Raw genomic sequence first — 281,986 nt, 5'->3', positions numbered from 1 at the left:
ATCTGATAGATGTGAGCACAGGCCCCCGAGTACCAGCCTAGTCTAGCACACTGGGAATGTTCTGAAGCAGTATGGCAACTGATGTCATTTGGAGATGCAGGTAGAATTTGTTACACACACGCTCACACACATCATTTGCCTGTTTTGCAATCCACACGCATGGAAAGATTAACACAGGAAATGGCAGGCTGGGGCAATTATGGTAATGAGATTCGCTTTCAAGTATATGTACCAGCTTCTTGATGCAGGCAGAGATGCTTTCTTGCCAGTAGATCTCATTTTATAGTATGCTGGGATGCTACAGCAGATGGGCAGTTGCAGGTAGATCCACTTGTGAGTAGGTGTGCCAGGTTGCTGTTTCAAGGACCAGATTAGACCACCTGTAAGCAGCAGATGTGCTCACACGTAAGTGCCTCAGACTGCTGTTTGAATCACCAATCATGTGATGTCTATCCACAGATTCCAAGGAAGATTGCATGAAAGCTAATACCTCTTTAATGAGATACTGACTTTATTGTAATTAAATCCAGAAGTGGAACTCTAATCAGGGATACAGCCAGCTGAAGTGCAGAGATGAAAGTTTAGGATGAAATTTCAAGAACACAAGAGTACCTGTTAAAATAAGCAGGAGCTAGAAAATAAAGTCACTTTCATATTCAATTTGCAAGGCAAACTACTTAGCATCTGAAAATGAAGACACAAAGGCAAGCTAAGTAATTTTTTAATTTAATGATTGCAAGGAATAGTCTGAATTATGATGTTGGAGGAAAGGACATAGTTTGGCAAATACACAGTACTATGCAGAGCTATGAGAAAAACAAGACTGAAACTGGAAAACCCTCTCAAACAAATACATATGTGCTGCTATGGAGGACAACTCAATTTGTTCCCATCCATGCATACTTTCATGTATTGCTGGGAAACACAACTACATTTATATAATCTTTGGTTAGGTTGTTATGAACAGAGTCTTAACTGCTGTTCTAACACTACAGTACAGTACAAATAGGGTTCCACCAAAGTATTTTGAAAGTATCCTGTCCCTTCCATTGTCATTAGGGCATTTTTTGTGGCGGGGCTGAGGGGAGCATGTTTTTGTGGGTACTTTACTCTGGGTCACTCTTTGTTCAACTCACTTTTTACATCTCCATGACATCATCAAATCATTCATCTATGTTTCCTCATGATTCTTTCTTTTCAAACCTGGAAAATTTGGCTTTTGGGGGGAAAGAATGCAACAATAGTGCAGTCTCCACTGTAGTGCTTTGATGTGTGCAGACGTATCAAGAGATTGAGCCAATCACCAGGCATCTATGCTTCAACACAGCATGTAGCACTATTACCCCTCCAGTCAGGGCCATGTTGGCAGTGTGTTTTACCTATTTTTTAATCCATCTTTAATTTGTGCAATAATTTTTTTACCTATATGTGTATATAATTTTAAAAGTTACATAATGGTGCTTAAATGAAAATGTGGTTTAGTGCAATTTGAAAAACTATTTTTTTTAAAAAACCTGCCTTTTCAGTTAGCATTATTTTGGAAGTGTGTAGATATCCCCCCCCCCCATCATTTAATTTGTGCTAAAATATTTTTAGCTTACGATTTTTTTTAAGTTGTTAAAGTAACCGGGCAATAGCACTTAAATTAGTGGTGGGAAACTTGAGACCTTCCAGATGTTTTGGCCTAATCAGCACAGCTAATGGTGTGGGATGGAGAGAGTTGTGGCCAAAACATCTGGAGGGCCACAATTTTTAAATGGATTATTTGTATATTGCAAATAGTAAATTTGAATGCTCTCACAAAAGTAATACAGATCCAGATTTTGTAATATAATTTAAGGCCCCACAAGCCTACCCCAAGACTTATTGCATCACCACAATACTTAGTTACACTTAGATCAAAACATGACATTATATCATTTTTGTTTAGTTTTTGAACTAAAGCAACACTACACCATGAAACATAGCAGCATTAATATCTAGGATCAAGGTAATTGTCCTAACATTTATATACATATACTTTGTTTCTGATACAGAGATTCATGTTCTTGTTGGGAAAAGTGTGCAGGTTGTAACATTCATGTAGAGGTCTGCTAAAACTGATTTTTCTGCCACAAGTACACAGCTGAGGGAACCTCCTGTGTTAGCTTTCCCATCCATTGCAGAAAAGATTAATCTCCTTATTGAATAAAATTACTGAAAGTAGTAGCCCAAAGTTCTATTTGGGCTTACATTCATGAGAGACAAAAACTGATATCAATACAGATATATTGAAACTGTTTATGGCCTCACCTGTGTGAACCTAATCATTATGTAACTTTTAAAAGGTGTTAAGGGAATAGCTGTGTGTGGAGTTTTTTAAAATGTGCCTAGATCTTTAAGCATGAGAGAAAATGTACAATGTTGACAAGGACCCACTATCCACTCTGGTTGATAATAGATAATAAAGTGCATGTAATCTGGTTTGCTAGAGTGTCATCTTATATTCCATTTCTTTTGGATCCCATTAACTAAATAAGGATAGCTTGGGGCTGTGCCTGGATAGGTGATAGTCCTCTCCAAGGAAGGATGGAATATTGCAATAAGTCATGTTGCCACAGAAGTATGTATGTACTCAACATAAGCTATCTTATACTGTAAAGGCTGTCCAGATGTTTTGGACTACAACTCCCATAATCCCTGCAGCTGATGGGAATTGTGGTCTAAAAACATCTGAAGGACCCCAGTTTGCATTACCCCTGCTATACTGAATTAGACCATGTGTCGATCGAGGAACAGTATTGTCTACACCAGGGGTAGGCCACATGGTACCCTCCAGATGTTTTGGACTACAAATTCCACAGTCTGACTACAGGCCATGGTGGCTGGGGCTTATGGGAGTTACAATCCAAAACATCTGGAGGACATCAGGTTGCATATCCCTAGTCTACACTGACTGGCAGTGACTTTCCAGGGTTTCAGACAGGTCTTTCCCAGCCCTACCTGGAGATGGTTTAGCAGATGTATATTTTCCTTCTGTATCACTGCTTGGTGGATTTGTTACCCAACAGTTGGCTAAGAAATCTTGAAATCTGATATTTTCGGAATCTAGGCACCTCTGCTCTCCCTGGCCATGTTCCACAGCAGGTGAATTGAAAGCCAAAAGACTTGTCAAGCTTCTCCTTAACTCAGTAGCTTTTAAAGGATCATGTCCCCTGCCTAGATTAGAAGTGGCAACTACAGAGTGGCTACAGGAAATCTCTAATTCAAGTTTTCATTCTACAAAACGCTTCTTTTGGAAAGGTCTTAGCTATCGCTGATGACAGAGCGCTAACCAACATATCTTCCCATAGCAACCACAAAAGGGTGGTTTCTACAGAACAATCACCTGAGGAATCACAGAGCATGTTATTAATGTATGAGTGACTTTAAAAAATATATTTAATTAGGCCCTTGTATCTCAAATTTCATTCAAGAAAAAACAAATGGAGAGAACCTCAGAACTCACCCTCTTGTAACATCAGAAGCCAGCTATTATGAATGCATTGTTTTATGACTCCATAAACATTTTGAAAAAACCTACACTTGTCTGTCTAAAATGCAGAAGCATAGCAGCATTAAATACATAATATCTCAGCATTAACAATACAGCATTAATAGAAAATGATATAGGGTAAAACCCTTTATATCATAATAAATGATATAGGGTAAAACCCTTTATATCATACCCAATGATATAGGGTAAAACCCTTTATATCGTAAACACATTGATAGATGCAGTAGTGTTTCAGTCATGTTGCATCTGGAGTTATTGACAACAGCTCTGACTGTTAGAAAAACAGTCTGGTGCACAGGTAAGGGTTTTTTTTAAGCACCATTTATTAATGTGCGTGTTCCTACGCCATCGGTGTTGCATTTGCTCAGTAGGACAGTTGCTCCATAATTCCGAGCTTTAGTTTCCAAGCAGGTCAAATGCCCAGTGGCTGATAAACACTAAGGACAGTTTCTTTATGCAGAGTAAGTTTATAACACCCATATGGTGATGTTGCAGACTGGCATCGGGTAATATCAGTACTTGGTTTACTTGATTACCATTTCCAGTACTTCTGCCCTGCTCATCGGTTTGATAATCTATTAGGATGTGTAGGGACTGTGTCTTCAAAGGTGTGTATTGCAATATATTAACAGAATACCAACTGAGGCAATTTAACTGTTTGAAGCAAACCAACAATACATTATCATGAAATAAGCTTTTCTGTTGTTGATTACATATGAGTGGATTTCAAAGCTTTATATGATAGGAGCTGAAGACTTACTAAAATCACAGGCAGCTCTTAATCTATTGCAGTAAACATAACAAAGTGCCTTGTGGCACTTTTAAAATCTAACAAAGAATTCAAAAGCCCACACACCCATGTGGATTTTGTTTGGTCCCAATAAAGAGTTGGGCAGAACTCTTCATCAGGCTAGGTGGATGCTTTTTGTACCACCTAGTCAGATGAAGCGTTCTGGAGAACTTGAAGGCTTGCACATTTTTATGGAATTTTAATTGGTCTTAGTGTTGCCCAACTGTGGGTTTTGAATTTTTTTTCTCATGGACTAGCCAAGTTATCTTTGTTTATTTAATGCACTGTTAATAATAAGATTGTTTGCATTTAATTGCTAGGTATGTTGTCAGACATCCAGGACTTCCATGATAGTGTTTTCACAAATACTGCCTGTTCCATGTGTAAGACCAGCTAGACAATCAGGGATTGCTGCGGAGTATTGTCCATGGTGTTGGGAGGAAGGGTTTAGACTGCTAGGCGCTGTGGAAATTTTTGGGACAAGCCAAGCCTGTATAAAAGAGATGGGCTCTATTTGAATAGCAATTGAATGTCACTGCTATCACTTCACATTAAAAAGGCCATCAAGCAGCTTCAAAACTGATTTCTGGGGGAAAGCCAACAAGAGCTGGGAATCATCCAATTCAGGATGAAATCTTCCCTTAAGGATGGTGGTGTAAAAATGGGAATAGGGTAGAAAAAAAGAATATTTGGAAAGGACTGTGACATATAGAGATGTTTATATGCTAATATATACTAGAAATCCCCAAGAAAGGGAAGCTAAAGTGCCAAAAGAGACATAGTGGGAACAGAAGAAACCTGGTGAAACAGGGACAATCAGTAGGATATAGTTATACCTGGATATAAAATCTATAACAACCTTTCCCAACCTGGTGCCTTCTAGAGGTGTTGAACTATGGCTCAGAGAACCCTCCAGCCAGCTGGGTGGAGCATTCTGGGAGTTGTAGTCCAACACATCTAGAGAGAACCAAGTTGGGGAGGGCTGATCTATAGAAGAAAAAATAGCAGAGTGCATTGAGGTGGTGTTAAGTCTATATGTGAAAGAGAATGAAGGATCCAAACCAGAAAATGTAAACATAAATTATTCCACAACTTCACTATGGTTAGAAATATAATGCCAGAAAAGTAAGTTAATATTGGGCTCAAGCTATCACAACCCTGGCCAGAACCCTGAAGATGATCTAGATAGGGTGAAAGAAGTCTGGGAGGCAGCCAAAAAACAACATGTTGTAATAATGGGTATCTTTAGCTACCCTCACATTGACTGGATAAAACCACGTTCAGGTGGTTTTATCCAGTCACATTCACTTGTTACGATAAGTGCATGTAACATATAACTGACTAAAGGAGTGATGACAGTGGACTTAATTCTGAGTGGTGCCCTGAATTGGCCAACAGACACAAAAGTTGCCAGTCTGAAACACTGGCCACAGGCAAAAAGTAAGATAGCCAAGTTTGCAGATGATATAATTATTGCGGATGGTGGAAACCCAAGCAGACTGCAAGGACTTCCAGAAGGGGCAACAAATGGCAAATGCAGTAGCACCACTAGTCTGGTGTCTGCTGGTCTAGGAGGGTCCCCAAACAACTCCTTGACAGGTGGCAGGAGCTCCTCCTCCTGCCACTGCACTGTCAAAGGAAATTGCTGCAGTGGTGCCAGCTGGCCAGTTCAGGCTGCAGCCCTGTGGCCTAACATTTTAAATTAAAGTAGCTTTATTTGCTAATTTTGAGTAGCATCTATCAGAACGAATCAGAAGCTGCCTTTGGGGGGCTGCAGCCAAGGAAGGTATCGGAGCAGCAAGAAGACAACCCATTTGCCGCTCCAGTGCCCTCATTGGCTATGCCCCCCAAGGCAGTGTCTGATTGGTCCAGACCACTGCTAATCAAAATGTGCAAATAAAGATATTTGTATTTAAAATGGTATGCCGTGGGGCTGCTGCTTCAAACCAGCTGGCTGCCTGTTCCACAGTGCTTCCTTTGGAAGCGCAGGAGGAGGAAGAGGAGGAGCTGCCTAGATAAAAGAAAAAAGCAGGGCAATGTGGAGAGCAAGGAGCGGCAGGGGACAACCTGGAAACCACCTTGCCTGGGGCCCCCTCAAACCTGGTGGCACCTCAACCGATTTTCTGCTGCAAGAGAAAAGATGGAAGTGGTGGGAGTGTTACAAGTGGAAAACAACGTTGTCTGAACCCAGTGGAGACTAGTGGCTCTGATGGGGAGGGGGGGAATCTGCTCCAGGTTTCCGTCTGAACCAGTGTGAAGCGAACCACCTTGACTAGCTCCTTTACAGTTCCAACCGAAACCCAGAGAAGATGCACCGCCCCACCAACATCAGAGCCACCAGCCTCCAGTGTCTGAACCCCCTGTAAAATTCTATGAATGAGACAGGGCAATAGCACCACAAAAGCCTCATCCGGAAGCACCAAAGGAACTTATTCCTGTTAGATTATTGTTTCTCTGAAAAGCAAGTGCATGAAAAGAATAACATGTCCTGAAAGCTGGACTGCTTTGAAGGCTTTGGGATCGCTTATTAATGGAGACGCTTACGCACCATATGAAGGTTGTTAACACTGTGCAAAACGTGAACATTTTGATGCAGCATGGTACCCATTTTTGTGGTATGCTGATCATACACCCCAGACCCAAGCCCTTCCAGATCCTTGGAATTTTGCTGACTTACTAAAAGATTTTGCTGACTTACTAAAAGAAAATAATTCCAGCTTGAAAGCTTTGAAATTCTGTACTTTACACATCCTAACTGAATAGGTTGTGTTTGATTGTTCTGTTTAGCTTTTTCTGGCCATGTTCACTGTACTGAAAAAAATGAAGTTTTAAAAAACTATAAAAATGAAGGGGGGGAAATCCTGAACGCCTGCAACAAGTTTAAATAATTAGTATGTAAAATGAAATCTATCCCTTTGCCTATGTATCTCAATCCCAGAATTAAGGTAAATGTACTTACAAATTGACCAAAATTTCAGTAGCATGTATTTGCTAGCCTTTCCTACTTGTTCGGTTCATTAGCCTATTGCTGTGCTTGTTTAGTGCAGTTTCAAAAGCCCTCTGGAATCCATTACATTTTTGTTTGACACATGAAATAGGTCCTGAATAAGGGCCAAACCATACATCAGGGGCGCAAAATTGAGGGCCCAAGGGCCAAATCTAGCCCTCTGGGAGTCCCAATCTGGCTCTCTAGGGTTGCATCATAGGAAGCTGCTTTATACTGAGTGAGACCATTGGTCCATCCAGCCCAGTATTATCAACACTGACTGGCAGTGGCTTCCTGGGGTTTCAGGCAGGAATTTTTTCAGCCCTACCTGGAAAAGCCAGGGATTGAACCTGGGACCTCCTGCATGCAAAGCAGATGTTCTGTCACTGAGCCATGGCCCTTCAAAAAAGGAAACATAAAGTTTCCCAGGTCACTCCCTGGCCCCATGCCTTTCCCCCACCAATGATTGTTTGGTGGCTTCCTGGCTTTTGTGCAGTTTTTCTCCCATTCTAAAAGGGTGAAATGCCTCTCCTATGGCTTGGTAACAGCTATAAGCTAAAATATGCTGCTATTTTTTGTATTGTGGCCCTGCCCCTTTGGGCTCTGGCCCCACCTACCACTGGAACGCAGCCCTGAAAGTTTCTCCAAGATAGAATTCAGTCCTTTGACGGAAAGAGGTTGTGCACCCCTGCCATACGTTACTCTTCTCCTAGATTTAAGGGTATTTCATTTGAATTGTAAATTGCCCTCAATAAATATTATGAAGGCCAGTATCTAAATGCCTTAGTCTAAATAAATAAATAAATGGGAAACATAACTCTCTGAGTAATAAGCAGTCTGCATAGAGATCACCACAAGGTGCTTTTTGGGTAGTAAAAATATAGTTGAAGAAGTGGATCTCAGTATTAAAGAACGCTACTATGTAGGTATACCATCCCACTATGATGGCTACATTTCAGTAGTAATGTGACTTAGCAAGGAGTGCTGCATGTAACTGAATACCCCACATTTTTATTGCCAACCTTCACAACACCAATGCGCAAAAGGAGGAGGTCAGAATAAGTACTACAAGGAGGGCTGATGCATTATGGGAAACCAAACTGTTAGTGCCACTGATGTGCCATGCCACCTGCAGGGCATGAGAATGGGTCACAACAAACCTGGCCTAGTTAACATACTTTTTAAAAAAATGCTTAGTGCTCATAATAACCACAGGACCACTGGAAAGGCCTGTGCAAAGTTTGAGAAGGGTTTACTTCAAGGAACAGATAATGCTACAGTAAATAGGGAGGCTTCTCTGGTACGGTAAAGGCAGTTATTCAGGAAAGCTATGATAGGGACCCAGTCCTCTCTGCACTGAAGCCGGTGACAAACACCTGGTGAGCTTAAGTGACGTAAGGCCCTAGCAGTGCCATTCCATGAAGAATCCAGACCTTGTTCACAGAGCAGGAGCCACAACATGCTTGAGTCTCAAAATATTTCCAGTTCTGCAGGAAAACTAGCTTTGCTTGAAGGCTAGTCTGGGCAGGGCTCATCAGCTCTCTCAAGACGCAAAGCTGTCTTAGCGCCTTCTGTGCTTTTCTTTGGACTGCAGGAGCCGTAGGATGCGCTCATTTCCCGTTAGGTCTGAAGGCAGTTCATTTTTCTGAAACAAGAAACAAGCCAGTTGGAAATCAGAGAGAGGCTTTGGACCATTTGGCCTGAATGCACTTGAGTTCAGGAAACGCTACCTAAAGGACCACCTGCATCCAGCTGTGGGCTATGTGCTTATTATTAAAGAATGTATCGGTGCAGTATTACTAGGCCTTTCAACTGGGTTGTTTAATAAATGCTATGTTTCATTGTAGGTTTGTGATAAGTGCTTGGAATAAAACCAATAAAACTATCAACAGAAAAAGATGGAGGGTAAGATTTGCTTTGTTCTAGAGATAGAGGGACAGCAGCCCAAAATACAACTGAATATCAATATCAACATAATGATTACAGGTGGGGCACAATGACATAGTTTCCTTGGGAATGGTCCCTCAGAAGTATTTATGATGTAAATCAGGTTGCACAAATCCTAAGACTTTTGTGGCTTCAGTCCTATTCACACTTACTCTGAAGAATGACCCACTGAACTCAGTGGGACTTTCTTCCAAGGAATATTGTTTAATGTCACTTTTGTACTGCTGTAATCTGCTCTGAAAGTCACCAGACTGAAGAGCAGGTGATCAAATAATGTTAACGACAGAAACAAACACACATTGGATTAGGCTGCAGGACCATTTAGTTCATGGTTATATCTGGTTTTACCCGCATGACAAGTGGAGATGTGGAAATTGGGGCAGTTCTCTTTCAAAAGGGGGCACATGGCCACATAATGGTCTACGGCTGTGAAATTCCATATTTTTCCTAAACAACTGATAGGCTCCAATTCATTCAGCAAGAAAGGGAGAGCCAGTAGGGCTGCTCAGATAAATGCTCTGACTAGGCCTCTTGTTTGGTTCAAGCAACATCAAGGTGGCTGATGGGATTGGAAAAACATATGCGTATCTGACCATGAGAAGGTAATTGTAAGTTGCTCATTATAGGCAGGAAATTCCTTTTTAAGGAGTAGCTTAGGACCTTAGAAGTAAGAGATAATAATGTAGCTGTACTGATAAGACTGTTACTGAGTCTTAATTGGTTGCTGAGCATGCATAGTGTATTTTCTTTGTTCTCCACGTTTCAGTATTTATGAAGATACCCTGTTTTCTTTTGGGGCAGACTCAGTTCTTGGCTGAGTCCCACAGCCGTGTTGTGCTTTAATAAATTTCTGACTGTTTAACCTAACCTGGCTTGGATATTTCCTTAACAGCCCTCACCTCATTGATGTAAGTTGCATTTTTAAAACACTGCAGATTAAGCACAAAGATGCACTTCGCATCAAGTGCAGCTTGGTCCACCCATGTTTACATATCTGTTTCTTTTATGAAGTACATTTTGCCACATACAAACGCTGACCCGGGTCGCACATTGTAACAACCCATGGCTAACAACCCTGGTTCTAACTCTGGGTTGTCTTTCTCCCAACAACCTAGAGCTCCAGGTTTGGATGTCACGATTGTCACAGCGGGAGAGGGCAGGAAACAGCAGGCGAACTTGCTCCCATTCGTCTTTTCAGTGACCCACAATTTGTTCACTGTGGTGGCCCAGCGTGCAAACTGGGCCACTACGTGCGCTATGCTACAGGAATGGATGTAGAGTCTATTTAGCATTAGTCACATTCCTGCAAAATAATTATTAGTGTCTTTGCCACTCATAGGGGCAGGAGCAGCTGCTTAGAGACATTCAAAGCTCCCAGTCAGGCTTCAGTAGCATTAAAACGAATCCTATAATGCATCATATTTGGGCTTGCCTTGAAAAAATTCCAATAACAGTAATTCTGTATAGATCAGCAGTGTTATAGAGCAGCGTTTCCTGACCTGGTGCCCTCCAGATGTGTTGGGCTATGACTCCCATACCCCCCCAACATAACACAATGTTATGGGAATTGTATTCGAACAGATCTGGAGGGTGCCAGGTTGGGAAAGGCTATTATAGAGTGTTATCTGTGGGTGGGAGAGCTACTATAGGGATGGCAGAGAATTTCTCCACGAATCTTCGGGAGGCTGAGTGCCGACGCATTCGGCCCCCCGAAAGTGTTGGGGAAATTCTCCGCCGGCCCCCCGCCCCCCCCCCCCCGGGATGGGACTTACCATGGCCGAATGTCCCTCTCGGTGGCGGGTCCCAGCAGCGTTTCAGCGGGGGTGGGGGCTGGTCTCCCAACCGGCTGCCGCCGCCGCCATTACAAAATAAAAAAGTAAAACACACACACACACCCGTGATAGGCTACGTGACGATTTATGTAGCCTATCATGGCTAGATTTCCAAAGTCAGCTGTGATAGGCTACGTAAATCGTCACGTAGCCTATCACAGGTGACTTTTTTTGGGGGGGGGAAGCGCGTACGCAAATGGCAGCGCCCCATGGGCGCCGCCATTTGCGTTCCTTATTTTGGCACGTCTAGTCTACGTAAAGATTTATGTAGACTACGGTGAAAATAAGGGCAACGCAAATAGCGTTCCCTTGTTTTCGCCATAGTCTACATAAATCTTTACGTAGACTAGACGTGCCAAAATAAGGAACGCAAATGGCGGGGTCCATGGGCCGCCGCCATTTGTGTACACGCTTTTTTTTTCTTTTTCCCAAAGTCACCCGTGATAGGCTACGTGACGATTTACGTAGCCTATCACGGCTGACTTTGGAAATCTAGCCGTGATAGGCTACGTTAATCGTTACATAGCCTATCACGGGGTTTTTTGGGTTTTTTTTTCACTTTTTCTTTCACGGCCAGGGAGACGGGGCGCTTCTCCCCGGCGTGAATTTCGGCTGGGCGAGGCGGGGCACCTCCCCCCCCGGCCTGAATTTCGGCCGGGCGAGGAGGGGCACCTCCCCTCCCTTGCCTGAACTTCGGGGGGAGAAGCGAAGCGCCTCCCCCCCACCGCGAAGCAAGCTGCGGGACAAGGTAAGTCCCTTTCGTCCATCCCTAGCTACTAACAGATCCATTGGCATTATCTGGTTACGTTTGACCTTTTGAACATTTGTTGACCTGGTTTGTACCATGTTTTAATTAACAATGGTTTGTTGAATTGTGGATGGTTGTTACGTGTGAACCCAGAACTATGGGTCAACTATGGTTGTTACCCACGAACAACTCATGAAGAGGATCCATGGTTTGTTGCTGGGTTATGAACTGTGGGTTGTTTAAACCATATTTTGTTGTTACGTGCGAACCCAGAATCGTGGGTTGTTGATGGGTTCTTTCCCCAGGCTACAGAGGCAGTGGGCAAGAGTGGTAAAAAAACCAGCCTCTTTATGTGCCAGTACTGCTGTACCACAAAAGCAGTTGGGATACAGGTAGGGAGGGGGAAAAGGAAGAGGGAAATAAACAACCCAGGGACTGAGAAAACAAACCATGGTTTGTTTCATCGACTTTCAGACAAACATGTTGATTTGCACTGAAATGAAATCTTTTAGTTAATTATATTTTATGTTTTTATTGTTGTAGGATTTTATCGGTAAAGCACTTTGAGAGGATGTTTTGCCTTGAAAGGCAATATAAAATATTAAAATAAGTCCTGTTTCTAAATTACTGTGCTGCTGGAAGTTCCAGTATGTTTTGAAACATTATATCTCATAATTTTTGAAAAATGTCCACGAAAGTTTATGCCACAATAAATGTGTTAATCTTAAATGTGTTAACACAATAAATGTGTTAATCTTAAATGTGTTAAAGGTGCTACAGGACTCCTTGTAGTGTTTGCTCCTATAGATTAACATGGCTACCCTTCTGAAAGTTTTACTGATAGAAATAGTAGTGGTGGTTATGGTTAATGCAAACAGGGCTGGCATTAAGGGTAGGCATAGTTGAGCACCTACCAAGGACACATGCCCCATCAGGGTCCCACTGACAAGATCCCCCTGGAGCTGTCTCTCTTCTTCACCATTACAACCTGCTTGTTCACCCGCCTCTCACTCTGACCCAGACAACAGTGGTGGTGAGAAGAAGGAACAGGAGATGCCATCGCCTTCTTGCTCACTGGCTGTCTGCCTGTCAAGCAATAAAGTGGAAGCAATAATGAAAAAGAGGAAGAGCAACAGCAGCTGGTGGCAATGGCAATGAGAAGGCAGAATGACTCAGGGTGGAGGCCCACTGAAGGTTTCTTGCCCAAGGGCCTGCAAAACCCTGGAGCCAGCACTGAATGCAAGCCATTACTCCCAAGAGTTCTGCTGCTCTCTAATGGAAATTTACAAGACATGGATAACTTGTACTCTATATTTTGTTTCTAACATATGGTCCCCAGCTAAATTATTAAGATTTTCTATAAACAGTTCCATTCAGGGATTGAAAATTTCAGTATACTGAACACTTCCTAAGAGTTTTCAAAGTGCTGGCAAGCTTAAAACAAACAAACAAGCACTACCTTGTTCCTAAGGCATGGATCTGCTCCTGCTTCCAAGAGTAGTGCTACTGCTCTGACACTGCCACCAAGAACTGCTGCATGGAGAGCTGATGTTCCACTCTAGAAAATACAGAAGAGTATAAATACACATTGATGTGTAGCACATGACGAGAAGGAGGAAGAACCACCTCAGATCTTTATCAGCAATGCAGGAAAGGATCAAGAGGAGAAGGGACAGAGGGTCAGATACAAGAAACCTTTAACCTCTTGGTTTTGGCAGCAAGGCGACTCTATTATACTTGGAAGACCCAGTTCCCAGTTCAGACCTACACAACGGCTTTGGGTACTAGAATATAGTAGGTTAATATCTCAGTAACTTAGGACTTGGGGGGTGAAACTGAATGGTTTTCTGTGGATACCTCACAGATATTAGTGTGCACGTCTACAGCAGGGATGGGCAACTTCTAGCCCTCCAGATGTTTTGGCTTACAACTCCCATCAGCCCTAGACTGCATATCTAATGATGAGGGATGGGGGGGAGTTGTAGGCCAAAACATCTGGAGGGCCACAAGTTGCCCACCCTGTTCTACTGTATTTGAGGCTGCAATCCTATACCTATTTACCTGGGAGTAAGTCCACTGAATTCATGCAGAGGGTTGCATGGTAAGTGAATTACGGTACTGAGCACTCCAAAGATTTTCTCAATACTTGCCTTCAATAAGCCAAGTGCAGGGGAGAATTTAAGTAACTCCTCTATAACTTCACTATATCCTTTGTTTGCAGCTTTAAGTAAAGCAGTTGTTCCATCCTTCAACAGAAAGAGAGAAAAAGAAAATGAGTTGGATATAGCCATCTCTGCAATTCATACAGACAGGTTTCATCCATTCATAGTTAGTTCCTGTTGAGAGCTGGTTTAGATGTTATTTTCCACACATGCAGCCCATAAGACTCCTTACTATATATAACAAGCAAAGACAGCCATGCTGGTCCATGACAGGGGGGGGAATCCAAAATCCACAGTTGGGCAATACTTGTATTAGGACTAATCAAAATGTCACAAAAGAGTGTGCAAGCTTTCAATTTCTCCAGACCTCTTCATTAGGCTAGGTGGCACAAAAAGTGCAATGGGGGAAGAAACAAAAGTAGTCACTGCTAAGCGTTGCCGGGATCTGTCTCATGACTATATTAGCAAAGCTGGAGATTAATTTTAGGTGGTCCACTAAGTAAAAAAGCCAACTAAATCCAAATTGTGTAGTATTACCTACTGGCTGGAGGGGTGACAGAAGTGATGGAGGATAAGCCCTCTCCCCTGGTGGTGAAGGTGGGGTTGGTGGAGTCCCCTTCCCAGGAGGCAGAAAAAGCTGTTTTCTGGGTGGGAGCACCTCCAGTCACATTGCCTCCCCTCATTTTTGTTTCTCTGGCAATGGAAGTAGCTCCACTTGCCTTGCGTCATCTTCTTCACCCGTGAGGTAGGTGTTTGCTAGCAGCAGCAGCAACAAAAGGTAAGTAGCTGGCAAGTGTTGCCCACCATTTTAATTCCCCCACACTGCCTCTGGGGAAACCAATGGAGTAACACTCTGGTGCACTGCTCCATTGAGGCCTCAGAGATGTTGGGCCAGTTCGCACAACATGGTGGCTTATTGTGGGTTAATTAACCCACAATTATCCCCAGTGATTGTGGGGTGTACGTGGCTGCCGTTTTGAATATGCAACCTCCTTATCAGGGGGGTTGGCGTGTCATCAGCCATTGTGGGTTAATTGAAGGTTACACAACACACACTTAACCCAACTACTAATTGACTACTAACTACTCCCCACATGCACTGCAATTAACCAGTGATAACCCACTGTGTTGTGCAAACTGGGGGACTGTGAGGGAATTTAAGTGGCAGGCACCAGCAACAGTGTTTGTGGCTACTGGCTTTTTTTTTACTGCTGCTGCTACTGACACATATCTGCCTCATGATACGGAAGAAGAGACAGGGTGGGTTGATGGGCCCTCCAAAGGACTAGGCCATCAGCCAATGTCCAGTGATGCCAACTCCTGATATCAAGCCCCGTATGAATCATAGAATCATAGAATAGTAGGGTTGGAAGAGGCCTACAAGGCCATCGAGTCCAATCCCCTGCTCAATGCAGGAATCCAAGTCAGAGCATCCCTGACAGATGGCTGTCCAGCCTCGTCTTGAAGGCCTCCAGTGTGGGAGAGCCCACCACCTCCCCAGGTAATTGGTTCCATTGTCGTATTGCTCTTACAGTCAGGAAGTTTTTCCTGATGTTCAGCCGGAATCTGGCTTCCTGTCACTTGAGCCCATGATTCCGTTTCCTGCACTCTGGGATGATCAAGAAGAGATCCTGGCCTTCGTCTCTGTGACAACCTTTCAAGTACTTGAAGAGTGCTATCATATCTCCCCTCAGTCTTCTCAAGGCTAAACATGCCCAGTTCTTTCAGTCTCTCTTCATAGGGCTTTGTTTCCAGTCCCCTGATCATCTTTGTTGCCCTCCTCTGAACCCTCTCCAGTTTGTCTGCATCCTTCTTAAAGTGTGGTCCCCAGAACTGGACACAGTAGTCCAGATGAGGCCTAACCAGTGCTGAGTAGAGGGGAACTAGTACTTCCTGGGATTTGGAAGCGATGCTTCTATGAATGCAGCCCAAAATAGCATTTGCCTTTTTTGCAGCCACATCACATTGTTCGCTCATATTCAGCTTGTGATCGACAACAATTCCAAGATCCTTCTCGCTTGTAGTGTGGTAGAGCCAAGTATCCCCCATCTTGTAACTGTGCATTTGGTTTCTTTTTCCTAGATGCAGAACTTGGCATTTATCCCTATTAAATGTCATTCTGTTGTTTTCTGCCCAGCACTCCAGTCTATCCAGATCACTTTGGATTTTGTTTCTGTCTTCCAAAGTATTAGCTATCCCACCCAATTTTGTGTCATCTGCAAATCTGATCAGCATTCCCTGCACCTCCTCCTCCAAGTCATTAATAAAAATGTTGAAGAGCACTGGGCCCAGGACTGAGCCCTGCGGTACCCCACTCGTTACCTCTCCCCAGTTTGAGAAGGTCCCATTGATAAGCAGTCTTTGAGTCCGATTCTGTAGCCAACTGTGGATCCACTGGATCGTTGTTTCATCTAGCCCACTTTGAGCTAGTTTGCTCATCAGGATATCACGGGGCACTTTGTCGAAAGCTTTGCTGAAGTCGAGGTATATGATGTCTACAGCATTCCCACAGTCTACAAGGGAGGTTACTTGATCAAAAAATGAGATCAGATTTGTCTGGCAGGACTTGTTTTTGACAAATCCATGTTGGCTTCGAGTAATCACGGCATTGTTGTCAAGGTGCTTCCAGATGGATTGCTTTATGATCTGCTCCAGAATTTTCCCAGGGACTGATGTCAGACTGACTGGTCTGTAGTTCCCAGCTTCCTCCTTTTTACCCTTTTTGAAGATAGGGACAACATTAGCCCTCCTCCAGTCATCTGGCACTTCCCCCGTCCTCCATGATTTCTCAAAGAGAACAGACAGCAGTTCTGAGAGTTCTTCTGCCAGTTCCTTTATTACTCTAGGATGCAGTTCATCTGGCCCTGGAGATTTGAACTCATTCAAAGTAATTAGGTGTTCCTTGACCATACGCCTATCGATCTCAAGCTAGAATCCTGCCCCTTCAGCCTGTACTTCGCCTATGCCAGGGGGGGTCATAGACCCTCTTTTGGGAGAAGACTGAGCCAAAGTAGGAATTGAGCACCTCTGCCTTTTCTTTGTCATCTGTTATCGTTTTGCCATCCTTATTTAATAGCTGAACCACCATTTCTTTCCTCTGCCTTTTACTATGCACGTAGCTGAAGAAAGCCTTTTTGTTGTTTTTAGCATCCCTTGCTCACCTCAGCTCATTCTCAGCTTTAGCCTTCCTGATGCCATCCCTGAAATTCTGTGCTATCTGCCTGTACTCTTCCTTTGTTACTTGGCCTTCTTTCCACTTCCTATATGTGTCCTTTTTTGTTTCCAGGTCATCCCTAAGCTTTTTGTGAAGCCACATTGGCTTCTTCTGTTGTCTTCCACCTTTTCTTCTATGACTGTACCCTTCTATTGTTCTGAGAGCATCCAGCTGTTAATCTCCAAACCGAAGAGCTCAGTCCTCTTCTATTTGATTTTAACTTTGAACTAACGAAGGACTTGGCTCCAAGAACGTATAAAGTCTCTCTTTGTCACCACTGACCTGCTGGAGCTTTCTTAACTACATGGGGCCACTTGTGGTCACAGTGCAGGCTGTTCAGTTTACATTTCCCACTGTCATCACTAAGATGTTCCATGAGAAAGGGACTGGCTTTCTCCAAGGATGCAGCCTGCAGTTCCGGTTGTGCACCATGGCCCCAAACTGGAAGTAAAAGAAACCGGACTCTCACTGATGCCCCTTTCAGTGAGAGATGCTTGAGAGATACACTAGCTCCAGGGTGTTGAACCTCTTTCAGCCAAGGACCACATTCAATTTCAGAGAAGCTCCCGTGAGCTACATTCCAGTGGTGGGCGGGGCTGAAGGGGAAAGGGGCAGGGCCAAAAACACCAGCATATGTTATCTTAAAGCTCTTACTGCCACTCACTAATCCTTAGGGGAGGCATTTCACTCTTTTAGAATGGGGAAAAAATGTGCAAAAGCCAGGAAACCACCAAACGATCGGCAGTCGTGGAGAAGAGATTGGGCCAGGGCAAGGGGCATGGCCATCTGGAGAACCAGACTGGGATCCCAGGAAGGGCCCGAGATTCAGCACCAAGCAATATCCAAACTGTCCTCCAGTGCAGACTGCCAAAGTATGCCAAAGAGGTGCAATAAAAGCACACCATGTCATAGAACCCTGTTGACCCGTTTTCTCCCAAGCCAAAGCCCAGAAAGTTAAAGGCAGTTACTCACGCTTCTAGCGGCATCTCGGTCTGCTCCTCGAAGCAGCATGACCCTCACTACCTCGCTGTGACCCATCTGGGAGGCTATCCACAACGGAGCTGTCCCATCCTTGAAGGAAAGCAAAACAAAACAGGAACGATCCATTTGATACAGGCAACACTAAATAGCTCTGGCAGCTCACCACAAGGCTCTGGCTGGAGCTCAAGGACAAAATAAACTTGGATCCCTTTTGCTTGAGAAGGGACATAGTGTTCAGCTCAGTTGGGTAGGGAAACCGAATCTCTCTCTCAGTCTCTCCCCCCCCCCTTGTGGCTGTATAAATGTTTGCATGACACAGATGAAATGCTCAATGGAAGCATTACTCTGTATAACAATTAAAATATTTTTCTTTTTTACTCCTTGGGTTGGATCCAGATTTAGTCATACTTAGAGCAGACTCACTAAAATCAGTGGGCCTTAAGTTAGTCATTATTAAAGTAACTCCCATTGATTTCAATGGATCCATTGGACCTTAGGCTAGTCATAACTAATTTTATTCTCATTTATTTCAATGGGTCTGCGCTACTGGTGATTCCAGATGGAGGGCTTCCAGTGCTAAGCAGAAGAAGACATTATGCAGCTATTCCATCTTCCTTAATGGATTTTCTGCAGTAAGAAAAAAGATGGAAAAAGCGGTGGGAAAACACAGGAGTGTTAGACATGGATGATGCTGTCACTTGGATCCCCTATAAAATTCTATAAATGCTGCAGGGCGATGGCGCAATAAAAGCCTCATCTGGAAGCATGCCAAGTCTGAATCCGACCTCTTAATTTCTACCAGATGCTATTGCAGCCCTCTCCAATCTGGTGCCTTCCAGATGTTTTGGATATCAGCCCCTGCCAGCATGGACAATGTTCAGGAATGCTGGGAGTTGTAAACATCTGGCACCAGCTTGGGGAAGGCTGTGCTGTAGGAAGGTTTAAGCAGCAGAACATAATGAATCCCTATGCGGCTGAAATCTGAATGCTTACTCATCCTGAGTAAAGTCTATTTCATCTACTGTCAGGGCACATTGGCAGAACTACACATTGGATGCATGGAGATGTCAAAATAAACCATGGTTTATAAACCACAATTTATTTTAACAGGAAAGAAACTAGCCTCCACTCCCCCTCTGCTCCTCCAGTGCGGCCATGAAATCGGAAGCTTTTGCTTCTGTTTTTAGATTAAAACTGCGGCTTGTTTATCACCCAAGCCCTAAACCATGGTTACTCTTAACTATCATTTTTTGAAACAAGCCAGCTCCATAACCTATGGTTTAAAGTTGGCTTGTTTAAAAGAACAACATAAAGATTAAGCAGTTTTGTGGTTCAGATGACATGAACAATGAGGTTAATAGAAAAATGGAAACAAATGGTTCTAAAATCCCCCTTGTGGACATGCTAGAGGGAGAGAGGGGAGGAGAGGGGAGGAAAGTGTGCAAGCCCAAGGGGAGGCTGGGTTCATTCCTGTAACAAAGAATCATGGTTTATTGTGACATCCAAACACAGCCATTATGTGTAGTTCTGTATTCTTGGCAGCGGGGTTTATATATAAATTGCAGTTACTGAGGATGCTGAAATGGAAGAACAGAACAGAGGCAGGGGAGTTTCTTGACTCTTCCCCATGCCGTTTTTTCACTAAAAATCCAATCTCAAGTGGCTTTTACTCCTGCTGGGGAAAAGAAATGCGTACTTAAAGTAGCCCGTTATTAAAAACAACACCACCACAAAGGAAAATGGCTAAAGACTAGGGCTGAAAAACCAAAGGAAAGTGTGGGTATGGAGCCGAAGTTGTAAGTGAGCATAATCTGTGAAGCTGCAGCAGAACAGCTTACATTGCACCCAAGTTAAAACAGGAGACTTAAAATTACAGTGTCCATGCTTTTTGGCGCACAACTCCAAAGTTGTGCAATATCTTTCCTTTTAAAGCAAATAGTTGTTAAATCCTAAAATCTACATTTCCGCTCAGAAAATAAATTCACCGAGCCTCCTTATACTCAGCACATAGGATGTGAATTCAAAAGGTTATATTTCAGTAAGAACTTAGGAAATTGCTCTTCATTATTGTGTTCTAGTTGCTGCTACTGCAGTAGCTAATTTTGTTGGTGAGCATCTTCATCTTAAAAGTTGTGTGGATTCAAAGGCGACAGCATTGGTCAGGAAGAGTATCACAGGCTTGGAATCACAGAGGGTTTTTAAGTATCAAATGGTAGAATTAGGAAAGGTGTGAATCTGTATGTATTTGGTGATGCCATAAGAAATAAGAATTGCAAAGCTTCTCATTGACCTTAGTGGAACTAAACAATTTGTGTAGGGCACAATCTCAATGGACTGGATGGTCTTATAGGCCCCTTCCAACCCTACTATGATTCTATGACCTTGGGATTTTTTTTTGACCTGTCCTATGATCCCTAGGATGCTCACCTAGGGACAACAGGATTGCTCTTAGGCTATAACTCAAGACTATACAACTTTCCTGGGAGCAAGTCCCATTGAATTCAGTCAGACTAACCTCTGAATTAATATAGGATTGCACTGTTTGTGTTCTTACTGCATGTTCTATGAACATTCAGTCTGGAATTTTGCAATAGGGAACCTGAAACAGGTAATTATATTCAGAGTCAAAGGGTGCAGCATTTCCACTCACACATAAAAAATGGTAACCTACATGTCAACTATGGTAAACCTGCTAGTCCAGGTAGTGAGCCTGCTGGACCAAGCATATGCCTGGAAAATGGGGCAATGATGGTGTTATCTCAAGATGTGTCTGGAGGTGGCTTTTGAACAAGATCATGTCCAATAACAAGGTGCTGTAATAAACCATTGCATTTTGTCAGGGCAGGGATGTTGTTAGACTTCAACTCCCATTAGACCTGGCCAGCATAGCTAACGGTGAGAGATGATGGGAGCTGCAGTCTAACAATATCTGGAGGGCCATATGTTGGCTGCCCCTGAGTTAGGGGCATCTGAAAACCCCTGGATATGCTGATACATAGCCATAAATGTAGACAGAAAAGAGTATCAAAAGTAAGTCAGGAATAAGGATATAGACAAAAGTAAACCAAGGAATTCAAGCCCAACACCAAAAACAAAACAGGAACAAGACAAGGGATAAGGAAAAAAAGGATGCTATCATGATTTTTATACGCCCTATGGCCTATTGAGGCTTTATATTCCTGAGGAAGCAGAGATGAGCACTAGGAACTGGGGTCAGCTCTGAGTTCATCCTTGGTTCCTTCGTTCTGGGATCTGAGCGAATGAATGTTCAAGGAACATGCTTGCCTGGAATCTGCAATGTCCTGAGTTTACATCTTGCTCTGCTCTTGTGCCATATAATATCTAGTATTAATCGGGAGCATAATCTAAGTGAAGTTGTGTGGTTATAGGGTTACAAATTCTGTGGATAGTGTCATTATATAATTTAGACACTAGGTGGCACTGCGTTTATCTGGGTGGCATCAGGAATGTCTTGTATCTGTTCCGTTCTAGTTGGAGAGAGGAAATCAAGTTCTTGTCCAGTTTCCTGACTGGTATGTCCTCTAAGTTTTCTATGGCACATGTCTCTTTCACTCTTTGGAGAGACTGGGATTCTAGGAAATAAAATGCTGATAATTGAGATAAGAATATACAAGAAATGATGGCAAACATCAGAGGTAGTTAAAGTACAACTTTGGCAGTCCGCCTAGAGATCCCAGACATGGTTACACAAAGTTTTATCAAAGATTAACTTCCATATCAAAGTGACAACAATCATCGGAATGTAGTGAATATCAAGACATGGCTCGTTAATTTTAGCATGTCACAGATGAAGGGAGAAAATCTTGCAAAATCTTTTAAAAAGAGAGAGAGAGACAGTAACCAAAATATGATCTATGTCTTAACAATGCTGAACATTACCTGCCTTGGCTGGTTGACTTTTGCTCCTGAAGACAGTAATAACCGTATTAAATCCAGGAACCCTCCTTGCGCAGCCAGGAAAAGGGCAGTCGCTCCATCCTTAGTTTAAAAAAATACACATTTTAATTAGCTTTAAGCTATCAAAACTATTCTTAATAGGACAATTGAACCCTTCCTTTCCTTCATTAGCCCTCAAGTATCGCACGAATGCTGCTTATAGAAACTTCTATTCCATAACTACCAATAAACTCCTGCCACTTAAAGGAGCCCTTTCTGCAGCATTGTTAAAAGCAATACACACAGTTGCTCTTTAATTAGTCTGCTTCCGGCCTTTCCTGTAATCAATTTAAAGATTAAACTATAAATCTTGATGCTTTCTGAGTAAATCCTTCCAGAATGTGTGTATTTGAAGTCTGCCTCCCATGGAACTCTGCCAGTCAGAACCAGAAACCTTTTATGCACTCAGCTGAGCAAGATCATGCAAGAGAAGCTAATCAGATTCTTGTTTTTAGGGTAACTTCCTGCTATTTCTTGCTTTGAAATTCATTCAAAACATTTAGTATTTATCAAGAACAGCTTGATTAAGCAAAGACCTGGATCTGCCATACTTTTCATCAGCTTCTTTATTAAAAGTTTCAAAGCAATCTAACAGTTTTAGAGCAGCATTAAAACACACACACAAAAAACAAGGTACGTGTGCATAATTCTCCCACTGAAATCAATAGGACTTAAATGGGATTAGCTTTGGCTGGATTGTGCCCAATTAATTTCATTCACCTAGGATGGGATTGTTTCATTCTGTTTTGAAAACATGACAGCCGTTTGACATTTAATATTGTCAAATTGAAATAAAAAGAGCGGTTGTTCCTGTGCCTGAAAACTCATCAATACCGGCTCAAAGATATTTGCCGCACTCCAGCGAGGAAGACCATGTTTAAAAGCAAGGATCTGTGCATGCAGCAACTGCAAATGTGCAGCTGCATCTGCATCGCCATGATAATCTGGGCTTCATTAAACTGTTCAGATGGGGATGTGCATCCTTAAACCGGACAACATTTTGCATACAACTGGTGGAGGTTAACTAGAGCAGTATCTGGGACATTATTTTTCTGATCTGGCAACATTTTTACACAGCCTTTGATCAGACATAAATTACTTGGGAAGTGAAGCACCCAAGGGTGTCCATATTTACATTGCTTGCATTTACACAGTTTGCAGACCCAGGTGGGGATGTGCTGGAACCCTCGGAGGCCAGGTGTGACACACTGAGGAGGCGCTTTGATGACAGTATCGTTCATCTGTCTTGAATGAGATGGTTGCAGACCCAGCATAAGGGGTCGGCATGGATAGGCAGCTGCTGAGGGCCCAGAGGCTCAGAAGGGCCCATCCCTGAGCCGCCTGCTGTAGCTGCCACCCTCCTCCTCCTCTACACTCACCTGGAAAGTGCCATGGCCAAGGCTGCAGGCTCCACAACATCCCATTTTAAAACATTTTTTAACTTACATTTTGAGTAGCAGCAATCTGAACCAACCAAATGCTGCCTGGGGGCGGGGGGAATGGGGGATGGCCAATAAAGACGTTGTTGTTGTTGTTCAGTCGTTCAGTCGTGTCCGACTCTTCGTGACCCCATGGACCATAGCATGCCAGGCCTTCCTGTCCTGCGCTCTCTCCCGGAGCGTGCTCAAGTTCATATTCATTGCATCAGTGATGCTATCTAGCCATCTCAACCTCTGCCGTCCCCTTCTCCTTTTGCCTTCAGTCTTTCCCAGTATCAGGGTCTTTTCCAGGGAGTTTTCTCTTCGCAATAGGTGGCCAAAATATTGGAGCTTCAGCTTCATTATCTGTCCTTCCAATGAGCAGTCAGGGTTGATTTCCTTTAGGATGGACTGATTTGACCTCCTTGCAGTCCAGGGGACTCGTAAGAGTCTTCTCCAGCACCACAGTTCGAAAGCATCAATTCTTCGGCGCTCAGCCTTCCTTATAGTCCAGCTCTCACAGCCATACATTACTACTGGGAAAACCATAGCTTTGATTAGACGGACCTTTGTCGGCAAGGTGATGTCTCTGCTTCTTACTATGCTGTCTAGGTTGGCCATAGCTTTCCTCCCAAGGAGCAAGCGTCTTTTAATTTCATGGCTACAGTCACCGTCTGCGGTGATCGTGGAGCACAAGAAAGTAAAATCTGTCACTGCTTCCATTTCTTCCCCTTCTATATGCCAGGAAGTGATGGGGCCAGATGCCATGATCTTCGTTTTTTTAATGTTGAGTTTCAAACCAGCTTTTGCACTCTCCTCTTTCACCCTCAACAAGAGGCTCTTTAGATCCTCTTCGCCTTCTGCCATTAGGGTGGTATCGTCTGCATATCGGAGGTTGTTGATAATTCTCCCAGCAATCTTAATTCCGACCTGTGATTCATCCAACCCGGCATTTCTCATGACATACTCTGCATATAAGTTAAATAAGCAGGGTGACAATATGCAGCCTTGTCGTACTCCTTTCCCAATTTTGAACCACTCGGTTGTTCCATGTCTGGATCTTACTGTTGCTTCTTGACCCTCGTACAGGTTTCTCAGGAGACAGGTAAGGTGGTCTGAGGTACTTATATTGCTTCTGTGCCCTCATTGGCTATGTCCCTCACCAAAGGCAGCATCTTATTGGTTCAGATCGGTGCTACTCAAAACATAGGGGGTTTTTTTAAATCAAAGTTGCATGTGGGGCCTGTGCTTGGCCAGGCATTTGCTGTGGAGGGGGCCAATCACATGAGGAGGAGCCAGTGCCACACCATGTAAAAAAAGTGGGGAGGGGGTTTGGCGGTTTTGGTGGGCAGGCAAGGCAGGGCAGGCAAGCAGGTGGGTGGGTTTGATGGGCAGGGCTGGCTGGTTGGCAGGGGCTTCGGTGAGTGGGTGTTGGCAAGGGGGCTTTGGTGGGTAGGCAGGTGTGGGCAGCTGCAACAGGGTTTCGGTGGCAGTGAGGGCAGTGGCTAGATCAGGTGCCTTTTGGTAGGTTGGGCAGCTTTGGTGGATGGCTGGCTGGCTGGCTAGCACGTGGGCAAGGGGCCTCAGTAGTGGTGGGTGATGATGGTGGGCCGGCAGTGGCCCATTGGCAGACTTATGCCAAGGACCCACTCAGGCCTGGCACTGACTCTGACTCAGTAGATTTTAATAACTATTGCCTAGTCACCAATATCCTCTTTGGAGGCAAGGTCTTGGGAAGGTGGTGGTGACTCAATTCCAGGTGCTTTTGGCAAGCAGATAATCTAGACCAAGGATGGGCAGCTTTTTTCAGCCCCCCTCCCCACTGCCCTGATGGGAACCTTTCAGGGGTCGCATGCCAGCAACGGGTGGGGCCAAAGGCAGGGGCCAAATATCTGCATATATACCAGCCTTTCCATGACCGAAGATCATTATATAGGAACAAGGGAGACAGCCTTCTTCGTTGTGGTACCACAATTATGGGATACTCTCCCCATGGAGGTGCAACTGGAGCCAATGCTGCTGTCATTTCAACACCAGCACAAAGTGTTTTTGTTTGCCCAGGCATTTTAATTGTAGTTGGTTGATTTGACTGATTTGCCTTCTCTGTTTGGATACAATTATGCTTTTTTGTGTGTTTTTATTTATTTTGTGTGATTTTAGTCACACCTTTATACACTACCCTGGATGAAGGGCACTTCAAAAAGTGTTTACATAAATGCATATTACATAGAAGTTAATATTTAGGAAACCATTTAAATGAATGCTAGTTGGTAAATGCTCATAGTATGCACAATAAAAAAGAAGACAGTGAAAATGGGTAGAGAAGAATGGGAGACAGGATAGGGAAGACAAAGGGTATTTTTTTGAGCTGATGTTGAAAGAGGGAGCAGAGAAGGGGAAGAGCGGCACAAGCACATTACAAATATCACTCAGAAATTTCCCAGACTATATTACATACGTCTTTGTTTCTGCTTAGAGGTCTCTGGTACAGTATAATTCTTTCCACAGTGGCTGAGTGAAAGCCAGAGTTTCTAAAATCTGAGGCAGACTTTCCTATTGAGCTGTCAGCAGTAGATAAGGGAATCATATGCTCCTCCCTGGATTTCCTCCACCTCTTATTTTATGCATAGGCCTTAGTTGAACCATAAGGCAATGGCTTATATTAAGGCTACTATTTTGTAGTACTACATAAGGCTACTATTTTGCCCACCCCTTATGTGCTGTACAGCCTCCTGCCCACAATGAGGGTTGCCAGTTTTCTTCTGGCAGGCCTTTTCATTTGGCAGCCCTTAACAGATTGTGTTGTGTGTGACAGAGAGAACTTTAGCAGATGAAACTTTTCTGGTCATTGCTGCACAATGGGAAAAGCTTCAGCAGCTATATTTCTGCTTGTTACACACTGATGAAGGCACAAGAGCTGCAGCAAAAGAAATGTTAGCAACATTTGTGACTGAATTCACACTTTACAGAAAGGGTTGTCTCTGCTTGAGGTGCTCCCACATTAGTCTTTCTCCCTGGCATTTACAGCACTCGCTTTTTCATTTTTCCTGAGAATCCAGATGACCTTCATCCCAAACTGTTGTATTCCCATGTTATTCCAGACATTCCTCCTTTAAAAAAAAAGTTTATTATCATGATTTTTTTAGCTTCCACATAACTGCAGCGCAAAACATTATGCTGTGAACTAACTTGGGCTATTGTCTCAATGGGGTGTAGAACAATATCTAGTTACCTTTTTGTTGACATGGCCAGTGACATGTAACCCCACTGGATGGGAGAGTAGTGCATTACATACTCCCCCATCCATTACCTTCATTGTCCCTGCACTCCTTTCTCTAATGAAACTGACAAGGGGTGATGGAGTCTTGCTGGTTTCACCACTGCTTTTTTAAAGTAATTTATTACAGTGTGCTCCATTACTGATGCACATAAATGCCCTTGTTTAGGGGGTGGGGGGAGAGCAGCGGCAGCAATAGTATGCAGGGGAAATGGTCTGGATGGGGATGATAAGCCTTACTCTCCTGAGCTGGTAAGCAGAAGCACAATTATCCAAATATACTGTAATATTCTGTAAATATACTGAATTTGTAAGTTTTGTTCAGATTGCCAGATATGGCTTTTATCTGCACACAACTTGGATTATCTTAGCATAGAAATCTGATTGTGGCTGTGTATATGAGGAGTGTAGGAAACAACTGGAACAATATATAATGCTACCTTTATCCCATGGATTTGTACTCTGTCATGTAGCTTTGCATTCTATCATACAGCTTTGCTCACACGGATACTTTTGGTAGTTTACAGGCCTGGCTCAAGTCACTTGTGACAATTGTACACCATAGCTATGACATGCCGGTATGTGGATGTGCAGTGAAAAATCCAGGTGTGCAGTCATCACCCATGATGATCAGTACAGGTTATTACATTAATTCCCATGCAGAATTCCCTGTGAAAGCTATCCTGCTTTGGCTAGGGAAGAAAGAACAGGAAATGAAGATTTAATAGATATAAGCAAAGACTGGAAATTGTATTCCTTATCCTGTAGAAAGCAATCTGGAACTAGTCTGGAACAGGAGCAACAGAATCTGGAAAGACAGATGTAATAACAAGGACATTCACCATATAAGCCCAAGAGCCATTATGCAGACTGAAGCAGTGGAACATAAGAACATAAGAAGAGCCATGGCGGATCAGACCAAGGGTCCATCTAGACCAGCATTCTATCCACCTGACCAGCTACCCCTGGGAAACTCACAAGCAGGACATGAGTGCAACAGCACCCTCCAGAATACAGTCCAGAATTCTGGACTGTACCATTTTAGATGAAAATGGTAAACGCTCCTTCTCTGTAGCAGATTACAGCAGCCTGTAGCAGAGGGCTATGTGGAACCCAGGCATACTAGTTTGCTAAGTAAACAATGCAAAGCTATTAGTTCTACTCAGAAATAACTCTTACTGAGTTCAGTGGGGTTAGTCTCAGTTAAGCGGGTATAGGGTTACAGCCAAAGAGGTATTTTGTTGTTTTAACTTGGAGACTATTGAAAAATATAACTCCCACATGCAATCTTAAGAAGTTGCGTCTAGAACGTTACCCCCTTGTTCTGTACAACATGTGAAATGGCTCTGAGTGTAAGAGGGAAGATGGTATTCTGGATATCTTCAAATATTTTCAAGGCCGTCGATTGGAGGATGATGGAGCAAATTTGTCCTCTGTTGCTTCAGCAAGGAAGACCCAAACTAACGGGTTCAAATTACAAGAAAGCAGATTTCAACTAAATATTGGGAAGAATGTCCAGATTGTATGATCTGTTTGGCAGTGGAAAAGACAGGGTAGAATGAGGCAACTGCCTTAGGCAGGAGATTTGGGGTGGAATGAAAGGGCAGCAAATGTTTAGTTACTTAGGGTGCAATCCTATGTACATTTAGACAGAAAAAAAGTCCTACTATTCCCAGCATTTCCCAGCCAGCATGGGGTGGGGGATTTACTGCTCCTCCTCCTCCTCAGGCAGCAAATTGTGGCTGACCCTGGGAACAAACTGCTTTAGAAGGCAGTGGATTCTTCATCACTAGAGGTTTTTAAGCAGAGGCCTTTAAGATCTCTTCCAGCTCTAGGATTCTATGGACCACCTTATGATATTTTTTCACTTACTCTCTGCCAGTATTTAAACTTGCACAGAAACCAGTTCTGCCATTTTTGCTTTCTCATGAAAAGAAGAAGAACAAGGAACCCTAGAAACTTGCCCTAAACTTTCCATCTTTCCAGGAAAAGGGAGGATCAGAACCACAAATGTCAGGAAAACTCACATAAAGCTGGTCGTGAATGTTGGCCCCATGCTTCAGTAAAGTTTCCACCACTCTCATGTGTCCATACTGACAGGCAGCTAATAGGGCAGTACCTCCATCCTGGAAGGAAGGGGGAGAAGCATAAATAATGGGCACACGTGAAGGGAAAAAAACCAAATGTTGCAGAGAACAGCAAGTTCTGAACATTTCTTAGCACTTAGCTCACAGTGAATGGAAACAAATCTTCCTATGCAGCCATCACCGCCCCCCCCACAATACACACACAAACACACACACACACACACACCCCTCAATTCCCATTTACTTAAAATGCCAGACCTTTGTGAATTCCCAAACCTCATCCAAAAATTAGAGCAGAGCTCTTTCTGAGTTCCTGCCTTCACTATCTCACTTGCAAACATACAACTTGTAATTCCCAGCTTGTAATTCCCATATTAAAAAAAAGTATTTTTGTATGGAGTTTGGCACCCTTCACCCATGTGCCCCCTTTGCCCTTAAATTGGGCCCCACTTTATATGTGATTGGAGCAGATGTGCCTTTTAAAATGTAAGGCTGCCACCATCATATCTATGTTGGTCCTCATGTTAAAAGATGCAGACCACTGCAGCCAATAATATATCATGGTTATCCCTGATTTCCAAGGTCCACCAAATTCAATACAATGGGTACCTAGCAACTTTCCCCACTGTTTCCTCTTTGTTTTTTTCAAACTTGTTGCTGTGTGACAAGGGCCTACATATGTATATTCCCCTTAATTCATGCTACACGGAGCATGCAGGGATACAAAAACAAAATAATGGCCTGGCCACTTTATTAAGGAATCTGTTTTTGAGCTGAACCATCCTGGTGGCAACCACAAAATCCTGTGGCAGTGAGTTCCATAGGTCAGTTGTGTACTATGTTAGCATCCATTTTTCTTAGCTTCAGATCGGTTATTTGTCCGTTTTGTCATGTGCTAGTTTTATCATTGTGAAATATGGTGAGCAAATTTTCTATACTGACAGACTGTTCAGTATTTTATAGATCTGCAACACAAGCCTATGTACTGCTGCCACGCTGGTAGGTTTCATTTTTTTTATTTTCATCTGCATTAAAACCACCTGAGTTGTGTCAGTTGTTGGGGGCACAAGAAAGGGACCCTCAGGGTATAATGCCTTTCTAGATTCTGTGGCCTGCTTCTAATGTATTTTCCTAAATGTTACTTCTGAGTAGGAAGGCAATGCACTTGTATTGAAGGAAATCTGTGTGAGGATCAGCTCTCTGCAATAGTAGGCACATGTGTCTACCCAATTTCTCGCTGAGGAGCTCCGCACACATTTAATGAGCAGAGGTAGGTAGAACCCAACAATAACTAAATTTCTGCACTTAGAGGAACACATGTTTCCCCGCTTGTCCTCAAATAAAATGTTATGCCACAAGCAGCTCTTCATATAGAAGGCATTTCATGTTCCTAATATTTTTTTTTGTACTTTTTCTCATTATTTGTGCTGGGGTTAGGGGGGATTCCTCGTCTGTCATGTTAATTTTGGAATGAGGTTGGCTACATCTGTAGGGTATTAGACGCTGAGGCAGCATGCTGGCAAACATGTCGGAAATTCTGAGAAGTGAACCTAGTACTTGCACAACAGCACATCAGCAAATCTGAACAGAGAGATTTGCATAATCACTGTGCAATTACCAAGAAATAACCATGCTGTGATGAAGCACATGAGGCCTTTTCAACCAGAATGCAAAGGCAGAAATTGTACCACGGATGGTGTGCATAGCAAACGGCTTAGTGTACGCCACAGTCATTAACTCCTCCGAGTCATCAAATGACAGTGGCTTTCAGCTATTGCAAGATGCTGTTTTCCAAACCAGCTTACAGTACAATGTGTTACAAGCTTGAATAGCGATGTATTATTGAGCTCCCATACATGCTAGTGTGCTCTCTCACTGACAGTGGCTGAGGGCACATTTTCACATTACATTAACCACCAAAAAGTAAGATGTGTGATTCTCATCCCTCTGCCTTTTGAGCTTCCAAGCAAACATATACAGGAGAGCCCATGTATCTTCTCTGTGCAGAGTTGGACCAATTCACTGTTTACACGTTGCCCCTAAGGCTGGGGTGGGGGAAAACAGCGAGTCACTCATGTAGCCACCTGTTGGTTGCTTGCTCTAAAATGCAAAGTCACCCTAAGATTTGTTGCAATATGGCCAGAGAACAGTAAGTAGGGGATTAGTAGGGAAGGAACTATTGAGTACTCTTACACAGGGTGAGGGTGGGGATGGAGGAGCCACCTCCCTTCATGAGGTGAGGGAAGAGTATGTTATAAACAACAAAGTAATGAAGGTGGGGTGGAAGGGAATGCAAGTTTCCTCTACTTTTGCTCTCCAAGTCCATTTTATTTTCTTTGTTACTTCTTTAAAATATTTATCTGCTGACTTTCTGCCTGATATTAGGCATGCAAGACAGCTGATGCCACTGTTAGACTGTTTAGACATTTTCAATTTTGTTGTGGCACTTTTTATATCTACCCAATTTTCTAAGGGTGCAGTCCTATGGTGGCTCCGATATCAGTGGGGCATTGAATCCGCTCCGGGTTTCAGTCAGAACCAGTAAGAACTCTAAAGGAGCTATCCAAGCATCTTGGATAGCTCCTTTAGAGTTCTGACTGGAATCTGGAGTGGATTCACTGTCCCACTGACATCGGAGTCACCAGCCTCCACTGATCCTATGCAGGCTTAAACAGGAAAAAGTCCTACAACTCCCAGCATTCCCCAGCTGCCTCCGTGTCTGTGTGTTCAAGTCCCATATCTGCTGCTGATTCAGTCTGTAGTCTCAGGCAAGACATTGTCTCAGTATAACTGGAACAAACAGTGACCTTCCTCACAAGGATTTTGTGAGGAAAAACACAATAAAGGTTGTAAAGCAGTCCAGAATTTATATGATAAGTATTTAAACACAGTTACAGCAGTAGCAAACTATTGAGTTGTATCCAATGTTAATCTAAGTTAAGTTCCATTCATTTCAATGGGTACACTTTAAATTGGAATAATGTTGGATACTACCCACGTTTAACAAAGTTTTACGAACCAACCCAGAATACTGTTATAGTCTCTGAAACACACACAAGCCACAGAATATGTACTACAAAATTAAGCCCAGAACTGATGCTTCAGTTCTATGGAACCATTCTTCCTTAACATTTAAGATCACTTTTGCATTTGTGTAGCTCTGTACTTCATTTCCTTCAATTCAGTGAAAACTCCTAGCGAGGAAACGTTTCAACAGGTGGCCCAGAGCAAAATGTGATGGCCCTGCAGATCCTGCCTGCAATAGAGGTATCTCCCATTTAGTGCAATAATAGGGCTAAGGTGGGACAAGCACTTACTGTGGGGTGGGCAACCCCCTGCTGCCCCTGAATGGTTTTTTTTTAGTATCTGTAGCACCCAGTAGCAACATATGGCTGTGAGAGCTGGACTATAAGGAAGGCTGAGCGCCGAAGAATCGATGCTTTCGAACTGTGGTGCTGGAGAAGACTCTTACGAGTCCCCTGGACTGCAAGGAGGTCAAATCAGTCCATCCTAAAGGAAATCAACCCTGACTGCTCATTGGAAGGACAGATACTGAAGCTGAAGTTCAAATATTTTGGCCACCTAATGCGAAGAGAAAACTCACTGGAAAAGACCCTGATGCTGGGAAAAATTGAAGGCAAAAGGAGAAGGGGTCAGCAGAGGATGAGATGGCTAGATAGCATCACCGATGCAATGAATATGGACTTGAGCACGCTCCGTGAGAGAGCGGAGGACAGGGAAGCCTGGCGTGCTATGGTCCACGGGGTCATGAAGAGTCGGACACGACTGAACGACTGAACAACAACAACAAAGCAGCTATGGAGCACTAAAAGGGTCAAATTTAGCTTGTAAAATTTAGCTTGTGTTTTCATCCTAGTGTAAAACAATGAAAATCCAAGGATACAGATTTGGCCTCAAGCAATTGTGCAGGTGGCATTTAATGCAGAAAAGAAAGGTTTAATTCCTTCACAATTCAGACCACCATCATCTGACAAGCATAAAGCATATGAATTATTTAGTCTTATCCCAGCAGATGTTCAGTAGCGAATCCCATCATGCTAAACTTGAAATGAGAGCCATCTTTTAAAAATCCAGCTGAGTGTCTATAGCAGTGGGTTCTGTTCATTTACAACCTGTCAGCCAAGCAGAGAGTCTTTTTTATTTTATTTTCACATTTTAAAGTTTGCTTCTTTCTTTCATAACACCAAGCAGCATAAAAAAGGACAATCAATCTGGTCGGCTTTGGCTGTGCCCTTTCAAAATGAAACAGTACAAACAACTGGGAAATGGAGCGGCACTCATACAATGAAAACCGAGCAATAAAAGCCAGCGCCGAATTAATGTCCTGCCAGAGAACTGCATGGCAAGAGGCAAAGTTATTCCATGGGCCTCTTGCTTGCTCCCCATGCCAAGTCTCAGATCAGAAGAAAACAGCAGCCCTTCCTTCCTGCCTAAATCCACCATCACATTAAAGCCAAGCAAAACCTCTTACTTTGGTTTTAAACTCCGTGGAGGCTCCGTACTCAAAGAGAAACTTCACAATATCATCGTGGCCTTGTTGTGCAGCAAAGAACAGGGCAGTGGCACCAGACTGAAAATGAGAAACAGAAAGCCCATATAATACATTTGAATGTAGGTACATTTCATTTGATTTTTTTAAAAGGTAGATACTGTCCAAGGTATTAGGTGAACTAAAAACGGTCATCTCTAGAGGCATTCTCACATGATTCTACTTTGGAAGATCCTAATGGTCACTTTTTTCTGGGAAAGTTCCTGTGCCTTTAACAGTGAGTGAGGGAACCAAAATTCAACAGACGCCAGAAGGCACCCAGCTTTACCTCTCCTTTTCATCTAACGCAGATGAGGTAGTTAAATGTGCAGGATAACAAACTGGATGACAGCCAAAAATCTGACACTCAACTGAGACAAGACAAAGGTGCTGTTAGCAGGTGGTTCATCTGTATAGTTGAGTGGTGTTCAACCTGTTCCGGAGAGTATTGCACTCCCCCACGTGCACAGCCTGGGGGTGCTTCTGGATCCATCATTGTCACATAAGAAACAGATGGCCTTGGTGGCTAGGAGCACCTTTTATCAGCTTAGGTTGATGTACTAGCAGTGACCCTATCTGGAGAGAGATAGCCTGGTAACCATTATCCAAGCTCTGGTAACCTCCCTGTTGGATCTATGCAATGTTTTGTATGTGGGGCTACTTTTGAAGATGGCTCAGAAACCTCAGTTAGTTCAAAACAGAACTGCTAGGGTACTAACTGGGATCGATCGATACGGTTATGTGATACCAGTGCTTTGTCAGCGGCACTGGCTTTCAGTCCGTTTCCGAGCCCAGTTAAAAGTGTTAGCATTGACTTTTAAAGCCGTAAACAGTTTGGGGCCAGAGTATCTAATGGAAAGTCTCTTCCCGTATGTACCCTTAGATCATTTTCAGAGGCCCTCCTCCAGGCATCCCCAACAAAGGAACTTAGTGGGGGGCTACAAGAGAGAGGGCCTTCTCAGTTATGGCACCCTATTTATAGAATACCACCCCCAAGGAGGCTCACCTGGTACCAACACTGATGCCTTTTCAGCACCAGGCAAATAACTTTTTTTCTCCCAGACATTTTAGAGACGGAGGGAGCAATCCTATGGCCACTAGACACTGTCTAGATGGCCATAGGATATGCTGCTTTCCGGGAAGTGACCTCCCCCCACGTCTGTGCTGCTTCCGAGGCAGCGTGGAGAAGTCCCATCCTCCGCACTCGGAAGAGGAGCGCAGAGGACTGGAAAGGGGCGGGGCTGGGGGTATTCCAGGGTGGGGAGAGCAGAGGTGCGTGTACAACACATCCAATGTGTCGTACAAAAGCCTCCTCTCCCGGTCGGCCCCCCCATGGTTAGACAGCCGAAAACAGCTGTCTAACGGAAAACAGCAGGGCAGGAGAGGCGCAGAAGGAACGATCACCCCCCCGCCCCCCGTGCCTCTCCTGCCTTGCTTTGGATAGGCAGTCACCACCAGGTTCAGAGGCAGCCGCCTATCTTGATAGGATTGCGCCCTAAGGGTGCAATCCTTTCTGTTTAGGCAGAAAAAAGTCCTACAACTCCCCACATTCCGCAGGCAGCCATACTGGGAATTGTAGGACTTTTTCTGTCTAAACATGCATAGGATTGCACCTTTAGTTTTTAGATTTTATGGCTATTCTTATATATCATCTATTCCTGTGCCGTTTGTCATTTTGTTTTGTGTTGTATTGTATTCTTTGAAGTGTAATTTGCTCAGAGAACATTTGTTACTGAGCAGATTTAAAATAAAATAAAATAAGACATTGTCCTGGCATGGAGATATAATGTCAGGGAAAACTAAACCTGTTAATTTTCTGTCATGCACCTGTGAGGGAAGAGGGAGGCAGAGTCTCTGCTCAGTGGAACGAGGCCTAGCAGGTGAGGCCTATGACATGGGCCCTATATGCTCCTTTCCATCAGGTTTTATTAAGCACCCCCTGCCAATATTTCAGGACACTGGAGATGTGTTCCCAATTCCTGCTGACACAGGGAACTTGAAGAGCTGTCTCCATGAGACAGAAACACAGAAAACCATTTACCAAAGGTCAGACTAAACATTCTTCAAATTGGCTTATTTACTTTAGAGTATGCTCTCCCCCCTTTCACCTGATATTCTTCCCCCCCAATGGGGGGGGGTTTTTTTAAAAAAAAACCTCTCTTTTCTTTTTTTAACGCCCTGGCCAGTGGGGTGAAGGTGGAATGTTGGAATGAAAGTCAGGATGAGAAAGCTTAAATCCCTCCCTGCCTAAGTGCCATGGTCCTGATCAAAATTGGGACCGTACATGGTTACACTGAAGTAAGGAAGCCAATGATGCATAGCTTTGCTATGTATGATTTGAAGAACTATTAGTTTGGCCCCAAGTGGCTAATTACAAGAGTGTGCATGTAACCATATGGTAAGCCAGTCATCTGTACATTAAGCAGGATCCAGTAAAATATGTTTACAGATCTCTGTTGCAATGTCTTTCTGATGCTGTAGTTATGCTTGAGACAGCAGTCTGGTAGTCATATTAGCCTTATTTCTCCCAGGTCTCTTTATCAGATGCTTAAGTACATGGAGATAATGGGAACTATTCATGTACATTAAGTGCTTTCTTGGATGAATCCTCTTGGGGATTGGAGATAACAAAGCGATTCCCCTGTGCACTGCTCCCACTCCCAGTCCCCTTGGAGAGGACAAGAGGGCTGTGGGAGCGGCAGATTCATCTGCCCTGCAACTTCTCCCCAGTTGGAGAAGACATGGGGCAAGTGCAGCTGGTTCCCAGCATCTGCATCAGGAAGATCATCCCAATAAGGCTGCTGGGAACCAAAGGCTTTGCCTGCCCCACATCCTCTTCCCAGAGGAAGAAGGCATGGGGCAGGGGAAGCTGGTTCCTGGCGACTGCATCAGGAAGATGATCCTCCCAGATGCAGCTGCCGGGAACCAAATGACATTGGGGGTGTGGCCCTGCCCCTGGCCACTGGGGTGGGGGTGGCCACCCCCTGACATCATACAGCTTGCCGAGGGTTTGGGGAGTGGTCATCTGCCCTTCCCACTGGATTATGGTTGACCACCCCTGCTGTAAATGCTTTGAAACAAGCACTTAAATGGCTTATATGAAAGAGGATGATTAAAAGAACTGGATTAGAAAGCACAATCATGGGAGAATATTTATCTCCAGCCCAATGAGATGAAGTCTGAATGTGACTGCTCTGGCTGCAGTTTCATGGCAAGCAGCCTCCCCTGATAGTACAGAAGCCAGACAAGGAAGTCTGACAGCCCTAAAGCAATACACTGATATCCTGGTTGCAAGCACCCAAGGAAATTCAGAATCTCAGTGCCACCATTCTGATGCATTGCTGTGTTCTGTTATCAGTCAAAGATTCTGTGACATCCTAGGAAGATGATGACACTCCCCCTTTGTCAGCTAACCAGAACCCAAACTTGCCAACCCCTTATGCGATAATTGGAGCCAGTGTGGTGTAGGTAGAGTGTTGGACTGGGACTCAGGAGATCTAGGTTCTAGCCCCCACTCAGTCATGAAGCTCACTGAGTGACTTTGGGCCAGTCACTGACACTCAGCCTAACCTACCTCACAGGGTTGTTGCGAGGATGAAATGGAGAGGAGAATCATGTATGCTGCCTTAGGGAGCAATCCTATTGGGATAGGCGGCCACCCCTGAACTCGGAGGCAACTGCCCATCCAATGCAGGGCAGGCGGAGCACCAAGCAGATCTTCTCCTCGGCGTTCCGGCTGCCCTGTGTTCATGGCTAGATGGCCAATTTCGGCTGTCTAGCCGGAGTGGTTCAGAGCGGAGGGGGCCCGGCCAGACAATGCATAGGAAGCATCATAACGATGCTTCCGTCATCCCCTCCCCACCCCCGGGAAAGCCCCTTTCCTCCCACTCCGCGCTGCTCTTCCGAGCCTGGAGCCCAGGAAGATCAGCGCTGCCTACAAGGCAGCAGGGGCAGGGAGGTGGTTTTCTGGGAAACGAGAGTGTGGGCCCCGAGGTCATTTCCCAAAACCCGAAAAATCGTATGGCCATCTAGCCGCTGTCTAGCGGCCATAGGATTGTGCCCATAGGCTCCTTGGAGGAAAGGCAGGATATAAACATAACTAATATATAATCCCTTCCCAAGGGAGGCTAGGTTCGCTCCACCTCTGCTGTTTTTCCACCAGCAAGCAAAGACCACTATATTTGAGAAGGCCTTTGGCCTGTAAGTGAGTCTGTTAGTTTGGACACTGTTTTTATTCTGTAATTATGTTTTATTGTATTTTAATGTGTTTCATTGTTCTAATCTCTTTTAAATTGTTTCTGTAAGACCCCTTGAGTGCCATTTTTGGTAGAAAGGTGAGGTATAAATCAAATAAACAGTATCCAGCGGTATCCCCCCATTGATAGGAGGCTCTTTGATCCAGTGGAGGGAGGGAGGTGATCCCCACCCCGCAGCCTCCCACACCACCTACCATGCTACACTGAAGAGTCTCCCAATGTTCTGGAGCAAGTGGGAATCAGCAGAAATCATTTCCTTTTCCATTCCGCTGATGGAAGCCTCCACTGGATCAAAGAGCTTCCCATCAGTGGAAGGACACCACTGGATGCAACCCATCGTCCCTAATGTAACAACCACTACCGACATCCTTGAAATATATCTACAGAGTTCCCACAGTCAGTTTTAGATCTTGAAGTGTTGACCTGTATTTTTAGACACTCCATATTCAGTTACTCGTTTGCAATCCCTTTTTAAATGCAGAATTTTATTGTACCTCTCGCTGAAGATTAATATCGGCTCCTTGCAGCACCAATTCTCGCACACATTCTTTGTGACCATAGAACGATGCTACCATAAGAGCTGTTGAACCAAGCTGGACATAAATAAAGAAATACAAGTCAGTATCTTAATTAGATAAAAACAAGCCATGCTAACCTGAACCTCCTGTATAATTTCTCTGCACTGTGCAGGCTCAGTAGAGATGAGAGTACGCAGATCTGAGTTCTATGGGCCTGGGTCCTGAATCTTTCAAGTGCCTAGAAACACCTCTGCTTTCAGCACAGCTGTCTGAGCACACAGCACACTTTTGCTTTCTTCACACGGAGCTTTTATCCTGCAACTGAGATTGCTCTTTCACGGAAGTTTGTGGGCTCTTTACATGATGCCATTAACCTCCAAGGTGTCTCCTGCACCAAATGCCCTTTGTCCCATTTTTAAATAGATCGCAGATAATGAGCTATCAAATTACCCCGTTGTGTTCCGCTTCAGTTTCCTCCATGAAAAGCGGAAAAGTGGCAAGAAGAGGAGGGAGATCAGTGAAAGATAACGGAAGACTCAGATACGGGGAGAAGGAGGAGGAAGGGGTGGGAGAAAACGAAGCACATGAAAAAGGGAGTCGTTGTGATCCTGCATTTAAGATGGGAGCAGAAAGCCCCATTTTAAATGCAGGATTTTAGGCTGGTGTAGAGATGCCCTTTGACTTGATTTGCACAATCACTGCAGCCCACTGTGGTTTATTAGCCATGGTGGGTTGCAATGGCTGCAGACACCAGATTGCCGATCCAGGCCCCTGACGCCGCAGCTTCTCATTAAGTGCAAACCTGGCGAGGGTGGGTTGCTGGAGTGGTTGACAAGCCACCGAGAACTGATGGGCTTTTTTAGGGTTGCGGGTGGCTTGTCAACCACCCCAACAACCCACCCTCGCCAGGTTTGCACATAATGAGAAGCTGCGTTGCCCCCATTTCACCCCGAACATTCAAAATGCTGCCACAGCTGCAACGAGAAGGCCCATAGGGAAATTCACCCATGGTGGCTTCTCATCACATGCGAACAGGGCTTTTGACTGCAGAGTTTGCAGGGAGGGAACCCATTTTGGCCTCATGTCTGTATACAATACTTTGAGTAGTATGACCGGGGCCTCCATAATGAAAACTATTAGTTTATTATGTTTAAGACTCCTGTCATATATGAAGGGGTGGATGAACTGCTTAGATATGGTAAGATTTTTTTTTAGATATAGTAAGTGGTATATAAATTGATTACATAAATAAACAAGCCTTCCTCCTCAATAATTTACAGTACAATCCCATATATATCTACTCAGAAGTAAGTCTGATTAAATTCAGTGGGGCTTACTCCCAGGTAAGTGAGAAAGGTAGCAACCTTAATTGCAGGAAGTTAACAAGAAAGACCTTTTAAAGAGATCGAACCAGCAGTTTATGCAGGGTAGGGCCACATTCTTATTTACTTCTATTGACATCAGTAAAAGCATCTTCAATAACTAATATAATGGATGCAATTTACTTATTTATAGATCAAGATTGGAGAACCCTTTCTGGCGCAAGGGCTGCATTCCCTGATGGGAAACCTTCTAGGGAGGCAAAAGTGTATAGAGCCAAAGCCCCAGTCCCACCCCCACCCCGCTCTCTTCCTCCTTTCTCTCTGACCTTTTCTTCCCCAGCTGCCTCCCTCCCCCTCCCATCCCTACCCCTTAGCACTATTGCTTGGCACCAATGGAAGCTTTTTTGAAAGCTTCATTACTGCATTGGGTGGGAGGATTTGGGGGACTGAAGGACATAGGGATGGGAGTGTAAACTGCAAATCCCCAAATCGCCCTCCATGCAGCAATTCAGCTTAAAAAACAACAACCCTCCACTGGCACCAGCAGAAATAGCTATTGGTCCTTCACTCCCCAGCAGGGATTTCCTCCTCCCAAATGCCCCCCATGCAGCAATCAAGCTTTTAAAAAGTTTTCAATGGCACCAATGGAAGCTTTTTTGAAAGCCTCATTGCTGCAGGGGGCAGGTAGAAAGGAAGCTGTGGGCCAGATGGAGAGGCTCTGTGAGCCACATCCAGCCCATAGGCCAGAGGTTTCCCATCCCTGGTATAGATGCATCCTACTTTTTGTGTATTTCTTGTGGATGTTTATCCAGACTCCTTTGGCACTAGCTGTATTTTTAGGGCGCCATCCTATGCACGTTTAGACAGAAAGAAGTCCTACAACTCCCAGCATTCCCCAGCCAGCATAGTTGGCTGGGGAATGCTGGGAGGTGTAGGACTGTTTTTCTGTCTAACATACATAGGATTGTGCCCTTAGAACAGTATGTAAATTTCTTTCAGAAGATCTCTTGCAGATAAGGCTCATCTCCCCACTTTCATATATGGGCAAACTCAGTGACACATGGTCATTCAGGGCCACCAAGGTAGAGTCAGAAATAGAAGCCAGGAGTAATTAATCTCGTGCAGCCTTCGTCAACCTGGTGCTCTCCCAATGTGTTGGACTACAACTTTCATCATCCCAAGCCAGCATGGACATTTTTTTGTCCCCTTCCACAACCAATTATGGAAACAGATGCAAATCTTATGTTCTTGCCATGCACAAAAAGGGCCCTTACACTGTCTTTGCAGTCCACATCAACACGCCCGCTATTCAACAAGAGCTGAAGGAGCGCCAAGTTTCCTTTCCTTGCAGCCCAGAATGCAGCATTTGCAAGCGGTGTCTCCTTCTGTTAACAAAAACAAAATACAACAAAAAGCACTCAAATCTGTTCCAGATTATTATGTACAAACATACGGGTGTCTGTGATAGGAATCTTTTTATGACAGGAGTCTTTTGCTTTTAATAGCTTCTTTTGGCAATGCAGGTTCTCCATTTTGTTTTGTTTAAGTGGAACAGAAATACAGCTGTTCCCCAAGGGAAATTATCTCCACCCACCCCACTTGACTAAGGACAGCATATTACACTATCTATAGTGCATTGGGCCTGCGTTAATGCAAGTAGAGTGCCAACAGAAAACTGCAGATGATTTCATTCTTTAGAAAGACCATAAGGTAGGGGTGAGCAATTTGTGGCCCTCCAGATGTTGCTGGACTGCAAGTCCCATCATCCCTCACCATTGGTTATGCTGGTTAGGGCTAATGAAAGCTGCATTCCAACAAGATCTGGAAAGCCTCAAGTTGCCCACCCCCGCCATAAACCTTGCCAACCTGAGATGTGCCTTTTTGGCCCTTGCTCCCACAGGAGTTAATTAATGCGTAAGAACTAGGATTTGATGGAAGTCCCACTATGGTAGAAGCACACAAGATATATGACTACACCAGTGGAATGGCTAAAATGGAGCACAGTCATGGGGAGGATGGGGGCAACTCAGCAGAAGACCACCATATTTATGCCAGGGGTGGGCAAAAGGTAGATCTCGATATACTATGGACATCTACTCCCAGAAGCCCCTGCCATCATGGGCAATGCTCAGGAATGCTGGGAGTTGGAAGTCCAAAATATCTGGAGATCTACGTTCTGCCCACCCCTGATATACACCATATCCTACATGCCTCCAGACGATGACCACATCCCTGTTGGCCCAACCTTAACCAGCCCTGTACCTCGTGCAAATAATTTCCTTTCCACTGACTTTAATGGGAGGAGAAGAAATGCTTCAAAAGCTGCCCCTGCATCAAGAACTGCCCTGCCCACATCTGTGTGGGATTTTTATATTGGTAGTGGTGTGCTGTGAATGGCTGTTGAGGTGCACCTTACCCTCAGCCTCCATACAAGTTAGTTATAGGAGTGTGTGTACTTTCTACCATGCATATATTCTGAGAGAGCATTCTGAGAATTGTTGTGTACGTTTATGGCTATGAGATGAAAGATTCAGTTTTTTATTATGTTGCTTAAACATTATCTTACGGTGAAACTGCTTTGATTTATTACGTTGGTGTGAAAACTGTAACAGGCTAAAAGGTATCAGGCGAGACTCAATGACATTGCAAAAAAAGGAGAGGAGACTAAGGTCCTCTTTAGTCCCTGGATTCTCCTTGACGAAGTATAAATATTCAGCACAATAAGACCAGCCGCAGAACTATGGAGAGATGGAATGGGACTGCAACATCCATTATCTCCAGCCAGCATGACCAATGGCCATCTTATTGGGAAAGGCTGACTTAAGAGGAATCTCCCTGTGCCTTCCATTCCCAAAGAAGTGCTTCCTCCAAAAGGGGGCTGGATGCAGCATTGTCTAAAAATGAAGAATGCAGGGGGTTTCTGTTGTTTTACTCATATGCAACTATATGCAGATTCGACTGATGGAGGAATCAACTGAAAGTCAGGCATTTCGCCAACTCAGGTTCCTCTAACTGGGTGACACCTCTGCAGAAGTCAGAAGGAAAGGGCGGTAGAGGCTGCTGGCTCTGATGTCAACAGGGGCAGTGAATCCTCTCCAGGTTTCAGTCAGAACTCTAAAGGAGCTATCCAAGGTGTGAAGCACCTTGGGTAGCTCCTTTAGAGTTCTCACTGAAACCCGGAGTGGATTTACCACTCCACTGACATCGGAGCCACCAACCTCCACTGCAGTAGAGCATGACTAAGCCTCTCCAGGTAGCACCAGTTTTTTGGGAAGGGAATGCAGAGTTCTTGCTACCTATTTCCTCATTTATTCCAGCTCACTTGTTTCTGGGGAACAGTATTTTCCCTGAATTCAAAAACTGCTATGTCACTACTAAGATCATTATAGCATTTTCCCCACCTAACCTGAGCCATTTTGAATGTTCTGCAATTGCACTTGCGTTTTCTTTGGAGGCTGTGCACTCTAGATTTCCAGCTCTAGCATGCTCTGCATTAAGCAAAAAGCCCAAGCAAAAATGACACCTCCAGGTTATACCTCTCTCCCCCCATCCTCACCGATCAAAGCAATCCCCCAGCAGCAGAGTTGCCTCCATGCCTTCTGTTACCAGCTGTGGACTGGGCTACTTGAGTCTTCTTTTTTCATTGTGTGTCTCTGTGTGAATCATGGGTTCGGAAGGGGCCTGCAAGACCATTGAATCCAACCCCCTGCTCAGTGCAGGAAGCCTCATTCCCAGGCGGTCTCCCAACCAAGTACTGACCAGGGCTGACCCTGCTTAGCTTCCGAGATCAGAATGTGCGCATGTGTGTTTGTGCACAAGCACGCACACACGCGCATGCACGCACACACGAGGGAGAGGGGAGAACAGGTGTGCGTATCCCTGCCTGTCCTGGCCTTGCCACCATCAGTCTCACCCAGCTGTGCGGCCTTCAAAGGATTCCCCAGCCACTAACATGGCCCTCAACCCCCAAAAAGGCTGCCTACCCTTTTCTGAAATAGACCTAATATTTTTGTGGGTTTTCTGTGGGCAGCTGGTTGGCCATTGTGTGAACAGAACGCTGGACTAGATGGACCTTTGGTCTGATCCAGCATGGCTCTTATGTTCTTATAATGTTGTCATATCATCAAGATTTCCTGACCATTATTACGAGGGTCTGAAACCTATTTTTCTTGAAATTCAGGCTGACTGTACCAATCCACTATTTTGCCATAAATCATTCTCTTACTCTTGTAAAGTACACCTTAAAGACAAACAAATTTATTTGGGCATAAGTGTTTGTAGACACTGTCCACTTCATCAGATTCATGAAATGTTAACCTCAAACTGGCACCTGCCCCCCAACACAAGTATATAAGGGTGCAATCCTATGCATGTTTAGACAGGAAAACTTTGTTCTGTCTGACCATGCATAGGATTGTGCCCTCAATCTGCCAATTTGAGGTTAACACATCATGCATCTGAGGAAGTGGACAGTGTCCACTTAAATTAGTTTGTGTTTAAGGTGCCACAAAACCTGTTGTTGTTTTTGCTACAGGGTTATGTTTTCTTTGGATGGGAGACTACTAGAGACTGACGGTGTGTTTACAATCTGTTTATTTACAAAAATACTAGCAGAATGTATTTGAACCAAGCTGAGTAACAAAGCAAGGGAACACAACTGTAAATCTTGCATCAGATTCCCCGAAAGAACTACTGCACTCCAAAGTGCCTCACGTTCACCTAATTCACAGCTCATGCTCGCTCTCACTCTCCTTGACTGTCTCTGACCTGGTTCACAGACATGACAGCCCATCAAGGGTTAATTTAGCCTCAAGGAGCCTCAAGCCCCAACTAGAGGTTGCCATGTGCTGTCATGTCATGTGAACCCAGCTGGCATATAACCCACGGTCTTGCATAACCCACAGTACGCCGGACTGGTTCACATAACATGGTGCAACATGGGTTATTTAATTCACGATGAGCTGCAGTGCCCACGGTCATCACTTTGCATATTCCACTCAGTTCGGGGGTTGTTGTGTCATGCAAACCCAGTGAGCATGGGTTATATGAGGGTTAAACAACCCTTGCATAACCCACAATTGCCAGGTTCACATGACTCAACAACCCCTGTGTGGCCAAAGCCTCATTGTGGGTTAAATAACCCATGGTGGGCTGTTGTGTCATGAAAACTGGTCCTTCATCTGTGTGTGTTTTAATTTGAAACCGCAGCTGCTTCTAGCTATTTTTTGGTCCCTCCAAAAACTCTGATGGGTATCATTATCAAGGCAGGAGACAGAATCCATGCCATTAAGGTCCATTAAAGCCCCTTTTTCAAGTCCTTCATCACCCATCAATTTTGTCTAGGGCTATTCATGCTAATTAAGGGCACAATCCTATCCAGATAGGCGGCTGCCTCCGAACTCGGAGGCAACCGCCTATTCAAAGCAGGGCAGGAGAAGCACGGAGGGGATCGTTCCCTCTGCGCTTCTCCTGCCCTGCATTTGTGGCTCGACAGCTGCTTGCGGCTCTCTAGCTGTGGGAGGGCTGAGTGGGGAAGGAGGCTGCTGTATGACACAGAGGATGTGTCATACAGGCATTTCCACCCTCCCTGCCCCAGAATGCTCCCAGCCACACCCCTTTTTGGCCACTCCACACTCCTCTTGTGAGCGCGGAGGATGGGGCTGTTCTGCGCTGCCTCCAAGGCAGCGCAGAAGTGGGGGGAGGTCGGCTCCTGGATAACATGATATCCTATGGCCATCTAGCCACTGTCTAGTGGCCATAGGATTGCTCCCTCCGTCAGCCAAACTCATAAATTCACAATAATAAAAATGAACAAAAAGCTCTGCAATAAGATGAAGGCTGAAGAGAATCGGTTCATCAGCTTCTGATGAAGTGAACAAGGTGCTTTCATCTGTAAGACCGACCACCTGCTTACTTGATCCTTGCCCATCTTGGCTCATTACGGGCTGCAGAGAGACTGGGTGAGGGGATCAGGGCGGTGATGAACGCCTGCCTTGAGGAGGGAGTGATGCCATCAGCCCTCAAGGAGGCAGTGATAAGACTGCTCTTAAGCCCTCCTTGGATCCCCAAGTTTTGAACAACTTTCTCCCAGTCTCGAATCCGCCATTTTTGGGCAAGATGATTGAGCGGGTGGTGACGATGCAGTTGAAGGCACACTTGGAAGAAGCCGATTATCTAGATCCATTTCAATCGCGCTTCAGGCCTGGGCATGGGACAGAAACGGCCTTGGTCGCCTTGGTGGATGATATGAGGAGGGCTCTGAATAGGGGTGAATGCTCCTTCCTTGTTCTCCTCAACCTCTCAGCAGCTTTTGATACCGTTGACCACGGTATCCTCCTGGACTGCCTGGAGGGGTTGGGCATTGGAGACACCGTATTGCGGTGGTTCTGGTCCTTCCTCTCCAGCAGGTACCAGCAGGAAGCACTGGGAGAGGAGGTTTCAGACCTGTGGCCGCTCACTTGTGGGGTGCCACAGGGTTCCATCCTCTCCCCAATGCTATTTAACATCTATGTGAAGCTGCTGGGGGCTACCATCAGGAGGTTTCGGGTGCGGTGTCATCAATATGCGGATAACACGCAGCACTGCCTCTCGTTCAAATCTTCACCAAGGTTGGCCGTAGAATCCCCGTCCAAATGTCTGGAGATGGTGAGTGGCTGGATGGGGAGGAAGAAGCTGAAGCTGAACCCTGACAAGACCGAGGCACTTTTGGTGGGAGACAAGAGGAAGCTGGGGGATGTTGACCTGGTGTTGAATGGGGTACGGCTACCCTTGAAAGACCAGGTCCACAGCCTGGGGGTCATTTTGGACTCCCAGCTGTCCATGGAGGCTCAGGTGTCAGCTGTGAGCCGGACAGTGCTGTATCAACTCCATCTGATATGGCAGCTGCGCCCCTACCTTCCCCACTATCTGCTCCCATCAGTAGTACATGCCCTGGTCTCCTCTCATTTAGACTACTGTAATGCGCTCTGCGTGGGGTTACCCTTGAAGACGGTTCGGAAGCTGCAGCTGGTACAGAACGCAGCGGCTCGCCTAATTAAAGGCAGCCGCTGGCAAGATCACATCACTCCAGTGCTGAAGGAGTTGCACTGGTTACCAGTTGTTTTCCAGGCCAAATTCAAGGTGTTGGTTTTGACCTTTAAAACCCTATATGGTTCCAGCCCAGCCTATCTTAAGGAGTGCCTCCAGCAACACCAGACAGGCCGCTCAACAAGATCAGCCTCGGATGGCCTTCTCTCTGTCCCATCAGCCAGGACAGCCAGACTGGTGATGACGAGGGAGAGGGCCTTCTCTGTGGTGGCCCCCACTCTGTGGAACTCCTTCCCTAGGGAACTCCGCCATGACCCCTCTTTAATGAGCTTCCGCCGCGCATTAAAAACGTGGTTGTTCAGGCAGGTGGGGTAGCGTATTTTAGAAAATGTTTTTACTGTAGAATTTTATTGTTTTAAACTGTTTTATTATATACTTTGTACATTGCCCAGAGTGGATGGGTGACCAGCCAGATGGGCGATTATTGCATTAAATGAATGAATGAATGAAACACAAAATATTAGTAAATAGCAGTGAACTGGAAAATATCTATTTAACAGCAACGTACATTTCCTGGTGAATGTTTCTCAATTGTCTCTTGTTTTCTTATGCGTTACAATCCTGCGCTATCTTTTACGTACTTAAGCAATCGATACACTCAGACATAAAGGGATACTTTCTGCAATCCTTGTTATAGGCAAGGCCTAGCCTATCTAACATTGCATTCCTAGGCATGTCTACTCAGAAGAAAGCTCCAAGGAGTTCAATGAGCCTTATTCTCAAGTAGGTGTATACAGGATTGCAGCCTTAATTTATTACCCCCACCCCAGTATGAGAACTCAACACAATGTGTGTATGCTTGCATCTCTCTCTGTGTACTTGAATCAGGAACACATTCATAAAAGTGAAAATAAAACTTGTAACTTTTAATATTTTAGATTCACTGTATTATCCTCATTTTTAAGAGACTGTATTTTCACTATTCCTCCACTAGAAGGATTTTTAAAATTACAAGTGGTCACAAATTACATATTCAAAGTATATTAAATATGATAAGCAAATTCCAGAAGACCAAAGTGACTCCAGCCTATGTAATTTACTGCAAACTTTTTTTTAATATGAATACCTCAACATCAGTAAAATCCTAATACTCATTTGTCTCCACAAACCTGGTGCAACTACATTTCCTCCATTTTGAAGAATAATTACTTTTGTTTCTGAAAATGAAAACCTAGAATAAGATGGAAAACATCAACAGGAGTTTGTGCTAGGGACTGTATAAATCCAAAAAACGGACAAAGAATGGATAGGTTAGTTAAATAATGGCGCAATCTCATGCATGTTTAGGCAGAAACGTCCTACAACTCCCAGCATTCCCCAGCCAGCCATGCACTCTGCTGGTTGGGGAATGCTGGGACTTATAGAACTTTTTTCCATCTAAACATGGAGAGGATTCCACCCTAAATATCATCATTTATAGTCCGGAAGGGGGCTTCAGGAACATGAACCATTTTAAAGCAAATGCAAACACAATGCAATGTGCATAATATCGCTTATCATTACAGAGGGGCCAGAGATCTGTGCTAGACCTGCTTTCCATACAGAAGGTCTCGGTTTCATTCCCTGTGTCTCCAGCTTACAAAGATCCAATAACAGATGATGGGGAAGGATCCCTGTCTGAGGCCCTGGGGAGCCACCACCAGTCAGAGTACCAGCCTCCCCTAACCATTTGTCCTCCAAATGTGTTGAACTACAACGTCCACCAATGGCCAGCCTGACTGGGGATAATGGGGGTTGTAGTCCAACACATCTGGAGGAGGCAGGGAAGGCTGGAGTACAGTATTGGGCTAAATGGACCATTCGCCCGACTCGGTAGGGGATCCAGCCAAACCCCCTTATACACTGAATCACATTACATAGCCCTGCCTCCTATGAAGTGCCCTTATGTGATTATAGATCAGCTTTCCCTAACCTGGTGCCATCCAGATGTTTTGGACTGCAGTCCCCATCAGCCCCATCGGCCAGCATGTGTAGAACTCCTCTAAATGGACAATGCTCAAAGTGGACAATGCACAGCAGGGGGCAGGCAGGGCTACACAGAGCAACCCTCTCAAAGGTTCTTTCAGTGCCTGAAAGATTCATGTGAATCCCACTAGTATAAGTCAGTTTGATATGTTCATATGGAGCAAAAGAAAAGGCAGACCATGAAGGTATTAGACTGAACAAGGGCCTTTCTGTTGTGGCACCTCAATTGTGGAATGCTCCCCAGAGGAAGATCACCCTGACTCTCTGCTTCATCATTTGGCGACTGGCAAAAGCAAACTCATTTCAGGAGCTGTTTGGCTGTGCATAAACTGATCCTTTTAGAGTGCAATCCTACGCATGTTTAGAGAGAAAAAAGTTCTACAACTTCCAGCATTCCCCAGCATTGTTGGCTGGGGAACACAGAGTTGTAGGGCTTCTTTCTCTTTAAACACGTGTAGGGTTGCACCCGTAGTCTGTTGGTCCCTATTGTGCTTTTTCCGTTGATTTTTAGGACTGCCTTATTTTTGCTGTAAACTGCTTGGGGGTCCCTGGATCCCCTCTGGAATTACAACAACAGGATTCAGCATGAGCGAGTTCCTCTTCTCAGCTTCCACGAACGCACGACGCTTTTGGAGGTTCTATCTGCACGGCGCAGAAAAGACCCCCCCCACCCCCCGCCAGCGCTATGTTCAGTGCTGGGCAGAGTAGCCCTGCACCCTGCGCAACAGCAGCGGCGGACAACGGAGCGCTTCTGCGCATGGACGGAGGGCGCTTTCTCTCTAACCACTGAACCCAACCACCCATCTGGGTTGACTGGATGAAGAGCTCGTCGGGTGGAGGACACGAGTCCTCTCGGCGCTGCTTCTCTCCAAAACCACTCGGGCAACACCACAAGCACAGACCGCGGCCCGGCCTGAAGGGAAACCTGGGAAGGAGCGACTCGCCCAAGGCTCCCGGGGCCGGCCTCTCGACGCGTCTTCCCTCCCTCCGGCCTCCCGCGGCGCTTCCGATCGCCGCTTAGCGACAGGCCCGCCGCGTCCTTCCGTTCCCCTTCCCCCGCAGCAGCCGGCTGCACCGGCGGCGAGGAAGGGGAGGCGCCTGCTCGCCGCGCGAGGGCCGAGGCGGCCGAGCCGGGCCTGCGACGGCGGCGACCGACTGCAGGAGCCCGCCGCCGCAGGACGGCCAGGAAGACGAGCCCGTGGCCGTGCAGCAAGCAGCGCGGCACAAAGCAGCGGCTCACCTTGAAAGACATCTTGAAACCACCGCCAGAGCCGCTCATGCCTGCAGCGCCCGGCAGAGCCACAGCGCTTCCCTGGCGGCGGCGCGTCTTCCCGGGCCTCGGCGCCCGGCGGCGGCGGCGGAGGGGCGATCCCGGGCTCGCCTTGCAGTTGCAGAGCGGCGTCTGGCTGCGCGGAGCAGCGGCAGCAGCACCGCGCCCGAGCCGGCGTCTGAGTAGCAGCGCCCGCAGCGTGGCCGTCTGTCTGTCTGTCTGCCAGCCAGCCAGCCGCACGGGGCTGCTTGCTCCTCTTCGGCAGCTGCACGCTTCGCTCTCTCGCCGTCATTGCAGCGCCCTCGGAGAATTCCCTCGCCCGCTTGCGGGTGACACTGCAAGCAAGCAGCAGCTGGTCGAGCGGCTCTCCGGGACTTGATCGCGCAAGGGCGTGGACAGGCGCACGCCGTGCTCGCCCCTATGGCACGTTTTAGCCTCTGCCGAGCGACGCCGTTCGCCCGGCTGGACTACCGAGCCCTCGCTTTTCCCCTTTGCGCGTAATCACCAACTACATTAAAGGGAAGACAAAAAATTGCAGGGAGCCCAGCTGACCCGGGGGTGGGGGGAATGGAAACGTTTTGGTTATATTGGTTTTAAAGCCTGTGTAGCCCGCCATTTCCTTCTGGATGCTCAAGAAGGCGAACAAAAATCATTTCCAGAGGGACGCTGGGCCAGTCAGTTTCAGCAAAAACAACCAAGTCGTATGGCACCTTAAAGACTTAAGGCACAATCCTATACATGCTTAGACCCAAAAAAGGCATACAACTCCCAGCATGGGGAGTTATATGCTTTTTTTCTGTCTAAACATGCATAGGATTGCACCTTAACACCTTTGTTCTGGCATAAGTTTTCGTGGACTATAGTCCACTTCATGAGATGCATGAAGTGTTATGGATAATTTCAGTTTTTTTATACAGTACATGTGGTGGTGGTGGTGGTGAAGAATTGTAAACAGTGAAGTCAGAACCTGAAACCCTCTGTAAAAGAGTTTGCATCTGATCAAGTGGACCATGAAAGTTTATGCTAAAATAAATTTGTTAGTGTTTAAGGTGCCAACAACTCATCCTTGCTTTAACAAAAGTAATAAATTTAGCAACTAAAAGCACATTGTTATAATTCAAAACAAAACCCACTAAACATTAAAAACACGAAAGCAGCAGCAGAAGGGATGTCCCTGCCTTCAGAGGTTACTTGGATGACATTTGGGGATGCAGCCTCTTCTGTGGAGTGCCCTATTTATTGAACACCCTCCCCAGAAATGTCAACTTGACACCTATTGTTTAGATGGCAAGTTAAGAGCACAATCCTATAGCTGTCTACTTAAAAGTAAGTCTCATCATGTTTAATGGGTTCTTCCTGTCTCTTGAATAGTTGTTGGGAAAAGAGAAGCTGCTCTTCCCTGTTCCATTTGAGTGGCTTTATGTCATGTGGCATGTGATGCCCCAAGGTTTGGGCCAGCACTGGAAGGAGTGGCCACTGCTCCCAGTGCTGGCCAAATCCCGTTCTCCGTGCTGTGAGGAGCATGGAACTCTGTGCCTCTCTCAGCATGGAGAAAGGCAAGATGGGAGGGCGCCGGCTGATGATGTCAGTGGGTGTTGCTATACCCATCAAGGCCAGCATCAACGGTAGGCATGGGTGGACACCTGCCAGGGGCCCACTGACAAAAGCCTCCTTGACTTGCTCCTCCTCTTCTCCATTGCCACCTGTATGTTCACCTGGCTCTTGTTCTGGCCCAGACAAAGGTGGTGAGAAGGAGGACCAGTAGATGCCATGGTCTACTTGCTCTCTGGGTCTCTGCCTGTCAAGCAAGCAAGTGGGAGCCATGATGAGAAAGAGGATGAGGAGTAACAGCAGCTGATCATGATGATGGTGAAACGGTAGGCTGGCTGAGGGATGGGGCCATTGAGGTGTCTTACCCAAGGGCCCTCAGAAACCTGGAGCAAGCACTGCCACCATCTGGCCTGTGGAGGGCTTGGTGAGGGCAATTCAGCCCTCCACCCATATCTGGTTCTGCACCCCTGGTTTATAGGATATAGGTACATCATTGATTTACCCAGTAATGTGATTATATTATGTTGTATCTTTATAGCTCCTGCCTTTCTTTCTCTTTTTGGCAGAAGTATATTGAACCATTTTTTTTAAGTAATGTATGACTAGCATTAGCTATGATAACTACCTGTGATGACTCCATTATATTTTATAGCTAGTGTGGATATTAATCTCAGATGGACAGATGATTACATATGCAAATTGCAGGTAACGTAATGTACAGTCTTAATCAGATATTGTTACCTTTAAATAATGAATAATTATATCTTCCTTATAAGTTACATGTTAAGCTACTGGTGTGGTTCTTGACACATAGAAGACATGCAAGCCAGATCATGTCTGTATTTGTGTAATCTGCACACTATTAAGCTTTCATACCAGTCAAGTAAAGGTGAAACCAATTAAAGTTTGGGACAGTAACAAATCTCTTTCTCTGACAAACTAGTTGATCTATCATCCAAATAACAATCCACTGACCCATAATACATATGGTCATCTAATAGTCAGATAGGATAATATTTTTGAGATGGAGGTTTCCTCTTCCAGGACAAGAGCAGAAGAGCTCTCAGCAAGAGAGAAAATGAGATCTATGTGAAAATGCATGGAGCATCAATGGAAATGTTCGTCAAAATGCAGGCCCAGCCCAAGTCATTTTGTTACCGGATGAAAACAGCAAATGACACTGAACCCCTCCAAGTCGAGGTGCATAGTACTCAAGGCCAGCCAAGTAGTTTTGCACCTCAGGCAAAACAAATTCACCGGCAGCTTGTGATGCCGAAGGAGAAGATTCCTTCATGCATTAAAAATCCAGCAGCAACGACAAAAACGTAGAGTGTACTGCTCTTTCATGACATCCAAAGTCAGCTGCATGAGTTTACCTGCCTAGTGACATTAGACCAAGAGCCTTCAGAGGCAGAGTCTTCAAGCAACAGCAGCTCTGAGGTAGAGACAGACTTAATTCCATAGCCCTTCCTCAGTAGGTTCCCCTATCCTTGATCCTTCAGCTGGTCCCCTGAACCCCAGGGAGGTACCACTGCCATCAAATTCCTAGGAGTGGACCTCTGACTCCTCAGGAGCATTCCCCACCTAAGCCCTGAGGAGCCTATAGAAGCATTCACCACCCAAGTCACCACCACTCCAAACCAAGCCTCTTCCCCTACAACAGACTTCTCCAACCTGGTGCCTTCCAGATGTTTCAGACTGCAACTCCCAACATTCCTGGCCATTGGCCATGCAGGCTAGGGCTCATGGGAATTGAAGTCCAAAACATCTGGAGGAGACCAGGTTGGGGAAGGCTCCCCTAGAAGAAGACTGCAGAAAAAGACACTGGCCCTTTAAAGTGAGCGGAGCTTCCAGACAGACTCTATTGACCAGGATATGAAAGCCCAGCAGTTGCTCCATGCCAGCACTGAGATAACTTGTCTGCCTACCTTAGCTGTACGATTGTGGGCTGTGGTTCTGAAATAGCACCTTAAGTTCTATCCAGGGTCCTGACTGTGCCCTTGCTTCTGGAAGCCTTCAACTCACCACTCTGTCTCCTGCCATCTTGCCTGGGCTGTTTCCTCCCCTTGGTGGCAGAATCCATGATGGATCAGGACTGATAGGGCTGGCCCTGTTTATGGAGGGATAATGGTAAGAGGGTAGAACTGATGGCAGGTGTATTGTTGTCTGTGCTCATGCCATAACAAGATTTTAGGGGGCCCTGGGCAAGATGCCAGGCACTGACACGAGCTCCGATTAGCATGTGCAGCCATATTGGTCATGTGGGACGTTTTATGCAGAATGGAAATAGTCTGGGTAAACATCTCTAACATCACAAACTAAGGGTAATGCTGAGTGCCAAAACAGACGTAACTTTATGTCTTTTTCATTTTTACTCTACAGTAGGCACAGGAGGCCCAATCCAGATCTTAAAAGCACTCCAGCCCACCACATTAGGGTTTCAGTCTAGATCAGGGGCCCTGCACCTATGCTAGAGTAAAAACGAAAAAAGACGTAACTGCTAGATATGGATTTAAAATAATGTCAGTTTGGGGGCCCTGGTCCAATTCGCATTGTATCCCTTGAGATCCATCCATCACACACTTAGGAGGACACTCTGCAGAAACAGAAAATGGGTCATTGTGGCTCAGGATAATAGCTGAGGCAGAGGCCCATGCAGTGGTTTCAGTTCACTATTGGTTTCTTATTTCTCTTCTGGAAACAAGACAGTGTATCTTGAATAGGAAGGCAGCATTGAGCTCTTACAGTACAGAATGGAGTTCTGATTTTCCAAGAGCTAAGATAAAATTTAAGTACAGTTCAGGTGCCTAGTAAGCCACAGAATGGCAGGTCCAAAAACAGGCTAACAAAACATGCACTACCATTTTCTTGTTGCTACGCAACATTTGGGCAGACACTTCAAGGAACCCTTTTCTTTGAACAGGTCAAAGAGGTGCCTGGCTCACTCCTTGGCACAATAGGTGTGATCATTAACTTTCTGGGCACTTCTGGTGACAGACAGCTGAGTGAAATTACTGTGGTGTGTAAAGACCTATATGGTTTGTCCTCCTGTCAGTAATGGCACAACTGTGTATGGTGCTCAGAACCAATTTCTATCTCAAAACATAAAACATAAAACCTTCAACAAACTCCATTTTCTCTTTGTATCACTGACAGTGTAATCCTATACTTGTCCACTCATAAGTAAGCCCCATTGAGTTAATCCTCAGTTCCATTTTTGGGCTGTACAAATTTTCCTCATATATGAAACTCATATAGTTACACTAAGTTTAAAAATATTCTTCCTCCCCTCCTAGCTTAGGAATTTTTATTCTTTATGATATTCTTTTACAACTTTAGTACATTGTGTACAGTTATATGATTTCATGCTTTCTTTTGCCAACTATTCAGACTCCTCCCCTCCTCTCTTTCCCCTTTTGTGCATTGTATGACTCATTCTGAAGTTAACTGTTTACCTGTCCTCAATTGACTCAATAAGAGCAGCTGAATTAATTTCCACTCTCTTTCCTTGGGATGTCTTGGCATTACTGTTCATGCACATTTACATTACATGGAAGCTTAATTTATATGGATTACATTTTGCTGTTAAGATTAACATTACAATGCTTCATCCAGAAGGCTAGATGTTCTAGGTTGCCAATGGGTAGTATGTTGAAATAAAAATGTGCACTACAGTAAAATCTATTTTCAGTACAGTATCTGTATGTGTTCTGGGTGTGGAGATGGCAGTTTGTTTGCTCATGGCATGAGTATAGGAACAGTATTATAATCTTATTGGAAAACTTGTAATAACTCAGATGATAGCATCTGAAATTAACATTTATTGATTCTGCTTTTTACACACCATTATAGCGTATGGACATTGTGCAAATATTCTGTAACCCAAAGATGAATAGAATCATTTTAAGGCTGCAATCCTATCCGAACTTATTAAGGAACAAACTTCATTGGACACAGTGGACATGCATAGGCTTACACTTCACATGCATGGGATTGTACTGAGACATGCTGCAGGGCAATACCTAAAAAAAAGCCTATTCAGGCCCATTGAGTTCAATAAAACTAAAAGTAACTGAATGCCAGATTATGACATTGTGCCTACCTTTGAACCTGCAGCCAAGTTACCTGTACAATTTTCAAAGAGATAAGACATTGCATTCTTCCCCCAACTCTGAAAGCAAAAGGGAAATCTATAAATATCTAAGGGTGCAATCCTATTGGGATGCCTGTCAGCCTCTGAACATGGAGGCTGATGGGCATCCAATGCAGAGCGGGGGGAGTGGCCAGAGCAATCTTTGCTTCTGCACCCCTCCTGCTCTGCATTTTAGCTAGACAGGCTTTTTTGCCCATCTAGCTGGGGGCTCTGTGGGGCAGGAAGGAAGGAGGCTGGGGAGGCCTGAGGAGCCAGCCTCTCCAGTCTCCTTCCCTCCCTGCCCACCTGCACACCCCCTTTCCCTCCTCTCCAAGATCACCAGCACAGTTCTCTCTGCGCCTGTGGGAAGGGGAAGGGAGCAGGGAGGTTGGATTCCTGGCTCCAAGGTCAGAGTGCTATCTCTGACGTCAGATTCAGGAATTTGAACTATCCTATTCCCACCCACCCCTGACTCTGTCTAGGGTCCATAGGATTGCTCCCTAAGTAAAATAACTAACTAACTAACTAACTAAATAAATAAATAAATAAGCAAACTCTTCTTCAGACATTATTGCAGCCACTGTAGCAAGTGTTTTTCAATTCTGTGGGGTGCAGCTCAGAGAAAATTGTATTATATAGAAAGTATAAAACTTATTCACCTATAGTCTGTGACACAGAGTTCCTTATTTCTCTTCAGAGGAATATCTCTGGATTTTAATTTTACATGGGCAACAGAAGCAATAAGTATCAGATGGGTAGGTTCTAGAAACACACTACAGACAAAATTGATTTGTAGACATTAAGAACATAATTTCTTCCTCTTTAGTTAGGAAGATTTCATTTTATTTACTGTTTCTACTCTGCTTCAAGAGTAATTGCTTATTCTGAAACTGTTAATTTGAAACAACATCTGCAAACAAAATGTATGTGCTTTCTTTGGTACAGAGGTAGGCGACTCATGGCCTGTGGACCACAAGTGTTATTTTATGTGGCCCTTGGTGCCCCTGGCAACTCCCCATACTTTCTTATACCAGCTGCTGCCACAAGGAAAGCCAGAGAGATTGGCAGACAGGTGTACACATGAACCTGGAGGCCCAGTCATGGACTGTGGTGACTAGAATAGCACAACTTTCTTCAAAAATACATTCTAGTTGCTGTGGATGTGTGTGTAGTGTGAGAAAGAGGGGGTCAAAAAGAACATGTGGACTCTTGCCTCACCCACCTCCAAGCTCTGGCCCCTCCCACTGCCAGCATACAGCCCCTGAGAGATCATTTCTAAGGGAATATGGCCCTCAACAGAAAAAATGTTGCCCACTCCAGCTTTAGAGGATGATTTTATGTTCACATTTAGCTTCTTTAGAAAATGTATTTACATTTACATTGCAGCTGGAATGTGGATTTATATTCATGCTTACTGCTTCATTATGTTAGACACCTGTGAATTCATGTATTACATTACTATTAATGTAAATGCAGTACTCAGGGTGTTTCCAGACAGATGGCTCCTAGGAGTGCCCCTGCCTGCCCCCATCAAATTCTGTGAATGAGGAGAGTGACTGCACAATGAAAGCCTCGTTTGAGCACATCCCCAATCTAAAGGATGGTTGTGCAAGAAGCTAATTGTTTATTGTAAAGAACAATGAAATGTTTTTGCCTGTTTACCTGTTATACAGCTTCCATAAGAACGCTCCAACCTTACTTGTGCACTGTCATAAGACTGCGGAACTTGCGCATACAGTTTTTATGAAGCTGTGTTCCCAAGGTCTGATTAAGGCTCACGGTGTTTGGACATTCTAGATCAGGATGGGCAACTTGTGACCCTCCAGTTGTTTTCGCCTACAACTCCAAGGGCTGGTGGGAGCTTCCATTGTCGTATTGCTCTAACAGTCAGGAAGTTTTGCCTGATGTTCAGCTGGAATCTGGCTTCCTGTAACTTGAGCCCATTATTCCCAGAGTGCAGGACACGGAATAATGGGCTCAAGTTACAAGAAGCCAGATTCCTGTAATTAATCCAGCTTTAATGAGCTTCCGTCGTGCATTAAAAACGTGGTTGTTCAGGCAGGCATTTGGGGTGGGTTAGGGTATTTTAGAAAATGTTTTTATTGTAGAATTTTATTGTTTTAAACTGTTTTATTGTATGTTGTACATCGCCCAGAGTGGCTGGGTGACCAGCCAGATGGGCGATTAATAAATTCAATAATAATAATAACAACAACAACAACAACATCAGGAAAAACTTCCTGACTGTTAGAGCAATACGACAATGGAACCAACTACCCAGGGAGGTGGTGGGCTCTCCCACACTGGAGGAATTCAAGATGAAGCTGGAGAGCCATCTGTCAGGGATGCTTTGACTTGGATTCCTGCACTGAGCAGAGGGTTGGACTCAATGGTCTTATAGGCCCCTTCCAACCTTACTATTCTGTGATTCTATGATTGTATGAACTGTAAGCCAAAACATCTGGAGGGCCACAAGTTGCCCACCCCTGTTCTAGATCGCAGGACAGGGGCATCAGTCGTCTTTACTCAGAAAAAAATATTTATGAAGTTCCAGGTACTTCAAGTTGCTATTCTGAATGTGATGCCAAAGGTGCAGTAATCAACACTTTTCCTGACCTAAATGACAAAGAGAAGGAACATTGGCACCAGCATATTAAAAACAGGATATGAAGTACAAAGGATTTAACATCAATTCCCCACCACCACCACCACCACAACTATTCATTCGGCAAGATAGAAGCTGACAATACTGCATCAGTAGCACTTGGAACAAGTGAAACATAGTTGCTGTACCTGACTTTTTAAGGTTCTCTTCTTATCCACCAGTACCTTTTTATATTAACATCTGAACATAGATTTGGCAAGATGGATCATATGTGTTAGTAGCTCATTCCTGTTCTTACTACATTTGGGGTCCTATGCCATCAATTCTGGGGAAAGTAGCTTTACCCCGGTATAGCGCTTTTGAGCTATTTTTAATTATGCCTTTGTGGAATGACAAGTGTTATTTTCTTATTTATGATTATTTAACACTGGGCTGGGCAAAACTCCAGTACGACAAGAAAAACAAGAAGCAAGTGTAATTTACTTAGAGTGCCTTGATCTTACCATGTAAGAAAAGCCAAAATACCTAAATGGTTCCTTACCACAAGCACACAAATGGTTCCTTTGTCTCACATGGCTTAAGTATTTTCCTGAATCAGGTTAGCATGTAAATCTCTCCAATATGACTTAGATTAGAAACAAACTGTTAAAGCTTAGCCAGACAATCAGCTGAAAGCTTGTCTTTACTGCATTTCAGCTTTTTCAAAACAGACCTCCGGTTTTGCTTTAGAGGCAATAATGTGACATCCAGTCCCCATCCTGGTGCCAAGACACAAAGATGGATAGCAGGACTGTGGCCACCAGCATACATGAGAAGCATGCCACATTTCTGACCCCAAGAAAAAGGGGACAGACTTGCCTGAAAGGGAGGGGGGAACTGCTAGTGCCTCTTAGTACCCAGAGCCCTATTATATGTGGCTTCCCCCAAGTGATGAGGCTGTTGTCACCAGGAGCCCTGTCAAAGGCAAGATAAATATTGGGCTTCTCCACATGGGGCTTTTATCCTGCAATCAAGATTAGTTACTCACGGATATTTGCACGTCCTTTACATGATGTTGTAACCGTCCAGGGCCTCTCCTGTGCTTTGTGACCATTTCCATGGCTTTATTTGCAACAGGGATAATGAGCTATTTAAAAAATGGTGGTTTGAATCAATTTGAATCTAAGCATGTAATGAAAGAGTTGTGCTATAACAGCAGTGCCATCTACTGGCTGTATAATGGAACATATAGAGCTTGCAGATAAAGGCAATCCCCGAAAAGAAAAGAGGAAGCCTATGTGAAGGAGCTGATCTTAATCCTGCAAAGAATCCAGAAGCAGCTGCCCCAGGAAAGTTGTGGGATAAAAAGTGTGGTGTGGAGAAGCCCATTGCCTCACTAGCAACTTCCCGTCTGCCTATGTAGTGAGGAAATTTTCAAATAAAAACATAATATTTTTGCTGTGTGAAAAACTCGCCTGTCCTAGTTTCACTCTGAGAGCTAATTTGTACATCGCTCTGCTAGTTATAAGATCTTTCCCCCTCCCCACACCTAAATTCAAGCAACCAGCCATTTGGCGCACCACTGCAAATCTTCCACAGATGAACAGATAGTATTCCATACAAGCCTAGTTCAAGTAGGAGAAGGAGGGACTTTTTAAGATTGGGGAGGGGGGTGTTACAGGGGGCAATTGCCCTGGCCCTCACACATGGAGGGGGGCACATCAACATTAGCACTGCTGCATTGTTGCCAGCTCTTTTCTGGAATCCCCCTAACTTGAGCTCCATAAACCTAATGGAAAAAAAACACAAAACAAACTCAAACTGGTGGTAGTGTCTTTTTGTCATGGCAGCATGAGCAGGATGAGTGCAGCTGCAGGCTGTGCTAATAGCAGCAACCCAGCCCAGCCATAGGCAGGCATAGGCTGGGTTTGTATGATCACCGCAGCCCACCATGCATCATAGAATCATAGAATAGTAGGGTTGGAAGGAGCCTACAAGGCCATCGAGTCCAACCCCCATGAGTTATCATTTAAGCCACGGTGAGTTGCAGCACATCCGGACGGCCATTTTGAATATTCAGCCTCCAGCAGAGGGTTGCCATGGTTTGTCATGTCATCCAAACTTGGGTGGCAGGGATTGTTTGAGGGTTAAATCACTCTTAAGTAACCCTACAACAGCCTATGGATTATTTGAGGGTTATTCAACTCTCAAACGACCTGTCACCTGACTTTGGCCAGGGACTGAATAGGCAAACTGGCACCCACGAGCATCACGGCTTGTTGTAGCTTAAATAAGTCACAGGGGCTGCAGTGATTGTGCAAACCAGATCACCCACTATGGGGTCCTCAGCACAGTGTCTACAGCCACCAATGTGCTCACAGAGACCCATCAGAATGCCCTCCATTTGAGAGGCCCTCAAATGAACATTCTGCCCTGGGCCTCTCAGTGTCTTAAAAAGGCCCTGAGGAGAGGGGCTCATGGGTCAGAGTGAGTGACTACTGGTAACAGTCGTGTGATCAGATCCTGTTTCATCCACACATGTATCCACTAGTTTAGAACCACAAAACATGTGAGAGTCTTTCCCGCTTAATTTCCATTATTTCATTCCTGCAGCGTGGTCCTAAAGCTACCACGACAATTTTCCAATGTAAAGAATTAAGTAGAACTGGTGCAACTTTCCTGATTTATCTTGTGACCAGATTTAAATAAGAGTGGCCATATGTCTAACTTTGCAGAGGCCAGTCCTCAACTTGAAGGCATCTGAGCTGTTCAGTCCAAGTCTGGGTTAAAGATAAAGAATCATAAGTGAGTCAACAGTTAGCACCTAGAGGCAGCAAGCTAAGCAGGCACACAGCTCACCTTGGACCGTGAGATGCATTGTACTTCTACTGAAAGTATAATAACTATAACTAAATTTGTATCTAAACATATCAGTTAGTATATGCAAATGTGTGTCTTTTTTGTCCTTTTTTTTTTTTTTTTTTTTTTTGACACTGAGTAAGTGTCCACCCCAGTAGGGTTTGAAGCCAATCTCACTAGTATGCATTCCATGTTTTTGAATAATAGAGATGTGATCTGCATCCCCTGTTAGTCATACTCATCAAAATCTTCCAAAGATATTGGCAGTAAGTTCTAAAACAATACTGCCACTTTACTTATGCTGCTTTAACCTTGACAAAGTGCTGAACTAGCCTCTGGCAGCCTACATGTAGAGGAAGTGTCTCTATTTATGGTTGTTGAAAGGCGAATCTGACACTGCATAAAAAGTTTAGTGTAACATGTAATTCAACATGTCTCTAGAAGAAAATACATTTCTGAGTCAACATTTTCATCCCTGAAAATTAGGGTGTAGTTACATGTCATATATAAATGCATAGCCAAATCCAGTATTCTCTTCCCCCACTAACCCCCTACACCAGGAAAAGCCATTTCAGGAGGGCGCAATTTCAGGAGGGAGGAATCAGGAGTGGAGGGTGGTGAAAGGGTTAAGCATTCCTCCTCCCTGCTGCTTCCCCACTCCAAATTACACTCTCCCCAAATGGCTTTTCATAACAAGGACAAAAGGGCCATTGGGATGTGATTACATGGCTTTGTGTAATGTGTAGTTAGAACATTAGCAAGGGAAAACAGTGAGTCCCTTTAACTGATTATTATCAGCTAAACATCCAAAAGACTGCCATTTCTTGTCTTATACTGGAAGCACATGGAACTGTGGCTACCAGCATGAAGGGGAACCCCAGCTGACAAAGCATCTCAGCCCCACTAATAAAGCATGAAAGAAACCATTTAAGCTGAGACTGAATTAAGCACCTGTGTGAGTTTAGCAACATGGTGAGGAGGCCAGGGCAGTCATCCCTCCCCATTTTTTGATCTTACAAATCCCACCTTAAGTGAACAAGCTGAATAAACAAAGAAACAAACAATTTTGAAGACAGAAAGACAGCAAGGGCTTAGGGACTATCCATTGTATTGCACAGTATCATATGGATGACGCTTCACCTGCTGGACTGTTGTCAGTGCGTGCTCAGTGCTTGGAGACTGGTTCCCTTGAAGCCAAGGTAGGTGACCTGGAGAAACTGAAAGAGACAGAAAGGTTTGTGGATGAAGCTTTCAGAGATGTGATAGCTTATCTGAAGTCACAGGAAATGTAGGTCTTGGGAAAGGTGGATGTCACTCCAAGGCAGAAAGAAATGATCCTGAAGGAACTCATTCCTTGGGGGACAATCTGATATCCTCCCATGCCAAGGATTTGCCTCCAGGGGGTGGGGGATGCTAGTGGTGGGCAATTCACTCATTAGAGAGATTTGTGATGGCTTTGTAGACTGCATGGTAAGAGTCCTGCCTGATGCAAAGAGAGCAGATGTCACAATTTGTCTAGATAGGCTGGTAGAGAGAGCTGGGAAGGAGTCAGCATTTGTGGCACATAACAGCACCAGTGATGTGGGGAAATGTCATTGTGCAATCCTGACAGTAAAATTTAGGTTGTTAAGGAGGAAGCTGAAATCCAAGACATCCAAGGTAGTTTTCTCAGAAATGCTACCTATTCCATGTGAAGGGTCAGCTAGACAGGCAGAGCTGAGGGGCCTCAATGTGTGGATAACAGGTGGAGGAGTTTGGATTTGTTAGGGACTGAAGAATGCTCTTGGACAAGCTGGGTCTGTACAAATGGGGCAGGCTCCACTTGAACCAGACTGCTGGAGCTCAGTATAAAAAAAAAGTGGTAGAGTAGCTTTTAAGCTGACCCCTTGGGGGAAAGCTGACCGGAGCTGAGGAATATCTAGTCTGGGATAAATCATTCCTAGGGGATGAGGGTGAAAATATTTCCTAGGGCAGCTTCTCAAACCTTTTACCCCAGGGCCCACTTGAGAGAGCTGAAAATGACTGAGGCCCACCAGTCACAAAATTGTGACAGATAGAGGTGAAGTTTGGCATAATCAGCTGTCAACTGCTGATAAACGTCTTATATTAATATCTAACCCCTCTTTGAAAATTGCTAAATTATTTGCCAAAGCTATTTCTTTGTACTGCAGGGATTTCCATAATTCAGCTTTCCTCAGGTTATGTACAGACTTTGGCTCTGGAGGTATCATTACTCAGCCTCTCCAATTTGGGAAGAATTTGCTGATTCAGAGGCTCTAGGTTCCCAACATGGTGCCCATGGTCACCTCTCTTGGCACCCAGAAGACTCCCTGCCTCTCCTGCTTATATTTCTTAAGATTATTTTAAAAAATTAACTGGGAGACTGCCATGCTGCAAACCATGCTACCCTTAATTTGGGTTCAGAATCTTTATTTGCGTTCAAAAGAGTGGTTTTGTATTTTGGAGCTTAGACCCCCATCTCTGCTTTCTACTTAGGTTCTTAGACTAGTTAGGGTTATTATTCAGAGTGGTAAAAACAAAAAGGAAACACAAAGAGCTCCAAAAGGATCTTTCCACACTAGGTACATGAGCATTAAAATGGCAAATGCAGTTCAGTGTTAGTAAGTGTAAAGTGATGCACATTGGGGCAAAATATCCTAACTTCACATATACGCTGATAGGGTCTGAGCTGGTGGTGACTGGGAAAGCATCGACCCAGAGTGCTGCAGCTGTGAAAAGTGTAAATTCCATGTTAGGGATCTTTAGGAAAGGAGTCAAAAATAAAACTGCCGATGTCATAATGCCTTTACACAAATCTATGATGTGACCACACTTGGAATACTATACTTGGAATATAGGGTCACCACATCTCAAAAAGTTTATTGTAGAGTTGGAAAAGGTGCAGAAAAGGGCAAGCTAGAGCTCTTATATTCTTATCCATTTTGCTAATGGAACCTGATGTGCACATGCACATTAGAGGGAATAGAGAAGGGAAGCCCTTTCTACATTCCCTAAGTGGTTTATTTATGTTAAGCTCAGTGCATGTTGTTTGAGGGAAGTAATTCTCTTGGAATTCCCCCCTTTTAGTAATTCCCTCATTCCTGTTGTGCAAACTCTGCAGTGGGGATGGTTAGGAACACAGGAAGCTGCCTTCTACTGAGCCAGACTATTGGTTCATCGAGCCCAGTATTGTCAACACTGACTGGCAGTAGCTCTCCAGGGTTTCAGGCTGTATTCTTTGCTAGCCCTATCTGGAGATGCAGGGGATTGAACCTGATCACAGAGGGAAAATAGCATAACTTAAAGACTGCAGCATCAGCTAATATTCATCACTTAAGGACTGCAACATCAGGTGATAACTTGGAAGAGTGAATGGGCCATCACAGATCTAACATCCCAGACAAAACTTTCAAATCATCTCACATCATCCCATGTATACCTAAACCAGCATCTCATGAGCAAACACTTGTTGCACTATCCTAAATCGCTCTGAAGGACCTGCATGTGGTTCAAATCACGTTGGAACTTTTTCCTTCATTGAATAAAACATCCTTTTCGTCTACCCCTTTGCTTTTGGCATTCCTCTGGAGTTCCCCTTTTTGTTAGGTTTATTGGTCATAACCGGGACTTTGAATTCTGCCCAGAAACAGACCCAGCGAAGCTGTTGCAACAACGTGTTGTCACCTGCTCCCTATATTAGCTCCAGTCAGCAGTCTGGCTGCAGCATTCTAGGCCAGCTGAAGTTTCTGAACAGTTTTTGAGGGCATCCCATGTAGATCAGACATCTCTAGGAATGGGTGCCGTCGGCGCGCTAGCCTTAGCTGCGCGAACGCACACCGGCCACTGCCGCGCCCCGGACATCCAGGTTCAGGGCAGAATCCAGGAGTACGCCCACCCCGAGCCTGAGTCTTCAGGGGAAGTGTAACCCCATCCAGCACAGGCTGAATTCCCTGATCTCCCTTTTGCTTAACCAGGCGCGCTTCTGCCTTGTCCGGAATAAGCTTCAATTTGTTTCCCTCATCCAGCCCCACTACCTACATCAGGCACCGGTTTAGATAGAACCAGAAAAGCTCCCTCGGCTTTGGCTGGAGAGGGAGAGAGCTGGGCGTGATCAGTGGGCGGCACCGAACCCCCGAAGCCAACGCTCTGCTCTAAGCGGGAGCCAGCAGCGGGGGCTACGTTCCCCGGGCCCTCGCCTGGCGCGACCAAGTTGTCCCCCGCACCCCCGTGCCCACACGTGGCCGTTGTTACGACTGCAGGCTGTTTCCTCGGCCGCCCTGAGGAGGCCCCTCGAGAGATCCCTTCCCCTCAGGATCGACACCTCCCTCGCGTAGCCGCCGCCGCAGTGCAGGCTGCGTCTTCTCCCTGGATCCTGCGAAGGCGGCGGCCGAGCAGCGGGGGGGGGTCTTCGCCGCCCCCTGCGCCCTCCGGGCCAATCGGCGGAAAACGAAGGCGCGCAGGAGGAGCGGCGGGAGGGAGAGAGGCCGATCTCCGCCTGCCCGTCCCGCTCGGGTCGGTGAACCCGCGCCGCAAGCGCACGCGCCGCCGAGGGTCGCCGCCGCCGCCGCCGCCGCGCGCTGGAGGGAAGCCCGGCGAGGATGGCGCGGAGCCGGGCGCCGGCGGCTGCCGTCGCTGCCCTGACGGCCGGGGTCGTCTTGGCGCTCTGGGGCCGCGGCTGCCCCGCGGACGCTCAGGCGGCGTTCCCCGGCGGCCAGGCGCGGGGGCTCCGCAGCCTCCACCCGCCCTACTTCAACCTGGCGGAGGCAGCCAGCGTTTGGGCGACGGCCACCTGCGGCCAGGACGAGAGCGCGAGGCCCCGCCTGGAGCTCTACTGCAAGCTGGTGGGGGGGCCCGCGGCTTCGCCCGCGGGCCGAACCATCCAGGTGAGGAAGCGCCGCTGGGCCCGGCGGGGCTGGGGAGGAAAGCGCCCCAGGGTGGCGGGGGCCCGTCGCCTTACGCGCCGCTGGCACGCCGGGGTGGGTGGCGGGGGCGAAGTGGCAAGCAGGATCAGAAGACGTCCTGCCCCGCGGATTCATGACTCTTCTTTCTGTAACGACTGAGGCTGCGACCCTGGTGCACGCGCTTACCTGGGGGTAAGTCCCATTGAACTCAAAGAGACTTACTTCTGAGTAGACATTTAGTTTTTATTTTATTTTATTACCGCATTTATACCCCCTCTTTTTTTCCTCCAAGGGATCTAAGGTGGTATCATGCATGGTTCTCCTCCTTTCCATTTCATCCTCACAACAGCCCTATGAGGTAGGTTAGGCTGAGAGACAGTGACCCAGTCACCCAGTGAGCTTCATGGGGACTAGAACCCAGATCACCCGAGCCTCTGTAAACTACTTGTCTTCACATGGATGCGAGGCACTGAACTCTGGAGGGTGCGATCCCACGCATATTTAGGCAGAAGAAAAGGCCTACAACTCCCATGCTGGCTGGAGAATGCTGGGAGGTCTCTCTCTCCATATGCACAGGATTGCACCCTTGGTCTGTTTTAACAGGTCATCATCATCATCGTCACCAGGATAGTTAATGAACTGTGGAAAACTGGACCCTCCCCATGACCCCACATATCAATGTGTGGTTGATCCTCATGGGATCCTTGCAGCATATACAAGCGCTCCCTCCAGTTCCTCTGTACCTGTCATACTAACGACAGTGCTAGTTATCAGTAAAAATAATTAAAGCCCGATGATGAAATAAAAGAACTGTTATTTTATGCCTAGACCTTTCCCCCCAAGCACTCTGTTAGTGAAGAGGAGGAATGGGTCAAACAACTTGAAGGACGAAGGTAGATCTCTTGCATTGTAATATCTTCTTCCATGTTAAAGGAAGTGGCACATTTATTCTTATTATGTTCAACCTCTTAGTAGCCGTTTGGCGTTCTCCATGCCCACTGAATCCTTATCGCCCTACTGTGTATGGCTTTCCCTGACCTGGTTACCTTAGGATGTATTAGACTACAACTCTCATCAAACCCAGCCATCAACACTCCTGCTGCCTGGGGATGGTGGATGCTGTAGTCTCACACATCTTGAGGGCACCAGGTTGGGGAAAGTTGGTGTATGGTGTGGGTGTATTACATCATGATCTGCTAAGGCATGGAGAAGTGTTTAAATGTACAGGCTGGTTTTTACAAGTACAGGCTCTCTAACCGTCATAATCTGCCCCTTAAATACCTTCTTGCCTGAAGCTTCTGGATTGAGAGTCAGTTTGATGTCTCACGAAAAAGGAAATGATGAAGCTGTCAGCCTGTTCAGGTTTTCTACCTGGGTGTATCATACAGCTATGGCTACAGCGAAAAGAAAATTTAAAAGAACATTTCCAGGGTTGGGTTAAAGAAAATACATTTCCCCAGGTGCTTTGGCAGTGACTTGTAGGATCTTGTCTGTCTGGAGGAGACAGAAGAAGAGTAAATTTTAATTAAAATGATCCATTATGCTGTGCACTATTTGTTCTGCATGTACCTTCAAATGGTACATGCAAGTGTGTGTGTGCATGCTGAGGATAGTTTGATGTAGGACTGGCCTAGGCAACTAGACTATTTGTCATTTATGTATTTGAGTTCCATGCATTTTAAACTATTTTAGCTAATTTTAACCACGTTTGATTTTAATTCTGAGTGCTGATCAAGAACCCTTTTAGACTGCTATATGTTTAAATCAGGGGTGCAAAAGTATATTTAGGTGGAGGTTCAGATTGGCCCCTACCAGGCTGTCCATGGGCCAGAAGATGTCAGTGGGCATGGCCACGCTTACTTTCTTCATCGCCCTCCCCACCCAGTTTAGGCATTCTCCGTGCCTCTCCCAGCATGGAGAAAAGGACCTGGCCACTTCTCCCAGTGCTAGCAAAGTCCATGGCTTCGCGTGGCACCTGGTGTCCCCATGGCAAGTGAAGAGGCTCCATGGTCTGGATTAGGGTTGTGACTTGGGGGTTCTGCAACCCTGTTTTAAATTAATACTTCTGCAAAACAGCTTTGGTCTTTTTGTTCTGTTTTGTGGGGGAGATGGCAAGCCCTGTGGGAGGTGACTTGTGGGAGGTGACCTATCAAGTACTGATAGGATCGAGAAGGAATTAAAGGCGGGAGGAATATTCTGAGGAGCAAATTTGTAGCTGCAGAATACTGTGTTCTAACCTTAAGGCTACAATTCTTTACCCAATTTCCTGGGAGTAAGTCCCACTCATCGCAATACTTCTGAGTAGACATAGATAGGATTGTGCTGTAAGAGAGTGTCTGGGGGGCCATAGGATAGTTCTGATTCCTGGATCCAAGGTCGGAGACAGTGCTCCAACCTTGGACCCAGGAGTCTGAGCTTCCTGCCCCCACTCCCTCGCGGCCAGCGCAGAGAGAACCATGCTGACTGCCTCTGTGAGCTCACAAAATTGACCTCGGAGAGGATAAAAAGGGGGCGGTTCTGTGGGTTAGGCGGGGAGGGGACTGGGAAGTGGGGATACGAACTATCGGCAGCCTTCCCCAGCCTCTTTCCCTCTCCCTCTGCAAAGTCCTAGCTAGATGAGGAAAAACGACCATCTAGCAAAAATGCAGAGTGGGAGAAGCACAGAGGCGACAATTGCCTCTGCACTCCTCCCACTCTGTATCAGCCCCTGAGTTCGGAGGCTGACAGGCATCCGGATAGGATCGTGCCCTATGCATAGTGCCCTAAAGCTTTACAGTTGGATACGATTGCACCCTAAAACATTACAACCAGGGTTGGCCCAAGATATTTTGCTGCCTGAGGCAAAGGACAAGATGGCACCCCCACCCATTCCATGCAGAAAAGCCAGCCAGGCTGGCAATTTAATCTTGCTTCAATGCTGGTTATCCAAGTCCCCTGAGGGAAGGGCTAGCGGAGCGGGTACAGGGCAGGCCACATGGCACACACTGGTCTGTCCTCCAGTACCTCACCGCCACTCCTGCCCTTCAGCATCTACTGCCTCACTCTTCCTAATGGAAGGTTGGCCCTGATTAGAACAGCCTTGTACTTAAGCATTAGCCTGGTAGCCTTAGGCAGCCTGGAATTTCTCACAGGCGAGTGCATGGAATTCCATGCAGATGAATGAACAGGCTGGCAGAGGAGGGATGGAGTGTTCTGTCCCTCATCTGCACTCAGCATAGAAATCAAGTGAGCTTTAGAGAATGGATGTTCCTTCCCCACCTCCTTCACCAGCACAGAAATACAGCTCTCTGCTCCTACTCTGCCAGCCCCCTGCAGGCTAGTGACTTTTAGGAGCTTATTTACAGGGCTGCATTACAATAATCTACACAGAAGCAAATCCGAACATGTGGACCAAGCCAAAGGTCCTGTTTCTGTGGTATTGTTTCCTTTCTATCTATGAAATTAAAACCCCGTGGTTGAATTATGATTTTTATATAATTCTTCGGTTTGTATGAGAATAAGAGAGAACAGGAGAGTTAATATTTGTCTTAGAGATTCTAGGCAAAAGGTCAGTTGTGATTTGTGCTTGATCCAAGTTCCCGGAAAGATTACTGATAGATCTACCCTGGCACACGGAAACATGCTGCGCTGCCTACAGTATTTGTATAAATGTGAATACAAGCAGCGCCTCTCTCTCCAGTTTCTAACAAAGCCTCATTGAGACACATAGCAGGAATACTTCTGTAGTTTATCAGTCGTTGTTTTGGTTCAAGAGGGGTTCCAAATTCTTTCAAAAGGCTGGGGAAATCAGTGCTGGAAAATGTGATAACAGTGCTGCATCCATATTATTGCACTGTTCTAATTCTTAAACTCAAATGAACTTTAAGCTTGGGAATAAAATAGACTGCACCAAAGGGGACACCATGTATTAAATAGCGATGGAACTGGGGAACATTTAAACAAACGTGTCCATGTATATTAATGTGTCCAGTACAAAAGAACACAGGTGGGAAATGCACATATTCCAGATAATAGTAAGGCTGAGATAGATAATGACAATCAACAGCTTGAAATTTCTGGTTAACCTGAGATTCTGTACTTGCTTCACTGTCCTCTGTAGTGTGTTGGAAGTATGTATGGGGCTTGTCATCTTTTTTAAAATTTATTTTTCAAGAGAAGGATGTCTACTGCATATTTATTTATATTATATATTATATCCACTGAAGGATATAATAGGTTTGGCAGGACTGGAGTCCTCTGGCAATCTAAGGAAGATTCTGAGTAAGGTTCTCAGAATTTCCAGATTCCTTCCAAAGGTTTAGTTACAAGTGACACTTCCAAGAATTGTAAAGGTGGCCTAGGAAGCTGCCTTATATTGAGTCAGACCACGGGTCCATCTAGTTCAATACTGCTGATGCTGACTGGCAGCAGCTCTCCAGGGTTTCAGGCAGGATTATTTCCTATTCCTACCTGGAAATGCCAAGAATTGAACCTGGGACCTTCTGTGTGCAAAGTGTGTGCTCTACCACTAAGCTAGGGATCCATATAGACATATGTCTACTGCAAGGATGGGGAATCTGCAGTCCTCCAGATGTTGTTGGACTGCAACTCCCATCAGTCCCAGCCAGCATGACCAGTCATCAGGGATGCTAGGAGCTGTAGTCCAGCAATAACTGGAAGGCCACAGATTCCCCACCTCTGCTGTATATACACAGTGTCTGTATAATGCTGGCTGGGGAAGATGGGGGCTGTAGTCCAAAATATCTTGGGTGTGCACCAGATTGTGAATTGTCCCCCTATCAGCTTTTCCCAATGATCCTTATGAAGGAGCTTCAAAAGGTATACCTTAGGAGTATGGATATAGCTTTAACCTAGACCACTGACATAGTAATAATCAGTGTTGTGTTTTTGGTCCAACTGGAGATTCCAACATCACTAGGTTTGGGCAGAACATTTCCCAAAAGTTCCATATATGCCCATGTAGGCCAGTCCTTTACAGGGCATGTGTGTTGCCATGTTTCTCCAGGTTACTTTAAATGTTTGGACTGAGAATCTTGCTGTACACACACTCATGACAACTCGAGGAGATGGGTAATGAGATTACTAATACATGCTGAGCTGTTTTGTTGAATTTCAGCTTAAATCTAGACAGTTCCCAATCTCCTGGAATTGAGACATGTATACTGTACCAGACAGGCTGCAGAGTGAAATGCTGTTCTTTAGATAGCACCAGTGAGAAGCAGAGGTGACGTTTTTATCCAACACTTTATTTTTCTTTAGCTGCCATCTTAATTGGCAGCTCTTGTGGAATATACTTTAAATAACTGAAATGCTTGCTATTCCGGAAGAATTTACGTACATGTTAGAAACATTATTAAATCTTGACTTCAGAACTCCAAGTGACCTAGTTAAGTCAAAATGGCTCTCCTCCATCCTAATTTTTAGTCACTAGGGAAAATCCCATCCAGTTTGACCGGCAGCAGATGGGGGGAAAGATTGAGAGACTCCCCATCCGCAATCCTACTCACAAACCTTTTCCTCAACGTACAGCCCCTTTAAACACTTCCACTTATCACTTCTCCCTTGCACACCCCCCATGTGCCCTCAAATCTGTTCTGGAGGGGCCCTCAACTCTCTGGAGCAGATTTGAAGCACACACTGTCTCAAGTGTAACAAACTGATTATTCCATCATTTTGTTTTGTTTTTTTCTATTTCAGGGCCAGTTTTGTGACTATTGTAATGCTGCTGATCCCAAAAAAGCTCACCCAATAACCAATGCTATAGATGGGTCAGAACGCTGGTGGCAAAGTCCTTCTCTCTCGTTAGGTTTGAAGTATGATGAAGTCAATGTTACTTTAGATCTAGGACAAGTAAGTATGGGTGTTGCTTTCTGTGTTGTTGACATTAACAGGTTTCTTTGTCTGTGGTTTATACAGTGGTCCAAAGTAAGGTGGGAGCTGTTTTGTGTTGGGACTGTCCTTCTGTACAAACTATATTTTGGCAGGTGGCATTCTGAAAAGTAAAATAATCCAGTCATGCTTTAATGAGTATACCTTCCCCAGGAATGTTGACTGTGTTATGTTCTATAAACTGCATCATGACATGTTGGATTTATTGTCAAAATATTACATTAGCCCCATGGTGGGGTTCTCTTGCCTTTAAACCCCCAGGGAACAGGAATAAACCCTCTGTCCAATCCCATCTAGAGTCAAAATCTAAAAAAAATATTTTGATATTTCCATTATTGTCTTGTTTTGGTTATTTCATTGTTTTAGGTTCTTTAAATGATTGTAAACTGCTCCCAGGGCATCTGCCAGTTGGATGGTATATCAATTTAATAATAATTTCTTAAAAGAATAACTACTTATTAAAAGTTGTCACCACCAGGGAATTGATGCCTTTAGGGTGCCTCAAAAACAAATACAAATGTGGAATATTATATTAAAAAGTCCAAGATGGAGTCAACCACATGCTTTCTGGGCTGCCCCATGACCTGCAGCGCACCCATAGGCATCCAGATCAGACCTTCTTGCCCCTAGTGCCAGAGACCAATCAGAGTCCTGCGAGTCATTAGTTATGTCTAATACATCTGATGCCAGAACTATGTAACCACACTCAGTCCATGTAACAATGGCTGTTGACATCTTAATTGAGAACTTTGGTGGAGAAAGGGAGGCCAGTTGCAATATACAACATTTCTCCCTAGGAGTGTCTGGCCCTCAACAACCCACCAGATGATCAACTGACCCAACACAACTGACTACGTCACTGAATAACAGATGAAGAGAACACGGGGGTGTACATTAATCTAGTACAAGTAACTGACTTTGCAAGTTTAATCTCCAGTTTTGTAGGTCTTATAATGGTTGGGCCAAGCTCAGGTCTGTCACAACCTCTCATCCATTTGAATTCTGGCAGCATCTTATGTTTATCAGCCACTCTCAGTCCTAGTATGGCCTTGTGACTTGGATCTTATTCACACAATTGCCAAACTGGGAATTCTGAACACAGAGTGGAACAATGGGTATTCATGTCTCTCAGTCTATATGTGATATAAAGTGTAATGCAGATGATGCATATGTACATCCATACACATATATGCCTGATTAGTATGATCTTTCTCTTTTCCAGTGCTTAGTGGGGAAGGCTCACACAAATCGAGCATCTAGATATCCTTGTGCACTAATTTCCAATCTCATATACTGTGTTATATCCAGAGAAGAACGCACAGTGAAATTTTTCCTCCTTCACCGCCATCACCACCAGCCCTCCCTGCACCCCACAAAAGCTGAGGGTCAGGGGTTCTTTGGAATAGCATGGGATGGCGGCATGGAGGACTGCAGGGGGATAAGGGACTCAGCTGAAATCAGCTGAACCCACCCTCCCATTCCAGCTCCCTCTGCCCCACCCCATGCTTTTCTGGGGGACGATCTGGAGCAGCTTTTCAGGGTCATAGGGGAGCTGTAGCGGGGGGGAGGGAAATTCCCTTGACTAGAACTATGGGTGGAAATTCTAAGCAAGCACAGTACTAGAAATAATAGGTGAAAAATGGCAAGGAAGCAGATTTTAGCCAAATGTTAGGAGAAGCTTCCTAATGGTAAGGACTGTTCGATAGTGGAGCGGACTGCCACATCAGGTGATGGGCTGTCCTTCACTGGAGGTCTTTAAGCAGCAACTGGACGGCCCACTGTCAGGGATGATACTGTAGTTGCATCTGTGCTGTAGCTCCTGCATTGAACAGTGGGTTGGACTTTGAAGGTCCATTCCAACTCTTAACATTTTTTTGGTTTTTATGAGTGTCCTTATAGTTGTGCTTCTCTGGACGCAACCCATTATGTTGTATGTGTGGTAATGACAGAAGCATGCCTATAGATTTCTGATGTGGAGATGTAACAAGTGGGACCTCTAACAAATTGTTGCAGTGTGGAGGACTCCTGTTCAAGGTGTCAGCCAGCCAGCCAGGATGTCTTTCAGGATAATACTTTCTATTCCCCCTCACCCCAGTTTTCTGTCCCCCTTCCCTCACCATGTCAATCAGCATGACATCCCCCAATAAGCATCCTCAGTCTTCATTGAACTTTTGGGATTCTCACCCACCCACCAGCCTTTTTTTCCCCTAAGTATTTTTGGTACTTCTCCAAACGTGGGGTTCTTCCAAGTCTTCTGATATTTCCCTCTTGTACATAAACAAGGGGTAGAGCAATAATTCCCAAGCACCACTTTCTGGAATTGGAGTGGAACCACTGTAGGAGCGGAACCACTGTAAAACAGTCCCTCAAACCCCCAGCGCAGACAGCCTATCCAAAAGGATGCTGTGGTTGATTGTATCAAAAGATGCTGAGATGTGCAAGAGAATCATTGGGGTTGCACTACCCTTGTCTCTCTCTTTCTGAAAAGGTCATCCCAAAGGGAAGCCAAGACCTTTTTCTATTCCAAAACCAGGCCTGAAACCCAGTTCAAATGGATCTTCTGAATCTAAGTTCAAAGTGACTGAAAATAGGTAGAAGATAATCCATACAGAAATCTCAAAATTACAATCAATATCAACACAATAAAATATATATCTTCTAAACAATCAAGAAAGCAGTTCAATAGCATATCAAATTCAAATGAACTAATACATATGAAATAACATTTCAATAACATAATATCAATATAAGGGCTGGATCCAGATTTACACTGGATTAGCTGCCCTGACAGATGTGGCCTTCCCTGCCCCCTCCTTCCCCATGGCAGCCCCTCTAGCCCCCTGAAAATGCTATAGAGACAGTTAGGAGACCTTGCTGAATGGGGTGATGTTCGGGGGACAGGGATCCCCAAAAATGAGGCAGAGGAACCTTTCATGAGCAGAGCCCTTCACTTTGCAGAAGCCAGATCCTGGATCCAGCCCAAGATATCACATCTAATTAATAAATCCATGAATATATTATAACAATACAGCCAAAAAATTCTGAGCAGCAATAGAACACTGCATTCAAATAGGGTTTGTGGGGAGGGGGGAGGATGTTCAAGTGCAAAAAGCCTGTATTTGCTGGCAGCCACTCCTGTGGCCTTTGCTGTGCTGATGGAGCTCATGCTGGGGTTGATCCAGTTTACTCAATATCAGCATGCTATTTTTTGTTTTGCTTCCCCCATGCTGGGGAAAAATGTATTGCATTGCTGGAATTCATTAGCTCCATTCAGAAAGCAGTCAATACGTGTGCACAATTAGAGGAAAGGGGTTGCAAAACCAAACAAAACACATTTCAAATGTGGTGTTCCTCCTATTCTCTCCCAGTGACTCCTTTCCTTCCTACACAATAAATGCAGGATTTTAGAACTTTTTAGGGGTGGAAAGCTGTGTGGAACAAAATCCCCCAGCTTTGCTTTCTTGCCATGAACAGACTAAATGCTCCTTTGGTTTGCAAACCACGTTTTGATAGTGTTGCTGTGTAATGGGGATATTCCTAGTTGTCAGTGTTTTCAAAGAGTATTGTTAAACATTGTTCCTGACCATGCCAATTATTGATGGTGGTTCTGTTTACAAATAACTAACCACAGAACAGCGGAAGCAACAGATGCCTACAGCAGACAGCAAAACCATTGATCCTAAGTGAGATTTCTGGTGAGAGCCACTTTACTCCCAAGGACATTTACACACAGCCAGCTCACAGCTTCCTATCTCTGTGTTTTCACTACCTGTTTGCAGATTCAAACTAGTTATAAAATATTTATCTGCCCCTGCTAGTAGTTATCTCACCTTCACATTTTTTAAAATCTCAATATGTTTGTTGTTCCCCTTGGTGAGGGAATTTGCAAATTTTGGCAGGTTCCTTTAAAAAATGAACTGAACACATTTTTCACTCATCTGCACTGGCTAAATTCAGTAAGTACAGCTAGTCCCAACATGGACAGGACCTTGTTGTACTTGCTTGCCATGTAGCTGTCAAAGTTGATGAGCCTGTCAGAAAAAAGAGGTGGCAACCCTCATTCAGCACCACAAATGTACGTGTGTGTGTGTGTGTGTGTGTGTGTAGAGAGAGAGAGCAAGCGAGAGAGAGAGCTAAGCACTCAAAGTCCTTTACCTGGATGAGTGAATCTGTCAGTTTTGCTTTCTCCTCAGTGGATCCTCATGGCTCCGATGTCAGTGGGGCAGTGAATCCACTCCGAGTTTCAGTGCAAACCGGTCAAAACTCTAAAGGAGCTATCCAAGGTCACACCTTGGATAGCTCCTTTAGAGTTCTAACTTGTTCGGACTGATGCTTGGAGCAGATTCACTGCCCCACTGACATCGGAGCCACCAGCCTCCATTGTTTCTCCTACGTTTGATTTTTTTTTAAAAAAATCTCAAGTTCTTTCTGCCTCGTTTATGAAGAAATTTTTGAACCAAGCAAAATTCTCACCCATCCCTAGATAGTGTCCCTTTCCAAAGGCAGGGGAGAAAGATTTCCAAACCATAAAGGAATGTTTCCTCAGCCATTAAGGATCATTACCATTATGTTGTCATATCTCCAGCCAGCCATTAGTCAAAACCATAATGGTGGTAGGACATTCATGTTAAGCAAGATGGCTAAACTCATAGTATTATGAGTAAACTGCAGCCTATTAGTGCCCAAATTGTTATGCCTCTTTTAACTAAACAAAACATGACATGTCCGTGACATGCCTCTCAATTGTGGAAATGTGCATCAAAAAGTGGCCATAGAGATGGGCTGTAATGGAGTGGATGAGGGAGCACCAGGGGTATAGTGGAGCCAGGGCTCACAGGGTCACAGTGCTGGCACGTTTTTGTTAGAAGGGATGCTGATGTCACCTGCCACCCCCACTCAGACTTACCTGTTCCTCCTGAATTTAGCCGCAGTCCTCACAGTGGCTGGAAGAAAATGAATTTTCCCAGCAACAGTATATTTTTGCCTGTTCTGATGCAAAGTATTTTGGAATAGCTTGGTCTTGAATGGGCAACTTAGACCCACTCACTTCATGAAAGAGCTGCTCCTAGTAGAGATGAAAACTGCTAGAACTGGTTTGTTGATATGGATCAACACAGTTGCCTCAATTTTTGGACTCTCCTTGGGGGTGTAGCTGTGGAGACTGTCATGATGAGAGCCTGCACTTCAAAATTTACCACTACACCAATGTCTCAGCTTTTATTCTCAGCTGGCTTTGCCTTACCTTTATTTCCCTTGGTCTCTGCTCTCTCCTCTCAGTCCCTTGAGACCGTTGCCTCTGTCTACTGCCCCATATGCACTCTTACCTCAGCTGCTTCCTTCCAGTCTATTCAATTGTACCCCATCCCTGTGGCTATGTTAGATAGGGAGGTACTCACAAAGTCTTGGAGAGTGTGTCCCTTCCCCACCGCCCAAGTGCTCCGTTGTGTTTCTAGATAGTAGTTGTCATTCATTTTGACCCTTTGCTTTCAGGTCTGTTCAGCATTGCAGGGTCTGTCCTTTTCCTTAAGGTGAGGTGTGTTGGTTATTAGGCATGCAGTTAGATCTCAGAGTTGTGTGTGATTATTGATTTAGGCTGCAATCCTATGCATGTTTAGACAGAAAAAAGTCCTACATTTTCTATCTAAACATGCATAGGATTGTGACCTTTAATCATGTTACTGCCAGAAAAGTGCTAAAATAGGAGAAAGTATTGTTCCCCAATTTAGTTCCTAGAGGGCAGGAACGTTTGGGGTGTGCTGTCCCAGTGAAAGGTTGCAGGCTTGCCAAACATAATTTGTTATCTTCTCCTCCCACTCATTTCTCAGACAATAATTTTCATACCCATAGCACCAAAGTAACTCAAGATAATTTTGCCAATAGACTTGCAAAAAGTATGGGACATTATTGTATTGGATGCTTTTTAAAACACAGGCCCATTTGTAATGTTGTTATCTTCTGTGTGTGTGTGTATAATGTTTGCAGCTTGGTGTGTGTTAGAGGTCAGGTCGAAATCTGATCATTGGGACTGGCTTGAGAATTGTGACTGAACGCCAATCTATAAATCCTCATACAAGGAAAAATGGAAAGTCTATTCAAAACCATTTTTGTTGTTGCAGGTCTTTTTGCTGACTTGGGGCACAATCCTATGGTCGCTAGACAGTGGCTAGACAGCCAAAGGATTGGTTGGTTCCCAGAGAACTGCCTCCCCACCCCCTCCCCTGCCACCTCGTAGGCGGCGCAGGTTGTCCCTGCATTCTGCTCTCAGAAGAGAAGTGTGTAGTGGGGAAAAGGGGGGCGTTCCCAAGGGTTGGGCAGGTAGTTCTTAAGTGCTGGTGCAACACTTCCTTTGTGTTGTCTGGCCTCCCCACCCTGTGCTCCGAAATCGGCCATCCAGGGTGGCTGGAGCATGGAGGAGACTATCTCCTCCACACTCCTCCCGCCATGCATCAGATAGGCGGTCGCCTCTGTGTTTGCATAGGATTGATCCCTTGATTACTTTTGGTAGGGATATATGTAGGATGCTGATACTTTTTCACTAAATTCTACTCTGGCTTGGCCTACATCACTGTTCTCAGTGGAATTATTTTGGATTTACATTGCCCCTCGGCAATGAACTATGTACATATGTAAGTGCATGCACAGACAAGTGGGCTTAATAACCCTGAAAGGTCAGTGGAGTGCAGAAAATGTGGGGAAAGGATATATGTTGAAATATTTAAAAGGATGTCAGAAAGATGGTGAAATTGGCACTAGAGGCCGTTGATTTAAGCTACAGTAAAACTGTTTGGAAACTGTCCCAATTATCAAAGCAATTAAGCAATGGAATGCACTGCTAAGGGAGTTTGTGAGATCTACTACCTTGGCTGCTGACAAAAAACGGTGACATAATTTAGATATAGGCTTTATAGGCTTGTAGGTTAGGTGAAATGCCCTGCCAAGTCCCTTCCAGATATATCATGCTTCATTCATTCATTCATTCATTCATTTCTATACCACCCAATAATCAAAGCTCTCTGGGTGGTTCACAAACTTGTAACTTCGTATGTTTTATATGGCTATACGTTGCCAGATCTCAAGCCGATGACTGTTGAGAATATATGATTTTACTATTGGGGGTGGGGTTGATTTATGTGTGTGTGTGTGTATGTGTGTGTGTGTTTGCTATAATGCTCTGAATACTTTACAACTCAATCATCTGAGTATGAGTTACCCAGATTCACCACATCACCCTTACTGTGTGTAGTAGACAACAGTCCTTTACCACTTTTCCAAACTGGTGGGGTTATACAGTGTTCATGTGGACCTCATGATGCTACTAAGAATTCTTTCTTAGTGGGCAGTATCCAACAGGGCTGCTGTGCCTCCGCTGGTTTCGTTGCACTTGCAGGAGTGACTGGTTGCACAATGGGGCTTTCATGCTTCTAAAAATAACCTTGAAGCAAGCAGAAATTCTTGTTTCCCATTTGGGACATGTCTGCAAAGTTCTTTTCTGCAAACTCCACTGACCTGCCCCATTCTGGAAGCTAGTGTTTCCGCTCATTTCAGATTATTTTTAGAAGCTCAAAAGCCCCGTTCCAAAAGTGATCATTCCCACAAATGAACGGGCACAATAGGATACTACCTAGTGCCTTGCTCACCTTTTATGGTGGTGCTCTTTTCACTTCTATCATGTTGGTATCTAGCAAGATGTTATGAGACCATTAACTGTTCAGTGCTTTGGATGGAATGGCATGTGACTTCAGCAAACTCAAATCCCCAAGCCCTATTTTTCTCCTGTCTACCGTTGATCTTGGTCTCACGGTGAGAAACATGGGTTAATATGGACTTGGGAGGTCATTTGCAAGGAGAATTGCCTGAGTAGAGAATGACTAAGCACACCATCATGTCCACCAGTTGTGCCCTGCAAATCATCCCCCCGCCAACCAATGCATTAATGTCCAGGAAGGCACAGGTTCCTGCTTGCATCCAGATCAAGAAAACATTTTTTACTGACTTAATTTTCCTTTTTTCAGATCTGTATCTTATATGAACTGTATAGACTGGGGGGCATCTTGAAAATAGATACCTTACCTCCTTTAGTGTGTTGCAATGCAGTAATCTGCATGTTGCTTGTTGCTGATTTATTGGTTACTTGCCATTGCATCATTGAACAACTCAGTAACAGGGTCAAACATCAAAGAGAATTTTGACATGGACTAACATGATGTTCCCTGCATTCATGGCCACCTCTGCAGGATGATGCAATCAGCCTCAGGCATCTCCAGGGGGGATGGGTATAGAATAGATGAAGGACATGGGATCTGAATGGTGCAGCAAGACTTTTTAAGGTGTTAGCCCTAGAATGGAGGTATTTGTCATTTGCACAGTGGTTCAGTTGTACAATGGTCCAGAAGTGCCTTGGACCAGCCTTGGGCCAGCACTGTTCACATTGCAAGTTAGTAACACACAAGAATGAAGAACCAGTAATATAAGAGATTACTGTCCTCTAGGGCATGTTCCAATATGATCTGGGTGAGTTTTTCTTGGCTTTCCTGAGCTCTGTAGTCACCCAGGGTTTCCTAATTAGAAGCAGTAATTGTCCTTGACCTTTGTGCATTGCTTCATTGACTTAAAGCAGGGGTGGGCAACCTTGTGCCCTCCAGATGTTTTTGACTATAACTCCTATAAGCCCCAGCCAGCATGACCAATGGTCAGGGACTATGTAGTCCAAAACATCTCCAAGGTGCCAGGTTGCCTACCCGTGGTTTACAGGAATTATCATGTCACAGTTGGTCAGACGTTCAGCTGGTAACTCTCAAGGTTTCCCTCAAATGCCCTGAGGGAATTTTTCAATAGAGTTTAGTTGTCATGCCAGAAAGCAGAGAATGATGGAGTAAAACCTTTAATGTTGATGCATGGGAGTGTCTTAAGCCGGAGAAAGCCAGCCGAGAGAAATGACATGAGAATGCCGAGTGGATGAGCAAGGAAGTGGTGGAGCGTCTGCACTTCTCACAGCAAGCCATAACTCTGCTATGGAATTAGTATAGTTCTTGGAAAATGACTGCAGCATAAAAGCGGGTACTCCAGGCTCTTTGTCTTTCTGCCATCCATACCCTTTGCTAGTTCCATTGTCACATGCTCTGGTCACGCCCACCCCAGTGTCCAGCTCTGTAGTTCCTTGAGGCTCGCAGGAAACGTTGGCAGCATCTGATGGCTGTCAGATCAAGGCAGGAAGGAAATAGGTCCTTGGATAGCTCCAAATGGGTCCTGCTGGCTGGAACTCTCTTCCATTAGAATAATAGGGGATGTTGTCTTAGCAGGGAGCTAAAGCCAATGGAAGCCTTATATAGGTTGACAAGACCTGTAGTGTAGCCAGCTTCATCCTTCCTGGAGGAATTAATTGAACTGTTAAAAGACACTCACCTGATTTTGTAGCTGGCGACTTCTGCAAGGCTTTAGAGATGGAGTTTCTGTTGGAGACTCATCTTCTGAGCCAGAGGAACATGGCAGGGCTGTGTTCTCTGGCTGGGAGGTCCCTGAATAAGACACTGAGTGCCCTATCCCTGAGGAGGTAGCCTGTGTTTCTTCCTAGTCAGAATCCTTTGCTACACACTGGAAGCTCTGAGGACTAGGGGTCGTGACATCTGGTACCCCATGTTAGATGAGCAGAAGGTAGTTTGGAGTCTACTGGTAGATTTCTGGGTTTGTTGCAGTAGATCATCAAGGGTTTCCTGCTCCCAGTAGCGTTACAAGAGCAAGTGAAATTGCAGGACTTAAAAAAAAAACCTCTGCCATGGCCGGCCATGTGCTAATCACTTATATCCCAGTCTCAGTTGTATTTGGCTTTGCCTTCCTGAGCCACCATTTTGCACCTGCTGCCCATTGTTAGACCTCAGTCAGTAAGAAAAACAAAGTAGATCCTGCAAGACTGAAGTCTTCTCACCTCTGCCCTGCCTTCCCTAATCCTTTACATGTCCTGTGGCTGCTAATTTCACACCAGGGGCTAGCAATTGGTGGGGCAGTATGTAGCTAGCTTCTGGCTTAGTGCCAGAGATCCGTATCTCAGCCAACCAAAGGACAGGCAGGATCTGAGTTCACATCTGTCATGAGAAGATAAAAGCATAGCCTTGCTGGGTCAAATTAAAGGTCCATCTATTGGGGAGAAGAGAGAGAGGCAGCCTCAGTGCTGGCTCTTGGGCAAGACACGCTCAATGGGCCCCTCCCTCAGTGAGTCTGTCTTCTCATTGCCATTGTCACCAGCTCATCATCCTCTTTCTCATAATTGCTAATGTTTGCTTGACAGGCAGAGACCCAGTAGCATCTACTGCTCCTCCTTCTCACCACCACCTTTGTCTGGGCTGCAAGTGGGCAAGCTGGTTGCAATGGTGAAGAGGTGGAGCAGCTTGTCAGTGGGCCCCTGCTGAAGTGTGGGCAGGTACCCAGCTATGCCTACCCTTGATGCCAGCCCTGAGCAGCCCCAAAAGCCAGCCAGGAGGCAAGGGCTCAAAGTGGTCTTTCATTAAAGACATGCCCTAAGTCAGCCTTCCCCAACCTGGTGCCCTCCAGATGTGTTGGACCCTAACTCCCATCATGATGGGAGTTGTAGTCCAACACATCTGGAGGGCACCAGGTTGGGGAAGGCTGCTGGAAGAGAACCTGTGCAACTTGTCTTGTTGGAACAAGACAGTACCAGGTGAGGTTTTTTGCTCCTGACAAAGACTATATATTGAAATATGTTGGGTACCTCAAATACTCTAAATAGATTCCATTTTAGAATGTGAGTTTGAGGTCTTTCCTCTTTTTCTTTTCTTTTTCTTTTCTGGTTTCTTGCCACCTCATGTTAGTCTAGTACTCTGTATTCAACAACGACAGAGCTATGTTTCCTTGGGTAGTTCACAAGGAGAACAGGATAGTTTTTTGGACAGTTTACTGGACTCCTATTTTGCTTTTACTCTGTTGTGAAGATAAAGTAAATGCTGATTAGCATTTATCCAGAAAGACATAGACATGCACACACACACCTTCCATAAAACCCCTTAAGCAAATGGCATAATCCCCAAAGACCACAATGAAACTATTTCAAGTTATATTGACAACACAGGCTTTAACATTACTCATGCCTTGGCAAACCTCACAGTGTGGTTTTTACATTAAGTTTTTATTTCATGGATAATGTGTGTTCTGTACAGTTGTGGCACTCCTTCCAAGGTTTCTGGTGTTGCAAATGTTTATCAAACCATGGATTTCAAATACTGATGATCTGATGGTGTGTAATTTTTTTTTAACACAAATTCCTGTATGCCCTGAATTGGCCTATTTTGAACAGTAAATGCAAAAAAGATGGTCCTACAGAAATATGCTATGACCAGTCTCTGGAGGTTTATGAGCAAATGTAGGACTTACAAGTGTCAAGGCACCAAGTTCAAGGAAAGGAATTAAGGAAGAAAATGTTCTATGCAGGCAGGAGTGCATTATTTAAGCTTTCTCCTTCACGATAACTGTGGTGGAGGCAAGGGAGTCCAGTAGGAGACAGGAGTGGCTCACGCAGCAGGCAGAGGCACAGTCCTGTTGAGCTCCAAGGTAGGGTGTTCCCATGGATCAAAAACCAGGCTGGAGAAGCGAATTAAGGAGAAGACATCTGGCTAGACACTGGGGGATTCCAAAGAGGGAGAAACATGGTCTGGGATGGGTTGTTTGGATGGGAGAAAAGTAGAAGTACAGTGACAGGAGCCAGGAGGGCCGGGCCAGAGGTTGTTGCCTTGTGGCTCTTGGCCATATGAAATTTTGGCATGCTGCTCTTAGCACCAATGGCAGCTTTCCATCTGGGGCAAATATTAGCCATGAGCTAATTAGTAAATAAAACCAAGCATGCAAGGGCCAGCCACGTGCTTAACATCATGTCTAGTTTGGCCCGTTGATTTAGATTTGGTTTTGTTTCTTTCTACAGCTACAGGTTCTTATTTTTCAATCGGGGCAAATCTGCAGGAGTTTTGCCTAGATAATGGCATGATCCTATCCCTCACTTACTCCTATTGGCCAGGGATAGGATTGCTACTAAATGTTTCCTTGCTGGAAGGATTTCTCCCCTTTAAGCAATAATCAGCTATGGAAACTCATATAGGACTTCTCATACTGAATTTCTGAATACATATTTCTGCTGCAATTGCCATTACATGTGATTTAGTAAATATAAGAAAATTGCTTTATTTTGAAAGATTCAAAATTCTGTATATAAAGTATACAGTTTATTGAAAGTGCACACGTACACCCACACCTTGTTGCAATTTTGTCTTCTCCTGTGTGTGTGATTTTTGTACTCTGTTGGTATTCTTCTAGTTTTGTTGAACACTCTTTCAACATCTCCTTGGTGTGGTTTATTCTGCAGTCCTTGAGTATCTAAGTGAATCTTTGGTCTTCTCCTTTTCCTTTTATCTCAGGTGGGTTGATTGCCACCTTTAAGTGGTTGGCTCAGATCTGTATTAAGTGTTGTCCCTCTATTCCGTCATGCTTTCCCTTTCTTGTATTAACTTCTCATAACAATTCGGTTAAAATAGTGGTGGTCATCCCTCCTGGAAGGAAAAGGAAAACTGCTAATTTACATGTTAAGTAAATTTAATTGATATATTTAATATTTACAATTAACTGTGAGGCTTTTGGCTAAACTATACTTTAAGGTTACATGAACAAGCAAGCACAAGCCTTGGGCTCATGCCCTCTACTCTCCCCTTCCATCTCCCTTCTTCTCTTGTGCACAGTCCTTAGAAACTTCTGATCTTGGTAAACCATAGTTTGCCATTTCATCCAAATCCAACATACTATGGTTTGCACAGACCATAGTTTCAGGATTACAGTGGTTTGTAATCCTGGTTTGTGGGCAAACTATGGTTCACTCAAGCCATAGTTTTCTTGGTTCAGAAAAAAATGGCATGATCAGAAATTTCTAATCTTGGTGTGCAAGAGAAGAAGGAGTGCACCAGCTCAAAGCTCATGTCCACTCATTCTTGTAATACTAAGGTCGCAATCCTGTACAAGCTTATGTTGGAGTAAGCCCTATTGAACTCAGTGGGACTTACTTCTGAGTAGAAGTGATGGTGCTACAAACCATTGTTTAACATTATGTCTTACTAGATCCTTATTGAAAATATACAGTATTCAGTCCTATACATATACAAAATATATTCAATATATATTATTGAAAGTATAAAGTAAAATACAGTCTGAGTTACTATTTTTGTTTTAAGGCTGAATATTTATCCTGCAGCTACATTTGATAAACAGTATACCCCAGCAGAAGGGCTGTACTGTCTGAAATCTGCTGGGATTGCTGAGAATTTATTGAATCATATTTTTGTGGTTCAATAAATCTGTGTATATCAAAGATTGTTCGGGGCAAAGTGTCATGCTATGAACATATAATGCATTCATGAAATTTGTTTGACAGGTCATATCACATTCACTGTTGCCTACTGTTACATAGGAGCATAGGAAGCTGCCTCATACCGAGTCAGACCTTTAGTCCATCTAGTCCAGTATTGTTGACACTGACTGGCAGCGGCTCTCCAGGGTTTCAGGCACAATTTTTCGCAGCCCTACCTGGAGATGCCGGGGATTGAACCTGGGACCTTCTGCATGCTAGGCAGGTGCTCTGCCACTGAGCCACAGCCTACATTGACTTCCAACATGTAAAATATAACTATATTAAAGAGTCCTATAGCCTGGGGAACTTCGTAAAAATATAATTGGATGGTATAGTCTAAAAGACAGTGGGATTTTGAATATTTTGTAGTTGAATAAATCTTCTGCGTATCTTTAATAGTCTGCTTTGCATTTGTGTTTGTGCCTTCGCCATCTTTTGTGGCAATGAGAAAATATTTGAAAAGCAGATTGAACCTGATACAGTAAATTATGATTGGACATATGTTGCAGTCTTCACAAGATTCACTTAATACAATACGATCTACAGGCAAGTTCAGTTGTGTTGATTTCTGTATGTTACTTGGTGTTGCTGATTTTCATATTCCTGTTTGCATTTTTTGTTTATTTTTCAATGCGAGCCACCATGAGTTGATGAAAGGTTGCATAGAAATCTTTTAAATAAAGAAGTGGCTCAGAATCTAAACATTTAAAGTGGTTTGATAGTTTAAACATGTATATGGCTTACAATTTATTTGACAATTATTTTTATATAACTGCATACCAGATGCCAGTGGATTGATTCTTGATGAAAGATAGATAAATGCCTCAACTTCTTTGAATAGAAATTGGTGTTTATACATCCAGGAAAGTCAAATATTGTTAATCTGATTTTTTTTTTCATGTACAATACATAAGCAAAATGCCTGTTTGCTTAATATGATTGTTCTTTTATGACTGATTTTTAATATAAATGGATCAAAGCATTATGTGTTACAGAATCCTAAGCATGTTTACTCAGAAGTAACTCCCTCTGAATTCAGTGGGCCTCGCTGGACGGGGAACCTGTGACCCTCCAGGTGTTGTTGGACTATAACTCCCATCTCCCCTTCATGGATCACTGCCTTGTTGTGGCGAAGGGGCTTGCGTAACTCAGTGAAGCCATAAGCTATGCCGTGCAGGGCCACCCAAGACGGACAGGTCATGGTGGAGAGTTCTGACAAAATGTGGTCCACTGGAGAAGGAAATGGCAACCCACTCCAGGATTCTTGCCAAGAAAACCCCATGGAACGTATCACAAGGCTAAAAGATATGACGCCGGAAGATGAGCCCCTCACGTCGGAAGGTGTCCAATATGCTACTGGGGAAGAGCAGAGGGTATTTCCAAGTAGCGCCAGAAAGAGTGAAGCGGCTGGGCCAAACCCGAAAGGACACTCAGCTGTGGATGTATCTGGTGGTGAAAAGAAAATCCGATGCTGTAAAGAACAATATTGTTTAGGAACCTGGAATGTCAGATCAATGAATCAAGGTAAGCTGGAGGTGGTCAAACATGAGATGGCAAGATTGAACATCGACATCTTGGGAATCAGCGAACTAAAATGGACAGGCATGGGCGAATTTAATTCAGGTGACCATCATATCTACTACTGTGGGCAAGAATCCCTGAGAAGAAATGGAGTAGCACTCATAGTCAACAAAAGGGTGGGAAAAGCAGTACTGGGGTACAATCTTAAAAATGATAGAATGATCTCAGTACGAATCCAAGGCAAACCATTCAACATCACAGTAATTCAAGTCTATGCCCCAACCACTGAGGCCGAAGAAGCTGAGGTTGATCGGTTCTATGAAGACCTACAACACCTTCTAGAACTAACACCAAAAAAAGATGTCCTCTTCATCATAGGGGATTGGAATGCTAAAGTAGGAAGTCAAGAAATCACCGGGATAACAGGCAGGCATGGCCTTGGTGTACAAAATGAAGCAGGTCAAAAGCTAATAGAGTTTTGCCAAGAGAACATGCTGATCATAGCAAACACTCTTTTCCAACAGCACAAGAGGCGACTCTACACATGGACGTCACCAGATGGTCAATATCGAAATCAGATTGATTATGTCCTTTGCAGCCAAAGATGGAGAAGCTCCATACAGTCAGTAAAAACAAGACCTGGAGCTGACTGTGGCTCAGATCATGAGCTGCTTCTTGCAAAATTTCGGCTTAAATTGAAGAACGTCGGGAAAACCACTAAACCGTTCAGGTATGACCTAAATCATATCCCTGATGAATATACAGTGGAGGTGAGGAATAGATTTCAGGGATTAGACCTGATAGACAGAGTGCCTGAGGAACTATGGACGGAGGTCCGTAACATTGTTCAGGAGGCAGCAACTCAATCCATCCCAAAGAAAAAGAAATGCAAGAAAGCAAAGTGGCTGTCTGATGAGGCTTTACAAGTAGCTCACGAAAGAAGGGAAGCGAAAAGCAAAGGAGAAAGGGAAAGATATACCCAACTGAATGCAGAGTTCCAGAGAATAGCAAGGAGAGACAAGAAGGCCTTCTTAAATGAACAATGCAAAGAAATCGAGGAAAACAACAGAATGGGAAAGACTAGAGATCTCTTCAAGAAAATTGGAGATCTCAAGGGAACGTTTTGTGCAAAGACGGGCATGATAAAGGACAAAGAAGGCAGGGACCTAACAGAAGCAGATGAGATTAAGAAGAGGTGGCAAGAATACACAGAAGAACTATACAGGAAAGATCTGAATGTCCCTGATAGCCATGATAGTGCGGTCACTGAACTTGAGCCGGACATCCTCGAGAGTGAAGTCAAGTGGGCCTTAGGAAGCATTAGTAACAACAAAGCTAGCGGAGATGACAGTATTCCAGCCGAGCTATTTAAAATCCTAAAAGATGATGCTGTTAAAGTGCTGCATTCAATATGCCAACAAATCTGGAACACTCAACAGTGGCCACAAGACTGGAAAAGGTCAGTTTACATTCCAATTCCAAAGAAGGGCAACGCCAAAGAGTGTTCAAACTACCGCACCATTGCGCTCATTTCACATGCCAGCAAGGTGATGCTCAAAATCCTACAAGCTAGGCTTCAGCAGTATGCGAACCGAGAACTACCGGAAGTACAAGCTGGGTTTAGAAGAGGCAGAGGAACTAGAGATCAAATCGCCAACATTCGCTGGATCATGGAGAAAGCAAGAGAATTCCAGAAAAACGTCTATTTCTGCTTCATTGACTAAGCTAAAGCCTTTGATTGTGTGGATCACAACAAACTGTGGCAAATTCTTAAAGTGATGGGAGTACCAGACCACCTTACCTGTCTCCTGAGAAACCTGTACGAGGGTCAAGAAGCAACAGTAAGAACCAGAGATGGAACAACCGATTGGTTCAAAATTGGGAAAGGAGTATGACAAGGCTGCATATTGTCACCCTGCTTATTTAACTTATATGCAGAGTACATCATGAGAAATGCCGGGTTGGATGAATCACAGGTCGGAATTAAGATTGCTGGGAGAATTATCAACAACCTCCGATATGCAGACGATACCACCCTAATGGCAGAAAGCGAAGAGGATCTAAAGAGCCTCTTGTTGAGGGTGAAAGAGGAGAGTGCAAAAGCTGGTTTGAAACTCAACATTAAAAAAACGAAGATCATGGCAGCTGGCCCCATCACTTCCTGGCATATAGAAGGGGAAGAAATGGAAGCAGTGACAGATTTTATTTTCTTGGGCTCCAAGATCACCGCAGACGGTGACTGTAGCCATGAAATTAAAAGACGCTTGCTCCTTGGGAGGAAAGCTATGGCCAACCTAGACAGCATAGTAAGAAGCAGAGACATCACCTTGCCGACAAAGGTCCGTCTAATCAAAGCTATGGTTTTCCCAGTAGTAATGTATGGCTGTGAGAGCTGAACTATAAGGAAGGCTGAGCGCCGAAGAATTGATGCTTTCGAACTGTGGTGCTGGAGAAGACTCTTACGAGTCCCCTGGACTGCAAGGAGGTCAAATCAGTCCATCCTAAAGGAAATCAACCCTGAGTGCTCATTGGAAGGACAGATACTGAAGCTGAAGCTCCAATATTTTGGCCACCTAATGCGAAGAGAAAACTCCCTGGAAAAGACCCTGATGCTGGGAAAGACTGAAGGCAAAAGGAGAAGGGGACGGCAGAGGATGAGATGGCTAGATAGCATCACGGATGCAATGAATATGAACTTGAGCACACTCCGGGAGAGAGCGCAGGACAGGAAGGCCTGGCGTGCTATGGTCCATGGGGTCACGAAGAGTCGGACACGACTGAACGACTGAACAACAACAACAACAACAAACTCCCATCTGCTCCAGCTGCATGGCCAATGGTTCGAGATGATGGGAGTTGTAGTTCCTATGTGCTTAACATTACAACCTTAATTTTCTGTGTTTGAGAACAATCAGTCTTGTTTTATTAATGGATTTCAAGAACTTATAAATAATGTTGTATATTATGGGAAAAATACATAAGACTATGATTGTTCTCCATTCATTATGTTCAAGTAATCCAGTTAAGATCATATTGACTATTTTCAGATACTAAACCCTTTTCAAATACTGAACTGATGCATTACTTATGGCAGAAATGCTAAGATAACAAGGAATGACATATGTTGCACATCACTGTGGTCCTATTGACACAGTGCTTATCCATAGTTTATTATCATCATTACTATTAAATGTTTATATCCCGCCTTTCATTCTTTAAAAGCTAACCCCAAAACCCTTATTATGCACATTATAGCGATGTCTGAGGTGAGGAGAATCGTGAGGCAACTGCTCTTCTGGAAGCAGCATGTGAGACTGGACTCTTGCATTGCTCCCAGCTGGCAGTTTCTGACGAATGTATATGCCATGTCCAGGACAGGGGTGGGGGAAAGTCTGGATGGTTTGCACTTCATTCATTTAGCTTTTTGTCTTCCCGTGGCTTTTACTCCATGTTGTCTTTGCATAGCTTCTGACTTCCAATGTACTCTTATACTGGCAAGTATAGACACTTGGCTATAAAAAGCTCATGTCACGATAAATAGGTTAGTCTTTAAGGTGCCACAGGACCCTTTTTAGATCAATTTAATGCAGGAGTGAAACTTCCTGGGAGTTTCATGCAGGGACACCATTTCAGTAAGGCAATATGGGAAAGGAGAAAGAGGTCCTTTGGGCCTTGTTGAATTTTGTGTCCTCCCACCCCGCCCCCCCAACTGAAATCTAAAATGGTGCCATTAGTTATTGATTGTACAATATGTTTTAATATGAGATTTTCCAGACCATCACTAATTAAAAAATATAGCTTGATCAGGCATTATTGAACTAGATATACTTGCTAACTTGCTGTACAGATGTGAAGGGTGAAACTATATTACTCCGCTGCATACTTAGATCTCAGAACAGGGATTATAGGAATTGCAAATATAACATTTTGAATGGACATGCACTTCAGATATCTTTACCCTTAAAATCCTATTTTCTAGGTTCTGATTTATACAAGGAGAATCAGAGCAATCCAACCCCCTGCTGAAGGCTGGCTGTGAGGGTTAGAGGCAAAAGTGCTGCTCTGCTGGTGGCATGGCACACCTGTCCTGGAGGCCTTGTAGGTGTAGAACATGGATGGGCAACCTCTGGCACTTGAGCTTAATCTGGCCCATGGAGGTTCCCAATCTGCCCCACTCAAACTGAGTTTGAATCCTGGCAAGAGGGAAGCACTGTGGGTGGGTGGGTCACAGGTCCAGGAAATAGGTCAGCTGCCTGTTCTGGATGGGGCTGCACTCCCCTTGAAGGAACAGTGGGGCACTCCTAGATTAATCTTTGTCACTTGAAGCTCAGGTGGCCTCAGTAACTAGGAGTGCCTTTTACCACCTTCAGCTGGTATGCCAACTACAGCCATTCCTGGACCGTGATGGTTTAGCCAAACTTTGGTAACCTCAGGATTGGATTATTGTAATATGCTCTATGTGGGGCTACTCTTGGGGTTGATCCAGAAGCTGCAGCTGTTGCAAAATGCAGTGGTGAGGCTGCTAACTGGGGTCTCTTTCCAACAGCAAGTGACACCCTTGCTAAAAGACCTGCACTGGCTGCCAATAAGCTACCGGGCCAAGTTTAAAGTGTTGTTGCTAACATATCAAGCCCTAAACAACTTGGGACCAGGTTACTTTGGGAAATGCCTCACCCCTTATATCCCTGCATGATCTCCGTGATCCTCTGAGGAAACATTTCTAAGGGTGTCAAATGCTCCTGAGGTTTGCCTCAGAAGCACTTGCAGCAGAGCGGTGCTGCAGCACATACACTCTGGCACCCTTTACCACCTGTCATTAGACAGGCCTACACAGTTCTGACATTTAGGGTGCAGTTCTACGCATGTTTAGACAAAAAAAGTCCTACAACTCCCACATTCCCCAGCCAGCAATGCTGGCTGAGGAATCCTGGGAGTTGTAGGAGTTTTTTTTCTGTCTAAACATGCATAGGATTGCACTCTTAGACATCTTTTTAAGATCTTTCTCTTCACACAACCTTTCCCTGAGGGGGCAACAACCGGCTATGGCTTGTAGCACACAGTAGAATGTACGGTTTTACTACTGATTAATTTTTAGCTATGTTGTTTCATTGTCACATTTTATTGTGTTTTTGATAACATTACATGTTATATTCATCACTTTGATATATTCATCATGTTGATTCATCACTTTGAAAGCAGTATATAAATCTGAGTGATCAATAAAATAAATAAATAATGATATGCAGGCCCTGCTCACCCTACAAGCCCCACTTCTGGCCTGGAAGCTACCAGGAGCATGGAGAGAAGGTGGGGAGAGGAATGCCTTTGTTAACTCTGATCTGTAAAAGTCTTGCTGATAGTGTTCCCACTGGTGGTATGGCCTGAAACAGGATCCAAAGCCTCCTTGTTCTCCCAACATGTCCACAGATCAGACTTTTGAACTACTTCAGCCTGGAGCAGGCCTAGTTATGTAATTTAACAAATGAAAAGAAAAACTGCCAAAGGAGGAAGAGGAAGAAGACACTGCCTGCCACCCTGGCCACAGAGAGGGTTTAGGAAGTGGAAACCTCTCTCCACATCCCCAATTTAGGATTTTTTTTTTTCCAACAGCAGGAAAATATTTTAGAACTTGATTTGCTAGCTTTTTGGAATGAATCTTCTATCATTTGTTTTTATTATCTCTTTTGAAGTATGTACCCTGGTTTGTAGCTATTGTCTTGTTGGTGCTTCACCGAAAGGCCACTCTATTCGTTTGGAAAATGGGTACAAAAAGTCAGCGCTAGAAGGTATGGGACAGGTAACGGCCATCTCATGGATTGACTCCCCTTCATTAAGTGTTGGTGTCAGCGCTGTTAATTATTCTCTTTGAGGTTAAAGAAATAAATAGGTCAGGCCTAGGGATGTACGAAAGTCACTTACCTTTTCGCAGGGGTGCTTCGCGGTGGGGGGGAGGCGCTTCGCTTCTTCCCCCGAAGTTCAGGTGAGGGGGGTGAGCCGTCCTGCCTCGCCCGGCCGAAATTCAGGCCGGGGGGGGAGGCTTCCCGCCTCGCCCGGCCGAAATTCAGGCCGGGTAGGAGCGCCCCGTCTCCCCGGCTGCGAAAGTGTAAAAAACAAACAAACAAACAAACAAAAAACCCCGTGATAGGCTATGTAACGATTAACGTAGCCTATCACGGCTAGATTTCCAAAGTCAGCCGTGATAGGCTACGTAAATCGTTACGTAGCCTATCACGGGTGACTTTGGAGATCTAGCCGTGATAGGCTACGTAAATTGTTATGTAGCCTATCGCGGGTGACTTTGGAGATCTAGCCGTGATAGGCTACGTTAATTGTTATGTAGCCTATCACAGGGTTTTGTTTTTTTTTAACACTTTACCTTGTAATGGCGGCGGCGGCAGCCGGTCGGAAGACCGGCTGCCGCCCCCGATGAAAGGCCGACGAACCGCCGCCGGAACCCGCCGCCGGGAGGGACATTCGCCAAAGGTAAGTCCCATCCCGGGGGGGCAGGGGGGTGGAGAATTTCACCACCGATTTCGGGGGGCCGAATGCGTTGGTGCTCGGCCCCCCGAAGATTTGGGGAGAAATTCTCCGCCATCCCTAGTCAGGCCTTGATACACCGTTCCAAGTAAAATACCATTAAAATGGGCGTCAATGGAAGAGTTAGGAAGATTGAAGCCGAAGGCTGCAGTGTTAAAATTGCTTACTCTAGGGCAGCCTCACTGAATTCGCATTCATGATAGTTTCAGGACTATAGTTACATGTAACTTCCTTGTCTTTGTGATTAAACGGTTGTTTTGTTTGAACTGCAGTAGTTATGTTCTTTTGGTGTTTCATAACATTGGAATTTCTCTTAGCTTAAGACAGCTTCACACATTAAATCTTTTGGCTGCATCATGTGTGTGCATGTGTATGATGTGAGGCGTGGTACCCCCTGTCACACCCAGAAGCGAGTGTTACAAGTGGGTGCGATACGTACTTTTAATATTAAGCTAAATGCCAGCAAGAAAGCAGCCCCTTTCTCATCCTCCTCTCTGAAGGCAGAGCTTTTGCTCAGAGAAACATGGATGGTTCTTACATCTGTAGCCCTCATCCTCAGGAATATTTTTCCCTATCGCTAATTGCTGTGCAAGAGAGTGGTTTTCCTGGCGAAGACAACTGAAGAGGGAAGGGTAAGACCTCTCCTTCCTGCATGCTGCAGTCCCAATAAAAACCAACCCTGCTCTGGGCTTACGATTAAATAAACAAAACCCCCTGAAGCAATTGGTAGCAACATATTTAGCATCGCATGTAGTTAAGGACACCAGGTGTCCTACTTTACAGAGGATATTCCTCTGTTTGAAGGTGTGCTCTATTTGAAGAGGTGTCCAAATCTGGCTGAAAGTCAAAGAATCACAAGAAAGAGCACCTGGGCAGCAGACTGAGCAGGCACACAGGTCACCTAGTTGGTCTGCTCCACTATAGTGGTGAGATTTATTGTATTTTTATTTAAACGCTAGTTATTTCTAAGTTTGTGTCTATACATTGGCATATGGAAATGTTATGTAAATTGGAGTCCTCTTTTGTCTTCTTTTTTGGTGATACATTTCCGCTTTTTGGTGATGCATAAGTGGCAACGCTACGTGTCATTAGGGCCTAAATCAGAGCTGTGTGCATTTTTAAAGGACAGTGAATTTATTCTTTAGCGGTGCAATCCTATGCATGTTTAGACAGAAAGAAGTCCTCCAACTCCCAACATTCCCCAGCCAGCATAGCTATGCTGCCTGGGGAATGCTGGGAGTTGGAGGACTTTTTTCTGTCTGAGCATGCATAAAATTGCTCTCTAAGCCATTTATTCCAGCGTTGTCTCATCAACTTCAGTGAGTCACATGGAGTAAATAAAGTAGCATAACCATTTTTTTGAGAGAACAAAAACTGTTTGTTTGCTTGTTACATTTGTAACCCACCTTTCCACCAAATGGTGCTCAAGCTGGCTAACAGCAATAATGCAAATACAGTAAAATATAATAAAAGTAGAATAAGACAGCAATACAATAAAAAAGTGAAAAACATAAAAATAAATAAGAAAGACATCAACCCCCCTTAAAACCAATTACGACCTATTTGAAGGTCAGCTTAGGGGGCAGAGGACTGTCTAATAAAAACATATTTGCTGCTGGTGTAAAGTCATCAGAGGTAGGTCTAGCATGGAGTACCAGACCCTGCAAGCAGTCACTGAGAAGGCCCTCCATGCCATTAACTGTAACAGGGCTTGCACTAGAGCAGTGCAAGTGGAGATGAACTTGCCGAGCAGGGGACCTGGCTATGGATGGAGCCAGAGTGGCTAGAACATCAAGATGGTAAGGCTAGGAACCCGAGAAATTCAAGTTCAGTCTCTGCTCAGCCACCATCTCTTTCTGTCACAATGCAAGGTTCACCTTACAATTTTGGCATTTCACTGTATTTTTGCTTCATTCTGAATGCAGTTGGCTGTGGTTGTCAGGGTTGCCCCTGAGCATATAGAGTGTCAGAGTAGTTCGGATTCTGAGGAAGAGCTGCTACATGTGGGGGAGGAACTTTCCCAGGCTTCAGAGGCACAGCTGCATGGAGAGCCCCCCCCCCTTCACACATCCCTGGGAGTGATAGTGGACAGGAGGAGGTGAGAGAAGAACAACCTGAACTTTTAGATGCAAGATGCAGATGCAGGCACAAGCGGGAAGTCGCACGGGCTGAACTTCGGCGCTCAGCGTCAACAGCTGCGCCCGGACGTGTCATGGGAGAGGGGGAGATCTTCCCCTCCCACCCCTTAAGTTAAGAGAGCTTGCCACCTTTTCTCCCAAACGGAGATCAAGCTGCCAGGGTTCCCTTTTTGCCTGGCTGAGAACTACAAAAGTTGATCTCTGTTTGGGAGAAAAGGCGGCAAGCTTTCTTAACTAAAACTTTTGTAGTTTCCCTTTGAACTCCCTGAAGGCTGTTTCTTTTGTAGTCTCTAGCAATTTATATCTGTATGCCTCATTAGAGTAAATGGAATTAAAGCCTTGGGAATGCAGCCTCTGGTTCAAGTGTTGATTTGGCTCTTGGAGTTCTCAGCCAGGCAAAAAGGGAACCCTGACAGCTTGATCTCCATTTCGGAAAAAAGACGGCAAGCTCTCTTAATTTAAGGGGTGGGAGGGGAAGAACTCCCCCTCTCCTGTGACACGTCCGGGTGCAGCTGTTGACGCTGAGCCAATCGGGCAGAGCACTGAAGTTCAGCCCGTGCGACTTCCCGCTTGTGCCTGCATCTGCATCTTGCATCTAAAAGTTCAGGTTGTTCTTCTCTCACCTCCCCCTGTCCACTATCACTCCCAGGGATGTGTGAAGGGGGGGGCTCTCCATGCAGCTGTGCCTCTGAAGCCTGGGAAAGTTCCTCCCCCACATGTAGCACCTCTTCCTCAGAATCTGAACTACTCTGATATTCTATATGCTCAGGGGCATCCCTGACAGTGGTTTACTGTGATCACTGCCCAAATAATACACTATGGTTGTTGTCTTATCCTCTGGGATTCCATTTACTTGATCAACTGTCTACTTTTTAAAGCCTGTTCTAAAACTTCAAATTAGTTGAACATTGAACGATATTGGTCTAGAAAAGCAAATGTTAGCATGTTCATGTTTTAGGTTGCAATCCTATCCAGATAGGCGACCGCCTCTGAACTCAGAGGCAACTGCCTATCCAATGCAGGGCAGGAGAAGCACGGAGGGGATCATTCCCGCCACACTTCTCCTGCCCTGCATTTTCAGCTAGACAGCCAATTATGGCTATCTAGCCACGGGAGGGCTGAGCAGGGAAGGAGGCTGCTATATGACACATTGGATGTGTCATACAGGCATTTCCACCCTCCCCACCCTGGAATGCCCCCAGACACACCCCTTTTGGGCTGCTCCATGCTCCTCTTGTGAGTGCGGAGGACGGGGCTATTCTGTGCTGCCTCAGACACAGCACAGAAGTGGGAGGAGGTCGGTTCCTGGGAAGCAAGATATCCTATAGCCGTCTAGCTGCTGTCTAGCGGCCATAGGATTGCTCCCTCCGTTAACTAATATCAAATGTTAAATGTATATAACTCCAGTGGAGGCACTTAGCCCAGCTGTTGTGATGGATGCCACCTTACCTGTCCTATTTTTTTTCTCAAGAACTAACAGAATTAACATAGCATAATTTTAATTGTCTTTATTTGTATTTTATTACCAGTTCTTTCATGTGGCCTATGTCCTCATCAAATTTGCAAATTCTCCTCGTCCAGATCTGTGGGTATTAGAAAGATCAATAGACTTTGGGAGAACATATACACCGTGGCAATATTTTGCCAGTGAGTATCCATTTTAAAACTTTTATAACTTTTTAGGAAGGGCCCCACATTCTTTTGATAGTAGCAGAGGTTCCCCAGTGGGAAGATAATAGTGCAAGAATATGTTCTGCCTTCCAGAATCATGAAATATGTTATTTAAAAATCTCTCTAGCTGTGTTTAACAGAGACCAGTCTCCAAATTCAGGCCCTGTTCGGACATACCACTAAACCGTGGGCTTTCACTCCTCTCCCCTCCATATGAAGGAAGGAGATGGAAAGCTTCCACTTTTGATTTTGAGTAAACCACAGTTTCCTGTTACATTCAAACTGTAGTTTATTCTAACTATGGTTAGATCAAACAAATTATGATCAAACTGTATTTTCAGACCCTTGTTAATAACCACAATTAGTAAGTTACAATGAGATGGGAAATTGCAGTTTATTGAAACTTTTAAGTAGACACTTTCAGTTTCCTCCCTTCACATGCAAAAGACAGGGAGAGAAGAGTGGCAGCATGTGAACCCATGGTTTAGTATTACAGTTGAACCAGGCCCAAGTATTAATGACAGCTTCACCTAACTATAGATACATATTTAACAAGAGATAGCTAAATGTTTACAGTCTTCCTGTGAAACCTTTTTAGGGAAGGCCACAATCCCATGTAGTAGAGTTAAGGCACAATCCTATGCATGTTTAGACAGAAAAAGTCCTACAACTCAGTCTACAAGTCCTACAAAATTCCTATAGTCCTACATGGCTGGCTGGGGAATGCTGGGAATTATAGGAGTTTTTTTCTGTTTAAACATGTATAGGAGTGCACCCTTAGTCAATTAAATTGTTTGGTCTTAGGAATGCTAAACTCTGCATAGGATCAGGCTGAAAGATTGGAGTATAATGCATAGTTAAGGCAAAGGTAAGGCCATCTGATGTCAGTGGGACGTAACTGTCTCTAACTGTGTTCTGGTTTGTGTCCGTTATATCCCAAGTTTTAAAAAAAATGAGATGGATGCACAGGTAACCATCCCTAACCAAATGGGGCACTATATGTCCTACTCTTTCTTTGGCCATTTCTCTGACTCGAACTCCTTGAAACACTTGGACTTTGAGTAAGCCAAATGACTTCCTGACATAACTTTGTGAGAACAGCAGCAGGCCTTTGGGAGGTCAAGGGGCAAGACTTGAGTTACCAGGGCCATCCCCTTCTTAGTGTAAGCTGCTGTTGTGCCTGGATGATGTCTTGCATGTTACTGGTGAGTGGTGTTCCCAGGACCAGGAACCAGGCTTAAAACATATCAGAGGCAGAGATAAAGGTGATTTCTTTTATTAGATTCTAAAGCAGACTGTTGGGAACGTTTCGGAAAGGAAGCTAACACTCGTGTTAGGAATGATGATGACATCATTTGCTCTACAGAATATTCTCGGATTGTGCCTCTAGAAAATGGAGAGGTAAGTCCAGGACGACAATAGCAATAATACATTGCTGAATACTTAGCCTTTAGATGGTGCTTTGTGTATTCAAGGGATGTCGCTCATATTACTTCAATAATTGTACCATAGCAAACCTATAAGGAAGGAGATGGGTTCATAATGACCAATAAACAATATCCCTTTTATCTGCACCTACTGTTGGTGCCCATTTCACTCATCCACCTATTCTGTGATGTGTTCGATTGGTGAATGGATGAATACTCGTAGATTAGAGGCTACTCTCCCCAGTCCTGGCAGAAGCTCTTCCTTTGCCTGCGGTGACTTAGCACACATGCCGCCATGTTGTACCCCTTCCCCTTCCTGTTATGTGCCAACACCCCTTTCCACATTGTGCCCCCCGTTCCCTCCTTCCCCTGCCCACCAGTGTGTCATGCCCCCTTCCCATCACAACATCGTCCCCCTTCTCTTTATGGTATTGTACCCCCACCTCCTTCCCCTCCTGGGGTAATCTCCTGGACACCCCTCCCACAATGCTTGGCTCTGAGGAAGGGCCCAGCTCATGGGAGAGCTGCCCCTGACTCTCCCAGGAACACACACAACCCTGTCTCCCACCAGGTATCCTTTGTTTTCCTTGGCCTACCACAAGTGCTGCTGCTGACCATCCTTTGCTTCATTTCTGGCCACCATTTTTCAAAAAGAATGATGGGGAAAAGTCACTTTGAGGTGACTTTTCTCCATTAAAAAGGATTGTGTATGTTCACCTTTTTATATATGGGCCCAAGAAGGATATAAATCAGGGTTGGGCATGCCGCAAGCCTTATGAGACCCCCCCCATGCCTGTTTTTGTGCCCCTGCCTCTGTTGTTGCCATGGTAGTAGCAGATATTACAGTGACTTTGTAAGGAAACAAGGTGTGCGGGGAGCACCTGCCTTGTTTGCAAGCAGAGTTGTGCTCATGGAAGCCTCTCAAAAGTGTGATTCTGCTTGGAAACAAGGCACACAGCCCCCTTGTTTCCCTTTGAAATTGTTCCGCAGGGTTTTTACTGTTCCTGCAACTGCAAATTCAGTGGTAAACACGGCAGTGACAGCAATTGCGGGAGTGTCAGGGGCGGGGCAATGCGACTCCTGACCCCCAGAAGTTGCCCACCTCTGATTTAAATAAACAGCTTGGTCTTGAATTGGTAAGTACCCATTCACAAAGATAATTTCCCCCTATGAGTGGGACTTCCTGTACTAATAAAGGCTTATTAGCATGAGTAAAGATTCCAGTCAGCTCCTAAAATAGTATAGTTCCAAGAACTGAGTTCTGAGTTAGTGGAGCTTGTTATTCTACAATGAACTCTTGTTAAAAAGGGCTTTGAAGCATATTCTTTAATCATTAGTAAAACCTGTTCTTGCTTATGGGGAAATTCCACAACAACATTTAGTACTTGCTTGCTGTCATAAAGAGCCATTAATTAGAAGGCCTCATTCACTGCCAGCTGTCACTTACATCATGACTTCTTGTGCTACAACTCAAAAATAAATGGGTGTTGGTCAAATCCTTCCTATCAACTCATCTTTTAATAACACAACTGATGCGTAGGGATACAGAAATAACTATTATTTATATTTGCAATAATTATAAGTATTCTTTAAAGTTCATTAGGGATTAAACCATTTCAGTTAGATTATTTTCTGGGCATAGAGTTCCATCAGTTAGGTAGACAGCAGTGGGGATTCTTACAAATTGCAAATGGACCAGGGTTGTTTCAGTATTCTTTAAAACAGGGATGGAGAGAGACCTGCAGGGTTCCTTATTTGGCCTGGCAACATCTTGCACTGCCCCCTCTGCAGTGCCACAGAGGGGAAAACTTTTCTCTCCAATTAGCAGGCTCCCTTTCTCAGTGCTTGGCAAGGGAAAGCAATTGTCTCTGATCAGCAACTGATCAGAAATAAGAGCTTTTCCCTAAAGGGCAGACAGAGTGGAGCCAGGGGTGGAACTGTAGAATGATTCTGTCCTGCTTACTTCTGAGTAGATAGGCAAAGGCTTGTCCTGCTTATTTATGAGTAGACATTTCATATAATTTATTAAATTATACATTTATAGTAGGACATTTTTTTACTATAAATTGGTAACAATGGAATTTGAGGCTGGGATGGATTTTTCAACCCTGCCCACTTTTGCCTGGGGCCCACTACTGGAATACAGCCCCCAAGAGAATACTATTAATTTGTCTGTGATTTTACAATGGATTTTTGTCTGTCTGTCTGTCTGTCTGTCTGTCTCTCATTAGATTGTTATATCCTTGGTAAATGGTCGTCCAGGAGCAAATAACTTCACCCATTCTCCAACACTTAGAGAATTTACTAAAGCAACAAATATTCGTTTACATTTCCTCCGAACCAATACACTTCTTGGACACTTGATATCTAAAGCTCAACGGGATCCCACAGTGACACGCAGAGTAAGTAAATGTTCTCTTTTGATGGAGTGGAAATTACAATGGATCTGAAGAAGCCCTAAGCCCATGAGATCTACTATTCAACACCTCCCTACTGCAAAGACCTCCATATCTGCAAAATGTTTGTGCGGTTTTAGATTAGTTTTATCTGGGAGGTGGGGGGAACATTTCCATATTAACTTTATGAGAAACAGGGAGGAGGAAACCTTTGGATGGAACCCTCTATTATATATTATGGTATGGTTACTTGTTTGAGGACTAAATGCATAACAAAAAGTCAAAAGTATTTCTGTTTGCATGATCTCATATATGGAGGAACTTTGTAATGAGTCAGTCTATTGATCTGTCTATCCCAGTTCTCTCTGCTCTAACTGGCAGCAGCTCTACAAAGGGTTAGGCAGAGAGGTCTTTCCCTGCTATCCCACCCAAGACCCTTTTTAAAAATTGGAGATGACAAAAAGTAAGACCTTCTACATGCAAAACATGAGCTCTGTCACAGAGCTATGGCTCCTCCCCATGAGCAATTATCTCTATATTCCTACAGATCAGTTTGTTTTTTTCTTTAGGGCTTTTGCCCAGCTATTATCTCCACAAGGAAATCAGTGTTGTACTCTTGGAATGCAGAGTGCATGAGGTGGGTTAAACTGCTGTAGAGGGTTGATGCATGAAAAGAATTTGCACTGGGGTAGGAGGCTGTACTTGATAACCTCTTGAATAATTCCATGTGTGTGATCTGTAACAATTTGCGCTGCTTCTTAGATATAAAGGATCCCTAAAACAAAAATGTATCGCAGAAGGAAAGCTCCCCCAGTCTCTTCATTATATAAAACAGGAGGGAATGGTATGTCACGCACTGACCAGCAATTTTTGTACTAAACAGGAAGCATGAGTGACCTGCACTGCTTATTTTCACATGTCTTCCAAATGGGGAATTCCACATTTCTTCACCGTGAAATGTATGAATGGTCCTTGTGTTAGGAACATGTGTATCTCCAAAGGGAGAAGGAAAGCCCTCATTTTGAACATTCCTAAAAAGCATGAAAATGGGAAGCACAAGTGACTCATGCCCCCTGTTTACTAGAGGATTTGTATTGTCTAAAGCCCCACTTTATGTCAGAGAAGAGTGGGATGCATATTGTAAGACTCCTCAGGGACCCAAGAAAATGCAGAACAGTGGTCTAAGCAGAGTATAGTTTTATCACAACTTTAGCATCAAACCAGTACTTAAGGTGATGTCTACTTCAACTTAATGGCTACCTGGCCAAGTCTAGCTTGTGTGTAGAGAGAATGCCTGAGTCCTAAATAAATTCTGGGTTACACCTGCTCCAGATGCTAGTATGCTAGAATTGCTAGAAAAACATGGAGTGGACTTCTAATTCTATCTATCTATCTATCTATCTATCTATCTATCTATCTATCCATCCATCCATCCATCCATCCATCTGAATTTGTAAGATAAAAAATAATTCCCCTGCAGATGCAATTTTTTGCCTTTCCTGGTTACTGAGGATAAGGCAGCAAACTTGGTTCCTTTTGGCCTTCTTCCTTCTACTGTACATCAGTTCAGCTCAGGTAGGGTGGAGAATCTTTCTCTCACTTTTTAAACTGTACCCAGATGTTGTTATAACTATTGACATTTTCACTGAGTCAGCCCAAACTGAGTACAGCATTATTTGCCATGTATGTATTGTTGGCAGGGAGTGGTGCTAAGATAACAAGTTGTTAAGCTACACCATTTGGGTTGTTAGTGCTTGCAAATTTCTACTTATAGCCCAAGCCTATGTATACTTACTCAGAAATAAATCCATTGTGTACAATGTGATTTACTCCCAAATTGCTGTGCATAGGAATGTAGCCTTGCACTGCAAACCTATGCACATCTACTCAGAAGTAAGTCCCATTGAGTTCAGGTAAGGGTGTATAGGATTGAAGCCTTATTCTTAGGCCTGAGGAGTGATATCTCTTGCATTATTATACTGGAAAAACCACCAGCTGGACGAGACCTATGACTAAACAGTCCTGGAGAATGACTAACAATTTGAGTTCATAAGACAAGTATACATTATCTCAGCCCACTGGCAAATGTCATGAATATTGAGGAGGACATTCCTTTATCGCATTCCACTGTTAGCTGATACTGCTGTAATGCCAAATCAGTGTCAACAGATGATTGACCTATGACTTTGTTTGAAACCATGTCTTCACTAAATAGACATGGAAGGTGTTACCTAACACATCATTTTGAGAATCTCAAGTTGAATATGACTGTAGCCTTTGTGGTGCTATGGAAAAGGACTTAGAAATGTGCAGGTACTATGCAATGAAGGTGGGATCCTTAAATTTTGGTATATTGTAGGTGGTAAGCAGGTGCTTCCCATCCTGAATTTAATAAAACTGAAAATTCAGTCCCCAGTACTGTGTAGATCAGAGATCTGGGGTTTCAAGTCTCAGACAAGTTAGAATGCAACCAGAACTGAATCTTAACCATCCTGGGGATTCCTAGATGCACCCTAACGTAGTACCTGTGGTTAGAAACAGGATCCCAAGTTGGACCTTGACTATATGCCAAACAATGTTTATTTTTGGTTAAAACTTAAGGGCACAATCCTATGCATATGCACCCTTTGCTAGCTGGGGAATGCTGGGAGTTGTAGGCCTTTTCTCTGTCTAAACATGCATAGGATTGTGCCCTTAGAGTGCCAGAACATCATTTAGCAAAATTATGTTACCTAGAACAACTGGGCTTGAGTTCATCATGGAAAAATCTTGGCTAAAACTGAAATGTTCAGTCTGAGGAAGGAAATAACTCTTGCCGGGTTTCAACTAATGACATCTGCGGTCCTTGATAGTAGACTAGCTAAGATACCTTATCACTTGCACTATTGTCGTCGTGATTCAGATGAGGTTGAGGAACTTCCTCATTATTTGTTGAATTGCTCTCTGATGCAAGACATTAAGGAAATATACCCTGTTGGCTTGCTAAAAATCAGAAAAACTGGTCAGTTTGCCAGAAGATAGATTTCTTGCACTATAACAAGGACATAAAGATCTTGAGAAGAGTCACCACTTTCCTAATGGCATTAGCTAAAGTCCACACCAGACTTAATAAGGCAGATGAAATAGGTGGTATCATAGAAAAATTATGTTTTAGTACTTAATTTAAAGACTTGTATGTTTTACATTGGTTTCCTTAACAGACACTTTTATTAAACTTGGAGTTCAGTACTAGGGAATTTTTAACCTTAATTTTAGTTTGTCAGCCCTGAATTATAAGTCATTTTCTTTCATCTATGTTTAACTTGCTTGCTTTTACTTCTGTAATATTCTGGATATTTTCTTTCTGTTATATTGTGATGACCTAGGGTTATAAATAATAAAACTGAACTGAACTGCGACCTGTAATGAAGGATCAGAATCTGCAGAAGGGCTAAATATAATAATAAAATGATGACGATGATGATGCACTGCACTTCTTTCTAAGGTCTCAAAGAATCACACATCTATACTGTCTCTGTAATTCTTACAATGACCTTTAAAGTATGCCAAAATTATTATCTTCCTTTTAAAGATTGGGATTGCTGAGACATAGTTGCTTGCCTAAAGACAGGCAGTAGGTTCATTGCTGAACTGTACAGTTGCATAACATCTAAGTTCGTGGGGAGCCCATGGCAAAAAAACACAATTTAAATATCCAATTTTTTAAAATGTGCATTTCAGTAGCAGAATAAGTAATGCATGGTAAGAGAAAGTATCTGTGGTCATGTGTATACCACTAGCAAGTTTACACCATTCTGCTTACATTTATAACCTTTGATGGAAGACACTGAGGACAGATCCACTCAGCTACTGATATACAAATCTTGTTTCTGTTGTCTAGTACTACTACAGTATGAAAGACATCAGTGTTGGCGGGCAGTGTGTTTGCCACGGACATGCTGATGTCTGTGATGCAAAAAGTGAGCCAGATTTGTACAGGTAAGGAAATGTAACGGTGCAGTCAAAAGAACTGTGCTGTCAAAATGATTGCTTTATAGCTGTCAAATGATGATGCCTTATGCAATATTCTTCATAATCTCAGAATTCACAAAAGGCCATTTAGCACATTTTCTGAGATGCATATTGATCCCTGTATCAGAAAATGGATGTATTTTATAACATAGCCTGAATGCTTCTGTGCCACTTATACATGTGTCAAATTGGCCTTTTGATCTATGTACATTGGTGAAAAATACTATGCTATCATTCAAATATTAGAAAATATACACTTTGGGGGGAAAACAAATATGAAGAAGCCTTGATATATGTTAAGTGTGTTTTCATATCCAGTAAAATTTCTGTTGTATAAATCTCTCTTATCTAAATAGCCTCATTGTCCAAATTCATTTTGGCTGCATGCCTGAATGCAGTTAAGCTGCTTGAATGCCATTGAAGGTGGCCAGATGCAAAAGGGGACAGGAAATTTCACTTGTGTCATGCAAGCTACACTTACTGAAATTCCCTCTTCTAACAATTCTTAAGGACACATTCTGTCATCTTTTGCAGCTGGCTACCCCCAATTTCAGTGGGATTTAAGCAGCCTAAGAAAGCAATCCTATGGTCCCTGGGAGGGTGTTCCAGCGGCCATAGGATATGGTGGATTTCCCCTTCTGAAGGCAGAGAGAGAGAGATCCACCCTCAGAGGGGGAAATCCAACCACAAATCCCCCCTCCCATCTACCACAAAAAAAAGGTACCAATATGAATGTCAAATAAGAATGAATTACTTAAACATCCAGGTACCAATGTGAATGTCAGCACAACACTTGTGGGGAAACCTGTGATCAATGCTGCCCTGGATATAACCAGAAACGCTGGCAAGCTGCAACATCCAGCAGCACAAATCCCTGTGAACGTAAGTAATATAAAATATGCTTTCTGAGCGCTTACAGTGGTACAAAGGTTTACAATGTGAAGAGCTAACATCCTCAAGGTTAGCACATGGTAATAGTTCAGATGGTAGAGTAGAACAAGCAAATGATCCTAAGTGGTATTCTGTGTTGGACTCTTACAATCATGTGTTAACTTCAACTTTAGCTAAACACATTTTGTGAAAGTCTAGATGAAGAAGTATACAGAAACAAGTTCTGTGTTGTACTCATCCACGTGAAGTTTCACTTGCTAACCTCAAGAACCTAAGTTACTTGATCAGTCATCCTAACAGCACCCCCACCATATCAATTAATTTTATTGTTTGCTTACATCAGTCTTTCCCAACCTGGTACCCTCTAGATGTATTGGACCACAAGTTGCATCACCTCCAGCCAGCATAGCCATTGAGTTGCAGTCCAACACATCTGGAAGGCAGCAAGTTGGAGAAGGCTGGCTTACACAATCAGGTGGTTGAAAAGAGCTCCTGAATAATTAGCTCTGTACTTAGCCCTACAGTACCTGAACATAAAAAATATTTTGTGCAATGTTGATGTGGATAGAGCACTTAGTTCACTACAAGCATGCAGTGATCTGAGTAAACAATAGCATGGTATTCCTTCATGGCTCCATTTGTACCATGGTCTGCCAGGGCACAGCCCTGAAATTTGTCCTTAGCATAGAACAGGGGTGGGCAGCTTTGTGCCCATCCAGACATTGCTAGGCTGCAGCTCCCATCATCCTAGCCAGCATAACCAATGGTGAGAGATGATGGGAGTTGCAGGGCAGCAACATCTGGAAGCTCACAAGTTGCCCATCCCTGGCATAGAAAATAGCTTTCAAGGGAAAGGCTATGCATCTTCTAGGTAGGCTTGAACCCTAGCAACAGTCGTTTCAGAAATTATGTGCTAGGTTTCTTGCCTGTGTTAACAAAAATAGATGGTTATGGATGACAATCTTGGCTTGTGTACCAAAAGAAAGCAATATTGGTAACCCAAAGGAGTTTGTGTTGGTAGTCCAATGGTAACTCAAGACTGGTAACCCAAAGGTTACTCAGAAAGGCTATGAGTTGGATGCAGACTTAGACATACTTAGATTTGTTGTTGTTCAGTCATTAAGTCATGTCCGACTCTTCGTGACCCCATGGACCATAGCACGCCAGGTCTTCCTGTCCTCGTCATGACTAACCTCTTGATATCAGTGGGACTTAGTTAGTCCTGACTAACCTAAGCCCCATTGATTGGAAGATGTCTACTCTAAGTATGACTGTGTGGAACCAACCCTATAAAATGACAGCTATGCTGTTACTAGTATTTGAACGTAGAAATAGCAGATTGATTTTATTGGTGTCAAGAGAAAATTCCCATTAATGTTGGCTGTTTAACTCTTTGTCTCTCAGATCAAATGGGAAGGGTGATTTCTGGAATATAATTCTGACTGGCAATAGAGACATGCTTTGCAACTATAAACTATGGTTTGGAGTTTGGACAGCCATGTGAGGGACAGTGAACTGTGTACACACCTATAGTATGGAAGTAGTAAAGAATAAAAGACTTAGAAAAACTGATGTACAAACATTTCAGACTGAGCTGCCTAAATTGTGAAGCTTGAAAGTGACACACATTGCAAAACCATTTGATAAAAAGTAGGCATGTCAGAATGAACAATACCAGAATTCCACATGAGTGACTTGGAAGAATAAGAGACTTTTTTTATTAAAAGGGTAGACTGTGAATAAGTAAATAATGTGACATCATATCTTTTCAAGAAGCATTGAGTAAATGGCAATTCAGAAGTATTTGAGCCCCAATACGGAGCATGTAGTTTACCTGTCACAGATAGAATGTTTATATGAGTTCTCACACTTACAGGGCAATGCCCCAGGCTCAGTTTCCCAGAACCTTGGAAAAATTTTGTGAGGGCAAAACAAAGCTGTTGTAGGAAAGAAAGGAAACAGTGGTGGCAGCGAAAGGGAGCAGCAGCAAATATGTACTTGGGAGGGAGGGGAAAGCATGAGCAACATATACTTGAAATAGGCTTAGGGTTTGGAGCAAAGGCCAACCTTCCCCAACCTGGTGCCCTCCAGATATTTTAAATTCCAATCCCCATCAGGCCAAGCCAGCATGGCCAATGGTCAAGAATACTGGGTGTTGTAGGCCCAAACATCTTGAGGGCACCAAGCTGGGGCAGACTGGGCTAAGCTGTCTAGATATGGGGAGGAGCTAGTAACCACCATCAGTAGTTGTCAAACTGCAGACAGTCACAGAAAAGGAGGGAAAATGGAGCCAGGTGAAGGCTGTAGAAAAAGAGCTATTTCTCCCTTTGAGAACACCAAGAGGTTGGAAGAGAAAGGGAAGTTGTCCACTGAAGCAAGGTGTCATCCGATCTGCCTCCATGATTCCAGAGGCATGGCCTGATCTGAGCTGGCCGATTTCCCAGCTGACACAGAGATCCTCTACCTCTAAGACAGGGGCAGGTCACTTCTGAGGTTCTGGGAGCCAATTTCCCACCCCTGAACCCACCGCAGGTCGCACCCCCCACTGCCAAAATTGCTGCTGTTGCCGAGTTGCTGCCGGAATTCAGCGGCAACTGGGTAGTGGCAAAAAGCTGCTTTCTTCTTTTACAACAGGGAGCGTAGAGAGTGGGCACTTTGTTTTAATGCATAATTGTGGTCCTGGAAGCCCCTGGGAGCATGAATTTGCATTACAACAAGGTGTGTGCCTTGTTATTTTAAAGTGAAAATCAGCTTCCCTGCCACTGCATTGGCAACAAGGCAGTGGTGGTGATTTGGGAGGCCATGGGGACCGCAAAATAGGCCAGGGGGCCAAATGTGGCATGTGGCTCTAAGAGCTCCACTGCTGAAAGCAACTATGGTATCTTGGCCTCTTGCTTTGATGCTGCAGCAGTCTGGCTCCCTGCCCTTCTTCCTGTCTCCTCTAACTCGGAACCATGTCAAGGCCGGGCATCTGGCAAGAAAAATCAGCGCAGGCAGACGTTGCCCTTGCTTCTTGGGACGCTATTTTGGCTCAAATTTGTGTGCTTGGAAAGTACTATGATGGCTAAGAAATACCATTTTACCTGTGGCTGTGCAGCATTTTAAAGTCTACAAATGACCTGTTTGTTCCCTGTAACAAGCTTCATGAGAAAGTGGTGCGTGAGACTGCCCCATGGTTGCATAGTGCCGGACTGAACAGACTGTGATGACCTTGCTACAACTGACTGCACATTCTATGGAGATTCGGAATATTTTTTCTTCTTCTGTGTTCCATTGTTCATTTATGCCATTATTATAATGAAACCTAACCAGCCCTCTCTCGCAGCTTGCAACTGCCACGGACATGCCACTGACTGCTATTATGACCCTGAGGTTGAACGACGCAAAGAGAGCTTAAATCACTATGGACATTATCAAGGTGGAGGGGTCTGCATTAACTGTCAGGTAAAATACCCCCCCCCCCGCCGCCCCTTAGTCTTGTAGGCTACAAATAAGTGAGAACTGGAAATGGGATACCAAAAGATGATTGTTCTTTGTTGGAGCATTGGGCCTAATGTTCCATCACTCAAGACTTTATTAGGTTTTGGTCCCTAACTGTGCAATCCTATGCATGATTCCTCAAAAATAGGTCCCACTGTTTTCAGTGGAGCTACTTCTTAGTAAGTGTGTTTAGGATTGTGTCCTAAAACTGTTAATCCCAAGTAATTCAGTAAAAACAACAGTCCTTTAATAATACAATTGAGTAATGCAATCACATGATATTGTATAAGAAAATGCATGTAAAATGTCAGCACCTAATTTCAGTTAGATTTTTTTTGTCACAAACAATGATCCATTGAACTATAACCAAACAACTCTTTTTATGGGATATTAAACTGTTCTTAATTTATCTTATTTCTCTTTATTTTGAAACCATGCCATTAAAGACTTTCTGAAAATACCCATCAGTCTTCTCTAAAAATGCCCTCAAAATACAGATTTTGAAAAAATCTGAAAAAATACTGAAAAAAACCACTCAGAAACATTGCCAAAAATTTTACATCTCTGCATCAAAATGGAGGCTCCCCCAAATCCCTGATCACTTGATACGTAAACTTTAATCATGAAAGGTTCACAGGACAATCCTATACATGTGTACACATAGGGAAGTCCCATCGAGTTCAATGCGACTTTTTATGAGCAGACTTGTATGGGATCGTGTTGTGCATTTTATGTTTTAGCCGTCTGAAGAGGCACAGTCAACAGAAGTGTAAATAATAGGAGGAAGCCTTTAAAGATTAATAAGCTATGGTTTTGGCCAGCCTTGAGTCTGTATGTGAGAAGGAATAAATTTGGGTCCATACCCTTTAACAAGACAAAGGTTAATCACCTCGTACTCTGACCCTAGACACATGGTCAGGTCAATGGAGAAGGAGGAGCAGGGCTACTGTGGTTCATTGCTGTTCTCTGAGATCCTCAGTAATGGATCCCCACGAGGCCAAAAATGCTATTGGAAAACTGGGAGTTTCTCCGTCAGACCAGTGATCAAGACAACCATGCTGGTTCCGATGAGAAGATGGGGGAGTCAGGCTCATGTTCGGCCAGCTGAAGAGGTGAAGTCGTATTTGTAATTGAGGGAGAGCTTCAGAGAGGAGCTCCATGATTTCCTAGTACAACTTGTGCCTTCAGAGAGCAACTGGCCTCCAGCTTGAGACCTGGGGTCAAAGGAAACATCCAGTGCAACCATCATGTACTTTTGATCTCACTGCTAAACTGAAAGCACTTCTTGTCAAAAACATAGCTGGATGTAAATAAAAGAAAAATTGTTTTTCAAGAGAAAGAGGGAAGCTCTTTGTTTTCCATTTGACATTTCTGTGTGGAGTTTCCTCCTTGCACTTTTGCCCATAAAAGAACATGTTAACTAAATGTCTTCTCTGAACATCATCAAAGTGGGGAAGTATCCGGAATCTTAAAAAACACTGTCTATTGCATCTGATGTTGATTTCCCATAATTTAATTTTGTGCAAATGAATCTGGGTGAAACTGCTAAACTGTGAAATCTAATTATAGCTTTTCCTTCCCAGAAGAGGCATATGGATTGGGATTGCCCTTTATCCATTTGTATTATAGAAACACAATTAGAAATGTTTGTATGAGTGATAAACTGGTGGAAATGGAGACATGATATACAGAGAGAATCTGTTTCTTTGGAAAATGATAACGATGTTCTGTATGTTCTGTTCTCTGAATCAGGCAATATCTTACTCTGAGACAGATGTAATTTCCTTGCTGTAGATCCAATTATTCATGATCACAAAGTTTAAATATCTCTGCTATCCAATAAGTTGGTGGTGTGGTTTTTATTTTAAATACTTCTTGGCTTATGGGAGTTGAAATGTTATCTGAGCTGGGAAATTTTTTTTGCAGCATATGAAAATGGAAGAATATTGTTGCTGGCACTCCATCCTAATGCAAATTAAAAGAGAACCAAACAAATGTTCTTTCATTACATTTATTAAATGAAAACTAATTAATGGAGATGTATGCCATGAATTCATCTTTCATATATGGTCATATTAATTTCACTAAATGTTTTGCTTTTTTTAAATGACCATGTCATATAATCCAAGTAGGAAATTTGGCAATATATGTCAGGGTTGAGTCATGAGAGCTGTCGATTTGGAATCAGGAATTGTGCTAAGAGTCAGACCAAGGGGGTTACACTGAGGAGTCAGGCCAGGAGTTAGAGCCAGGAGTCAGAACTGAAAGGCTTAAGTCAAGAAGTCAAACTAGGGAACAATCCAAGCAAGAGTCAGAACCAGGAAACAAAGCCAAGAGTCAGAAAGAGCCAGGAAAGCCTATCAGTGGCCAGGCGAAATCCCAGCTTAAACAGGATGCCTTTATAGCCCTTTCAGTTGAGGACATCCCATGGCTGGGCTGGGTAGCTACTTCAGTACCTAGGAACACTTCACAGCCCAGGGAGATATTCCCAACTGGAGCCCTGGTGGCCCACCACACTGGGGTAGCTGTTCCCAGAGCTATGGGGGGCTTGGTTCTAAACCCATGGCTCCTGACAACGTAAGAAAAAAACAGAACGCACTGCATTTCTGCTACATCAAGTTTCTTCTTTACCTACAGTGACGTATTTTAAAAGATTTTAAAATGCCAGCATTCAGTTCTTGTATTTTTTTTATTCTTGCAATTGCATTTCTCTCATGTCACTTTTTTCTCTTGCTCTACCCTGCGTAGCACAACACAGCCGGTGTAAACTGTGAGAAATGCTCGAAGGGTTACTACCGTCCTTATGGTGTTCCAGTGACAGCACCACATGGATGTACATGTATGTTCTTTTCTTCTTACCTTTAAATGATCCCCCATCTGGAGAAAACAATAATAGAAAGAACTGGCAATGTTAATTTGAATATATTTTACAATGTGAAGTTAGTATATTTCCATTGCATATGGTCATGCTGGTTGGGCATGGTAGGTGTTGTTGTCCATCACATCTGGGGGGGGCGCCAAGTTGGGGAAGGTTGGCATGCAGTGTCTCTGATCCTAGACTAGTGCAGAAGGCGGGAGCCTCAGGGGTTGGAGGCTACACATGCGTGCATTCGCAGACATGGATACCCACAGGCAAGCATGCACACATGCACACATACGCACGCAGCCCAGCCATCACGATACAGATTGCTGTTGCTTTGTCGCTAACAGCAGTGTGCGTGTGTGTGTGAAGGAGTGATCTGTATGAGGGTCTTCGGGAGCGGGAGTGGAGAGTGCAGCAGGCAGTGGGGAAATCGGCGTGGGTGGGGGGAAATTTGGTGGTAGTGGCCTGCAGTCAAGACCTTGGGAGAGCCACACATGTCCCACTGGATGCAGGTTGTTCATCCCTAAGGCTGATACACCAGGTGCAACTGTTCCTGAACAAAGATAATGTCTATAGCAACTGTTATCCATACACTCTGGTAATGCATGGATTATTGGGCTATTGTAATGCATTGGAGGTGGAGCTGCCTTGGAAGGCAGTTGGCACAGAACATTGCAACAAGACTGTTGGCTGGGACCAGCTGAATGGAATGTATCTCTCCAGGCTTTAAACAAATGATCCGGCTGCCGATCCACTTCAGAGGGATTGGTGGGGCTTATTTTTAAATCCCTGCATGGAACCTGGGTACAGGAAGAACTGCCTAGAGACTAGCAGAAGGCGTGGGGTGGGTGAACCTGGGTGGCTGCTCTGGGTGCAGGCTCAGTCAGAGCTTCATCTACCCTACATCCTCTCCACTCGGGGAAGGCATGGGGTGAGCAAAACAGGAAAGGCACTGAGCAGGTGCCTCCTCACGGGGCCCGCACAGTGCCTTGTATGCTGGCATCGGCCCCACCCACTTTGAGGGCATGGCCCCATCTGGCCCCACCCCAGCCTAGTCTCTTATGAACCTGAGATCATCTTCAAGAACTCACATGAACCTTGAGATCATCTTCAGGGGCTCTTCTCTGGGAGCCCTTCCACCTTTTGGAGGTCAGGTAGGTGGTGTTCAGAGAAAGCTTTCTCAGTGGTGCCCAGTCTATGGAACACTGTTATCAGAGAGGCTCACCTGGCCTGAAATCTCCGCTCTGTTTTGGCATCATGTGAAGACCTTTTTATTGACTCAGGCCTTTTAAAATACTGCTTGAATCAGTCTAAGGGCTCCTTCACACTGAGCTTTTATCCTGCGAATGAGATTTTTCCTTCACGGAAGTTTGCGGGCTCTTTACATGACGCCGTGACCCTCCTGTGACCCTCCAGGGCGTCTTCTGCACTAAATGTCCTTTGTTCCATTTTTAAATAGATCGCAAATAATGAGCTATCAAATTATCCCGTTTGAAAAGAGGAAAAGTGGCAAGAAGAGGAGCAAGATCAATAAAAGATAATGGAAGACTCTGATACAGGGAGAGAAAGAGGGGGAAAAGAAGCGCGTGAAAAAGGGAGTCAAGTCATGGTGATCCTGCATTTAAAACGGAAGCAGAAAGCCCCGTTTTAAATGCAGGATTTTAGGCTGGTGTAGAGATGCCCTAAAACTCTGCTGCTGTGTTTTTGCCACTCTTCCATTTTAACAGTGTCTTTTTAAAGTAACGTTTTAACTTTGATGTTTTTTTAAAAAAGATTCTAATCTGCCATGTGAAAGTGGTAATTCTGAAGGCATATATAAAATTAACTATGTAAATTAACCAAAGCTGTTGTCAGCAGGAAATCAGCATATTGATGTGATAATGTTCAAACAGCCCTTTAAATATAATTATCTTAGAATTCTAAATTACAGTTATCTACACAAGGAAGCAAGCACAAATACAATTCTAACTGTATTTTTTTAGATTAACCTTTAATAAATAAATAAATTCACTCAAAGAAAGCTTTTAGGATTATGGGTTTTTTTAATGTAGTCTGCAGCTGCAATCCAGAATATTCCAATGGCTGTGAGGAAGGATCAGGCCGCTGCTATTGTAAATTGAATTATCAGGGCGAGACCTGTGACAGGTGTGCTGATGGATACCACAGTTTCCCCTTCTGTTACCGTAAGTATCAATGTCTCTCTGCATTTTTGTCCTCTGTTTTATTAAATATCCCTCTGCATCCCTTTGTTCCAATCACAGTGCACCAAGTTTTCTGTAAGTTCTCAGTAAATAAATATACTGCAAATAAGACAAGCAATTAAATATTCCTTTTTGCCATGAAACGATGGATAGGAATGTTAGTCATTCCGTCATCTGAGATAATGCTGAATTCTACAACCAATATCTCTCTGATTGGTTGGTCTAATGGGTTGGGAGGCAGACATCAGTGAGTTCTATTTTTAAAAATGCTTCTCTCTGGATGAATTTCCTCCCCTCCCCCATCCTTTTTTGTTGGTGTTGGTGTTCCAGTACTGTATAATGTTTCAAGTGCATTTCAGCATTGTGCCATTATACTGCAGTGCTTACTGACAGAATACAGCCAGTAGCCCTTATAGAATAAAGAGACATTACTTTAGATTCTCCTATAGTTGTTAAGGAGGATGTCCACATCCCAGGGGCCTAGATATATGGGGGACAACAGGGCAAGAGAGGAGAGAGCCTTGATTTTTGTAGAAAAATAGCTAGAGGAAAGGAAGCAATTTGTCCTTGAAGCATTCCATTAGGTTTACTGGACACACAGGAAATCCAGGGGTGCCTTTCAATAGCTACTTGGTTCTGTCTCTCAACCCAACTATAAGAAAGGAAGCTGAGGAGAAGGGAGAAAGGTGAAGGTGGATTTGGGAGAGGGGAGGGATAGAGAAGGTGAGCCTGGGGCAGGAGAACTGGGTGAAGGAGCCACGGAGAGAATTAGGCAAATGTGGTGGGGTGGTGAGATGAAGGGATTATTTAAGCAATGGAGGGAAGTGAGCTGGAGGGATTATTTGGGTGAGGGAAAGGGGAAGAAGATGAACGGAGTGGGACGGGATTTAGGTGACAGAGCAGAGAACATCAGTCCAATGGGAGGGATTTGTGTGAGGAGCAGAAGATGAGTTGGGAAGGGGGGATTTGGGAGAAGAAGAAGGTGTGGGAGGAAGGAGGAAGACATGGGTGGATGGTGACAAGTGGGGCAGAAAGATGTAGTGGGGAGATAAAAATTCTTTGAGAGTGTCAATAAACATGTTGACAGGGGTGATCCAGTAGACATTGTTAACTTGGACTTCCAAAAGGCTTTTGACAAAGTCCCTCACCAAAGACTTCGGCGCCAGCTTAGAAGTCATGGAATACGAGGACAGGTCCTCTTATGGATCAGCAACTGGTTCAAGAACAGAAAGCAGAGAGTAGGAATAAATGGTAAATTTCCCCAATGGAGGGAAGTAAATAGTGGGGCCCACAGGGATCTGTATTAGGACCAATGCTTTTCAACCTGTTCATAAATGATCTGGAATTAGGAGTGAGCAGTGAAGTGGCCAAGTTTGCAGATGACACCAAATTATTTAGAGTGATTAAAACAAAAATGGATTGTGAAGAGCTCCAAAAGGATCTCTCCAAATTGGGAGAATGGGCATCAAAATGGCAAATGCAGTTCAATGCAAGCAAGCGTAAAGTGATGTATGTTGGGGCAAAACATCCCAGTTTCAAGTATAACCTGATTGAATCTGAGCTAGCGGTGACTGACCAAGAAATGCAAATGTCAACACAGTGTGCAGCGGCTGTAAAAAAGGCAAACCCCATGTCAGTCAGAATTAGGAAAGGCATTGAAAATAAATTTGCCAATATCATACTAAAAGGTAAAGGTAAAGGTGTCCCCAACCAGTCGTGTCCGACTCTAGGGTGCGGTGCTCATCCCTGTTTCTAAGCCGAAGAGCCAGCGCTGTCCGAAGACGCTTCCGTGGTCATGTGGCCGGCATGACTGAACACCGAGGTGCACGGAACGCTGTTACCTTTCCCGCCGAGGCGGTACCTATTTATCTACTTGCAATTTCTTGCTTTCGAACTGCTAGGTTGGCAGGAGCTGGGACTGAAGACGGGAGCTCACTCCGTCACGCACTGCTGACCTGCCGACCTTCCAGTCTGCAGTTCAGCGTACAAATCTATGGTGTGACCACACTTAGAATACTGTGTACAGTTCTGAGCACCATACCTAAATATATATATATATATATATATATATTTATTTATTTATTTATTTCCCCTTCATGGATCACTGCCTTGTTGTGGCGAAGGGGCTTGCGTAACTCAGTGAAGCCATAAGCTATGCCATGCAGGGCCACCCAAGACGGACAGGTCATGGCAGAGAGTTCTGACAAAATGTGGTCCACTGGAGAAGGAAATGGCAACCCACTCCAGTATTCTTGCCAAGAAAACCCCATGGAACGTATCACAAGGCTAAAAGAGATGACGCCGGAAGATGAGCCCCTCAGGTCGGAAGGTGTCCAATATACTACTGGGGAAGAGCAGAGGGTATTTCCAAGTAGCGCCAGAAAGAGTGAAGCGGCTGGGCCAAAGCCGAAAGGACACTCAGCTGTGGATGTGTCTGGTGGTGAAAAGAAAATCCGATGCTGTAAAGAACAATACTGTTAAGGAACCTGGAATGTCAGATCAATGAATCAAGGTAAGCTGGAGGTGGTCAAACATGAGATGGCAAGATTGAACATCGACATCTTGGGAATCAGCGAACTAAAATGGACAGGCATGGGCGAATTTAATTCAGGTGACCATCATATCTACTACTGTGGGCAAGAATCCCTGAGAAGAAATGGAGTAGCACTCATAGTCAACAAAAGGGTGGGAAAAGCAGTACTGGGGTACAATCTTAAAAATGATAGAATGATCTCAGTACGAATCCAAGGCAAACCATTCAACATCACAGTAATTCAAGTCTATGCCCCAACCACTGAGGCCGAAGAAGCTGAGGTTGATGGGTTCTATGAAGACCTACAACACCTTCTAGAACTAACACCAAAGAAAGATGTCCTGTTCATCATAGGGGATTGGAATGCTAAAGTAGGAAGTCAAGAAATCACCGGGATAACAGGCAGGCATGGCCTTGGTGTACAAAATGAAGCAGGACAAAAGCTAATAGAGTTTTGCCAAGAGAACACGCTGATCATAGCAAACACTCTTTTCCAACAGCACAAGAGACGACTCTACACATGGACATCACCAGATGGTCAATATCGAAATCAGATTGATTATGTCCTTTGCAGCCAAAGATGGAGAAGCTCCGTACAGTCAGTAAAAACAAGACCTGGAGCTGATTGTGGCTCAGATCATGAGCTTCTTGTTGCAAAATTTCAGCTTAAATTGAAGAACGTAGGGAAAACCACTAAACCATTCAGGTATGACCTAAATCATATCCCTTATGAATATACAGTGGAGGTGAGGAATAGATTTCAGGGATTAGACCTGATAGACAGAGTGCCTGAGGAACTATGGACGGAGGTCCGTAACATTGTTCAGGAGGCAGCAACTCAATCCATCCCAAAGAAAAAGAAATGCAAGAAAGCAAAGTGGCTGTCTGATGAGGCTTTACAAGTAGCTGAGGAAAGAAGGGAAGCAAAAAGCAAGGGAGAAAGGGGAAGATAAATCCAACTGAATGCAGAGTTCCAGAGAATAGCAAGGAGAGACAAGAAGGCCTTCTTAAATGAACAATGCAAGGAAATCGAGGAAAACAACAGAATGGGAAACACTAGAGATCTCTTCAAGAAAATTGGAGATCTCAAGGGAAGGTTTTGTGCAAAGACGGGCATGATAAAGGACAAAGAAGGCAGGAACCTCACAGAAGCAGATGAGATTAAGAAGAGGTGGCAAGAATACACAGAAGAACTATACAGGAAAGATCTTAATGTCCTTGATAGCCATGATAGTAATGTCCTTGATAGCCATGATAGTGCGGTCACTGAACTTGAGCCGGACATCCTCGAGAGTGAAGTCAAGTGGGCCTTAGGAAGCATTAGTAACAACAAAGCTAGCGGAGATGACAGTATTCCAGCTGAGCTATTTAAAATCCTAAAAGATGATGCTGTTAAAGTGCTGCATTCAATATGCCAACAAATTTGGAACACTCAGCAATGGCCGCAAGACTGGAAAAGGTCAGTTTACATTCCAATTCCAAAGAAGGGCAACGCCAAAGAGTGTTCAAACTACCGCACAATTGCGCTCATTTCACATGCCAGCAAGGTGATGCTCAAAATCCTACAAGCTAGGCTTCCGCAGTATGCGAACCGAGAACTACCGGAAGTACAAGCTGGGTTTCGAAGAGGCAGAGGAACTAGAGATCAAATCGCCAACATTCGCTGGATCATGGAGAAAGCAAGAGAATTCCAGAAAAACATCTATTTCTGCTTCATTGACTACGCTAAAGCCTTTGATTGTGTGGATCACAACAAACTGCGGCAAATTCTTAAAGTGATGGGAGTACCAGACCACCTTACCTGTCTCCTGAGAAACCTGTATGAGGGTCAAGAAGCAACAGTAAGAACCAGACATGGAACAACTGAGTGGTTCAAAATTGGGAAAGGAGTACGACAAGGCTGCATATTGTCACCCTGCTTATTTAACTTATATGCAGAGTACGTCATGAGAAATGCCGGGTTGGATGAATCAGAGGTCGGAATTAAGATTGCTGGGAGAATTATCAACAACCTCCGATATACAGACGATACCACCCTAATGGCAGAAAGCGAAGGGGATCTAAAGAGCCTCTTGTTGAGGGTGAAAGAGGAGAGTGCAAAAGCTGGTTTGAAGCTCAACATTAAAAAAACGAAGATCATGGCATCTGGCCCTATCACTTCCTGGCATATAGAAGGGGAAGAAATGGAAGCAGTGACAGATTTTACTTTCTTGGGCTCCAAGATCACTGCAGACGGTGACTGTAGCCATGAAATTAAAAGATGCTTTCTCCTTGGGAGGAAAGCTATGGCAAACCTAGACAGCATAGTAAGAAGCAGAGACATCACCTTGCCAACAAAGGTCCGTCTAATCAAAGCTATGGTTTTCCCAGTAGTAATGTATGGCTGTGAGAGCTGGACTATAAGGAAGGCTGAGCGCCGAAGAATTGATGCTTTCGAACTGTGGTGCTGGAGAAGACTCTTACGAGTGCCCTGGACTGCAAGGAGGTCCAATCAGTCCATCCTAAAGGAAATCAACCCTGAGTGCTCATTGGAAGGACAGATACTGAAGCTGAAGCTCAAATATTTTGGCCACCTAATGCGAAGAGAAAACTCTCTGGAAAAGACCCTGATGCTGGGAAAGACTGAAGGCAAAAGGAGAAGGAGACGGCAGAGGATGAGATGGCTAGATAGCATCACCGATGCAATGAATATGAACTTGAGCATGCTCCGGGAGAGTGCGCAGGACAGGAAGGCCTGGCGTGCTCTGGTCCATGGGGTCACGAAGAGTCGGACACGACTGAACAATAACATATATTGATTGATTGATTGATTGATATTGTAAAGCTGGGAAAAGTGCTGAGGAGGGCAACTAAAATTATCAAGGGGTTGGAACAATTCCCCTATGAGAGGAGGTTACAACAGCTGGGATTGTTTAGCTTGGAAAAAAGGAGGGTAAGGGGAGACCTGATAAAGGTGTACAAAATTATGCATCGTGTGGAGAATGTTGACAGAGAGAAATTTTTCTCCCTCTCTCATAATACTGTAACATGGAGTCATCCCATGAAGCTGATTGGTGGGAGATCCAGGACAGATAAAAGCAAGTACTTCTTCACACAGCACATAGTTAAACTATAGAATTTGTTACCACAAGGCATAATAATGGCCACCAATTTGGATGGCTTTAAAAAGGGGGTAGACAAATTCATGAAGGACAAGGCTTTCAATGGCTTCTAGTCCTGATGGCTATATGCCAACTCCAGTATCAGAGGCAGTATGCGTACATGCACCAGTTGCTGGGGAACATGGGTAGGAGGGTGCTGATGCACTTGTGTCCTGCTTGTGGGTTCCCTGTCAAACAGCTGGTTGCCCACTGCGTGAACAGAGTGCTGGACTAGATGGACCCTTGGTCTGATCCAGCATGGCTCTTCTTATGTTCTTAAAAGGAAATTAAGAAGCAAAGGATTTTTCTTCTCTCCATTGCCCCCTTCCTTCCACCAACAAATACATGTATGTATTAATGTATAATGAATGTGTTCCACTTCACTGCATCAGAGATGAGACACAGTGAGGCCTTCTCCATCAGTCCTGATACACCAAATGCCATTTGTTTCCCAGAACTGCCTCAAGCCATGCTCATGACTCATGGTACCTGAATGTGCTCATTTACTCTTTGATCTTTGCTCTTTCCCCCTTTTCTATCCTGTCTATTCAATCGTAACCCAAACTGTGAACCACCTTGAATGCTTTGCTGGAAAGGCAGTATATATAGTAAATAAATATGCAATCTCTAGCTATTTTCCTAACAGCTGCCTCTTCCCCCTCTTCCCATATTAAAGGGATTCCTGTTTATCCTGTTGTTACTCCAAGCCCAGAAGACCCTTCCGCTGGTCATATAATTGGCAAGTTCTCTTCTTTCTGTTGTGTACATAGCTTATCGTTTAATGATATGGTTGCAATCCCAGAAACAGTCCTGACATATATAGGCACTCTGCGGATGGGTTTACACGACTAGTATATTTGTGCTTTCCTGTGGGTGGTTATCTATATTTATATGCAGATGCTCGAAGACTGCTGGCATATATGTGCATCTTCTTTTCATTGGAACGTGTGTCTGCTTTTCCTTTTGGGCGGGTGTTCTGATGCTATGTTCTGATGCTTATGTTTTGTCTTGGGGTGTGTCTAGATGAACGGCTTCTAGTGCTGCCCATCATTGTTCTATCACTGTCAGCTTTAAGAAGACCTGGAATTTACCGTCCACACTAGTGTTTACGGGGGGGGGGTTCATCTCGGTGTGGTCTTTCCACATGGTGGGCAGGACAAATTCATGTGGGCAGTGTTGCCCAATCCCCTTTTCCCATTCCTCAGTGGTCATCACACACACCCTTCTGACATTTTGAGCTGGATGCTTCTCATTGCCATTTTAGCATCGCGCGCATGCATGTGTGTGTGTGTGTGTGTGTGTGTGTGTAAAAAAGGATCTAGAGCATAGGGCAAGAGGATTGTAGCTAAGCCTGCTTCTGAGTTAACATGGTGACAAATTGGGCTGTAAGTCTCATCATTTCCACCTGAGAATGTTGAGGTGGATGCCCTATCTCCAGTCTAGTGAATTTCTCAACTGGATCTAATCAGGCAGCCTGAGGTTTTGCAACCCAGCTAGAAACCTTGCCAACCTGATTTCCTCTGCTTGTTAGTTGGTTCTGAACCCAAAAATGCACAGTAGGCACTAGAGAAAGGAGGAGAATCCCTAACATGTCACTCATCTTCTCCAGGAGCAACTCTTCCTACTGTGTCTCTATCGCACACATTTTCCTGTCCATTGTTGTTGTTCAGTCGTTCAGTCGTGTCCGACTCTTCATGACCCCATGGACCATAGCACGCCAGGCCTTCCTGTCCTGCGCTCTCTCCCGGAGTGTGCTCAAGTTCATATTCATTGCATCGGTGATGCTATCTAGCCATCTCATCCTCTGTCATCCCCTTCTCCTTTTACCTTCAGTCTTTCCCAGCATCAGGGTCTTTTCCAGAGAGTTTTCTCTTCGCATTAGGTGGCCAAAATATTTGAGCTTCAGCTTCAGTATCTGTCCTTCCAATGAGCACTCAGGGTTGATTTCCTTTAGGATGGACTGATTGGACCTCCTTGCAGTCCAGGGCACTCGTAAGAGTCTTCTCCAGCACCACAGTTCGAAAGCATCAATTCTCCAGCGCCCAGCCTTCCTTATAGTCCAGCTCTCACAGCCATACATTACTACTGGGAAAACCATAGCTTTGATTAGACGGACCTTTGTCGGCAAGGTGATGTCTCTGCTTCTTACTATGCTGTCTAGGTTGGCCATAGCTTTCCTCCCAAGGAGCAAGCGTCTTTTAATTTCATGGCTACAGTCACCGTCTGTGGTGATCTTGGAGCCCAAGAAAGTAAAATCTGTCACTGCTTCCATTTCTTCCCCTTCTATATGCCAGGAAGTGATGGGGCCAGATGCCATGATCTTCGTTTTTTTAATGTTGAGTTTCAAACCAGCTTTTGCACTCTCCTCTTTCACCCTCAACAAGAGGCTCTTTAGATCCCCTTCGCTTTCTGCCATTAGGGTGGTATCGTCTGCATATCGGAGGTTGTTGATAATTCTCCCGGCAATCTTAATTCCGACCTGTGATTCATCCAACCCGGCGTTTCTCATGATGTACTCTGCATATAAGTTAAATAAGCAGGGTGACAATATGCAGCCTTGTCGTACTCCTTTCCCAATTTTGAACCAATCGGTTGTTCCATGTCTGGTTCTTACTGTTGCTTCTTGACCCTCGTACAGGTTTCTCAGGAGACAGGTGAGGTGGTCTGGTACTCCCATCACTTTAAGAATTTGCCACAGTTTGTTGTGATCCACACAATCAAAGGCTTTAGCATAGTCAATGAAGCAGAAATAGATGTTTTTCTGGAATTCTCTTGCTTTCTCCATGATCCAGCGAACGTTGGCAATTTGATCTCTAGTTCCTCTGCCTCTTCGAAACCCAGCTTGTACTTCCGGTAGTTCTCGGTTCGCATACTGCGGAAGCCTAGCTTGTAGGATTTTGAGCATCACCTTGCTAGCATGTGAAATGAGCACAATTGTGCGGTAGTTTGAACACTCTTTGGCGTTGCCCTTCTTTGGAATTGGAATGTAAACTGACCTTTTCCAGTCTTGTGGCCACTGTTGAGTGTTCCAGATTTATTGGCATATTGAGTGCAGCACTTTAACAGCATCATCTTTTAGGATTTTAAATAGCTCAGCTGGAATGCTGTCATCTCTGCTAGCTTTGTTGTTACTAATGCTTCCTAAGGCCCACTTGACTTCACTCTCGAGGATGTCTGGCTCAAGTTCAGTGACCGCACTATCATGGCGATCAGGGACATTATCTTTCCTGTATAGTTCTTCTGTGTATTCTTTCCACCTCTTCTTAATCTCATCTGCTTCTGTGAGGTCCCTGCCTTCTTTGTCCTTTATCATGCCCGTCTTTGCACAAAACGTTCCCTTGAGATCTCCGATTTTCTTGAAGAGATCTCTAGTGTTTCCCATTCTGTTGTTTTCCTCGATTTCTTTACATTGTTCATTTAAGAAGGCCTTCTTGTCTCTCCTTGCTATTCTCTGGAACTGCATTCAGTTGGGTATATCTTCCCCTTTCCCCCTTGCTTTTCGCTTCCCTTCTTTCTTCAGCTACTTGTAAAGCCTCATCAGACAGCCACTTTGCTTTCTTGCATTTCTTTTTCTTTGGGATGGATTGAGTTGCTGCCTCCTGAACAATGTTACGGACCTCCGTCCATAGTTCCTCAGGCACTCTGTCTATCAGGTCTAATCCCTTAAATCTATTCCTCACCTCCACTGTATATTCATAAGGAATATGATTGAGGTCATACCTGAATGGTTTAGTGGTTTTCCCTACGTTCTTCAATTTAAGCTGAAATTTTGCAACAAGAAGCTCATGATCTGAGCCACAGTCAGCTCCAGGTCTTGTTTTTACTGACTGTATAGAGCTTCTCCATCTTTGACTGCAAAGGACATAATCAATCTGATTTCGATATTGACCATCTGGTGATGTCCATGTGTAGAGTTGCCTCTTGTGCTGTTGGAAAAGAGTGTTTGCTATGATCAGCGTGTTCTCTTGGCAAAACTCTATTAGCTTTTGTCCTGCTTCATTTTGTACACCCAGGCCATGCTTGCCTGTTATCCCAGTGATTTCTTGATTTCCTACTTTAGCATTCCAATCCCCTATGATGAAGAGGACATCTTTTTTTGGTGTTAGTTCTAGAAGGTGTTGTAGGTCTTCATAGAACCCATCAACCTCAGCTTCTTCGGCCTCAGTGGTTGGGGCATAGACTTGAATTACTGTGATGTTGAATGGTTTGCCTTGGATTCGTACTGAGATCATTCTATCATTTTTAAGATTGTACCCCAGTACTGCTTTTCCCACCCTTTTGTTGACTATGAGTGCTACTCCATTTCTTCTCAGGGATTCTTGCCCACAGTAGTAGATATGATGGTCACCTGAATTAAATTTGCCCATGCCTGTCCATTTTAGTTCGCTGATTCCCAAGATGTCGATGTTCAATCTTGACATCTCATGTTTGACCACCTTCAGCTTACCTTGATTCATTGATCTGACATTCCAGGTTCCCAAACAATATTGTTCTTTACAGCATCATATTTTCTTTTCACCACCAGACACATCCACAGCTGAGTGTCCTTTCAGCTTTGGCCCAGCTGCTTCAGTCTTTCTGGCACTACTTGGAAATTCCCTCTGCTCTTCCCCAGTAGTATATTGGACACCTTCCGACCTGAGGGGCTCATCTTCCGGCGTCATATCTTTTAGCCTTGGGATACGTTCCATGGGGTTTTCTTGGCAAGAATACTGGAATGGGTTGCCATTTCCTTCTCCAGTGGACCACATTTTGTCAGAACACATTTTGCCATGACCTGTCCGTCTTGGTGGCCCTGCACGGCATAGCTTACGGCTTCACTGAGTTACGCAAGCCCCTTTGCCACAACAAGGCAGTGATCCATGAAGGGGTTTCCTGTCCATACCTGCAAAGAATTAGCCCTGCTATTCTGGTCTTGCTTTCCTTAATGGATTCTCTGCAGTAAGAAATAAGATAGAAGGGGCAATGGAGAAAAAAACATGGGATGATTACAACTGGAATGATGTTGTAATCATGATGTTGTCTGGCTCCTCTGTAAAACTGGCATGGTGATTTCACATGAAAAGCCTCATCTGGAAGCCCCCCTGTTGCTTTGTTTCAGCATTACAATCCACTAAAGAAGGAGACAGCAAATGGTATGATAGTGGCACCAAATGACAGAACACAGCATTGCATCATAACAGTAACTTTCACAGAACAAAGAAATGTCCATTGAGCCATAGAGAATCAGCCCATTTACCATCTATGGTAGAGTGGGAACAAAATCTTCAGTTCTATGGTACCAGACTGAACTTATTACACCTACGTGAGTTACTGGAGAAAGACAGAAAAGCTCAGCCGCATGAGAAAAGCTTTTAATATAAATGATCAAATAACCATGTAGAATACAGGAAAGAAAAAACTTAAGTCCTTGGGTCTCTGATGGGGAGCATTTGCCCTAGATGCCATTGCAATAAGTGCACTGAAGCATTTGGTTAAGTGTAAGGTCTGAGTGCTCTGCACACCACTTACTGGGAAGCAAGTCCACTTGAACTCAGCGGGACTTGCTGCCAAGTAAGTCTGCACAAGTTCAGGCTCTTTGTCACATTGCTTCCATTCCATTCATTTTCCTTAGGGGGAAGGATCATTGCTCGATGGTTGAACACATGCGTTGCATGCAGAAGATCCCAGGTTCAACCCCTGCCACTTCTAGTTAAAAGGACCAGGGAGCAGTTGATGTGAAAAACCTCTGCCCGAGATCCTGGAGAGACACTGCTGGTCAAAGCAGACAATACTGGCCTGGTTGGATAAATAGTCCATCTGCCTTTCTTTTGCTTATGTTTGAGCTCCACATTTTTGTCTGCTTACTCAGAACGAACAGTGCAACACAGTGACTATTCCTGTATGTTTTAAAAATCTATCATAAAGACGAGTGTTGTTGTTGTTTTAAATGAAAGGCAGGAGACCATGCAGTGCAACACAAGCAGCCGCCTGCAGAGGAAGTTGACTTTGCTTGTCAAGAGCTCATCCATCATAAGGTCCTCTGATATATGAACCCTTTTTTAATTTATTAGCATTGAAAATCTTTGCTTACAGCTACTTGGCCTCTGTTTCTGCACGTGCACATGACTGCAATTCCCGTAGCAATGTAGAATTAATGGGCAATATCCAGTACTGCTGCCGTGCCTCCTCTAGTTTCGTTACACCTGCAGGACCACTGCTAGCACAAGAGGAACTGGCGCTTCTGAAAGCAACCCCGGAAATGCTTGTTTCCAGAATGAAACAGGTCAGCAGAGCTCTCTTCTGCAAGCTGCACTGATACGTCCCATTCTGAAAACAGGCGGTTCCACTCTTTCCAGCCGCTTCAGGATCCTCCAGCTTCCTGTTCTACCAATGGTGGGGCCCACTAGTGTGTGGGCAGCACTGGATACCACCTGAACGTTTCAGCATATTCTTGAACAAGAAACACCATTGTTGTCAATACAGCACTATTTCCCCTCCTCCCAGCTTTATGACACACGAGAAATTTATTTGCATGTACTGTTAACACCACTGTGTTCTACTGTCTTTCTGTATTAGGAGGTGGCTGCAAACCAGGATTTTTTGGGCCACGTTGCCAGCGTAAGTTCTACAATTCTGCTGATAGATGCAGTGCAAATGTAGCCAATGCATTTTTTTCAATTCAAGTATATTTGACATTCAAGGCCATTAACGCTTCTTTTCTGTTCTTTTTAAAATGTGTGCTGCCTAGCTTGCCAGTGTCACGGCTCAGGCGTGTTGAATGATGGTGACTGTGATAAAAATACAGGACAGTGCCAATGCCGTGCTGGATTTCGGGGGACTAGCTGCAACAGCTGTGCAGTAGGATATTTCCGTTACCCTTTCTGTCAAAGTAAGTAATCATGGTTTTATTTGTTTTTATATTATATTTATATTAGAGCGGCACACAGCACCACTGACCCACCTTGGAGGCTGATTCGGGGTCCTGGATCGGCTCTGACCCACCTCGGCTTGCTCCAGAGCTGAGGTGACCCTCTTCAGGCTCTGGAGACCTGAAACAAGGTTTGGAGACCAGAAGGAGGGCCCCTGCTGCCACCACTGCATGACCCCACCGCCACTGCAGACCCTGCCTGCCGTGGCCAAGCCACATGGGACCCCCCCCCCCTTCTTACCTGTACCCATCAGGATTGCACGCAGCCCTCAGCCTCTGCAAGGGTGTTGCCAAGTTTTTTTTAAAAACGGTGACTCCTCTTACTGAAAGAAGGAGAGTTGCCACTTTCTTTCAAAATAGCGACTCCTTCCAAGATGGCGATGGCTGTGTGTACTCCTCAGGAGTTCAGGTGAGGAGTGGGGGCTCACGCGGCAGCTGTCTATATCAGGCCAAAGCACCCCAAAGGGCTTTCGAGCTATCAAATCTGCTTCGGAGCACTTTGGCCTGACCCTGACCCGCTCTGGAACCATGCCGCTCCTGGCCAAAGCACCCAGTCCACTTTGGGATTCAGGGTTTGGACCAAAGAAGTGCACAGCCCTAATTTATATATTGTTTTTGTTAGCCACCTTGAGCACTGCAAGGCAGAGTAGAATAGAATAAAACTTTATTACAGTCAAAGACCAGCTCAAAAAAGGAACTACATTAAAATTATCTGCCATATATCCCCAATCAAATTAATAGACACTTCAACACAGTGTAGTACTAATGTAATGCATATCAGCCATATTGGGTGAATGGCATTACTCTCCAGACTTTGTCTTTCATCCAACTAGATAAGTCCGAGCTCCCTCAGCATCCTTCTTTGAGCACCTATCGCGGCTGCAAAAAATTTGGCGACACTATACGTAAATGTCAAATTAGTGTCAGACCACAATATGTAGGCATATTGTTGTCCTGTACGTCCCGGAAAGCGATTCATCAGTGGGGAGATGAGTGTGGCACGAATATCTCTATAAAATATACACCACAGCAAAACGTGCTCTGTAGTTTCTATCTATTCCATGCCACAGGGGCAGAGGCGATCTGACCAGGGGATCTTTTTGTTCCGTCCCTCCAAAACTGCTGAGGGGAATCCATTTAGATGGGCCAAGGTAAATGCCCTTCTATGTTTATGCAGTTCCAGTTGTTCAAGATAGGGTGCAGCTGTTACAATGTATCTATAGTCCTCCCTGAGATAGAATTCTGGGGCACTATTGAGGTCACTTTGTCTCTCAATATCTGCAATGCGCTGCTTGATAGTCTCCATTGCCTGATCAAAACCCATATTTAATAAAGTCCGCAAGGGAAGCCCCAAGAAAGCTATTTTCTGTTCAGTTGACTGAATCCAATTGGATTTAAAATTGTCTTGCAAAATTAGTGGGCAAGGCCAGTAGGAAAATATGACAGTCTAAGCCGGTACACAAGAATAGCCACCCAGACCCTAGCTTCAATTTTGATCTGGCCAGTCTCTAATCTTATCTTTGCATTGGAGACATCCCTAGGAACACCCAATATTGCCCTCAGAAATTTTGATTGTACACCTTCTAATGTCTGGGTATTCGGGAAAGGCCCCAATTGAGAGCTGTACAATAATTGCGCTAGTACTTTTGCTTGGTATAATTGGAGAGCTAAAGGGATATAGTGGTTGCCTTTCATTCTCATAAATTGTGCTATTGCTGATGAGCTTCTCTGTGCGTTTAATGCCACATATTTGCCGTGAGCCTTCCTGGAACCATTTGCTTGGAAGACTACCCCTAAATATTTAAATTGGGAAATCTGCTCAATCTTATGCTGGTTTATCATCCATGATCTGATTTTTGGTCTTTTTGCAAAAGTCATGATTTTTGTTTTTTGATAATTGATCATCAGATCTTCTTCCTCGCAGTATTCAGTCAACTTCCGCAATGCTCTTGTAAGCCCAGTTGGAGTCCTTGAGATAATAGCAGCAGCATCTGCATATAGTAAAGTGGTTGTATGCCTCCCCGCAATTTTGGGAGGATGAAAATCGGTATGGTTTAGCTGGTTTACCATTGAATTGATGTAGAAGTTGAACAAAAGTGGGGCAAGAATGCAGCCTTGCTTGACCCCTTTTTTTGTTGGAACAGCCTTTGTAAGGTGGCCGTGAGCACTACATCTGACCTTAAGGGAGGTGTCCCTATATAGAGTCTGAATGAGTAGGAGCAGGTGCCTATCAATGTTGGAGGCCTCTAATTTCTTCCATAGTTTGACCCTCGAGATAGAGTCAAAAGCTGCCTTAAGGTCTATAAAGGCTACATAGAGCGAGGTGACCTTGTTTGAGATGTATTTCCCAATGAGATGCTGTAGTACCAAGCATTGGTCTATGGTAGAGTGACCCTCCCTGAAGCCTGCCTGCTCCTCCGCCAATATCATATCCTGTTCCAGCCAGTCTTAAATCTTCCTATATAAGTGCCTGGCGTATAATTTACCAATAGTACTTAATAAACTGATGGGTCTGTAATTTGCGGGGTCATCTCTCTTTCCCTTCTTGAATATAGGAACAATAATGGCAGAGCCCCAATCTTCTGTTGTCTGCCCAGTCATGTCAATGTAGGAGAATAGCGATGCTAGAGCCGGGCCCCACCATTCTAAGTTATTTTTGACCACCTCTGGAGGGATCAGATCTTCGCCCGGTGCTTTGCCCGTTTTCATCTGGGCAACTAGATCATACATTTCTGAAGCCTTAGGACCGGGGGCCAAGGCGGAGCATCTTCAAGTGCAATATTTCAGGCCACATGGGCCGCATCAGAATCCTTGTATAATTGATGGAAATGCTTCTCCCAAGCCTTTGGATGAAAATAGCAGTCTGGCAATGTTGGTCCACAAAGTGGCGAGATCTTTACCAACTGCCAGAATATGGTCGGATCCTTAGATCTGGCTGCTTGAATCAGTTTTGCAGAGTTCTCCTTCCAAGCCTTTTTTTTCTTTTGTATCAGTAGCTGTTTGTAGGATTTTTTCTGTTCAAGAAGATCTTGAGCCGCCTTCAGATCAGAACTAAATTTATACTTTTGATAGGCCTTCTGTAAGGCTTTTTTTGCTTGAACACATTCCCTGTTGAACCAGGGCTTCGAGGGTGGATGGTGCTGTTGTTGAGGCACCCTTACTCTCCGAGTGAAGGCTTGTTTCAATTCTCAGGCTAACTCCTGATATAATTCCACCGGGCTCATTATTTGGGTGTTAAGTATTAGAGATGTCCTAATGTTTTGCATGTTGTCTGATGCAAGAATAGCCCATAATTCCATGTCCATCCTTGGGGTCCATTTGACACGACAGTAAGCTTCCCCCTCAGGGAGTATCAAAGGCATATAGAGATTGGCACTTCATAGATAGGGGTGCGGGGCTTTCCAAGTCAATAAGACCAGGAGATGATCACTGTGAAGTTTTGGGACAACCTCCATGTCCTTCAAAAATGGAAACAAGTTTGTTGATACAATGAGATAGTCTATTTCACTCATTCTGGTTCCCGCCAGATAGGTAAATTCCGCTGGATGGTCTTTCCCGAATGTACCATTAAGAGTGTGCAGGTTGAGCCTTGTAGTCAATTGATGTAGTAAGAGCCCAGAATAGTTAGATTTTATATCTTTAGATTGTCGAGTAAATGGAAGGCCATTTATACTAGGTGTAGGGGGATAAGCTTTTTGTTGGGAATATAGGGCATGATCACTTGGACCCATCCTGACATTAAAGTCTCCTCCCAAAATTGCATATGTATTGGGATAGGATTGGAGCAGATCTGCTACGTATGTTTCAAATTCTGCCCAAATTTCCCCAGTCTGTAATTTCTTTTTTTGAGGGGGAAGATAAACATTTATTATCAACAGATCCCATTGATCAAAATGAGCAAGGACAGCCATTGCATGTTGTTTATAGGATGGCAGCATCCTTGTGCTTATGCACAAAGACGTAGCAATTAAGATTCCTAAACCTCCTTTACATCTTCCGTGTCCCTCCCCAGGGACTGCTCCAATAGAATATGATTGAAAACCATTAAACAGCAAATTCCCCTGGACCCAAGTTTCTTGTAGCAGTACAATATCTTTGGAAGAGAGATAGTCTTTTGATTCAGGATCCTGCAGGATTCCAGTCCAGCTGTTTATATCCCATGTTGTAAGGCCAATTTTATTTATATGCTGATTGTTTGCATGTCATTGGGACTCAGGAGTGATACTTTCCAACTCCTGGGCACTCTTTTTTTCTTCCCTCAGCTCAGTTGTTAGCTCTGAGGCCAGTCCACTTGAGGGGACTGGTGAGTCCATCCAATTCTCTTCCAATGGGGAATCAACTTGGGGATATAACACACCTGATTTTAAATGGTGTCCAGTCATCCCTTGAGGACTGGAGGCACTGACTTGGAGTATCGGAGGGGCCTGGCAGTCTGCTTCTGCAGCATCATCTGGCTCTGTACTAAGCTGAATACTTGTTGAATTTTGTAATCCTTCTATAAGTTTCTCAGTAGAAGTCTGAGGCCTCCAGGTCTGGATCTCATCCAGTGTCGTTTCTAGGTCTATTGAAGATATTTCACACATAACATAGGAGTTGTAGTTCTTCCTTTCCAATGCAGGGAGTGGCCTTATTGGGGTCAACTCCCTTGTCCCCATCAGTGCCTCCATCTCCAATTCCACTTCCCTGTCATCCATTATGACAGTCTGTGGCATACATAGCTCAGGTGAGTTTCCAGTGTCAGGTTTAGCCATTCTGCTATACGATTGTAAGTTTGAAATTGCTGTTATTTCTGGGGTCATTGTTACCATAGGCTTTTCCTTGGTCAATAAGGAGTGGAGCAGTCTATTATCCAGTCCCACATTATCAGCTGGTTTCATATCGGAGTCTAAATTATCAGGGGTGCCCAAATTTAGGTCCAGGGAGCTCATAAGGGCTAAACTTGTGTGGGTAGAAGAGTCAAGATCTAAAGTATCGCTATCTCTCTCCAAGGCCAGATCTTCTTCACGTAATCTGATTCTCGTTGGTATTAGTAGCTCATCCAGTTTGTTCCTTAATTTTAAGAGTCCATCCTGCTCGACTGGGTGGTTAGCAGCCAGCTCACGGTAATTATTCTTTAGCAGTTTATCGTTCTTATCATGGCTAGACTCCTCCACAGCTGTCCGAATTGTCGATGATAAAGTGGTGCCATAGTTAACTCTTCTGACTCTGGCAAGGGCTCTAACTCCAAGCTCTTTAAAAACTCTCTGAGGGGTTATACCATATCCTCTTAGGTACTGTGCTGAGTGGAAAAGTTGCAAAGGCACAGTTGTTGACTTAAAGTCTAGGAATAATCTTTTGCAGTCCATTTGCAATGGCAGAAAGTGGAAGTGTTTTAAATCCAATGGGGGTATAACACAATTCATTAATTCTGCCAGAGAGGTAAGGATTCTTTTCTTATTTGACCAAAGCTGTGCATCTTTCTTTGGGAAGCATATGAGGACCTGATTTGTTTGGAGTATTCTTTGCACTCTCCCTTTTGTCTTGTGTTGTACATATTGCATTCGCTCAGGGTTAAAAGGGGGGGGCATGTAACAATGGTGTCATCCTCGTTCTCACCTCTTTGCTCTAACTTGGATACTGGGTGAGCGTGCGTTTGGATTAAGGCTCCTAATTGTTATTCAATTCTATTTAAATGCTCTAGAATTAAAATTAGAGTTTCTGCATATATAAAGCAGATTTCACCCAGCTGAGGAGGGCAATTTGGCTGTGTAGGGAAAGCATACTCTGCCTTCTGACTGTTTACTTTCCGTCCTAGCGATCTATGCTTTCCTGCATTCTCCTTCACAGGGGTTTTAATTAATAGGCTGCTTTCTATCTCTTGGCAGACTGAGGTGCCTATAGGGGTTGTGGGCAATGCCGCCAGTCTATTCTTATTACTGTTTTTGATACTCACGGCATACGTAGCCCCATTTGAGGGAAGGAAGCTTTCGATTCTAAGCTGTTTCTTCTTCCTCTCCTTTTCCAACTTTTCTTCTCTGGGACTTATAGTTTGCCGTCTCTTTCTTAATCTCCTCCTCCCTTTGGCTGTGAATAAATCTTTATTATTTTTCATGTTTGTTGCTTCACTTGTCCCAGTGTAGGTGGGAGCTGCATCTAGTCAATGTTACTCCGTCGCCATCTTCCTCCCCTTCCCAAGGCAGAGTATACATTTGAATAATCGAGAAAGAATGTGGAACCTCTTTTAGCCTGAGGCCCAAATCCAACTTCAGAGGAGTTTAACGTGATTTAGAAGTTGATTTAGAACAGGGAGGGGCATGTATTATGGTAGTGGGCAGGGCCAAAGGTAAAAGGATCCCATTGTCCATACACTGGCAGACAGAGGAATCATAGAATCATAGAATAGTAGGGTTGGAAGGGGCCTATAAGACCATCGAGTCCAACCCCCAGCTCAATGCAGAAATCCAAGTCAAAGCATCCCTGACGGATGACTGTCCAGCTTCATCCTGAATGCCTCCAGTGTGGGAGAGCCCACTACCTCCCTATGTAATTGGTTCCATTGTCGTATTGCCCTAACAGTCAGGAAGTTTTCCAGATGTTCAGCCGGAATCTGGTTTCCTGTAACTTGAGCCCATTATTCCGTAGGAGGAAAAGATCAGTGAGGTATGAGGCCTCCCCACTCCATGGGACCTAGAAAGGTTGATGCATCCAACATGGTGGTGTAGGCCTCAATCCTGTGCATGTTTAGGCAGAAAAAAAGTCCTAGAAGTCCCAGCATTCCCTAACCAGCCATGCTCTTAATTTTTCAGTCTATACATCAGAGCATGTCCCAACATGTCTTTTCGGAATTACTGTTCTATCTAATTCAAACAGGCAGTAACCCTCCTATTGGCTACCTGTCCAGTCCATTAATTTGATAAGTTAGAGTGTGCAAGCTGATTTTATCCCATTAGAAGGATAAAGTTGGGATTAAATTTATTATTCAAAATGCGGTTAATTTTATTTATTTATTTATTGTAAATAAATACCCATGGAAATTTATTTTCACTGTACCACCCAGTAGCCAAAGTTCTGTGGGTGGTTCACAAAAATTAAAACAGTTAATCAGGAATCCCATTCATTTTAATGGAACTTATTTCTATAACTTAAATATCAGAATAGGCAAGATTTACTGGCGAGGAGATGTATTTAAAATGGAGTAGTTAGTTTTGGGGCTTAATTACTTAATGAATTACTACATATATACATGTGTATTCATGTACAGACACTCTTACACGGCATGTCTTCTCAGAAGTAGGCCCCATTGAATTTAGTGGGGTTTACTCCCAGGTAAGTAGTACAGGACTGCAGTCTTAATCTCTGATTGTGCTTACTGACTTTTTTTCTTAAGTCATAATGTTGTTCTGCCCTTGTTTAAACAAAACTTTGCTTTTGGGTCTTGATTTGGATATGCATCTGCCACTTTGGTGGACTTGCTTGAAATAGTGTTACCAGTTCTCCCATATATTAATTTCTGTAACTATGTCCAAATTTACTCTCTCTTCTCTATTACAATTAATGGACTATCTCTGCAATGGACTGTAGACTTTACACCTGCCAATCTTGTAAATGAATATCTTGAGTTACAATTTTGTCATAGTGTGCATTACTGCTCAACTTGGGTGATGATAGCAAGACCTACCTTTATGATTTTGACACACCCTCTTTACATAGCAAGTTATAATGAGGAAACAACCTCTAACAACCTTTTGACTTTATCCTCAGTTGTAGGGCTGTTCTCTTGTATTCTGGGAGGGCTCCTGTGCCTTTAATAGCACTAAGGCAGTGATTCACTTTTTCCTGGCACAAAGATGCATGAGTTGAAAAGCTGTACTGAATACTTCTATCTAAATTTGAGCACCTGTCATTTGTTGTTGTTGTTATCCTGCCTTTTCCACAATACTGGGATTCAAGGCAGCTTTACAACATTAAAAACTTGTACAGTTAAAGCATATAAATAGAAATATACACAAGTTTAAAAATTTAGTTAAATCATCAATAATATTAACGTTGTATAAAATATCAAAATTTTAAAAGACAACAAACAATATAAACCATATTATCAATCCATCATATTCTCACAGGTCCAGACTAACTATCCCCAAAGGCCTGCCTGAACAAAAAAGTTTTTACCTGTTTGCAAAAACATACCAAGGAGGGTGCCACTCTTGCCTCCCTGGGAAGGGAGATCCAGAGCTTTGGGGCAGCCACCAATAATAAAGATAATGTAGATAATCAACCCATGCACCGCTAGAAGAAAAGGTGGTGATTCACTTGATGAAGTAACAGGTTGCTGAAAGAGGGCCATATCAAATGTTAGTCATGACTAACTTACATCCAACTCATTTCAATGGGTCTACTCTATGCAAGACTAACATTGGATGCTATCCAGACTCAGCAGCCCTTGGCAGGATCAGGCACTCTTGACATACATATCTCTTATTTTGGGGACCATAATCACTGAAAGAGGAGCAGTGTTGGTATCCTTTGGGGGGTGGGTATCACGTTTCCATGGGAAAGCACAGTAACCTGTTGATGATATGAAGAGAGGCAATTTGTTCAGTCGTTCAGTCGTGTCCGACTCTTCGTGACCCCATGGACCAGAGCACGCCAGGCCTTCCTGTCCTGCACTCTCTCCCGGAGCATGCTCAAGTTCATATTCATTGCATCCGTGATGCTATCTAGCCATCTCATCCTCTGCCATCCCCTTCTCCTTTTGCCTTCAATCTTTCCCAGCATCAGGGTCTTTTCCAGGGAGTTTTCTCTTCGCATTAGGTGGCCAAAATATTGGAGCTTCAGCTTCATTATCTGTCCTTCCAATGAGCAGTCAGGGTTGATTTCCTTTAGGACGGACTAATTTGACCTCCTTGCAGTCCAGGGGACTCGTAAGAGTCTTCTCCAGCACCACAGTTCGAAAGCATCAATTCTTCGGCGCTCAGCCTTCCTTATAGTCCAGCTCTCACAGCCATACATTACTACTGGGAAAACCATAGCTTTGATTAGACGGACCTTTGTCAGCAAGGTGATGTCTCTGCTTCTTACTATGCTGTCTAGGTTTCCCATAGCTTTCCTCCCAAGGAGCAAGCGTCTTTTAATTTCATGGCTACAGTCACCGTCTGCGGTGATCTTGGAGCCCAAGAAAGTAAAATCTGTCACTGCTTCCATTTCTTCCCCTTCTATATGCCAGGAAGTGATAGGGCCAAATGCCATGATCTTCGTTTTTTTAATGTTGAGTTTCAAACCAGCTTTTGCACTCTCCTCTTTCACCCTCAACAAGAGGCTCTTTAGATCCTCTTCGCTTTCTGCCATTAGGGTGGTATCGTCTGCATATCGGAGGTTGTTGATAATTCTCCCAGCAATCTTAATTCCGACCTGTGATTCATCCAACCCGGCGTTTCTCATGATGTACTCTGCATATAAGTTAAATAAGCAGGGCGACAATATGCAGCCTTGTCGTACTCCTTTCCCAATTTTGAACCAATCGGTTGTTCCATCTCTGGTTCTTACTGTTGCTTCTTGACCCTCGTACAGGTTTCTCAGGAGACAGGTAAGGTGGTCTGGTACTCCCATCACTTTAAGAATTTGCCACAGTTTGTTGTGATCCACACAATCAAAGGCTTTAGCGTAGTCAACGAAGCAGAAATAGACGTTTTTCTGGAATTCTCTTGCTTTCTCCATGATGCAGTGAATGTTGGCGATTTGATCTCTAGTTCCTCTGCCTCTTCGAAACCCAGCTTGTACTTCCGGTAGTTCTCGGTTCCCATACTTCTAAAGCCTAGCTTGTAGGATTTTGAGCATCACCTTGCTGGCATGTGAAATGAGCACAATTGTGCGGTAGTTTGAACACTCTTTGGCGTTGCCCTTCTTTGGAATTGGAATGTAAACTGACCTTTTCCAGTCTTGTGGCCACTGTTGAGTGTTCCAGATTTGTTGGCATATTGAATGCAGCACTTTAACAGCATCATCTTTTAGGATTTTAAATAGCTCGGCTGGAATACTGTCATCTCCGCTAGCTTTGTTGTTACTAATGCTTCCTAAGGCCCACTTGACTTCACTCTCGAGGATGTCCGGCTCAAGTTCAGTGACCGCACTATCATGGCTATCAAGGACATTCAGATCTTTCCTGTATAGTTCTTCTGTGTATTCTTGCCACCTCTTCTTAATCTCATCTGCTTCTGTTAGGTCCCTGCCTTCTTTGTCCTTTATCATGCCCGTCTTTGCACAAAATGTTCCCTTGAGATTTCCAATTTTCTTGAAGAGATCTCTAGTCTTTCCCATTCTGTTGTTTTCCTCAATTTCTTTGCATTGTTCATTTAAGAAGGCCTTCTTGTCTCTCCTTGCTATTCTCTGGAACTCTGCATTCAGTTGGATATATCTTCCCCTTTCTCCCTTGCTTTTCGCTTCCCTTCTTTCGTGAGCTACTTGTAAAGCCTCATCAGGCAGCCACTTGGCTTTCTTGCATTTCTTTTTCTTTGGGATGGATTTCGTTGCTGCCTCCTGAACAATGTTACGGACCTCCGTCCATAGTTCCTCAGGCACTCTGTCTATCAGATCTAATCCCTTAAATCTATTCCTCACCTCCACTGTATATTCATCAGGGATATGATTGAGGTCATACCTGAACGGTTTAGTGGTTTTCCCTACGTTCTTCAATTTAAGCCGAAATTTTGCAACAAGCAGCTCATGATCTGAGCCACAGTCAGCTCCAGGTCTTGTTTTTACTGACTGTATGGAGCTTCTCCATCTTTGGCTGCAAAGGACATAATCAATCTGATTTCGATATTGACCATCGGGTGATGTCCATGTGTAGAGTCGCCTCTTGTGCTGTTGGAAAAGAGTGTTTGCTATGATCAGCATGTTCTCTTGGCAAAACTCTATTAGCTTTTGTCCTGCTTCATTTTGTACACCAAGGCCATGCTTGCCTGTTATCCCGGTAATTTCTTGACTTCCTACTTTAGCATTCCAATCCCCTATGATGAAGAGGACATCTTTTTTTGGTGTTAGTTCTAGAAGGTGTTGTAGGTCTTCATAGAACCGATCAACCTCAGCTTCTTCGGCCTCAGTGTTTGGGGCATAGACTTGAATTACTGTGATGTTGAATGGTTTGCCTTGGATTCGTACTGAGATCATTCTATCATTTTTAAGATTGTACCCCAGTACTGCTTTTCCCACCCTTTTGTTGACTATGAGTGCTACTCCATTTCTTCTAAGGGATTCTTGCCCACAATAGTAGATATGATGGTCACCTGAATTAAATTCGCCCATGCTTGTCCATTTTAGTTCGCTGATTCCCAAGATGTCGATGTTCAATCTTGCCATCTCATGTTTGACCACCTCCAGCTTACCTTGATTCATTGATCTGACATTCCAGGTTTCTAAACAATATTGTTCTTTACAGCATCGGATTTTCTTTTCACCACCAGACACATCCACAGCTGAGTGTCCTTTCGGGTTTGGCCCAGCCACTTCACTCTTTCTGGCGCTACTTGGAAATACCGTCTGCTCTTCCCCAGTAGCATATTGGACACCTTCTGACCTGAGGGGCTCATCTTCCGGCGTCATATCTTTTAGCCTTGGGATACGTTCCATGGGGTTTTCTTGGCAAGCATACTGGAGTGGGTTGCCATTTCCTTCTCCAGTGGACCACATTTTGTCAGAACTCTCTGCCATGACCTGTCCGTCTTGGGTGGCTCTGCACGGCATAGCTTATGGCTTCACTGAGTTACGCAAGACCCTTCGCCACAACAAGGCAGTGATCCATGAAGGGGAAGAGAGGCAATACGGATGTGTAAACAGGATAACCTGGATAGCCTCTCTGAATAACCACTCCAAGGGTCAATTTACTCCAGGATTTTTTCCTATTACAGCAACATCTGGCTCACTTTCATGCCACATATTAATTGGAAATCTGTAGTTCTCCTGTGCTTTGTGCCACTATATTCTGGCATTTCGCAAATCCATTGTGTGAAGGGTTTTGTTGTTTACCATGATGTCCTTGCACTAGTGGTTTCAGTATGGACAATTGGTGCATATTTATGACTGATATTGTTGGGAGTGCATTCAGCCTCCAGAACCTGTTCAGCAACTTTTCTTCCTCACCTTTAGTAGGTTCCAGTTCAGTACAGTGGAAATGGTTATGCCTCCAAGCATATTAAATGGTCTGATTGTGGTTGGCCCCATGTAAAGCAGCCAGATTGGATATTTTTAGATGCAGGAAGGGGATCTCTATGAAGTGGTACCAGTTTCAGCCATGTACTTTATGACATAAATAAATGGTCCCTGTTGTCCCTTGTTTGGAAGGGTGAGAAATGGAGTAAGCCCCAACAAAGTCAGTCAGATTGGACAGTATGGAATTATATGCACTATTCTCCAAACAGATATTGCTTATTTCATCCTTACACCTTACGATGTAATTATTGGCCAGGAAAAGGGGTTTGTGGGGGCTATCACACCTCTAGCAACCTAAACACCCCAGCAGTTACTCATGAGGTTGTTAGTTTTGGAGATGCCACAACATTTGTCAGATATCTAGGTAGTCAAACCTTTTGTACCTTATGATGTAAGTATTTTGACATGGGCTCTTGGACTACTTCACCTATCACCTTATGCATGGGGAAGTGGCTCATTTGGAAAGAATGGGGGGTCTGTCCTCCATTTGCTGACCGTCATCAACCAGGCTTGGATGGTCAGCTGTTAATATTTTTGGGACGATGTTGCTTTTAAATGTGCACCTATATAGCTGTGAATGAACATGGAGTGTTTCTTTAATTTTCAGCAAAGAACCCCTCTTGCATAGCTGTGCAGCTGGGCACAACTGCTGCAATGTCTGTGATGTTGATTTGGTGTGACAAGTCAAATGGAATTAAATCAATTTTTCTTCTTCCCCCTCCCTTTACTCCTTTGAAGGAAATAAATATATGTTCAGATCTTCCCAATTGCCCCCTTCACTCTTTCATTCCCCTCCCACAAAAAAAACTACTAGGAAACTGAGAATGTAATTGTACATATGTCTATCCAGAAGTAAGTCCTGTTGACTTCCATGGTGCTTATTCCCAGCTAAGTGGTATAAAGGACACCAAGAAAGGGAAGAGGAAACAGGTATGCTTGAGATAGGACAATTGGAGGATCATGGCAGAGGGGCCATGGCTTTCCTATTGGCTTGGAGGAGTTGAATAACATTTTTTGGTAGAAGGACAAAGGGCATCATATGGTGGACTTTGGGGGGAAAGGGAGGGGAAAAACTCTTCTTGCTAAAAGCCAGGAATAGTTTCTGCTGTTCCTAATCCACAGCAAAAGAAAGCAAAGCACCTGGAATGGCAAGGTAGATCCAAAATGCCAAGACACTAAAGAGAGGGAGAAGAAAAGAAGGAAAAGACCATGAGAGGCGGGATTGAGTGGGGGATGTCCAGGGAAGTTTCCTTATGTTCATCCATAAGACCACTGTAAGAAAGTGGAGGGAAACTGCCCCAGAATAACTACGCAGTTAACCATCTGGGCAGGTGCACCTACATTTACCTGAGAGAGAGAGAATATCCCCCTCTCCTTAGAAATAGCTCAGGTGAGTTCCAAACAACTACCCACTTCTCAAGCAGCTCCCACTGTAGACATTGCCTTGCAGCACAGAAATGCGTTATAATCACGGAAGATACAGTGCAGTATCTATTGCTGTGTGACCACAGAGTAGCTTTTTCTTCTTTATAAATAAAACACCTCAGAAACCAAGGAGGCTGTAGTGTAGACGCTGCCTGAGACAACAACCTCTGAACTTTGAAGTAATAAACAAATTTCTCAGTGACCTTTCAGGGGAACTACTTGCAAGTGTTTAGTGCTAGGCTTGGAGCCCGAATTGGCCAGATTTTCACAATGACATAAATAATTCCTTTTCTTTCGAACTGGCCTCATTGTAATTAGTAGATCAACCTGTGGGCTGGCAAACGAGCCACAAGAAAACCGAGAGAGAAGTGTCACCCTAATTCTGGAGATGATTTAGCTGTGCTGTGCTTTCAGTTTGCTGTTTCAATCAACAATGCTTCTGACAGTGTCCTTTTTCTTGGCAGTGTGTCAGTGCGATTTAGCGGGCACTCGCCCTGAAATCTGTGACTTCCTTGGGATCTGCCTTTGCCGTTTTGAGGTGGATGGCCTTCAGTGCAACAGCTGTCGCCCTGGGTACCATTCTTTCCCCTTCTGTCAAGGTAAGCATATTTTGTAAAGCATTGATCTGACCAGGTATGATTCAAACAGATACGAATAGGATAATGTATTCTTTTGGGGCTGCTGATTTTACATCCTTAAACAGATAAGGATCTCTGTCCAGTAGTGCTGTAAAATGGTGCCTTGATTAGAAAAAGGAGGGATGGGAGAACCCTCTAGGCTGCTTCCTCACATTTTGGGAATTGGGAGGGGAGCATGTTGACCTAGTAATGGGCTCTCTTGTCTTTCATTCAGATATAAGAAAAAGCTGTACACTTGAGTCAGACAGTGGTCCCTTCAGGCATCCTATACATACCTGGGACTACATCCCATTGAACTCAGTGTGGCTTACTTCTGAATAAACATGTATAAGATTGTACTGTCAGTCAGGTGCTATCCACCAATTGGCAGCAGTCTCAGCCAGTTTTCCCAGCCTGTTACCTGATGTCCCTCAACTAAAGATGCTAGGGCCTGAATCACCAACTGCAAAGCATGTTAGAATCTCAGGCCCACAGGCAAAATCCATACCACCTGGGGGCCAAATCCAGCCCTCAAGGGCTTCCCAGAAGGCCATGCCCCCTTCTCCCTGGCCCCACCTCCTTTCTCCGACTGCCAGTCCTTTGGTGGTTTTCTGACTTTTATGCAGTTTTTCCCTGAAGGTTGAAATGCCTCTCCTAAAGCTTAGTTAGTGGCAGTAAGAATTGTAAGCTAAAATATGCTGGTATTTTTGGCCCTACCCTATTTTGCCTTTGGCCTCACCCACTACTGGCCTCACCCCTTCATGGATCACTGCCTTGTTGTGGCGAAGAGTCTTGCGTAACTCAGTGAAGCCGTAAGCTATGCCATGCAGGGCCACCCAAGACAGACAGGTCATGGCAGAGAGTTCTGACAAAATGTGGTCCACTGGAGAAGGAAATGGCAACCCATTCCAGTATTCTTGCCAAGAAAACCCCATGAAACGTATCACAAGGCTAAAAGATATGACGCTGGAAGATGAGCCCCTCAGGTCGGAAGGTGTCCAGTATACTACTGGGGGAGAGCAGAGGGAATTTCCAAGTAGTGCCAGAAAGAGTGAAGCGGCTGGGCCAAAGCTGAAAGGACACTCAGCTGTGGATGTGTCTGGTGGTGAAAAGAAAATCTGATGCTGTAAAGAACAATATTGTTTAGAAACCTGGAATGTCAGATCAATGAATCAAGGTAAGCTGGAGGTGGTCAAACATGAGATGGCAAGACTGAACATCGACATCTTGGGAATCAGCGAACTAAAATGGACAAGCATGGGTGAATTTAATTCAGGTGACCATTATATCTACTACTGTGGGCAAGAATCCCTGAGAAGAAATGGAGTAGCACTCATAGTCAACAAAAGGGTGGGAAAAGCAGTACTGGGGTACAATCTCAAAAACGATAGAATGATCTCAGAATGAATCCAAGGCAAACCATTCAACATCACAGTAATTCAAGTCTATGCCCCAACCACTGAGGCCGAAGAAGCTGAGGTTGATCGGTTCTATGAAGACCTACAACACCTTCTAGAACTAACACCAAAAAAAGATGTCCTCTTCATCATAGGGGATTGGAATGCTAAAGTAGGAAGTCAAGAAATCACCAGGATAACAGGCAAGCATGGCCTTGGTGTACAAAATGAAGCAGGACAAAGGCTAATAGAGTTTTGCCAAGAGAACACGCTGATCATAGCAAACACTCTTTTCCAACAGCACAAGAGGCGACTGTACACATGGACATCACCAGATGGTCAATATCGAAATCAGATTGATATGTACTTTGCAGCCAAAGATGGAGAAGCTCTATACAGTCAGTAAAAACAAGACCTGGAGCTGACTGTGGCTCAGATCATGAGCTGCTTCTTGCAAAATTTCGGCTGAAATTGAAGAACGTAGGGAAAACCACTAAACCATTCAGGTATGACCTCAATCATATCCCTGATGAATATACAGTGGAGGTGAGGAATAGATTTAAGGGATTAGACCTGATAGACAGAGTGCCTGAGGAACTATGGACGGAGGTCCGTAACATTGTTCAGGAGGCAGCAACTCAATCCATCCCAAAGAAAAAGAAATGCAAGAAAGCCAAGTGGCTGTCTGATGAGGCTTTACAAGTAGCTGAGGAAAGAAGGGAGGCGAAAAGCAAGGGAGAAAGGGGAAGATATATCCAACTGAATACAGAGTTCCAAAGAATAGCAAGGAGAGACAAGAAGGCCTTCTTAAATGAACAATGCAAAGAAATTGAGGAAAACAACAGAATGGGAAAGACTAGAGATCTCTTCAAGAAAATCGGAGATCTCAAGGGAACATTTTGTGCAAAGACGGGCATGATAAAGGACAGAGCAGGCAGGGACCTCACAGAAGCAGATGAGATTAAGAAGAGGTGGAAAGAATACACGGAAGAACTATACAGGAAAGATCTGAATGTCCCTGATAGCCATGATAGTGCGGTCACTGAACTTGAGCCGGACATCCTCGAGAGTGAAGTCAAGTGGGCCTTAGGAAGCATTAGTAACAACAAAGCTAGCGGAGATGACAGTATTCCAGCTGAGCTATTTAAAATCCTAAAAGATGATGCTGTTAAAGTGCTGCACTCAATATACCAACAAATTTGGAACACTCAACAGTGGCCACAAGACTGGAAAAGGTCAGTTTACATTCCAATTCCAAAGAAGGGCAATGCCAAAGGGTGTTCAAACTACCGTACAATTGTGCTCATTTCACATGCCAGAAAGGTGATGCTCGAAATCCTACAAGCTAGGCTTCAGCAGCATGTGAACTGAGAACTACTGGAAGTACTAGCTGGGTTCCGAAAAGGCAGAGGAACTAGAGATCAAATTGCCAACATTCGCTGGATCATGGAGAAAGCAAGAGAATTCCAGAAAAATGTCTCTTTCTGCTTCATTGACTATGCTAAAGCCTTTGATTGTGTGGATCACAACAAACTGTGGCAAGAGATGGGAGTACCAGACCACCTTACCTGTCTCCTGAGAAACCTGTACAAGGGTCAAGAAGCAACAGTAAGAACCGGACATGGAACAACCGATTGGTTCAAAATGGGGAAAGGAGTACGACAAGGCTGCATATTGTCGCCCTGCTTATTTAACTTATATGCAGAGTACATCATGAGAAACGCCGGGTTGGATGAATCACAGGTCGGAATTAAGATTGCCGGAAGAATTCTCAACAACCTCAGATACGCAGACGATACCACCCTAATGGCAGAAAGCAAAGAGGATCTAAAGAGCCTCTTGTTCAGGGTGAAAGAGGTGAATGCAAAAGCTGGTTTGAAACTCAACATTAAAAAAACGAAGATCATGGCATGTGGCCCCATCTCTTCCTGGCATATGGAAGGGGAAGAAATGGCAGCAGTGACAGATTTTATTTTCTTGGGCTCCAAGATCACAGCAGATAGTGACTGTAGCCATGAAATTAAAAGACGCTTGCTCCTTGGGAGGAAAGCTATGGCAAACCTAGACAGCATAGTAAGACGCAGAGACATCACCTTGCCGACAAAGGTCCGTCTAATCAAAGCTATGGTTTTCCCAGTAGTAATGTATGGCTGTGAGAGCTGGACTATAAGGAAGGCTGAGCGCCGAAGAATTGATGCTTTCGAACTGTGGTGCTGGAGAAGACTCTTACGAGTTCCCTGGACTGCAAGGAGGTCAAATCAGTCCATCCTAAAGGAACTCAACCCTGAGTGCTCATTGGAAGGACAGATACTGAAGCTGAAGCTCAAATATTTTGGCCACCTAATGCAAAGAGAAAACTCCCTGGAAAAGACCCTGATGCTGGGAAAGATCGAAGGCAAAAGGAGAAGGGGATGGCAGAGGATGAGATGGCTAGATAGCATCACTGATGCAATGAATATGAACTTGAGCACGCTCCGGGAGAGAGCTGAGGACAGGAAGGCCTGGCGTGCTATGGTCCATGGGGTCACGAAGAGTCGGACACGACTTAATGACTGAACAACAACAACAACAACTACTGGAATGCAGCCCCCAAGAGCTTCTCCGAAATGGAATTTGGCCCTCAGGCTGAAAGACGTTTAACACCTGTGCTGTATGTGGTGATGTGTCACAAGACAAAACGTCACATGACAGTGTGACAGTTTATTATCACATGACCCAGTAAATGGATAGAAATGGATGATCATCAAAACAAAAAGGAAATAGCATTATGTTTATGTGGGTGTGGAGTGTTTGCTCATTATTGAGTGTGACATTGGAAAACTCTGTGAATTTTAAAAAGTCCTCTCTTGCAAAATGCTAGATTGAGTCAACAGCAAAAGAGGTTGAACTAGCATATTGATGGACCTGGAGAAGATACAAATGCTTTAATGAAAAACACAACACATATCTTTCAGTTGGCATGTAAGAATTTTTCACTGGAAACAGATCAATTCACAGTCTAGTGGAGGAAATGACCTCAGATTAGCTTGGTTTAAATCTTGAGCTTTAAATATTTTCACGAAGCCTAGGTGGCAAGAAGGACTGTGGAAAAACAATATGCATCCAAAGAAAGGAAAGTGTCATATGAAAGCTAAGTAAATGGGAAGGGCAATTTTAAACTGAAGGAGGAGTCCCAAGGATCAGATTGGAGTTATGTGGGAGGCATTAAAAGGGGGAAGCCCTTTGTATTTCTCCAAAATGGTCAGAAAACTGGATTGATAAGTACATGGATGATGCCTGAATTTGTTTGTCTTTATATAAGTCATTATGTTTTATTTGGATATATAATATATGAAGAAGGAACAGAGAAAACAACTCCATTAGTAGAATATTCTTTAGCTGTATGCCAGCACATTTGCAATTTATAACTATTTCTTCAGTAAAATAATCAGGTGGTGCCTGAACTTGTTTTACAAAGGGCTCTAATCTCTATGGGCATTTTATCCTCATTGAAGATCCATTCTCTGGTCTGGATTTTGCCTTCCAAATACTTCTGATTCAGTGCCACCCCCTGCACCCCCCCCCCCATCTCCTGGAATCCAATATACAAAACTCAAATAATGCAGAGACCATCTTGAAGCTAAGTGGATAAAAGTAAAATCAACCAATTTCATTTCCTTTTCCTAATCCTACTTGACTGTAACCCTCTGCTTGATTACTCATGTCTGAGTTAGTGATAATTTAGTTAGTGAAGTTAATGATAATTATATTTGCATAGCATGATTGCACCTTACATCGGAATTAGTGTGGAATCCCTTTGTGGGAAAGGCACATGCCAGTATTAACTTAATTATTGGTTAAGAGGAGGACTATGGCTCAGTGGTAGAGCGCACGCTTGCATGCAGAAGGTACCAGGCTTGATCTCCAGGTAGGGCGGGAAAAACTCCTGCCTGAAACCCTGGAGAGTGGCTTCCAGTCAGTGACAACAATACTGGGCTAGATGCACCAATGGTCTGACTCAGTATAAGGCAGTTTCCTGTGTTCTTTTATTGTGTGTGCCACAGCCTTCGGAGAGACTTGAACACTCCTCCTTGTGTGTTGTCTATTCAGAGTGATTCTGGATATATTTACTGCAACATTCATAAGAGCATAAAAAGAGCCCTGCTGGATCAGACCAAGGGTCCATCTAGTCTGGCATTCTGTTCATACAGTGGCCAGCCAGCTGCTGACAGGAAACCCACAAGCAGGGCATGAGTGCAACAGCACCCTCCCACCCAGGTTCCCCAGCAACTGGTGTACATAGACTTACTGTCTCTGATACTGGAGGGAGCATATAGCCATCAGGGCAAGTAGCCATTGATAGCCTTCTCCTCCAGGAATTTGCCTAACCCCCTTTTAAAGCCATCCAAATTGGTGGCCATCACTACATCTTGTGGTAGCAAATTCCATAGTTTAACTATGCGCTGTGTGCAGAAGCACTTCCTTTTATCTGTCCTGAATCTCCCACCAATCAGCTTCATGGGATGACCCCGGGTTCTAGTATTATGAGAGAGGGAGAAATGTCTTCCTATCCACATTCTCCACACCGTACAGTCATGATGTTGCATGACTATATACTCCACAATGTGTTTCAGTACAGCCTTTGCGAATATTTTTTATTTTTTTCTAATATTCTGTTATTATCACGTACATAATATTATATTCAAACTACAAAGAATGTAATGCACGCCTAGATCTTTTTTACCCACCCCCCATGACTCCAGTGGAGGGCAGTGGAGAAAGACCAGTCTTCATCATGCAGGCTACTCAGTACTGCACATCCTGATGACATCATCTAAGAATACTATGAAGAGTTAATTATCCACCAAAGCCTAATGAGGCCCAGCACTTGAAGGACTTGCCTACCATGAATTTGAGGGACTTGCCAGTACTTACCATGAATTTCAATAGTGACCCAGCAAAGGTGGAGCTGGTAGATATGGCCCAAATTCCACCTTGCAAAAGTCAATCCAACAAAAGATACTACTCTATCTATTTGAATTCCCCCTCCTACTGGGCACATCCAGATAGCAGCTCCCAGTTGGGCTCACAGTTAGAGGTATGTAACGTGTCATAGGAAAACCTTGGTTTTTAAAAGATCAGTGAACTAGCAACCAAATTTCACCATCCTGTATAATGTACCTCAAATCAGTGCATATGCATAATAAATGTATTGTTTTTGGCTATAAGCAGACATTCATCTGTCATGCTTTTGCTGAGTTTAGAGTGATCAGCATTTTTAAATGTACAAGGAACATCAGGCTTTTATGCAAATAACTGACATTGCAGAAGTTAAGGCATATTAATCAATAGGCTGCCAGGCCCCATGAATTCTTACTGTAGGATATCATATAGCAATACCATAATCACTTTCCTAAACAAATTTTATTGATGGTCAAGAACGGTCTGTTTTTATCTTGCGTGGTCCTCTATACAGAGACAGTATCCAAGGCAACGCTACTAAATTAATGTGAATTATGTTGTGCTAGTTTAAGTGACCACTAGTGCAACACCAATAGCATTTGCTGGCATGACATGTTTTCCAGGGAAACCTGTCATGCCAACAAATGCAATTGGCATTGTGACAGAGGTTGCTTATGCTAGCATGACATTTGAATTAGCAGTTTTGTCTCATTGGATACTGTCATATCTATCTAACGTGCTACATATTTATAAGAAAGGATTAGGTTTCTTTGGTTGTGACTCATTGGCACTGTCCCGTTCTGTGAGACTCACAGTGGAAGCTGGTAGCATAATGGTAGTCAGATCAAGGCAGGAAGAAAATAGCACCTTGGATAGCTCCAAGTGGGTCCTGCTGACTGGAAAACTCTTCTAGTAGAATACTAGGATGATGATGTCTCAGCAAGGAGCTAAAGCCAACTGAATGTTTATGTAGGCTGACAAGAACTGTAGTTCACCCTCCTGTAGGAGCTGATTGAAATGTTAAAGGGCCCTCACCTGTTTTTGTACCCTGAGACTTCCATGAGGCTTGGGAGATGGAGTTTCTGCTGGGGACTCATCCTCTGAGTCAGAGAATGGGGGTTCATTTGCTGCCTGAAGTAGCTGCCTCAGTTTGACTAATAGAAGAGCTGGCCCTGGGCATGATGGACCAGTGATCTGGCTCATTATATTCAGTATATACTCTGAGCCAGAGAATGATGGTGGTGTTCTCTAGCCAGGAGAGCCCTAAATAAGGCACTGAATGTCCTACCCCTGAGGAAGTAGCCTGCACCTCATCAGAATTCTGTGCTCCACATTTGACGGTCAAAGGGCTGGGGTTCATGACAGGCACCCATTTGAAAACCTCATCTTATGCAGCTAGAAAATAGTTAAATTACATCTTTTTGTAGATTTTAAATATCGACATGACAAGAATAACATTATTCCTTCCTTCCTTCCTGGTCAATTTTCACTGAAGGTGGTCCCCCCACTCCCAGGATGAATTAGGATTTTAGCTGACTACTTTGAGATTTGCTTTGGGGGACAAAAGTGTATGGAAAATGATGATTTAAAGAGAACTCGCAAACAACAGCATGATGGCTTCTTATTTTTCCCATACAAGAGTGCAACTGTGATGCAGCTGGATCTGTGGACAACACATGTGGCCCTCAGGGACACTGTCTTTGCCATACAAACTATGTTGGGCCAAAATGCAGCCTGTGCGCTCCTGGCTATTACCACTATCCTAATTGTTTGCGTAAGTACCTAATCAAGTTTCTTCTACTTATTTCTCAGAGAAATGCTTTGATCTTAGAATGGATTACATGGAAGTAAAACTGCTTAATATAGCAGATGTAATTTTAAAAATGCATTGCCTTAACGTACTAGATGTAATTTTTAACACTGTTTTAAGTGTTCAAGGGTGTGAAGTGGCTCCCACAACACCAGAAATGGATTCAGGCCCATTCATTACTAAAATACTACAGCGAAGTCTCTGTGGTTATGCACAGTAAGCTGGGATTAGTATTGTACAATATTTATGGCCCTTAGCAGTAAAATTCCTTAGCAGATTTATGGACCTTAAGTGTGGCAGTTCACATACGTTGCACGCAGCAGGTTCCAGGCTCAATATACAGCCAGAAGGGTTTCCCTCAGCAAGGCTGGGAAATGCTGCTTGAGGCTGTGGAGAGAAGTTGCCAGTCAGAAACACTGGCATGGTCAAGACTGGTCCAAGATATTTTGTTGCTCGAGGCATAAAATGGCAGCCCCCATTCCACATGCAGAAGTCAATCAGAGCAATAGCTGACTCCTGCTTCAACGGTGGTGATAGGACAGCATCCTCCACCACATCTGAGGACAGTGAAGTAGCTTAGGGAGTGCAGAGTAGGCTGTGTAGCATCTATAGCTCTGCTCTCCAACACCTCACTGCTGCCCCCAACCATGTGCTGCCTGAAGTGGCCGCCTCACTTTGCCTAATAGTAGAGCTGGCCCAGGGCATGATGAACCAGTGATCTGGCTCAAGATATTCAGTACATTCTCTGAGCCAGAGAATGATGGTGGTGTTCTCTGGCCAGGAGAGCCCTAAATAAGGCACTGAATGTCCTACCCATGAGGAAGTAGCCTGCACTTCATCCCCATCAGGATTCTCTGCTCCACACTGGACGATCCAAGGGCTGGGGTATTTGTTCAGGAATTTTAGCTTGGGTATCATGCAGATCTTTGTGGCTTTCTGCAGGGTTAGCTCCTTTTGGTGCTGTCAGGGTGGAAACTGAGCCCATAGAGCTCCAGAGCAGTTCTGATTCTGAGGGGGAACAGCAATCCATGGGAGAGGAGCTCACTCATCTCTCACAAGCACAGCAGCTGGCAGAGATTCCTCCTGCCAGCATTCCTGGGATAGATAGTGAACCTGGCAGCGAGATAGCGCTGGAGGGGGACTTGCTGGATGCTCGACGCAGACACAGGGAGCGACGACAGATGGAGGGCGCCGAAAGGAGGCGCTCCGCTTGTTTGGTGCTCAAACAATGCTCACGTCCTGAGGACCCAAGGGAAAGAGGGAGGATCTCTCCATAGCCCCTAAGTTCAGAGTCTTCCCGTGGTTCCCCTTCAAACGGGGACCAACTGCCTTACCTGGAGCTTAGGCTACTCTGCTATCTTTCCCCAGTGCTGTTCCTTGCTTAGTCGCTAGTGATTAGTATCTGAAAGAGTCATAAAGTAATAAAGGAATAAAGCCTCGGAAAGAATCCTCGTCGTCTGTGTCCTGAGTTGGCTATTGGAGGGGACTGCAAGAGGCAGCTAGGGCGTTCCTGACAGGTGCAACCTCAAAGCCACCACTGTTGAACTGGCCAAGTGGGGACAGGAGAGCTAAGCTCAGAGCACTGACCCAGGAGCTATGCAGCTGAGAGCATTGCTGGCAACCTATGCAGAGAACAGTTTGGGGGGATGCTTGGAGTTGTAGTCCAACACATCTGGAGGGCAACAGGTTAGGGAAGGCTGCTTTGTAGAGTTGTGCTGGAGCAACATTTAGTGCAGTGCTTCCCAACTGTGAATCCCCTGATGATGCTGGACTACATCCAACATCATCTGCAGTAATCATGGCCAGTGGTCGGGGGGCAATGTAGTCCAACAACACCTGGGGACCCGAATAGATAGCAAAGCACCCATCACATAAATCAACTTTAGGAACTTTAGGTGGGCAACTTTTGGACGTCTGGGGGTCATTTCCCCCCTGCCCCCCCATAGGCATTATAAAGCAACAACAAGTCAAATTTAGCTTGACAAGTTAAATTTAGCTTAAATTTAACAACAAGCTAAATCTGACAGTTTTAGGTCTCTGTAGTGCTACAGACACCATTTCCCCCCACATTTTTTTAAACTATTTTTTTTCCTGGGGTGCAGGGCACCACACCAAGGTACGTTAGGGACTCCCTGCAGCCCGTGGGTCGTGTGCTGGCCATGTGCTGATCTGAGTTCTGCCATCATTTTAAAATTAACATCTTTGTTCAGCTTGCCAGTGTTCAACATATGGCTCCTACCAGAGCCCATGCGATCCAGCCACCGGGCAGTGTGATTGTCGGCCTGGCATTACAGGTCAGCAGTGCGAACGATGTCTCTCAGCAGCCAACAGCTTTCCTCACTGCGAAGGTATTGTTTGCAAGGACATTTCTATTTATGACAAAACTGTAGGAGCACTCAGCAAAGGGTATGAGATTAGAGGATTTTGACAAGTTCAGCTTCCAGCATAATTGTAGTGATACTAATAGCTCTCGGGGGCCACATTCCAGTGGTGTGTGGGGCCAAAGACAAAAGAGGTGAGACCAAAAAATCCAAACATAGTAGCATATTTTAGCTTAAAGTTCTTACTGCCAGAAACTAAGCCTTAGGAGAAGCATTTCAACCTTTTAGAATGGGGGCGGGGGCACCTGCACAAAAGCTTGGAAGCCACCAAACAATCAGCTGGAGGGAAAGTGGGGCAGGGGAGAGGGTGTGGTCATCTGGAGAACCCCATAGGGCCAGATTAGGACCCCAGGAGGGCCACATTTGGCCCCTGGGCCTAAGTTTCTGCATCCCTGATATGCAGGCATATCAGGGATGCTTATAGGTAGAATGAGCCTTAATTGGTGGTAATGCTGTTACTATTAACCTGTTCCTCATCAGATTAGTCTGAGAGGTGATGTAACAAGACATTTGGTTTTTAATTTTTGAAGTCGTACAGTTGGCTTATGCGTTTTGTGTATGCACATTTCTTAGGTCTGTTTTTATTACATTATATATCCCAACCATTAATTTTTTGCCATCACTAAGGGCTTTTCTACAGCAGGCTTTTAGCCCATACCTTTACCAGGGCTTCTGCTTCCGGATTCTTTGCAGGATTAAGAACAGCTCCTTTACACGTGTTTTTTTTTTTCCAGGGGTTTCCTTTCTCTGCAAGTTCTATATGTTTCATTATACAGCCACTAGATGGCACTGTGGTATAGCACAATTATGGAAATTCACCAGCTGTTGGAGCGCTTTAAAGCGCTTTTAAAATTAAATGCTGCATTATCTCTGTTAAGAAAAAAAAAACATGATAAAGGTCAGAAAACACAGGAGAGGCCCTGGAGGTTGACAGTGTAGCGCAAAGGACCCGCAAACTACTGTGAGTGACCAGTCATGAGTGCATAATAAAAGCCTCCTATAGAGAAGCTCAGGTTTGAGAGCAGGGAAGTTGCTCAGGTGGCAAAAGGCAAGTGCAGGTTTGCTGAAGGCTCGTAGCCTAGTGGTGCAGAGGAAGGATTTAGTAGCAAGTTTCTCAGATGTGGTTCTGGGAGTTTTAATGTCAGCCAGCAGCACTGGATTGACCTTCGATTTTCTGACTTCCAAGAAGAGGAAGATTGGAACCCTCTCAACATGGCATCAAGATAAAAACCATACAAAGGGAATATAATAAAAATCAATAAATATATATTCAATAAAACTTCCATAGAAACAGAGATTGCCAGTAAAAATCAATAAAACCAGAAATTATCAATAAAACCAGCAGCCCAGGACACTACTGGAAGGCATTTCTCTTACTCCAGAAAATCAATTAAGAAAGAAAAGTTGGAGTAGCTGCACAATACCTTCTCCTTGGTGGTGCTCGGAGCCCTCTGTCTGGAAGCACTCTCTGTGCGCTATGCACCTTGAAAATGCTATTTAAAGTAATAATAATCATCATCTCCAGAGAGAAATGGTTTGCTGTTAGTGTGCATACAGTTAATTAACTGTGAAATGCTGTGTTCACTTAAAAGTGCTGTATAAATGGTTGAAAACAAATATTTGAGGACAAAACCATGCTGTTGCTTTTTAATTGTGAAAAGGATCCGGCAATGACTGTGACCCAGCTGGAGCCGTGGATTCTTATTCTGTAAGTATTACATTATAGAATTGGCATGTATTGAATGTAGCTACTGAATTCATTGACCAAATGTGTTGAGCCCCTGGCAGGGGGTGGGGCTCGGGGGTGTTGTTCTAATACAGCTGAGCTTAATATGTATAGAGCAGCAGCAACATATTAGCATTTACCTATCTGGATGGCTAACATCAGAGCTGGATGTATTTAGTCTGTAGAAGAGAAGATTAAGGGGAGACATGATAGCTGCCTTCAAATATCCAAAGGTTTGTCATGCAGGAGTTGGGGCAGACTTGTTCTCTCTTGCTCCAGAGGGCAGGGCTAGGACCAGTGGGTAGAAACTGCAGGGAAGTAGATTTTGCTTAAATATTAGGAAAAACTTCCTAATGGTGAGAGGTGTTTGAGAGTGGAAGAATCTGCCTCAGGGGGTGGTGGCCACTACTTCCCCAGAGGTATTTAAGCAGAGGCTGAATGTCCACCTGTCAGGGATGCTGTAGTGACCTACATCAGTAGCTTATAAAGTCCCTTTGCTAGGGATGTCGGAGAAATATGCAATGGGTTCAAATGAGTTTGGATTTCTATGCATCTGACCTGTGGATTCTACAGCAGACTGGCTTTTTCTTAGTCATGTGAATTCCATGAACACGGAACCATTTTTTTCACTTTGGGGCAGGATTTGCACTAATTCACATGAACTAATGTGCATTAGCACATTTGTGCAAGTGCACATTAGTACTAATGCACAGTTGTGCTAGCACAAGTAGAATGAAATTCTGGTAAAAAAAAAAATCTGATTCCCTCAATAAGTGGACAACGGAATGAAAGACATTGGACAATCCATGAAACACAGATGGAATGGATTTAATAAAAGCCGTACATCCCTACCCTTAGCTTCTTTGAATGAAAAATGCATAATTCCCTTTGTCTGTTAGGGCTATTGCCAGTGTCTGCAAAATGTAGAAGGCCCAACCTGTAGCATCTGCAAACCTCTGTACTGGAAACTGGCCAGAGAAAACCCTGATGGATGTATAGGTAAGACGGCATTGATACACCTCATGTTATGAAAATTAAGCCTGCGCGGTTTTCAGCTACCTTCAGCTACCTTCAGCCCATTCCAGGTTCTCCAAACCAACCAGTGCTTTTTGTTCAGAAGCTTTGAGAAAAGGCAGATAGATCTGAGATTCCAAGGGTCTTCATTGACAGTTGGGGATGGTTGCGTCATCCCTTGGTGTGCAGTTTTAGACATTGACTTAGGATTCAGCTGTCATATATGTTGCAAAAAGTTTTGTACTGTATTTTGGTGACAGTATATTTCTCTCAGGTTTGGCAGATAGTATCAATCCATTAGGGTGCAGTCCTATAGATGCCCAGATGAATCCTATGCTGGGCTGGGCTGGGCTGTTGCCTGAGGCAATTTTCACCACCCCGCCCTCCATTAAGCTTTTCTTTAGTAGACAGGCCTCTGTGCCCATCTAGCTGGGTTGTGGTGGCAGGGCCGGGGCCAGAGAGGCCTTTGGACTTGGTGAATCCTTGACCTCTCCTCTCCCTTCCCTGTCCTACCCACTGGCATGGCCCCTCCTTCCCTCTCTGGCCTCAGAGGAGGGGATCTGCAGCATAATAGGGTACCCCAGTGCTGTCTGGGGGCCATAGCATTGCTATGTTATTCTTGCAGTTGTTTGTAACACTGTGGTTCCCACTGGTAACACAGATGCTTAATGATGTTTAACCAAATTCTGCCCTCTAGCGTGACTCAATGAAAATTTACTGTAACTATGCAATATTTATATACACTTGAAGACCCAGTGGAAACTGAGGGGGGGTGTAGGAAAATATCCAGAGGGTTAAATCTTCCTCCTCTTACTCCACAGTATTGATGTGCACCATATTCCTCCGCATATAATGTGACATATAATATAAATGTTAATAATATACAAAATGCAATCACGCATTTACCCTGGTCTGATCCAGAGTGAGGCCTTTTGCTTGGAGAATATTTTTTTTCTTTTCAAAGAAGTCTTCCGTTAGTGTTTTTCTGAAGTGCTCCTTTCCTTGTTTATGGATGGTGTAGAGTCTTGCTGAGGTGCTGAAAATGGAAAACAACAACAACTAGAACTATTTGCAGCACTGCACAAAGTGTATTTGAAAGATCTAGGCAGTTAGCTGTGTGGGAAGAAGTCCTAAAACAGTCTATTCCTCAGAGAATATCCATTTCATCTTTACAATAATTCATCTCCATCAATCTAACCAAATAAGTAGGAAACAGCACTGAATTTACCTGGTAACACAATGCACTAAGCTCAGCACAGACAGTTCCTGTGGGAAAAATGTGTTTATTCCATTTCTATTCTGCCCAATAGCCAAAACTTACTTTCATGGTTCCAGGAGAGTCATCAGAGCAAAGAATAGATATTCCTCATGGCCTCTCAGTTATCTCAGATCATATCAGGGATGAGAAGCAAACTTCTATTGATATTCATCCCTCAAAATCTCGATGTGTGGAGAAATCAGGAGCAAGTCTCAGAGCATCTTTACACCAGCCTAAAATCCCATATTTAAAATGGGGCTTTCTGCTTCCGATTTAAATGCAGGATCACAGCAGACTCCCTTTACATGTGCTTTCTTCCTTCCCCTTCCCTCCCCTTTCCTCCTCCTTCTCCCCCTTATCTGAGTCTTCCATTATGTTTCATTGGTCTAGCTCCTCTTCTTGCGGCTTTTCCTTTTTCATGGAGGGAACTCAAGTGGAACACAAGTGGGGTAATTTGATAGCTCATTATCTCTGATCTATTTAAAAATGGAATAAAGGTCATTTAGTGCAGGAGGCGCCCTGGAGGTTCACGATGTCATCTAAAGGGCCCGCAAACTTCCATGAGCGAGCAATCTCAATAGCAGGATAAAAGCTCCGTGCGAAGAAGCCCTCAGGCTTATGTGCTCTCCTCACGCCCTGCCCCTCCCATCATGAACTTAATGCCTAAACTTGGAGAGACAGCGTTTATTTTAATGTGGGATCTCCCTGTCTCTGAGATCCCAACACTGTTTTCATAAAGGGTCTGGACTGAGATCTGACATTCAAATAGATAATATTTCTCCATTCAAGTGTCTTGCTCAATATGTGGCAAAATGAGGGTGGAGAAGGGAAGGAGGACTCAAATCCTGCTCCTGATCTCACCATGTATAGAGGTTTCAAGGTGGAGTGTTGTATGAACATGCCTCAGGGCTGTCTGTCTTCTATATTATAAAAACAGAACCCAGAGCGCTCCTTTAGGCATTCCCAAGGTTTAGCACTCAACCAGCAGACACCAGTGATAATGTTATGCCTCAGCCAGGCGGCCTGTTTTTCAGAGAAGACAGTGATTAAGGGCTTCATCACACAAGGCTAAAAATCCTGCAATTTACCGGGACTTCTGCTTCCGGAATCTTTGTGGGATCAGATCCAGTCCTTTACGCATGGCTTTAAAAAAAAACCCTAAACTTCTCAATGAGATATATGTGTTTCATTACAAAGGCATTAGATGGCGGTGTTGTTTTATTTGTAATAAAAGCAACTTTAAACTGTACACCCTCATTTATATCGACTCCATGACGGGAGAAGGGAAAATGCCAGACTTTCCTTGTCATGGAAAACAATGCAATAGAGCTCACAAAGAGCGGGAGGTTCCCTGGATGAGGGCTGAGTTGTGTATAGACTCACAAACTTCTGTGAGTAAGCAATCTCCATAGGAGGATAAAAGTCCGGTGTGAAGGAGCCCTCAGTTTAGGAAAACAACATACTTTATTTATCAACTCCTGATCACCCAAACTACCCCTCTCTCTTTCAGGCCTCTTTCTCTCTAAACTTCAGAGGGGTGGAGGGGGGAGAGAGAAGCCTTTTTGCTTCCAGAACTCTTCATGGGCTTCAGGGTCCACCTCTCCACAGACACCCCCTCCCAAGAGGATAGGGGCTGTCTTTAAAGATGCTTAAGGTATGTGCTGAGTTTGTTACAAGGGATGAAGGGATTCTGAGAAGCTGGGCATCAGATGGATTTGTTTACCTTTGCAGAGTGCCAGTGCAATGCAGCTGGAACACTGAGTGGAGTCAGAGAGTGTCAGCAGGTAAAAACATTGTGTTTATAAATACTTTGCTTGCATATTAGTTAAAATTTCTGGTTGAACATAGATGAGTCAATCAGCAGCCAGCTAATTCCTCATAGAGCAGCCCTCTAGATGTGTTGGACTGCAGTTGTGTGTGGCAGCGCACAGCCAGTCCCTTTAGGGCAGGACTGGGTGGTGGGGAAACAAATTCAGACATAGACTTGGTTAAATAACTGGCCACAACTTTATTGGGTCAGCTTGGAATAGAGTTGGCTGGGGCTAGGGCATGGATCCGTTAATTGGACTACCCGCCTGCAATCCAATACCATCAACCTGGCCTGCTTGCCAGGTGCCTCATTGGGGGGGGGGGTCAGAGGCACACTCCATGGCGCAGACCATTGAAGTGAGCCCTTTCTGCCTCCCTCGAATATGGCCCAGATTGCAGCCCCACTTTGAGCTGGGTCTTAATGCCACACACTCCATGGTCCCTTAAGGGGACCCCCTTTTGAAGGGGAAAATGTGTTGCCCAATCCCTTTCCCCTTACCAATGGATCCAGCCCAATGCCTTCCACGCCTACAAAGTTGTGACTTAGAATCGCAAGTTTTATAAGCAACCTTACAGTTATACTTGTCAAGCCAAACAAATGCACATATCACCAACTTAATATTCTTGCAACGGGGATGGTGAAAGCCCTGCACCATGGTGCCAATCTCTGTGCAGGTAAAATTCCTTCCCAGCTTCGTTAACCGGCAGTGAATTGTGATCCATGGCAAGAAATGAGTTGCCCTGGAGTGGGGGCGGGGGGTGAGTCGGTGTTGGCAATGCCAAAGCTACAAGGGAGGCCTCTGGCGGGCTAGAGGGAGAGAGGTTTTCCCTCCGGTCTGCCAACAAAGACCGCTTCCCCACTGAGCCAATTGAGCCCTGATAGGCTGCCTGCCTCCCACATGGGTGCACACCTGGTGCTGCTGCCATGGCTCAGCCACCCTTCCCACCTCCCCATCGGGACTGCGCGCCACCACAACATTGCTCCCCAGGTAAGCCAGGAGCTGCATCTACCATCACTCCTAGGCTGGGGAAGGTTGTAACGTAGAGGCTCAGTCTCACTGGTCAACAGCTCCAAATACCTTTTGATTTCTCTGGGGGTTGAAAAAAAGCCTTGACAGCCTGATCTTAATCTTTTTCTTCTTGCTCTATTTTCTGGGCACAATGTAAACTGCTGCTTTTGAGCTTTTGAGCTCTTCATAGCTTGGCATTGCAGGACCTGAAGGATCACCTCTTCCCACATGTACGTAGTAGGGTGGCCAGATGTCCTACTTTACAGAGGACAGTCCTCTATTCTGGAGTGTTGGCAGAAGACAGTCCTCTAGTTGAAGGTGCCCTCTGTTGGAAAGACTGTCTTAGTCCAAGTCCCGTTTAAAGATAAAGAAGGAAGAGCCGGGGCCTTGAAGTTGCCCATCAACAGCACCTGGACAGCAGCCTGAGCAGGCACATAGGTCACCTGGTCAGTCTTCTCCACTACAGTGAGATGTCAATTAATTAATTAATTACTTTTCTATACCATCCAATAGCTGAAGCTCTCTGGGCAGTTCACAAAAATTAAAATCACAAAGTACAGAATGAAAACAGTATTAAATGCAAAAACTTAAAACGACAGTATAAAAATACAACCTGAATAATGCCTGGTAGCAATGCAGAGATTTCAAATACAGTAACAGATTTTAAACAGCAAAGTTAAAGGATTATAATGCTAAAATGCTGGGAAAATAAAAAAAGGTCTTCACCTTTCGCCTGAAAGAGTACAATGTAGGTGCCAGGCGAACCTCTCTAGGGAGCTCATTCCACAGCCAGGGTGCCACAGCAGAAAAGGCCCTCTTCCTTATAGCCATCTGTCTCCTTTCCTTTGCCTCCTTTGTTGTGTTTCTAACATTGTTTAACTTTGGTGGATTTTACTCCTCTGCCCTTTCTTTTTAGATTGGTTTAATGCTATCTTTTGTTATTCTCTGTTTTAAGTGATGCATTTTGATTTAGTGTTGTGTTTTACTCATCACCTTTGATTGTAATGGCGATTTTTAATTTTTGTTCAACATTGTGAGCTGCCTAGAGAACATTTGTTTTATCAGCGGACCTAAAAATAACTTAGGGCGCAATCCTATTCAGCTAGGCGGCTGCGTCCAAACTCAGAGGCGACCGCCTATCCAAAGCAGGGCAGGAGAAGCATGGAGGGGATTGTTCCCTCCGCGCTTCTCCTGCCCTGCTTTCTCGGCTAGACAGCTGATCGCAGGAGTACGGGAGCATGGAGCGGGGAAGGAGGTTGCTGTACGACACATAGGATGTGTCATACAGGTGGCTATGATCTCTCCGCCCTGGAAAGCCCCCAGCCATGCCCCTTTTTGGTCGCTCCATGCTCCTCTTGCGAGCACGGAGGACAGGGCAGTTCAGAAGTGAGGGGAGGTCAGTTCTTCAGGAATCGACCTTGGAGTGCGCACTCCGAGGTCGGTTCCCGGAAAACAACATATTCTGTGGCCGTCTAGCCGCTGTCTAGTGGCCATAGGATTGCTCCCTCCAGTACACAAATATTGAGTTCAATAGGATTTATAGAGTTCGGTACTCTAAACTACTTCTCACTATTGAGAATGGCCTTTCACTTGTTGTCACATGTCATGCCTCACTGGAAGGGGCACGTGTAGAAGGTCCTCAGATGATGACTTCAGGGATCAGATAGGTACATGTGGGAAGAAGTGAGTTCAATAGGAGTGTTCATAGGAATGTAGCCTGAGCAGCTTGCTAATGGGTGCTGCTGCTTATTGAGAAGTCGTCAGACCTAGCTGACCTTATAAACAAGGCCCCAGACACGAGCTACCCATGACTGGCTGGCTTCAAATATGACAGTTCACAAGGACTTTCCTACTCTAGTTTGCTGCCTAGAACCTGTTCTCTTTTGGCTGCTGAGAGATGACTTCACACATGTCCATCCCTATGAAGTGGGTACAACTGGCCTCTTTTCCAACCCGCATGATCATCCAATCATGTCTTCCCTCTATTACAAACCACCTCCCATCTAATGTCAAAAGCCTTCCTTTGTGCATGTTTAAAACCAAATTATTTTAGATGATTGTTCAAGGCTATTGTTTTGAAATGAAAACTGCCTCCAAGGGAAGTTGAAAGCTTCTGATTATTCTCTCTGTCCTTCTCCTTACTTACAGGTGGATGGTGAATGTTACTGCAAACCTAATGTTTGTGGAGATTCTTGTGATACTTGTGAAGATGGTTATTATGGTCTGGCAGCCAAGAATTATTTCGGATGTAGAGGTATATCATAGTTTGTTTGTAACAGATTTCTAAAAAGGTAATCTTCAGAATACTGCAACATAACACACCTGTACATGAACATTTCTGAGTGTTTCTTATGAGGGTACAAATCTGAGCCTCCTGTTTGGGCTAGTTTTCAGGATTAAAATGCCTGCTTTTTTCAACATAGGTTTCAGAAGTCAAGATAGTACATAGCAGTGAGGCAAGTGAACCATGGTTCATGCCCTCTGGCTATAATTCTTAACTCCGTTAAGCACACTTAGAATTCTAGTCTTTTATAAACACTTTGCTTAAATCAGAAAATATAGGGAAATATTTGTGACTGGTCTATATAACAAATATTTACATTTTGGAAAATATTCAGATGTTAAGTTCTGACTCATCTCACAGAAATTCAAATTAATAACACAATCTTCCAAAATGGTGCCACCCTGCATTCAGAGCTGGAAACTGGAGGCAGGAAAAATCAGCACCTCTTGCTCTCAGAAGATAACAAAGACATGTTCTCTACCGCCACAGAGGACAGGACTAGAACTAATGGGCTTAAACTACATAATGGTAGATTTTGGTTGAACATTAGGAGAAAAGTGTTGATAGTAACTGCAGTCTGACAATGGAACCAATTACCTAGAAGGGTGATGGGCTTTCCCTCACAAGCAGAGGCTGGAGATCCCTCCATTGAAGATGCTCTAACTCTGGATTTCCTGCATCAAGCAGGGGGTTGGACTAGATGGCCTCTATGGACACCTCCAACTCCATGATTCGAGGGAAAGTGATCCCCTCCTCTCTCTTTCTCACAGAAACCTGTGGCTCTTTCTTTTGATAGCATATAGTTTATGTTCTCTGATTTTAAAAGTCTGATTCTCTTCTGACATGGCAGGATGTGAATGCGATGTTGGAGGGTCTGTAAGTCATGTGTGCAATGATCTGTCGGGTGACTGCCAGTGCAGAAAGAACATCGTTGGAAAAACCTGCAAAGAGTAAGTGAAATGGGAACATGAAAAGTGTGCAGCAAAACTGTATCTTAAAACTTTCTTAAGATTTCAGGATTGGTAACCTGCCTTTAAATCAGCTGTTAATTGCATAACAAATTGTTCTTATAGCGAGTGCCAAATTTTAAAGAGGGTTTCCTCTATGGCTGCATCAGAGTTGTGGAATTCTATCCCACAGGAAATTCATTCCCCCTTCCGCCTTAGCTCGTACGGCCTGGTGGAAACAGCTCTGTTTAAGGCTGGCTTTCTATTAGTCTTTGTTTTTATGCTAACTCTGACGGTTTTAATTTTACTGCTGAACTGTCTCTCTTTCTTGTTGTTGTTTTAAACAATAATTCTGATTCTTTAAATTATTATGGGTCTTCTATTCTTTGAAAGTTGCTAGCTGACCTGAGCACTATTTTATAGTGGAAAAGGCAGAATGTATGTTATTCTAAGAAATCCAAGGATGATAGCAAATTGGAACCTCCATATACAGGGACAGTATACCTTTTGTAAGGATAAAGTGCTGGTGATAGGCAACAGGGGAGGACCATTGCCTTCTTGCTTTTGCCCTGCCTGTTTGCATTCCAAAGATATTTGGGTACTGTGGGAAATGGAATGCTGGACTAGATTAAAGGAACAAAGGAGTGCCTCTTTAGTTAAGGTGAGTCGCAAAAAGAGGTTTCCACCATTACAAGCCTCAACATTCTACTGCTTAGGGCAATACAGAGTCAGTACAATGTGTAGTGTCTTTGCTGATGAAGGAAAAGTATGGGTTCATGGAGGGTAAGTTGTAAGCAAGCACAACTTGTGACATTGCATAACATTGTCACTGAACATGGGCATGTCAGTTAAGGCATCAGCCTTAGCTTCCAGTTTCCTGGCTTTGTGGAGCTTGAGTCAACATGAGATAGCCTTAACCTTGATCTTAAACCGTCAAGTTTTTGTTCATTGAATAGACCTTTGGTCTGATTCAGCAAGGCAATTCTTTGGCTTTTCTGTTTTTCTTCGTATGTAGTAAATGAAACATTTTTAGAAAACCAAGTGTTGCTCTGTTTCATTTTGTTCTCATGAAAGGCCTAGGAAGAATTACTACTTTCCTGATTTACATCATATGAAGTTTGAAGTTGAAGATGGTACATCTCCTAATGGAAGAGGAATCCGGTTTGGTTATGATCCTCAAGAATTTCCTGGCTTTAGTTGGAGAGGTTATGCACAGATGTCCTCAATACAGGTATGTATTTAACATCTCCCCAGATGTTCAGCATGGGAAGGAGTGAGCTCATCTCTTTAGTCTGCCTGGATTTACTTCTACATATACTTAAACCTTTTCTTTAGATGATGAAGGGTGAGATGCAGAAGGAAGCATTCTCCAGGAAAGTCTGATTTGCTCATTACCCTGTCTCTGTGGAAAGATCTTTGGAGTGGTGACTCTCCATACCCTGACTGCAGTGCATACAGGAATTTGCTATGTAAATCCTTCCAGCCACTTGAACAGAGGAAATACAGCATGATCAAAGACACTCTCTGTGTGATTGAGATGACCCACATGGCAAATGGCCCTAGATGTAGTCGTTGGAGCTATAAGGCAGATGTGATCTCACCCATGTAAACTGGGCCTCACTTTTTACAATTGAATGGCAACATGTAGGTCTGCAGACTGTGCAAGTAAGATGATCCAAGAAAGTGTGGGTACTAGTTCTAGTTAGGGCTGATTCACAGTTGTGGATTAGTATACCCTTCCCCAATTTGGTGCCCTCCATATGTGTTGGACTACAACTCCTGTGCTGACTGGGGATTATGGGAATTGTAGCCCAACATATCTGGAGGGCACCAGGTTGGGGAAGGCTGGATTAGGAGGTGCTGGTGACTCTCTACGTGGCAATGGAGTCCTGCAATCACAACTGATGGTTCTGACAGGTAGTGCTGTACAGCTGAAGGTAGCATTTAGTTGTTCAGATAGACACTGACTGTGATGTACTCCAAGAACTGTGGGAGCACACCAGGAGTATCTTCCATGTGTCAGCAGCAGTGTGGTTGGGCTTCCCTTGAACTTTACACTTATAGTCATGTAAAAAAAAATCATGTACTTATTTTGAGCAGCAGTGTCAGAAAATTAGGTAGAAGTGCAGTGGCTTTCAGCACAGGTAGAGTGGCCATGTATTATGAAGTCTGAATTTTTAAATTTAAAATTTCCATGTACACAGGCCTCAGTAGGAAAAGACAAGGAAGTCATAATTTGGACAAGTAAATCTTAATTGGTTTCAGGCACTAAATAAAGGAAACGTAGCCCTTTGATTAGTCCATTTGAGTGCTTTTTTGCGGAATTTATTTAGTTTCAGATTGATCAATACTGCCCCAACAACTTGTTGCTCGTGGTGGCTCATGATAAAAATACCATTGAGTTGGCAGAGACCCTGGTCCAGATGTGTAACACTGGGATGGTGGTCTGATGTACCAAGCAAACAACTGTGAGCCTTACACAGGGGGAAAAGGGAGAAATGTGCTCAGTGAGGTCTATCTAGGCATATTTTTGGTCAGCATGTCTTCTTTCATAAAATGGTGTTTGTACATCTTTGGGAAAGTCCATGTCCATCTTCTGTAAGGAGCGTGGAGACATGCTCAGAGAAGTTCTTAGGGCATCATGATATATTACAGATTCCTTCTGATTAGTCATTGTTCACCTTGTCCGTCTTACTCTTCCACTGTTTACCCCTTGGGGGACTTCTCTTTACATTTTGTTAACTATGTAGGAAATTCACAATGGCAAACTTTGACTTTATGAACTACAACTTCTCTGGTGCCATTTTTCCTGCTGCCTTTTCTAGTCTTCAAAAAACAGAGCACGCACTTAAGAAACCCACATGTGCCTCAACACATGGACAATGGAGGTGTATTCCAGCCTTCCCTATGCTGGTGCCCTTCAGATGTGTTGGACCACAACCCCATCATCCCCAGCCAGAATTTGGAGGGCACCCAGTTGGTGTAGGCTGGCCTATACATTAAATTAGGACAGATGAGAGCATTTTTGGCTACTTTTGTGTGTGTGTGAATTTGGGTTTTAGGGTTTAGAGTAGCTCAGCATTTCCTGTTGTGTCCCCATTAAGTTAAGCTCATTTTTTAAGACAGGGATGGTGGGATAGCATAACAGGTGAGTAGCTTAGTTGTGGGGCTCTGAAGGGAGAAGGGAAATAATGCTGCCCTTCTCACCCTGAATATATCTCTTATCCCCACCCTGGTGGTTCTGTATGCATGTATTTGATAAGAAAAAATGAGTTGTATGTTATATTTTAGCTTAGCATACAGTTGGGTGGTAATGGATGGAAAACAAAGACAGATGCTTGAAAGGGGAGAAAAGGAGATTGGGAAATGTATAGAAAAAAGATGAGGTAAAATCACTGAGCAAATCAAAAGAACGAATGCATGGAAATCTAGGTGTATGTCAGATTGACTGTAGTAAGTTGGCTGCAAACCCTCCCACTGCATCGTGAGCATTAAGATAATTAGTACTGCATCATTAGCATTGGACTGTAACTCACATAATTCCCAGCCAGCATGGCCATAGGCTGTGCTGGTTGGAAATTATCAGGGTTGCAGTCCAACACATCCAAGGGTATCAGATTGGGGAAGAGTGCTCTCGGGTGTGACTTGACAACCCTAATGTTATTAGGGTATAATAACATTATAATAACAAGCCAAGTATAAAATCGATCGGAGAACATCTACCGTACAGCATGCATTACCCCGATTTAATATTGGTGCATGACTTTCAACCTAATTAAGACTAACCTTAGCTATGCCATGTGACATGATGACATAGCCCTACACAAACTCACAGTGCAGTCCTACATGTGTCTACTCCAAAGGAAACCCCATTGAATTCAATGGAGCTTACTCCCAGGTAAGTGAGTAAACTGCCCAGAGAGCTTCAGCTATGGGGTGATATAGAAATGTTGTTGATGATGATGATGATAATAATAATATAGGAATGCAGCCTTAGAAATGAACACCACGCTACAGCTAAAATAAGGCATCCTTCCAGATCCATTTTCTTTGGAATGGAACAATTTCACTGTGAGGATCTGTGAAAAGTGTTTTGGCCTGTCTTCCTTTGGAACACACCATTACTTTTTTGATCAAGTGATTACATTTGCTAAATGTTTCTAGACATTTTTTTCTGTCTTTGGGTGGTAGTATTAAACAATATGCTTTCCTGTCCTCTCCTTTGCTTCTTTTTTCCCCAGCCAGAGGTGGTAGTACCTGTCACTGTGGCTTCTCCTAAGCTCCTCCACCTAATACTGCACTATGTCAGCTTGGTTTCAAAAAGCTCTAAAGGGAGGATCACAATTGCTGAGGGAAAACATTTTGACCCTAATAACACTTGTAAGTGAATTACATTTCTTGCTAGGTTTGCCTGTCTTTCTCTTCCTTACCCCAGAAAATGCTTCCCCCCCATCTGCGTATTTGTCTGTGTTTGTGTGTGTGTACGTATTTGTTTTTTTTTCTATAGGAATTTAGTATTTTGCTTACACGGCTTCTAACGGTTTATCTTTTTGGCACTTTATAGCTGTTTTTTCTTCTTCTTGTTTATTAACTTCCATTTTACAGAATGAAGTGAGGATAACTTTGAATGTGGAGAAACCAAACCTCTCTTTATTTCACGTTATCTTGAGGTATATTAATCCTGGAACTGCATTAGTATCCGGTCACATAATCGCTTATGAATCTCGGACTCAAAAAGGTAGGTGAAACACAATGGTGGCAGCACTCAGTGGTTGATTGACAAGCACCTTCATGCACTGAACTCAGTTCAGCTAGAGGTGTCATTTGACAAGGTTTGTTTTCATGATCAAGATAGTTTGGCTTATTGTGCAGTTTGCAGCCTTTCGCTAAAATCCTGATATCAGTGCTGGCTCCAGGTTTTGGAGGGCCCTTGGGCAAGACACCCTCAGTGGGCCCCTCCCTCAGTGAGTCTACCTTCTCATTGCCATTGTCACCAGCTTCTCTTGCTCCTCATCCTGTTTCTCATCATTGCTACTGCTTGGCTGCTTGACAGGCAGAAAGCCAGTGAGCAAGTAGGCCGTGGGATCTACTGCTCCTCTTCTCACTGCTACCATTGTCTGGACCAGGGCAGAACAAGCGGGTTGCAATGGTGAAGAGGAGGAACAACTCCAGGGGGCTCTTATCATTGGGCCCCTGCTGGAGGGTGGACCCTTGGCAGGTGCCAAGGGTCAACACCCCAGCAATGTGGGAGTGACCTGGGTGTCACTCCCAGCTTTCATTTTCAGTAGGTCTGCAATGAGGGGTGGGGATGGCAATGTATTTCTTGCATGCAAGTGCATGCACACACATACAGAAATAAAACTTTAATCCTAAATTATCTTATTTGATTAAGATCTGAGAGCTCAGATAAGTAAGATTGTAATGAGGCACATGAACTTGATAGATAAGTTCAATTGCTCCCCTGACCCAGCCGGTCACAAATTCCACCCCGGTCCACCCACTATGCTCGTGGCCTGTGGGACTGTTTTTTAAATCATTAAATGTCTAAACCTTATGGTTATGGAGGTGACATATGAATATGTGATGGCAGAAATATCTACTCTGCTATGTGATGCTGAAAAAATCGCTCACCACTGATCAGTCTGAAAGAATATAAAGAGCCACTGACAACTCAGGGGATACAGCTTTTCCTTATTTTTAATTTGCTTCAAGAACATTATTGGATAAAAAAAATCCAAGCTTGATTATCTCAGAACAAGTGATCATGAAGTTGAGCCATAATTCTGCTAGTTAAGCAATTTCACTTGCTGTAGTTATCTAGGATTCTTGGCCATGACACTTACGGCCTTTGTTAGTAATGCATATTTCTCTCTGCTGCTTTTAGTTCAGTGCTGACAGATGTTTACTAGGTGCTTTCAGAGAGGGTGGTTTTGGTATAGTTGCTTTATGTTTCAATAATGTTTATTTAAAAGCTACCACTTCCAGACTCATATATAGGGAACTGTATTAAATGACAAAGAGACTTAAACGTGAATGTGGACCCATTGTCTAGGCTGTAACAGAATGTGGATGGTTTATATTCTTGGATTTGACTGGATCTTAACACATTATATTGGTGTGTGTCAGAAAAATACATCTGTCACAGATTTTAGGTGTGTTAACACAATGTTTTTTAGGTGTTCACCTAAGTGTAGACCGAAACATGGAGTCTGTGAATGCTCCAAAGCTGCAGTCCCCTCAGGTGCCCTCCAGCTGTGTTGGGCTATAACTCCCAGAATTGCTGGCTGGGGCATGCTGGGAGTTTAGTCCAACACATCAGGAGGGCACCAGCTTGGGGAAGGGTGCTCCAAACAGGTGTTTGAAAACATATCTGTTACATGAGTATGCTTGTCCGAGATCTAAGAATGATGGCAGATGCCTGGAGCATACACTCAGTAGCAAACCTGCATTTGTTGTTGTAGAATGTGTGAGATGTCCCTCTGAGAAATTTCCTGGCTGAGCTGGACATTGTAGCACTAGATCCCTGGCTGGCTAAACACTTAGTAATATTCAAGGCACTTCACCAATTTCTTTCTGAATGGTGCACATGTAGATCTGGTTCAGTCCAGATGATACCAGGCTAATTAAACCATGATTTATCAGCCTACAAGTAAGCCATGTGCCTATGTGCTTCCTTCTCATTCCTTCCTCCTTCCCCCTCATGTACCCAGCTCCAGCACTTATATCCTGACTTGTGTAAGCCACAATTTCCTGTATAAGCAGAGATTAAGCCACAGTTTCCTGGATCAGTTGTCACAAGAAACAGTAGTTTAAACAAGCCAAGATATAAGCACCTATAAACCATGGTTTATCTCCTTGAGGTCATTACATCTGAATCAAGCCATAGTTCAAGAATTAAGGTTAATGCTCCATGGAATGGTACCCTTGCTGGGCAGACCACATTCAGATCTTTGCTTTAACCGCTGAATTTGCTGTCCCACCTCATTTTAATGTATAGAATGTTGTTGTTGTTGGATTACAAACAATCGAGGAGTGCTCTTATTAATTTACTTGTTTTCTGACAGGGACTCATCAGAGCAAAGACATTGTGTTCCCACCCAGTAGAGAGCCAGCTTTCGTAACTGTCCCAGGAAAGAGCTTTGCAGCCCCATTTTCATTACGCCCTGGAACCTGGATTTTTAAAATCATGGCAGAGGGAGTCCTCCTGGTAAAATATTGACCTAGTGATATTACATTTATATTTTGGAGAGCTTATCCTGTTCAGGAGTGCACCCCAAAGGAATGAAGGGCAAATGCCTATGGAGGAACATTGGGATTAAGAATAAGCAGGCAGAATGAGACTTGGTGTAGGGCTAGTACAAGGGCTAGTAGTAGGATTTGAACTGGGAGATGTGGAGTGCAATCCTATATTCAAGATTTGCTGGCTGAGACAGAAGCCCCACTAAAACATGCCAGCAGAACAGAGTTGAAACTGGGCAGAGTTGACGGGATGTGAGGAGCACAGCGGCGGAGCACAGGGGGGCTGTACCCTTTACCCCATGATTGGAATTGCCCCCATTGACAGTGCAACTTTACACCAGCTGCAGACCTGGTGCAAAGAATTTCCATCCCAGTGACTTCGGTGTTGCCACAACAGCTCAGAGTACACCATCTGCAAATAGCCCCACCCCCACCCCAGGAAGACCATAACCTCAGATGATATAGCTAAGGACATGGGCATAGATGGCCATGGAGATGTTTTAATTCATTTTGTACACAGCCCTGTGATTTCATAATGAAGGGTGATATATAAATATTTTAAATAAATTCATTGTCTTATGTAATTTTGCTGCAGTTTTCACTTGATCATTTTCTGTCAATACATATGCTTATGCTAATCTTGGTTTGTCCTGCCAGGATTACCTAGTGCTCTTACCTAGAGACTACTATGAAGCACCGATCCTGCAATTTCCGGTTACAGAGCTTTGCTCATATTCAGGAAATGCCACAACAAATAGGTTAGTGCTTCTATTCCATGAATGAGGCAGCCAAATTTCCTACATTTGTGGGGAGGAAACACCCAGAGTGCAATGGATGAGCCTCACCCTGGGAAAACCTCCTTCATGACCAAGGTGCCTTGGTTATATATATTTTTATTTTAATGATCCAACTAAGCATTGTCTCTTTCTTCTTTTAAAGTTGTTTACAGTATGAACACTTGCCACTGGACAGATTTTGTTGTGTGCTTGGTTCAGAAGTAACATTTTTCTTGCATGGGGGAGAGTACAGGAAAGTAGCTTTCCAACAGCCAACACCCCAACATCCAGTGATGTCACACATCAGTGGTCAAGAGGTAAAATGTTTCTATTAGTATGTAAATCTCACAGTATGTGCCATGTTGAGGTAACACACTTTAATTTGATGCATGCCCACAGAATCACTGTGTGGTGATTTACCCATGGAGAAGTTAGAGATGTATGAAAATTTCATGTCAGTTTGCAAATCACTCAAATGCCCTGTTCACAATCATGAACATGAACACATTTTCTCTGAAAATGTCCACAAATTCCTGAACTTGCCTTCACGTCCATGAAATGTGTACTTGGAAAATGTGCAACTCTTTCTCAAAATGTGCAACTTCTAAATCACCCATACTTTAGTCTGTTGGGGAAATTTGCGCAAATTTGGGAATGGCAGCCCTGCAGTAATTATTTTGGTAATATTCAAGTGTGATTTGAATCTTCTTTAGGTGGATCTGCAAATCGGACTGAATGTACCTGAAGCTGGCCGCTATGTAGTAGTCATTGAGTATGTTAATGAACATGATCGGGTATATGTTGGTAACGTGGAGATTAACAGCCCTGGGCAAATGATGGAGGCTAAAATTAATATATACAGCTGCAAATATAGGTGAGAAATCTGAAACTGTTATTTTCTGTGTTATGAGGAGTTTGTTTGGCATTTGGTTTTTAACCTGCTGGGTACTATCTTTTCTGATAGTCCCCTAGAACCTTTTTCTCTTTAGTCAACTTATCCTACTTGTTTTTGTTAGTTAGCGATGTTTCTGTCAACCATGATCCTTCTTCTCATTCCTAAGCTCGTTTCCATAATTTGCTGTCCTGTTTTTGTTTTCATGTGCTTTACCAAATTGCTGTCCTGTTGTTAATAAGGGAAAGGTTCCTCAGGACCTTTTTCTTTCTTCTCAGTTTTCTTCCTTTGCTTTAACTCAAACCTGGATTTCTCCCTCTGATTCTGTGACATTTCTTTCTTCTCTCTTTCCTCTTCTTTTATGTATTATGTATACATAATATGTGTATGTATACAGGGCATCAGTATATATAAATGTAATATTCCAGCCCAGATTCTATTAAACACTTTTGACCCGATCATCAAGAGCAATCTTTATGCAGAAAAGGGCAACTAAAATGATCCAGGGGCTGGAGCATCTCCCCTATGAGGGAAGGTTCCAACAACTGGGATTGTTTCGCTTGGAAAAAGGGAGGGTAAGGAGAGACATGATAGAGGTGTACAAAATTATGCATGATGTGGTGGAGAATGTGGTTAGGAAGACATTTTTCTCCCTCTCTCATAATACTAGAACCCGGGGTCATCCCATGAAGCTGATTGGTGGGAGATTCAGGATAGATAAAAGGAAGCACTTCTTCACACAGCACATAGTTAAATTGTGGAATTTGCCACCACAAGATGTAGTGATGGCCACCAACTTTGATGGCTTTAAAAGGGGGTTAGACAAATTCCTGGAGGACAAGGCTAACAACGACTACTAGGCTTGATGACTATGTGCTACCTCCAGTACCAGTGCATAGTATGCCTATGTACACCAGTTGCTGGGGAACATGGGTGGGAGGTTGCTGTTGCACCCATGCCCTGCTTGTGGTTTCCTGGTCAACAGCTGGTTGGCCACCATATGAAAATAATGTTGGACTAGATGGACCCTTGGTCTGATCCAGCATGGCTCTTCTTATGTTCTTATGTTTATGTGAATCAGCCTTCCAGTTCTGAGCCTGTGTATGCAACAAGGACAGAGCCAGGGATGGTGGAACCTTCAGTGTGTACGTATTGCCAGACATATGACTGGCTCAGTTATGTCTGATTTTTAATCTCTTTGGAGATTATGCGTGGAACTGAATCCAGACACCCTTTTCCTCATTCCTTTAATGGCAATGAAGTCACTGTTGCATCAAAAATTGCACTGACAGTCTTTTAAGCAGAAGGTACGTATGTGTGTATTTTTTAATACCCTGCCTTTCCACCAAGGAAATGGTGCTCAAGGCAGTTAAAAATAATAACCAGTTTTTAAATAAAAAATTAGTTTAAAACAATAATTAAACACATAACATTTAAAAAAAACAATTAAAGAATAAAAACAGCACCTCACCCAAAGAACCAGCTGATGTGCCAAAAGTCTGCTTGAATAAAAATGTCTTTTCCCACTGGCAGAAGGACAGCAGAGGGGGAGCCAGCGAGGCCTCCCTTGGCAGGACATCATCACTAAATAGGTCCAGGTTCTCAGGATCAGAAGGGGAAACCACACAGTATGGGTTGTTTCCCCCACCCCCAGGCATGCCCACCATTTGCTTAATTACCCGCACAAGCCATGGCTTGTAGGAGGGCTTGTGGGGTGGGTTAGAAGCCACCCCTGCCATGCCACACACCTGGGGGGTGTTTCCACCAGCGATTTACTCTGAGCCGGCTGCGTGTTGAGGTCGTTAGGGACAGATGATGTCGTGGCCACCCAGCAGCCACCCCGGAGCTTATCAGGAAAAAACCGGATTTCCTGAGACTGCTTAAAGTCCAATTCTTTTCCTTAAGTTGGGTTCTTCCCGGTATAGTTGTGTGCCCCAACCCCCGCATTTAGCTCGGGTATGCTAGCCCTGCCCAGGGGTGTGCCTTTCACCATGACTCCAGTCAAGGGGTGTTTCCTCCCATTGTGCTGAATGAGGCTTGCCCTCTCAGTGACCACAGAAATAACAGAGAACCCCTCAATTGACACTGCACATTTTAAAGCCCAATTCCTTAAGCACGATTCATTACCTTAGGAAGTAACTACTTCACAGCTTCCGTATAGAGATCGTGTGGGTTAAAATGCGGGCTGGTTTCCGTCTCTTTCCCACAACAAACCCATTAGTGTCTCCTCAAAAGTAACTCCCATTGTGGTCAATGAGGTCCTGCGGGTTAAATTGGGGGCTGGTTTCTGTCTTTGTGCTTGCCCCCCCCCCATTTTCCCAGCACCAGCATATGTGTGTCTACTCAGAAGTAACTCCCATTGTGCTGAATGAGGCTTGCTCCTGAAATGTAGGTGGATCTGGACTTTCAGGAGAAAGGAGAAAGGGAGGGAGAGGGGGGGCAGCCTCTCTTATTAGTTGAGCAGCCCCTGCCAGTCAGATGATATTCACTCCAATCTCCACCAGGAAGTATGTTCTGTAAAGCGATTTTTACTGGTCCAGAGAATCTGCTTGTGGAACCCTGCTCACAGCAAAGCTGATCCCTAAAAAATCTGGTACTCCTCCATTAGCGTCTCCTTCTGTTGTCATGGAAACACAGGCCATGTTCAGATGACACAGCAACCAGCAAGGTGGAGTGGGTAATTAAGCAAATGCTGGGCATGCGTAGGGGCGGGGGAAACAACCCATACCACATGGTTTCCCGCTGTGATCATGCAAACCCAGCCTGTGTATGAAATCTTTCTGGTTTCTCCATCAGCATCAAAAAGAATACTCCCAAGTTGCAGTACAAGTTGTACAAATATGTACAAGGTGATATGTGTTAATCTCCGAGAAGTCAAATACTAATGTGAATAGGTTTTAAAATATTTTTGACTACTTTAATCTATAGAGGCAACTTAATTCTTTGACTCCAAACTTGATTCCTAATGTTGTATTGGAATAATTCCGCAGATATTCCCATATTTTTCAATCAATACAGGCTTTCTCAATTTGTTTAACAGTAGTAAAGGTAAATGATAAAATCTTTATAACCAGCTCTTGTAGAAATGGACAAAGGGTGGAATAATAAATACTTTTTTGGGTGGAAGACTTCTAGCATGGTTTATGTGGAAAAGGTAACTGATTTTAATGGCTTTTAAAATGTTACAGCTTCCTGTGTCGCAGTGTTGTGATTGATGATATGGATCGTGTGGCCGTTTATGACCTTTTGGGTGATGCAAAGTTACATCTCAGGTCATCAGCAATAGATTTTCTCCTGGTAAGTTTCTATTTGTAGTATGTTCCCAAAGTGAGAATCAAGGAAGCTGTTTCCATCAACATTTCCAGTAATATGTTTTAGATGAGGAACATAGGAATCTGCCTTATGCCAAATCAGATTGTTTGTCCATACATCCCAGAATAGTCTACTTGGAGTGGTAGTGGAAATCCAGGGTCTCAGGCAGAGGCTTTCCCCCCCATCAATTGCTACTGGATTGTTTTAACCTCGAGATGCCAGGGATTGAACCTGAGACCTTTGGCATGCTAAGGACATGCTTCACCCCTGAGTTAAATTGACATAATTAAAGGAAAACTGCTAGACTGTAAACACGTCTGTATGTATGCAGAAGTTCCAGGAACTTGGCAGTGTAAATTGATACCAACCAGTGTGATTCCCTGTCTATCATGTTGGTCTGGGGGCAGGAAAAAACACAGGAGTGATTGCTTCACAGGGTTGTCATGAGGATAAAATAGAGAGGAGGGGGACCATGTAAGCCACCTTGGGTTCCTCACAAGAGGAGAAAAGGCAGGATATAAATGTAATTAACAACAACAACAACACCACTCATGAGGAGCCTTCCTTTGTAAACAGGCACTCCTTCCCATAGGGGTTCTTCTGGGTTCTCTTGAACTGCCGATACTCTCGGGGCTGCGGGGGTCACCTAGCCTCCGTCTTAGAAGATGGAGTTTCCCTTCTCTTGTGGGGATGTACCTGTGGCCATCTCCCCCAAGGGCCTGGGCTCCTCCTGGTCTTCTGGCATGGGCTGTTTCTTGATGTTGTTTGTCTCTGGGAGCACTAGATCCTCCTCTGAAGAGGATTCCTCCAGCAGGGGCATGACAGTGAGGGGGATGCCAGTGTTGGCCCTGCCCACTACTGGCTTCGGCCATGGCCACCGTCACACAGTCCCCGACCCACTTCCGGATGTGGCCCTTGTGGCCAAAAAGGTTGCCCACCCCTCCTTTAGCCTATGCCAGGGTATTTCATCCATCTTGTAAGTGTTCTTCACTCGGCCCCATCATTTGGTACCTTCTGGCTTCTTTCTGGCCAGAGAGCACTTCAGGCAGACACGGGGGCATTGTACCATCACCCATCCATTCAGTGTATCTCCAAGAGTCTATTTCACTTGAATTGCTATGGTATAGTCATACTTCACATGTCTGGCAGTTCCCATAATCACAGTTACCAGCTCTAATGAGAGGCAGGTGCATCTCTTGGTTTTTTTTTGAGTAGGGGTTATACTTGTGGGTTCTTTTTAGCAGATTTTGATTTATACCTACGGCTACGATGCCAGCTAATATGCGTTTGGGTTTCAAATGACCACACTAACTGTGCAGTTCCATAAGACCAAAAACTGTTGTTTGTAGATATGTTCCCTGATTTTCAACCCTCTTCAGCTGCAAAGCAAAGAGCTGGCTATGTAGGTAGGTAACTTCCCAAGCAAGTGATTAAAGTGCTTTATTATAAGATCTTTGCTGCCACCCTCTGGATACTTAAAGATTTCCTCTGGGCCTTCCATACTTTCAAAACACAGGTCCTGTTCACATGGTTGCCAGCACCTGGGCAGGGTGGCTTGTTGCTGTGGTTAACAAGCCATCCTAGAACCCTACTGCAGCCTATGGGTTTTGGGTGGCTTGTTACCCACGGCAACAAGCCACCCTGCCCAGGTTCGCATATCACAATAAGCTGCAGTGACCAACTGCCACAGCTTGAATATTCACAATGGCCAGTGTGTTGGCTGTCATACAAAGGGACAACACTGATATAAAAGCAAGCATGGGATGTGGCTTCTTGATGGTTGCATTCAGAAGGAGTCAAACTTGCTTTTTGCAAGGTGGTTGTGCATTCATACTGACTACTGCTTTAAACATTAAATACCTGCTAGCAGTTATTCAGTTACCCAGAATCAGAAATGTACCCAGATCCTACCCACCTACCTATTTATCTCCTACTGATCTCTCTCTCTCTCTCTCTCTCTCTCTCTCTCCTTCCTTTGTATTTTCCACTCTTCTAGAGTTAATTGCTTGGCTCACCAGGCCCGTAGCCAGCCTAAAAGATCTGCCTCCCCACCCAAACATAGGGGGCAGTTTATCCCATTTGCAGGCCTTTTTAAGGCAAAATTGTGAACTCTTTTTATTTAACCCTTATTTTTGTAGCCATACTGCAGCATTTGTATATTCAAAAATTTTCACTAAGTAACTTCAACAATTTTTATTTCCACCAATCAACAAAAAGGTTAAAAAGAAATCAAGAATAACTCACTAGTAGAGTATCAAGAATAAGCTACAACAGGAGTATTCTTATCATAGAGTTGGAAGGGGCCAGTAGGCCATCGAGTCCAACCCCTGCGCAGTGCAGGAATCCAGTTTAAAGCATCCCTGACAGATGGCTGCCCATTCTTTGCTTGAATACCTCTAGTGATGGAGAGCCCCACTACTAGGCAATTGGTTCCATGGTCTGACTGCTAGGAAGTTTTTCCTAATGTCCCACTGAAATCTGTTTCCTGTAACTTTAGCCAGTTATTTCATGTCCTACAGTTTTGGATGACAGAGAACAGGTTGCAGCATTCTTCTGTGTGATAACCCTTTAGGTACTTGAAAAGTGCTATTGTATCCCTGCTCAGCCTTCTCAGGGCTAAAGATACCCAGTTCCTTCAATCTTTCCATGTAGGACTTAATTTCTAGTCCCCTGATGGTCTTTGTTGCCCTTCTCAGAACTCATTTCAATTTATCTGAATCCTTCTCAAAGTGTGCTGTCTGGAGCTGGATACAGATTCCACCACCCTCCAAATAATCACATCTGTACCTTTAAGAAGAAAAACATAGGCTTTCCTGTTGGTTTTCTAAAATGTCCATAATCAATTTAATTATTTGTATGTAAAACATTCAGTGGGGCTCAGAAAATTAAGGGGGGCAAGCCCCCCTAACTCCTTCTGGCTATGGGCACATAGCCAGAAATATCTGGATTGTTTCAATATTCTATATATTGAATTATGGAGGCACCTTATTCCATAGCCTTCCTGAGGAACACCTGGTTCACCTATGTTTTTTATTAATCATTTATTTAAAACTCTTTCTGTGCTGCTGTCCGTATGAGATCTTGCAGCAGTTTACAAAGTTAAAAGCAAGACTTGCAAAATCAATAAATTAACAGAATACCAACTAAATAAAACTGAAATAAATAAATAAAACAAGAAAATGGCAGCACAATAGCTAAAAGGCCAGCAAACAGTACAAAGTATTGTAATCCAGGAATAACCCAGGGATTGTTTTTGGCTAATGAATCCTGGTTTGCTTGGGAGCAAGAAACCAGGAGTACATAAATCTTTCCATATCTGTTTTCTGAGGTGTGTGTGGGTTTTTTTTACCCGCTTGTGCGAAGAGAACAGTAGGAGCAAACAAGCACGCTGCTGGTTTGCAGTAAACCAGGATAAGCCAGCAATTCTGGCTTGTTGTTCTGTGGAAATGCTGTCGATGTGTGCAGTTGCATAGGAATGCCATCAGGTATAGAGTCAAAATGAATACTCTTGACTGTCCATGTGCAGTAAAAGCAGGCTAAATGCTTCTTTCAGCCAGTCCTTTTTTGCTTCTGTCCTTAGTAGAGACAAATGAGCTGTCCAAGGCAAGTGGGTGAGTAACTGTCAACCAGATACAATTTTAATCCCATGTAATGGCATAGTAGCAGCTCGCTGCCCACCACATTGTGCATATTGTGGCTGACTTGCCACAAATTCGTCTAGTGAGGGCAAAAGACTGCAGTAGACTCATGGAAAAGGATTTTTAGGTCTCTGCTTTTCTGTGTCAGCTTGACCGAGTATTACATCTTACTAGCCCTCCCTTCACAAACTGCATTGTCTTTGCTAAACTAAATTGCTTCCTTTCTTTATGTTGTTTTAGTACAAATGACATGCTATTTCTCACATATTGTCACTGCCCAGCACAAGTGCTCAACGTGCTCCGGCAGTTACTGAGGCCCCAGCAACTGGGCTGGGCCCATCACTGTGCTGATGCCTGGCCTAGATGGTCACCCACCCCAGGCAGTTACTATTTTAATTTCCCACAATGCCTCTCATGAAGCGTCAGGGCACTGTGGGAAATTCATGCGGCAGCACTGTCTCCAAGCCACCCGGTGCTCATTGTGGCATTGCTGCTGCTACTACCATCAGGTAAGCCAGGGGTGGGGAACCTCTTTGAGCCCGGGCCAAATTCAGTTTTGGAAAAGTTCTCAGGGGCCACATTCCAGTGGTGCTCAGGGCCAAAGGCAAAAGCGGGTGGGGTCATAATTTTAGAAGGTCCAAAAATACCAGCACATTTCAGCTTACAGATCTTAATGCCAGTAACTAAGCCTTAGGGGAGGCATTTCAAACTTTTTGAATGGTGGAAAAACCATGCAAAGCTAGAAAACCACCATATGGTCTGTGGGTGTGGGCAGGAAAATGGGGCATGGCCATCTGAGGAACCCTGGAAGGCTGGACTGAGACCACAGCAGGGCCAGATTTGGCCTGTGGGGCTGAGGTTCCCCACTCCTGAGGTAAACCCAGGGCCCATTGATGTACAAGGGGGCTCACCAGTGAACACTTTGCCAAGGCCCTCTCAAACCCTGAGCTTTCACCTCATGGGAGGGAAAAATGTAACATGGCTTTTGTCTTTGTTTCCTAGCACAAAGTTTGCATTGTTCCATTGGAAGATTTTTCGGTAGAGTATCTCAAACCTCAAGTGTATTGCATTGTTACATATGGCCATGGAGCTGATTCAAGGTAAAGTGCTTCCTTCCCTTTTGCTTTCCTCAAGTAAAGGCTTTAAGAATTCATGATTCTAATACTGAAATTTTGTTCTCTGACTCAGGAATAACTGCAGTGCCCATCCTTCAGTAGGGCTGCCATTCTGCCTGTTCAGAAATAAGGAAAATTGTTCTTGGGACACAGGCTTTCATCCCAGTACAGATGGGCACGTTTTCATCAATATATGCACAAGACTCCCTTGACAATTTTTTTTGTTCCCCCACAATTCCTACAGATGCTTCACTCGAGCAGGAACCCTCAAATTCACCCAGAATTTTGCTTCAAGTCAAATAAGTGGGAACTGCAACAAAATGTTGCATTGTGGAGTGTAGAGTTCTAGCCAGCCATGCTCTTTTCCACAATACTCCATTGCATTCCCTTGCCCCGCATGGTTTTTTGTTTCCCCACCCCATCAGTCAGTCAGCATTTTGTGTCCACTGAGTATACTTACTCTTCACTGAGCTACTTTTGGATCCCCACTATTTAGGAGTTTTTCCCATAATCATTTTTTGGTACATCTGAAACCTTGGGCTTCCCCCAAGCCTGCTGATACCTCCCTCTTGTGTGTGGATGGTGCCATTTTAGCTACATTTATTATTAAATTATTAAATTTATTAATCGCCCATCTGGCTGGTCACCCAGCCACTCTGGGCGATGTACAACATACAATAAAAACGGTTTAAAACAATAAAATTCTACAATAAAAACATTTTCTAAAATACCCTAACCCACCCCAAATGCCTGCCTGAACAACAACGTTTTTAATGCACGACAGAAGCTCATTAAAGAATCACACTCAGAGAATGAGTTTGCTATTAGTATATATCATATGGTGACAATTGTACTTGTGCCCCAAATGTTCACTTACGGATTGACTGGGTTCACATAACATGCTAAGCCACACACAGTGGTTGAGTGTGGGTTGCTGTTGAACCATAGGTTGTTTGTTGAACCATGAGTTAGCTTCTTGTCTGAACTCAGGACGTTTTCCACAGGGTGTCTTGTTAACTATGCAGTATGGCTTATTTTTCTTGAACAAGCCACCTTGAGAACCCATGGTTTGTTGTTGGGTTGTTCAGGGTAGTTAACAAGCCACACTGCATAGTTAACAAGACACCCTGTGGAAAATGTCCTGGGTTCAGACGAACAACCCATGGTTCAACAACAACCCACAGTCAGCCACTGAGTGTGGGTTAGCATGTTGTGTGAACAGCCCCATTGACTGGGTTCGCACGATCCCAAAGGGAAAATAAGTGGGTTGTCATGGCATCTGAACCCAGGGAGGCTGGCTGGCTGGCTGAGATGATCTACAAACCGCCCAGCAATCCTAGAACAAGCTATGGGTTACAGAGTGATTTGTCAACTACCCCAAGCAGCCACCCTTGCCAGGTTCGGATGTCACAACAACCCCCACCCGGCAAGGATAATTATGCTAATTAGGGGGCTCACAACCGGCATATGCGGGGAGGGAAAATGAGTCATTTTCATGATTGTGCAAACCCACCCATTCTGTACCTGTCTCCTGTTCTCGTGACAACGGTATGTGGCAGTTATTTATATGCTTTGCATTTATTTGGCTTTACTTTCTAGTGTCTACATTAAGTGATCTCATTCTTTCTCCTTTTTAAAGTGCTTCATGCATCCCCTCGCAGTATGAAACACCTCCTGTAGCTGTGGTTTTGGATGCTCTGAGGGATGGAAAGCTTTCAGAAGTGCCAAGAAATGTGGTTTATCGGGATTCACTGAGTCCTCCTTTACCATCTCCTCACACGGTTAATGGACTGACTTTGACTTCTTCACAGGTAGTTACATTTGAATTAAATATAGATCATAGTGTTACGTGCTTTTATGCCCACAGATTTATTTATTTATTACATTTCTATACCGCCCAATAGTTGAAGCTCTGTGGGCTTCAACAATTAAAACCATAAGATACAGCACAATGAAACATAACATAAAAGTTTAAGAGCTTAAAACTATGGTATAAAATCAGAATAAAAATAAAACCTAGCAGCAGTGCCAAGTTTTAAAATATAGTAACAGATTTAAAAACAACAGAAACTGAAGCGTTATTTGTAGATTTGTAAGTCTTTGTAAACCTTTACAAAGATTTGTAAACATTAATCTTATCTGACATGCAACTGAACTCTTGCAGAAATTTAGATGCTTCTCTTAATTGATTTGCAAGGACCTGAGCTCTTGTAAAGAGCTATTACCTGATGCAGTAGCTTGGCTCCTGCTAAGATAATGTTTATTCACTTTAAACCCATATTTTATTTGAATATTTGCTCACTAGCTGCTGTGATCTTCTCTCTCACTCTGATCAAGTTTGGTCATTAGATCTTGGGGTGTGTGGGATGGTGGGTGGGCAATAGGAAGAACGATTCATGCTTCTTTACTTCACATTTCTTCCGTAATGCCCTAAGTGAGGGCTCATGCTTTTTCCGTGGGTTCAGGTGTAGGGCTGGCTCCAGGATTGAGGGGACCCTCACCAGGCTCTCTGGTGAGCCTTCATTTGCATCTTTAGGCCCTGGTTTTGCATGGTAGCTGCAGTAATGCTGCAGTGAGCATTGGGTGGCTTGGAGTGAAGTGGCTAGGTCTGGGTGCTGCCATATTAATTTCCCACAATGTCCTGATGCTATTTTGAAAGCACTGTAGGAAATTAAAATGATAGGCAGCTTCCAGACCTAGGTATCTGGCAGTGCCAGCTTCAGATTTTTGAGGGCCCTTGGGCAAGGTGCCCTCAGTGGGACTCCTCCATCAGTGACTGTACCTTCTCACGAGTTGCTGTTGCTTGACAGGCTTTTTCCGTGGGTTCAGTGAGTAAGTAGCCAGTGAGTAAGTAGGCAGTGATATCTACTGTTCCTCCTCACTGCTACTGTTGCCTGGGCAAGAGGCAGGTGAAGAAGCAGATTGCCATGGTGAAGAAGAGGATTCCAGAGACTCTTGTCTGTGGGCCCCTGCTGGGGTGTGGGTCCTTGGCAGGTGCCCAACCATGTCTACCCTTGAAACTGGCCCTGGTGTCTGATATAGGTGACCCACGAGGTTGGTCCCTGATGAGGTGCTGGGGCCTCTGCAACTGCCCGAGAATGCTGTCGGTTGGTCCTGGACCTGGGCTCTCTACAGAAATGCAAAACCAGGAATCATGAATTGTGAATGGTTCGCTCCCATTTCCCTTCAGAAGATGTAACTCCGTATGCTACCAGCTGCCTCTCTCTTTCGAAGGACCATTAAAAAAAAAAATAGTCTGTCTGACACCACAAGTTACACCATGTACTCAGCATTCTCCCTTTCTGCTCCCTTCTCTCTAGGTCTAAGAAGCTATCTAGGATTTAGCAAAGTGAAAATTCAAACAAGAGATTGCCAGAGACTGTCCTGTTAAATTCTTGTTCAACTTGTATTCCTTTGGATGGGACATCTTCCCACACTTTCAGTTTAGTGCTAAATTGAGCAACTAGTAGTGTGTTAAGATAGAACTTGGACAGAGCTTCTACAGTCTACAAATAGGTTAATCCTCAAAGGTCTAATACATTTCAATACACTCAACTTATTTATTTTGACAGAACCAAATGACGCTGAATGGGAGAGTGATGCATTTGGGCAGATATGTATTTGTCATACATTTTTACCAGCCAGAGAACCCAACATTTCCGGTGCATGTAACTGTGAATGGAGGACGATTCTGGTCAGGTGAGCTGGATTTTACATTGGTTTTGGTTTTTTAAAATCATAGTTGGAATTTCCACAGGTTAGTTTCATTTTTTTTCTTTTTGTCTGCTTTAGGTTCTTATAATGCTTCATTTTGTCCACATATTTCTGGGTGTCGAAGTCTGGTGATGGCAGAAAATCAAATTGAATTTGATATCCTTAAACATGACATCTCAGTAACAGTGAAAATTCCTAATGGAGAAACAGTGGTCTTGGTAGGTTTTGTAATATTAAAGTCTATTTGATTGTTAGACTAAAGAAAATTTGTTTCTTTGCATAAAGATCATATGGCTAACTTAAGTCACTTATGCTCTGGGAACATACAGTCTAGACTTCTGCAAATCTCTTCGGTTCCTTTCTTTTCTGGAGTAAATATATGCACGATGCAAGTGTATTTCCCACACACAGAGATACCTTTTGAAAAGGATGGAAATTGCCTGGAAACTGTGTTTTTTGGATACCTGTGCGTAGTCCTTTCATTTACTCTAATAATTTCATTTTCTCATCATTTTAAAGGAACGTATCCTAGTTGTTCCAGCAGACAGCTATACTTATACACTTCTTCAGAAAGACACTGTGGACAAGTCATACGATTTCATCAGCCAGTGTGGTGGGAACAGTTTTTACATTAAGTAAGTCCCCATGCAATTCTGTATGGGTCTACTCAGAAGTAAGCCCTACTGAATTTAATGGGGCTTAGTTCCAGGTAAATGTATGTAGGATTGCAGCCTTGGCTCCGCATTCTGTGATACTGAGTGTGTGTGTGTGTGTGTGTGTGTGTGTATCTACATCTATATAATTGGTCATGGGTGGTATCCAGCTAATTTCACCCCAGTGATGGAAGGCGTCTGTCATTGGAATGAGAGGGAGATGGTTTTTGGTGATTCCTTCTCTACCCCGCAGCCAGCATAGACCCAAAAATCTGTTCTGGAGGGTCCCCCAAATTCTCTGCACAGTTGCGGTGGTGGTGGTGGGGGATCTGCTGATGGATGCGTTCTGTCGGTAGAAGAACACTAGTTGGTAACCACCCTATGTAACTTTTATTTACTTATTTGGTGCCATCTTTGTATATGATGCTTTATAAATAACAGGTCAGACAGGTTCCTACTGTAAGGGTTATACAATCTTAAAGTAGAAACAAGGGAAACAAGAGAGGGAGGCAAATGGATTTGGGGTAAAGAGGGAAAGAGCATGAGATATTTCACATACATGTACTTTGGCTGAATTACAGCAGGGCATTGGCACTAGGGGTTGTTCCAAACGCTTCCTGGAAAAGGGGAGTTTTGAGGAGGATTTGAAGGAAGGTGGTCTCACAGAGGCATTCTGGGAAATAGTTCCAGACAAAAGGGGTAGCAAGAGGTACCAGGGGAGTTTTGGGTGCCTTGGGACAGTAGAACTGGAACCATGAAGTTTACAGGCTGGGATATGTTGGGATATAAGAGTGGAGAGAGATGGTGAATACTGCCCTTGAATGTGTGTTTATATTCAAAACACTTTGGAGAAAGGGTGCTGGAGACAGAAGCATTTCATTTCTTAAAAAAAAAACACCATGGATTTCTTTTAATTTTTTTTTAAAGCATATGAACCAACAATAAATTATAGAAATATAAATGAATGTAAAGAAATTGTACTTAATGACCAAATCCAGTGCAGAATGTAAAGATATGTTTTATATTTTATCTCAGTATAAAAAAATACCAGAACTCAGGTGCTTTACTTTCCCCATTTTAACAGCCCAGTAACGTCCTCAGAATTCTGTAGAAATTCAGCAAAATCACTTGTGGCCGCCTACAATGATGGGGCTGTGCCTTGCAATTGCCATAGGAATGGTGCCACTGGTTCTACTTGCAGCCCAATAGGGGGACAATGCAACTGCAAGCAAAACATCATTGGCCGTCAATGTAGCAGGTGCCAAACAGGCTATTACGGATTTCCATCTTGCAAACGTAAGTATGTTGCTAATAATTCCTGGGAGAGTATTCTGCATTACATTTTTCTTGAATCTTGCCTGAAGACCTGAATATTTCATTCTGTATTTTATTTCAGTCTGTATTTCTCTAACATTTATAAATTTATAATAATGTATACTCTGTTGCATCCATTTATAGTGTTTAATAAATGACAGAAATCAATACTTTGCAGCTAATACGCTTTCTGATTCTGTGAAGGAGACTTGATTGACCTCTGTCTGTGGGCTTTGGGGGGAATCATTACATTATACACACTTGCAATGCATTTGTAACACAAAGTAGGTGCATGTTCCCAAAGAAGGCTATTGATTTATTTTATTCATTTGAAAACATTTATACCCTGCCTTATCTCCAAAGAGTTCTAGGCAGCAAATTCTTGACAACAAGGTCAAGAATTTAACAATTAAAAACGTCCTTCCAAATTTATGACATATCCCAAACCACGAAAACTGCAGCAGAAAACAATCCAATACCAATAAAAAAATTAAAATATTCAAAAATAAGGAGTAGTTAAAACAGCAAATCAAAATTATATACTTGTGTCGCCCCTGCAGTGGGCGTTGAACTCTTAGGCTAGAAGTGCCAAGACAGTGATAAATCAGACTCAAAGATTTGCTTACAAGGAGACTTCATTGAGTAACTTACAGCACACAGGCGCACCCAATGGTTGGCTCAGACAGCTTCTCTGAACCCCGAGCCATTGGGTACAATGGGCCTTATACTCTACATGTCAGCAACGAGGCAGCACTCGCAAGCGCCCCTCGCGTTCATTCCCAGCATAGGCTAGAAGTGTTTGGTTCTCGAGCACAGCCCCCTGCAGCTCCGCATAAACACATAGCTTCACTTCTCAGGCATGGCCTGATAAGGCTTTCTACTCATTAGTAAGGAATGTGCTGACAAGGCTGTTATCAGCCCTTTGAATCATCTTTACATGCTCAGAGACTTACTAGCAAGGGAATTGCACCAATAATGAACTTAAGCAAGCATTATGGATCTCTAGGCCCCTCTAACACTATAAATGACTTGGCTACACTCCTGGGGCCAATACAGTACTCAATGCCTTTCTAAACAGGAAGGTCTTTACCAGCTTCTGGAAGGACATTAATGAAGAGGTGAGATGGGCCTCCTTTGGAAGGGAGTTCCAGAGCCTAGGAGCTTTTCCGCACAAGACATTTATTGTGTGCTTGTCACTCCCTACTCACGGTTGTTTAGGTTCATTAGATGATGTCGTGATCGTCCAGTTTATTTATTTATTAAACTTCTATCCCGCCTTTTTTCCTCCTTAAGGAAACCAAGGCGGCATACATTATCCTCCTCCTCACCATTTTTGCTTCTGTTTGTAAACATCGCTTTTGGCGAGTTTTTTTAGAATAGGGAAAATGGGGTATTATTTCTGATGGCGAAAGAAAATGTTTCCGCTTACTTATCTGCGCTATTCTGCTATGTCACAGTGTCACCTAGAGGTTATGTAGTGGAAAACCAGGAAAGGAAATGCCTCTCATGTAGTGCTTGGATCTTAATTTTGCGACAAAACTGAAAGTAGATGCAGTGGATTAACAGCTTCATTTAGAAAAGCCCTGGATGTGACCATTGCAGTGTAGCTATTGTTATGTAGTTGCAGCCCAGCTCTGGCTCCTCTTTCCTTCTTGTCCACTTTCCCATTTGTATTGTGTCTATACACAAATTGTAAATCATTTTTAAAACTGTGAATTGCTTTGAATGTATTGGTAGAAAAGTGATGATATGTAAATGTAAAAAATAAACTAACAACCGAAAAGCATCCTCTCTGCTCACTAATGTCTCATAGTTCTGACTTATGCCACGATGGCATGAAGCTGGTGTAGAGCCGGTCGTCAGAGGAGAGCTGTAAAACCCCGCACTGTGCAGTTGCGAGAGAGAGGGTGGGGGAAGTAAGTAGCAGTGGTGTCCTCCCCATTGTGTGAGTGGTCATAGAATCATAGTAGGGTTGGAAGGGGCCTACAAGACCATCAAGTCCAGCCTCCTGCTCAATGCAGGAATCCAAGTCAGAGCATCCCTCACAGATGGCTGTCCAGCCTAGTCTTGAACGCCTCCTGTGTGGGAGAACCCACCTCCTCCCTAGGTAATTGGTTCCATTGTCATAATGCTCTAACAGTCAGGAAGTTTTTCCTGATGTTCAGCCGGAATCTGGCTTCCTGTAACTTGAGCCCATGATTCCATGTCCTGCACTCTGGGATGATTGAGAAGAGATCCTGGCCTTCCTCTCTGTGACAACCTTTCAAGTACTTGAAGAGCACTATCATATCTCCCCTCAGTCTTCTCTTCTCAAGGCTAAACATGCCCAGTTCTTTCAGTCTCTCTTCATAAGGCTTTGTTTCCAGTCCCCTTGATCATCTTTGTTGCCCTCCTCTGAACCCTCTCCAGTTTGTCTGCATCCTTCTTAAAGTGTGGTGCCCAGAACTGGATACAGTACTCCAGATGAGGCCTAACCAGTGCTGAGTAGAGGGAAACTAGTACTTCCCGGGATTTGGAAGCTACGCTTCTATTAATGCAGCCCAAAATAGCATTTGCCTTTTTTGCAGCCACATCACATTGTTGGCTCATATTCAGCTTGTGATCGACAACAATTCCAAGACCCTTCTCGCTTGTAGTGTTGCTGAGCCATGTATCCTCCATCTTGTAACTGTGCATTTGGTTTCTTTTTCCTAGGTGCAGAACTTGGCATTTATCCCTATTAAATGTCATTCTGTTGTTTTCTGCCCAGTGCCTCCAGTCTATCCAGATCACTTTGAATTTTGTTTCTGTCTTCCAAAGTATAAGCTATCCCACCCAATTTTGTGTCATCTGCAAATATGATCAGCATTCCCTGCACCTCCTCTTCCAAGTCATTAATAAAAATGTTGAAGAGCACTGGGTCCAGGACTGAGCCCTGCGGTACCCCACTCGTTACCTCTCCCCAGTTTGAGAAGGTCCCATTGATAAGCACTCTTTGAGTCCGATTCTGTAGCCAACTGTGGATCCACCGGATCGTTGTTTCATCTAGCCCACTTTGAGCTAGTTTGCTCATCAGGAGATCATGGGGCACTTTGTCGAAAGCTTTGCTGAAGTCGAGGTACATGATATCTACAGCATTCCCACGGTCCACAAGGGAGGTTACTTGATCAAAAAATGAGATCAGATTTGTCTGGCAGAACTTGTTCTAGACAAATCCATGTTGGCTTCGAGTAATCAGTGCATTGTTTTCAAGGTGCTTACAGATGGATTGCTTTATCATCTGCTCCAGAATTTTCCCAGGAATTGATGTCAGACTGACTGGTCTGTAGTTCCCAGGTTCCTCCTTTTTACCCTTTTTGAAGATAGGGACAACATTAGCCCTCCTCCAGTCATCTGGCACTTCACCCGTCCTCCATGATTTCTCCAAGAGAATAGACAGCGGTTCTGAGAGTTCTTCTGCCAGTTCCTTTATTTCTCTAGGATGCAGTTCATCTGGCCCTGGAGATTTGAAAGTAATTAGGTGTTCCTTGACCATATTACATTCAAAGTAATTAGGTGTTCCTTGACAATATGCCTATCGATCTCAAGCTGCAATCCTGCCCCTTCAGCGTGTACTTTGCCATTGCCAGGGGGGTCATAGACCCTCTTTTGGGAGAAGACTGAGCCAAAGTAGGAATTGAGCACCTCTACCTTTTCTTTGTCATCTGTTATCATTTTGCCATCCTTATTTAATAGCTGAACAACCATTTCTTTCCTCTTCCTTTTAGTATGCATGTAGCTGAAGAAAGTCTTTTTGTTGCTTTTAGCATCCCTCACTAACCTCAGCTCATTCTCAGCTTTAGCCTTCCTGACACCATCCCTGCAATTCTGTGCTACCTGTCTGTACTCTTCCTTTGTTACTTGGCCTTCTTTCCACTTCTTATATGTGTCCTTTTTTGTTTTCAGGTCATCTCTAAGCTTTTTGTGAAGCCACATTGGCTTCTTCTGTTGTCTTCCACTTTTTCTTCTTGTTGGAATTGTTTGTAATTATGCCTTGAGAATTTTTTAAAAGCTCCCACCCATCTTGGACTCCTTTTCTTGTTAGCGTCGCTTGCCATGGGACCTTACTGATCATTGTTCTGAGTTTATGAAAATCAGCTTTCCTAAAATCCAGGGTATGCGTTTGGCTACACTTGGCTTTTGTTTCCTTTAGAACGAAGAACTCAAGTATAACATGGTCGCTTTCCCCCTGAGTTCCTTTAACTGCTACTTTATCCACTAAGTCATCTCTGTTGGTTAAGATCAAGTCAAGGATAGCCGATCCTCTAGTTCCTTCCTCTACTTTCTGTAGGAGGAAGTTATCCGCCACACAAGTCAGGAATTTCCTGGAAGGGCCATGTTTTGCAGAATTTGTCTCCCAACAAACATCAGGGAAATTGAGGTCCCCCATTACTACTACATCATGCTTCCTTAAAACATTGGCTATTTGCTTTTCAAACGTTTCATCCTCGTCTTCTCCTTGATTGGGTGGCCGGTAGTAGACTCTGACCATCAGGTTCCTTTTATTCTTTGCTCCATTTATTTTGATCCAGATGCTCTCGATGGGGCTACCAAGCTCATCCTCTTGTATTTCTGTGCAGAGATATATATTTTTCACATACAGTGCAACCCTGCCTCCCTTTCTGTTCCTCCTGTTCTTTTTGAACAAGTTATATCCTTCAATTGCTGTATTCCAGTCATGAGAGTCATCCCACCAAGTCTCAGTTATACCTATCAAGTCATAATTTCCCTCTTGTATTAAGAGTTCACGCCTTCATGGACCACTGCCTCGTTGTGGCGAAGGGGCTTGCGTAACTCATCTGATGAGTTATTGGTGACCAGATGGTCAATATCGAAATCAGATTGATTATGTCCTTTGTAGCCAAAGACGGAGAAGCTCTATACAGTCAGTAAAAACAAGACCTGGAGCTGACTGTGGCTCAGATCATGAGCTTCTTATTGCAAAATTTCAGCTTAAATTGAAGAACGTAGGGAAAACCACTAAACCATTCAGGTATGACCTAAATCATATCCCTTATGAATATACAGTGGAGGTGACGAATATATTTAAGGGATTAGACCTGATAATCCCAAAGAAAAAGAAATGCAAGAAAGCAAAGTGGCTGTCTGATGAGGCTTTACAAATAGCTGAGGAAAGAAGGGAAGCGAAAAGCAAGGGAGAAAGGGGAAGATATACCCAACTGAATGCAGATTTCCAGAGAATAGCAAGGAGAGACAAGAAGGCCTTCTTAAATGAACAATGCAAAGAAATCGAGGAAAACAATAGAATGGGAAAGACTAGAGATCTCTTCAAGAAAATCGGAGATCTCAAGGGAACGTTTTGTGCAAAGACGGGCATGATAAAGGACAAAGAAGGCAGGGACCTAACAGAAGCAGATGAGATTAAGAAGATGTGGAAAGAATACACAGAAGAACTATATAGGAAAGATCTGAATGTCCCTGATAGCCATGATAGCGCGCTCACTGAACTTGAGCCGGACATCCTCGAGAGTGAAGTCAAGTGGGCCTTAGCAAGCATTACTAACAACAAAGCTAGCGGAGATGACAGTATTCCAGCTGAGCCATTTAAAATCCTAAAAGATGATGCTGTTAAAGTGCTGCAGTCAATATGCCAACACATTTGGAACACTCAACAGTGGCCACAAGACTGGAAAGGATCAGTTTACATTCCAATTCCAAAGAAGGGCAATACCAAAGAGTGTTCAAAGTACCGTACAATTGCGCTCATTTCATATGCCAGCAAGATTATGCTCAAAATCCTACAAGCTAGGCTTCAGCAGTATGGGAACCGAGAACTACCGGAAGTACAAGCTGGGTTTCGAAGAGGCAGAGGAACTAGAGATCAAATCGCCAACATTCGCTGGATCATGGAGAAAGCAAGAGAATTCCAGAAAAACATCTATTTCTGCTTCATTGACTATGCTAAAGCCTTTGATTGTGTGGATCACAACAAACTGTGGCAAATTCTGAAAGAGATGGGAGTACCAGACCACCTTACCTGTCTCCTGAGAAACCTGTACGAGGGTCAAGAAGCAACAGTAAGAACCAGACGTGGAACAACCGATTGGTTCAAAATTGGGAAAGGAGTACGACAAGGCTGTATATTGTCGCCCTGCTTATTTAATTTAAATGCAGAGTACATCATGAGAAACGCCGGGTTGGATGAATCACAGGTTGGAATTAAGATTGCCGGGAGAATTATCAACAACCTCAGATATGCAGACGATACCACCCTAATGGCAGAAAGTGAAGAGTATCTAAAGAGCCTCTTGTTGAGGGTGAAAGTGGAGAGTGCAAAAGCTGGTTTGAAACTCAACATTAAAAAAAATAAGATCCTGGCATGTGGCCCCATCACTTCCTGGCATATAGAAGGGGAAGAAATGGAAGCAGTGACAGATTTTATTTTCTTGGGCTCGAAGATCACTGCAGACGGTGACTGTAGCCATGAAATTAAAAGACGCTTGCTCCTTGGGAGGAAAGCTATGGGAAACCTAGACAGCATAGTAAGAAGCAGAGACATCACCTTGCCGACAAAGGTTCGTATAATCAAAGCTATGGTTTTCCCAGTAGCAACATATGGCTGTGAGAGCTGGACTATAAGGAAGGCTGAGCGCCCAAGAATTGATGCTTTCGAACTGTGGTGCTGGAGAAGACTCTTACAAGTCCCCTGGACTGCAAGGAGGTCAAATCGTCCATCCTAAAGGAAATCAACCCTGAGTGCTCATTGGAAGGACAGATACTGAAACTGAAGCTCAAATATTTTGGCCACCTAATGCGAAAACTCCCTGGAAAGGACCCTGATGCTGGGAAAGATTGAAGGCAAAAGGAGAAGGGGACGGCAGAGAATGAGATGGCTAGATAGCATCACCGATGCAATGAATATGAACTTGAGCAGTGGCGTGCTATGGTCCATGGGGTCACGAAGAGTCAGGCATGACTTAACGACTGAACAACAACAATTAAGAGTTCAAGTTGGTTCCGTTTGTTTCCCATACTCTGGGCATTAGTATATAGACATCGAAGACCATGTGCTTCATAGTCTGGCTTTCTTCCTACATGTGTCTGAAGACTATTATTGGGCCCTATTAGAGCTGTTCTCTCCGTTGCAGTGCATGAGCCTACGTCCGTCATTACCCCCATCTTTACATCTCCCTTCCCCATAGGATTCAGTTTAAAGCCCTCCTGATGAAGTTCTTCATGCTGTGGCCAAACACATTCTTCCCAGCCTTTGTGAGGTGCAACCCGTCCCTTGCCAACAGCCCATCTTCCAGGAAGTATAGCCCGTGGTCCCAGAATCCAAATCTCTCTCGTCAGCACCACCTTCGTAGCCAGTCATTCACCCAGAGTATTTTTCGTTCCCTTTCTGTCCCTCTTCTAACTACTGGAAGGATGGATGAGAAAACTATCTGGGCCCCAAAGTTCTTGAGTTTCCTTCCCAAACCTTCAAAGTCTGACATGATTTCTTCGTAGCTCCGCTTGGCGGTATCATTTGTTCCCACATGGATGAGAAGAAAGGGATACCTGTCAGTGGGCTTTATGAGTGCAGGCAACCTTTCAGTCACGTCTCTAATCTGTCCTCCCGGGAGACAACATACCTGGCGAGTCCACGGGTCTTCGCGACATACTTGGGTCTCGATCCCACGCAGCAAGGAGTCTCCCACTACTACCACTCTTCTCTTCTTGTTGTTGTAGGCTTGGGTTTCATCGCCTCTGACTGACCTTCAGCCTCTTGCTCACTCTCATGTAGGTTCCCCTGTGATTCTTCCTCTGCAGGCTGTCCTCCAGTCTCATCTGCAAGTACCTGGAATCAGTTCCACAGCTCCACTGCTTCCACTGGTGCAGAGTGGCGTCTAGTTCTTCTTCTACTAACTGTCACCCTTTTCCAAGGAGTATCCTCTACTCCATTTTTCTTCACCTCAGCATTTCCCACTTCTGCCTCATTTTGCTGTTGCTCTTCAAGCTTCTAGTCTTCCCTTTGCTGCTGTAGTTCCCCCATTCTGTCCATGAACTCTTCGTGTTCCCTTATTCCCCAGAGGGTTGACAGTCGCCGCTCCAGTCCACTTACTTTTTCTTCCAGCAGTGTGATCAACTTGCACTTGTTGCAGGTGTAGGCCATGTTGTTCTCAGGCAAGAAAACAAACATGGCACAGGCCTTGCAGGTCACCACCACTGGAGAGTCTTGTCCTTCCATAGCCTCTTTTCCCTTTTTGTGTCTAGCTTTGTGATTGTTCTAGACTAGCCTGTGCCTGCTCCTCTTCTCAGTAGAGGTTAAAAGCAGAGTCCCACTGGTGTGGAAGTGTGTGTTATAAGACAAATAAATGAAAAAAAAGTTAGTTAAAAAAGAAAAAAAATGTTAGGGGCCTCCCCCTTGACCTCCCCTGCCAAACTCCCCTAGCCAACTCCTGTTTGCTCCCCCTGTTCACTCACTCTGTTCACTCGCTCTCTGGGAGCTTGCTTGCTTCTGTAGTCCCTGGACCAGCTGGAGCAGCTTGTGCTGCTCTGCTCAGCTCAGCTGGGAGGCGGGAAACAGACTGAAGCTTCCCGCCCAGTCAGCTGTTGGGAGTACTCAGGCCACACACACCCCAATTCAGTTGGAGCTCTCAGAAGCACCTGGTGAGCTCACAGCCACTCAGAAGGATAAAGGGCAGCCCCCTGGGCTTCCTGCAGCCCACCTACCTCTTAGCCTATGTCTCCTTTGTCTCCTTTGTCTCTTCTACCACTGCAACTCCCCTGGCCAACTTCTGTTTGCTCCCCCGGTCGCCCACTCTGGTCACTCACTCTCTGGGAGCTTGCTTGCTTCTGTAGTCCCTGGAGCAGCTTGCTCTGCTCTGCTGTGCTCTGCTCTGCTCAGCTGGGAGGCGGGAAACAGACTGGTCATAAAGGTCTGAGTTTGCATGTGGGCCCCAACACTTTCTCATCCAGTACATCAAGAATCCTGGTACAGGAACTGCACATTCAGGTTGTTCCTAGTAACTGATGAGATAATAGGACAGTTTGGATTACCATATTTCAGCTTAAACTGAGATATGAATGAGCCTTTTGTCCACATATGCAGGTCCTTTGTTCCTCCCTTTGCATGAGCAAACTGGGGGCAGTATCCAACAGGCCACTGCATTTACCCCTGTAATGTTGAGTCATCGCCCCTTTAAGGCAGCCATAGATGCAACATTAGATTTGTGGAAGTAACTGAGCCATGGTTTCTGTGCACAAAGGCAGCTTGTTAAGGCGATGGACAGCCTTGCACCACTTCCTGCCGGTTGCCAAGCAGGCAAGCAAGCACCCCACAGCCTGGCAAGCAGGTTCAGAGTGGTCAGACATGGGGAAATCTGTTGGACTCCACCCCTCCTCGGACTCTTACACCATCCCTATTTACTTATGCAATTGACCTCAAGTGCAATGCTAATAGGATAAGCTGATGTGACAGATTTTCCGGGAGAACCAGTTTATGCTATTGGTGTTGCGCTAGACGTCACTTATGCTAGTGTTAGATAAAAAGTTCTTGCTTCTGGTTGAAAGAAAGGATGCCAGACAGGCAGCAGTGGATCCAACACTATTTTATTGAACGTTTTGCAAAATGGGTGCAGAGCAGTCAGCAGTCTGGACCCCGAGCTAAGCAAGCATAAGTCTTTTTATACCCCCTCCCCTTTACAATTTTCTGTTAGCCACAAGACATGTCAACTGACTGAGCCGTTAGCTGACTCCTTAGAGCACGACTGTGTCAACATGTTTATTTCTGATTATGCTTATGTGACTGTCTCACCAGACTTCCCCTTTTTAACAGATGTACACTGCCACTGGACATGTGTCCGGTGGGCTCAATAATTATGACTAATAGCTCAAAGGTCTAGCAAAGAGCTGACAGCCAAAGAATAAGAGGACAGTCTTTTTCTAACACTAGCACTATGTCAACTGTGTAAGCGCAATGGCCCTGTTGGACGCTTCCCCAGGTAATCTTCAGTTAACCATAGTTTCCTGGTTTGGATAAAATGGGAAACCATAGTTAACAGCTTTGGAACAAGTCAGGATATAAATCCATTTTCAAATTGTGCTTTAATAGTCTGGCTTGCTACAAAGCTGTTAACTTTGAAATGGGAAAACTATAGTTTTTGGAAGGTTTTTTTTAATCAGTTTTATTGTAAAATTTCAACAAAACAAAACAATAAAGAAGAAAACTGTATGGGAAACTATAGTTAGCTGAAGACATCCTGATTCGTTCGTCAGCCCACCGTTGTGTTTTTTACTGGGTTTTGTTCTGCTTCTCTCGTATTTATTATTTAAATCCATAATTTAAAAGTTTCCCGGGGGGCAGGAACCTAGCGCTTGACTTAAGTAATTACTAACCATAGCATTTGTATGTTTTGATCACTTTTTAAAACCTTTTCACTTAAAGTTGATATGAGGCAAAATAAGTTCTAGTGGATTTATAACTTTTATTTAAATTAAGTTACATATGAATAATATTACTACTCTATAAAATGGTTCTCCCCATCCCAGCATGCAGCTGTGGACAACGCCTTTGTGACGACATCACTGGAAAGTGTATTTGTCCACCTCAAACTGTTAAGCCCAGATGTGAAGTGTGCATGAGGCAGCACTTTGGCTACCATCCCCTCACAGGCTGTGAGGGGTGCAATTGCTCAAGCAAAGGAGTTGTGAATCCGGTGAATCGTGAATGTGATAAAATTAATGGCCAATGCAAGTAAGTGCACATTTTTGGGTTACATTTCCATGATTCAGCTTAAGAACTTTCGTCTTGATTTATTTTTATTTTTGCATGGGAGGGTGATGGGCAGGAAAAGATTCCCCTTTCTTTAAAATGTCCGGATAGGAATTTATGCAGTGCTGATTAGCTTGTGAAAAGTAGAATACCTGGAAGAAGCTCTAATGTGTATTAGGAGGGTGGTTTATTCTGACAAACTGTTTGTGGGAGCCAGAATTTTTTATTGTGTGTGCTGCAAGGTTCTGTTGGGAAAGAATGAACATTTGGGAAATGGCACATTCGAACTGAATGTATAGATTGGCCTAAAGCAAGTATGCTGATGAATGGCAACGGAGGGGGCAGGGGAACCTGACGCCCTGACCTGTGGGCATAACCAGGTGGCGATAAGGCATGGGGGCTGCTGGTTCAGCACTATACTGGCATGTGGTTGCTTACTGGTGAGTAGCACCCAGCATGCTTTGCTGACCAGTCAGCAATAATGTGCCTACTGGCCATGCTTCCACTGCCCCATCCATCACAATGCCCGATGGTCAAGGCAGTGGGTCCCTTCCCTCCCTGTCCATTGTTTGGCAACAGAATACTTTTACTTCCTAGCTGCATCTCCTCACCAGCTGCTGCCGCACCTCACAATGAATTTGAGTGCTGGGGCAGTGGTGGAAAATTTCCTTGTTTTTGCAGGCCCCCCTTGGCATCCTGCTCACACTTGATCGTTAGTTTGTCCCACATTTATTCAATAAACGCAACCCAGAAATGCTCTAGACTAGTCTGGAGATAACCCTCTATTGGGTCTATCCCTGAATTGCTCTAGAGATAGCCCTATATTTGGCTGCAAAATAGAATACAGAGCAGCCTTCCTCAACCTGATGCCCTCCAGATTGTCATGCCACTGGGAGTGATGGAGTTGTAGTCTCACACTTCTGGATGGCACTAGGTTGAGGAAGGTGGGTATAGAACATTGCCACACTCTTGCTGTGTAAAATGCACAATCCAGATGAACCAGAGCTGACTTAAACTGATGTAGTTTACCTCAGTTAAATGGAGAAGTAGGTAAAGAGTTCCATTTACACATCCAAGCACATGGAGTGCTCTGGGGCAGCAGTTTTAATAGGACTAGTTAGTCTTAAATCCACATCCTTCACTTAGAACTATTTTTCATAATTATGCATTTTTTAACCAATGTTAGTTTAAGCTTGCAATCCTTATATGCTCAAACAACACTTGTTTGTGATTAACAACCCATACTTAAACCATACTGCAGGGTTCACATTTAACGTCAACCCATGCTTCATCAACAACCCACAATTCAGTGACAACCCATACTCAACCCACACTCTGAGTTGTCTTTACATGTGAACCAGGCCATGAGGATTTCCAGTCACAAAACTTGCACATCACATGTAGTTTGACCCCGAGATCGCTTAGGAAATGTCAAAGATGGAAGTAAAGTCAGAGTAATGCAAAATATAAGATACATTGAGGAAGAAGACCTCTATTAATATCAATAGTCTAGTGCCCTAAGAGAGAACATTGTTAACCAACTCCAGACCCTGAATGGTTTCATAAACCTTTAGGACAAACTAAACATGATGCAGGACGTACATGATCAAGATCTCCTGCATTTTTCTTGTTTTCTAAAATAATTAGCGGTCAGCTTTGAAGGTGGAGGAAGTGGTGGTGGGGATTACTCTTTTTCCTTGTGTTGTTCTCCCCAATCTAAATTGCCCCTCTGAAGCTGCTATTAGCTCAACAGGGGAAAAATAAAGATACCACAGAGAATGCATCTAATGAAGGGTGCACTAGCCCATGAGACTTTATGTCAAAATAAATGTTGTAGTATTTAAGGTGCTACGGGGCTCTGTTTTGCAGCTAACAGTTTTCCACAAGGGTGGGGATGGGGATTTAGACTGGGGAAATAATGTATGAGGGAACACCACTGCTCACAATTTTGGGGGAAACAAAACAAAAGTAGGAGATCTATGATCATAGATCATGTCTAGATTTGCTCTTCGGCACAGAAGGGAAAAATAATGCTAGCGATAGCTTCTTCCATCGCTATACGACTATGATGCAAAAAGACACACGTGGCAAAATCCTCCATTCAGGATACAAGAATCCACTCAGGGTTTGGAGCTGATATCCTTAAACTCAACCACATTTTGTTCCATGACCTTGTAAAAACAAAATATCTTATTTCGTATAATATTGTTAACCTTCTCTTCCAGTCTTAGATAGCACTCCATCTATTCGTTAGAATTTTCATGTTATTACAAAAATTACTATTCCCTGACTGTATCCCCTAACAGCAAACCTTTTTGAGAAATGATTTTTGGGCTTTGCTTTCTTGTTGAAGATGCCGCTCAGGAATAACAGGCCGACGATGTGATCAATGTGCTCCTGGCTCCTATGGTTTTCCAAACTGCAAACCTTGCAAATGTGACAGAAGAGGGACAGAGCCAAATGTTTGTAATCCTCAAACAGGAATTTGCCTCTGTAAGGTCAGGTGCTTTTGCATTCAAACAAATGGTGTGGTTATGATCTAATAGCTGTTCATCCTTATTTAACTGGACATAATCATGGTTCCCATAATTTCTTATGAAATAATAATAAATATGGATTAGAAGTACAACATTATCTTTGGCTGAATTACCATATCATGAAATGAAAGGTAATTTTTAAAATGGAGTTAATGCAGAAAAAGGCAACCAAAATTATCAAAGGGCTGGAGCAAATCCATTATGAGGAAAGGTTACAATGTCTGGGACTACTTAGCTTAGAAAAAAGGCGATTGAGGGAATACATGATAGAGGTGTACAAAATTATGTTTGCTGTGGAGAAAGTAGATAGGGAGGCATTTTTCTTCCTCTTTCATAGTACTAGAACCTGGGGTTATCCCATGAAGCTGATTAGTGGAAGACTCAGGACAGATAAAAGGTAGTACTTTTGCACACAGCACATAGTGAGTTCCATAGTTTAATAATTACCACAAGATGTAGTAATGGTCACCAATTTGGAAGGCTTTAAAAGAGGATTGGACAAATTCAAGGAGGATAAGGCTATCAATAGCTACTAGTCATGATGGCTGTATATATTTGTTATGAACCACTCAGAGAACTTCAGCTCTTGGGTGGTATAGAAATTGAATAAATAAATAAATATTACCTCTAGTATCAGAGGCAGTATGTATACCAGTTGCTTGGGAACATGAGTAGGATGGTGCTATTGCTCTCATGTCCTACCTCTGGGCCTCCCATGGGCATCTGATAGGCCATTGTGAGAACAGACTGCTGGATTAGATAGGCCTTTAGTCTGATCCATCATGGCTCTTCTTATGTTTTTAATTTCCTAATGAGGAGGATGCATATTTGTTACTACAGCACCTTGCATTATGGAGGTTTGCATTCGAAGTGTTGGAAGGAAACATGTGGTAACATTGCTACTTCTTGAGCATATATCTTACCAATCTTCCTCAGTTTCAGTGGTACAGCCCACCTCCAATTGTAATCAATAGGAAAATGTCCATTGAATTGTACAGTTATACCAGCTGAGTTACGTACAGATTGATCAATGAAGAGGAGCCTTTGAGCAGAAGCAGGGTTTTGTTGACAGGTTCTCCGCTGGCAGCACAAATAGTGCTAGGAAAGCTCACATCCATTGTCTTCAGAACCATGTGTACTAGCACTCTGTGTACAGTGTTCTAGGAGTGAATGTGCACCACCTACCACATTTTTAAGACTGTCATCTAAAAATGCTAGGATCAAGGGAAATGTGCTGCTGGATTTATTCCAGTTGCCCACTTCACTAGTAAGTAATCTGTTGAGGGCAAGTGAGTGTAGCAGTAGTTTGCTGAGACTGACTAATTGGTATTACTCAGTTGTGTTCCCACATTAATTCCACTTCTGTCATATGTAAAATGCTGACTTAAAATACAAAGAATTCATTGCCAAACTATAATGGCACCTCCAGACAATATTTTCCAAGCATTTCAATTACTAGTACTAAATTTCAACAATGTCTCTTGTTTAAATTCTACTTTGTAGTATGATTAATCGAATTGAATATCAGTGCCATGTCTGTTTTGAGGACTGTCTCTTGAAAATCTGTATTGTTTTTCTCTCTCACTCTCTCTATCAACTTTGCCATCCATGCATAGCCCTAGTATAATGCAATTTCCATTCCTTTATCATTCTTGCAACAGTAGCTGTATGGTCAGAATCAAATCCAAAGTACCAATGCATGATCACACAAAAGTGTGGTATGACAAAATGCTCCATCACAGAGGCTACCACACACTCAGTGGGGTCTTTCACAACTGGGCTTTAAATATGTACTTCTGACTAAGGGTGCCTGAAGAATTTGATCTTTGTGAATTCTGATATGAACTGACTTGATCCACACCTCCTCAGCTAATGTGCAGATCAGAATGTGGCTGTCTATTAGGTTTTGCAGTTTCTCAATGTTCTGACACAGTTCCTGGCTCAAAAAAGTATCAAAATACATTTAGAAATGCATAAGTTGAGAAAAATACAGTTAAAACATGCATCTTGAGAGAAAGTACAGTTAGAAATAAGTATTAATGTGAAATTTTCCGCCAATTTGATAGACAGACAGACAGACAGATGTGAATATAGGGTGTAACAGACATGGGCAAAAGCATGCAAAAGTGACACAGACTGGAAATAAGCTGATATCCCATCCCTACTTCTGACTAGATCAAGAGCTTCACAATATCATGTGTGTTGAGTGTGAATCAACCAGTGACTAACAGCAGTGAGAGTATATGACAACCATCCACACAAACGCTAGTCTGGAAGGGTCTTAATTTAATCAGGCATATGCAGAATATTGGTGGAGCAGTCTGTTGTGCGCTGAAGGGACAAAAGTGTAAGCATGCCATTGGCTTGAAGTCCTCCTTTCCAAAGAAGACCATTTCGCTTGCATGTGTGCTACTGTGTACTGAAAAGCAAGGCCATGAACAACATTCTCTATTATTTTGTATGTGTGTTACAGCTATTTTCATGTATATATTACTACAGGAGCATTATGTGGAAACATTTAATGACTTATTACAACTGACTTATAGGAGAATGTTGAAGGAATTCAGTGTGACACGTGCCGCTCTGGATCATTTTATTTGGATTCCGCTAATCCGAAGGGTTGCACCAGTTGCTTTTGTTTCAGAGCAACCCCTATTTGTCGCAGTACAAATAAACGTAGAGTAACGGTATGTTGTCTACAAGTTATTACTTTTGTTGAAAGGTGCCACTAGACAAAATAGCGCATGATCTGTGTTTGGGTCTCCTGCTTTGTTTAAGTTAAAAGCAACACTGGACTGGGGTGTTGGATCAGAGCTGTGGTACCAGATGAATTGTTGGGAGACAAGGGGTTTAATCTCCCCACACTCACATCCACACTGTTTTCCCCATTTCTAAATTGCCCTATCTCTGATGCTGTTATGTGCCCTGCAGGGAGATATGGATGGCTGCACAGCCATTAGCCTCTTTAAAAAAAGCATGGTTGACCAAGTCATGGATCTCCTGCTGTCTCATCTAATTGTGGTCTAAAACGGAGGACTTCTCCCAGTTATTAGAGTCAATGGGGCTGTGAATTCGCTCTGGGTTTCAGTCAAAACCAGTCAGAACTCTAAAGGAGCTCCACTGATTAGAGTTGCCCTTTTAATGCCTGGAGCTGGGATGGTGGTGGTTTTATATATATGCGTATAAGTGCCTTTCAGATGTATCGTTTCCCCCACCCTCTTTGTTCAGTCGTTCAGTCGTGTCCAACTTTTCGTGACCCCATGGACCATAGCACGCCAGGCCTTCCTGTCCTGCGTTCTCTCCCGGAGCGTGCTCAAGTTCATATTCATTGCATCCGTGATGCTATCTAGCCATCTCATCCTCTGCCGTCCCCTTCTCCTTTTGCCTTCAGTCTTTCCCAGCATCAGGGTCTTTTCCAGGGAGTTTTCTCTTCTCTTTATGTCACTGTAATTCCTTAGAACAGTTAGAGCCATTTCATGGCAGGGATGGGCATGTCTGCTGCTTTTTCTTCAGCCTTTGGCAGATCTTTGTTTGCAGCATGTAGGTTGTCTTGCTTGTTCGCCATGAGCAGAAGCAGGATGCTTCGCACACCACTGTAATGCCCAAGCTACATGTTCTGCTAACCACAGGAATTCCCATCTCTGTGGTGAGCCTCCCACCCCACCAGACACATTGTTTATGCGGACATAGCTTGTGAATCAGGGCAGTGATGGCATTCCATGTTGTTGGGCGGTGGGGGCTGCAGAAAACTTTGAAGAAGTTAACTATGGGCTTCTTCACATGGGGCTTTTATCCTGCAATTGAGATTGGTTACTCACAAAAGTTTGAGGGCCCTTTACATGAAGTTGTCAGCCTTCAGGGCCTCTCCTGTGTCTTGTGACCTTTATCCCATTTTTTAAAGGATCGGAGATAATGAGCCATTAAAATACAGTGTGTTGAATTTCTCCATGAAATGAGGAAGTTGCATAATAATAGGAGCTATACCTATTAGTGCCATCTAGTGCCTGTATAAGGAAACAGATAAAGGGGGGCGGGGGAAGCAGGGGAAGGGCCAGTCTTAATCCTGCAAAGAATCCAGAAGCAGAAGCCCTGGTAAAATTGCAGGATAAAAAGCCTCTGTGTGGAGAAGCCCAATGTGACATTTCTAATTCGCATTCTATGCTAGGGGTGTCAAACCTCAGGCCTGCTGGCCAAATCTAGCCCATTTGGGGTCAATCTGGTGCTCCAGGGTTCCCCAGATGCCCACACCTCCTTCTGCTGATCCTACCCCTTTTCCCTGACTGCCAATCATTCTGTGGTTTCCTGGCTTTTTCCTCTGTTCTGAAAGGTTGAAATGCCTCTCTTAAAGCTTACTTACTGGCAGTAAGTGCTGTAGGCTAAAATATGCTGGTATTTTTGGCCCTGCCCATCACTGGAATACACCCTCTGAGAGCTTCTCTGAAATTGAATTTGGCCCTCATGCTGAAAGAGGTTCAAAACCGTAGGCTCTATGCTAATGATATGGCTGGGGGCGGGCGGGGGGGGCGCGCGTGCATGCAGGGATTAGGAGGTAGGGGATGTCACCTCAGTGATGCTGGGAGGGGATCTCCATGGGCAAATGTAATGGCTGGTGCTCGTGGCAAAGAGTGAGAAAACCTCACGCAAAAGAAAATTTTCCATGAGAAACAAGGCGGTCATGCAAATTAACTCTTGTGCTGCAAGGAAAGCTGTATTCTGTAACAGGAATGTCTCTTTGCATCTTGTCTGTTTTGCCATTAGTTCATTGATATGAGGAATTGGCACCTAGAGGATGTGGCTAATGGCATGGACGTCCCTATAACTTTCAATCCAGGCAGCAACAGTGTCGTCGCTGACGTCCAAGAATTGCCTCCTTCTGTGCGCAACTTGTACTGGGTAGCACCATCATCTTACTTGGGAGAAAAGGTATATGACCTTTGAAGCTTTCTTTATTGTATTGCCTCAGAGACTCCCTTCTTAGCTTCTGCTCCTCTTTCACCCAGCTCATTGGGGCAATTTTTCTTGTTTTCTTCCATCTCTGTTTCCCCACACGCCGTATCTTTTATGTTGCCATCTCCTCTTGTATTTTCTTATTCTTTGTCTACAGCATGTAGATATAGTCACTTTTTCTAGCAGCTAATAGCCCCTTGTGCTCATAAAAAGGCCTTTTGAAGGCACATGATTGGGAACACATTCCCCTTTCCTGATTCCTCTACATGCTATACGTCTCTGTAACCGGTGCTGGAAATGTCATTGCAAGGGCCAAAGCTCTGAGATCATTGTGATTTTAATATTTAGAAACGATGTCATACATAAGCTCTTGTAATCACCCTCATCATCTCTTTAAACATGTTGTTCAGCTTTCTTCGTATGGTGGCTGCTTGAGTTATCAGGTGAAATCCTTTGGCTTACCTAGTGAAGGCATGACTCTGCTGGAAAAAAGACCTGATGTGCAGCTAACTGTAAGTAGAATGTTGCACGTAAATCTGAAAGCCAGATTCTTCGCATTAAACTGCTTTTTATGTCTCGTTAAAGTGATATTTTCCTTCTGGGTTGTATCTGGGGGGTGGGGGAGAGAGATTGGAAGCTAGCCTTGCCCTCACGTATTCCTTCCCCTGCTACTCACTTGATAACAGTCCCTGTGGGGAGAAAGCCTGATATGTGCTTATTTTGATTGCCGTGTGAGAGTAAATATGTCAGAAAGATGGTTTTAGCTCCCAGGAAGAAGGAGATCCTGCATTCAAATAAACCCGGGATTCCCTGGTTTCAGCATTTACTTTTTAAGAATGTAAAAGAAGCCATGCTGGGTCAGACCAAAGGCCTAATTAGTCCAGCATCCTGTTACCACAGTGGCCAACCAGATGCCTATGTGAAGCCCACAAACAGAACTTGAGTGTAATATCACTATCCCACTCACGTTTCCTAGCAACTGGTATACATAGATGTATTTCCTCTGATACTGGAAGTAATATACAGTCTTCATAATTAGTAGCCACTGATAGCCTTATCCTTCATGAATTTGTCTAATCCCCTTTTAAAGCCATCTGAGTTGGTGGTCATCACTACATCTTGTGGTAATGAATTCAATAGTTTAACTATGTGCTGCATAAAGAAGTACTTCCTTTTAGCTGTCCCAAACCACCCACCATTCAGCTTTATTGGATGACCCTGGGTTCTGGTATTATGAGAGACAGAGACAGAGAGAAACATCTTCCTGTTCACTTTGTACACACCGTACAAGGGAAAGGTAAGGGCTGTGGGGAAATTAGTGTGCAAAGCTTGCTCGTAATCCAGCCTTCCCCAGCCTGGTGCTCTCCACATGGATTGGACTACGACTCTCTCTATTCCTAGCTGGGTCCAACCCATCTGGAGTCCAACCCATCTGGAGATCACGAGGTTGGTGAAGGCTGTCCTGATCTCTCCCCAGGTCCCATCCTGATCTAAACAGAGGTTTTGCACTATTGCTATTTTACAGTTTTCTAAAATGATGCAATACATTTAAACATCATAGGTAAGCATTCATAGTATCACCATGCTACACTTTGATGTTAACTGCATCCTCTTGGTTAAGATTTAGTAACAGCTGAATTATTTCTGAAGCTCACACAATATGGAGAAAGCAAGACAGAGCCTTGTGGCACCTTAAAGTCTAACAAATTTATTATGGCATATGAATCCATGGACTAGACTTCATTTCATCAGATGCATGAAGTGTTATGCTGAGTTACAAGTATACACATAGTTGTAGTAGGGAGACTGCAAACAGTGAGGTCAGAGGGAAATGAAATGCAGAAAGTACAGACAGTGACAGTTACATATCTCTTGTACTGGTTGTTATGCTGTTTTTATATGTTTGTGTGTGTGTGTGTGTATTGTTGCTTTTGTTTTCCTTTGTGAACCACTTTGAATCTATCTGGTAGGAAAAAGTGAGATAAGCTTTTTAAATCAAGTGAGAAGCATGCCTGCATGTATGTACAACACTGATGTTGGAATGGTAATATTTTTGCATAGGGACAGCAGATGAAAATAGTCTATGTGGATCCTAACAATCCTTTGCCTGACAAACAGTATTATGGATCAGTTCAGCTAGTTGAGGTAAGAATGATGAGAACTTGCTTTCATAAATCGCTAGCTGTAGCATTTTCCCTTCACCTGTTTTATAGCACAACATTAGAAACAACTTATACAAATGCTCTTGCTTCAAAGTACATTTTTAAGGCTGCAATCCTAAATACTCCTGCTAGTGAGTAAACTCCATTGAACAGAATGGGACTTGCTTAGGAGTAAACATGCACAGGAGTGTGCTGTAAATAATAGTCTCTTTGATACTGTAAACATTGAACATATGTGAAGAAACTTTATTGCTGAGATTTTATTCTCAGAGGGTATATAGCCCTCCAACTACTAAGTAAAACTACCCAATCTGGCTTCTGTTTACTTCTTCTTCTTCTTCTTCTTCTTCTTCTTCTTCTTCTTCTTCTTCTTCTTCTTCTTCTTCTTTACATAGTACACCATCTAAAATTATCTGTAGCTTTGTGAATATAAAACTATCTGTTTTCTCTCTACTTCTGTTTCCACCTATCTGTGTGTTTCACCTACAGTTGGGGTCTGATCTGGGTAACTGCTGGATTTTAAATTTTCAAAAATGGGAGATCAACCATTGTTTTTTTCTTCATCCTAGAAGCCCTAGAGGCACTCCTAGGTGCAAGCAGAATCCCTTCACAGCACCTAGCAGAGCCTAATCTGAGTGCCTGCTATCTCCTCCCACATTCTATCTTAAGAGTGTGACTAAATGCAGACTGTATGGCTTCAACATCAACCAGCTTTTTTCCTTCCTCTTCCCCACCTTTTCCCCCCTCTTTACCATTTAGCCTGGTGTAGACTTCTGGAGAACTTCAGACTTGAGACCAGCTTCATGTATTGCAGAAATAAACAGCAGTTTTGCAGTTTAAATGCAGGGAAGGAGAGTAGTGTGTTTTATTAGCACATGGCTGGAGGTATAGCATCTGTGGGGTGCAGTTGGTCTTGGAGAATCAGATGCAGAATTAGTGGTTGTGCTGCCTACATTCAGAATCTAATTGCTTCCACCTGCTTTGCTTTTATATTTGTAATTAAACAGATATTACAGAGATGATGCATTTCTCCAGTGCTCTATGATTCTGTGAACAAACACTTTTGTGCTGCCCTTGTTTTTCTCACAGCTAGGGGAAGTAGGGAACATATGTGGTGTAATGCTTAGAGTGTTGGACTGGGACTCGGGACATCCAGGCTCTAGTTCCCACTTAGCCATGAAGTTCACTGGGTGACTTTGGGCCAGTCACTGGCTCTCAGCCTAGCCTACCTCACAGAGTTGTTGTGAGGATAACCGGGAGAAGAAGAGGACCATGTAAGGCACCTTGCTGTCAGGATTCCTTTAGCCCCCACTTTACTTCTAATCCCAAACATACACAGAGCTTTTAATCCATTACTTCACAGGGTCATACAGATGCAAATTCTCAGTGACTCTCAGTCTACAAAGGAATGCCTTCAGGGGATTCAAAAGGAAGTTACGGGAGTTGCCCCGCAGTCTGACTAGCCTAATTTAAGGGGTGGAGGTCCCTCTCTTCTCATGAGGCCTCTAAGTGCAGCTTTTCACACAAGGCCAATCCAGTAGACCATCTTAAGTTCCGCCCCAGCCATCTCTCTCTTTGCTCTGTGCCTGCGTCTGGCGTCTATTAGGTCATACTCCCCAGACCCTGCCTCCTCCTATTTCCTGCCTCTCACAGGGTGTGTGTGTGTGTGTGTGTGTGAAGAGGGACCCTCATCCTCAGCCAGCTGGACGTTTGTAACCTGGGAAGCCGGCCTACTCATATCTGGACTAGCCTGGGAAAACACCTCCCCCATGTCTGGCAGTTCTCCTTCAGAATCTGAACTGCTATCCCACTTCCTGCTCTCAGAAATACCCCTGACACTTGGGCTCCTTGCAAGAGGTAAAAAGGTGGGATATAAATAATAAGAAAGAAAGAAGTTGAAAAGCCAACCTCTGAAAATGGCATCAAGTTGTTCTGCATAGTGGTATGTTTTTTTTCCAGGAACAGTGTGCTTTATCTACCATTGAGCAGCTGTTTGTTCTGACTGCCTGAAAGTTAAAAGTCAAGCTGGGTTCTTGTCTGATTCATGCCTGGACTTGAAAAGTAGAGACACTTCCAGTTATATTTTGCCTTCAGTTGTGCACATGCTAGCTGATGGTTTGAAGCCATTCCAAACAAATCACATTTTGATGTGTGAGATTTTCTCTTAGGCCTTAGAAGTGAGGCTAAAACAAAGTCTGTCAACAAGGGCTGGATTCTGCTTCATAGCTCATTAGCCCTGGTCTACCAAATGCCTCTCCAGTTCTTGTATCAGTGTGAGTGAAGGGCATTCAGTGCTGTGGAGGGAGCAGTTCTATGGCCACTAGACACTGTCTAGATGGCCATAGGATTTTTTGGTTTACAGGAACTGAGATTGGAGCCCTGGCTCTGAGCTCGGTTCCCAGAAACCGTGCTCCCCACCTCCTCGTAGCTGGTGTAGTTCTTCCCCGTCTCTGTGCTTGGAAACAGAGGGCAGAGAGGGCGAAAAGGGGGTGGCCCAGGGGGCAGGGAGGAGACTACAGAAGCTTCTTTATGCAGCTTCCTATGCGATGTGTGGCCTCGCCATCTCCCACTCCAAATTTCCCAGCTAGACACACGAAATTGCGTGTCTAGCCGAAAATGCAGGGCAACTGGAGCACGGAGGAGAGGATCCCCTCCGTGGTCTGACTGTCCTGTATTGGATAGTCACCAGGCTCCAAGTTTAGAGGCTGGCAACTATCCTCATAGGATTGCACCATTAATGTGCAGAAGGAATAAGACTTAAGCTTGTGGAGAACACACACAGACATAATCATGCTATCCTGCATTACATTTTAGTATGATAAAAAGTGGGATTTTTAAAACAATATTTTCATTCATATCCCCAAGCCATTTTTGTTCCCTCTGACCAGTATGCCAAGGGAGAAACTAATTAAGATTTCAAAAAAGGGCTTTCCAGCCCCTCCCTTCATGTTGCACTGCCTCCTGAGATAGAAGCTTTATGCATATTCTGACTCAAGTGTCCAGGGCAACGCTTGCTACATGGGCAAAGTGTCACCCCAGCGAGGAATTGGTAGGGTTAGCCAGAGTAAAAATGGATTCATCAATTCCTTATTGTGAAGGAGCTGTTATTTTAGTAATTTCAGATTTCCCAGTGACCTGTCTATAGAAAGGCAGATCCCAAAGAGTAGAGAACATTGGAACCGGCAACAACATGTTGCAGTATAGACACCTCCAAGATTATAGCAGCATGCCATGCCCATTTTCAAGATATGCCATTCCGTTTTCCCTTTACCATCACCACGCATTCCATCCCCCCATCCCCAGACATGCAGCATTCTGTGGCCACTGAGCATGCTCAGTCTTCACTGAGCTGTTTTGGGGTTCCCCCATCTTAAATTTCTTACCTACATTTGTTTTTGTTCTTATTTATTTATTTATTTATTTAATTTATTAATCACCCATCTGGCTGGTCACCCAGCCACTCTGGGCGATGTACAACATATAATAAAACAATTTGAAACAATAAAATTCTACAATAAAAACATTTTCTAAAATACCCTAACCCACCCCAAATGCCTGCCTGAACAACCACGTTTTTAATGCACGGCGGAAGCTCATTAAAGAGGGGGCATGACGGAGTTCTTAGGGAGGGAGTTCCTCAGAGTGGGGGCCACCACAGAAAAGGCCCTCTCCCTCGTCCCCACCAGTCTAGCTGTCCTGGCTGATGGGACAGAGAGAAGGCCTTGCTCCTCTATTGTGTGTAGATGGTGCTGTTTTGGATATACAAGGATCCACACACAGAGGATGAGTTTGCTATTAGTATATAGCATGTTGCCCTGCTCCATTCCATCTGCTTCTGCATTGCTATGTGATGTAAGCCACGACAAGAGGCACGGCTTCCAAGGAGCACGGAACTAGATAGGGCCTCATTCTTTTGCTTGCATGTCTGTAGATGATCCCTGTGGGCTGTGTAATACTTTCAGTTCACATCAGTTGAATATATGAATCTTGCAAAGCCACTTTGTTTTACTTCTATACGGTTCTTGCATAAGAAAACTAGCAATTACTACTTACTAAGTGTCCTTTTAGAGCAGGGGTGGGGGACCTGCGGCTCTCCAGATGTTATTGGACACCCACCAGCCCCAGCCAGCATGGCCAATGATCAGGGACGATGGGGGTTGTAGTTCAGCAAAATCTGGAGGGCTGCAGCTGCTTTAGGGCACCTTCTCCTATGTCATCTCAGCTGAAAACATTTGCTCTGCTCCTTGTCATTCCATGTTGATTTCGAAAGCTGATCCCTTTACTCTACTGTGCTTTTGAATGTCTGTTGCTTGGCTTTCCTCCCTTTTTTGACTTGGGGGGCAATCCTATGCATGTTTAGGCAGAAAAAGTCCTACAACTCCCATGCTGGCTGTGGGATGCTGGGAGTTGTAGGACTTTTTTTCTGTCTAAACATCCATAAGATTGCACCTTTAGCCATTCTGCTAGTACCTGTTCCCCTTAAACTAAAACACATGTTCATCTCCTCTCTTTATTTTCCTGGGTTTGCAGACATAAGGTATTGGACCTGTTTTACTTTTTGAAATTGACATCCCTCTTTCTGTGGAACAGCATTTTATACTGAGCAGATTAAACTTACTCCAGAGCCAAACTTCCGTTGTGTCTTGAATGTGCAGGGAAACTTCAGACACACAAGCAACAATAACTTGGTATCTCGAGAGGAATTGATGATGGTCCTGTCTAGACTAGATGGATTACAAATCAGAGGCCTTTACTTCACAGAATCTCAGCGGTTAACTTTGGGTGAGGTTGGTCTGGAAGAAGCCACCAATACAGGAAATGGCGATGTTGCTTATAATGTAGAGACATGCTCCTGCCCTCCGGAATATATGGGTGATTCATGTCAGGTAGGAGGTTTTCTTTGTCTCCACTATGCATCATTCATGAGACGTTGCTCATGCGAATAGTATTGATTTAACTATAGCAAGGAAAGATGATTGTTCACATGGATTTGACTTAAAAGTGCAGCAGAGAGATATTTATGAACTGTATTGTCAGTTCCATGGAACATTTTAACTTATTTATGTAGTTAGCTTGTAGAAACTGTACTTGATTCCACTATTCCTTATTTTGGGATATTTGTAATTTGTGTTCACCTTCTTTTTCATTCATTCAAGGTGGTTATCAATACGGATTTTAAAAATCCCATAATGCCCAAAAGACAAATTATATAATACAATGTAAAGCAGAATAGGTTAAACCAGCTTCTAAAGACCTGTGAAACAGAAAAGTTTGGTATTGCTTCAGAGAAATACACAAAAGACAGGCAGCGGTAGGCTTTTTAAGGGAAGGAATGCATTCACACGTTTCACGTATCATCTTGTTTGGGCCTTTAGTTGCTAGTCAGCAGCAGTAGCCAAGCAATATAGCCTGTCCCCACCACCACGCAACACATTACCACTAAATTTCTCCTTGTCACTGTTCTTCCATATGCTAAATATGTGGCTTCACATGATATTGTATGACTGATTTAGCCAAAATTATTCGGAAGCAGAGAGAGAAAAAATGGGCTTGAACTTAAACTGGAATCTGGAAATCTGGGTTTGAGACCTGAGCTGACTCCATGCTTCCCTGAGTAACCTTGAGCAAGTCACTGAATTTGAGTTACAAAATGGAGATAATTATTTTTTCTTTAACAATGTATCGAATTTCAGTTGTTTGCACAGAGTCATAACTTCATATGCAAGACCTGTAAAAATACGGAGTAACTGTCCTACTTAATCATATCCTAAGAACATTTAGGGCAGTGACAGGTGACCACTTTACCAGCATTTTACCTTGCACCTGCACCTGTTTCCTGACTGAAGAACATGTTATGCATGGATGGAAACCTAAGGGCAGCTTCTTGAAATGTGATCTAGCGTATGGAGCTGAACAGCCAAGTTGTTGTTGTGCCATAAATCTCTACTGTATTCTCCCTACTGGCCTCCCTCCCTCAATTTTACTCCAGATGTGTGCTAAAAATTATTCTTACCATGTGATAAAATTAAACAGATTACCAAGCTATCTCGTAGGAGTTTGGTTATCTGTATGGGCTCTTAATTATGGGATGACCAAAAGAACGGGGCTCCTGTACCCTTAATAATTTCATAGGAAAGTGAACAGTTTATCATGTGGGAGTTAGAAAAGTTGCACCAACTGAACTTCCCCTTTCTATTAAAGGTAGAGGGACTCTGTCTCTGATCACACTACTTATTTGGTATAATTTCACTGATTATCATCAAGATCTTTTTCCAAGTAAATTTAAGATTGATGTGCAAGTCTGTCAGTTTTCTTCTCAGGTTACAATAAATATTGCTTGTCAAATGTCAGTTTTGATAATACTTTCAGTGGTTATTTTAAATAAACTTCACAGTCTGCTATAACAAATATTCAATTGATCAGCATGCTGAGGCTTGTGTTTAATATAGGAATTAAATGTTTCCCATTACACTTCCTACTTGCCACATACAACATGCCTCTTTTGTGTGGTCTTTGCCTTCTTGTCCTGGTCTGATGAAAATATGTAGCCCAAAGGTAGCTATAGAACTACTTAGTGAAGTAGCTCACACACCCTGCCCATTTCCATAGAATTACTCAGCCTGTGATTTATAGTTCTAATCGTCTAGTACTGTCTGACTGTGTTAGGAAGGGAAAAGGTGATGCCTGCCACACCTTAAATTCAGATATATGCTCATGTGCAGGAATTACAAAGTCTGTTAACCTCAGGAATGGTTCTGTGTTGCACAAACCTGACTCATTTGAAAAGTTTAAAGGAGGGGCATATCACAGCATACAGACTGAGTCAGAAGCAGAACAGTAAGAGGTAGTATAAGGAAAGGGGTGGCATAGTGAAAAGAGTCTTCTTGCATGCGAGCGGCAAAGCCTAAAGCTAAGCTACATGAGGGCCAGAATGCAGAGGCCGTGCAACCTAGGATGGCTAGTGTTGTGCATAGGCCTGAGGCACTGTTTGGGATATGCTACACAACAGCAGATAGCATTTCCTCATCTTCAGGACCAAGGGCAACAGCAACAAAGTCACTGGGATTTTAAACCAAGACAGGTAATGTATGTTCTCCCTCTCCCTCTTCCCTTTTTACCTTTTTTAAAAAAAATATAAAAGTGTGTTAAGTACTGTTTTGGGCCAAGCCAACAACACTGAAGCAGATATTTTTATCCACTGGACTACATTGTTTTCTGATAGCAAACAGAATACCTGTTCTAAAACATTGCTACCATTCTGTGTAACAAGTATTCATGTTTGAGTCATTATCTAGGCAGTTCCACAACCACAAATGCTAGATTTTACCAGTGTAAGACATCAGCAAATTGTTAGCCAGGCTGTTCCTGTTGAAGACTGTAATAATTGTTGTAAAGACAAATACAAAAATTATTTTAAGTTCGCTTTTTCAATTGCATTGAAATGTTGACTGCAAGAGTGGAAATATTTTTTAATGGGCGAGGAGCAAATATTTTTCTCTCCATGTGGCAAAGTGGACATGTGAGTGCATTTGTCAAAAGTTTGTGTCAGACATGTGTTATTTGTTTAGGAAATCTTATTTTCTTTCAAGGCATAGGTGAAAAATGGTATTTGAGTGTGCAGGGAACTACTGTTGTTTTACAACAACCTTTTTCTTTTAAAGTTACACCAGAAGCACACTAGGTAACTCAACTTAAATGGATTCATTCCTATTGTCCCATATATCCCCATTATTTGATTTTGGGTTTCATTCATATTAGCTTTAATTCAGCAATGATCCATAGCCTAAATCAGCCTTCCTCAACCTGGTGCCCACCAGCTGTGTTAGATTGCAATTCCCATCATTCCCAGCCTCTCATATAGAATTATTAATTTACAAAGTGCTTTCTAATCTTTATTGTGCTTATCCTCACAATAGTCCTATGAGGTACCTGCTTCTTCCTCCTCCTCTTTCTGTTGTTGTTGTTGTTGTTTTACTGGAAAGTTGAGTTGATACATATTAGTTTGCCCATTGCTAAACAACGAAGCAAAAAGCAAGATAGGGCTTAAAGCCAAGTCTCCCAGATCCGTGTAAATACTAAATAGGCCACAGTTCACTATCTAAGCACATCACTTTTGATAGCTACATCTCTCTTCATTTTGCTGTTTTATCATTGTTTGGCTCTCCAAAACACTTTTCCTTGACTTTGATCTGAAAGAAGAGCAGCTTTTCCTCTTAAATGCTTCTAGCCGAGGAACATTCTTTTCATGCTTCACTTGTGTTTGGAACAAGCCCGTACGTACAAATTGTGCTTCATATTATAGAATGCCTCTATTGCCTAAGCATTGCTTTGGCAATATCCCCAGGTCAGGAAATCGGAATGAGTTAATACAGAGGTGACATCAAAGCAAGTACTTTTGGAAATTAAACTGTAAATTAATTTCAGATGTTGGATGAACACTAACGAACGAACCAAGTTCTACAGAAACGTCTGGGTTAAAAAACAACATCCTTAACTATATATTAAATACTTCTCTATAACTGGAGTTTAAAGGACATATTCTGGAAATATTCTGCATAGCATATGAAATATGTCCTGTCAGACTATCCCTTTGGGGTTTAAGTTGAAAGAATCTCTCTTGACAGCTGTCAGAGCACTGATACATACAGCTATTTTTCAAAAGCTCAGGTAGTTCATGGACTTTGGAAACAGCTGACACTGGCCATGTTCAGATAAATCATATCTCTTCTTAAGAAGCTGAAACATAAGCAAGCAATTTGGCCATTCATACAGCTCTTTCATGCAAGTGAATGAACAAGCCTGGAAGTCTCCCATTAACTATAGTTTCCTAGTTCATCTGAACCAGAAAACTATGTTGACCAGCTTCAGAACTAGCCAGGATATTAAGCCATGGTTTCATGTTGGTTTAATATCCTAGCTTATTCCTTCTCTGGCATAGTTTCCTTCTCTGTATGAAATGGGAAACTATAGTAAGTGGAAGACTTCCTGGTTTGTTTGCTGGCTTGTATGAAGGGAGGAATAAAGTTGCTGCTTGTACAGCTAAAATGCTTGTTTATATCTTGGCTTATTAAGCCAAGATATTACCATCCAAATGTGGCCTGTGTCTTTTCATCATGCAATATGTATCCCTGTGTTAATGATTAGCAGCTCAGTTTCTTCTTCCTTAAAATATCAGTGCACAAACAAATTTTAAAGGTGCAAACTTATAACCTTCTCAACAGGAATGCAGCACTGGATTCTATCGTGAAAACAACAGACTATCCACAGGACGGTGTGTTCCTTGCAGTTGTAATGGAAATGCAAATAGATGCTTGGATGGTTCCGGAATTTGTATTGTAAGTAATAATAGGAAACATTGTTGAAATTTGTTACTATTTTTAATTACTAACTGGTGAAATGCATGCTACTTTTGCTTCAACCCAACACTCTGGGTTAAATCTAGTGTTGCATTGGCAGAAGTGATGCATATGTAGAGCTGCTCCTCAACTGAAGTGAATGGTTCTATAAACTTGTTCACACACTTAACTACATGTATAAAATGTAGCGATCTCTCATAACTACATATTGTAACTTCTATAGAGCAGTAGCCATGTTAATCTGTTGCTGAAAAAATGACAAAGACTCTTGTGGCAGCTTAAAGATTAATTTGTTATGACGTTAGTCCATAAAAGCTTGTCAACTTTGATGTGTGAAACTACCTTCTCTTGCCATATTTATACATGCATTCTGTAGTATTTATGATTTGGACAGAACTACCTGTTACAAGAGAGGTAGATCTGCTGTTGACACTGCATGGCTGCATTCATACAAACATATCTTGTCTTAACAAACTGAGATATGAATAAGCTTCATGCTCCTGCATGCAGCTGCTTTGCTCCTCCCTTTGTGCAAGTGAGAAAACAAGCCAAGAAGCTTTTAGTTAATTATAATTTTTCCTCCACTCAGAATAAGCCATGATCTTAAGACAGCTTTAAACCATGGTTTCACATCCTGGCTTGTTTGGCTTATTAAGCTGAGATATGATCATCCAAACATGGCTAGGGAGTGTCAGGAGCAGATCTCTCTCTTGTAACAGGTAATTGTATCAAAAGAGAAATACTATAGAATGCGTGTATAAGTATGGCAAGGGGAGATCTTTCCACACATTGGAAATTGTCAAATACAGTGCAGATATATTTCTCCTTGAAATCAGTGAACCACTGCAATAACTCTAAAATACTGTAATTTGCAGCTCTGTCCTCAAAAGCACCAATAGCATTCTTTGAGGATCATAATCTTATATTACATTTCACTGCCTTTGCCCAAATAGTTTATTTGGGGAGGGGGGGGGAATCCTAGGAACTTTCCCCCCTCATTCTTTTCCTTACATAAATACATTCACTGCCAGGTTTGTAGCATGGTTCTGCCCTCCCTCCCTGCCCAATTCTTTTACCATAGTTATTCATTATGAACCTATTTTGCCTCCACTGAGTTCCAGCCAAATCAGCATGTTCCAGGAGATGTATGAATCATAAGGTATTTTGATTAGAGAGACAGGACAGGTCATAACAAGCAAACACAGAGGCAGGAAGATCAAGAGGAGTATCGTTTACATCATTCCAAGTTGAGAGTTTTACCTTAATCGCCATACAAACTATTTTATAGTTAGTGTCATATTTTTGTTAGTAATTAATGCAGCTTGTGTTCTGTTGCCATAGGTAATTTGCACTTTTACTAACTATTCACTTCAAATTAAAATTGGCACATGAAAAAATAGTTTTTGCGGGGTGCTATTATGCACCCCAAGTTAAAAAAAATATTGATGGCAGGTTGATGATCTAATCGTTGTAACACCAACAGTGGCTTGAACTGCAGCAGTTTAAGTAACAAGATATGCATAGCAAGTGACTTGTTGTTGTTATTGTTGTTCAGTCATTAAGTCATGTCCGACTCTTCGTGACCCCATGGACCATAGCACGCCAGGCCTTCCTGTTCTCCGCTATCTCCCGGAGTGTGCTCAAGTCCATATTCATCGCATCAGTGATGCTATCTAGCCATCTCATCCTCTGCCATCCCCTTCTCCTTTTGCCTTCAATCTTTCCCAGCATCAGGGTCTTTTCCAGTGAGTTTTCTCTTCGCATTAGGTGGCCAAAATATTTGAGCTTCAGCTTCAGTATCTGTCCTTCCAATGAGCAGTCAGGGTTGATTTCCTTTAGGATGGACTGATTTGACCTCCTTGCAGTCCAGGGGACTCGTAGGAGTCTTCTCCAGCACCACAGTTCGAAAGCATAGAATTACTTAATTCCGTGCTGCTACTGTAGTATAATGGTTAGAGTGCTGGATGTAGAGCAGGGGGACACGGGTTCAAATAGTTGATCAGCCATGAAGCTCAGTCCTTGACCAGCAACTCTTTCTCAGCCTGCTTTCCTGCACAGATAGAAGTAAGAGATAAAATGGAGGGGGTGGTGAAGGAACCTGTATGCCACCCTGAGGGAAGGATGAGATAACAAAAGTAATTGGTGATTAAGACATACTTACTCCCCAAAAGTCATGTATAAGGACTGACTTCCAGGCTGTGTTTCCACTGGTGATTTACTCCAGCCGGGCTGTGGAGTGAGGTCTCTGTTTTTCCATGACATCATGGCCATTCAGCACCAGCCCCGTATTTTAATGCGGAAAAACTGCTTCTTCTGAGACTGGTTATAGTCTGACTTTTCCACCTTACTTCGGCTCCATTATTGACCTGTTTCCACAACTGCACTGGGTTTGGTATCATAGTCCTGCCCGTGGGGGTACATAGCCCAGCCTTTGTGGGTGTGTCACTCTGATCTCAATGACCCAACCCTTTCACTCCCTGTTTTCCGGAAGTTTCGTCTCCATTTTGGAGCAGGATGCTGAAGGACCAACTTTTAAAACATCATTGAAAATAAGCACTAGAACACAGCCCATGACCCCAGGCAAGAGGTGTTTTCTCCCATTGTGCTGTATGAGGCTTGCCCTCTCAATGACCACAGAAATGACAGAGAAGCCCCTCTATTGACATGGCACATATCAAAGCCCAACTCCTTAAATGCAATTAAGCACGATCTCGTGGCTCCGGTCCATTGCCTTAGAAGCATAGAATCATGGAACAGTAGGGTTGGAAGGGACCTACAAGGCCATCGAGTCCAACCCCCTACTCAGTGCAGGAATCCAAGTCAGAGCATCCCTGACAGATGGCTGTCCAGCCTCATCTTGAATGCCTCCAGTGTGGGAGAGCCCACTACCTCCCTAGGTAATTGGTTCCATTGTTGTATTGCTCTAACAGTCAGGATGTTTTTCCTGATGTTCAGCCGGAATGGCTTCCTGTATCTTGAGCCTATTATTCCGTGTCCTGCAGTCCGGGATGATCGAGAAGAGATGCTGGCCTTTCTCTCTGTGACAATCTTTCAAGTACTTGAAGAGCGGTATCATATCTCCCCTCAGTCTTCTCTTCTCAAGGCTAAACATGCCCAGTTCTTTCAGTCTCTCCTCATTGGGCTTTGTTCCCAGTCCCCTGATCATCTTTGTTGCCCTCCTCTGAACCCTCTCCAGTTTGTCTGCATCCTTCTGAAAATGTGGTGCCCAGAACTGGACACAGTACGCCAGATGAGACCTAACCAGTGCTGAGTAGAGGGAAACTAGTACTTCCCGGGATTTGGAAGCTATGCTTCTATTAATGCAACCCAAAATAGCATTTGCCTTTTCTCCAGCCACATCACATTGTTGGCCTTAGGATGTAACTCCTTCACAGCTTCCTGTGCGTTAAGATGGGGGCCGGTTTCAGTCTCTTTCCCACAACAAACCCATTAGTGTCTCCTCAGAAGTAACTCCCATTGCGGTGGATGAGGCTGAGATTCCCCCTCAGTTGAAATGGCACACATTAAAGACCAATTCCTTAAATGCGTTTAAGCAGCTCGAGGAATTGCCTTCGGAAGAAAGTACTTCACAGCTTCATTACAGCTATCCTGTGGGTTACAATGGGGGCTGGTTTCTGTCTTTGTGTGTACTACTCTCTTTCCCACAACAAACCCATTAGTGTCTCCTCAGAAGTAACTCCCATTGTGCTGAATGAGGCTTGCTCCTGAAATGCAGGTGCATCTGGACTTTAGGGGAAAGGAGAAAGCGGGGAGAGGGGGAAAGCCTGTCTTCACAGCAATGCTGCTTCCTTTTTAAAAATCTGGTACTCCTCCATTAGCTTCTCCTTCCGTTGTCCTGGAAACATGGCCGAGGAGGCAGGAACACTGATGAGGTAATCAGACCCAACCCAGACTCCACTCAGATTCCACCTAGCCATCAAGAAAATAATTCAATTAGAGCTCAGGGGAAACAGCACAGAGCCCCAGGCTACAGTGATGATAAGCCAAGACTTTAAGCACTGTGGAAACTGGAAAAGGAGAAGATGCGATTGGGGAAATATCACAACAAAGTTGCAAACAAAGTGAAGCCAGTAGCGTGGAACCCCCCCCCCCCCCAGCAGCTCTTACAGTGTCAAATGTGAGAATATCAGGATCTCTGCCCCTTTCTCTTCAAACCCTGCCAGTGCCCCATGAGTATGCCATGACAGAGGAATGACATAAGCAAGCACCAAAGCAAGCACCATAAGTTGCACTGGGACTGGAATCAAGATTCCCATGCTGCTGGGAAAGCACCAGTGTTGTCCTTCCAGTGGTGCTGGGACTTTTAAATCCTGTGCTAGGGCTGCAAGATGTACTAAAGAGTTATATCTTATTGGACCAATCTGTGTTGATGTAAGAGTATACAAATCTGTCTGAAAGCATTAATCAGAAAGAATTGAACATTGGATATTCATTTAAAAAGAGAACCAAAATGATTATGTGTACTAACATTCGTAACATATGCTAGCCTCGGTTCCAAGAAAGAATAGCTTAATTCTGAAATATGTAGCTCTTTAAAGTCATGACATGCTGACCAGCAGTTTAGCTATTGTAATATTCTAACATGTCTGGTACCAGTAGGGCAAAAACCACCGTTATACTCACTGTGGACGGAATCTAATTTATTTGTTCAGTCTTGCAGTATTGTAAATATGTGGAGGAAATGGTTCAAAGGCTTGATCAACAGATCAACTATACTTTTCTTCTCCTGACAAATAAACCTAAAACATCAGGTTGTGGTTAACTGTCTGGTTTATGTATTTTTAATATAATTGTTGTCTTTTTTATTTTCTAAAAGGACTGTCAGCATAATACTGCCGGTGAGAAGTGTGAACATTGCAAAGAAGGTTATTTCGGAGATGCCAGTCAAAGAACCTGCAGGGAGTGTCGCTGCCCTTATACAAACAGGTATGGTGTTTGGGGGTAGGAACGGGAAGTAGTGTTTTTATTGTGCTTGGCACAAACTTTCTTTGTGAAAGTATTAAGCCATTATTGTAATGAAAAGAGCTGTGTTTGCTAAGCACTGTTCCTTTTTTAATGATTGGAGCTTTCCTGGGCATGTTTTTGTTATTCCTTGCATACTTCTTTGCCTTTGATTATACTGGGATCCACACAAGCCCAACTGTGCATTGGAAGAGGGCATGAGGAGGCAGTATTTATTCTCCCCAACTTTGTATTGTCTGTGGGTGTTGGTTTCTTTTATGAGTCCAAAGTCATCATAAGCACATTTAATGTACTTCGGGGTGGAGGTGGGCGGGAGGGATAGGTGAGCGCCTCTACTTTAAATTGGTTTCCAAGGGTGGTAAGGATAATGAGGGTGGACAGCTATGGGTGGATCTGCTGGTCTAAAATCTGTTGAACCTTGCTTAGAGGATAATAACTCCCTCTAATAGCAAACTAAGAAGATGAGTGCCAACAAGACTGTAGCCAAAATGGGGCTGCTGAGGAAAAAAGAGGGAGATCTCAGCATGATCAGGGCAACTTCAAGTTGTACAGAAGTACAAAAACCTTAAAATAATAAAGAAAGACCTAACGGGGCAAAACAGTCCAATGAAGAGACTGAACATGCTCAGTAGCCATGGAATGTTGTCTGTCAGTTGGAAAAGAAAACCTGAAAACTGGATGGGGGAAATGGAATGGCATGGCTTACTAGAGGAGGAAAGGCTGGCTGGCTGGAACCCTGAACGGGAGGACTTCTATTAGGAGGTGAGAATACAATGAAATATTCTGTTGCAAGCCCCATTTGTAAACACCAATTCGCTTGCATATGCCATTCTTCAAAGAACTGTGGGTGAGCTACTATCGTATTTGAAGGAGATATTATGAGTCAAGCAAGCAAAATTATCCAAGCCTACTGTAAATACATATTAATTTGAATCACTTCCTAAGACAGCAATCATATAGTTCTTGGGTGAGCATCCCAGAAACCATAAGATTGTTTGGATTACCCCTTCCGATGTCAGAGACAGCACTCCAACCCTTCTGCCCCGCCACCTCGCAGCCAGCGGGGAAAGAACTGTGGTGACTGCCCTCCAGCATTGGAAAAGCAACTTCGGAGGAGGAGGAAAAGGGCCCAGTAGGCGGTGAGGGGAGGAGACTAGAGAGGCCAAGATACAAGTTATCCTGAGCTTCTACCAGCCTCTTTCCTTCCTCCTTCGAACCACCTTCGCTAGATGGGCTAAAAACCCCATCTAGTGAAGTCTACAGGGTGGGAGGATGTGGAGGCGAAGATTGCCCCTGCTGCTCCTCCCACCATGTATTAGCTGATCAGATGCTTCCGGGTTTGGGGGCTTCCAGTCACCAAGGGTGCATTTGATAGGATTGCGCCCTAAGAGACCTTGTATTTACTTGTAATTATAGGGCAATATCCAGGCCTGTTGTTGCACTCCCCCTTGAACTGTTATGTAAGCAGGACCCACCATTCGCGCAACAGGGAACTAGCAGTTCAAAAAGCAACAATGGAAATGAGCAGAAACACTTAAGTCCAGATTGGGACTGGTCAGTGGAGCTTCTTTCTGCAAACTCTGCTGAACTGCCCTGTTCCGGAAATTAGCGTTTCCACTCATTTCAGGTTGCTTTTAGAACCACTGGCTCCCCGTTGCACTACAGGCAGCACTGGATACTGCCCATATTTCCCCCAAACTGGATGCCTGATCCTTTTGCAGAGGTTAGGAAGATACAGCTGCATATGGGGCAGACTGCAGCTATTTGATCATCCTGAAGCGCTAAAATTTGGCCAGAAGTATATAGGTGGGAGTGAGACAATCAGTGACAACATAGAGAATGGAAGGTAAGAATGCAATTCTTTATGGCTGGGCAGAGAGGGCACACTGTTGAATATGAAGGTGATTTTTCATTTCCCAGGATAATGGGAGCGGACCTGAATGGACCTGGATCTTTGGAGTGGGACTTGGCTAAAAATGTTTGGGATCCTGTGAAACAGAGAAACTCTGTAGAACATAGAACTGGGATAATCAATGGTTAAGAGTATCAAACAGCATTTGCCAAGTGTAGAAGCAGAGGTCAAGAGCCTTAAGAGAATTCCTCCAGTAGATAATATATCAGCAAATTTGATGATGGATGTGTTCATAACAACAATACTTGAAGATATCAGCAAACTTCTGCAGGTGTTTTCCTGGACCTGCACTTTGTATATACACCTTTATGCTCAGCTTACATTTCTTTAATTTTAAGTATGTTTTCCTCTGTAAAAACGTCTGGAAAAAAATCACAAAGAGATTCAGTCTTATTTAGCCTTAGGAAATAAGGGCCAAATTAGATGAGATGTTGCCAATCTGTGCTCAGATCTCCCATCTCTTTGTTTAAAAGCAGCCACTGGGAGTTGGGACTATAGCACTGTGGGAGAGGGGGTGTTCCTCCTACTAGGAACATAGGAAGCTGCCTTATGCTGAGTCAGACCCTGGGTCCATCGAGCCCAGTACTGTTGACACTGACTGGCAGCAGCGGCTCTCCAGGGTTTCAGGCAGGATTCCTTCCTAGCCCTACCTGGAGATGCCGAGGATTGAACCTGGGACCTTCTGTGTGCAAAGTGTGCACTCTATGCCCAAGCCACAGCCCCTTCCAAACAGCAGCTTGCAGAGGGGGATTCAGATTGGGAATGTGGCATAAAGTATCAACCCCGCCCCCAGCACCACAATCCCAATTCATTGTGGGTGACTTGTGGGGCTGCTTTTGAAAAAAAATCTAAGAGAGAGGGGAGAGGTGATCACAGATCTCCAGCTTCCCATCTAGTTTGGCCCTAAGGCTTATTGAACCCAATGGAACTTAATTTCAAAAAAATGTGTTTAGGGTAAGGACACCTGTCTTGCATTGACTCTGTTGTTATTTGAAATGTAGATGGATCAAATAACGTTTTGAATGCTTCTCTGAACACCAGAGATCAATGTCATTCATATGGTCATTTGCAGCCTAGAGGAAATGTCTCATAAGTCTTTGTATGTACACAGGTGCATTAGAAACATAACAAATAATCAAAGAAATGAAGAGATGAATGAATTTCCAGAGGGATAGCTGTGTTTGCTGCAGCAAAAACTTGTGGCACCTTAACGACTAATGAATTCAGTCTTTAGGGTGCCATAAGACTCTTCATGAAGGAATGCATTAAAATGTAATTAAGATCTAAATATGCCTTTAGAAGTATAAAACATTATTACCATCATCACCATCATTATTAACATTTCTGTATCACCCCTTAGCCGAACCTCTCTGGGTGGTTTATAGAAGTTAAAACATTAAATAAAATATAAAAAGTTTAAAATCCATTTGCATAAAAGCACACAAACAATATACGCAAACAACATATAACTAAAAACAACTTTGAACTGTCAGTCATAACTAAAGACCCATCCAGGACCGATTAAAACTCATCATGTACTGCTAAATGCCTGGGAAAAGAGATAGGTCTTAACCTGGCGCCGAAAAGTTAATAATGTCGGTGCCAAGCAAACCTCATCGGGGAGCTTGTTCCACAGATGGGGGGGCCACCACTGAGAAGGCCCTCTCCCTCGTTGCTACCTTCCGAGCTTCCCTTGGAGGAAGCTCTCGGAGGAGGACCTTAGATGCTGAACATAGTGTATTGTGTTTTTCTTTCCTTGTAGTTTTGCATCTGGCTGTGTGGAAAATGGTGAAGATATGCAATGCTTCTGCAAAGAGGGCTATACTGGAGTGCACTGTGAAAGGTACGTGATCTGTCTCTATTGGTTTTCTATGTAGAAAGTTCAAGCAAATCCTCTCAATGGAAAACAAACAGCAGATTGCAAAATATTGTGTATTCTAAGTGTTTGTCATATTCACATGCTCGGGCTGCAATCCAAAGTGCTGTGGGGCTTGAAAGCACACAGAGAGCTTTCTGCAAGCACAAGCTGATTCAGAGTGTCAGAATGCTCTGCATATCCCAGTGGGATTGTGTACACTGCACGCTTCTTGACTTTGATGTAAATTGCACAGTGTTCCTGTGGTGCATTAGAGCCTTTGCATGCTCGTTGAAGCTTTGAATCTGAGAAATATTGTGAAATATGTATGTAATCTAAAGAAAGCTGAGTATGCTCAAACTCTACTAATGTCAAAGGAGCTTAAGTATACTTACCGTTCTCTGGATTGACCTTTATATGGATGTACAATGTGCAGGCATTGCACATAGGAAAAACAATTCATATACAATCAGAGGAAAAGAATTGTCTTCAAATTTAAGATTACTTAGTAGCTTCCAGTGTACCATGAATACCTATTAGAGTCTTTTGGATGGAATAATCATATGGCCAACTGGTAATACAATGGCCACCAAAGGCCAGAGATAAAATGATTAGGTGGAATGACTGACATATGAGACTCAAAGACAGGACTCCATAGCTAAGCCCTTGCATTAAAGAGGTTTGGGTATAATCACATTGCAAAGTTGTTTTCTCTTAACTCAGACTTGATGAAACATCACCTCTCTTGGCTGATTTCTTATCCCTGCCACCCCCACCCCCCCAACATGGTTTACATAACCTTGAAATTAAGCTCTTTCTTCATACATATAATAGCATGGTATTGAATTTCAGGGGCACATACTAATTTCTGCTTGAGATTGCAGGTGTCCTGAATTACATATTTATAAAATGAGGAACAACTAATTATTACATAGTATGTAAAACTCAGCCTCAACGGACCTGTTCTCTGTCTTGTAAGAGCTCTATAAGAAACAGGATACCATCCAGTTTTCTGAGGTTTCAGTCAAGAGACTGCTGTTGAAACTGATTCACTTTCTGTAGTCCTGTAAATGGTTGGTGGTGCATCTGACCCTGAATTTAGCAAAATACCTGATGGGATGTGTTGTGACAGGTTATTCTATTTTGGTCAGAATAGACAATTGTAACTTAAATAGAATAAAATCACTAGATTTTCTGTTGGATTTTATGCAAATCTTTAAGCCAACAGAAACCATTTAAATGCAAGTTAAGGTGCATTAATTGTCAGCTGTAAATATGTGGGGTTTTGTTTCTTTTTGTAGTTGTGCTCCTGGTTATTTTGGAAATCCACTGAAATACGGAGGATACTGTCAGAAGTGTAATTGCCCTGATAATGGTCAGCTCATGAACTGCGATCGCCTGACTGGAGGTATGTAAATTTGTACACATATTCCTTTATAGTGTACTATATTTCACTGAACAGTACAACACACAGGAAACCACATAAGAAAGGCACCTATGTGAGTGGAGTCTACTAGGAAGTCTCCTGTGCAAATAAAAATTATGTTTCCCCTTGAGTAAGTAGAAAATGCTAGAATAAACTACCCAGTTTGAATTAGTATGTTCTGAGACGTTTACAGTTACTTGATAGGTTTTGGAGCTACAGCCAGTATAAATTGAACAAATGGATTGGGAACAGACTCTAGCCATAAAAGAGAATAACTGTTGAACATTCATAAAGGATCATTCAAACAGTAGCCTTTTTTGTTACATTGGTTTTGACAAAAGTGATTCCAGGGAAAGATGCAAAGACTGTAAGGCAGCCTTCCCCTACCTGGTGCCCTCCAGATGTGTTAGACTACAACTCCTAGCATCCCCCAGCCAGCCATGGCTAGCTATGGGATGCTGGGAGTTGTAGTCCAACATAAGCGAAGGCTACTGGGCAAGGAAGGAAAGAAGAAAAATGTGGAGAGCTGTTGAATTCATACTGATGCTCTTCAGATAACAAACTAGGCTATGGTTAAAGTCTACTTCCTTTATTGCAGCATGTAGGGAGGTGTTGCCCTAGATTAACTGGAATATTTTTTACACAGTGCTTTCATGTGGACTCTGCATGCACACTCAACTAACAGTGAATTTTCAAAAGAAGACAGACATTTCACTGGACAGCTACCCTTTCAGATGCTCTCTGGCATTAGTGGATATTACGATACTGGTTATATTCCGATGGTGTTTTTGATGAGTAGCAGGAGAGTTTTTCATCTGGTCCACAGTCAGCTACAGCAGTTCACATTTGTTTAGGTCTTTATGCCATGCTGGTTCTCAGCCTATCCCTGTTCATCTGCAGCACAGACGATGGTGTAGTGCCCTGTGTGCTCAGCAGAGGAGAAGTCACATTTTGAACATGTATATAAATACATACCATCAATGCTGAACCATAGCCAGCTGTGAGAAGTGAGCAAGCTGTGGAGCCAGGAAGTCAAAGTTGAGGGACCAGGCCAAGGGCCAGAGCTGAGGAATACACAGAAATGCGCTGGAGCCAGGAAGACAATGGCCCTGTTTGGATGTAACAGTGGTGTCCAGCAGCAAATCATGGGTTAATTAACCCAAGAATTGCAAGAACACACACCGCACCCAAGCCTCACATGAGCTGCTTCATGTTTCCATTAACAACTCTAAAATGCTGCATTCGAGGGTTGTTTCCGTGATGTCCGAGCAGGAGTACTTGAGGTTGTTCATGGGCTAAAAAACACCAAATTAACCCAACAACGAGCCATGGGTTAACTTGGGGTTGTTTAACCCATGATGTCACAAAAACAACCCTCGAATGCAGCATTCAAGGGTTGTTAATGGAAACAGGAAGAGGCTCATGTGTAGCTCAGGTGCAGCGTGCATCCCCTCACTCACTCATGATTTGCCAAAGTGTCTTTGATGCTTAGGCAAACCCCAACCCAAACAGAAAGCTCTTCCTGTCCAGAAAGGCCCAGTGGCCAGCTTGGAGAGGAAAAGACAGTCCAGAACCTGAGAATACTTCACTGCCAGGAAGATGTTCCATGCTGCAGTTCTGATCACGCAGAGCAGCCACAAAGGTTCCCAGTTCTAGTCTGAGGAGTGTTTGACATACATACAAAAGGAACCAATTAATCTGAATGGACTGTGATTCTTTCTTTCTTAAAAGTAATGTCATTTTTTCTGGTTTCCATTATGCAAAATCTCCTTTACCAGAATTGTGTTATTGGTGGCTATATCCTGAAGAAAACATTTAAAAATGTTTTTCTCTTGCTGAAATTAAAGGCTGCCAGAACAAGTTATATCTTGCCTCAGAATTCAGTTTAATTTCAAGGTTTGAATTGCTATTTCCAGCATCAGCAGCAGAAGTTTCAGCTGTGCCGTTATTTTAGCAGGTTCTGATGTCACTGTGGTCTTGCACTAGACCAGCAGTCTAGCATCATCTGTGGCTGCTGTTATTACTGTATAGGCTACAATAAAAGTCCTGCTTAATTGGCACTTTCCTTTCACAGTTCATGAAATATATCTAGGGGGTATTTGAACATGCAGTGGTCAGTGGTTAAAAGTGATGGACTACATCCGTCCTCAGCAAAAATTTTAAAAAGTCCAATTTTGGCTTCTAGCTTCATATTTTCTTGGCCTGAATTGTTGCTTTCAAATCACTCACAGGACAGTTGATCCGCTGGGAAGCTGAGGTTAGCTGGCCACAGTGGCAGACACATGGGTGTTCCATAAAGAGCCTGGTGTTCCATGTAGCTTCGGCTTAGAGCATATTAAGTATTCTGATTCAGCATTTCTACAGCAGTGGTGCAGCTAGGTTGTTTCAGACACTGGACTTAATGGTTTATTTGGAGACCATTGGATAACCACACGTATTACTTCAGTTGTGAAGTTCACAACCAACATTTATCTTCCCCCCCCCCACTATTCCATGCTTTATATCTGCTTCTACATTTTATACAGAGAGCAAAAAAGAAGAAAAAAATGTTTTACAACTCTTATGCAAAAAATAATAATACTCTGGGCATGTGCAGTCTCACATTTTAAACCCAATTAACATCGTGGCACCATCATGACTGCAGGAATAAATCGGAGTTTGCTTCTGCTGCCTTGATGCTAAACGCATTTAAGGCGCAATCCTATGCATGTAGAACTTTTTTTCTGTCTGAACAACTCCCAGCATTCCCCAGCCAGCATAGCTAGCTGGGGAATGCTGGGAGTTGTAAGATTTTTTCTTTCTTTCTAAACATGCATAGGATTGCACATTTACTTGAGAATAAGCACCATTTTGTTGTAGAAAAGTAAAAGTACTTTGTTGTAGAAAAGTAAAAGTACTTTACGTTTTTAAAGTAAAAATAATAAAATGAGCACCTGTAACGATATATGTGCCCATCTGGCCACTCCCCAACTATAAAATGTTTCTTAAAATAAGAAGTAAGAAAAGATGTTGCAGTGAGCAGCATCTGCTCCAGTGGGCCCTGGCGTGCCCATACCAGCTTAGGTGCTGATGCCGGGCCTGTTGGCTGCTGCCTGCATCACCTACCGTTCACACCTACTGCATCACCTACTTGGAAGCCCTTGGACTGTGGGACCTTGGACTGGTGCATAGTATGGACTAAAGTTTGATTTTCAGCCTGCGATCTGTATCAAATCACATAATATGAAAGTAAGGGCCCATTTTGAGGTTACTTTCAATGACTTGGTAGCTGCTACAATCTTGAGGTGACTTGGCAGGAGTCCACAATGTGGCTCCTTCGAATGGCAGCGTCCCTGTGGAACTAGAGCATTACTGGCATGAGAAAGAGACAAGGCATGGACTCCTCCCATGTGACCTCAGACTGACAGCATTGCTGATCAGTGTCAGAAGGAGACACACTGCAGTGGCTCCAAACTTTGCTAAAGGTAATGTTGGAAGGGGCCCTAGATGTGGTGAGAATAAACCCCATCCTTCTTTGTAGATGTAATATTTCAATTATCTTTTGCCATTTATATATTCCAATTCAGGTGTGGAATAGTTTAAAAATTTCAGGATTCATTATTAGGAACGAACCTAGCCTGTTCCATGCTGCATTATCCTCCCAAAGACAAGTCTTGGTCCAGCTTTTTTCACTGCAGTATTTGGGGCCTGTTTGCATGATTATTGTGGGATTAAAAGCCTTGAATTCACTTGTAACTGCTGAATTGTTTACACGTTCAAGAGCTAAATCAGGGTTGAAGTAGGTTAAATGGCAAACTCAGGGGCTCTTGACTTATCTCCTTTTCATCCCTGCAGAAGTGATTATGTAAACAATAGGAGGGAATTTCTCCCTCTTTCCTCCACACCATGTTGAAATCTGCTCTGGAGATCTAGCAATCTGCTCCTAGCATCTCTGGAGTAGATTTTGAGGGCATGAGGGTTGCTGGGGAGGGGCAGATTGCGCCTTAGAAGTTCAGACAGAACTGCTTCTGTCAGTGGAGTGACAATGTTGGATCCAACCCAATGAATCTGAACAGGGTAAATGTGATCTTTGATGCAAGGCTGCTATTGATTCTGGACAGCCTGAGGCCCATTTTTGACTATATCTAGCAAGGTACTGGGAGTTCTGTTCAGTTTTCATTGAGTGTATGGGACCTCCATTACATCATAATATCAACTTTCTGATAACTATTACCTGTGTTATATCATGTAATTCTAATTTGCCTCCCCCACCTTAATTTCCAGAATGCATAAGCCAAGAACCAAAAGATATAGATCCTCATGAAGACTGTGATTGTGAGTAGTTTGCTTGGGTAGTCTGGATGCTTGCTTATAGGGTTTCCTTAAAGAGTCATAATTGTTTTTACATGGGAGACTAGAAAGGTCAACAATATTTGCTTTTACTGTGAACCTATTCAAAAACTGAATTAGCTAAGTAGCTAAAAGAAAGTGTGTGTCGGGAGGGAAGCTACTCTGTCAAAAGACTAGACAGTAAGAGACATACAATGAAGGGCCTTCGAAACTCAGGGCTTGAGCTTCTCATGCCTTTGTTGTAGATGACAGTTTGTGGAAAGGCATTCTTTTGGTGTCACGTTACTGTTTTAGTGGGGCAGTTCTCTGCACAGAGTAAAAACTAACACTTTACACTGCTTGGCGTGTGCTCTTTTCCATTCAGCTTGTGATAGCTGTGTAATTACTTTGCTGAAGGATTTGAGTACAATGGGGGCAGAGCTCCATGTGATTAAGTTTCAGATGCAAAACGTCAATGCCAGCACCCACACGCTGGGGCAGATGAAGCATCTGGAAGACTGTGTGAAACAACTGAAGGTAACTTAAAAATCTGACATTTCCAGGGGGTGGGGGAGAAGCAGCATAAAGAAATAGCTTTCAGGTTAACTGTACCATGAGGGGTCCTTTACAAGCAGGTGCAGCTGTGTGAAGGCCACTTTTCTGTGAGATCATCCCATGTGGTTGGGGGCAGGGGTGCTGTCTGAATAATTAACTCATGTGGGTGGGGCTGGTTCCTGTGTTAATTCCGGAGGAAAGCCCCTTGCAACTACTCTAGATTAGACTACTGCAATGTGTTATTTGTGGGGCTGCCTTTGAAAACTTCCTAGAAACCAAAACCAGACCTGAAACTGGCAAAATACATCTGGTCGCTCCTTTACCAGCTACATTGTCTGTAGGTCTATTTCCAAGCACAGTTCAAAGTGCTGCTGTTTCTATTTAAAGACCACATGGCTTGGGACCTGAATATATGAAATGTATCTCTCACATGACCCTACCTTTCTTGAGGTTACCTTTAGAATATTTCTCTGGATGCTCCCACCCTCTGAGGATAGGCAAGGAGTGACAAGAGATAGGGACTTTTTGATTATGGCACCTCACTTTTGGAAAGTTCTTGTGACACTTATTTTTATGTCCTTTTAGTGCAGAGCAGTGGAGGCTGGTAGCTCCAAGGTCAGTGGGGCAGTGAATCTGCTCCGGGTTTCAGTCAGAACTCCTTTGGATTTACCACCCCACTGACATCAGAGCCACCAGCCTCCACTGGTGCAGAGGTGAGGAACCTCTTTCAGCCTGAGAGCCAAATTCAGTTTTGGAGAAGCTCTCGGGAAAAGGGGGTGGGGCCAGATATGGCCCCTGAGCCTGTGGTGACCCACACCTGTTTCAGTGCTAGGCTAAAAACATTGTTTTTCTGGGCCTTTCTGGATCTGAAACTGGTTTTATTCTGTTGGCACTATGCGCTTATTATTTCTGTTCTTCTCTTTGCTGGTTTCAATATGTTGTAACTTGTTCTATTGTTTTAGCACAATTGTTCAATATCATTTGTGAGCTGCCCTGACAGTAGACATACTGAAGGGTGGCATATAATTTCTTGAAATAAATACATCATCAAACTGGGTCATCTCACAGAAAAGGACAGCCTGTGACTACATATAAAGGGCACATGCTCTTGTCCATAATCCTGCACAGAATTAGACACGTTGAAGCTGTCCACCAGTAAAGGTGTCCAGTCCCCTAGCCTCAGCTGCTAGACCTGGTTTTGACAGAATTCATTTCTAAGATAGGTCTGCACGGTAACAGACTTTGTGCGGTGAGGGACCTACTACTCCTTCACTACTGAAAATACTCATAAGGCTTAAAATATTCATAAGCTGCATGAAAGCTTCTTATGATCATAGTTCATCACTTTAATTTTATTGTTGTTGTTCAGTCGTTCAATCGTGTCCGACTCTTCGTGACCCCATGGACCATAGCACGCCAGGCCTTCCTGTCCTCCGCTCTCTCCCGGAGTGTGCTCAAGTCCATATTCATTGCATCAGTGATGCTATCTAGCCATCTCAGCCTCTGCCATCCCCTTCTCCTTTTGCCTTCAGTCATCACTTTAATACAAACCTGTACATTTGGGAAGTTGTATCCTAAGTAAGATATATTAGGTGGGGTTTTGTATGCCCTCCTCATATAGACTATGAACCTGCCCAGGTATTAAGGTTTGCAGGGATTAAGGGATTAAGGTTTCCCTTTTGAAGGCACACATGAAAGGGCTTTCTTCTATGTTGCCCCCAAACTATGGAATGTGCTCCCTCAAGAGCTACGATTGGCCCCCCAATCTCTTGGCCTTTAGAAAGGGTGTAAAGACACATCTTTTTCAATTTAGCTCTGTGAAAGGTATAGTTGTAATGTTTTTACTGTTTTCAATGTTCTTGCTTTTATTGTTTTAAGGTTTTGTTGTTTTAAATTATTGTATACCATCTCACCTTTTTGGCAGATAAGGTGGCATATCATTATTACGAATAAAATAAAAGAGTAGACTGTGGTTTTGCATGTCCTATCCTCTCCCGCCCAGCAATCATGCCTGAATCGATCCCCTGATTCTTTTCAGTCTTCCACGTAGACTGTCACCAGTGTGGGTTATGCACCTGCCATATGCTTTACAGGGGTTGGATGCATCAAACATTTGAATCTGTTCTGATTAGCACCAAACCTGTAAATGCGTTTTATAGGAAGTTAACAGCTTGCTCCTATATGTGTTTACTCAGAAGTGTGTTTAACTGAGTTCGGTGATGATTACTTTCTGTGTGTGTAGAATTGCAGCTTAGGTCTTTCAACAGAATTTTTTCCTATATAGATGACCTAGTGTCTAAGTAAAATATGGTTTTAGTCCCAATTCTACACCAAATGTAAATTCAGTTTTGGGCTTTGTCATATATCCTTTTTCTGTTTTGCCTTATTTTCAGCTTTTGTTGAACCGCTATCGTTCCACTATTGCAACTCAGGGCCCAAAGGTGGATGCACTGGAGACAGGTTTCATTGACCTTAACCAAAATGTTAATACTCTAAAAGAAAAGGTAGGGTATTTTTAAATCTTATATATTCTGCTGGAAGTGTAAGAACGTTTTGATGAATGCTGACATTTATTTTATTTTATTTATTTTTACTTATTAAATTTATTAATCGCCCATCTGGCTGGTCACCCAGCCACTCTGGGCGATGTACAACACACCATAAAACAATTTAAAACAATAAAATTCTACCATAATTTTTTTTTTAAATACCCTAACCCACCCCAAATGCCTGCCTGAACAACCACATTTTTAATGCACGACGGAAGCTCATTAAAGAGGGGGCATGACGGAGTTCCCTAGGGAGGGAGTTCCACAGAGTGGGGGCCACCACAGAAAAGGCCCTCTCCCTTGTCCCCACCAGTCTAGCTGTCCTGGCTGATGGGACAGAGAGAAGGCCATCCGAGGCTGATCTTGTTAAGCGGCCTGTCTGGTGTTGCTGGAGGCACTCCTTAAGATAGGCTGGGCCGGAACCATATAGGGTTTTAAAGGTCAAAACCAACACCTTGAATTTGGCCCGGAAAACAACTGGTAACCACTGCAACTACTTCAGCACTGGAGTGATGTGATCTCGCCGGCGGCTGCCTTTAATCAGGCGAGCCGCCGCGTTCTGTACCAGCTGCAGCTTCCGAACCGTCTTCAAGGGTAACCCCACATAGAGCGCATTACAGTAGTCTAAACGAGAGGAGACCAGGGCATGTACTACCGATGGGAGCAGATGGTCGGGAAGGAAGGGGCGCAGCCGCCATATCAGATGGAGTTGATACAGCGCTGTCCAGCTCACAGCTGACACCTGAGCCTCCATGGACAGCTGGGAGTCCAAAATGACCCCCAGGCTGCGGACCTGGTCTTTCAAGGGTAGCCGTACCCCATTCAACACCAGGTCAACATCCCCCAGCCTCCTCTTGTCTCCCACCAAAAGTACCTCGGTCTTGTCAGGGTTCAGCTTCAGCTTATTCCTCCCCATCCAGCCATTCACCGTCTCCAGACATTTGGATAGGGATTCTACGGCCAACCTTGGTGAAGATTTGAATGAGAGGTAGAGCTGCGTGTCATCCGCATATTGATGACACTGCACCCCAAACCTCCTGATGATAGCCCCCAGCCGCTTCACATAGATGTTAAATAGCATCGGGGAGAGGATGGAACCCTGTGGCACACCACAAGTAAGTGGCCACGGGTCCGAAACCTCCTCTCCCAGTGCTACCCTCTGGTACCTGCCGGAGAGGAAGGACCGGAACCACTGCAAAACAGTGTCTCCAATGCCCAACCCCTCCAGGCGGTCCAGGAGGATACCGTGGTCAACGGTATCAAAAGCCGCTGAGAGGTCGAGGAGAACAAGGAAGGAGCATTCACCCCTATCCAGAGCCCTCCTCATATCATCCACCAAGGCGACCAAGGCCGTTTCTGTCCCATGCCCAGGCCTGAAGCCCGATTGAAATGGGTCTAAATAATCAGTTTCTTCCAAGTGTGCCTTCAACTGCACCACCACCACCCGCTCAATCAATTTACTAGTCATTTTAAGAAGCCCAGAGGAAAACATCCATAAGTATCAAAGACAACTATGCATGTTTAGACAGAAAAAGGTTCTACAACTTCCAGCATTCCACATGCTGGCTGGGGAATGCTGGGAGTTGTAGGACTTTTTTCTGCCTAAACATACATAGGATTGTACCCTAAGTGCCTTTGGTAGATTTCTAAATGTCAACCTAATTTCAATCCTAAAGGGCTATTACCATGCCACAGGTTTAAATGTTTAATGACAAGTACATGACCCAAACATTTATCTGACATTTCCTTTCTAGGATCTTAAGAATGACCGGTAAATGTCATATTCACCAAGTTTCTGAGATCTATCATAACATAATAGCAAATTATGTTAGCTATATTCAAGAAACATTTGATAATAGCAATTTTTTAACCAAATATTGATTAGCTGTATCTCATTTTTTAAAGCCATCTTTCTTCTTCTTAGGCTGAAAATAATTACAGGAAAGCAGAGACACTGTTCAATAATTTTAGTAAGACTAACCAAAAGGGAAAAGACTTGATTTCAAAAATAGAAGGTCTTGTCACCAATATTAAGGGTAAGAGTAACTTCTGTTCTTCTACTTCTTTCTACTTGATCAAATCCTGTTTTAAATTATCCTGTTTCAGGTCATTTAATAGTGAAATTTTATATACTGTACACTTCTCTGATTATGGAATTCCTTATAAAAGGTGAGGCTCAGAGCAGTGGCATTAGATATGATTATTGATGAGAAATTCTTTCTAATGGTAATTGCCTACATTAAAAGCTGTCAATTATTATGCTTGCCACAGGAATGTTACTGAAAATGGCACCTTTGTGGCAATTTTTCCACTCCCCAACTGTGTAATGTTTACAAGTTCTATTTTATTTATTTATGACAATGTCATCTGGGCAGTTTACAAAAGCTATAAATTAATAAAATGCAAACTTAGTCAAAATAACATCAGAATATAAATTCAAAATGGTATGAATACAATCAACATAAAACCATCAGAAACTAGCATAAAATCAATCTAAATGCCAACATAGGGAAAAGTAATTAGTCCAAATAGCTAAAATGCACTAAAAGCTAAAAAGCTTGGGAAAATAAAAAAGTCTTCACCTGGTGCCAAAAAGATCACAAAGGAGATGCCAGGCAAGCCCCTCTGTGGAGGGCATTCCACAACTGGGGTGCCACCACTGAAAAGGCCCTCTCCTTGGTAATCACCCACCTCACATCATTTGACAGCAGTACCTGGCGAAGGGCCTCTAATGAATTGTTTAAGGACCAGGCAGGTACATATAGAAGGTGATCCTTCAAGCAACCTGGCTCCAAGCCATAGGGGTTTTAAAGGTTAATACCAGAACTTTGAACTGAGCCTGGAAATGGACTGGAAGTCAGTGCAGATTACAAAATACTGGTGGGATGTGATATCTACTAGTCACCATTAATAACTGTTCTACTTTGGATAAGCCAGTCACGTCGATTGTCCACTTAGGGTGCATAACTGCCTGGGGAATGCTGGGAGTTGTAGGACTTTTTATGTCTAAATATGCATAGGATTGTTCCCTTAAAGCTGTAAATAGCAACACCCTGCCAGCAGCCGCCAAAAATTTGGGGTGGAAATGGCTGTGCAGGAAGAGATTCTAAGGCTGCACTACTATACACACTTACCTGGGAGTGAGACTTATTGAACTAAATGGGGGCTTAGTTCTGAATATATATATCTAGGATTGCACTGTAAGTATTTCAGCTCTGAGAGTGGAAGACTCACTGTGGGAATGTGGAATTGGCAGCATCTCCTTGACAAGCACTACATATGCAAAAGCTCTAAGTCCTTACTTACTAAGTGAGAAGCACTCTGTATGTTTTTTAAAGCATCTCTTTAAAACCATTGATGTGGAATAAACTCAGGTTTCATTAGGATTCCATGGTGGATTATTTGTACATTCTCGAATTTGTATTGAATGGGAAGTGGAACCTTTTAGGTTTAAAACAGGGATGGGAACACGCAGCCTGTGGCCTGGTGTGACTCTCTGAGCCTGATGCCACTTTAATTCACAGGAGTGGCAAAATCATCTCCAATTTGCCATCAGTTTCTGACAAACTGCTACGGAACACTACAATAGCCAAATAATGAAAACTAGCTGCTGCCTTTTGTAGCCTTTTGTAGTGGTTTGACGCCAGAAATTAATGGCAAATCAGCGTGGTTTTTTGCTGCTGCTGCCACTAAATTCTGTGAAGAACCGGTGGCAGCAGCAGGAGTGTGGCCCATAGGGAGGTCTTAGTTGGGAGGGATGGCCCCTGGACTTCCCAAACTCGCCCACTCCTGGTTTAAAAGAACACCACACAGCTCTGAGACAATGTGTCCATAAAAGACTTTCAAATGTTGTTTTTTTCCTGTCGTAGTTCTCCTGGAACAGGTAACCAGTACTTCTGGAGGAGGAACTTCTTTTCCTTCAGGAAATGCTGCCAAAGAGCTGGCTCAAGCTCAGCAAATGATGAACGAGATGAGAAACCGCAATTTCGGCCAACAGCTCATCGAAGCAGAAAGGGAGAAAGAAGAAGCCCAACGCTGTAAGAGCTAGACTGCCCAAAGATTCCGGCATGGAAATGGTTCTGTGTAGATTTACTAGGATGGGGCAGGTGGGGGAGAACTGTTGCCTCATTTGGAGATTCCCAGTGGGGTTGTAAACAGTGTGGTGCTGGAGGTGGAGATTGATAGGAAAGGTAGCAGTGGGGTCTGATAACATATCCGGTATTCTGTAGCCACTGAGAAAAAGAAAAGAATAGGATGGGGGGTTGCAGGTGTGGAGAACAGAAATAAAGATAGTAGGATAGAAAAAGCCAGGACATGAAGAAAGGTCATGGGTTCTGAGACTCAGCGGGCCTGGGAAGAACCTAACCAAATCCTCTGGTTGAATGTGAGATCTGTATTCCAGAGTTCTTACTGCAACTGTGTCTTTTTTGCCTAGTGTTTTAATGTTTCCATTTCAAGAAGTCAAAGTGAGAACTTGAAAACCCTTCAGAATTAGTAAGCAGTGAGATGGAATTTCCTCTTTTGCCCCATCACCTGTCCACTTTGCCTGGGATTTGTGTATACTTATCATTAGCTGCTGCTCAGTTTAGTAACAACAATATGGAAAGGGCACATAATACTTTCTAATGGAGGTATTGTATAAGAATTAACAACAGTATTCTACTACAATGTCGGTATTCAATAAAGATCTAGTAATAAATTGTAGCAGTGGTGAAGCCGTAACATGGGTTCTGAGCTGAATTATTTAATTACCGGGCTATGCATCAGTCTGAAATACTTGTTTATTTACCAAGCCTTTTGCTGATGGGATAAATTCAGAAGCATACAGCAACTATGAATAGTAAAGTGTAGCGGGATATTTGTGAGGTTATCTGTTCACTGATTGGAGTTTTACACTTCCATTTACCTTTTGATCCAGATCTGGGTGGAATGGCACTTTAAAACAAGTAATTGGTAGATCACTGCTAGAAATAACTGCCTCTTTAGATATCCCAGACTAGCTTCTAGTTGCATACCAAAACAAAAATTGTTTACAAGGGGTAATTCTGTCTTAGGAACAGGGATCCCTATGGGAATTTATGCCCCCATTTTCTTCTGCTTTAGACCACCCAACCTCTCTAAAAATGTTACAGTTCTCTGTAGTCTGAAATTAACTTAAAACCCATAAGTTGAGCTTTTGCAATCCAACAACTGATATAAAATGTTTAGGGAGCAATCCTAACTAGATAGGCAGCTGCCTCCGAGCTCGGAGGCGACTGCCTATCCAAAGTAGGGCAGGAGAAGCACGGAGGGGATCAGTCCCTCCGCATTTCTCCTGCTCTGCTTTTTCAGCTAGAGAGTCGATTGCGGCTGTCTCGCCGCAGGAGCACAAAGCAGGGAAGGAGGCTGCTGCACGACACGTTGGATGCGTCGTACATGCAACTACGCTGTCCCCACTCTGGATCGCCCCCAGCCAAGCCCCTTTTCAGCCGCTCCGTGCTCCTCTTGTGAGCACGGAGGATGGGGCTGTTCCGCGCTGCCTCGGAGGCAGTGCGGAATTGGAGGGAGGTCAGTTCACCAAGGTCGGTTCCCTGAAAGCACCATATCCTATGGCTGTCTAGCCGCTGTCTAGCAGCCATAAGACGGCTCTCTCCAAAATCTAAGGATAAAGAATCGTATTTATACGATGGATGGACAGAATTTTGGCATAATTAAGCAAGCAATCCAAATCAAAGACAAACAATATCCAGTTTTCTAAACTTACCATTCCAACCACAGATGATCTATCCAATTAAAATTCACTAATTGACGAAAGATTAACTGGAGTAGGACTGTTGACCAGAAAGCACTATGATGCTTATGCTCAAAAAAGGTCAGATTTGTTCTTAGTTTGCCTTACTCACTCTAATTCTCTAGTGCTGGAGCGTGTAAGGAATGAACTACAAAAGCACCAAGCAAAAAACCAAAGAATTGTTAAAACTGTAAGAGATTCATTAAACGACTATGAATCTAAACTCAATGACCTTCGTGAATCTTTGAGAGAAGCAAAGGAACAAACCAAGCTGGTTGAGAGTTTAAATGGAGAGAATAAAGTTCTCTTGGAAGATATTAAGGTAATACCGCTTTTAAAATGTTTTGTTTTCCCTTGGCGTAATGGATAAAGAATAGCTGAAATTCCAAGTCTTTTAGAAATAGATTGGCAAAAGCTAATGGAACAGTGCTAATGCAACAGCAACTCTTGTTTTGCCTTATCCTCTATTTCAAAAGGCCAAGGTAATCAGACACTGCTTTTCTTCTGCTATTTTATTTTTTAGAAGCTTGACATGAGAGAGTCCTTTCTCTGGAAGAGCCAGATAAACTGTAATTTAATCATTTGGCCTGCCCAGACCCATTCCCTTTGTCCTGACAGTACCTGGGATGACCCTGTCATACATGGACATGTTAAAAATGGTTCCATCCATTTCTGCTTTATTTTTATGCTGAACACCTAAACTGGAAACAATTAGTTACCTCAGTTAAATAAATAATTCTCCAGTGGTTCTGAGGTATGTCAGTCTTCAGTTCTAGGACAGCACCTTCTCTTGGTTGCCAGGCAGGGTGGTCTTGAGGAATAATGCCAAGGTGAAGGTCTTGTCCTACAATCCCAGACTAGCTCTTCCTGGTTTGCAGGAAGCAGGGTCCAGAGCACAGATAACAGCTCTGGTGGCAGCAGAAGAGTTTGAAAAGACTTAATTTTGTCTCTCCTCCTTAGTTTGGGAGTGGGTTTGCAGGGGGACACTTCTGTGCCAACAGCCTAGCAGAGAATACCCTTCTCCTCTTTCTTAAATATCCCTCTTCCCTTGATCTACATCTTGACTTCTAATACCCTTGGCTGATTTAGGACCAGCCTGCCACAGGATAAATGCAATCCTGTCATTAAACACGTTGCACCGTTCCCCAAATGAAACTTGCAGTAGGAGCCAACCTTTGGCTGGATTGTGTCTCTTGTTACTGTGTAGAAGAGTATACTAATTATGGCTCTGCCCAACATGAGAGCTCTACTTTGTGCTGTTAAAAAATAAATAAATCAGTAAGCCCTTTATTTCTTTGTTAGAAACGAACCAAAGAGATGACTAAACAACAGAACAACATCTTGAATATTCTAACTTCTGCTGAAGCAACATGGTCTCAAGCAAACAGCATATTTGGCTTGCTGCAAAGGAGTAAAGAGGTACTGAAGAAGTAACACTATAATTCTGTGAAGAGAGAAGGATCAACTGTGTCATTGTAATGGAAATAAAAATACATGCCAAATAATGATTTGATTTTGTAGGCAGTAACAGCTGCTTACAAATACAAGTGATATGAAAAATATTTTTCTCTATTTAATCGTCTCTGCTTAATCTTCTGTGCTCTGCTCAGGCATCTGGATTTGCACAGAAAGCTAAAGCCACACAAACAATAGAATGCCATCGATTTCTTGCAGTTTTATAACATGGCTGGGTGACAGCACATAAAATGGCATTTCTATTCAAACTCCAGGAATATGAAAATTTAATTGCCCAACTGGATGGAGCAAGGAAGGATCTCAATGAAAAAGTTAAGAATCATTCTTTATCAGCCAGCAAGGAACCTCTAGTGGTGAGAGCAGAAGAGCATGCCAAAAACTTACAAGACTTGGCAAGAAAACTGGATGAGTATGTTTTCATTTCTGCAAATGAATAGCTTGAGAGTACTATGTATCTTGCTGAAGTTGCATGCTGTTTCTCCTGTGTTAAAGGTAAACTGCAAAGGCAAAAGAAAGGATAAGCCCGTTTTATAAAAGCCAATTTAAGGATGGGGTGGAGGGAAGGATACTATACTGCAGAGGTTGGCAATTTGTAGCCCTCCAGATGTTTTGGCCTACAGCTCCCATGATCCCTCGCCATTGGCTATGATGGCTAGGGCTGATGGGAGTTGTAGGCCAAAACAACTGGAGGGCCACAAGTTGCCCATTCCTGCTATATTGGATCAGTGTTCCAAATCTTAATGCTTCTCCTGCAAGCCCAGAGAGGCAGGCAGGGAGGCTTAGCATTAGCAGCCAGCATAATGACGCAAATGCCAGGGCTCACTGTGGCTAACACTGGCCTCTCTTTGTGTTTTTTTCAAACCACTCTTTTCCCTTTTTGAAAACATTTTTTTAGGGTCTGGCGCTCTAAAGAAAAGTGCCAGGTGAGGCAGCTACTGCCATCTTAATTTCCTCAAAATACCCGCGTTAGGGCCCAGAACCATTTTGGAGAAATTAAGAGGGCAGCAGCTGCAGCTGCTTCTCCTGGTGATTATCTTCAGAGTGCCAGGCTGCCCACTGCTGCCCATCCCTCTTGCTTTAGCCACCCACCCTTCCACCCTTCCGGGCAGTCTCCCTTCAGATGGCACCTGAAATGTGCCTCAGCCAGTGCCAAGAATTTGTCCATTATCCCCATCACACTATTTAACTTTCTCTTCCCCCTGGAAAACTGCCACAGCTCCTTTCCCATGTGATTTGGAAATGGATGCCATTTTCTCAGCTGCGGAGAACTGTAAAGTGAGCAGCACTAGGCTTTTTGTTGAAAGAAGCTGCCAGATCTTTAGAAGGCAACAGGGGCCCAAATTTTGGACTGCAAATGGGACAGTCTATACATGTTGGGCATGAGCCAGCCAAAGTTAAGCATGCTTATGTCTCACTGATTGCAGTAGGTAAGTTAAGCAAATGCTTAGCCTTCTCCAAATGGAATCCATGAAATGTATACAGGGTTTAACTTTGGCTGGACCATGCCCTTGGTTATTTTGCAAACACACACACACACATGCACACACGTGAGTGTTTGAGTTTTAAAATTCTGCTGTTTTCCTGCAAGGGCTTCCTGGGGATTGGCCACTTTGATCCACTGCCACATAAGGAGTGCCTCATAACATGAATTCTCAATGTTAAAAAAGGAATGCATTGGTAGGGTGCTCATTCTTGATGGTAATTTATAAGCAAAACCCAAAAGGACAGCCAAAAATATGTTAACTATACACTCTCTGAATTGCTAGATTTTCTGCTTTTTTCTCCCCCACAGGATCAAGAAAAATGCCAGTAAAGATGAGCTGGTGACCTGCGCTGTGGAAGCCGCTACTGCATATGAGAACATTATTAATGCCATCAAAGCAGCAGAGGCAGCAGCTAACAGAGCAGCAAATGCTGCAGATTCAGCTTTATCAGTAAGAGTATTCTAAAAACATGTCATAATGGTCACGTAATAGATTTTTACCACTGGGATTTTATTGTGGGGGCTACAGTTGAGCTTGCACAAGCCAAGGGCAATCTTTAGGACAGAGTTGCAGAACCTCAAGCCTGGGGGCCACATCTGGCCCTCTGGGGGTCCTAATCTGGTCCTTCAGGGTTCCCCAGAAGGTCTCAGCCGCTTTCCACCAACCACCGATTGTTGAGTAGCTTCCTAGCTTTTGTAAAGATGCTCCCCATTCTAAAAGCCTGAAATGCCTCTCTTAAGACTTAGTTGCTGGCAGTAAGAGCTTCAAGATAAAATTTGCTGGTATTTTTGGCCCTGCCCATCCCTGGAACGTGGCCGCCAAGAGCTTCTCCAGGCCCTTGAGCTGAAGGAGGTTCTGCACCCCTGCATTAGGAAGAAGGTTGCAAGGTCCAACCTCAAAGTGTTGGCCTGTTAATTTAAGCCAACAAGAGGGTTTTTTTAAAACTTCCCTCCATCTGTTTTTTAAACAAAATCCCATTAGCCCTGCAAGGAGGCAGGGTTTTTTTTTTTTTAAGTCTCAATTGGAGTCAATGGAGGCTTTTTTTTTCTCCCTGCCCCCCTGCTTCCCCACAAAACCGGACCCACACGCGCTTACAGGAGAGTACAAAAAACTAGCATGCATAGCTCCACGATGCATGCTTTCCCAAAAGCTTAGCTTGGCCCTCAGAGGCACCCTTGTTCCTTAATTCTAAGAGTGTATCTCCCCCCCACACACACACTATTTTTCACCTGGCTCGTTAGTGGACCATTGGGGTTGTAGTAAAAAGGAAAGTAGATCCCACAAGCCTGAAGTCTGCCCACCCCTGGCTTGGATTATGAATTTTAAATTCTTTTGCTATATTCTGCCTACCGTATATAAACACCTTACATGTCAATGCTTCATTTTCAGACAACGGAGAGAAAAGATCTTGCTGGAAGGGCCAAGAGACTGAAGACCAGCAGTGGTGATCTGTTAAATCAAGCACAGACGGCACAAAAGACATTACAGGGTATCTTAAAAAACCAAACAAGTCATGTGAAGGTTGAGAAAAGTTTTGCAAGGTTTTAATACTGCCGTTCGAGACTTTTCCTCATTAGGAGCTGATTCACACAATCTTTACCACCACCCCAGTTTCATTCTGGAAACATTTAGTCTGAAACAGGCAGTTTTCACATGAACCAATAACAAAGTTACTACATCAGATTTTTTTTAAAAAATATGATTGAATCTAAAGGGGCTTTTCTTTGAAATATTCAGATATAGGGTGACTGTCAGAGAAATGGATCTCCCTACATGACACTTGAGGTGGTTAAATCTCTGTGCTTTACCACTTTAGAAATCATCACATGAATCAACTAAGAGCCTTTCAAATCAGGGGCAGGCATATGCTGGTGGCCCATGGCACAAATCTAACCTGTGCAACCATTTTTATCTGGCCTGCAGCAGCTCTTAACAAATTTTAATCAAAGTGTAGGAAAAAAAGTTTTGCATACAGTTTGACTTATAAGAAAAATAAACATATACAAAAAGTGTCAAGAATTAGAGGGATCAGAGTTGTGTAGCCAAATATACTCCCAGCCCCCCAGAATACATGGAGATTAGAGGGCTCCTGAGAATATCAAAGTGGGCCTTTCATGATTTAAACCAGAGGTGGGAGACTTTATTTCTATCAGGTGCTAATCAGGGCTAATCTGTCAGGGCCAAATGCCAGTGGTGGTCTGGGCCAGAGACAAAGTGGGATGGAGAGTACCATGGGTGGGCCTGACTCTACAGCATCCCCGTCTGACTTGGAATTGGTGTCACAGGCTATAGCTCCCCCTGGACTGGGGCAAGGTCTCACAGCTGCTGGCCATTACAGGGTGTGAAAGTTTGAGGCCTACAGAGGCAAGGTAAAAAGGTCAGGCCTACAGGCCTGACTTTTTTGTTGGGAGGGGTATCCTTGAGAGGCGTAGTTTCATTTCCCTGGTTAAGTTTCATTTTCCCAAGTTAGATTTCATTTCCTCAGGTTTGAAACAGTACTTTTGGGTTGGGGGAAGGTGGGGATAAAAAGGGAGAGAGAGCCAGTAAGACCAGAGTCAGAGAGACCAGAGCATAAGAGAGAGGAGGAAGAAGCAGCGTGGAGAAGTCTAAGTGCATCTAGGGTAGAGGAACTTGCATTTTTGCAACTTTTATTTTCCCTTAATGCCTTTTGTGTCACTCAGCTTTATTGAGAAAATACCTTTAGTTGTGATTTGCTTGTTTTAATTTACCAGCAAACTATTGAGTTAAACCCCAGGTGCCTGTGTGTTGCCCCAGCCGTGGGCTTCGACCGCTGGCCTTGCAATCGGGTCACACTGGACTACCGATTGCTTTGCACCCGGACCCCACAGCTCCAACTGTGGACAGTCCGGGAGTCGGTTTAACACGCCGACCCCACGATCCTCCTTCTCTTTGAATCTGAACATAGCAGTATTCTTGGCACCCTGCTCGCTACGCCAAATGTATTGCCCTGGCTGTGGGCTTCGAAGTCTAAATTAAGAGGTCGAAGCCCACAGCTGGGGCAATACAGTCTGGAGTCTCAATCACCCCATGTCTACAACCTAAACCCCATGTTAGTGGGAAGGGGAATTTTAAAATAAGAAAGGTGGGACTCTTAAGGAAGCAAGAGATCCTTAAGGAGTTGCTCAGGGGGTCTAGGTCATAAGGGGAACCTGGATGTGGGGCAAAATTTATTTTATTTATTTAAAATCTATCTAGGCCATCTTTCAGGGCAATATGTAACAAGATTCAAAATATCCTTGTCCCTACTTAGTCCTCAGCTAGGCAGACTAGTTTTGAGCTTTTCTGGAAGCTTAATTCTTGCCAACGTCTTATTCTCTGGTTGCAGAACATTGGATTTGTAATGCAAAATTCCAGGTTTCCTGAGGATACCCAATGCTCATTGAAATCCAAAATCAAATGTAAATGTAGCCAAATTCATATAATGGAATTACATTACAGCTGAATTTGGCTGTGATGGAGACACAATTTGTCATCCTGGTGAAAGAAAGCCTTGAGAGCAGAGTAGAGAAGCTTCACCAGAAATGAGTACAATCCATAATTACCAGGATGATTCACAGTAGATTAATTATTTTACAGAAATCAGTCCAACTCTTGATGTTATAAAGAGCAGACTTCAGGATGCTGAGCGCAAGAAAAATGTGATACAGGGAGATCTTACATCGTTCCAAAATGGGCTTCGAGGGATAAACAGAGGTATGTAATTTGATGTGGAATTCTACTGTTGTATATTTTATTGCATTTATTATTATGCCTAGTGAATTAAAAAATAGCCCTACTCAGGTCTCCACCTTCAGGAGGAGGGGGAAAAATGAGGAACGAGAATGTGTGATTATACCAAATTCACTTGCTCACTTAGAATAATGTAGATCCTAAGCCATACATTACAGCGGAAAAGTTACTCTTTTGATCCCACTTTAAAAGAAAAGAATGAAAAATGTTATGAATCATTATACATCTTTGTCTTCCTGCTAGATGACATAGACAACATGATCACAAGTGCAAAGAACATGGTCAGAAATGCCAACGGTATTACTGCTAATGTACTCGATGAGCTGAACCCAATTAAAGCAGATGTTGAAAACATAAGGGGTTCCTATGGAACCACACAGAGTGCTAACTTCAACAGGGCTTTGAAAGATGCAAACAATACAGGTAGGCAGTTTGTTTGCTCCATGGACCTCTTCCATTATTAATATTAGCATTTTCTTCTGATGATGCCTTTTACATAAGGGAGAATTAAGCAGTATTGCTGTTGTTGAAAGTTCATACTGTGCCCATTGTTTACAGGGGCAGCCCTATAGCGAATTCCTCCCTCCGTTCATGTCAAGCTCATTGTCATGTGTATTTCTCTGCCCCTCCCAGTGGTAGTCGGTGTAAGTTGAACTTGACATTATAGAGCCAGACCTTGACATGCCACTTCCTGTGTCAACCCCATGTTCTTTATAAGATGTAGTTCCACATTCCACTCCAGCTGTTCTCTGTAACACCTATACTTAGGAGAGTTATCATGATAATTACGCATACAGCTCAATCTTAGGCAAATTTACTCAGAAGTAATCTTCATTGTATCCAATGGGGCTCAAGAACATAGGAAGCTGCCTTATACTGAGCCAGACCATCGGTCCATCTAGTTCAATATTGTTTACAGTGACTACTCTCAAGTATGTCTGTTTAGGCTTGTGGCCTTAGCTGTATCTTGTCTTGCTTGGTCCCAGCAAACAAAGTAGGAACAGGCCTTTGGCAAGCTTTAGTCAATGATTGCTTCCTCTCTCTGTTCCTCACTAGTAGCTAAACTGTTACTAATAACTAAATGTTATGCATATCATTATTATTATTATTAATAATAGTATATTATTATTATAATAATAGAGGAGAAAAGCACTAAGTTGAATACAAAATAAAGAACTCTGTTCTCTGTGTTATCATGTATCAAAGTAAAACTATTTATTTCAGGGATAAAGTCTCAGTTTCAGCCCAAGTAAGAATAGAGTGTGCACCAATGCATTCCAACAATTAAATGTGCAGAAAATGTGACATATTTTTTACATTTTGATCAACAATGCTACCACATTTCTCCTCCCTTTTAAAAATCCTACCAACAGTTAAGAACTTAACAAACATCCTCCCAGATCTGTTTAACAAGATTACAAGCATCAACCAACAACTTATGCCAATAGGCAACATAACTGAGAATATAAATCGCATCAGAGAGCTCATCCAACAAGCTAGAGATGCTGCAAACAAGGTATGTGGCAAAATCTTTCATTGGGCTTCTCCACATGGGGCTTTTATCCTGCTATTGAGGTTGGTTACTCATGGAAGTTTGCAGGTCCTTTACATGATGTCATCAACCTCCAATGCCTCTCCTGTGCTTTCTGGCCATTTCTGCAGCTTTATTTGAAACGGAGATAATGAGGTAATAAAACAATGAATTTGTCAACGTAAAGAGGGAGTTGCACTATAACAGCAGCATTATCTAGTGGCTGTATAATGAAACATATAGAACTTGCACCCCACCCCAAGAGGAAGTGTGTGTGAAGGAGCTGATTTTAATCCCGCAAAGAATCCAGAAGCAGAAGCCCTGGTAAAGTTGTGGGATAAAAAGCCCATTGTGAAGAAGCTCGTTGCTTTTTCTTTCCTCTTTTTCATCTGTCATCACATATTCACCCAAGTATGTTGCTCTATACCTTCACGAAAGTATTATTGCTATCCAGGTGTATTTAGCGAAACCTTTCCATAAAAAATAATGTATACCCAGGGCCTGCCTGGATAGCAGTTTTCTCTAGGGCAAGTTTAATGATGAAAAACTAAACTGGACATCTGAGGAAAGCTGCTGCAAAAAATAGGCATCAATTAAAATGGGAGGTTTTGTGCAATACACATTTCTTTGCACTGTACTGTCCACATAGATCCTGCTAATCTGTAGTCTACTGTTTTGGATCAACCCAGATAATCTTGGGGAGAAGTGGCTTTTGGACAGGCTGAAAATATCACAAAGAGACCTCTTTTATCATGTCCAAATAGTACACAGGGAAGCTTGACTTTAACAGGGTTACTTCAGTTCCCAGAGAAATGCTCATGTGAATCCATGCTTAAAGAGCAGGCATGATTTTTCAACCTACAAGACGGCCACAGAGAAAGAGGGTACTGGGCTTACCATCTAAGGTTGCTCACTATATTCAAGAAAGAACCAATTCTTGTATTGTTGCGTTGCTGTTTTGATGTCTATCCTGGGTTTGCAATTGATTATATTCCCTTTTTATTCTAAATAGGTTGTTATTCCCATGAGGTTCAATGGCAGTTCTGGGGTTGAGGTTCAGCCTCCTGCCATCCTTGATGATCTGAAGGGCTATACCTCCCTTTCTTTATTTCTTCAAAGGCCTCTCTCAAGGTTGGACAGCCCACGGCGTCAGACGTCCAACATGTTTGTCATGTACCTGGGTAACAAAGATGTAGGTATTCCTTTGCTGATCTTGTTACTTGTATTATTTCTTACTAGCAATCGGACCCAAGTTCACACAGCCTGGAATAGCCCTCAGTTTGATACAGCAAAGCCTTCAAGCAAACTTACACATCTGTCAGAGTTGGACGCATTGTGGCTGCCCTGTCTGAGTGAAGCCATGCCTGCTAGCACCCCCAGCTATGGCTCCTGCCATGGTGCATCCCTATAGCTCCCTGAGGGTGGTGTCTTTCCCTGAGGGGAGCTGCCCCACAGCAGGGGAGAGGGGGTATAACTCTCCCTCAGCCTACTGATCTCCCTGGGCTTTAAACTGTATGGACTGCAAAGCCATGTGCTGATAAGGAAAGTCTGCCCCTAGTGCCTAAAGATGTTACTGCAGGCTTCAACCACATGGACAAATCTTAATTAATTAAAATTAATCAGTTCCTTTATTTTTTAAAATTATTTACAAGACTTCTATACTGCTCCACATCCAAGGATGTGGCTTTCCTGTTGCTTAATTTTATTTATTGACTGTTAGTTCTGGTATTCCACACTGCTGCTTTTAACTTGCTCGTGTATTTTAAGGATTAGTTCTTGTTTTTTATATTTTATAAGCTGCTTGAAGCAACTCCTGTTTTTGGAGAAGTGGGGTAAAATTGTCTTAAATAAATAAATCACAGAATCATAGAATAGTAGGGTTGGAAGGGGCCTATAAGACCATCGAGTCCAAACCCCTGCTCAGTGCAGGAATCCAAGTCAGAGCATCCCTGACAGATGGCTGTCCAGCCTCGTCTTCAATGGCTCCAGTGTGGGAGAGTCCGCCACCTCCCTGGGTAATTGGTTCCATTGTCGTATTGCTCTAACAGTCAGGAAGTTTTTCCTGATGTTCATCCGGAATCTGGTTTCCTGTAACTTGAGCCCATGATTCCGTGTCCTGCACTCTGGGATGATTGAGAAGAGATCCTGGCCTTCCTCTCTGTGACAACCTTTCACTGATCTCCCCTCAGTCTTCTCAAGGCTAAACATGCCCAGTTCTTTCAGTCTCTCCTCATAGGGCTTTGTTTCCAGTCCCCTTGATCATCTTTGTTGCCCTTCTCTGAACCCTCTCCAGTTTGACTGCATCCATCTTAGTGTGGTGCCCAAAACTGGACACAGTACTCCAGATGAGACCTATCCAGTTCTGGATAGAGGGGAACTAGTACTTCACGTGATTTGGAAGCTATACTTCTGTTAATGCATCCCAAAATAGGATTTGCCTTTTTTGCACCCACATCAGATGTCCAGCCATCTCCTGTCCTGGCTTCTGTGAGCTAGTAGCGCTCTCCACCACCGATCTCCCAGCACCACTTACAATTGCTCTGTCTAACATTAGCTGAAATGGGGATGGCCATTTCTTTAAACACACATCTTTAAACACGCTTATGCATTCCTTATTGACTGCTACTTTAATTTTGGGTGGCAAATGTGAACTGACATGAAATGACATTTGTTGATACCAACTTCTGGAAATGAAGGCATGGCTATGCTATAGGTGTAAAATGCTTTAGCTATCTGAACTACTGCCCAAGGAATCACGGAATCTAGATATGTGTGGGGGCTAGGACATTCTAACAGAATATTATCAGAAGGTTCAGAACTCTAATTCCAACCATTCCTTGAAGGAGTCGTATCTACTCAAATGGCCTAAAACTGATTTAGGCTTCTAAGGTAAAAAGAAACCTTAGAAACCATTCCCTGTGTGCCATGGGCTGATCTTGATTGCCTCCCTATCAACTGCTATTTTTAGAAAAAGGAATAATAGGAAAAATGTAAAATGTCAAGCAACTCTCTTAATTATTACCTTAAACATTCATGTTTAGAGTTCCAAGGACTACATAGGCATGGCTGTTCAGGAAGGCCAGCTTATTTGCGCCTATAGCCTAGGAGGTAATGAAGCGGTAATAGAAGTGCCTGAACCGGTGTACGAGAGTGAGCACAAGGAAGCAACTTTGGATTATGTGAAGTTTGAGAGGTAGGGAACTCTATAATAAAGTGTTTCCCAATTTTCTTGAACTTGATCTCATATTGTGACAATCTCATATTCTGAGATCTTTCACTTCTGTTTGTGGTTTCCCCCTTTTCTTTTCTTTTCTTTTCTTTTTAGAATTTACCAGTATGCAAAGCTGAATTACATTAAAGGTGCAACCTCCTCTTCACCATCAAGCCTAGGACCTTATGAGTACAGCAGTGGGAATAGTAACACTCTCCTCAGCCTGGATCCTGAAAATGTGGTTTTCTATGTTGGAGGATACCCACCAGACTTTAGAGTAATGTGTTTCTAACTTATAAAAATATTATCATGAGATCTTTCTTTGTGTAAACCAATGGGTGATACTTCTGATACTTCTGTCATTTTATAGTTGCTTCACAGGAAGTAACTCAGCAATAATATCTTGTAGCTGAAGTCATGATGGGATATTCGTTGGACTTTTTAAAGCATCCATATCCTGTGCCAAGAGTTGTCCAATTTTTGTACTAAGAAGCAGAATTTTGTAATCTGAACAAAATTATTTTACATGATTTGTTCTGCTTCTGCTGGCTACAAAGAGAATCAGGAGATATATAGAACTATCAAAACTTCTTCCAAGACTTGTGGTAGTTCTGCTAAAAGAACTCTCAGATTTCTGAGATATTATTAGTTATTATTGCTGTTATAGCTGTTATTATTGTTGTTGTTGTTAGGCAGTATACTGTTGTGCCTGTGCACTGACAGGACCAACCATTAGCACAACGGGTAGTTAGTGCTTCTTAAAACAACTGGAAACAAGCATTTTGGCTCATTTCTGGAACAGAGCAGGTCAGCGGATTTTGCAGAACTTCTGCTATTTCTGGGATTACTTTAGGGAGCACTAAGTCTCTGTTGTGCAAGCAGTCAGTCTGCTGGCACAAAAAAAATTGTGGGAGCACAGAGGCCCTGTTGGATACTGCCTGTTATTATTAGTAGTTGTTTTTTATCATCATCATCATCATCCATTTTTATCCCTTTCTCTGGGATGCTAAGGGCTGCAAAGGTGATTCTCTCCCCCCACTCCAATTTTATCTTTGCAGCAATATTGTGAGGTCACCTAAGGAGCTTCATAGCTGAGTGGGGATTTGAACCAGGGTCTCTCTAGTCTGATGCTCTTAACCAGAGGTAGACAACGTGTTGCCCTCCTATCTGTTTTGGACTACCATTCCCATAAGCTCCAGCTAGCATAGTGAATAGTCAAGAATTATTGGGATTGTAGTCCAAAACATCTGGACTTGCCTACCCCTGCTCTTAACCATTACACCATATACGCAGCAAGTCAATGCTCCCAAATTTTCAAACTTACTTTGCAACCATATGGGCTAGAACCTTGTTTTTTTCTTCTTTTAATTAAAAGCTGTGATTCTCAGGATGTGGAATTCTGAATCTTGTTGCAGTGGCTGTGCCTGTGCAATGCAATGCAATAATGGAAATGCAGTATACCCCCAGCCCGGCTTGCAGAGCCTTGTAGCAATCACAGCTTTACAATTTCTGTGTTTTATTCTTACAGCCTCCCAGTACACTAGACTATCCTCATTATGAAGGATGCATTGAATTAGACAGCTTAAATGAGAGAGTTATCAGCCTGTACAATTTCAAAAGGACTTTTAATCTCAATACTACTGAAGTTCAACCATGCAGAAGGTAAAAAAAAAATTCTTACCAGATGGTATGTGCTGTAAATAAATGTACATTTGGAGCTTTATAATACATAATCAATCATATTCTGTTTATCACAGTCAAGGATGGATAGACATGATCAGCTTTCAAAAACCTACAAGTGCTATTTTCTATAATACAGTAGTGACATCTTCAGGCAAAGGAGTTGGTGAAAGGATCCAGAATACATTTGAATCACAAGCTGATAGGAGTTCAGCAAGCCTTAAAAATTAGTTGGGCTGAACTGTTAGTCCCATGGTCCAAGTCCTATTTAGATCATAAGGAGCCCATAGAAACAAACATTCTATCACATGTTCTTCTACATATCTGTGCCTGATACATAGTAAAACCTTGATTTCCACTTAGTGGGATGAGACTAATGAATGAGCTACCACGGGACAAGAGTGCTCACCCCAGGAATGTTTGGTCATCTGGATGAACTCACTGAAATCATGCAAGACAATCACCTCTGTGGGGATGAAAAGTGGTTCTGTGTAGCCAGCAAAAGGTTATTACCATGAGTAACACTTGAGAAAAATTCACAACTCTACATCAGACATGAAAAACCCATCTGGCCTGTCAGTTTCTTCCCCAAACCTTGCCCCCTCTTCCTTCAGGCAAAAGGTCTTATATCTGATCAGCAGCTGATTGGAGATAAGAGCTTCTCCCTGCTATGTGCTAAAGATGGGAACCTTTTTCAGGGCTCAGAAGGGAAAAGCTCTTATCTGGCATTCGGCCTCACCGAGATCCGTGGCAGAATTCTCTGACATCCCTAGGCTGACTAGATGTGCCCTCCTGAGCCTCTGGGCCCTCGGCGACTGCCCATCTATGCCAACTGCTGGGCCTTGTCCCATTCCTGCCAACACTGAGCTTCATGGCTTGGAATTTCCCATCTTACCAGTGAACCTGGGGAAACTGGGCACAAATTAAGTCTCTGGCAAGGATGCTGAAGCTGTTTAGCCAAAATGTCAGAATTATTGTTCAAAAAGGGCGATAGACTGGGCTGGCCTCCCCATTCCCCTCACTTGCTACCCATGGGTGAGGTTAGGAGTGTAAGAAGAGCCCTGGGTTTCCCACAGTGCCTAAGCAGATGTCTCTGAGACGCCCACAGACATGAGGGTTATAGCCCCTTCCCACTGCTTTCCCCCAGCAATTTTTAATTCAGGGCCATACTGCCTTTGATCTTGGAGGTAGCATAATGAGAGCCAGTGGATAGAGCACCCGGTTTGAGAGCAAGAGACTAAGACTGCACTTCCTTTCCAGCCATGAAGTTCCAGGGGTGATCTAGGGCAGCCTTCCCTAACCTGGCTCCCTCCAGTTGTGCTGGGGCATGCTAGGAGCTGGGTAGAAAGAGGTATTACACCAGAAACAACCAGGAAGCAAGTCACATGTTTTTAGCTGACCCTGAGCATCTGATCCAGAGTACACTTAAGTTCATGAGCCTTTTCCAGAGTTGGGCTCATAGGTGGAAGTCCTTATGCTGCACCTTCTGGTCTGGAGTTTGGCTTGGACTTGTTGCCATCTTTGCACCTAGGGTCCCAGAATGGATGCTGTGTGGGCAGTCAGGGTGCATCAGGAACCAGACTATGAACTCCTCAGATGGGGCATCTTCTGCAGTGGTAGTCTCAGAGTGTCTGTCAAGGCATGCTGACTCCATTGGCCACATAGGAGGCAGCAGTGGGGTTCTCCCTGGAGGAGGTCTCGTCCAGTTCTGGTTCTTGGCATGGACTGGTCCTGGTATGAAGGCCTGATTTTGTAACATGACTTGGCATTTTACTACCACTGCAAAGACCCAATCAAAGGTAGCTGAAATAATTGGGGCTTGGCACACAATCAAGCAAATACACAACTTCTTCATTGCATGCCATACTCATTCTCCACATTCAAATATCCTATGTCTCAATCCACACTAAGGCTTAAACTATGTGTTAAGTGGCATTCTGTGGTTCTTTTATCTGTATGTGTTTCTTACCCCAAGGCAGTCTGGGCAGGCTGTGAGTGGAGGAAGGAACATGAAGGAAAACTGTTTAACCCTTTCCCCTCCAGTCATTTTTCAGCTCAAAATCTCTCTAAGCTGGTTTTTCTCCTACAGGGAGCTAACCAGAAATGGAAAAAAAATTAAGCAGCCTCCCCTCTCTGACACAGCTCTGACTTCTTTGGATTTCTTTTAAAAACTGAGTGTAACATTCAGTTCAAGCCTCAAAGTTGTATGATATTCAGCTCTAAAAAAGAAAATAAAAATTCTTAGTGTGCCCATTTCTTAAAAACAGCAACAGTTGTTGGTAAGAATTATTCTGGCTTTTAATACAGGTTTCCCTTTTATGACCTTAAATTGGAATAGTTTTCATTTTGTCATGAATGTTTTGTTTGTTTAAAACATTTCTTGATATACTGAGAATACCCATAGGAAGGCGATAATTCTCATTTACACATTTTCTTATTACAGATATAAAGAACAGTCTAACAAAATCTATTTTGAAGGCACAGGTTATGCACTTATTAATATTGCTTCACCAAATAAACCTCATTTACGGTATGAACAAGACATTCAGACCACTGCAGATGAAGGCTTGGTGTTTTTTGCAGAAGACCAGGTAACTTGATCACTTCTGTTCATGTCGATATATGTGAGGAAAATGAAATTAACCAAACACTGTGAGATTCATGCAAATAATATTTTGAGATTTTATGTAGCACTAACTTTAAGCTAAGAGCTCCTGCTATTTATGTAATACTAACTTCGAACTAAGAGCCTTGGCTATTGGGCAGTATAGAAATGTAATAAATAAATAAACGTCAACATATATTGCAACTGAACAACAATCAGAATTAGTAGCAAATATTCAAAGAACATGTGTGCCTTTTTATATCTCTTAAGGTATAAGTCTGGTTTGCAGGTAATGACAGCCCTGCTGTTGTTTAAGCCATGGGTTGTCAGGGCCATAAGCAAGGGCACAGGCACACTGACTCCCATACACTCACCACTTCCATTTTTAATCAGTTTTATCAATAACCCAGAAATGCCCCATTCTTGGGTTGCTTGATGTGACATCTGAACCTGGAAGTCTGGGTTATTTAGAGTTAAACAAGCCAGAGTTTAACCCAACAATCAGCCATGGGTTGGGTTTAAACTCTGGGTTGTTTGCTCTCAACAATCCAGAGTTCTAGATTGAGATGTCACATTAAATATTGGGGTGTTCTTGGGTTGTCACTTAAAGCTAATTGAAAGTGGAAGCTTTAATGTGAACCAGGTCATAGTGTGGCATATTGCTTGATGAATAATTGACAGCTAACTTCAATAGTTACTTCTCTAGTATAAGGAAATAGACTCAGAGGAATTTCATGTGAGAGATCATACAGTTGTCTAACTTTTTAGCCCAGACCATAAGTTTAATCCATTGAAAGAAGGTTATTCTAAATCTGTGTATTCTTCCAACAAGGAATTATGATGCCAGCAAGCATCCTAGACACATCAGGGAAAGCTATTAAAAAAAATCGTATGCCCAGTTACTTTGCCCACAACCAAATACTTCAGAGTTGAGAATGGCAGATGAAGTTTCATGAAACTTTAGCAGAATTTCCCAGCCTAAGCCTTGGTCCCGGCTTACCAAGTTCCCTTGTTTGTGCTATTGTGCTGGTGGAGGGTGGTGGCTGGTTTCTTCTTCTTGCTGCATGGCTGGCACAGGGAGCTATGTAATCATGCTGCCGTTTGAGAGAAGCCCCGGGGGCCAATCCTCAGTGCTGACTGGTTGATTCCCTGGGTGGAGCCAGTCCTTGAATAAAAAAACAATATACACATGTCATAACTAACTAAAGAAAGAGAGAAAGAAGTGTTGGGTCAGAAGTTTTGCATGGTCCCAAATCAAAGGGAACAGAGTAAATTTTTAAGAAGTGGTGGTGCAAGTCTACTGAAATGTTAAGTTGGAACTCCAGGCACGTCTAAAATTTTCTTTCAGAGTTTCCCTCCTTGTTGTTGTTCAGTCGTTCAGTCGTGTCCGACTCTTCGTGACCCCATGGACCATAGCACGCCACGCCTTCCTGTCCTGCGCTCTCTCCCGGAGCATGCTCAAGTCCATATTCATTGCATCAGTGATGCTATCTAGCTATCTCATCCTCTGCCGTCCCCTTCTCCTTTTGCCTTCAGTCTTTCCCAGCATCAGGGTCTTTTCCAGAGAGTTTTCTCTTCGCATTAGGTGGCCAAAATATTTGAGCTTCAGCTTCAGTATCTGTCCTTCCAATGAGCAGTCAGGGTTGATTTCCTTTAGGATGGACTGATTGGACCTCCTTGCAGTCCAGGGGACTCGTAAGAGTCTTCTCCAGCACCACAGTTCCCTCCTTGCTCTGATGTAATTACTCTGATGTACTATTACACTGCTTGTGTAATAGTAGCACTTAACTGGAGTAAACTGCAAGAAACAGAACAGAGTTCAAGTGAATGGCTGTGTTTTGGAATCAAGTTGTAATGTACACTATTATAAAAACTGTGAAAACAACATTGGGGTTCTTTTTCTGGTGCAATATGAGTTCCTAGCCTAGAAATGTATGGTAAGGTGTGATGAGTTATGTAGAGATGTTGTAGTTCCTCACATCTGATCAGGTTTGATATACTTTTCTTCTTTGCAAAGACAAAAGTGACTTTGTTGAGAAGAGTCATGCTCATGTCTATAGAGACAAGCATACATGCATGTAAGAGAAACCCCATACACTCCTGAGATGCAGCATTCATGTCTCCCCTTAGGCCTAGGGACATGCAGCCTAGTTTTCACAATACATTCTGATCCCCAGTTTCTCAAGTCAAATACTCTGCCCAGTAGATCACCCTGGTATCACCTCCTGACTGCATCTGTTGCCAACTATATTGAAGATGGACCTCCTAACACAACCCCTGCTTTCTCACAGTCTTACACCAAGTCTTTAGTAGCTGAATAATTTTGGAGTTGTTTACTGAACAGTTGGAAAATGCATCAGTATACTGTATGAACGCAGGTGCCAGGGGCAGGCTGGGCACTGGAATCCAATCTCTGATGCCTTGAAGTCAGTGGCCTCAGTACCAGGCCTGCCCAATCCCAAGGCTCCATTTTGCCAATTGTAGGGCTGATGTTGCGTATCTCTGTCACTATATGCAGTCTGAGGCCTGAGGCCACAGTAGCAGGAATCTCAGATTCTGAGGTTCCCACTTCAAGCCCCAGAGCCCCTTACAGTAAATCCTCATGATGCCTGGGGAAAGGAACGGGCTGCCTGACTCACAGAGCAGAAATATGTTGTACTTTGTTCCTCTGAAAAGGAGGGAAGTAGTGGAGGAAGGCCAGACCATCCAGAGTTGCCTTGCTGGATGCTTAGATGATGGTCAGTATTGGCTTCACGTGTGCACTCCTTTCTCCATAGCCATGAGGGCTGGGAGTATGCATTTTATTTCAAATATTAAAGCAGAAATTCTCAGGATTAATGCACAGAGTGTGGATAAATATGCCTAATTCCAAGAGATGCCTCTAATATATTACCATAGACATCCTTTCTGAATTGCAGGACAAGTTCATCAGTTTGAGGATTGAAAAAGGCCATTTAGTATTCAGATACAAAGTTGATTCACAGCCTCCACAAGAGATAGAAAGCAAAGTGGTCATAAACAATGGAGTGGATCAACGAGTAAGTCTCTCTTTTTTTCCTTCAAAGAAACTTTCACACATTCACACCTTTCACAAAAGTAAACATTTCTAGGTAGCATCTTCTAGCTATTTTGTATGTCTTACTTCAGAGAAGTAAGTTTTCTTACCCTTATCTAGATGTATGGAAATTATTTAAAGGCCTGATGGAACAACAGTTCGACTAATCATTTCTGAAACATCCTTTGTTTTAAATACAAAGCTATGAGACCAATACCCCACTCCTAAATGCATGCAACAGTATAGCTGCACTGAGATGTTCAGCATGAAGGTGCAGGTATGTAGAGTACCAGGGACGTGTGCACTTCCCTTGCACGTGCCAACTCCGTTCCTCCCCTCCTGACCTCATGTGTAGCACAAAGATCTGAAGGGGATTCTAAATGTGTGCAGCTGAGCATGCTTAGAAGCCCCTCTGCTATCAGAAACCCTGATAATGCAGGCTTCCTGATCAGCTTCTTAGCATCTTCAGCTGAATGCACTTAGAGACCCGCCTTAGACCTTCACTCCAGTGAACAAAGCGGTAGAGTCACCACACGTGGGACATTGAGAACGAGGCCACTACATGTGCCACCAGTCCTGTGAACACTTTGTGCCCTCACACATTCATGTTGAATGCCTGAACAGAGCTTATGTACCTCTAATATTAGCATAATAGAAAGCCCCACGTGTACAGGGGGGCGGGGGGGGGCTCTCTATTATGCTCTTGTATGAAGCAAATGTACATTTGCCCCTGTATGAAGGAAATGCTCTTCAAGTCATTTCTTGAAAGTACAAGGAAGAAATGCATTGGGTGTCACAGCTATTTCAGTGGTACATATGGAGGTGTTCTTTCCTCATAGAAGATAATTGGAAACCACTGTGTATGCAGGCTTCACACACGGGCAGAAACTTTTGATCGTAAATGTAATTATCGTGAGCAAACCCCAGTAAATCTGTGCCCTTTTTGTTAAACCCGTATTGTTTTGCGATGCCTTCTTGGGTTTTATTTTGCTGTGTTTATATTATTCCCTGCTAGGCATAATTATACATTACTGTTGTTATTATTCTTGAACTTGTATTTCCCCACCACCACCACCAAATATTGACGTTTCATTGTTTGAATTAATTGCTAGCCCCTTTGAAAACCCAGTGGTTCAAAAAGAGGCATATAACTGGAAATAATGAATAAAAATAGATGAAGGCTCTTGGCTTTCGATCAATCAATCAATCAACAAACAAACGGATTTAACAGTGGCTGAAGTTTTTTTGACTTCTTCAAGTTAATATAGCAAGTGGAGGGAGAATCAAATCCTTTTTTCCCCTGCTGTGTCCCTGAGGCAAATCCCTTCTCTGAAGTTGGTCTTTGCTTTAAAGGGAGATCCCCCACTGACGTGTAGATGGTACGAGTGACAGGAAGAACCAAGCATCTTAACCGGTCTCTGTAACGCTGCACATTGTTTTGTTTTTTACTATGCACTGTTCTCAATTTGTGTATGTTTCTCTTAGGCTAGTTTTTAAATCTAATTATTTTATTCATTTCAGGTTGTTTTGGTCATTACTCCTCACCAGTTTGCGTTGCGTGGGTTTGAAGTACAAGCAAGCGTAACGACATTTCCCTTCAATTCATATTACTTGGGTGGAATCCCAGGCTCTGTAAGAGAACGGTGAGTTACAACAATCTTGAGGACTGGAACTAATTTCTAGTGTACAGCTTTAGAGATAGTGATCAGGCCCTCATAACCTGTGGTCCAGCATGATGAATGCAGCCATCATCCATGTGTTGTGTCCTGCCAGAGGATGAATGTGTCTCCTGTACTTGATGGCTGGTATGGGCATGGTCAGTCATTCTGAAGGCTACAGTATAGTTGGTTGGCTGCATTTGCCTTGGTAGGTCACGTGCAGGCCTGATGTGAAATAATACAAAAAGCAGAGGGTCAAACTGGATGAGCAAACAGTCCTTTCCTAGGCTGAAGCTGAAATGGAGGGCTTCTTCTCACTAAACTTTTGCCTCTCACAAAAATTATTCAGAAGAGCTTTCAGGGAACCATAAACAGGGAGGAACATCTTCATCACTTTTAAAGTGGCAGCTACGTAATCCTCCTCTCCTTGTTGGCAAGCACTTTGGCATAGAAGGAGAGGGATTGCAGTTTTGGAGCAAAATGTATTTTTTCTATTTCTAGTACACTGCTTTTATGTAGAAAATGTCACAAAACAGCATGGTGTTGTTGCTGTTGCCTAATTGTTGTTTTTTAATTGGTAATGTATTTTTTTCTGTTTGTAAGCTGCCCTGGGGATGCTGGTTGATATTGAAAGGCTAGGTGTATGTTTTAGGAAATAAATAAATGAATCTCCCCAAATGGCACCTTTCTCAGCAAATTCCCCCCAAAACCAACCCCCCTCCAAAAACTAGTGCGACTTTATCCCTTCTTGCCTTGAAAACCTCTTTCAAAAATAATTATGACAATAATTAAATACTGTTTTTCTAGTGGATGGATACAAAGATATAGACCCAGGCAGCTTTACACATTCCAAGTGGAGAATGTCCATTGAGGGTACAATCCTGTCTTCTCCCAATGGGGCAGAGTGGAGCAGGGGGCAGAGTGGAGCAACACTCTAGGCCATAGCGCACAGCAAACCAAGGCCCTCTGCCCCATACATAAAGGCATCCAGGGGTGCAAACACAACACATGACAGTAGCACGAGAAAGCTACATGCTCAGAAGCACCTGGGGCATTCGCTGCCTCATGAGAAAGAGCAGAGGGTGGAAAAAGGAGCATCTGACGAGTAGGAGAAGGGTGGGGAAAGGGTGATAGACTGGGCTGGCCTCCCCATTCCCCTCACTTGCTACCCATGGGTGAGGTTAGGAGTGTAAGAAGAGCCCTGGGTTTCCCAAGTGCCTAAGCAGATGTCTCTGGGATGCCCACAGACATGAGGGTTATAGCCCCTTCCCACTGCTTTCCCCCAGCAATTTTTAATTCAGGGCCATACTGCCTTTGATCTTGGAGGTAGCATAATGAGAGCCAGTGGATAGAGCACCCGGTTTGAGAGCAAGAGACTAAGACTGCACTTCCTTTCCAGCCATGAAGTTCCAGGGGTGATCTAGGGCAGCCTTCCCTAACCTGGCTCCCTCCAGTTGTGCTGGGGCATGCTGGGTGCTGTAGTCCAACACATCAGGAGGTTGTCAGGTTGGGGAAGGCTGAGAACAAGCCACAATCTCTTGGCATCACTTATTGAATTGCCATAAGGATAACTAAGATAGTGGGAAACAATTTATACACCCCACCAAAATGCAATAGGAATAGACAATAGCAACTTTAAAAACAGCGTGTTTTTTTTATTTCTGGAAATAGCTTTAATATATCCACACCTCCATTTCGTGGGTGCATGATGAATGTGAAAACCTCCTTTGAGGCTTCCCCTACCTTCTCTGAGACTCTTGGTGTCAGCAGAAAATGTCCTGATGATTGGAAGGTAACTTGTATATTACAGCTCCCTTTGATACTGGCTATTAATCCATAGTGTTCAAAGTTATTTAATTATGATTGCTTTTCATTCATAATAGACATCTTAAAAAAAAACAACTTGGCAAACTGAGGACTTGCAGATCTTCCCTGCAATGGGATGTATGAGCCCAATATGACCCTGGAGCTCATAGGTCCCACCACAAGTGAGATGTGTTAATCTCACTTCAGATATTGTAGCAGAAGCAAGGAAAGTAGGAATGAGGTGCACTATTTTGTAAGCGAAAAGGTATTAATTATCCATTTGTATTTTTAGCTTGTGAGAACGGCAAGTTTTTCCAAGAATGGAGTACTTGGTTTGAAGGATGATGGTTTCCCATTTCCCAATGATTTCCAAGTTGGATTTGGCTTTCACACGTTGGCACTCTATGGAACATTGTTAAATTACAATTTACGGGTAGGAAAGATATGCTTTTGCTTTGTTTCTTGTTCATATATAATCAAATTGCTTTGTTGCAAAACCCAAAATCCTTATAACCTGAAAAATGAAATTTTGTTTTTGTAATTTGTTTGTGTGTTTTCTTTAGCCTGATATATTTACTGTTCTTCTGAGAAATGGATCTGTAGTTGTAAAGTTAGCTGATGAAGAAGGCCAGTCTAGCAAAAGATATGAAGATGGTTCAATGCATTATGTAACAGTGATGAAAGAAGATGACACGTAAGTCCATTACTTTGATTATGGGGCAGAGTGAATGTCTTGGTAGAGAAGAGACAGTGTCGTTTTATTGCTTGACTTGATGTTTGGTTATAAAGATCTGTACTTAAACTGTATTAGGATTAGTGACGACAGTAGATATGGAATTCAGAACCAACAGATCATTATGTATTTGCACAGGCTCTGGATAAAGCTCTTTACAGTTCCATTCCTGAATATTACAGTACTGTTAATGTCAAAACATAGAACCAGTGTATTTTTAGCTTTGAGTGCCAACCTAGACGTTAGTTTAATTGTGTAGTATGTAATGTGAGCTTTTTTCCTAAGATTAATTACTACAATTTTTCTTGGGATCACAGCTGGGGAAGGATCCCATCCCCATTCCTTGAGATCACATCCCCATTCTTTGGGAACATTCCTTGAGACCACATCTCCCCCCCCCACACACACACACACATGCTGGAGTCCTGCTGAAAATAATCTACTCTGCACTTTAAAAAAAATCCAGTATAGTTTGGCCCACGGTGGGCTGGTTCACACATCATGCTAACTATGGTTTAGCGCTATGTGCATGAGCTACAGCCAACCTGAACAAAGCTTTGGGCTCATGCGCTCCCCTCCCCTCTCTTCACCCCATACTGGTAGGAAGATGATTTCAGCAGCATTTAGTTTCAGTTTTATAGAATCTCAATTTAGCGTTAAGTACAAACCAGAGATTGTGGTTTAAAACAAGCTCCTGACTGTTTCTAAACAAGCAAACTTCAAACCATGGATTATGTAGCTGACTTGTTTAACTAAGCAGAGTTTATTTTAAACCACAGTCTCTGGTTCATATGTAACACTAAGCCGAGATTCTTTAGAAGTGAAACTAACGCTGCCAAAGTTATCCTCCCAGCCAAATGGGACGAAGAGAGGAGATGGGAAAGCTTGCTCAGGAGCATTCCAGCTCATGCGTGTAACACTGACTAAACCTAGCCAGTACAGCTGGGGATGATGGGAATTGTAGGCCAAAACATCTGGAGGGCCACAGGTTGCCCACCCCTAGTTTACTGGTTCAATGTGTGCTTTTCTTTTTGATGAGTCAGCCATTTCCCTCTATGCGCATGCCAGCCACAACCTGTCTAATTAGCATAATTACCCTTGCCGGGTGTAGGTTGTCATGACATCCAAACCCGGCGAGGTTAGTTGGGGTGGTTTACAAACCATCCTGAAACCCTAGAACAAGCCATGGTTTTCAGGGTGGTTCGCCGCCACAGCACTGAATTTTGGCAGCAAATGCAGCAGGGTGTGCAGCCACCTGTGGGGACTGGGGGGGCGGGGAAGTGTAGCACCCCAACCTCCGGAGGTTGCCCATGCTTGTATTTGAAGCAGGGCCTTTTCAGTAGTTGCCTCACTGTTATAGATACCTCCTTCTGGAGGCTCATTTGATCTCATTCCTTGTCTCCTTTTGAAGGCAGGCAAAAACATGTTTGTTCCTCTAGATCCTTGAGAGAAAGGCTTCTATTACTCAGACTAAAATTAGAAAATGTGCCTGTTACAGTGTTTGATCTATTACTGAGTTGATTTATTTTTATTGGGGTGTTTTCTTTCATTTTTGTTGGTATTAGTTGTGTTTTATGTTGTAAACTGCTTTGGGAACAGTTGTTAAACTGTGACATACAAACAATGTAAGTAAGTAAATATTTAAATGGCTTAGTAGTTTGCTCTGAAAATTTCACTCTGGTTTGCATTTTTCTTATTTAGGCTTAAGTTATTTGTTGATGATGTGCCCGAGTCAACAACAGTACTTGGAACCCTTGGAAGAAGAATGTTGAGTCAACCAATAGAACTGGGTGGGAATAATTTTGAAGGTTGCATTTCCAATGTCTTTATACAAAGGTAAACATATCACAGAATTTTTATTTACATACAGTGATGTGTTTACTAAGGCAGGCCACGGAATGTTCTAAGCATTATTAGAGCATTTTCTGTTTCTCACAAAACCAGTTTCTGTTTCTCGTGTGCTGTTTATGATGAATCACAAGCTGAATATGAGCCAACAATGTGATGTGGCTGCAAAAAAGGCAAATGCTATTTTGGGCTGCATTCATAGAAGCATCGCTTCCAAATCCTGGGAAGTACTAGTTCCCCTCTACTCAGCACTGGTTAGGCTTCATCTGGAGTACTGTGTCCAGTTCTGGGCACCACACTTTAAGAAGGATGCAGACAAACTGGAGAGGGTTCAGAGGAGGGCAACAAAGATGATCAGGGGACTGGAAACAAAGCCCTATGAAGAGAGACTGAAAGAACTGGGCATGTTTAGCCTTGAGAAGAGAAGACTGAGGGGAGATATGATAGCTCCCTTCAAGTACTTGAAAGGTTGTCACAGAGAAGAAGGCCAGGATCTCTTCTTGATCATCCCAGAGTGCAGGACACGGAATAATGGGCTCAAGTTACAGGAAGCCAGATTCCGGCTGAACATTAGGAAAAACTTCCTGACTGTAAGAGCAATACGACAATGGAACCAATTACCTGGGGAGGTGGTGGGCTCTCCCACACTGGAGGCCTTCAAGATGAGGCTGGACAGCCATTTGTCAGGGATGCTCTGACTTGGATTCCTGCATTGAGCAGGGGGTTGGACTCGATGGCCTTGTAGGCCCCTTCCAACCCTACTATTCTATGATTCTATGACTGAAACAGAACTATAGCTTGGATTATGTCTTTTGGGACTGCCGGAAAAGGAATATCTGCCAGCCTGAAAATGGAACTAGAAGGGCAGCATGCCATTCCTAAAATACACAGTCCTGTATTGAGCAGGGCTTGGGCCATCCTTCCCCCGTGTCAACTGTACCGCCTGTGTTTATCACGCCATTTACCTAGCCTGCCATGTGGGAGAAGGGAGAAGATGCAGTTCACAGAGATTTAATGCACTGTTTCAGCTTATCAGAGCCCTCCAAAACATATGAATGTATCATTATAATACTTTTGTACTCTCATAACCATACTCATGTTCATGAGTCCACCTGCTCTTTTCTTTCAGCATGGGCTGCAACCTTTCACCCACTGTAGACTTAAGCTTGGGTAACTACTCAAATGTATTGGCTGTTTTCTAACATAGAGAGTGGAGGAATTATTGTAAATCAGATTCAGGGTCTTCAGGGTAAATCAGATGCAGGCCTTTACAACACAGAGGATATATCTCACACAGAGGAACAGCTGAGAAGCTCGCAAGCTCTTTAGAAAACTTCTTTTTTTCTCAGGAGACAGTTGGAATAAACCAACATTCAGCCAAATTTTACCTCTGAATGCTTTGCCTCTCTTGATGTATTTTATTCGATATAGCAGCTGGCACATTTGTAGGTGGCATTTTTATTGGGACTACATGCCAATGCAAAATAAATTCATCCTCAGGAGAGGTGTTCTGAAGGCAGCTGTGCCCAGAAAAAGTATCCACAATATAGGCAATAACGTTTTTGAAACAGTCAATTGGCTAATCTCGGCTGAATAGGCTGTCATTGACAGAAGTTCTGCCTCGCCCAAGCAATTATGCCTCACTTTAGGTGGCTCTTTTCCTTAGCCAGTCTGAATCCCAAGAGGCAGTATTGCAATAACATGACTTTCTCTTATCCCTGTTCTAGATCAGGACAGTTTCCTCATGTTCAAAGTCTAACCAATTATACTAAGAAGACCGACGTGTCCTTAGGATCCTGTATGATAAGGAAACGACCACAGCCAATGCTGCTGAAAGAATTAGCAGATCTGTACCATCTGAAGATTTTGAAGGTTGGGATCTCAGAGTTCTGTAAAGAAAAAATAATAATCTCAAATCGATGCAACCAAAATACTTAGTATCTGTTGTGTTATCTACTTGGGAGGGGGGAGAGCATGCAGGCAGTGCCCCCCCCCCGCCTTTTGTGCATCCTCCACTGTTTCAGTGCCACTGAATTTGCTGCAGTGGCAGCAAAGGCATCAATGGTTTGCTGCTGAATTTTGGCAGCATAGCTGCCAAAAAAAAACCCAGTTTAGCTTTAAAGCAAGGCATGTGCCTCCTGCGGGCCTTGTTTTAAAGCTAAATTAGCCCTTTTTGCCATTGCTGCACTGCCAAAATTCAGCTGCAAAGTGCCAGTGTTTTTGCCACTGCGCTGTCAAAGTTCAGCAACACAGCGGCAACAGGGGTGCACCCCCCCCCCCGGGGAAATTGGCCCCAGAAACCTAGAAGTTGCTCACCCCTGAATTAGAAAATATGTTTACATTAACTAATTGAGTAAATTTTGTACGCTGCCTTTCCTCATAGATGTGCCCAACGTGGCTCGTAACATAAGAACAGCAATACATATCAAAGCATCATTACAATAACAGTCTAGCGTCAATTCATTTCAGAACGTAATACAGCAATCCAGATAAACAACCATTCATTTTAATAATACTAACATTGTGACAACGTTTTAAATTCATTACGCAATAGTATCAATCATGATGTGCTTCTTTTATTCCGGATGCAAAATTATGTGGTCTTGAGATCGCTTGTTATTTATTTATTTATTTATTTATTCATTTCATTTCTATACCGCCCAATAGCCGAAGCTCTCTGGGCGGTTCACAAAAATTGATATGGGTGGATGAAGGAGAGCTTGAGGCTCATCGAATATTGTGGAGCACTAGTCCCGGTGCAACCAAACTACCGCTCATAGTTCAAAGGTACTGGTAAACTTTGTTGGGCTCAGGCCCAGCAACAAGCTTCAGGGGCTCACCAATGCTCACCCCTCAAAAGAGCAGCAAGCGTTAGAAACCCCTGAATCCTCCCTGGGCTCAGATCAGTCCAACCTGGAAAAGACTTTCTGGGCTTATCCCTCCTTTGAAGAGCTAACCTTGGGAAAAGTGGAGCTGCGGGGGGTGGGGAAGTTCAAGAGTCCCCCACAGTCATGGGCTTCTGTCTCCCACTCCCAGTTTTTTTTGGGGGGGGCAGCTCTTCAAAGCAGCCCCTAGCAAAGCGGATGTTTTTCTGTTGGTTTGTTGGGACTGTTTCAAACTGCTCCCCAGAGGAAAATATTAGCAAATTGTATTTGTTCAGTGATTTGGAAATAAATTCCTTGGCTTATGAGCCAATCTAATGTGGGTGCTTGCCCATCTCTAGTTAATATGTGACTCACAGGTAGCTTCTGAGCAGTTCAAGAAGCTTCACTTGAAATAAACCAAGAACAAACACAATAGAGAATTACACTTAATTCCTCTCTTCTCCCCCTCCCTCAGCTGTCATCACCAGCAGCCTTTCCAGCAGGCTGAGCTGAGGGAGATTAGGGAAAACCAGGGCCATTCCATCAGCCCTACTGAAAGACATATCCCCCCCCCCCCACTTTCCCTCCCTGTTCCTTTTTCCTTATGTTTCATGTTCTTTTAGATTGTAAGTCAGTGGGCAGGGACTGTCTCTTCTTTTCTTGATTATTTATAAGCCACTCTCAGAGCCTCTTTGGCTGAGGAGTGGGATAAAAATACTATAAATAAAGAATAATAAAATAAATACAATACTCAGGGACAGGGCTATAGCCCATACTGTGGTCACCATGAGGATGTCTTCAACAAATGGGCTCCCTGTGGCAAGTGATCCTTGCTTGGTGAGTCATGTTTAGAAATTATTCTGGGGAGCTTGGCCTTTATGTTACAAATTCCCATGTCTCTGCTGTACTTTCCTGGTGCTCATGGAAAGGCACATGGAAACTCCATAGTGATGGTTTTGAGCTGGGTTATGATGACTCACAAAAAAAGGCAGTTTTAATAGTAACACTTCTGTGTGTTGCAGCCCTGAGATTGGATGGAGACAGTGGTGATAGCAGAAGCAATAATATAATCAGTGGAGGCTCTGATTCAGTGGGAATTCTGGTAAACCTGGCTTGGAGTCAGTTGGAACAAGATAGAAACTAGAGACAAGTGTCGGAAATATGGGAGCTATGCTGAATGAAGGTGTCTCATTCCTGAACCCTTAGAAGCCTCTCTCTCTTGTTTTTAAGCCTATAAATAAGAGTGCCCAGACATCAGGTTCTCTCCCCCTGCCACCTACCACCACACACACACACACACACACACACATTACCACAAGGACCAACACTCAAGTCACAAACTCTGTCCTGAAATTTGTTCCAGATATGTCGTGACAGATATGTGATACTTATCCCTTCGCTCAGCAGTGAAGGGATATGTATACTGTATATGTCCTCTGTGTGTGTGTGTGCATGTGAGGAGGCAATAGACGGTTTAGTCTGTGGTTCATTCACAATCTTCATAGCCATGTAAACAATTTGCTAACAAGCTTGAATTACATTCAGATATCAATCATCACCATGAAAAGAACAGAATTGTTATAAATGAAGTCGGCACCATTAATGTATGTGGCCTAATATTAGGCAAAAAGCTAGTCCTTTCCTACTAACTGGCAACCACCTATATGTGTGAAGTTTTTCATACCGGTGATCTTTGTCGAGTCATCTGAGAAATACTCCTTGTCTTTGTAGGGTGGGCAATCTGTGCACTTATGCAGGAACATGCACCATTCAACCTTGTCCTTTCCACACTTGCACTATTACTAGATTCAGTTTCTTTTTTACCTTTCAGTGCTTCATCTTGGTGACAGGCATCATCAAGTTAGGGTGATTTTTGTTCCTTTCAGATCCCACTTGTACCTGGGGGTGTCTCCATGAGCAATTTACTCTGAGCTGGCTGTGTTTGGAGGTTGTTAGGGATATATGACATCGTGGCCACCCAGCAGCCCCCCGGAGCTTATCAGGGAAAAACCATATTTCCTGAGGCTGCTTGAAGTCCAATTCTTTTCCTTAAGTTGGGTTCTCCCTGGTATAGTTGTTGTGTACCCCAAACCCCTCATTGACCTCGGGTGTGCTAGCCCTGCCCAGGTGCCCTTCACAGTGATCCCGGTTAAGGGGTGCTTCCTGTGTGTTTCCCGTCCCTGCACAGACCAATTAGTGTCTACTTGGAAGTAACTCCCATTGTGCTCAATGAGGCTTGTCGCCTGAATGAACATCAGAATCTACAGAGATCCCCCTCAATTGAAATGACACAGTAAAGGACAAATTCCCTAAATGCTGTAAAGTGCAATCTCGAGGCTCCAATTCTCTGTTGTTTGGTTTATTGCATCAGGGAGTAACTACTTCACACCTTTGTTATAGAGATCCTGCGCAGCATCAGGTTAGAAAGGGGGCTGGTTTCCTATCCCTGTGGCTCCCCCCCCCCCAGTCTTTCCCAGCACAAGCGTATGTGTGTCTACTTGGAAGTAACTCCCATTGTGCTCAATGAGGCTTGGTCTTGAAATGCAGGTGCATCTGGAGCTTCAGGGGAAAGAAGAAAGGGGGGGAGCAGGGGGGGAGCCTCTCTTATTGGTTGACCAGCCCCTGCCAGTGAGATGACATTCACTCCAACCCCAACCACCACCCGGAAGTATGTTCTGAGAAGCGATTTTTACTGGTGTGGAGCACTCGCTCATTGTGCCTTGCATGGACCAAAGAACAGCAAAGCTGATTCCTTTTCAAAAATCTGGTATTCCTCCATTCGCTTCTCTTTCCATTGTCGTGGAAACAACCCCCCTGTCTATACTGTACAGAGAAACAGGGAAAGTCAGGCACTTGCCAAGACAGCTTGTTCTTCCAACAACAAAAGCCCCAAGGTAATTAGAGGTTCTGCTGGGCTTAGGCCTTGGAGGAAAAGGAAGTTGTTTACCCAAGTGCCCGCCTGCCTCTGCAATCCCTGCTTTCCTTTTCCAGCTCCACAAACAGCTTTGGCCTGGATCAAGTGAATTTAATTGTAGTGGTGTAACCCTGCTCTTTGTAGCATCCCAGGATGGCTTTAGGTCTACCTGAAAAGATGTGGGATGGCATTGCTATCCCATCCCACTTGTAGCATTGGATGCACTCTTCATTTTCAGTGCAAAGCGTTCAGTGCACTGAGGGAATTGCTCCCTATGTTCTCTTCTTTTAGGATGAAAATTAAGATTCAGTAATAGTAATAAAGTTAGCAGCCTGATCACAAGCTAGAATTCTGCTTTTATTGATTAGTTATTTCAGGCTTCGCTCCTAATCCTAAACATATTGACTGAAATCAGTCCCAGCATTTTCGTAGCGTTTAGTTTTGGAAGTGAGGCTTCTAGCCCAGTTTTATGCATGTTTAGTTAGATGTCCCACTAATTTTAATAAGTGGATAGATGGTTGTCTTACAGTGCAATCTATATGTCTGTTCAGTTCAATGAGACTTACTCCTAGGTAATTGTGTACAGGATTTCAGCCTTAACCGCTTAAGCTTCACATCACCTCTATTATACAGTGATAATTATCTACACAGGAAGTAACCCCTATTGTTTATTTTAAAGTGAGGTGCAGAGAGGCTGAATCATATAATCACAAATAGCACACTGAAAGCTGAGAGGAGACTAGTATATAGGTTTGAAAACCTTCGATTCTGATTCAGTGGTTTTTGAAGCATAGGTCTAAAAATACCCTCAGATCTATGACAGAAACTAGGAGAGAGAAAAACAAGATGTGAATTTTCAGACCGGATAAGTGAGAAGTGCATACTGAGTCATTTCAATGTAATGCATAACCCTTTACTCTTACCCCCACTCCCCAAATAAGAAAGTCGTATTTTCTCCTGAGTTGTTCTTAGAGGTGTTGGTACTAAACATTTTAGTTTTCTCTTGTACTTCCAGAGGAAAAAAAGCATTGCCTATTTGACAGGATCAAGGGTGCAGCAAAACAACCAGGGGTGTCCTTTACACGTTAAGTTCAATGTTGTCACTGGAGCGTACCATTTTGGCAACACCCCTGACACTCATTTGTTGTTTGTAACTTCCCAAACATCATCCAGAGACAGGTAATAAGATTAATTTTTGTTTTGTTCTACACTTTTTTTTTCCTTCAAAGAATCTAGAGCTTCATGGGGTATTGTCAGGCCTGGGCCTTTGTGGCAGGATGTGGCTGATGTCTGATTCTGGCAAGGTAGGTGAGGGTAAAATGGGCCAGAGGCAGAAGACGTGGCCATGAACAAGCTAGAGGTCAGGCAGTGGATCAGAAAACAAGGGCCTGAAACAGAGACATAACCAGAGGGTTAGTGATCAGGTACCAAGTTGAGCAGATGAAGACCAAAGGGCCAGAGGCAGGGATGTGGGCAAAGGCAGGCCCAAGGCAATGCAGTGCTGCTATTCTGCTGGATAAGTTGCTCACTGAGCTTCCAGTAGGAGTTATATATAGCCAGTCAGGTCCTTATTGGTCCCTCAAGTCACATGGTCCCGACTGGACTGCAGTTCCAGCCCAGCCACCATACAGTGGATGGTGCAGCATAACGGAGACTACGTCAGTAATGGCCTTAGCCTGAAAGCTAACATGGAGTAAGTTGCCTTGGTTCTGCTGCCTGAGTTCCCTGGCACCGTACAGGTGTTTTCAGATTGGGTTCCCAAGGATAGATTTTATGCCTAGTAGTAGTGATGTTAAGAAGAGGACAAGGTGGCATTTATTTCATTATTTATCTGATGATCAGTCTGGGGCTTTGATATAGCAATCCAGGTTCAAATTTCTGCTTAGCCTTGAAGCTCACTGGGGGTCTTTGGGTAAGTCATCACAGAGTTATTGAAAGTACTAGAAAGATAAGAATTGAAAAGCACTGTGTGCAGTGAATACTTGTATAATGAGAAATAATAATAATATACCCTTCTACTCTCTGTTTCATCTTCTTGGATACTTTTTGTATATTTAAGGTCCCATTTTGCTGTTGACGTTCGTACCTCGTCTCCTAAAGGATTGGTCTTCTTCATGGGAAACAAGCTGGAGAAGAGATACATAGCTCTTTACCTTTCAAAAGGACATTATGTATTTTTACTTGCTGCTGATGGTAGGAAGATAAAAATCAAGAGCAAAGCTAAATATAATGATGGACAGTGGCATACAGTGAGTATGAGAGCTGTTTACATTAAAGAATTCAGCTGTTCATTACCTACTAGAGTACATAGAGCAACTTTTCACTTCAGTCTGATAATATTTGTGACACACCAGACTGACAATTTCCCTTATCAGATAGACTATTTGTGAATATTCCATGTTATCATGGCAGCTCAGCGAATCAGTACAGAGACTCCATCACTGCCATCAAAAACTCCATTCGTGCATTATAATATTAACATGTGGGACCTGCAAAAAATGTTGCAATATGGAGTGCTCCTCTTCAGGGAGCCAGCCAGCCAGCCATGCCCTTTGCAGGAATACTATTGATCTCCTAATCTCCCCACCTCCCTGACCCCTAAGAGACCCTTGGCATTCTGTGGCCATTAAGCATGTTCAGTTCTTATTGGGCTATTTTGGGTTTTATTTCCCCCTCTTAGTTTTTTTTCTCTAAAGTATTTTGTCTTTCTGCAAACCTTGGAGCCCCCCCCCCTTGTTGTTACCTCCCCCTTGTGCATGGATGGTGCCATTTTGGCAACATAAGTATTGGTACTCAGAGAATGCAGTCACTATTATGATTCGTTAGCTATATGACTCCTTTGCATGGATACCAGCTTGAAATCCTAGTTTGGAAGTAACCCTAAGTAGTCTTAGGGCACGATCCCATGCATGTTTAGACAGAAAAAAAATCCTACAACTCCCATCATTCCCCAGCCAGCCATTGCTGTAGGACTTTTTTCTGTTTAAACATGCATAGGATTGTGCCTTTAGCTACTGTTGGCATTGATGCCAGTATAACACTTAAACTGTAGCTAAGAGAAGAAGGGGGTATTCACATTTGATAGGAGGGGCTAGGGGAGAGAGTACATAATACCATTGTTCTTCTCTTATGTGTAGTTAAGAGATAAGCAAACAGTATGTCTGCACCAGTTCTGGAGAAGAGACTTATGTTTATAGATGCAGATGAAGGAACCCAAGCATATAAACATTTAGCCATGAAAACAGAGGTGGCAGCCCCATCTGCACCTGAAATCCACTTCAGTTGGACTGCCAGCATAGAATGCTGACTCTTGCCTTCATGCTTTGCTTGTGGGCTTCCCAGAGTCATGTGGTTGCCCACTGTGGGAAACAGCAGTCTGGTCCAAAGGGTTCCTCTTATGGTTTTATGTTCCACTGACAAGTGATAAAGAAAGAGACGAGACAATATGAATTACCTAGGAAACTTTAAAGGGATCAACATACTAGAATACTCTCCAGATCAAGGAATTGCCAGACGATTGCACAATAGATTAACTGAGACTATGGGCTACAGCTTATTTCACATCCAGTCAGACACCATTGTCACCTAGGTAAAGCAACATTAAATTTAGGCCTGATATTTCTCAATTCAACAGGCATTCAAAACTGCATAATGTGGTAGTGGCCACAGACGTCAACTTCTTGAAAAACATAGCTTTCCTTTATGCATTATGCAAGTCATTTTGATGACAGTTTTGAAAGTTTGTGTATGATGCCTGATAAGATCTCAAGGGCCAGGGATTGATGTTTTCCCCCCAAATATAGAATGCTAAGTAAAATACTTGAAAAAGCACACTTATCATGAAGAAAAGTAGTTTGTGTTAGTCCAAGACGATACTTTGTACTGTGTCATCTTTCTGTGATATATCTGTTCAAGATTATGTTTGTCTTTTAAAAAGGTGGCATTCAGCAGAGCTGGAGAGAAAATGCGTCTTGTTGTGGATGGTTTGAAGGCTCGAGAAGGAAACATACCATCTACTTACTCTGCCAGGATTGAGTCCCCAGTCTACCTAGGAGGGGTTCCTTCATTAAAAGTTCAGGTAAAAAAATGGAGGTTTTAGTTGACATAGATTTAGATTATTATTTATTTGTGCTTTTATCCCAGTCTATCCATAAGCCTCAAGGCAGGTAACATTTCCTTTTCTCTTTCAGCTGCATGTAAATAAGTGAGAACCAATATAGGACAGGCATCTCACTTTCCAGATTGACGCTCACTGGGAAGCATAGATGGCAATGTAGATGTAGATTCCAGTTCAGATCTTGAGTTGAGCACCTGACTGGATGCACAACAGTTTCCTTGCATCAAAACTCGAGCTAAACAATGGAGCACTGCCACCATTGCAGTTGTTTCATCAGAGGAAACACTACTCTACATATCCCAGTTCTGTTCCAGTTTGGTGTCCATAATGGTTAACTGAGCCAGCACTGACCTTTCTTCCCTGTTAAATGTTTGCATTACATTCTCACTTGATGACAGGATCTGCCAGGCATGTTTTCACACATGATTTTGGCCATTAAATTGTTAGAGATGGGACCAGCTCTGGCTAACTAAGCACCTCGGAGAGGCTTCGGTCCTGCTCCTGTTTTTCTCTAGGTTTGTGTGGTCCCATGTTCCATCAATGCTCTCCTCTATATCTGTGCTCTAGTCTGTTCTCCTTTAATCCCTTCCCTATTCCTGTGCAAAATTAAAATTCTTACTTCTGAACCTCAGCCATATCGGGTAATCTGTTTGCCTCTAGAGCAGGGGTCTAGGTCTTTTAGGTCCCAAGGGCTGCATTGGATGTCTGCCAGGGGCCACCTGTGTGCGCGCACAGGTATGTATGTACACACACACACTCACTCACTCACTCACATACACACACACACACACTCATTCCCCCCACCCCAATACACACACATACACTCTTCCCCTCCCAGAAGACACACACACTTCCGCCTACCTCCCCAGATAGGGCTTTCCCATGCTAGCATTAGGAGAGATCAGAGATAAGTGAAGGGTTTCCCTTCCTAGTGCTGGCATGGGAAGTCCCTAGGGCAAACACTAACAAGGAAACAGATCACTTATCTCCAATCTCTCCTGAGACACCAGGGATAAGGGAAGGGGATCCCGCACTAGCTCTAGCACTAGCAAGGGAAATCCTTCCCTTATCTCCAATCTCCCACGAGAGATTGCCGATAAGGGAAGGGCTTCCCTTGCTAGCCCTAGCACTGGCAAGGGAAACCCCAGGATTTCCCTAGCTAGCACCAGCACTAACAAGGGAAACTCTGGGTGAGGTCCCCACAGCTCTGCAAGCCACACTGAAAGCAGCCAAGGGCTGCATGCAGCCTGTGGGCTGCGACTTGTACACCTTTGCTCTAGAGGGAAGGGGGGCATTTAGTGGTTGTCTAAACACTACAGGCGATTTACGAATGTGCATGGAGAGCTGCATTGCTAAAGTATGTATGATTGAGTTTATCATAATTTATATTGAATTTATATTTTCAGAATATACCAAAGAAGAGTTTTGTGGGTTGTCTGAGAAACTTTTATATGGCAGGAAAGCTTGTACATACCTACCATCAGAACAGTGGTGTTCTGCCTTGTTTGGATAATACTTTGGAGAATGGGGTCTCTTTCTTCAATGAAGGGGGGCATATTGTCATTGGTGAGTAGTAGGAGTTATTGATTCTGATCAAAAGCACTTGGACCCACATTGAGACCAGTCACCATGCACAGGCTTATTCAGTCTTAATGGATGGGGGCAGTTCCACCTGCACAGAGGAGTAACTTCGTAGAGCTTCCCTCTTTTATTGAACACCTTCTCAGAAGGCCCCTGTAGCATCTAAAAATGCATGAAACCAAGTTCATAGACATCCTCTTTAACATAACTGCTCCCATTTCTTTTTGCATCTCAGAAAACAATTTTTTGATGAGTTTGGAAAATCAGATCACATTTAACATTCGTCCAAGAAGCTTGACTGGCATTTTAATCCATTCTGGCAGCAAACAAGGGAACTATTTAACAGTTTACATGGAAGAAGGCGTGGTAGGTTTGATTTTTATTTTTTTCTGAGCTAAACTGACAACATTTGGTGACGACAAGGAATGCGGGAGAGAGAGATTCTAGTTCTGAACTATGGAGAGATGTTATCAGTTGTTACCAAATGTCCATGTTCACACATGTGTGGAAATTCACAGGTATACACATGTACCTGCTAAACCTGGAAATAGAGGGAGCTTTTACAGAGGCTTGGTGCATGCGTGGTAGATCTTACCCTGTACCTTGACAAAAATGGGGAAATTGGCTCACTGACAAAGATTAAGCACCAACAGTACAAGTTTTATTTCATCCTCAATGTTTACAGAAAGAAGACAATGTGATTATTATACCAGCCCGTTAGCATTGGACTGGCAGACTGTTCTTAACAGAGAAATAGGGACAGACAGAGGTGGGCTATTCTGGTTCCATAAACTTTAATTATAATACAGGCAGGTAGCCTAGCATACCACCATCAGGATCACCTTGCTCCAGCTGCCATGAGACCCTTGCTCATAAATCCTTTTCCAGAACAAAAGACATATTAGACAAGGAGCTAGGGTGATGGCAACATGGATATGAAATCCAAACTACACTTGTACAAAAATATATCATAGCTGGGGTTGTCAGTAACACAGTACATATAAAAGCCAGTTCCCAGAACAAACAGTACAATTATGGGATATGCAGATAAAGTGGTGGGGATATGCAGGTAGGGGTTGGTTTGATTTTCATAGGTTCCTATTGAATTCTATGATGAATTCTATGTACATGGACTGCAATATGGGGCAGTATTGAGAGTGGACAAAATCTACCCTGCTCCCCAGACACGGGCTGCTTTGGGGGCAGTTGAATTGCAAGTGGTGTTTCTGACTGGTCTCCTTTGCTTACTTTAATGCAAGTGACATTATTATAGGTTACCAGCAGCTAATAAAATCAGCTTCAGCTGAGCAACAGCCACCTGGGAAACTAATATGGATATATCTTTCCTACCAGAGTAGTAATATACCAAATGAAAAATACCTTTTCTTGGAATTATAGGAATGTGATGTACCTGTTCTTAAAGCATAGCAACCTGGGGTTCACAAATAAGACAACTGTCCCTAAAAGCATTGGTAAAATTAATAAAACTCAGCAAATCTTTCATAGTTGCATACTGTGTCTGTATTATTATTTTATTTTACTCTTTTTGTTACTGGTAATTTAAAAGATTTCTGTTTTTCACAGCTCACTGCCTCTGGAAATAATGGTGCTGGAGAGTTCTCATTGTCAGTCACACCTCAGCAGTCTATGTGTGATGGAAAATGGCACTCCATAGCAGGTACTGTGCAATCTCATTCACCAGTTCTTTAGAGACAGGATAAAAAGAAAGTCAGACATTACAGAGCTCCCCAAAAGTATGCTGTATGCTTTTTTAAAAGTCTAGTTCTGATGCATTTTAAATGCACAACATAATATGTACCTATTTAAGACATGTGTGCATCTCTGGTTCTGCTTGTATGCATTCTGATTATAAACATATGATGATGACTACAATGCATAAATCTGTTTGGAATAATCCCAAGGCAGTCCCATAATCTTCAATGGGACTTCAGCAGGATTTCTTTGAAACAAGTGGTTTGTTGGCTAAATCAAGAGATTCATTAAATAATTTTTAGACCATGGATTGGTGAAGTTATCTTTGCTCTCTTTGTCTCACACTGTAACCTCAGCAGTTTTCTGATGTGCTTTTATCACTGGAATAGCAGAGAAATAAACTAGCATTGCAAATCACATTCCTGCAAGAAAATGCAAGTAGAAACCCCCATCCTTACATGGGCCAAACTTCATGTTATGCTGCAGCTATGTGTATTATTGGCCTAACAGCCTCTTCTCCATTAGAAAGCACCTTTGGGGAGGTAGTATTTTCAAACAGAGAAGGGGTGGACAGCAGGGAGTGCTTAGCCCTTCCCTTATGTGCCCATTTTCCTCTGAGACATACTTCCACCAGCTTCTTTTTCCCACAAAAGGTTCATTATTTGTGTTTGGAAGGTAAACATGTCCAGAAGCCTGGGGATAAAAGCAGCATAGGGAGGGGTAAATGCAGGGAGAAAAGGGCTAGCAAAGGAAAAGTTAAACATCAGGCTAATATTGCACATGGATACAGTGAAAATGGCTAGTGTCTTGGATAAGAGTACAAATTGATTATTTCATCTGATTGTTCATAGTAACTCAGAAGCAGAACACTGTGCACCTAGACGTAGATGCAAAGGGTAACTACACTACTGGACCATCAACTACACTTTCCACCAGCCAAGCCCAACCACTTTATTTTGGGAGAGTTCCAGGTAGGAGGACTCATTAGTTAGTCTTTCATGGCTGCTGCTTCATTTTGTTTTGGAAATGTTTGTAATGAATGCAACAACCTTCTGTCTGGCAAAACTGCACTCAGCCAAGGGAAAGTGGAGTCCCTGACCTGGTTCTCATGATCACTGCGGCTTAAACAAGCCGTGGTGGCCTGTAAGTCACGATGTGCGCCAGTGTATACTGGGCACCATTTGCCTAATTACCCGCCCGGTGCAGTTTGTTGCGATATCCGAACCTGGGTGGCATAGCTTGTTGGAGGGGGAAACAGCCCTCAGATAGCCCAACAACAGGCCATGGGTTATTTGAAGGTTGCTTCCCCCTCAAATAAGCCATGGACAACACAACAAGCCACACCTGAGTGGGTAATTAGGCTTGTTTAAGCTGCAGTGGTCGTGCAAACCAGACCAATGTCTCCTGCTTTATGAAAAACCGTGGACTTCCTTCTGCCTGAAGGTCAAACTAGATGTGAGATTAATTGTGTGAATGCAATGAATGAGCAGGTTTGTAAAAATGGAAATAGTAGCTGGGGTAGGAGGCAGAAGCAGCAAGACCACAGAGGGTGGGAAAGGAGAGTCTAATCTTTCACCTCCCACCATTGTCCTGATGAAATGGCCCCAAAAGTGCCGCAGGAGGGAAGCTTCCATTGGCACCACTTGATGTTTCCCTCCTGATGCAAATAGCAGCTTAGGGAAGGGCAGTATTTGTTGGGACCATGACAGGCTTGGGGAAAGGTTAATTCTCACTCCCTACCCCTGTGGTCTTGGGGAGGTAGGGAGAACTTCTGTCTCCCCACCTCCAATTTACATTTTTTAAAAATGCATGTTAATTGCATTTAACATCCCATCTAGTTTTGTCTTCGCTCATGTAAACACATTAAGATAAAGGGTGTGCACAGTTGCTGCAGATTTCCCTACAGTGTGTTTTTTCAGGATTGTCCTATAGCCTCAAAGTATTTGTCTACCCTGAGATCTGTATTGTCAGGACCACTCAGCTAACCATCCAGACTGCTTCACACTCAATACAGGAAGGAGATTCGAGACCTAAGAATGTTGGCCATAATTGCCTGTGAAGAGCCTTGGAGAGAAATGAAAATTATGCATTTCAGGATTTGGGGATACACAGGAATCAGCCTTAGGTCAGCCCAACACAGAGCTGTGTGTGTGTTCAAAAATGCAGGTGCAAAATGTGGACCCAGGGTTCCCACCCATGGAGTGCACCTTACACACATATGAGCATGCATAATCCTCCTTCAGACTGATGCTGATTATCCGTCAGCCAGGGGAGCATGTCCAACAAGTGTATTAGTGCCTAAGAACAAGGCTAGCCTGCACATTCTAGAGAACCCCTTTGCATATTCAGTACAGAACACCTGAACAGAGCTAATAAGAGAATTCAGTAGTGAATGCATGGTTAAATTTGCTGTAAATTTAAGGAGATAGCCAGTCACCTCCTTACCACACAGTTTACCATGCTATTCCTTATCTACTGTTCTGCTGGTCATTGAGTCCCAATACTGAGATGAACCAGTTGATTCTGCCTGAAAAATACTGCTGCATTAAAGAAGGCAGAATGCTGATACTGTGCATGTGAGAGAGAATGTGTGTGTCAATAAAGAGGGAGCAAACAGAAGAAACTCAGATAACCCTGCATTTTTATTCTTTCTAAAGCTATCCAAACCAGATCAGAGAAGTGACTCCCATATATAATAGGAGTAAAATTTTAATATTTATTGCAAATCATTGATACATTTAAAATTACTTTGATAGCTGTATTATTTATCACACAGAAGTAAGCTATTTGTTTTCAATGGGAATATGAATATTATGTTTCATTCCAACTTGACAAAGAACACTATTGACAAAGAAATACTGAAGAACATATCTCAAAGCGAGACATTGGCTTTCCACAGTCCCATACCACAGTCCCACATTGCTCACGTGTTCTGTATTTAGTCCATCTTTACCTTTTCTCTTTACAGTTAATTTGGAAACACCATGGCTTCCTGTTCAGGATGTGTTCCTTGGCTGTCTAAAGGATGTCAGAATCAATGACAAACCTGTCTTAGCAAGCAGCATTTCAGACATTCATGGTGTTGTCAGCTTGCAAGGGTGCCCTGTCAATTAACTGTTTCACATGTATCTTCTCATGGTGAAAAATCTCCTAATGTACTGTATGAATTGCCACAAAATGGTTTCATCTCCTCTCATCTCTGTGTTATTCTTGCCATTTGTTTCCAACATGGTTTAAGGATGTATACTTTTTTTCAGAATTGTGGAGTGCTACCATTGTTAGATGCTTTATGAAATCCTTGCTTTTCTGTGTAAAGTTCACTGTCTATTATAGAGCCATGTGAAATACAAAGTGGCCTTGTATATAGTATAATCTGGTGAGATTCTGCTCTCAGCCACAGTGATGCATAACGAGAGCAATTCCATTGACATAAGAGTCCAGTCCTGAGGCTCCTGACATGACAAACATTACACAAATTAGAATGGGGAAATCTTTGGATTGTAAGCAGGATCTGACCACATAGACAGAATTTTATAGAATAGAAAATGATGCTGGGTTGCTGAACCAGTTCTTTTATGCTGAAGTGTGCATTACATAATTGACCAAAATAACATAAACTGCGTATAAAGCACTTTATAAAGAGTGAAATCCTGAGGTGACAGTTTTAAGAGTTCTATGACCAAATAAAGGCAAGTTGCTTTTTAAAAATCTTCTGTATGTTTGTTGTACTCACACACAGCAACATTTCCATCAACTTTAATCAAAAAGCTTGCCTGAATAAGGTCAATGAGTTTAGGCCCATTATCTTTGCTCAGAAGACTTAATATGCATAAGATGCCTCTGCATAGTATAATTTCTCCAAATAATAACAGAAGTAGAACAGATGTTTTGCTTGTTTTGAAAAAAATGAAGGTGGTTTGATCCTCTCACAATTTCAGCCTAGAGATTACAGGATTTGCAATCAGAAGCTTTCTTTAAGCCATAACTCTGGCAAACTGCTCTGCATAATGATTTGTCAACATCTTAGATGGTTTCCTTCCAGCTTTTTTTTTTTTACCTTTACACTGTACAGCACACGTAAGAAATACCAATGAAGAAATATCTGACCAAAGCAGGCTATAATGATACATCCAATTCTGTCTTTTGAAGAAAGTGCTTATTATGACAAAAACATTGAAATCAGAAGCATTTCAGAAACTGACTATGTGTAATCCTATGGTCCTGCCATGCTGGCAGTCATTTTATACCAGTGTAATGTCAGCAAAGCATGGTTAGACTCCTATGTACTGCGAAAATAAACACCGAGAAGAAAACAGCGGTGCAAAAAGCAGAGAATATAGCAGCCATACAAGCTATTCCCCCAGCATCCATGGCAACACTTGCGTACCTGTATGGGGTGCTTTGTCTTTGCATCTCAAGTTGGACAGTGATCCTGTTGGTTATTTGTGTATGAAGAGCCCTAAGGAAGCATATATGTAAGGTTTCTGGAAAGATTAGCATTAGCATAACAAAGCTATTTAGAATAGAGTCAAACGCTTAAAAATGAAGGTTAAAATTCAACAGGAATGCCTCCTTCACAAGAGCATGGCTGTTCTCTTGCACAAGCCATTCATTTCAACAGGGTTTGTACAGGAAATGTTCCTAGTAGATTGTGCGTTTAGATTACTTTCCTGAAAATTACACGTTTGCAATGCACACCTCAAGTTCACAGAAAATGGAGGGAAAAGATTCCTCCTTGTATGGGTTCTAACTGCAAAGGTATTTGTTAATGTGTATGATTTGTACAAACTCAGTATGATTAGAGCCTACTGCAAAATCTGGACCATATGCACACACAGCAACCCTTCTCTGCCTGTATTTATTGTGGTTATTATTTTCTCATTATTGACATTGCTAACGAATCCTTTCTTCACTAGAATATCCAATAAGATATATATTTCTTTGATAATGTAACTTCAAGTTGGAAGAGACACCCTGCAGACTATAAATTAATGGCTCATAATAGAAGATAACTATCCCATAGGAAACTAGCTCTGTGGTTTGGCTTAGTGTTGGAAGTCATAATACAGTGCCATGAACCCTTTGTTCACTCAGAATATTCTGTAGTGTTGAAGTTCAACAACGCATTTCAAAAGGCATGATGATAGTAACCTGAGGACAAAAGCAGTGAGTCACATACCATCCCTGCTTGTTTTCTAACCTTCCCTGCCCTTTCCCCTTCTTCCACTTTCCATAATATATAGTAAAGCATCTGGTTCCTAAAAAAGGGATAACTACATTTACATGTATCTAGTGTACCATTAAACAAGTGCCTATTTGCAGCTGCGACTAGCAATTATCCATCCTACTATTTTTCCATGCCTCCTCTTGTCTATTTTACTGCTTCCGTTTGGCAAGTCAGCTGAAGTAAAAAATCTCCTCTGCAGTCCACAGGAAAGCATAGATTTTTACATGTGTAAGAATTCTTACAAGTTCAAGATGATAATTTCTGGTACAAAGTGAGTTATAATCCTCACTGTATTCACATCCCCAATGCTTCAGTGAAGTACATGTTGGTTATTCTTGTTTCATAGATTAAAAGTCAAGATACAGACTTGCTCAACCTTTCATCCCCTGGAGAGAGCTTAGATTTGAACCCAGGCTCAAGTACAACACTAGCCACTGACTGGAGGTCACAGTGGCTCCTGCTAAGCCTGGAAAAGCTTGATTTAATAACAGAATTAAAGTTTAGCTTCTACCTCAAAATATTTCAGATGGGTTTTAGACTATTCAGGCAAATCTTAAAGCTCATTTCAGCTTATCTGACATAGTTCTATACTTAGTTTTCATTCATACATTAAAAAAAACACTTTTTAAACATCAGTAGCTGTCTCAATGGGAAACATTTTTGGAAGGCAATCACTATGCTATTTTTCTTGTATGTGCTGTGATAACAATGCTCTTGTTAATGGTCTTTCTTTGCCTCTTTCTGCGAGTGCATAACTAGCCACTAGGGTAGCTTTAGTGCTGGGCCAAAGTATTCTGCCCAGCTATTTTTGGCATTTCAAGTTAGGCAAAATCAGTCCTTGATGTTTTTTGTGATCAGGAGATTTTTTTTTTTTTTTAATCAGGTGGGATTTCCCATAAAAGAAACAAGGCAGCAAAGACTGGCATCTGTCTTTTTTAAATTCTTATTTTAAAGGCTTTTCTACCACTTCAAGCAGTGGTGGGGCTGCCGTCAACAGCAGCAGTGTAGTTACAGGTTGACATCATGGCATCCCAAGGGGCATTCTTGGTTTAACATAAGGAAAAGAAAAGAAAGATGGATGCCCCGTATCTATTTTAAATTCCAGCAATGTATTTACATATCCAAATGAGGACCATTAGAAATATTTATTATTTATTTATTACATTTCTATACTGCCCAATAGCCAAAGCTCTTTGGGCAGTTCACAAAAATACATGTAGGGCTATACCATATTGTTGTAAGCTGTCTTGAG

General features: G+C 43.5%; 3 protein-coding genes across 3 annotated transcripts; 2 read left to right on the top strand and 1 right to left on the bottom strand.

Moving 5' to 3' along the window:
* Nucleotides 1-8,297: 8,297 nt before the first annotated feature.
* Nucleotides 8,298-50,415, bottom strand: ANKRD29 (ankyrin repeat domain 29). The gene is made up of 10 exons (XM_084848096.1): nucleotides 49,871-50,415; nucleotides 40,854-40,964; nucleotides 38,234-38,332; nucleotides 33,427-33,525; nucleotides 28,875-28,973; nucleotides 22,096-22,194; nucleotides 18,187-18,285; nucleotides 13,989-14,084; nucleotides 13,298-13,396; nucleotides 8,298-8,956 (listed from the first exon to the last, which is right to left on the bottom strand). Exons 1-10 carry the CDS (start codon nucleotides 49,907-49,909, stop codon nucleotides 8,873-8,875), a joined length of 924 nt encoding a protein of 307 aa, XP_084704222.1. The 5' UTR covers nucleotides 49,910-50,415; the 3' UTR covers nucleotides 8,298-8,872.
* A 14,955-nt stretch (nucleotides 50,416-65,370) lies between these two features.
* On the top strand, nucleotides 65,371-114,160 carry LOC146347042 (laminin subunit alpha-3-like). Its single transcript, XM_084849693.1, has 10 exons — nucleotides 65,371-65,909; nucleotides 71,625-71,777; nucleotides 96,938-97,055; nucleotides 98,362-98,480; nucleotides 100,738-100,908; nucleotides 104,783-104,880; nucleotides 105,680-105,795; nucleotides 109,130-109,248; nucleotides 112,033-112,123; nucleotides 113,607-114,160. The coding sequence occupies exons 1-10, from the start codon at nucleotides 65,625-65,627 to the stop codon at nucleotides 113,615-113,617; spliced, it is 1,281 nt and encodes a 426-aa protein (XP_084705819.1). The 5' UTR covers nucleotides 65,371-65,624; the 3' UTR covers nucleotides 113,618-114,160.
* A 33,278-nt stretch (nucleotides 114,161-147,438) lies between these two features.
* Nucleotides 147,439-280,827, top strand: LOC146347041 (laminin subunit alpha-3-like). The gene is made up of 59 exons (XM_084851463.1): nucleotides 147,439-147,630; nucleotides 151,515-151,652; nucleotides 160,651-160,756; nucleotides 161,637-161,736; nucleotides 162,808-162,964; nucleotides 166,339-166,471; nucleotides 168,798-168,940; nucleotides 170,462-170,622; nucleotides 173,829-173,937; nucleotides 178,593-178,690; nucleotides 180,345-180,516; nucleotides 182,278-182,404; nucleotides 182,498-182,637; nucleotides 182,939-183,054; nucleotides 184,157-184,368; nucleotides 194,899-195,103; nucleotides 197,475-197,619; nucleotides 200,205-200,345; nucleotides 202,417-202,581; nucleotides 203,016-203,117; nucleotides 204,667-204,750; nucleotides 209,423-209,653; nucleotides 213,989-214,102; nucleotides 218,961-219,070; nucleotides 222,781-222,861; nucleotides 224,175-224,281; nucleotides 228,563-228,613; nucleotides 228,993-229,144; nucleotides 231,556-231,666; nucleotides 233,636-233,747; nucleotides 235,581-235,748; nucleotides 237,607-237,803; nucleotides 238,784-238,900; nucleotides 239,212-239,366; nucleotides 240,750-240,891; nucleotides 241,831-241,930; nucleotides 244,039-244,155; nucleotides 244,435-244,614; nucleotides 245,565-245,707; nucleotides 246,735-246,914; nucleotides 248,764-248,915; nucleotides 249,048-249,210; nucleotides 250,462-250,595; nucleotides 253,057-253,204; nucleotides 256,137-256,256; nucleotides 257,795-257,916; nucleotides 259,603-259,723; nucleotides 260,030-260,170; nucleotides 260,301-260,431; nucleotides 262,172-262,306; nucleotides 264,046-264,190; nucleotides 269,112-269,275; nucleotides 270,156-270,345; nucleotides 272,034-272,174; nucleotides 273,620-273,779; nucleotides 274,030-274,160; nucleotides 275,379-275,472; nucleotides 276,359-276,478; nucleotides 278,476-280,827. Exons 1-59 carry the CDS (start codon nucleotides 147,439-147,441, stop codon nucleotides 278,619-278,621), a joined length of 8,172 nt encoding a protein of 2,723 aa, XP_084707589.1. The 3' UTR covers nucleotides 278,622-280,827.
* The last annotated feature ends 1,159 nt before the right edge of the window (nucleotides 280,828-281,986 follow it).

Source organism: Heloderma suspectum, chromosome 4 (genome assembly GCF_057233095.1).
Source record: "Heloderma suspectum isolate Gila_16-S chromosome 4, 16-S_ref, whole genome shotgun sequence".
NCBI classification, from domain to species: Eukaryota; Metazoa; Chordata; class Lepidosauria; order Squamata; family Helodermatidae; genus Heloderma; species Heloderma suspectum.
This window is presented reverse-complemented; position numbering and strand designations above follow the sequence as displayed.

What these genes read in the sequence shown, in the direction of transcription:
- LOC146347042 (XM_084849693.1), top strand. Translation starts at nt 65,625, where the DNA reads ATGGCGCGGAGCCGGGCGCCGGCGGCTGCCGTCGCTGCCCTGACGGCC. An exon ending in CCGCGGGCCGAACCATCCAG is followed by an intron (nt 65,910 to 71,624) that starts GTGAGGAAGCGC and finishes TTTCTATTTCAG; the next exon opens with GGCCAGTTTTGTGACTATTG. An exon ending in TGCCTCTAGAAAATGGAGAG is followed by an intron (nt 98,481 to 100,737) that starts GTAAGTCCAGGA and finishes GTCTCTCATTAG; the next exon opens with ATTGTTATATCCTTGGTAAA.
- ANKRD29 (XM_084848096.1), bottom strand. Translation starts at nt 49,909, where the DNA reads ATGAGCGGCTCTGGCGGTGGTTTCAAGATGTCTTTCAAG. An exon ending in ATGTGGACTGCAAAGACAGT is followed by an intron (nt 38,333 to 40,853) that starts GTAAGGGCCCTT and finishes ATTTATGTCCAG; the next exon opens with CTTGGTTCAACAGCTCTTAT. An exon ending in ATCCATGCCTTAGGAACAAG is followed by an intron (nt 8,957 to 13,297) that starts GTAGTGCTTGTT and finishes TTCTTGTTTCAG; the next exon opens with AAAAATGAACTGCCTTCAGA.
- LOC146347041 (XM_084851463.1), top strand. Translation starts at nt 147,439, where the DNA reads ATGAATTTGAGGGACTTGCCAGTACTTACCATGAATTTCAATAGTGAC. An exon ending in TTAATACTCTAAAAGAAAAG is followed by an intron (nt 231,667 to 233,635) that starts GTAGGGTATTTT and finishes TCTTCTTCTTAG; the next exon opens with GCTGAAAATAATTACAGGAA. An exon ending in TGTACCTGGGTAACAAAGAT is followed by an intron (nt 246,915 to 248,763) that starts GTAGGTATTCCT and finishes ATTCATGTTTAG; the next exon opens with AGTTCCAAGGACTACATAGG.